The sequence below is a fragment of the Hirundo rustica genome, chromosome 4, assembly GCF_015227805.2.
Source record: "Hirundo rustica isolate bHirRus1 chromosome 4, bHirRus1.pri.v3, whole genome shotgun sequence".
In the NCBI taxonomy this organism is placed as follows: domain Eukaryota; kingdom Metazoa; phylum Chordata; class Aves; order Passeriformes; family Hirundinidae; genus Hirundo; species Hirundo rustica.
The window spans coordinates 46,755,995-47,026,639 of record NC_053453.1 but is presented as its reverse complement, the minus strand read 5'-3'; the positions used below and the strand labels follow the sequence as shown (position 1 = coordinate 47,026,639).

Here is a 270,645-nt window from a genome sequence, read left to right as displayed (position 1 = left end):
TCTCTCAGAAGGAGCAGTTCCTGCGTTCCCCTACGGCATGTAAGATTGTTGAAGTTTTACCATTTGAGGGCACTGAGGAAATATGACTTACATGAGAGATAGCTGGTGTACAGAAGGAAAATAATCACTTGTTCCGAGTCAGAGCAAAAAAAGGCAAGAATCTAATACATGATGAAGGACACTGCCTTATCCCATTTCTACTACTACGTAGAAAACCCGGGCAAAATGCCAGTGTTACCAGCATCCACTAATGAAGTATTAGATCGGACCAATCCTTTAAAATTCATTTCCTGAGTTTATACTTTTCACAGGTTTTCTACTAGTATAACGATGCTGGCTGAAAAATACTTTTAACTCCTTGGTGTACTTGAACATAACACAGCAAAATATAGAGCCATTGTAATTTACAACATATAAAGGTTCAAAATGGGCCTTGTGTGGCATAGGTATGTTTTAAAATGCTTCTGCAGGCAGGTCTTTGCTTGGGAAAATTGGTAATGCCTTGTTCCTCACTGGGGTACAAATTCTGCCCCCTTGGTCCCAGCCAGGCCCTCTGGTTCCATCTGCCCCTTCCCTGGCTCACACCCATGGGCATCTCCTCACTCCTGACCTGATACAATTCCCAGCAGGAACAGAACTCAAAAAGACTAAGCTAATGCTCTAGTACTGATGTAAGTCCATCCTGCTCCAGGCAAGTGTCACAGTATCATGATATCCGCTGCTCTCACACTGAGAATGGCTGACAGAAAGCATTTGTACTAATGCTGCCTAGAACACTCAGGATTTATTGCTTTCTGTTCCAGTTTTCTAATTAGGTAGAAGCAGAATCTACAGAGCTGATTTGGCTTTGGGTTTTATTGTGGATGGTGGCTGGAGAAAGGGGGAGCATCAATGGCCAAATCCCCAAATTCTCCGTTTTGAGTCATCTTACATCTTCCTATTGTTGGTTGCAGTTTATTTCAGTTTATTGCAGTTGGGCACTATAATGGTCCCAGGATATCTGACAGCAGTGATTTTGTGGTTTGCTTTAATCCATTAGCCTCTCATACATCAGACTGCTTTACCCCTCACTCTAACCCCCCTAGTGCCTTTGACAACTTGAAAAAGAGTGCTTATGCTCCTGTTCCATTCGATCTGGTGTGTGCCGAAGCAGACAGGTTGCCAGACCATGCATTTTGTTGACTCTAGAAGTGAAGTTACAGATAAGGGAGTCCATAAAGTCTACAGAAGCCCAGGGATGACAGGAGAGGTATTGGCCAGAAATCGATAAAATAATACATCTCATGCAGAAGCTGCAAACATGAGATCTGGAAATGCATCAGAGGAAAAAAATCACAACCAGAATAAATGTTTCTGTGATCAGCTGAACTAATAAAGGCAGTTTTCTGAGCATTGTTTCTTTCCTCCCCAGAATGACTCTGGCACCGCTCATAGTCACTGTGATATTCCAACAGAGAGGGAGAGATGGCTTGTGCCACGTGGCAGTTTGGCCTGTCTCTGTTTAGGTGGGGACATTTCTTTGAGCTATCTACACAGCTGATGATTTTTAGAAAGTGTGTCCAAGTGTCATTGTGTTTGGGTATGTTATTCCACCAAATAAGTCTGAAAATGAACCTTCACATAAACCTCCTTTCTTGAAAAAATAGGCTGAAAATAAATTGTAGTGTTGCGTCACACTTAACTCTACACAGAATATAATGAAACCCAACAGAGTGAAAGCAAACAGTGAGTGAGATAGAAGGAGCAGGATTAACCGAGTGTCTCTGCAGTTTGATGGTGTTATTGGACCCAGGCTGTGTTCATCAGGCTCTCAGGGAAGAGGGCACATTAGACAAAGCAAAGTTAAGCAGTTTCCAGGTTATGCTACTTCCAGACCCAGAGTTAGTGCTATATAGAAGAGAATATGGATTACTAAGAGGGGAATAGCATGATAACCAATGTGCAAACATAGGAATGTTCTATTAAAAAAAAAATTGCAAAGTGGGAGTAAGAATCTGGCCTGACCGCACTGACAAAGCAAACATTAACATGAAGGGGCCAACAACTGGTTGCACATTCCCCATCTGGCTGCTCTTGGGAGGATCCAAGCTCAGGGATGCAGAGAGAGTGAGACACATCTTGTAGAATGCTCTTACCAGCTCAGAGTTTTTTGTCCTTCTATTATTGCCAGTCAGCTGTTCCTAGCATTTAATGTTTAACACATTATATTAACGGATGCTATTTTTCCCAATTACATGCTATACTAGACAGCATGATAAGGTTAAAGTGTTGGCCAGGCCACAGGCCAGGAGAGACCTGTGAGTACCATTTTTAGCTGGACGTTTTTGTTTTCTCACTGTTCATTTTGCTTAACCAACCTCCCAGACAAAGGCAGGTGGTGGCTGGGGAATTAAGGGAAGGGCTGAATGCAGTCCAAAACATTCGGCAGGATTTGAAACACCTTCCTGAAAAACAGCACAGAGGGTCACCTCTTATTTTTCTTCTAAGGAGACTGCTCCAATTGCACTATTTTCCGAGCAAACTAAGTTATGGTCTTCAGAGAAAGACTTTTTTAGGGTATGTTATGTTTTCTTTGGTGTTTTGTTTTGAAATCGTACGTTAGTGTCAAGAAATGGCATGGAATGGAGTGGGGGAGCTGTCACTGACAGCTGTGGTTTAATCCTGGAAAGAGGGTGAGCAAGGACAACGAGGGCGTAGGTGGCCTATATCAGCCCCCGGAAGAGTTGAACAGCAGGATGTTATATTTGTTTCTGGGACTGATGCCATTATTTATGTGTTTGTGACACTTTAATACTCTTTTTCCTAGCTTAGGGCTAAAACTCGTAGTTCTTACTCAGCTGTAAAAATTCACCAAAGTCAATGGGAAAATTTTTATGACTAGAGGTTTAATATTAGGCCTAAATGCTGGAAGTAGACAAGGAAAATGTTTCCTGCATGAGAGCAAATATGTCTTATGGACTCTAGAAGGCAAGATATTCCTTGTCACCCATTGCTGAGGACAAAGGATTCTTGTACTTCCTCAGCCATCTCTAAAATTTTCTTATAGCCTAGATGAAGTAGCAAGATCAAAGAGGCAAAACCAGACAAAAAAAAAAAAAAATTACAATTAACTGTGTTCACTGTGGCCTTCTTTCCACATTCCTTAGTGATTGCTCTCTTTTTTTTTTTTTTTTTTTTTTTTGCCAAGCACAGTTAGATTATGGCCTGTCAGCCTTGATCCAAACATACTGCCTTGCCTCAGCTGGTGTCCCAACACCTGTGTCCCTTGGAGGACAGGTTTCAAGGGATGTATGAGTGCTTCTGAAAAGAAGCATCATCTCTCTAGGTGGTGAAAGTCACCGTGAGAAGCACAGACTGCTGTGTGTGTACTCAGACTGGGACAAAGCAAATGCTTTTCAGCTTGCATCAATAGATGCATGCTGTGAAATATAAAAGTAAGTCAGCTTATGGCCTTCTTTAGAGATTACTTTTCAAATTGCTTTTAAACTACAAGATTCACATGAACAAAACCAGTCAGTGCCTCAGGAAGGCTCCTTATATTTCTGTGACAGGGAGCTATTGCATTAGGCAGGTATGCAGAAACATAGGACATTAAGACATGCTGCAGTGAGCGTCTCCCTGACAGCATATCTCTGTGCCTGTGCCTAGTCTTGCTAAGGGATGAAAGGCTACAGAGAGTGAAGGGTCCCTAGACTGATGTTTTTAAATAATTTTTTGGGTATACATGATAGAGTCATTAAAATTATTTTTTATAATAAAAGCATCTTTCTTGATGTACTCACTGAGCCATAACTGCATATGGAAGCAGTCTTCTTTTTCAGGTAACAAATTGAGACATTGTTTATCCTCAGAAATATTTGTATGTAATATCTCCTGAAACCCCTAGTTTAGAGTGATATGAGCCTAAATTATCAAAAAGTTATATTTTGAACTTGAGATTTCTTATCAATTTTATATCATTTATTACACTGATGTATTAATGTATTCCCATTTACACAGAGAAGGTTCTTTTCTTATCTGTAGAAAGTTTTCAAGACCTCACACAGAAAGTAATTTCTCAGCTTCACTGTTAGCTTGAAAAGCACTAACAATTTTGAAAAGCACTAACAATTTCCTTTCCACAGCCTGCTGATATAGCAACTTTCCTTTGTGTTGCTCCTCCCCTTCTTCATTCTGGGGAGTAATGGAAGTAATGTTTACAGCTGCAGTGCTGAAGTACCTGTATATTTCTTTCAGCAGGTATTCTCTTTTATATCCAGGACAGTTTTCTATTTCACTTTCACACCTCCTCCAGTCTTAAACTGGAAACAGTCATTAATTTTGCTGTAGATGAAAACTAGAATGCAAGAGAAAGGCAGGAAACCAGAACTGTTCTTGTATTTCACTATAGATCTTCCCCCTGGCTTTACTGCCAGGTAATGGTGTGACACCATTAGTGGTGGGAGCAAAGAAGTTTCCGTCAACTACTTTTTTAAGGAAGGCACAGAAATTACCCCCAAGGTAGATGTGGCCAGGACAGAGCAGGAAAGACGGGGCCAGAACTGGCACTCTGCCACGCAGTGTGAGCAGAGAGAGAAGTGTGGGAAGGTGACAGTGTCCTATATCTAACCCTACCTCCTTGAGCTATGATACCTAATTCATTTCTGCTGTCAGCATTTCATGAGTTTAATATATTTAACTTAAAAACCTTTAACAATTAGTTATATAATGCCACATAATAGCTCTGTTCTACTGTTTTAGCTTGGACTGAACAATAGCACATTGCTGGGTGCAGAACTCTGTGGATTTCATGAAATTCATGTCTGCTGACTAATGTACTGGGAGCCAGTGTTCACAGCATTCCTCTGGGGTGTGACTCCACAGGATATGTGGGGTTTAAGTTCAGATCTCATCACATTTGCTTTAAACTGATATTTTTGTTCCAAGGACAAACCTTGTTTTGCTGAATTTGCTTTGGAATTACAGAAATTTACTCCAGATTGTTTCAGTTTATGAACTTATTTGTGTTCATTCAGAGAGCAAAACAACCTACCATTGAAACTGGAAAGGGTAACCATGTGGTTACAGGCTTGAAGACTAAGACTTTTCTTGGTAAACTTTCTTTGTATTTTAGATTTTAAAACTAAAAAAAAAAAATTGTTAAGAAATTTTCCATATTGGCAGGCATCTAATTATAATAAATATGGCCCTCTCAAAACCATGGAAAATCAGTTTCTGTACTGAGGAAAAAAACCCCCAAAACTGCCCAACAGACAATAGGATAGAATCAGTAGCTCCTGGAGAAGACTTTCTTTAGACACTCAAAGTTTTATTACATTGAGAAATTCTTTGCATGTGACATCTAAGAAAGGTTTTGGATTTATTTGATTACTATTCTTTGGGGCAAGAGAAAATAATTTTACATAGGAGAGGAGAAATCAATATCCATGTTAAGTTACGTTGTGTTGTACTTCAGCAGGTGTAGTCCAAAGCATATGCTGTCAGTGCAAAGATCCTGGTTTGGCACTGGCTGCACTAAATCTCCTTATGCTGCTCTGCAGAGGTGTTTCTAAGCTTGATCTAGGAGTGTTTTTCTTGGGGGGAAATGTGGCTCAGTCTCAACTATGTAAGGGCATGCTGCCAGCCTGTTCACATATGATTGTGGCAGTAAAGGTAACCGGTCTGTTTTCTGGAGTTTTTAACTGGTACTGGTTCCACTGAATAATACAGCTTTTTTTTCTCCTCACCCCAGTTCAAGGCAGGAGTGTCATCTGTACAGAAGAGCATACAGGAAACCGTGAAGATGCTTTCTTAAAGAGTGATAAAACAAGAAAAGAAAAATACCCAGTTTTATGATGTGTCCCTGTGTAAAACCACTATGCAGAGCTCAAACCCAAGGATCTGCCCAACGTCTTTGATCCTACAGGCAGGTTAGAGCTCACCACTGAACATATTGAATAAGTCTGTGGCTGCCAGCATGTTGCAGGAACTTGGAGAGAAGTTGTGGTTCCTTGCTGGGTATGAGACTGGTAACATGCTAACCTGTAGCTGGAGAGAACTCAGTGAGGGGATTGATTACCATATTTAGCCCCAGAAGTCACTAGTGTACAAAAGTGTGGGAACCGGGTGAAGCCAATTCTCAGAGGATGTTGAAAGTGGTGCTCTTGGATCCAAATGTACAGAGTGTGAAATCAATGCCATCGGAAGAGAACAATGCAAGGAAAGCTTTGTTTTACCAGTGTGCACTACAAAGGATAAAAGAAAACATGAGACAGCACCAAACATGTCTCTGGAAGTAAAGGTAAGGTCATGCTGTGTAAATGTGCTGTGTTGTAATGTTTGGGCTCCAAAGAGTAGAAAATACTTTATGTTAAGTCTACACTCTCAACTGGCTGATTAGGCCAACATGCTCCACTTTATAGCTTGTTATACTGCAGTTCTCTGCATAGCAGTGTTTTAGGACATGATGAAATAACTTTGCAGCTGAAGCAAGAGGTACAAACACTTAGAAGAACAAAGCCAGTGAAACTGGGCAATGTTTCAAACTGTTTATCAAAGCATTTTTAGCCTCCTCTTTTAAAGGTGAGTGATAGAGTCATAACATATTGCGCCAGCAAAAATATTTGCATCCAGAGCATTTCATTCAGCAAGTGTAAGTAATCCTCAGTGCAGAACCATAGGTTGGGGTCAAGCCCATTCTAGCTGTCTAGGTGCTACTGCAGTCTTCCTCTTCAAAACAAAACCCCAAATGAAAAAAACCCTTTGGGTTTATGTTTTTGAAAGCTGACTCACCCTTCAATGTATAATCCTAAGCACTGCAATCTGTTTTCTTCTCATCTAGCTCCTGCTGTGCAAATTGATGCCAGTCAGACATCCATCACAATCAACTTCTCACTCTCATCCAACATCTGTGAAGAAAGAGGTAAGAGTTATATGGCTCCTTAGCAGAGGTGGTTAGAGTTATGCAATACCTGAACAGCTATTCTGAATGTCTCAGTGTGTGGATTAGCATAAGGGAGCAATTGTCAAACAATAACTCTCCTTGATTTTTGGATATAATCTTTTTTAAAATAGCCAGTCTTTCTCTGATTATCTCTGTTCATCTGCCAACAAGGTTTTCTATAGATATGCAGATCGACTACTCTTTGCTAGTAGAATACAGGGTGACTAACTGCTTTCAGATATTATATTAAGCCTTTTCCTACTGGAAAGCATCTGATCACATGTATTTGACATAATTCCACATTCGCTCTGAATGGGAGAACTAATGGACTAACTGAAAAGTTCTTCACAAGGCATTATATCAGTTCTGCCTAAAACAGGGACAGATTTGATTATCTGAGGGGAAGAATTGCCTACTCTGCACTGATTTTTTGATTTAAGGACATTGCGATGTGAAAAAAAAACAAAAAAAACCCCAAACCAAACCAAAACACCTTTCATTTGTTCATTTTCTTCCTAATGCTGGCCATGAAGTTGGTCAGGTGCCACTGGGGCTGCAGAACAGAAATTCCTTGGCTGGTGAAGGTTAAAAGTGCTGCAGAGACATCCAGCATCCTAGCATGGAGGATCAGCTCCATAACCAAATAAATGGGCACAGAATGAATGATACTACCTCTTCTATTGTTTTCTGAAGATGCGGCATCCACTTCCTTCCGGCTGTAACAAATCATTTCTCAAATGCTGTGGTGTCGAGTTGCATGCTCTTGGTGTCTCTGAGCTATTAAGTTTGTATGAGTATTGATTCCACCCTTAGCTCTTGTGCTCACAGGCAGCTCAGCGATCTCAAGATGGTGCACACTTCCTTTCAGCCCTCTGCCAGTGCACTGTATAGTCTGGCAGCTGTTGGAGTTTTCTTAATCACAGATGAACACCTAAAGGTCGAGACAATCAGCTTCCACTCACCTGTCCATACCCTTCCCTGTCTCTTGGGAGCTCTCATTTGCTTGGTCTGTCATCACAGGTTTATTTTCTTAATTTGATAAAGGGAATGCCCAGAAGCAGGTCATGGATTTCTTGTGTCTATAAGTCTTGCTTGTGTCTTACAAGTCTAAGTTCTTGTTTCTGAATAATTTACTAAGGAAAATATGCCTGCTATAGTGTAGTTGCAACCACAGTTGTTTTACAGGACAAGCTCTAGCCTTCTTCATGCTGCTTATATTTAAGCCTTCTATCATAGTACGAGATAGCCTTAACGCCCTGGAGAATTCCCATAGAGAACTGGCCAAATGTTTAAAATGTATGGTAGCTTCCAAATACATCAGGCATTCTCTGATTACCAACTAGAATGCTTAAATACTATCAAGGAATGGAGGAGGTATCAGGATAGTTAAGGTTTACACCACCTGATCAATTCTCCAGGGAAGAAACACTGACATTTACAAAGCAGGCTAGGTTTAAATGAAAAAAAAAAAAATCTTTGCTGATAAGTAATTATAAGTATTAATTGCTTACAAGTTATTAAAGTTAACTTGTATAATTTTGTATCTGCAGCAGAGTTTCTGAATTTCTACTGTTATATCTTGCTATTTAACTGACAGTTCCTGCACACTGGCAAAATTATAAACATACTCAGATTTAATCTTACGTGGAAAATCATCATTTGTAGTAATAGGTTTAGTAGTAAGTGGCTGTATAAAATCAAGCAGTTTTCCATGTGTGAAGTGTATATGCTACAATGTGTTGTATAGTATAGTACACTGGCATACTATTCTTCATGGAATGGGTTATTATCACTGCTTGACTCCTTGGGGAACTGAGTAGCCCAAAGTCCAAAAGAATTGATGCTGGAGCAAAACATGGAGTTTTTTGGCTGGCCTCTGCACGTCACATTCCAATTGCTATGTAATGTGTTTGCAAAGCCAAGAAAAGAAGAGCAACAAAAAATCTTATTGTTTGGGGCTTACACAGAAAGCATCGTATTTTCTGATTATTTAAATGAGCACTGTTGTCTTCCCACCTGTGAGACATATCATGTCTTAGAATTACCTGTTTTGGAGAACTCTCTGAAATGCATCTGTCATTTACCCTCATGGATTCTAGATCCTGTCCTGCAATTGTTATAAGAAGAGCACAGACCTCATCCAAAAACTGAGAATACCTGAGACTTTCTGTGATGCAACTGCTCTGGGATCTTCCATATTACCACGTTCCCAAAAGCTCTGAAATCAGCTGATTTATTCATCTAGTTGAAAATAACTTTAATGGCACAAATAGATCATGAGAGATCTACAAACTGTTCTCTTTCATAGGATCTGAGCATGTTTGCAAGGATTTGCAGACCCTGTTGGCTCATCAGGTTGGAAGTAAAATGCTGCATCTGATACTGCTATATGCTAATGCTGTCACCAGATTCCTGTGTTAGTGCCATGAGAATTGGCTTAGTGGTCTTGAATATTTATGCTTAGCCTGGTCAGCAAAAAGTTTATACTGAGCATATATTTTATGGCAAAATTGGAACATCAAAAAAGATTGGCTTGAAGAAATAACATTACTTTGATTTTTATCAGCTGATGTTTTACCTAATTAGCTTACCTCAAAATTGACCAGCTTCTGTGCTCATTTTTCCTTTAATGGTTTTGTTTCCCTAATGCTACTGTGATAACCTGCACATTTTTATAACTGCTTCAGGACCTAACAGATAAAAGTACTGGAGGCATGTGCTCGTATATACATGTAGAAGAGTGCACAGAATGTCTGATTGAAAAGGATGTCAGCCAAAGGCAGGACTAAATAACTGCCTCCTAGGTTTGGGTTAGTTTAGCCAGCCTCAAACTCTCTCTGCTTCCTTCTCAAGATCAGTCATGGTACTGAAATAGATATAAATTTGGCTGTTAGATAAAGAAATCTAAAACTATTGAAATTACTGTTCTTTCTCAGAAGGATGAAGTAAGCAATAGCAATGAAGAGCTGCAAAACTGGTATATGGAATACAAGATGGTGAAGGTGAAGTAAAAAAATTAGACTTTCGAAGTTGACTGCTCCTTACAGTCAAAGGATCTCTGCTATGTATGTGTGTAAGTCAGTGTGGTCATTTCTGATGCCAGCTTAACCACAGGCAGCTTACATGATCTTGGACATCTTACTAGATCCCCTTCTATCTGAGACTAATGTACTTCATAAAATTTACCATCAATGTTTAAAAAGCTCATTAGGAGACTCATGTGAAACACAATTTAAAAGACTGCAAAATCATAATATTCCCTTTAGAGAGATCTTAAGGAAAGGTCACTGATGAAACAAAACAAAAGAAATTTGCCACTTAAGGCTGATACTGTTGGGAGGGCAGTTGGGAGATCAGCAGGTTGTGCTTAGTCAAGTGAGTGGATTTGGTATTGAGAGCTGTGCTCATCTTCCATTCCTCCCAACCTGCTTGTTCAAGGAAGGACATGACTGGCTTAGTGGCTTCACTTATCCATATGCACCTGGACCCAATACCCAGGATACAGAGCTGATAGAGACTTGGCCCCTGTGTTCTCTGCAGAGACATGTAATGGAAGCCATAACACTAGAGAATAATAACTCCTTGACTCATTTTAGCTGTCCTCTGAGCATCTTGCTGTTTTCCAAAGCTCTGCACACTTCCAAGGGCTGTTTCTATACCAGCATATTTTGCCCTTATCCAGGTCTGATTATAGTTGGAACTTGCACCCCTTGTGGACATTTGTCTTCCTAGCAGGCAAGGAGGTGCACTGTGAGCACTTCCTTGAAGCTGAGAATTACTGCAAGAGAGCATGAATCTATACAAGGCAATGAACGATGTGAACAATAATGGACATGAGAGAGGTGATATGTTGTGCAACATAACTTGTTTTCCTGCAGCCTAGAGGCATATCTTAGTTGGATGTCTAACAATGGGCTGGGTTTATTTTGGTTGATTGTTTTTCATCTACGCTCTTCACTCAAAAACATAAAATGGGGCACAGTCTTTGATGGCCAGAATTTTGCTCAGACAGATGAATATCCCGTGGAGAGTTTGGCATTGGAGGATATTGACTAGGGAAAAGGAAAAACACCACTTCTATCTTGTGTAAGTCAGGTGGAGGTGAAGGACCTTGGCTTTACAAATATACAAGGCAGACCAGCAGGCAATTGGGAGCTAGCCTTCTGGGTGCCTGGAATACATGACATGACCTGCAGATGGATATTTCATGGAGACAAATTAAAGGCACACTCTTGTCTCCTTCACCACTTCTTAGTGCCTCACAATGCAGTGAAGCAGAATGCATCCTACAGGTCATAGAAAGAGTTGATGAAATGCTATTTATTCTATGTATTGTTCAATCATAATTATGATTTTTAATATTAAAAATAATTGGCATAACTTTATGGAGAAAGTGGGGCTACTGACCTAACCCCCAAAAAATTACATACAACAAGGAACCTGAGATATTTGTGGGTCACCACCAGCAAATACTTGCAGTTGTTTGTCTCCTCTAATTCAATGCATCTGACTTCTGTAAGTCTCTTCCAGCTCATTTTTCTGGTCTGTTTTCATAGAAATTAAGATTTTGAGATCTTAGTAGATGCCTGTTTTAAGAAAGGTAATTTAAAAAGTGCTGCTCATGGTTTTATATTTTCATCTTGGTTCTGTTTCTTTCATTCTCCCAGGTTTGTGTTATGCCATCTTGTTAAAAGATTGCAAGGATTTGTTTGGATACTTCTTGTTCTATACAGCTTTCTTCATTTTGAAGGTGGGTCTTCTATCTAAAGAGATTTGTTGTTAAACTGCAGGATGAACACTGCATTTTCTATATTGTCTGTGTCAATTTCAAATGCAGCTGTAAAAACAGATCCCCTCTTGTGGGAAAGCAAGCACACAGGTGATTTCCTCTGAAGATTCAGGCCCACCAGACCTTGTAAATTGAACATCAGTGTTTTTCTTCTGGATAATGTTATCAGTATCCATGTTATTCTTAATAAATATTAAATATAGAGACATAAAAATGTTCCCAAAACAGCCAACTGAGAGCTCATATGTGCATCATCTGCATGCTATTTGACCTTATTTTTATTTCCTTTAAATTTTATAATAGTTTTTGAAGTGTTTTAGAACTCCTAGGAATTTACTAGTATTGAAGATGGCATTAATATCTGTCTTGGTTTTGAAAGACTGTTGTCTGCCAGGGAAAACTCAAGTCTCCCTTGGAATGGAAAATGTAAACCCCCTTCCCTCCAAATTATTATAATTTTGCAATTAGGGGCTCTCAGGCAAAGATATGGGAAATAGGAGTAACAGTTCTTTACTAGGAATATTAAAAGTAAAAAGGAAAATGCAAATGTTGTAGTACCAAAAAAAAAAAAAAGCAAGGAAGCAAACAAAGATCTTAGAAAAAGCCCTGAGAGAGTGAGGGGTACGACCTGGCACCCTGTTGGTCAAGGTGTTGGAAGCAGTACAAATTAGTCCTCCTGGAGTAACAGATGTGGTTCTGTGGAGTAGAGATGGTCCTGTAGAAAGTCCAGTGGTGGTGAGATGGATCCAGTCTTCCTCCAGGAATGCAGTGGAAAAACCACATACCTTGTGTCCTTCAGTCCCAGTTTTTATCTAGCTGGGAAGAGTTGGCTCCTCCCCCACTGTGTGGAGCATCTCACAATGGGATGATGGAATGTGTCATGTCATTGGTGGGCCCTAATGGCCCGTTATCAGAAGATGTCCCCCTGGAGGATGGAGGGGTGGTGACAGAGATAAGAAACACTGCCCCACCTGGTTTTAATGGCTGGGCCATTATCAGAAGGCATCTGCCCCCCTCCCCCCTGGAGGGGCAAGAGAAGGACAAAACATCTCCCAAAAAACCAGCCTTCAACAGATGAAATAGAATACACATTTCTAGGTTATGTAATCCAATACAATATCACAGCATTTAACACTAGTTTGTTTTTAATTTGAATTACTAAACCAAGAATTTAACCCAACTCTAGTCTGTATTACAGGGATGAAAATTTACACCTGCCTTACAAGCCTATGCCATGAGAAGAGTCAGATAAAGGAGCAGATATGTAAAGTGGCTCTTTTAATTAAGGACTCATAGATCAAAGAGAGCTTCTTGGATTGTGTTGGCTTCTCTGAAATACACCAGGAAAAACAGGTTTCGTATTTCTGCTTGTTTACAGCAATAGCATAACAGTGATGCTTAATCAGGAAGGAGGTCTGGTGACTAATAAAAATGAATTGTCAGAGAATGGAAATGGCCTTGGGATGGCAGATATGCCCAGACAAGTATAGCACAGGTAATATTTATTGCTTTACTTTTCTTGCCGTTGTTTTTAACTTACTTACTTACTTACTTACTTACTTACTTCATTTATTTATTTATTTATTTATTTATTTATTTATTTCTCCCCTTCAATTTCACATCTTGTGTTCTCTCTGAGGTGTTTTAATCTCAGGGAACATGATGCTTGTATTCCTTTAGCATATCATACAATCAGAGAATCAGAGAATTGTTTGGGTCAGAAGAAACCTTAAAAATCATTGAGTTCCAACCCTCCTGCCATGGTCAGGGACACCTTCCACTAGACCAGGTTACTCAGGGCCCCATCCAGCCCCGTCTTGGACGCTTCCAGTAACAGGACATCCACAACTTCTCTTGTCAATCTGTTCTTTACAAAGAGCATCTCTCTGAACAGCATCTACAAGAGTGGGTATCTTTATCTCTCTTTTACTCAAGTAGTGTCTTGGTGAGAAGAAGGTAAAGCAAATTGCCTGGAACTGTTCTAATTCAAGATTTCAGCAGAGGTTCATCCTCCCAGCTGAAGGTGTCTTGTAAATGCCTTTTCTGAGCTTGAGAAAATGAATGAGCTGTTCCCCATTTTGTTTTTGAGCATATTCACTTGCAGTCAGTTGTTTGCCTTACTTCAGGCCTCATCCATTTCCACTGGAGTCTGTGAAAAGGCTCTCACTGCTTTTTAGTTACCAAACCTGGACCTAACATGCTGCAAAAATTCCAGAATCAGAGGTAGAACATTTGTGACCCCGTCAGTAAGCGTGCTTCAGGCATGGAGTTTGTAAACAAACGTATTATTTATAGGGCTTGCATCAGTGAATTTTTAAAATTTCTGCTACCTACCACAGAGCTACCGGCACCATCCCTAGTATTTTATACCAGGCCTACATAAGGCCTTGACAGAATGACAAGTATACAAACCCAGTTCTTCACTTGGCTTATACTACCGGGCTGGCAGGTGATATAAAGGAATAACTTCAAACAAATGGTGATAAAATTCTGAACAGCTGCCATGACTGTATCATATAGGCAAATATTTTTACTTGGACTTCTTTTTTTTTTTTTTTCTGTAAAATTACTTTTATTTATTCTGTAAAATCTGCAGGCATATTCAAATATTCATGATATTCAAAAATATTATGCTTCACCTACAGTTTTGGTTTTTATTAAGTGCAAAATTGAAAGCATATAATTATTGAAAATTTTTGTGTTATCAAACACAGATTACAGAATGTTAGAGGTCATAGAATTTAACAAATATATAAAATGAATTTCATATTTTCAGGAGCCTTATGAAAATATTAATGAGTCTAGTAAAGCTGCTAGTTTTTGAACGTCATATTTGAAAGGGTAGGAGTGCCAGAAGCTGGAAAAGGCTGGTGCAAACTGACTTTTGGATTAAACAGCAACAGTTCCAAGACCCCTGCTAGGTGTCACCAGTGCGTTCTTCATGGTCCATATTCACAGACAATGCTAAAGGCTTTAGTGACCACAATGTCAAGAACTTTGTATGCACTAAAATATTACTTTTTTACTGGGGTCTAAACCCTGTCCAAATCCTGCCCTCTGTAGTTAAAGGGAAAGCAAAGACTAGAGCTTCCCAAGTCTGTCCATGTCTGACTCCACAGCCTCTGCCTAAGAAGTATACCTAGCTTGAGAGGTAGGAGAGGTCAGGTCTTCCTGCTATACAGCACCACCTTCCAAAACATGCACTGTCTCAGTACGCTGAAGTCATCAGACAAATGTCGTCTGTCTCTGTCCACAGTTCTTAAGCTACAAGCAAACTTTGCAGGATTTAAATGAGAATGATGGCACTAAAACTTGTTTGTAGACTCAAGCCTAGAGTAATTGATCCTTTCCTCACCTATGATCAACTGTCTTGGGTCACCCTTTGATATTTCAGTCTGTTTCTTCCATCCAAACATGAATATGAAAGTTTGTTGGAGTTAGTAAATCTTATTTTGCCCTTTAAAGTTAATGAATTCGTCACAGTGAGGATTGCAGGGTGCTTTGCAATTAACTTCTTCTACAAGTAGCAACATGAACGTGTGTGCTTGTCTTTGGCACCGCTGCAGGGTGCAGCTCTTCCACAGTTTGAAGGAATGGTGTGTTGTAACTGCTACAGGATTGCATTTTGTGAAGCCCATTTAAAAATATTATTTTCTCTGCAAACCCTGGAACTTATGAGCTTTCCCACAAAATACACCTCCCAGGTTTATTTCCTTTTAAATGTGCTAACTGTCTTGCCACTGACTAATGAAGTCAAGAGATAGAGATTAAATATAAACTCCTGTGGATTTATGCCAATGTCCAGCTACTATAGGTCTGGCCCAAAGGGACAGTTATTTCTATGTAGTTAGATTCCTATTCCTGACTTTTTTTTTTTTCTGTCTACCTTCCTTTATTTAAATATTCTCGCTTCACAATTTTTGATTAAATCTCTACCGTCCTACACCCAGTGTATTTAGGTGCTGCCAGAACACAACTGACTATTCTTTTTTCCTCTGAAAGTATGGTTAAACATTATACTGACGGCCCATTCAGAGGTAGCTATAATTTATTGTGCTGTAGGAGGTGGGTACTGAATGAAGCCCTGAGAAATCCTGATTGATATCTTTCTGGTCTTCACTTTCATGCAGTGGGCTGTCTATCCATTTAGGTTAACTATCAAGCCAAAACTCTGCATCTTTATGACAAAGGTTGTCTTATAGTTAGGTTAAAACATGCTGTGGTGAAATAGATTTTTTGAGTGATTTGCCAGTCAGGAAAAATATATTTATAAAACAATGGAAAAGCAGAAAAAATCTGTGAACCAAGTAAAACAAAACTAGAATTCTGTTTGTTTAAATTTTATTTCCATCTTCCTATTATGTATGAAACCATTTTGTCTAGAAAAGGTGAAAGTGTGCATTACATATAGGAACCATGTGTACAACTTGTTAATTTGAAGAGGAATTTTGATTTATTCCTGAACTTCTGGGAAATTCAATTTTTCAGTTATTAAATGACACCTTGTAAGATGTCCAAAATGTATAGCTCACAGGCTTGGAAATTAGAACACAATCTATGAAGCTACTACTACTAACACCACTATATTTAGCAAAAAACCTCACAACTTCTCATTTGCACAACTTTATGCTTACATGGGCAAGGAAAAAGTCAAAATGGGAGACGATAAACTAGTAAATGAACATATTCAAAATCTAACCTATCTTTTATTTGTTTGTAAACAAAAATTCATACTTTATTTCATAAGAATAACTTTATTTTTTTGAAAATGGATATGGAAGGTGGTGTTTACTTACATCATAATATCATCTGTAGTTAGTGGCATTTTAAGTACTTGTAACTGTTATTTCAATATAGATTACCTGGAAACACTAAAAATGGTCTAAACTTTGTGATAAATCAAAATTTGTCCTTGTTCTCTGCCGTTTGTTTCTTATTAATGACCTTTCCTCCGAATTTCAAACAGTGCTCCTTACTTATAGTCAGAAAGAATCTCTCAATTAATAGTCTTCTCTTCCAAAAATCAAATGATTTATTTTATAGCGATAAAATAGCTCTAGTTTTTTTCCAATTGTCAGCAATCCAAATAGTTAAAGATAGTACACAGCAGAACTTTATAAACCAGCAAATATTTAATTGCCTTACAATGAAATCAGTGAGTAATTGTAACATGAGTGATAAATACTCTTTAAATTTAAGCATAGCTGGTGATTGTCTTTCTTCAAGAAGTGGATTCTAAGATTAGTACCCTTGTTTTTGGAGTCCCACTAGTGTCTGCTTTCATATCTGTCTATGAAAGGTTCTGCACCACAAGAATTGGAGCTGGGCAGTAGGCAATATAATTCATATCCTGCTCTGGGCTACACCTTTAGATACCAGCTAATCCTTTCAATTCTCACTGCCCTAAGTAAACATAGCATAACCAGAGATCATTAAAACCAGATATACTGCCATTATCTGTAATTTAGTAGTTCTTTGCATCCATATTTTCTACTAGCATAAAATACTTTTCTTCAAAACTGCCATTATTTGGACAAACTATTGGAAAAAATTGAAATTTAGAGGAGATTAGAGTTCATAATGAGAAAATTATTCTGATTTTACTTATGTAGCCCTTAAGTATATTTAGCCACAGAATCTTTGTATTAATTTCTTCGGAAAGGACTTACATAAGATGTAATTCACAAACACAAAACTGAAAAATATTAGTATTTGCAGGATTTAAATTACTAGTCACATTGTCACATGGTAGAATCACTAAAATTTTTAGAGAATACAGAATGTTGGCATGCAAACCAAGATTTTGTTAAAAAGAAGTAAAAAAAGTTGTAATTTCTGTGATTCTGTAATTGTGTGATTAACTTTCACTATTAGCTCTCCATTTTGTATTATGGAGTAGATGAGTTACATTTTTAAGTGCAAAACCACTATCAGTTCCCAAATCAAGGCCTATTTTGTCACCGATTTCAGCAGTGACGGTGTATTTTGGGAATCGACTGCATACATCTTCCGAAAATGTCTGACCTTCCTCTGCAGCCCTTAAGGAAGGGCATAATTCAGACTGCAGATGCTCTTTCAATTACCTCAGGTATTCAGAGATCACAAGGGAAGAGGAAAGAGAACAGCCAAGCTCCCAAGTAAGAAACTCCTCTCTATAGATCAGATGCTCCTCCTTCACAGCATGTAGCAGGGAACCATACTCTTACCCTTTCAGGTGAATGAGAGGGACAAGGAGAAGAGCTAAAATAATTACTCTTCCCCCTGGTCACTAGCTGGTTCTTTTCTGACTGCTTACTTATGCCACACAGTAAGAATTTACACTCTTTTTTTCATGAGATGTTTTTATCGGTATCTCAGAGCCTTCATATGACATTCTAAAAGCAACAACAACAATGAAGCTGCAGTTGTGAAGATTGGGAAAAATGCCCATATTGGATCTTTAAATACTATTTTAGAAAATAAGATTTTTTTTTTTTTTTTGCATTATCAGCCACATTTGTGATAGTAGCCTCCAAAAAACTCTATTTGGGAGCAATGCTTCTCTAAACCAGCATTTATGAAGACACAAGCCCTATGTGTCCTGTGCTTGATCGTGCTCTGCCCTTAGCTTCAGACTTGCTTTCCCAGAGTTTGTTTAGGGTTAAACTACATTGTTTGCCTTCTTATAAATGTGTAAGGGCAGTCAGAAAAACAGGGGGAATATTGTTTACAGCATCTTTCCTGAGTCCTTTCCTTTTCAAGTACAAGATGGTCTATATTTGATTTTAAATAATCTGCTAGTCTCAGATGAATGTCTTTTCATTCAATCAATTAAAGCGAAGAGGTTTGCAATACCTCTTAACCTTGGCAATCCTCTGAATCCTGACTTTACCCAGACATGGCACATCTTGCTAATGCAAGTTGCTCATTTGTTTCATTTTGCCATTATGCCTTCCCTTATTTGCTGTTATTTTCTCATGCAGGGCTTCTGTTTTAGTGAATAGTAACATCAAATCAGAGAAGTTGCCTATGGCTGGGCTCTATGTAAATAAGAGAAAGAACGTAGTGCATGCTGTCAATTCACCTTAAGGAATCTGAACTAAGGTTGGACAATGATGGCTCCAAAGCAAATGCTGCTGGTAAGAGTTTACTAGCAGTTAATTTCTGCATATAATTAAGTAGTTCACCTGTTCCTCCAAGCCATTACATCATTGCATGAGATGAATTGTGTGTGGGTAAGAACAGTACTAGCTTTTCAAACTTAAATAGTCCTCAACTGCCCTTCATGTTGTGTCTGTAGTTTCTTATAACAGGACAAGGTGACGTTATTTCTCACTGCATCTTTGGTGGCTCAGAGTTCCGTCTTTGAGACAAATCTGCTTTTATTGATAACTTTCCTATAGGTGAATAGCAAAGTGGTTTTTTACAAACTCCACAATGCCTAAAAGTGAGCAAAATTAAAGGAACAAGAGAGGAGTGAACAAGAACAGAGCGGCAGGGATTTATTGATGATATGATGTCTTTATTAGAGGTGTAAAGATAAGGCTCTGGATCTTGGCATTCCTGCTGCCTGCTTTACAGGATCAGTCAATCTACAGAATCCCCCCAATTTACAAAAGACTTATTAAACAAATTATTCTTCACCACACTTGTAAAAGACAAATAATGCCAACACACATAGCACATTCACATGAATATAACAGTATACTACAATCAACTGCCGGAGACAAGAGGTTCCTATGAGACCTTCAAATAATTAGGGAGTAACCTTTGAAGTCTGCTCTTGGCTGCTACCAAAACCCGCCTGGTTAGCTCATATAGTTAAAGCACATCCTTCTTTCTCCTGTTGGCTGGATTTCAGAGCCTGTTTTGGCAGGAGATCTGCAGCATTCCTGGTTGCATCAGGTTTTAAGAAACACCTGAAATGCTGAGATGACTGCACACATTAGGTAACAGGGAATGACTGGGCCTAGGCCTCTCATTTATAGAGACAATTTTATGCTACTCTTCAATCTGTACTTGATTTATTTGTTAATCTAACTTGGTAACACTCTCCCTGATACTTAATCTTTTTCATGGCAGGGACAAGCTGTGGGTGACATCCCAGGCTGCTCAACCTACTGGGCTTTGCAAAATTGTGAGAGAGGAAGGCAAGATATGCAGCTGAAGTAATCAAGTAATCATCAGATTCCCTATCTGCCACACCTGGAGTTTGAGCACCTCACTGACAATCAAATGTCCATTAAGGAGCAGAACAAAATAGTCCCATCTTCAAAAGCAAACAAGAACACTTGTGAAGACAAAACGAAGCAGATGTATGAAGGAAGAACAAGAACAGAAGTATGCCATGTGCTCAGATGGGTTTTACCAGATGGTAGATAGTTTTCCAACACACATTTATAAACTTAAAAGAGGCTTTTTAAAAAAATAGTTTTATGTTTATCTGGTTGCTAAACTGTTGAAAAAGTTGTCTCACCAGAAATGTCTAATTGGCACCAATTCCAAATATGTGTTCTACAGGAAATTAGGAAATTCATGTTTTAAAAAAAAAAAAAAAATCCAGGGGAGAACAAATGTTTAGAAATATTAGAATGTCCTACAGAAAAAAAAAAAAAAAAGAAAAAAAAGGAAAAAAAATTCCTGTTTCTGAAAACTAAATATTACTTGAATCTGTATCTTTGAAGATGGAGTAAATTGCCATTCCTAGCTTAGATGAATCCTTCACATAATTCTTTTTTCTAAAACAGCTGAGGGAGTAACCCTGAACAATCCCTTAATGTAAATCAGGGCCCTAAAACCTGAGAGCTCTCTGGCAGAGTACCAGGAAACTCTGTGGTATGGATGTGACTTCTGTGGCATTTGAGACCCAAAGATTAGTAACCACAAGAAGCTTTGCTTTAGTTGCACAGAAATCTGTTATTTGGTAGCAGTGTCACAAAGTATCTTTTGTTGTTGTTTTGGTTTCCAGGAATCAGCACTTTCTAATAAAAATGAGTGAAAAAACATTCCATACACAAGCATACTGCTAGAAACTTTCAAACCAGATAATTTTCCTTAGAGTAAAAACTTAGTGAGTAATGATTTAATAAAAGACACTGTCTTCCCTTCACATGGCCAGGTACTAAGGAAATACACAGCACAAAGTATATTTGTGTAAGTCTGTATGTAGAAGGACTGGAAATAGGAATAAGTAAAAATTTGGAAAGACAAAAAAGCAAAAGATAAGTAAAATGATGAACACTTTAAAACAAGAAATTGGGGGGGGGGGGGTGTGTGTGGCAATGTTCCCTGAATTTTGTCTGTTACCTGAAAATTTCTCAATAGAGTTAAAATTGGAAGTGGTAGTAGAGACTGAACAGGCATTTTTATCAGCTTGGCATAGAGGGTACAACAGTAATCATCAGTGACTTCCGTATTCAAAATACTCCACCTGTCACTAGATATGAGTGGAGCTGCACTGAAATTTAAATGTTAAGAGGATTTGAGTCTGCATACATGCAGCTTCAGTACCAATTAAGGCATTCAAGTTACTTCATTCATTATGTCTTATTTTTCCAGTTCTTGAGAAACTGGTCACACAGAAACTATAATTTCTGATTTGCATTTTAAAAGTTAGTGTAGAAGAAGTGATGTTCTAGCCTTCATGAAGTCTTTGAGAGACTTCCCTTGCATTTCAACACTAACAGGATTTTTAGCCCTAGAATCAAGGCTAAATCTGAATTAAATATCTACCTTTAAGAGGAAAAAAGTAAGGATGATTTCAGACCTAAATGTTCATATTTTTCCTTTCTCCTGGAAGCATGACCCAAAAACCTATTTGGGGAATAAGTGGAAATAAAGGGTTTGTGTATTGCCTCCTCAACTCACAGTGCTGGTCTTGTTGGTCCAGTTGGCCCCTGTCCACTAATATTAGGAACATAAGATTTTGGAAGTCTAGATTCCAGAGGATTGTGACAAATCCATAAGAAAGTTGCACAGGGGTAGCTACCTCCCCTGTGCTCAAAACTATGAAGTCCAGTTTCATAAATCAGAGGAGCTGTTAATTCTAGGAAGAATTAAATAGATTTGCAAAGAGAAATTGAGACATTTAGAAGCCCTTGTCATCAAACTTACAGTGTAAATAACCATTGCTATCTGAAGAGAAATTTGAGTTCATAAGTGCTTATTTAGAAGGAATGTTACTAGCTTAATTGGTCAGGCAAAATTTACCACCTACTTAATTATATATTTATACTTCCCTTATTGCTTCTGGGTTGTCTGGATTCCCTTCGCCCCCTCACATATCAATTCTGATACCAATTCTGTAGACGCATTTTCAGATCACAAGGGTTCTTTATTAGAAAAGAGACCTAACATAGCTCCCCTGGCAAGTTTTTGGGATGTTAAAGCTATTACAGTCATTACTTGACTTTTCACTTCTGTGATCTAGTTACAAGTGAAGGACTGTGTTTTAAGAGCATTTGAGCCATTAGGAGAGCAGAAGGCTAATCTTTCCTCTTCAAGAGTACTGACTGTTGTCCCAGCAGCCCTGACTCTTCTTTATCTATTAGTAGTTCAAGAATTTCAGTGCATCAGGTCATTCTCATTCCACCGCCAAGGGGCAAGAAGTACATCCCAGTTGTCACAGCATTAGAAAAGGAATATGATTTATATGATCTAGCCATCTGTGTGCACTTAACCTCATTTCTGCTTCATCTGTGGCAAAAAGTCTTGATGTAGATCACTCAACAATGTTTTAGTCTTTTAAAAAATAAGAAACCTTCCATTTTCCAACATTGAGAAGTACTCTTTGCAAATCAGGAAAAAGTGTAAGATGGAGCATGCACTGATGGTAGTTTTAAGTACTTAAGTAGTTTTCATATGTGATCTGGAACACTAGAATTTTTCTTAAGAGATTAATTTATACGTGATTTATTCCATTGAAGTTTTGCATACAAGGAGTACATTGCATGTTTTGAAATACATTACTGTTGTAACACTGTGAAGGGAGGATTCTCCAGATCTTGTTCACCCTGTTGACAGGCTGTTTACCTCTATTGCAAGCTGTTATTAGGCTACAAAAATGCAATCATGTTTTGCATTGCACAGAATTGCTTTAAATTGGATTTTGATAATCCCCACACCTTTCTGTAAGCACCAGCACAAACACTGTTTTGCTCCGTTATTTTAGTTACTTTCTCCCAGTAGGAGAGAGCACCCTCTAATTGTTGTTTGGTTATTCTTTGCTTGATTCTTACTAACGGTGAGGAACTTCCTGTCTTTGCTCTGTACATTTTAGTACCAGCCATGGCAATAGAACAGAGGTACTTTTAAACATTCCATCATCTTCGTTACGGCAAAATGAAGGCTGTTTTTTGTCATTTTAAAACAAGCTATTCCTGCAGAAGGAAAGATTTCTCTACATGACACCTATATGTGATCAATCTCTCTGTCCACTGGGTGACACCAGCAGCCTGTCTGACATTGTTAGCTGTGCATAACACCACAGAACACATACTGAGAAGATTTAACCATAAAACTTCTTTTTCCCTGGTAACACTAGGAACATTGTCTTTCTTCTCTGGTGGAAAAGTGAGATAAATAAACAAGAAAACTGAAATGCAGGAAAAAAAACCTAAAACATGTTTCAAACTATGTGTAGTTTACAAGGCTGAAGGAGACAAAGTGAGAAAATACTTCATAAAATATACGATGAAATGAGGGGCTGTTGTACAAACTCATTAGGAGGACATGCTTTAATATGAATGACCCACAGCTGATGAAAATGATTGTGAACAGTTCTGAGTATCTCAGGTGACAAATTACTGAAATGCAGTTGATTCTGTCCCATGTTACCTTTTCTGCATTCCCATATGGAAATAATTTATCTGTTTTGAAAGAAAGATTGTGATAATATGCGATTTTTCTGGCTGATAAACTGGTTACTCCCTAGAACAGCTTACAGATTACTTTTTAAATTAATTTAAAGACATTCTCATATATGGACAACATTTCACTTTGTTTTTGCTGTTGATTTTGTAGATTTTACTTTTACTTTACCTGTAATTCACTGCTGCAAAGATTAGCCACCAATACATGCTCGATTTTAGTCCTCCTCTGATACAGATAAAAACAAAAGACGCATGAAGAGTAAAACCTAAAACCTAATAGCCTGTCAGCAAGGTCTTAATTACTTGTTTTAAAAGCTGAATGGTAAAGGCAAGGTGGCTGGTTCTTTTGCTTCAGCGAGAAGCTGGTGTTTAAGGCAGAACAGAATTTGTTTTTAGAAGGAATGTGTTAATAGTCCTTCCTATCAACACTCTCAATGTCTCTCAGATGGTAAATAATCAGCCCATGGGCCTATTTCACCTGGTTACAACTCCTATGGCCTTTCAGCTGATAGAGTGAACATCCCATACAAATGGAGGTCCCTTTGCTGTTTTCCATCTTCAAGCAATTCCAGACAAACTCACCCTGTCCTATGTTCAGCTGGAACAGCTTTAACCTACCAAGAGTGTTAGCAGTTCAGAATAGTTTGCCAGGACTGGTTTGTTACACCTGACCAAAGCCGTACTGCAGGATACTGACATTCTCTGAGGATAGGGGGGCACTGAGGAAACCTGCCTGAAGTAGCAGCTCCAGCTCTCCTTGTGTTATTATTGCATACAGCAGTGACTTGCAAATACCAGAAGAAAGATAAGCAGCTGTCAAATGCAACTCCGACAGAAGTCACAAATTAGAAAGGGTCACAGTCATTTCCAGAGCAGCTCAAAAGCAAAGTAATAAATAATATTCAGAAGTTCTGGATTCTAAAATAGGCTATGCTACTTTTCTGTTGGACAACAGCACAGCCTCTGCTGAAGATCTGGGACTGGTCTGATTGCATTTTAAAAGTAATATTCATAAAAAATGAAGTCACTACATTTAGGGTAGACTACTACTCCCCTTTTTTTTGTATTTCTGAAAAATTTGTCATGTGCCACAGATGACAAAATTTCAGGTTACGCTTGATTGTCTGGAATGTTCAAAGCTTGTTACAGATAACTCCAGAAGCATTGTGCAATACTCACTAATTGATAATCAGTTGGTGTATGAAATTAGTAGTCTGCTAGTTTCTCTGTGCAGAGTAATTTATATGGGGGAAAATAATCAGAATTATTCATAAAGATGCAAAATGGAAACGTTAGTTTTTAACACTGAAGTAAGAGATCTCAGACTCATTCATTGACAAATTCGTGAAAACTTTTGATCATTTTTTGTAGTGCAAGCACAATGTTAGTCAAAGGGTAAATAAAACATTCTTGAGATTCTGGTACACAGCATGTGACTGTCTTCACCACATCTCAATAAGGGATATAAATATAGAATGGCTGTTCATGTAACAAAGGACTAAATAAGCTTACAAAAGAGGCTAAGATGAGGTAAGAGAGAGCTTTATAAAGCAAAAATGGTGTGGCAAAGGAATAAGAAATAATTATTGATTGTTTCTGAACACACAGACTGATCAGACACATCAAGGAAGAGATAAGCAGTGAATTTCAAACAAAAGGATGTTATTTTTCTTACAGCACGTCATTAAATTGTGGAACTCTTTGTCACAAGATGTTGCCAGAAGGATAAGTGTGTTCACAATGGAATTAGATACATTCCTGAGGGCTAGATCTGTTGGCAACTGTGAAAAGTGATGGCCCAGACACAGCTTTTGGTTGAGGAAATCCCTCAGTTGTTAATCCCCTGGTAATTGAAGTCTTCTGAATTGTTAACTACTTATGGCTGATATGGATCACAAAAAGAAAGATTTTCTTTTAAATGTTGTTGCATTTCTCCTTCAGTTACCAGCCACTCACAGGGACAGGATGGTGAACAAGTTAAATGAGCCTTTAGTATAATCCTGCACATCTGTTTTTATACCAGTATGTGCAAGATTATTTCTTTAATTTGAGTAAGATTTTAGGATTAGGGAGGAGAATGCACAGAGTTCATGAGAAGAAGGTTCTTTACCTCTGAAGTCATCCTTGGCAACATATATCAAACAATTTTGTATATATTTTAATTTGTAAAGCCTCAGTGAAGCAAAACTAATGTTCCCAGGAGGGAGAGGTCTCTCTCAAACTGTGTAAAAGATTTAAAACCTACTTAATTTTACATACTTTCTTCTAGAGGCAGATAACTAATTTCCTCTGATCCTTGGAATTTCCTCAGATGAGCAGGAAAAAAAAAAACCCTTCAAAATTAAACACAATTGTCTCTGTGTAATAATTTAAAAGGTTAGCCTCAGTACACATAGGACAGAGTCCATCCTTAATTTCCTACTAAAATTATTGGTCAGCTAAATAAATACAGGTGAGTTTAAGAGAAGGAATTCATGGCCTCAAAAAAAAAAAAAATTAATTTCTAGTTTTAATGAACATGTTAAGCAAGAAAGAAATGCTGTATGATACTAAACATTTGCCTTTAGATAGCTTTCTATATCGTCTCTTAGATGCCTCAAAGAAATTGTTTTACAGAAGCATCACATTAACGTAGTTGCTCCCGGGGGCAGTTGTTTCTCGTGATTGTGGCATGTACTTCCTGCCATATGAACAATCCCACTCTCTCCCCCTGCCCCCCATCTAAAGATCTTCAGCCAGGACTTAACTCCCGTGCTTTCAAAATGTTAGGGAGCTGTGTGATTGAGGGGCAGGAGGCAGAAGAGAACCAACATTTTATTGTAAGAAGTGGCTTTTCAAAAAGCATTATTTGTGCTGCGTTAAAATAACCGAACACCAAACATTCCTTCACCTTTCTTTCCCATAGGATTTTCATTCCTATTTTTTCCAAAGTAAATGCCTTTTCTATGTAGTTTGCAATTTGCTAATCTATTTGTGAAGAAATTACGAGGATAACATATGAACCCAACAATAATAAAATGCAGTGTGCTTACATTCATACACATATGCAAAACACAGTGTTTTAGAAGTTTAAGAATGAACTAAAGCCAAGATACTTCTTTCCCCCATTGGTGCTGTACTGCATGGAACAATGGTTAAAATATCCTGAGAGCTGGCTGGGGGGCACTGGCATTAAATGGTTACATTTCTTACACCTCTGGATGTGACTGACTCACCTGTAGCAGCACAATTCTCAACAACTGCATTTTCCAGTTTCTGGAGCATGACAAACTGACACCAGGATGGGATGGAGAGGGGAAAGCAACTTGAAGTCTAATTCATATCCATGGGTCTGGACGTGTGTTCCTGTGCTTGAAGAAAGCAACAAGGGCTGTGAAACTTACTAAGACTTACTTAGTGTAAGCACAGATGGATTTGGTCCATTAGTCCAGATTCTCCATTTATCTCAAACAATGACAGAGGCCTCTCCAGCAAGCAGCAGAGTGCCTGGTTTGTGCCACTGGCAACCTGCCAAGTGTGAAAACGAGTCACAAGCTCACCAAAAGTGTGAGGAAGCTAGAAGAGGAAAAATGAAAAGGGAACAAAGCAGGAAGAGGAGAAAACTTGCCCTTGGCAATACCTGCTGCATTTGCCAGTAGTGGTGAAATCCATACATACCTGTAAGCAGACATCAGTGGGGAAATCAGCCGTCCAAGCATAGATGCAAAGCCTGGGAAGAGTAGGAGAATCCATGGCTGTTCTCCCACAAGATAGAAATATGTATAAGACTCTGATAAAAGGTTAGGTGAAACCAGTCAGACCTTAACCAATCCCAAACTTCTCCATCCCCAGACAGTGCTGTAGCATGCAGGTTTGATATGGGAAACATAACAAAGATTTCATTAAATCCACTGGTAACTTTTCATTGCTTTTACTACATGAGTCTAGGTTGAAACTATGGAGACAGCATAGTGATAAGGTGCAGTACACATTTATAACTGGTTGTACTAGCCAAGCTAATTTATCAACATGAGGAACTTTACGGTGAGGTTTTCATGATACTTTTAGTTTGAAAAATAGCACACTACCCTGAAAAAGGTGAGGAAAAATTACACCAATTCATTTCATTTCAGATGATTCTCAGGGTCCAAAACTCTTCAAAACAAAGCCTTCTGTAATTGCATTTGCCTTTCCGCCTTGCCAGCTTCTTAAGTGTACTCATTGTGAGACAGGCCGAATGTTTTGAGCTGATTCAGCAGCTTATCAACAGCATGGAAGGAATTTGTGCCAGTGAATTTGGACTTTTCTGGATTGAGGAGCTGGATGGGATTCTTCTGAGAATATAATAGTTTCTGCCATTTTTTGCTGCAGATAATCAATATGACAGTGTTTTTAGTAATTTTTCTCCAGTAAAATAATGCTTAAGAAATAAGCCCAGGATGTGGAATCCTCTATTTATACCGAGAACCTAACAGTACACGCATCAACTGTTTGTACAGTTTTATGGTTCATGAAAGGTATTTTGAAAAGGCCAGTCAGGAACTTAGAGGGAGATCTATGCTGCTTGTACTCTCGGTTTCTTTGATTAAGAATGGCATTCTGTTTATTTTGTGGTGATAGTATACTTGTTTGCTTATTAACCATTACGTTATTCACTATCTCATTCATAATTATTCAGCCAAGTAGCCATTAATCAATAATGAATTTTTGTTAGTGTCATCCTACTGAATAGGCAATTTGGTTTTCAGTTAGGCCGTTAGTTTAGACAAACCTTTAATGACAGTTTTTGTCTTTCTCCATAGTCTAGAAATAGCCTGAAGAGGTCATCAAGCCTTGCCATTTTTACCAGTACACAATCAACTAAGTCAGTGGCATTACAGAGACAAGAGATGGTACAGTCGGCAGAGCTGTAGACATCTACAAAACAGACCTTTACACTTGAATTGATTTTCTAGAGTCTTTCACAGCCCTTGGAGAAAAACAGGTGCTTCCACAGTGGAATTTATCTCCTTCCAATGTACAGTGGGAGTGGGTCAAATTAATCACATGCCGGAAATGCCTGTTTCTCTCCTGCGGGATTCAGCCTCAGGTGAGTTGAAGTCCACTCTTGCTGGTTAAGCTATTTGTAAAGCCTTAGCGATAGAGAAGCCACAATATCTTTACAAAAATACATCTCAATGCCTTATTCTCTTATTTCTTGGCAGTTTTTCCTATCTAGTTTTAGTTCCTATAGATAAAACCTGTTCTTTCTTGCTCTATTTACACAGACATGGAGAACAGACTGTTCTCTCTCTTTCTGTAGTAGGTCATATTTTTATGTCCTCTTCTGTCTCCCATAACTGTACTCCTGCACTCCATCTTCATGTATGTATGCTAAAGCCCAGGTTATGCCACCCTTCTTTATTGGTCATATCTTCTGGAGCTCTGGCCATTCCCCTTGCTTTCCTGCAGATTCATGCTGATTGATATGCATCTGGCCACTCCAGCATTGCTGAACTTACAAGTTATACTTTGTATTTCAGAGGCTGGATTGCTCTTTGCACACCTCACAATGATTAAAAGTTGTATGTCACCATCACCAGCACAGATAATCTATAATGTGAAAAAGACAGCTCAACTATCTTGTTTGTACATTACCAGCCCAGGAAGAGTGGTACCACAAAAGCCAAAGAGATAACAAAGCTTTCATTAAATGTATTTCAGCTACAGTGTTTACGTAAACTTCAGCCTGAGCAGATCTTAAAAAAAATTGAACATCTGAATGTGCACGCACATGCATTTGTCCAGTTGCCTCTCTAAGGGGCAGTTTGAATCAACAGAATTGTTTTTATGATAAGAGCACATGAAGTTTGGTAATCCACATGAAATATTCCTCGACAGAAGGAAGAAGGAAATTAACCTCAAGAATGTTGGTCTCGGTCAAAAAATGCTAGGGAAAGAGAACTTGTGATAACTTGAAGACAGCCCTAATTGACTTCTTTAGTCGGCTGGAATGATGCAGAAGGGCACATAAGAGGAAAAGTATGGGCTGGGCTGAACTCAGAAAATCCCTACTGTGCATTGCTTAACGTCTGCATTTAATATCTCAAAGTTCCCATTCTCCCGAAGGTGAAAAGAAATCAGGATGGAGATATATATGCTTATAAAACCAACCTACTGTTGCCAACAATAAAACACTTTTTTTTTTTTTCTTAATGTTCTGACATATTACTGCACAGAAGTTCAGAATTTCATCAGTATTAAAGTTCATCTTTGACCTTTCACCTTTTTATGTGGAAGAATTAGTCATAGAGAAAAAAAAAAAAACCCATTCCTCTTTGCCCTGGCTTAGTTATTGTGACTCTCTCAAGAATTTCAGTCTGGGGCTATTTGCCAGAACTATGTTTAGCTCTGAGAGGAGAAAAATCTCCTCCCCTCTCCAGAATGCCACCATCCAAATTTATCTCCCAGCTTTTACTTAAGATCTGGGGTTTAAAACACTCTGGATTAAATTTATCCCAGGAGGAGCAAAAGCTTTGCTATGCCAGTTTATACTTGCTGAGAAAAGTTGACCTTGAGAGCTGCTTGCTAATGAACCTTCTTATTTTATAAGTTCCTGGTGTTTCAGAGGTGAAGGAAGCCAGAAAGGTGTTCTGTAGAAGGTAAAATTATTACTTATGCCATAAAATGCCAGACTGTGATAGTCATGTGTTACAGAAGGCTGTAATAAGGGTGACAGAAACTGGAAAACTTTGGCTGGTAATGTTTATGTACCATGTGAGCAAAGCAAAGGTTCAAGCATACTTGAATTTTATGCCTGTGGTGGGAAGAATAATGAAATTCCTCCGTGTCATAACATCACAGAATTCACCAGGTGAATTGTAATGGAAAGGGTTACATTCCTCTGACAGTGATGGTAATTTCCAGAGGCAGTCTTCTCATTTATATCCACTTAGAAAAGTTTCAATGCAGTGTGCGTCCATGCATCAGATCATTTTTGGAACAGAGGTACCTACCCCTTCTATCAGCCTCTTCATTTTGTACGTTAATGGAACACAGGTATCAGAGAACAGCAGTGCTGTTTGCAAAGCACTCTGTAGGCAGTTCCCACAGTGGCAGAAGGTTCCTTCCCTATCTGCTTGTTATCATTTCCATCGTTAGCCACACTGCAACGCTGTCAGAGCTCCAAATGAAACAACACAACCAGTGTGCACCCCACCATGTTTTGGCAGTAGGATAATGCCCATGGTTACAAAGCCAACATGGGAGCAGTGTTAGGGCTTCCTCATCCGTGTGGCAGTGGAAGGCTCAGTTGGACAAACACTACATGTGAGGACAAAGCCAAAGTGCAAATCCCTGGTGTATGGAGCAGAGGCAGTAAGGATGGGCTGGAAGTGGCTGTGGGTTTCTTCTCATGTTCTCTGTGCTCCCACCATAAGCAAGGAAAGAAAATGCAGAACTGAGGGAGAATGATAAGAGAGACAGAGAACTTAGATACTGAATGACCTGTGTCATGAAAACCATGACAGGGAATGAGAGGGAAGGGGAAGTTATGGGAAGCAGGATGAAGCATTTTCAAAAAGAAAAAAAAAAAGCAGGGAGAGAAATATAGTACAAGATATAAGGAAGAGAATGAAATAAGAATAGGATAATTAAGAGAGAGTCGGGAAAGTTAGAATAAGTGAGTAAGAATTTGCCTCAAGGGTAAGAACACAGACATAAAAGGGTCTTTGTAGCCAGAGAATCAGTAGCTGAAGCCAAGTGCTAGTGTCATTTCCACTTGCTGATGTACACTCAGAACTGTAGTCCAAGGAGAGCTTATAGGATTCCCTTTTTATGATGCTGACACAGCTCCCAGCAGTGAATTTAAACAAAAGGACAGAGAAATGAGGATCTTTACCATAATGTGACATGTTGATGGAACTGTTCATCACTGCGCTGCTCTGAGTGCCCCTCTCGCACAGGTAAATAAAGCTCTTCATAGTAATGAGACTAATGCTACTCAACTGAAAGAAAAATGTTTCCAAGTAAAACAATGCTATAATAATTTTTGCCTATAAAACTGAAAAATGCATGGTATGTTTTTTTCCTCTCTCAGTTGCCCATAAGTAAAAGCAGTGTTCTATGTTACATTCATTACTGGTTATATGACAGATTTAACACATACTGGTAAGAAAGTAAGATGAAAGCAATTCAGTTGTCCTCTGGATTTCCTTCTAGTGAATAATACATCCATTGTTGCTTGAATATACATTACCCAGAAGTATTCATGGAGTCCTGCATGCTGAGAGCTTCCCTGAAGCAAGCCAGAGGTTTCCAATTGTTTAAAACCCACAGGAACATCCCACAACACAAGCAGCTTTGGATAGTACATCAGCTTCAATGATCCTTACCATTTCAAATCCAATTCGCCAGTTTTCTCTGAAACAAAGACTCCTTTACACTGCCAGAACAATGACATGTGCCTTCATGTCAGCATGAATCTGGCCCAACTATGTCACTGACTGAGAAAAGGCTATTGCTCTCTTCTTCCTTTTTGTATCTAATATTTCAGCAGGCTTTTCCTCAAGCCCTAAGTCTGACATCATCCATATGTTATATCTGTGTGGAACAGTCTTTGCAATATGTTGGGAAATTATTTCTCTTATTTGAACTTGCTCTGGTGATTTTGAATCTGGAGACATAGATTGGTGTCACACAATCACACAGATTGTGTGATACTGTGAATAAAACCCAAAGTGAATAGAAACACTCTGAAAATCCAGAAGGCTGCTTCCTTTCATTTGTTGACCTCTTACTACAAAATGCATCATTAACCCAATTTAATTAAGAATTCTAGCACAAAACAGAATTTGTCTTTTAACTCATCTGCTTTGTTGAGAATGTCATGATGTGATAGAAATCTATGAATGCCAGCTTCAGGAAACATTCAAATGGTTGAGACATCATGAAATTCACTTCAGAATCAAAATCAAGTTTAAAACCATGGAAATAAGAGTTGGAAAATGGATCTTTCTGAACAGCTCTGAATTAGCTTTAGTTTTGTGGTTCACTTCTCTAGGGAGAGAAAATTGCTAAAGTTTCAGATTTTGCCCACATTTTGAAAACTTTTGGCTTTGAATATCAAGCCTAGTTAATTCCTATAGGTTTATGATCACTTGCCAAAATAACCTTGGTCACCTTTCTTTAGAAAAGTTTCCTAAGAGATACAGTATTTAAACAAGAAAGTTCATTGCTACTTAAAAAAGTTCAGAAGTGGGATATCCTACTTTACTCTTTCATATTAAAAACACAAGACAACAACAACAACAACAAAGAAAAATGTTTCTTTAACATATTAAGAGAAAACCTAAATATAATAAATGATCAAGCCCAATTTCGTGAATCAAAATATAGAGTTTTATTTCGAGACTTAAACTCAGTCTCTAACAGCCACAATTAAAAAGGAACAGCGTTGAACCCCGGGTTTCGGCACTGGGTGAACACAGAAACGGACTCTGATCGCCCCGAATCTCCCCTGTTCACAAAGTGCGTCTCGAGCTTCTGGCTTTTATACAGTCTTTCGCTAAGGATGAAGAGCTACCTTGCTTCTCGTGTCCCTTTTTTGCTTCATCAGGTATTCATGTCCATGTCTCCGGTCAGCTGAATAGATTTCCTGGGGTGGAACAATATCTTGATTGCTTACTCTGGAGAGGTGTTTAGAGATGTAAAACCTGGCTGGAGCAGATAAGATACCTATCTGGTGTTGATCTCTGCATCTTTAGCAGGTTCATCTCCGGGGGGGGACACGTCTTATCTGGTCACTCCTTCCATTCACTGGGTAAATGAGTGTTCTGATGTTTTCCCGTCAGAAACGCCCCCCCCCTCCGCCTCATTTCTCAACCCTCCGTGTCCCCCTCACATTTCGCTTTTCAAATCCCAAGTACATTTTATATTTTACAAAGTTTAATTCAGACCGAACGCGAATTAACTTTATATTACATATCACACTAAAACCCCAAAAACAACCCAAAGTTGTTTTTCTCTATGTCTAAGGTACTTTCCTGTGTTCATCTTCAAATACCTCATATTATGACACGCCTAAACTGAAATGTTACCAGGAGGGATGGTGAGTTTTGAAAGTCCATGAAGCTTCATGCAAAATGTTGTTTTGTACACTCCCGTATGCTCTTTGGAAATCTTGGAAAGACTGGAAGGATCTGAGTTTTATTTTTTAATTCTTAAATAAAATAAAAATATACAAAAAACTCATGAAAGTTGAAAGTTGAAAGCCATAATAAAGTTGTAAGTCAGGCTACCTAATAACCCTCTTTGTTTTTCAATCTATCATCTTCATTTAGAATAAGAGGTTGCTCTGGCCAGTTCAGCATATTTTTTGGTTCTCCTCTTTGGTGGCAGATATACATCCAAGGAAAGCTGCTCTTTGTCAACTCTATTACCAATGGGTACAGCCGGCCTACTAAAGACCTTAAAAAATAGCTAAGACAAAGAGTGATTATCACGTGGGTTACTGCCAAGTGATTTCACATTCAGGTATTTTACTTTCCATCAGCATTGGTTTTAATCATTTCATTCCAAGACCTTTGGCTCCTTTGTTTAGTTTCTTAAATACAAAAAGCACTGTGACTCAGAGCAGCAGGTCCAGCAGTCTCAGTATCAAAGTACTCGAACATTTTTGGTGTGCTTACAAGTTCTCTATCTTGTATATTCCTTCCTGCCCCATTCAACAGTTCGGGCTGTCTAAACCCAGCTGCTGAGTCACAGAATCTTTACTGGTAGTTACTGTCACAGAGGAAACAAGAAAAAGAGAGGAACGTCCTGGACTCATCCCCTGTTTCTTTGTGCACGTCTGACCAAGACTTACTTGTTTTATGGGCTGCTATATTTCCATTTTGGCACTAGTCATAAAAATTTGATTTCAATTAAAGGAGCAATTACTTTAGCCAGCTGTCTTCTAGCAATTTGCTTCTTCATTTCATTAATAGTTGAGGGAAGCTTTAGAAACATAACCTAGAGAAATAGCAGGAGATGGTCAAATACCTCACATCCTCATACTGAGCATACAGCTCCTGGAGGAAGCTTTCCCAGAAAGCAAAGTGCTGTGTCTCTCTCTCTCTCGGAGCCCTGGCTCCATTTTTGCCTCGGCTAGCCTGAGACAAACCACAGTTGGAAGGATTTTTTCCTCATGGCCTTAAAGATCCCAGAGTGGCTGTGTACCTTTTCCTTTAAAGAGAACATGACCCCATCAATGGCAAAAGGAAAGAGTCTGCACTTGATTCAGGGGGAACTAGGGCTTTTTTCTTGGTCCTGCCCCGGCAGGGTCCGGAGCTCTGTCCCAGTCCCTGTCCCCCAAGCCAAGAGGATTTTTCCACATGGTTTCCTGGCTTTTATCCAGGGAGAAGGGACTAGAGGCAGGGCCAAGCCACTACCTAATCAGGGATAAGGTGGGAGTGGGACAGAGTTGGATTACATTCCAGTGTGGGAGAATGGGCAGGGAAAAGGAGCAGGGACAAACCTCATGATGATACATTTTCCAGGGGAACAGGGGATACAGAAGAAACCATTACAAAACCCAATATAAAAATGAAATACAATATAAACCCAAATAATGCACAACAACAGTAAAGCATCTGCTGCAACAGTTAGGTTTCTCATAGAAGTTTTCAAAGCAGAAATTAAGACAGGCAGGAAAAGGAAACAATTGCAACTTCTGCAATTTTTTTACTGCATGGCTATTGGGAACCATATAATTATTTTCAATTTAAAGCTGATGCAAGCCAGTAATCAAACTGAAACTTTAGAATGCCTGGAATGATTGCAAAGGCCACTGTTTTCCACTGTTGATTTAACCAATACATCATGCAGGTGATGATGATGATGATCTTTTAAGCTACTGTTAATAGCTAAGAAGCAGGTGATAACAGTGACAAGAAAGAAGAACACAATATAGGCCAAAATGAATTGTGCAGTCTTTTGCTGAGCTGCTCTCAGCTAGCTTAGACAGGTCATTTTACTTCTTTCTAACTTAACAAAAGAAAGTATTTCATTTATATCGAACAATGGCACATATTATAGTTGCAGTCCATACATCTCTGAAGGAGGTTTGTCACTTCATGTGCACACAAAACAAATACTGGAGCAGTACAGAAGTCAGGGATTAAATATAATAGATAACTAAAAGTAGCATTTTCAAACACATTAATTACTGGCCTACCATGCTTTCTCTCCAAGTCATGTCCTTCACTGAAGTCTGGACAGATCAGATTTAGGCTGAGTGGTTTTGCAAACACTTCTGCGAGTGATTGAAAAGGCTACACTGGCCTGTGGAATTCCCTGTGCTAGTTCTCACCTACACCAGAATTTTCCTTAATATTTTCCACTGCAGCATCATCCCTAAATGCAACTTCAGAAGCAAATAGCAAATGCATGCAGTTGCACAGACAGGTATTGGCCTAGTATAAACCTACATATAAGCCAAGATAAAATCTTGCACATGGCCAGAATGAAATAAGCTAAGTGATCTATCAAGTCCCTGAAGGTGTCCAGCACTTCTCAGAATGGCTTAATACTAGCGAGACAACTTCTCTGGACATGCTTTGTAAAATAAAAGGTTTTAATAATGACAAAAATAATAAACATCATCAAATCAAGAAATATAAGTCAAATGCTGTGGGAGCCCCAGAACACTGTTGTATTCTGTTGGAATGGTTTATTCTTGCTTCCCCTATATTTCATGTGTTAATGGTTTACCCCAGATTTTGTATACTCCCTTTTGTTCCCTGTATAATTATTCCACACCCTTTGTTCCAGCACCTTCCTTGTCCATCATCTAAACTCTGCCTAAACTCCCTGTCAAGTTACCGTAAAACCTATCCCTTTTATCCAGAAAGTTCTATGTCTGTTATGTATCCTTTGAAACCCGACTGGACTCTGTAACACAATCCCTCCCACAGAGTAACCCTATTGGTTTCCCCAGTTGTACTGTCCTCCCCTCTCCTTGTCCCCAGTTGTATCCCATTGGTTAATGGTTTTTATCTACCCCTGTTACACCCCCTGCATAAAACCCTGTGACATGAGTGCGCCTTGCCTTTTCTTCTCTTGTGGACCCATTCACAATAAACACATGGATTTATCCCAGAGAAGGTCTCCTTGAATCCTTTACCCAGGTCTTCATGGATGCCTGGCACTGAGCCAATTACAATAGGAAGACCATGGAAAGTTCTAGTTTAACTTCCTTACGTGTTTAGTGGTAAACGGAAACTTTTTTCCTTATATAGAAGCACCTGCTCGGGTGTTGGGGTGCATTCCTACAAACCCATGTCAGGTGTGTTCAGAATCAGCATGGTTATTCTACATTTGTGTTTCTGCTTCTTGCTACTACAACACCATGACAAGAAATCCTTAAATGGACTGGGATATTCCATGGGGTTCTTTCATGCACAGATGCAACTGTGGCACAGGAATAGTTTTAATGAAGGAGAGGGTGATGAAGTCTGTCTGAAAACCAAGGTTAGGTGACATAGCTATTTCCATATACTCTACCCTAATTATAAAGATGATGCTGAAGATGAGATTAACTTCATCCTTAAACTTCCAAGAGCAGAAGCTTCTGGTATTTTTTCCATCTTCCCAGCTGATCTCCTAGCCTCAGAAATTGCCAGATACTCAACACACAGATGCATGTACATGTTCTGTTCACTTCCTTTCTTTCAATAGTTTGGGCCCACTATACAGGATCTTTGAACTCTTTCTTCCTGCATATCATTTGGTGGGGAAGAGATCCTATTGAGAGCTCCAGGTTAGGGAAGATACCGCACAGCTAAAAAGGAATTGGTATCAGTGAAACACTGAAAATCTTGCTTTTCACTGGCAGGATAAAAAAAAGCACTATCATTTCTCTATCTGTTCATGGAGTGATTTCTTGTGAGACAGCATTTTCTTGTTTGTAAATCAGCTATTTCTTTAACTGAAGTAAGCAAACAGGTCCAAATCTGCATTCATTTTTTTCCTCTCTATTTACCTGTAAAATGGATTAAGCATGGAGATGGCACAGACTGACTTGACTTAAATTGATAGCCATAATACTAGGAAAAAATAACCCTTGGAATCCTCTTCCAAATCTCCAAAATTTGCTTCCCTCAGGAAGTCCTCTAATATCTTAGCAAACATAAGCAGAAACAACCATCCATAAGACTTCCGAGCTTTATCATTCAGTAATTTTTTTGTGTCTTGTCTATTTGTTTATACCTTGAGAGTCCCATTCCAGGTTTCTTCTTTAGTATATTATAAAAGTACAGACTATGCTGCAAAATTAAGCTTAATACAATAAAGGTGATTACATGTTGGGATCAGTGGAACAATATAATAGAAGTCTGAATGACTGACTGGCTTTTTAGGACTGGTCTGGATCCCCCTCAGGCTGACCCACTACACTAGATCAGGTTACTTGATACGGTGTGAGTACTTCCAATATGAAGCAGCACAGGAGAAGAATGAGAAGAACAGGTTTTAATGAAAGAAAGAAGAAACACAGCAATACAACTGATACAAAATGTACACAATATAACACAATAGTCTAATAAATTAGCAGAAAACTTGAGAAACAGGAAGAAAGTTTGGATGGTTGAAGAAAGAGGCTTGCTCAAAAAGATACAATCTGAAGTCTTCATAAGATATAGATACATTCTTGGCAGTATAGGAAACATACAATTCTAACATAGAAAATATTGACTGAAGTGGTAGTATCAATTCCTGAAGAATATTTGTATATAGTATATTATGAAGTATACACACAGGCTAGCATCCAATAAGTCTCCAAGTAAAGGAAAACATTATGGATTCCTTTTTGGTAGACAGACATCTCCTTCTAACAGCAACAACTGGATCTGTTCGGTATTCAATATTAAAACAAACACACAAACCTGAAAACAGCAAACAGTATACAAGACCTCTTGCACAATTAATTATGCACCAATTTGGCAGCAAGATTCAAAAGATAAGAAAAAAAATACTCTTCCCTCACCTCTTGCCTTTCATGATCAAATTATTTCCCTTCTTCCTAGTAACCTTTTGAGCCTGCCTTCCCGAGGATGTGAATTAGGCGAGAACGGATCATACCTAAGTGAGAAGACCGGTCAATAGCTGTTAACCCTAAAACCAGATCAGGGAATGTTTCCAGGAAGGTGGGTATCAGCCACAGCTCCTAACAGCAGAACACAGCCTTTGATACATTCTGATACAAAAGTCTAAGCATTACAAAAGAACCAAAAAGCTCCAGACAGAAGGAGCCACTCTGTCTTGTTGCCACTCTTTTGGCGCTTTCAAAGCCTACAAAAGAAGTCTGTCTCTTAGGAGTCACACACAAATAGAATACATCTCCTGCAGACCACCTTAGCCCCATTCCTGGATTAGAGATCTATCTGCTACCAGTGTCCTCAACTGACACATTATTTTCTTCTTAAAGCCCCATCTACACAGGCATTTAGGTGATGCTAAAAGGGTTTTACCAACAGCTGCCACAGCACAGAGGTCTCTGAAGGATAATGGGAAGGTACAACTGGAAGCATATGACACTCAGAAAAACATTCTTCAGTCATCACTTATTCAGAAAAGAGTAACCAGTGCTCATTACTAAAGTGCTTGTACCAAGGAGTCAGCAAAAAATACTGCAGAAACTATTGCCAGGACTGCTAAAAATTAATTTCATCTTCAGGATGAAAGTGGAATTATAAATAAAATTCTGTATTAAAAAATCAAGCAAAGTGCTCATACAGCATTTTTGCATCCCTACATAAGCATTCTCTATTCCATTCAATCACTATTAATTGGAGGATGGATAAGCCACTTCCTCTCCACCTAGGCAACTGTCAGGGACACAGGATAAAGAGAAAAAGTGATACAAGCATAGTGAGGCAGATTTTTTATTACAGATGCTGAAGAAATTATAGCAACAAAAAGGACTTCAAAAGTGGTTAGCATTACAGTTGAGATAACTACTTCTGAAACTGGGGAAACCCAGGCACAAATTTTAAAATGGCTTAAAAATAATCCTGGTGATGTACACAATTAAATATGTAAAAAAGACTTTAGGTCCTAATTCATATCCATGGGAAAGAGAATGGACATAAATGAAAAGTACAAAAAAGAGAAACAAAATAATTTGGGAAAATATCATAGGCAGGAAACCCTATCACAACAAAAGGTCAGCATCCAGGAATGTCTTCCTTCTACTGCCTACATCCAACCCAGAACCCGAGTTCTTGGAGCCCTAGCATAGCCAGCCCCCAGGCTTCATACCTGCTTTAAGGACCTGCTGATCTAAGCCTCCTTGAGGCCGATCACATGAACTGTGTTTAAAGCAGCATCAGCAACTGACAGGGCAGGTGCAGGGGAGACTCCACAGAGCTGAAGCACACGGGTTTTCAGTGCAGTCCAAGGAAGACTTCACACAGAACTTAGAGATGCCGAGATTGATTACAGCTTGAGAGAGCAGTACCAAGTCTTTCTGTGGAAATGAAATGTAGATAAAATGGAGGCTTTAAAAAAAAAGCTGCTGAAGACTACTAGTCTGGTGAGTGTTTCCTTGTCTCCACATTGACAAGAAATTGTGGATCCTTACCAGTGTCTGCAAACTTCAGAATGTAGCATGTGATTTCCCTCTGTAGCCCTGCCAGAAGTCTCTTGCTGCAGTTTGTTCTTTTGAATATTTCCTCTTACATTTTAGCTCTCATTTATTAGCCAATTAAGCAGCAGCTTATCAAGATCGTTGTCTTTCCCTTCCCTGTGGTTCCTTGGCAATCTATACTGCTTTTAGGCCCTGTTTTGGGAAATGCTAAGACTTAGCAGGTGAAAGATGTTAAGGAACATGTTGTTTGTTTACACATTCAAGACAGGGCAAATGGGCATACAGGCACTCAGGTGCATACAGCAGCTCAGGTGCCTAGCCTTGATAAGTGAAAAGAAAGTGAAGCAGCTCTTCTAATAAAAGATGTAAAATCAGGTTTAAAATACTTCCACACAGTCTTATTGGTAAAATGCAATTATTTTGCCTTTGGATAGCAAGAATCAAGTTACTGTTTACCTTTCAAGTAAGTAACTGAAGTTATATAACTGAAATTTTCTCATATGGTTTTATATGAGAAAAATACAACCTCTTTGCTAGACAAGCCTTGCAGTGGGATACCTGTCAATACACATTTACATCATAAAGGGGTGTGCATGTATATATATGTATGTATATAAACACATATATATATATATATTTGTAAAGCTTATTCAAACCCCTTAAATTAAGAAATAATTTGTTTATGCTCCTCAATAAAATTTCAAAATGGTTCAATTCAGGGAGATTTAGTAATACTTGTATTCTGAAAACACATGCTCTTCACCCATGGGAAAGGTTTAGGCACAACTGCTAGATCCCAGTGCTTCCTGAACTCAAGGTCAGGCAGCTGTGGAGCCAAAGCACATTGGCATAGCAGCTGGAGCGTACACGGTCAGCTCCTACTACTGAAAGCAAGCTTGTTTAGGGGAAGGCAGACTCAGCCCTGACTCTGCCACCCTCCTGTAGGAATGAGCAAGTAAGGCTCACGTAATGAGGAACATGTGTTCAAGGGTCAGTCTTGCTGAGGAGGCATTACCATCTTATAATCATTAAGGAGGGAAGGAAATTCCTGGGAGTGAATGTTCTGAAGTGCAGGAAGAAATAGGAGGCCAGGTTGAAATGTAGGTCAAAGCTTCCTGAAAGGAATGTCAGAACAGACATTGCACCAGCTCTAAGAACCCTTCTGTTTATAAGTTTATGACTGAGAATGTACAGCAGCACCTTGTTGTGGATTCCCTCTAGCCTATCATTTCATGAAGTTTAGACAAAGCCCTCAGAGCTGAAGGAAAAAGAGTGGCCAAATTCCTCAGCAATTGGCAGCAGAACACTGGAGAAGAGCTGAAGGCAGGTAAGAGGGAAAAGAGACAATCAGAGAAAAGGACAGACCTAGTAAAAACTGGAGCTTTGAAAGACACCTGCAGAGTCATTGCACCTAGCTCAGCACTCCTGTGGTCACCCCCCTTGGCAGAAGTGGTCACACCAGAAGAGCTTCTCCGGCCCAGGCCCCATCTTTTGCAGTTTGGCCACTAATGTTTGAGTTTCTGTTGAGGATAACTTACCTGGTGCGTTACAGATAGTCCCACAGGTGAGAAACTAACTATAAAACCTTCCCCAATTGGTTTGTGTGGCCTGTGGAAACGTGGGAAGGAAAAACTTCAAGAGTGTGATTGTGATGCTGCAATAGAGGAAGACAGAAAATAAACCCAAAATGCTTCTGAAGCATCCTGTTCCTATTTAGGTTTCCCTCAGCACTGTTCTGTGATCACTGCAAGCTTTGTGGACCTCAAGCACACAGGTGCCTGCAGACCACCCGTGAACACTCACACTGGGACATGAAAAACTTGGACTATGTCATACTGAGCAGTGCAGGAACAGCCAACATGAACTTGTTTAAATTTCACCAGCTGTGCCTTTGGATGAAAGATCTACGGGACAGTTTGTAGATTTCTGGCTTTTATCCCATAATACAGTTAAAGTCTATTATTATTATTGAAACACACGTATCAAACATTATAAATAGCCCACATTTATGGTGCTTCTATTGAGATCGACTACATGATTCTCTGTCAGTAATGGATACTGAAGATACACTGACATGTCTCTTTTTGTTTAGGAATTGACTTTTCTTTAATAGCACAAAGTAAGGGAAAGGACCGGTCACTCTCTCCTTTGGAAATCTGAGATTATTTTCAGTTCTCATCCATGCAGCTGCAGAAGGTCAGGAAGCAATCTTTAAATATTAAGATTTGAGCACAAATCAAGCCAACTAATGACACTTATTTTGGAACTTTGTACTAGAGTTGCAGTTATTTTTAAAGTGCAACTTTAAAATGTTTTTCAGTAAGCCACTATTACTTATAAGAGCCAATATACACCAAGAGTGTGGCAAAAATTTGAGCTGCTATACATTATTACCTCTGTTTTGACTGTATGCTCGCCATTATGATGCTCGCCTTCCGTTTCAGTTCTCAAGTGAGAAAGTCAGTACATAACTCTAGATCTACTTATTCCTGTTACAAATATATGTAAAAAGAATTTCTGTGTTATTTTAAAACACAAACCTCTTAAGAGTGGTGGTAAAGGGAGAGGACCATGAGTGCCAGAGGGTCCAGAAGGATGAAATGAGTAAATAGAAAGAAAATGCACAATAATTTCAGTTTTACTGGAAGTATCATAAACAGTTCCTAGAAACTTTGGAGAATAAGACACAAATGGTCTTGGTCAGCCTAGGCCTCAACAACAACAACAAAAGAAATCAAAATGAGTGAGGAAAATAATGAGTGGCATCAACCTCATTAAGATTGAGGAAGTCAGCTGCAAGTTAAAGCACTGATGCACTTCCAGTCCTATCCATATCCTAAATCACTGAGTGGTTACAAAAGCCAGCCTAGATGAGGGACTGGGATTTCATGGCCATGAAGTGATTTAAGTTGTCATAGAACTGCATCCCCGAAAGCAAACTGTCCATCAGGCCTTTAAAGATTTAAAGCCGAGAAGTTACAAGGGTCAAAATATGCTGATCACATGAAAGTACTCAAGTTTTGGTCCCATTCAACCCTTTTACAATAAGCCACTTTGTAACAGAGAAACTTTTTCCTTGTCTACTAAATTGCAGTCACTTTTTCAGAATCCTGTGTTTGATTCGGAAAGGGTAACATGGGCTGACAGTGCGCCCGCCCTGTTGAGTGAAGCTGTGTTCTGATAAGCTGCCAATAACCTGAACCATGGCAGTTATTGTGAAAGAGGAGGCAGCACATCAAGAATAGTTTCATATCCAGCTGTAGCTCAATAGAGATTGCTTTATCCATCTACAAAGCAAAGTTCATGGGAGGTAGATTTCACCCCTACACTACCATTACCTCTTATCTGATTTCTCCACAAATTTCCAAGTTGAATAAATCAAATGTGTATTTTAGCATTTAAAATCCAAGGTGGCAAAATAAACATATATAAAGGAGGGAATTAAATATTATGAGAAAATGAATAAAGCACATCACCAAGCATTTTAAAAATTAGCCACAGAGGCCTTTGGTTTGTTCTCTGATATCCCTATATGCGCTGCCATGTTTCTTGTGTGATAATGTGTTTTGCAATACATGCTTATTTATCAAAGACCAAAAAAGCTCTCAAAAGCCAAGCTGAAATTTAAACAAGTGTTGTTTGGCATCTTTAGTTTGTGTTAGACCAGGTGGCAGATGTTGGGAGATCATTTTGTTTTAACAACTTTTTGTTTTGTTAGCAAAGAAAAACATTGTCCAGCCAAATCCCGCTGACAGTGAATAAATATTTCTCCTCCATCAGGCCAAATATTTTCATTTGCCATCCTAACAGCTAGGGCTAAAAGATCTGAAATTATTTTTCTTTCTATATGGACTCAAATGATATTTGAATGGCTTGGTGTTTTATGGGAGGTAATTATTACGCTGTACTCTGCACTGCTGAGATGAGCCTGGAGTACTGCACCGTACTTTGGTCATTACACATCCAAAACTGGAGAGATTTCTAAGGAAAGCAAACAAAAGGCAGAAAACATGACCTCTGCAGGAGGACTGAGGAAAGTAGAAAATCAAAAAAGTTTATTGACAAATCTTTTTGTGTGTACAGGACAGTAACGATGATGTAAAGATGACCACATAGTGACACCAGGACTAGGAATAATTGCCCAAACATGAAGGTGAGCAAATCTACAGAGAAGGATTCCATCAGAACCTGTTAAGCTGACATCCACCACCACCGGGTCAAGAAGTCCCTGAGCCATAAATTGCTGAGGAATAGCCCATAGCAGTATCACTACACATAGTCTTCCCTCAGCATCTGCTTAGTCCCTATCACAGACAAGATCCCAGAGCAGCCTGGCCCTTTACACTGACCAAGTGCCATTCTCACACTCTGCTTGCTTTTTTAGATGAGATAGTATGAAACCTGTTAATTCTAAAAAGCAATTAGTACTGGGAACAAGCCACTTGCAGAACAACAGCCACCCTTCACAAAATAGTTTAAAGGACAAGGGCAGTTTAGTGTACTTGTCTTCTTGTTTGTTAAAAAAAAAAAAAAAGAAGAAGAAAGGGATAGCCTACAAGATTACAAAATTCATTGTGGGCAAATAACTCCACAACAGTCCACCATATAACTGGGGTTTTATTACCAAACAAATTAATGAAAAAGTTGCAAATTTTGCACTTCTGATAAATGTAAGATTTCCAATATTGTTTCCAATATTGTAACAAACAGAAACACGGAGACGAGTGCTCAGGACAAAGTCTGAAATCTCAGTAAAACTGGCTACTCTACCAGATTCCGTCTTGCATTTAGAAATCTAAGTGCAAGATTCAGTGATGTCCAGCAATCCTCTGCTGGAAGTAAAACTGTCTTATTTCTATGACTGATGGCAGAAGCCTTCACATTTGCAAATCATGCCTGTAGCTGACAGAGGCACATTTAATTGCATTTGAAAGATGCTCTATTATCTGTAACTCTCTACATTTGCTTCCACGACACAACCATTTAATTTCTGTCATGAATATATACACTTAACAAAAGGGACAAGTTACCTTCTTATCACAGATCTTGGCCTAGATTTAAGATTTTACCTAGATCTTTAGCTGTAAACTGAAGCAATATAAAAAGATGTAGTGTTAGACTGTAATCCAATCCAAGAAGCAAATATTGTCTTTGGAGTGCTTTCCAGGTAGGACAGAAGGAGAAGTAATTATTTAACCCTATTTAATTACTTGTTTCTTTACTTCACAGAACTACTAATTGGAAATGGGATAGGGAAAATGCATTTATTGTTAGCTCTGCTCTTTACAAAGGATTTTGGCTGCTGATATTGTTCGTCATAACCCATAATTTAGTATGGACTTCCTGCTAAATGTTTCAAAAAGTTACAAAGCTCTAAGAAGCAAATGTTCTGTTTTCACAAAAATCCCTACCTTGGGGAACGAGCCAAAGAACACAGAACAGCACTCAGACCTTAACATGCTCCCTATATTAAGACAACTTATTAGAGCTAATGCACACTTCGGTATGTTCATAAATATTTTTTAAAAGGCAGCAATAAATTATGCCAAGAAATCTGTCAGGTTCGTGAAGGAACCTACAGTGTGTATATACAGTCATTTCAAGTGACATAATTATGAGGAAATCTGGATCATAACAGAGAGTATGACATACACAGACGGAACCTGGTTATCAAATCAAGAGAAGTCAGGCTTTGTGCGCTGTACACTCTTAGCAATATTTTTCTTCAGGGGGAATATTAAATAGATCAAAATAAATGACCTGATGGCTGTTTTATACAGAGGTGACGAGAGGCAGAGAAAACAAGTGAGTCCAGGTGTTCATATGAGCAACTTCTAAGAATGCATTAAATAGGACCACGGAAATCAGTTAAATTGCTTGTAGAAAATCTATTGGATGACTTCCTCCAGAAAGTCACTGTTTGATCATAGCTGTGTCTAATGTAATTTCACACTACACCATCTTTGCCAATAGTGTAAATGTGGGCAATCCTGATTCTCAGGCCAGCAACACAGTACATGCTGATAACAGCTCTTTGGAGGTAACTGAGGTAACTGCTGTTACTGTGTTGCTGCAGTAAGAATGGTAAAAAGCAAAAAAGCCTAAAAAGGATGAATTTTTTACCCAGGTGGACTCACAAACTGCTTTATAACATGGGACAAAACCCCATGTAGACACATCCACTGGATGAAAATGAACAACTCACAATGGATGGGATTTTTAAGGCCAGTTTTATTACCATGACCAGCAGGTAATAAACTAGACCCAAAGTGAGCCACCAAGTACATTCTCCAGGATTTTTACTAAGGACTGCAGCAAAGAAATAAAGAGATAGCAGCTTTTATAAAGGTGAGATCTGTCACCAATTTCAGTACCAATGCAACTCAGGCTACTACTGACTTAATCTGAAACTGTAAGCACAGTGATAATTCATATCCTAATTCTGCTCATATTTCCAGGTTGGTATCATAGCCATACACACTGTAAACTATTATTTGGATCCCACAGAAAAAGGTCAGGAGTACCCTTTCTGGGATACACAACATCAGATTATGAGATGATGGTGGATGTGTTCATGGAAAAATATTAAAGGAATATACATTTAGGCTGTCAGAACAATTAGCTAGGAACAGAAAATATCTGGGCACTTTGTGAACTCGAGGATCTCAAGTCAAGAATCAGGAAGACTTCTTCAGAAGCACAGACAATGCTTCAAATGCAATCTATCCAAAGCAGCTGTTCTAGACTTGGTAAAAAAAAAAAAAAAAAAAAAAATTGCTTACTACAGAGAAAATAAAACTGATTCATCATCTTAGCCTAATCTTTAGTTACAGAAGAATATACTCTACCACTAAGAGGAGGCTTATCTTCTGAATACACTATGAAAAGCTCTGATTTTTTTTCTACAACCTCCTCAAGACATCAACCACTCAGGTTCCAGTCACTGACACAAAATAAAGGGCACAGAACACAGTGTTACTGGTCAATGAAAAATGGCAAATCTCTTCCCAAAACCTGTGTGTGAAGGAGAAGACAGGCATTATACAGTGAAAGAACACTGTAAGTAATACTCCCTTCTCTATCAGTTGGTAGTTCCCTCCTTACCATTTGTGAAAAGGTCCACATATTTCACAGTGTTCATGCAAAATCGCTAATACAGGCCAGGGAGTTGAAAGAAAACACTTTTCTGACATACCATCAGGAGTTCCACCCTAATCTGCTGACATGCATTACCTTCCCCACTTTCCATGACACCATCCTAGGAAAGATATTGCTCTGCATCACCAGCATCGAAAAAACCCTTTACTCTATAGAATCTGCAAAACCTAAAAAATACTCTAAGTAACTGATGCAGTGTTTTGTCCTGGAAGTGTATCCAGGTCCAAGTAGAGTATTCTACACAAAGAAGTGGTGCTCTCACCATTAGAGACACATGAACTTTGCTTCATTTTGTGTCAGAGAGCAAAAGGAAGAGAGGGCAATGAAACCCATTAACCAGTTCTTCTGTGAGGTGAGCATCAGTTTCCTGCTCCTTGTAACACCACCACAGAGAAAAAAGCAACTCACATAACCTCATACCAAACATCCAGACTTCATCATCAGTTAATTAAGTTACAAGAAACAAAATACACAACTGTAGTTCTCTCACAGATTCTTAATCCCACAAGTTAAAGTTGTGATCTAAGGAAAAGTGAAAGAACATTACTGAAAAGCAAGTATCGTGTTCAAACAAAATACTTCATGCTTTAAGCTCTTGGATAATTTCCTTTAAAAAATTACTTCAGGATGTAAGCAAAAATGTACAATTGATCATTATATCAAATCAATTACAATAAAGTTCAGTTTACAAAAGGTTAACAAACAATTAATAGCTGGCTTAATAAATAGGTGTTTTCTTCTCATCTCTGTCAATCCAACAGATAGCTTCTAGCTGTCTATAGTACTTTCTAGTGGTGTGCTTATAACCTTCCCTAAAATTTACTTACAACACATTTCTCTAACATGAATTACAACTTATAGAAATAATTTATTAACCCTTCATAAAATTCTAAATAAATCTTAATATGAAGCATGACTAACTTTATACTATTTCAGCCCCATACCTCAGGACACATCAAATACTAGGTCTTTCAAGTTTTTATTTAAAATTCTACATTTTAGGTGGGTGCCACATCACTAGTCACAGAATCACAAATGCCTATTGTGGCTTAGCCAACACACTGCAGATACAAGAAGTGAAACAAAAGTGGTGGGGGAAGATCACAGGGAACAGTTCAGGTTCTTCCAAAAGAAATGTCCTGGCTTTTTTTGTTGGAACCAACACTGATGCCATGACAAAAGAATCAGAGAGCAAGAAAAATGGAGTCAGTTGTAAATCAAAGCACTGTTTTCCCTTCTTTTTAGAAACAAAAAACTACAATATGTCATAATATAAATAAATTAAAAAAACCAGAAAACACAAAGGTAAATTCCAACCCCCATCACTAAGATCTTAAAAAGGGAACAGCCATCTATTTCTTGGATGCAGCCTAAACTTCTCTTACCTGCAAATTTTCAGTATACTTAGAAGTCCTATTTAGTGTGTCACTCTTAGGGAACATGATGTATTATATTTAGGTCTCCTTTTTTTTCCATCCAGTATTTTCAGCTTCAACCCCCCACCTTAGTTTTTTCCATCAAACTGCCTGCTGTTGGTTTAATAAAGTTCAGCTCAGACTTATACTTTTCCTTCACTTTCAGAGCCTCTCTTCATTTTCACAGTTCTCCACAAGGTCTTCATTCTCCCGTGTCTTTTCTTCTTCCTCCTCCTCCTCCTCCGCCTCATCATCATCTCCAAAAGTCTCTTCTTGCATTGTAGTAAAAGTGAAAGACCTGGCAGCAACTTGTGCAGCTAGACCAGATGTGAAGTTAAAATCTGTTGATATGTGGAGCTGGGCTAGCCTGTCCTTGATTTTTGAATGTAATGCATCCTTAGAGGGAGGCTGTGAAGCTTCTACTCCATCCACACTGCTTGGCTTGACTTCTTCAGCATCCCCTTCACAGTGATAATACATTCTTTCTTCAGCCCCTGTATCTGCAGTACTATCTTTGTTTTTCTCCATCTCAGGATCTTCATACAAATATTCTGTCCTGCTTTTATCAGCAGCATTCACTTCTGGATTAGAGTCTTTTTCTTCAGATTTATCACAACTTTGGCTGCAGTTCTGCTTTTCTGTATCTGAATTCATATGTGATTCCACATTATTTAGTAGCTTCAATGGTTCTACAGGAGACAAGGGTTTCACTGCAGCTTAAAAAGGGGGAAAAATCAAATGATAACTAAAAGCAAGCTGTTATATATAATTTATTTGCCTGAAAAGATGCAAGATTATAAGGATTAGAATTACTTAAAAAAATCCCAAAGCAACAGAAACACAACCCACACCAAAACTTAAAATAAAAGTGTTCTCTAATCACAAAGCTGAAGTGAAATGCGATGGCTACTTGTAACTACTCCTTAAAATCTGTGATGCGAAGAGACAGCGCAAAATTGATGGTGTTCAAAGCCAGAATTAAACACAGAGGATGTATTCAGTGTTAAAGCAAAACCCAAGTAAAATTACCTTACTGGATACAGATTTAACTGTCTTCTTGTGAACAACAGTTTACCTAATCCACTAAAGACAGCTGGTACGTGAAAAAGTCCTTATAAGCAGTATCTGAGCTCATACACCACAACATACAAATACAACACATATCCACACAGTCAGGTCAGGTGTCCTCACAAATAAAGTGTGGTTTAATTTAGCCTCTCTTGAAGTTAGTAGCAGCAGCGAGTCCCATTGCCTGCAACGGGATGCTTGCCAGAAGTCTCTCCTCCCAGTGTTAAGGGTTAGTGTAACTCGGTAAAATCATTCCTTGAAGAACAGACGTCTTTCATTTTAAGAAAACGATTTAATGTCCATTTCCAAGTAACAGATTCCCTAAACTGCAGCAGCTCCATTATAGTAGCAGCACGAATATAAATGAGAGTGGCAACAGCAGATTCCCAAGTTGCATTTCCCTTTCTAAATCCATTCTGACTTTACTCCTGTAAGCAGAGATGAAAATAACTCTGGGAAATACACAAACTTTTCATGGGAAACAAAATTTACAGTATTAGGATTTTTCAACTGCATCCTATTTCAGTAGTATTCACTTTAGCTAGCTGAAGGTAGGCACATCATTATGGTTGTCATATTGATAATTATTGTCATTAGCACACTGAAAGACTGTGGCATTGAATGCGCATTGTACTGTTTGCTTTAGAACTTTATATACCAAAGGAGCACTGCACCAGACTTGTCTCAGCTGTTTATGGAGTAGTTTATTCCCTGTCTCATAAAAAAATATGCTGCTACTTATTTCTGCCCATTTGCTTGAAGAGAGAGGAATATGCACAGTAATCTTATCATTTGGGAGCAAACTTCTTGCCTACTTCCTCCAAAGAATAGTTTGAAAGGCAAAATTTCTCAAAAAATAAACAGATACTTGAGATTGGTACCTGGCCAATTTGTGGAGTTGACAAATTAATAAACAGGGTGAAATTCATCAGTTTTGATAGCATGGCTTTCCAAATCTGATAAATAGCTATATAACAACTGTTGTATGGACAAGGTGGGAGAAGGGGAAACAGCTGGATACAACACAACCACTGACAGAATTAATTTTTTGCAGGGGAGAGGTTAGGGAAAGGCTGGAAGAGATTTTGCAGCAGAAGAGACTTAGTTTATAGTATTTGACAAATGAAGCTACTAAAAACTTCGTAGAACTTTTCAAAAGCACTTCCATGTAGTGGCTCCACAGGAGGCCAAAGGACCAGAAACATAAACTTACCTACACTCCCATAAACTACTTACTGCCCACACTGTAAGAAGTATTACCATGGTACTGGGATTTGGAAAACTTGCTTTAGTCTAGTGCTCTGCTAAGATGATATTTTTTTCCTGCTGGAATCCAACCTATCATCTCCTATTGACTTCATGTTGTGTTCTTAAGACATATCAACTTGTGTGGAGCTGACCTCTTATGTGGAAACCCTCCTCAGCCCCTCCTTAAACAAACCAAAACCCCTCATGCCCTCATTAGGACAAGTCAGAGTGGCTAGCTGGGTGCATTGCCTAACAGATTAGAGCTTTTGAATATTTCAGGATCTTTTTCCACAATAATCACAAGTTAGGAAAACACAGGATTTCTGGAATTTGATTGTCCTGTAAAAGCAAGATTCAAGAGGACTATGGAAAAGGTATCATGGCCATCCATTGGCTTGGGCCAATGGGACAAGAATATGAACTTTTCTGGGTTTCAGTCTTCAAGATAAGGCCAGTCAGAAATGTGAAAAGTGCAGAACACATAAAAGTCTTTAAGAACTGACTTGTGTATGGATAAACTAAACTGTGATATGCCAGGGTCCATGATATCATATTTACCGACTTGTGCTTCTTTTGAAGAAATATTGAAGGATTTTCTTAAAAATCTGGTATACGTATCAGTCTGTCAGATTAGACACGTAAAATCTGAGCCAAATGGAGACAATATAAATTACTTTCATAAACTGCCCTCATGTTTTCCAGGTTTGTACAGAATGGAAATAATCAATGATTAGTCCTATGCAGCTGGAGAAAATCATACCCTATTCTCTCCTCACCCTTTTATCTAAATCAATGTAATATCTATACATGGAAAGGAAAAGGAACCAACGTGAGCAACAAAGGCTTTCTGGTGAGCAGTTACTGCAAACTACAGGACTCAGCTGACTCTTGCCAGGTATGGCCACAGATGGCCTGAGGATATGCTGATATGGACAAGTATCAGCTGCTTAGGTAAGGAAATATCCTAGGCAAGTCCTCCTGACAAAAACTCTTTCTGCAAGAGTTTCACTAGGTCTGTCAAGACTTGAACTGGAAGCAGGATCTCTTCTTCCTCCAACAGTTGGGAAAGGGAGACTTGAATAAATTTATGTGAAGAGCTGTGTGGTGTCATATCTAACACAAGAGGGATAATACAGAAATCCTACTCCTGAGCAAACTCTGGTGCAATTTGATGTCTCAGGGGTTTTTAACACAACTAGAAGAGAAATCAGTACCAATGGTCAAGTGATTTCTTTTACCACAGTTGTACCTCAATGGATATAAAGAAGAAAATTATTAAGAACAGATAGTTTTGATGGTTTGATGTCAAAAGAGACAGTCTCATAAATTGGCATGGTCTGTTACTTTGTGTTCCTAGTAAATTACTGAAAAAATTGCTCTCCATGGTGATTTTTCTGGTAGACGCTGACAGAGGCAGAATCCTTGGATATGGTGCCAGCCTTGAGGGTTGTTTTTCATAACATAGAACATGAAACTTTTTAGAAAGCTTTTCCTAACCTTTAGGAGGAAGAAATGAAAATAAGGAAAAGACAAACTCCTGCCAGTTTTAAAGACGGCAAATCAAATAGCTCAGGCAGTGAGAGGAATCGAGCTGTAACAGACAAACTGTCTTGTTGAGGCAAGAGAATTTTCATACTCCTGCTTTGAAGTGCAAGTGGATGGAGCTACCCAACAGTTCTCAGAGTTCGTAAAGGCTATTTTGAAAGAACTCTTCTTAGATGGTTTGTGGCAGGAGGATTGTGAACAGATTCTGTATTCACTCTCTCATGGTTTTATTATTTTACTTCTCTAATATTTCAAAGTCTAGCTCTTCACTTTAACCTATATACTTTTGTATGTCCGGAATAATTTCTGCGTGTTTCTTTAAATTCTGAAAAGTAATTTATTTATGCACCCTGATTAAAAAATCATATTTACTGGAAAGCCATGAAAGAAAGTCAGTTCAATCTGCATGGTTTATATCCTGAAAGCTTTCTTTACGCTGTCTTAATATTTTTGTGTGTTTAGTATTTTAGCTCAGTGTTTTGTTCAAAGCCGAATTCCCACTTCTACGAGTATATTTCAACATACAGTAAAATGATTACTAAAATATAAAGAGATGGAATGGCAACTAAGACCACACAGCTCTATCAAAGACACTACTACAGCTAAGCACTGTCTGAATTCTAACATAGTCAAAAATTCATGGCAAACAGACACTTATGTTTTCTAAGGAAAGAATTAATTTTCAAAAGAAATGCTTACCATGTTCACTGAATAGTAGCTGTTTCCACTTCTGTCTTTCAATTTCTGAAGCTTTGAATCCTAGTACAGATTTCAATTCTTGTAATACCCTCTTAGATTCCTGTCTCTCTCGCTCTTGCCTCTCTCTTTCTTCTTGGGAGAAGCAGTAAAAATCTTCCCTTTTGTATTCATTATCTGTATCTGAATAATCAACATATGCTTCCAGTTCCTAAAGAAAGAAAGGAAGAAACTCTTGATCTTTACTGTCAGGGTGGACTCAATCCTACAATCTGATTCATGACCAAGTGATGCCAACAGAAGCCAACCACAGTAATAGGATGGAGCCCTATTTGAGCAGAGCCACTACTCTTGGTGATATCTGTATGATTCCAGAGAAAGGCCACTAATTAACAAGATTTACCTTCACACACAAATAGAATCAAGTGATATCCCTTGAAAATAGGAGACCATTTCTCCATAATTACAGGTGAAAATGTGCTGATGTGGGTTAATTATTTTTTAATTTACGCTGTAACCAATTCTTGGTAGTCAGGCATCTTGCTAATTTAACTTACATAAATCCTTATTAAGAGGATATAGAGAATAGCAAACTTCTCTTCCAATTTTAAATATATTGGATTAAAAGCAAAAAAAAAAAAAAAAACAGAACAGCATTTATAAGAATTTTTCAATAAAGTAATTAGTCCCAGCTTTTTGATATGGAAAAACATCTAGAGAGATTACATGTGGGGGAGAAGCAAGGGAGGGACAGAGCAGAGCATGGGTGTTCACTTGCTTTCAGAATGCATCTGCCACTCAGTTCTGGGATGGAGGAGGCCTACCTCTCTTCAAATAAGCCCAACCATCACCCAGGAGTTCCTCAAACAACACAAAATTGTTCAGATTGCAAAAATGCAGAGACTAAGCAAACTGAAGGCAGGATGGTTTGTGCTCAAGCTTGTCACTTTTGCAGCTGTGTCAGTTTATCCAGCAGAAGTAGGACTATTTAATATACTGCCTTTTAGCAATTCTCACTTTTTATTACTCTGACTTGTGTTGCTGCTCTCCTTTGGTCACACATTTCTAATGATATATATGAGAAGTGAATATTAGTGCTCTTTTTTCCAGGATGAGGAATACTTCCCCATGGAACAGCCAAAGGAATGTACACAATTTTTTTCTACAAGTCCAATTTTGAAGTGGCACTGGCCACTTACTTGTCTGTCTCAGCAAGACAACAAGGTCACTGCACAAGCAACTGAAAAAAAGAATGGATACAGAAAATAATCCCCAATTATTATTTTAAATGATCCTTTTTTTTTTTTTTTTTTACCTGCTCTTCAGGAATTGGATCTTTGTTTTCTATGTATATGGCAGGCTGTGTTAAAGGTATTGTAGTATGCTGTAGGCTGTCACAGGAAACTTCAATTTTGCCTTTAGGGGAAAGAAGAAAAGGGATTTTAAAAAATAAAATTGAGTATTGAATGATGTTTCTGACTCACTCAGGCAGGCTCCAGGTATTTTCATAAGCAGGATTTGCACACATGAAAAAAAACAGTGAGAAGGCTGGTCAGGTTACACGGAAACACTCTTAGAGAGCACTTAAGTAGCTTGGTTGTTTTGACAGAAGCTGGGTCCAATGGAACTTGTGCGGGAACACTTCAAATAACAAATCTCACAAATTTTACAGACTATGAAAACCTGTGGATGGTAAGGAAAATCAGTAAAACCAGAGAAGAGACTTCATTTGGAAGTTTAAAAAAAATGATAGGTAAAACAGCTTCAAATAACTGGAAAATACTGGAAGAAGTAATTAAGGAAAGTTTACAGGAAGATATTTCTGAGGTAGCAAGAAGACAAGTAACAGCCAGTGTGGATTTGTTGAAAATAGAAGATGTTAATTTTTCAATCCAGTAACAGGTTTTGCAGTACAGAAAGAACCAAAGACAGTCCTGCATTTTATTTTCAGTAGGACTTTTGACATGGTGTCATGACATCCTTATATGCAAAATGTAAAAGCCAGGAAAAGTTGCTGTTAGGTGCACAGTACAACCTCTTGGATCATCACAGCATGGTTACCATTTTCAGATTTGTCTCAAGTCCAGTACTCTCCAATACTTCCAATGAGTGAAAGAGAGGTGTTGTATCTCATTAGATCTGCTGATTTGGGGATAATCTGCAAGAACACTGAAGGGCACCACTAGAATAAAAAATAATATTGGAAAATCAGAGGCACAACCCAGGTAGAAATGGATTTCAGACCCAGCAGTTTGATGACAGTGGCTGCAAATTTTTGTGCTTTGGAATACCAAGTGCGCAAATACATCACAACTGACTGGAGAGGAGAGAAAGAGGTGAGGAGCCTCATGGTCGACTCTACCCCACTGCAAGCAAAGGGCCAAATTGCAAACTAGTACATACAAGCAACAGCACTGAGTGTTAGACACATGAAATAACATTTCTACTCTGGCACTGATCAGGCTGTGGAAGGAACATAGTGCCTAGTCTGGGGCCCCTTCAGCAACATAGTGGGCCAAATAGAGGGAATATAGAGGAAAACATTGGAAGTTATAAGAGGACTAAATAACGTTATCAGGGAAGAGCTGAAGCATAGGGAGTCATATAGAGAAGAGAGAAAGAAACATAATAATCATCTTTGAGAATGTAAGAGACATCAAGAGGAAATAATTCCCATTGTGGGTGGATCAAAAGTACCGCTTTTAAATTGCAGCAAGAGGTACTTCTATTCAGTAACGACATTCTACTAGTAATGGAATTAAGTGCTGGAATAGATGCCTGGAAATACAGTAAAATGTCTCTAAAGACAGTTTTTTAGGAACAGGTAAACATTTACTCACAAATACTAATTTACCCTTGAGAAAGGAAATGAGTTAAATGACCTTGCCAAGTCCCACCTAACCCTATTTTCCATTTCTAATCTGTACACTGAATGCTTAAGGGATGGTGAGACTGCAGCACAACCTTGCTCTTATAAATATCTAAAAAGGTTGTGTACATTTGCAAAGATAGACAGTGTTAAAGGAAAAAGGATGGAATTTAAACAGTTTGAAGGTCATTGTTTCAAAGATCATTAATACAATGCTGTAACTAGCCATAAAGACTACTCCATTTTGTAATATCAGCAGTAGATTACTACATACTTATATTGTTGAAGCTTTAAGTAGTAAATTTTATCAGTGAAGAAAAAATGTGGAAGAATAAAGAGAAGAGGCTGAAAGTTCTAGGAAATGAGCAGAGATGTACATGTAGATGAATGATAGATAGGTCTATCACTGCCCAAGGAATTTAAATAGAGGTGAATTCCCTTCAATGTGCTAAAGCCCCACTTGTTCTGAGGCTCTGCTCTGTACCTGACAGGATCAGTGAGTAAAGGCACTAATTCTAGAAATGCATCAAATCATGTAAAGGAAGAACCCAAACTGCATTTCCTAAAGGCACAATATGCTAAAATATAAGATACATGCTGGTGTCACCACCAATGACAGGCTGACAGGAGAGTGTGAGTGTTCAATCTATTACCTTGAAAGGCTTTGCTTTGGCTGTTTCATGCACCTGTAAGAAATCAGCTCTGACATAATGATTCAGGGCAAAAAGCATGTACTGCCTATTGAAGGGGACTCACCTCTTTAAACAGATGCCCTACTGGCTGAACTAGTTAGTTGAACTAAACATCTATTACCGCAAAAGTGCTCAGCATCCACTTAGACACAATACTCTAAGCCCATGGGGTTCTTGAAACAGCTCTCGTCAAAAGACTGATTTAGTTTGGATAACAATGCATAAACATAAAAGCTGAGCTGCTATATTAGTTCAACAGGAAAGTATCGTCTCCCAAAGAGTTTTCATAAAATATAAAAAAAAGGGACCATTTATTGAAGTAATTTACATAACACGACTGACAGACCAGCTGCTAAAATTTGTAGGAAGACAGCAAAATAATTGAACTTGATTTCATGTACTGCTTGACAAGTTCAACTCACAAAAGCTGGATGGCTTAGAAATATATCAAGAAAGTCAAATGTTATCAGATAAAATTGGTTTTCAATGTCCAAAATAATTTAAAGTAGCTCCAGTGGAATAGTTCAGTAAACTTGTTGCAAAATAGAGGTCCAATCCCAGCACATTTCCAGGAAAGCCAGTGGGCAAAAGTGAAGGATTATTTTATTTATTATTTCCCAGGCAATCCCTTCCTTCTAGATCACACACAAGGTTATTTTTGTACTGAACTTTAAAAGGAAGCAAGTTATAATAAAAAGACATGCTGTTAAATTTATACACGAAGTAAAAATAAAACAAAAACAACTAAAAATACTATGATGTGTAGTCTAGAAAGAACTTTTAAGGAAAGGGGAAAAAAGATCAGTGGAACTGCAGGTTAGGGAGGGCATCAACAAAACACAACAGGTCAGCACATGCAAATGTATCAGGCTACATAGAACATCCTCACAGGCTGTTTTATGCAGAACTGAGGGGGAAGCTGTAAGACTGCACTATCATGGGAAGTAAAGGAGTTTGTTTATACCAAGTCTGGACCTGCACAGAGCCTGCAAGAAGCCTCCTGGCACTCTCAGTTCTGATGTAAGCATGAACAAGGTTGGCCTGCCTGCTTCTAGGCACAGAGCAATATTTATCCATCTACTGGATATTCCACCCATACATCATAAAGAGCATGGTGCACTTCAGATTTGGATTTCTGTAGGTAATTTGCTGATACCCAAAGTTCCCCCTGCCAATTTTCCTAGTGCAGTCTCCATTACCAGCATTTTTCAGGACAGTAAAAATATTCCTGGAAAAAAGAAAGATCAGAAATTACAAGTTCAATTCCATGTCAGGAGAGCTTAAGTTCACTTCAGTTATCTAAGCTGATTATGCTTCACAAGAACAGCAAAGGCAGTACAGATCCCTAAGGAGAGGGATAACAAACAAAATGCTGGGATATGCTGCTCCCTAAGACTTTTAACAACACCAAAGATTAGCTCACTCTCTTTGAGAGAGGAGTGTATTGGATTATGCAACCTAAAAATGTGTATTCTATTTCATCTGTTGAAAGCTGGTTTTTGGGAGATGTGTTATCCTCCTTACTCCAGGGGGGAAGGAAGAGGATGCCTTCTGATGATGGCCCAGCCATTAAAACCAGGTGGGGCAGTGTTTCTTATCTCTGTCACCACCCCTCCATCCTCCAGGGGACATTTTCTGATAATGGGCCATTAGGGCCACCAATGACATGACACATTCCATCATCCCATTGTGAGATGCTCCACACAGTGGGGGAGGAGCCAACTGCTCCCAGCTAGATAAAAACTGGGACTGAAGGACACAAGGTATCCAGTTTTTCCACTGGATACTCAGAGGAAGACTGGACCCATCTCGCCACCACTGGACTTTCTACAGGACCATCTCTACTCCACAGAACCACATCTGTTACTCCAGGAGGACTTACTTGGACTGCTTCCAACACCCTGACCAACAGGGTGCCTGGTCGTATCCCTGACTCTCTCAGGGCTTTTTCCAGGATCTTTGTTTGCTTCCTTGCCTTTTTTTTTCATTTTTTTTTTAATACTACTACATTTGTATTTTCCTTTTTATTCTTAATATTCCTAGTAAAGAACTGTTACTCCTATTTCCCATATCTTTGCCTGAGAGCCCCTAATTGCAAAATTATTTTTAATATTTACATTTTCCATTCCAAGGGAGGCTCTAGCTTTCCCTGGCAGATAACTGTCTTTCAAAACCAAGACAGAGGAGGTAAATGGGTATTATATGCTCAAAATGTCCTCCATGATTTAAAATGTTCCAGGAAATGTGACTGTCAAAAAAGTTTCATGACAATGCTGTTATCATTTCAATTAATGGCATAATTTTAATGCAGTAAATGAATGAAGATCTTGAGGGTGATTCATTAAAATCCTACCCCTTTACAGGTGATTTACCAATCAAAGGCAAAAAGCCATGATCAGTTTACACCTGAAAATCTCACTATCAGAATCCACAAGTCTAACACACTAAGTTAAAATGTTTGCATTTTTTGTTGGAACAAAAGCTTCAAGGCCATCACAGTGAAAAAGTCTGATATAAGGACACAGTTTTACAAGGTTGTAAGACCTTCTTCAGCTAAAATTCTCATACACTGAACACTGTCACTGATCCATTTGACCTTTTTCATCTCTGAAGTATATCCCATTAGCTGCTCAATGTCTCATATTTACCTTTTTTATTTGGGTTTCTTCCACTCATTTTTTCCACCTGAGAAATGGCTTCTTCCCAGCAGCTGTTGCTTGCCTGGATATGAGGCTGAATAAACTTCAGTTTTTGTTCCAGAACCTGATGGGCTTCTGTTGTCAACTCAGGTGTCTCCTTGGTGCTAACAAGCTTTTCAAGTTCATCCTCAAGAATTATTACCCTACGTGATGAGGAGACAAACAGCAGTATGTAATAATAAATATTTGACTTCATCATTCTTTGAAGTCTTTACTGTAATATACTGTTATTTTCTTCAAGTTTTAAGAACCTCAGTCAATTCCTCAAAGATGCCACAAAATTTTAAAATATTTTTCTTTTTCTACATCAAGATACATTGCTTACCCACACTTGTTATAGTAATTCTTACATGTAAGATTAAAGGAGTAGGACAGTCTCAACTGTTTGACCAAGGCAGTGACAAACATTTAGGGATATTTACTAGGTAGTTACTACTAGCTGAATGTTCTCATAAAGCATTTGATATATTGAAAAATCAATGGAAGAAAATTATGTTATCTGATTTTTTACAAGGGAGTGACAAAAGCAAGGCAAAATCTTAGTGCACTGCTTATCTTCAAGTTTTCACCAGATACTCAAAGAATATCCAGGAAAAAGATCAGATTCCATAGTAAACCAAGGATCTTTGAGCCCATACTGTGTAAAGATACAGCTATGATTGCAGACTGTGTGTATCTGCCTTTTTTCCTTTTAGCTGGGGATACAAGCTGCCAACCCAAATAACTTCAAGTCCAAAGCCTTCTGCATACTCTGTTAATTCATGTGTACACTTACTCATTGAGCAGTGCCTTGAGATGAAGCTGCAAGCTGTGTACTGCCGTCTGGAGACTGTTCAGCTCCCTGGACTCCTGTTTGGCCCTGGCTGGCCATTCCAGGCCCGACTGATGCTGAGTTTCGAAGTAGCGATAGAACTCGTAGCTCCTCTTGAGCTCCTCCAAGCAGGCGGCGAGGGCGTGAGGCAGGCCCTGGCTCGCATCGCACAGGACGTGGTGAGGCAGCCGCTCCGGGGACACCGAGGCCTCGGGGGATGCGTTGGCTGGGGAGAGCAGCAGCGCCAGCCTCCTGAAAAATTCTGAACTCTGCCCTACCCAGAGCTGAAAGAGGACCTGCAAAACAGGGTAGGGTTAGCTCTGTGCACCTGGGAAGGCAGACAGCTTCCAAAGTAAATGTACAGATACACCATGGGAAAACATTCCTTGGCCAGCAACAGGAACTTTGAAAAACTGCAAAAATCCGCTGTTTTTGAAGGGTATTCCGGAGCACGTGAGGTTCAGATCTTGTGAAGCTTAAGTGGCTGTTAATTCCTTGATGAAAGATATTAAATGCAATTATGCTCAGAAAGTTATTGGAGTCCAAAACCTCATATTCCTGTCGGCCAGTTTCATTATTTGCTGTAATCTCCACATATCCTACAGCTCATAAAGGGCTGCCAAAATTCTGGTGGCAGCGAAGACATTTTTCCCTTTATAAGGCCAAGCTGTCATTTCTATAATCTAGTAACTACTGCACTGCCCTTCACCCAACCTTGAAACATGAGCCTAATTGCACTGTACTTCATCAAAAAAATATTGTACATCTGAAGAAAGTTGAGCTGCTAACTTATTTCTTTTTTCAGCCAAAGTAAGAAAATCCACCAATACCACTAAGGAAGGAAAGGCTTTTAAGAAATGGATTGATTCACAAAGCTACTAAATGGTATTAAAGAGGCCAGTGCATCTGGGAGCAAGGCAGCCCGAAATTTCAATTTCTTGAGAACTTCCACTTCCAATGAAATGAACTGTTTTCTTAGTTTAGAGAACAGTAGACCATGACAGTACAGCAGCACCTTTTATGTCTAAAATGAAAAGGAAAGGTTCTGATACTTTCCTCTGCAATAATGGCCCTTATTAAAAGGGATCAGCTGTAGGATGATTATGAGGTGCAGACTGAAACTTGCTTGCAAGCATTCCAGACCAAGGAAGACAAAACATTTACTCATCATGTCAAAAATTCTTGGATGCAAACTGATAAAGTATTCCAAAAGAAAAAAGAAATCTCAATTTACAAAAGATGCTCATGAGAAAAAAGAATACATGAACGACATGAAATTAATTTGGGACACACATGCAAGACTGATTTGGCTAGGTGCAAAAATACAAAGCAAACAAATGGACAGCTATCACTCAAGTGTCCCTGAACATGTGGTACCCTAGATAAAAAATCAAAAGCTCATGCTGTAATAAGCACAAAAAAAGACCAATCCCTTCCACCAGACATAAATCACAGTCAGTAAAAAAGTAGCACACAGAAACAGTGGACTTAGGGAACTGATAATAATAATCAAAAACCTACCTGTAAAAAGGCACAATGACAAGAGAAAAGGAAATTTCAGATGTATTTATGGTTGCAAGCAGCTTGCTCTGCCAGTAACTACTCATGATCTTTGCTGACACATAAAATACTCAACCGATCTCCTCAGCTTAAACTGGTATCTTTTTCTTAAGTGAAAAATTTTCACTCTTTAAATTGCTTTACTTCAAGGACAAGGTAACCAAAAGACACATGCTACATTTGTCATATGGCTTAGCATGACCTGCATTTTAATATAAAGACAAATCCTCTCAAAGTGAAAAAAAAACTGAAGAGGACTGCACATACATCCAAGGCTCACCAGACAAATATGTCCCAAGGTTATCAAAGTATGTTATACCCACACAGGAACCTGCTTAGGACTGATGTATGTTAATTTAGCTTCGTTCAGCTATACCACACCCAGCTTGCATTGCTGGCTGTTATGAATTATCAAAAATTGAGATTTACTAGTTGTTGTGAGCTTAACTGTACCCAGAAAGCATCCTAACCAGTTTAACTAACACAAAGATCAGTTAAATTACTGCAAATTGCAGGTAAACAAAGGGTTATCTTACAAGATCAGGCTCCTTTGACTGTCTTCTCATGCTTAAAAAGAAATGGGTAAATTAGCAGACTTATATGGTTGCAATTAGAACTTCAGCTAATGAAATGCAAGGAAAAAAATCCCAAAAGCTTCTATTTATTGTAGCTCTTAGCTTACAACTAATTAGGCAGAGCGTCAAAGCTTAGTAATCACTATTACTGGTAGCATTTACTGTCAGAACAAAAGAAGTCAATTTCTATAAATTAAGAGAAAAAATGCAACAAAAGCCAACCCCATAGAAACACAGAAATCATACAATAATGGAATTTTCCATTAAAAAGACAATGCTAAAGGGGAACTGCCCTGGCAGAGGACCATTAGAGTATGGAAAGCTTGCATTCAAATTATATCTTCCTTCCAACTGACTCACACAAATAAAAAATACCTAACATCTCAAAACAAAACAGACAAAAAGACCTTTATATGGTTGTCTCTGTGTTCAACTAAAAGTTTTCCAAAGATCAAAGAAACATACTGGCCCACAGCAGCAGGGGTCCAAGCTTTTAACTTCTGCCCCTCAGTGTGACTAAATGCAGCTACTCCCTTTGGCATTTACAATTTGTGATTTTCGATGTTTCTCTTTTTATTCACGTCAAGAGATTAGATAAAAAAAGAATTACGTATAAATCTGGAAATTATTTTATTCAGCTGGGATCAGAGAGCAAAAAATCATGTTTAAGGGGATTGATCAAGCTGATTATAGAACACTGACTCGAACTTCCCTGATTTGCAGAAAAAAACCCCTAATGTTGTATTGAGTAACTTCTCTTTCTCTACATGCCCAAAGAAATGTGAATGCTGATAAATGTAGAAACCCATGATAAGAGCCTGACTGGTTACACCTTACCCTCAATTCAGTGTCCTGCTACAGGCTAGGACGTACAAGCCACAACAACAGAATGATTTTCACCAGGAGCCTGCATGGATGCATTAAGCCCTTCTGGGAGAGCTTACCTTGAGTGCAGGCAAGCTGAAGCCATCAGTCAGATTGTGTGCCTCCTCTTCAGAGACCTGCTCTTCACTCAATCCCAGACCCAGCTCCTTAAAGGGCACCACACAGATGTAGCTGGTCACGTTGTCACTCTCTGAGTTCAGAGGGTAAGTTTAGCTGGAGTTAAGGTGGTAAACAAAGCCACTTTTGCATTAAACACATAGAAAAGGAAAAAAATACTTATTAAGGTTTCTTATTCCAGGCAATTTTTATGAATGCACACAGTTTCATCCCAAATCCACCTGAATCCTTTTTAATTGAAAGTTTTGCAATCCTTATTTGAAGCACAAGTTTTAAAGGCTCTTAGAAGGATGAGAGATAAAGACACTGACAAAACACCTGTGTCAAAATACAAACACATAAAAAGAAACAAAGGAGATTGATGAAAAATCCCTGCATCCCTTTTGAATGAGTGAAACAACTTACTTCTATATGTTGAGTTTCCAAGAGATAGTTCATGTCTATCTTAAACCAGAAATTAACAGAGGAAAGAGAACACCTGTGCAAATTTTAAGTTTTAAATTTAAAGTTTATGTTATAGACTAAATTCAGAATGTGAATTCGCTGAGAGGTCTGTCTGTGGATGGACTGCTCAGAGGTCTTTACAGTAAAAGCTCTTTGACATTACAGAGAGCTCTGTGAAGAACAGGAACTCCCTGACTGTCATACCATTAACTTTATTGATTACATCACAGTAAAGACATTATGATCTTGGCAGGATGAGTGGCAAACTGATATCTATCAACACCATTCAGCACATTTAAAATCTCAGTAGAAAATGTACATTTCTAGTCCTCAAAAATGATTAAAAAGTAGGAAGCAAGTCAAATATAACTGATACCAGAAGGCAGATAATTCATAGACTAGGCAGCATTTATTTTAAAATAGCACTAATTTTAGGCTAATCTCAGGCTGGGGAGGAACAGTTCAAGATTTTTGGCTGTTTTCTAATAGTTACCCAGTCACAAAATAGTAAAATTCGTTTTAGAACAGGTATATAAGCTTATGGCCATAAGTACAAAATCACATTTGTTTCACAGAAATATATATATGTATATGTTATTATCTTCATTTAAAATACGTTATTTTCATTTATAGTTTGAGCTAGAAACATCTAGAATGCTCTCATCTCTTGCACATAAAGCCAAATAGAAGCACTTGTCTCCGGTCCAACTAATGTGTTTTCTGGGGAAACTACAAGTTCCATCCGTTTTCACATTTAATTTTCCACATGCTAAATTCTCAAAGGATTGAACTTGCAAAAGTGATTCGCTCAAGAGATGTTTTCCAGTAAAGCAGCAGAACATTGCATGAAAAAGTAATATTCTGTCCCAGGAAGCAGTAAAGCAAAGTGTCCAGGATCTAAAAAACCACATTTCTCCCTCCTTTATCCCTAATGTCCGGAAAGGAAGAAACCTATTAAGCGTTCAGACAAAACCTTGCAATGTAAATTAATTAGGATCAGAATACGACTGTTGTCACCAGCAGCTGCCTCACATAAATGGTGTCTACTCTAGATTAACCTGACAGCATGCCCAGCAGAGGGAGCACATAGGATGAGGATGGTAACTCCATCAGAAATTGAAGAGTCAGGTCAAAACCCTTCAGGACCACTCATAGAGACTACTTGTTCTCCTTGTTAGCCTTTTCCTGCAACATGGCATTTCCAACAGTATGAATGCCACAAAAAGTAGTTTGGACACACGTGGATTCTTAAGTCATGCTAAAAATAAATTCCAGGCAACATCTCAAACGCAAGGTTTGACCAAGGAGCCACTTACTCATACAGTGTCTCAGCCAGGGATTCCTAGTGGCCTTCTGCACCTCCTGCCTTGCCCTCCTTTATTGCAGTCCTTCCACTCCCATTTCTATATGACAGATGAAAGCAGAGAACTGATCCCATGCCTCCATTAGTTTCCTAAGGATTAAACATTTAGAAAGTTTAAACATATACACACCATTATATACAGGAACACACTTCCTTAGTGCACTTTGATCTACGAGTATTTTTAGCCCTAATGCCTTCTGTTTAAAGCCTAACTATCTTAGATTAGTTAAATTTTCCTATGTTCCTATGAATATATTTCATTCATCTTTTTAATTTACAGACCTTATTACCTTGAAAGAAGAGAAGGCAATGCTACTTAATAATGAACTGTCAAATCCAGAACAAAATATCAGTACTGTGAAAGTCTAGCCTCTACCTGGCTAGACACTCTTATTTTCCTACAGAAAAACAAGAATGCTAATGTATCCCTGTATGTAACAATTTAACATTCATAATTTAGTCTTCAAAAGCACATTCTCATCTAAAGACCTAACAGGAGGGCCTCAGGATCCTTGGGAAATCCAAGCTGTTCTACAAAATTCTCACCTGCTCACCAGGGGTGAGCTTAACATGTGATGAACTGGCTGGTCAAGGAAGAAACATTGCACTAAAAAATGCCCAAGTGTCTCTACTCAGACCTTTCAGCATGGCAATTTAGGCTTTTATAATCTCAAGAGGGTACTACTTTTAGTTTAGCTTACTTGTTTTCTTGTATGAACTTTCCCTCTCCCTCGTTAAAGGTATGTGTTATTCTAACAGTTCATGATGCAGTAATTAAACCTTTACAGAGAAGGAACAAGTTTTTACTAAATTTACTACAGGAAATTTGCGAATTTCCCTGTGCTCAGTGTATCTCAAAGACATGGAATGCATTTTATATGCATTCTATTCTAATGGCGTAAGATACCACTCCATTTAAAATATTACTATCCAATGTCTGGTTTTATCACTAATAAAAAACCCCAAACCACTACTGATGCCTTGACAGCAAAGAACATCACCTCACATCAAAATTCAAGCTTTTTAAGTTTATGCGGTCCAATGCCCAGGTCCTACCTATCAAAATAGTTCAAGGGAGATTCTGCATCAGCTGAGGATGAGATTATTAACACCAGCCAGTAACATAAGCTACAAGATTTCCTCCATCCAGCTTGTACAGAATTACATCAGATTCCCATGATGCAGAACCCACAAAGCTCTTAAGAATAAAAGTATTAAGCAGCTAGCACGGTGAAGGAAGCACTGCCTGAGTTACCACACAATTCAATGGAGGACAGTGCAGATAGCTTTTGAACTGGTGTGCATGACATCCTGTAAATACTTAACCCAAAGTGCCTAATTTCTAGTTCAGGCTTTCAGCCATTGCACCCTGCTATAACCTTGGATTCTGAATTAAAAGAGAAATACTCTTTTCTATGGCATTTTTTCCCATGATTTTTAGCAATACACTCTTGCTGACATGAACAAATCAGAGCAAGAATGATGTAAGAACATGCTAAGTTGTTTCGCTAGTACCCAACTGTCCCTCCACACCAAATGTAAGTAATATGATTTTTTTACCAAGTTTGACACAACTGCCTGGTATAAGGCTAAAATATGACTGCATATTTTCTCTTTTACATGGGAATAAATTTTAATTAGGGCAAAATTATTTAACTGTATTCACTGAAGGCAGCTATCTAACTAAAAGAGGGTACACTAGCCACAAGCAAATATTGCTGAACTTCTAGTTCTACTGAATAGAAGTGAGAATGATAACATATCAAGTTTGTGCAATTTGATTCACCATGAATAAAGCTGTGACCTAAAATTTTTAATTTTCTGTCACAGGTTTATCAGACTGATCTCCTTCTAACATATTTGAGATACACATTACCACAAAAGCTTAATTTGCTGCCGTTAATTTTGGTAGGAGAAAACCAACTTACCTCTGAATGCAGGGATGTTGAACGAAAGGCCATAATGATCAGAGAAGAGGATATTTGGGTGCAAGGGATATTTTGGGCTAAGCGGAATTACAAAACAAAATCTTGAAGGGCTCTGAAACACATCATCAGCACACCCAAAGCATGGGTGTTAATAATGATACAATGTTTTGTATTGAATCTTATCTCACACTGCACAGTACACAAAAAGGGAAATTTTAAGCAGGTTCCAAACCAAACACTAGCCCCAATTTACTATGCTACCTCTTCTTTCCTTTGTTTAGATATGTAACTAGATACTGTATGTTTGTAGACGTCCTGACATTGTCTCAACTGCAGGTAGGCAACATGGACTACCTGAGCTGGTGGGTTTTTACAGAAAGGATATTTTTTCAGCATGTATAGAGTAGCCAGTCTTGCAGCTCGGAAGTTGGCTCTGACGGATCGATACACAGCTTTCCGGAGGCCAATCAGGTGCTGAATAGGATGCTGTCCAGCTTTATTAAATGGGCAAGCGGCACTGACCCTGTCAAGCAAACTTGAAAAGTAAAATGTGATACAACTGTACAGATGTCCTAAAGTATTTTTAAAGAACAGTACATCAGTTTTCCTATTTCATTATTTAGACAGCTTTTTCAAACACTCAGTAACTATGAGACTAAAAAACCCCATATCATACCAATGATATATTTAATCAAAATTTCAGACAGCAGCCAGGATTCCTCAGTAAAGAGCCTTGATCTATTCTCATCTGAGTCATGGTAAAACTCCTGAGCACATTTATTTTCTCTAAAATTTTCCAAAACTGTACATTAATGGTAGACATACCATAACATTATCTCAATCAGGATACAAAACTATTACAAGCCCGCTGTCAGCTTTGGAAGCTTTAATAAACATTAATTAACATATACCTCTTTATATCCAAATCTATTCTTTCAATAACTTTTGCAGAAAAAGGTGCCTATACATAGCTTTTAATACAAAACACTATATTCTTTTAACCTTCCTGATGCAGGAAGTCTTCTAGGTGAAGAGAAATATTATTTGAGAGAGACATAGATTTTATCATCATGCAATGAATGGCAGCTGTATTTGTGAGAGCCTTGACAGGTAAACACATGAAATGTATATGCCACACAAGCATACTGGAAAATACATTTTGTTTCTGGCTATTTAGGTGAATATACCATTTAAAAGAAACTATGCCATTTGCTTATTAGAATAAAACTCGGATTGGATTTAGCACTGTAAGAAATCGCCTAATCTGGACATAGAATGAACTGTTAACTGGATGAACACTGAACAGGTCTGTGGAACTTAAAGCTCCAGCTGTATCTCTTCATATACAATCTCATGTCAAACCTGTGGCTGAGACTTTGGAAATAGCCTAGGTACACTCTACTTGCTGGGATTGCTTTTACTAGAATCAACTCAGGAATGAACATACTCTGGACAACAGGACAATCGGTTGTGATTAATTGTTTGGGGACTGGAAGCCTGCTTTTGCTCGCACCTTTCCCAGGTCACAGTGCAGTGACTTAAAAGGGAAAAGCATACAGGGTATCTGGTAAGCCTGAGGTGGGTTGCTGCATTGGTAACTATTTCTGTAGTCCATCTGACTAAAAAGCTGACCAAGTCAGCAGACTGACGCTGCTGGGAAAATGTCAGCCCTACTCCAGGTGCTTAGCTGGACTGTGGTGCACATTGACTGGAAGGAGAAATAGCTTGTGGCCTCCAGTATCAAATATGAAAACCAGAGCAGTCCACCCAGTGAGCAAGGCTGGAACCATACATCAGTATGTTTAACACCATTAACACAAGCAGATTCATGCCAAATATTGCCATATATTGAATATGCTAGCTGAAATAAAATATAAAATATCTGCATACCATTCTAAATTATGTGTTATTAAAATGGTTTATAAAACATCTCATAAACTACATTAAAATCTGAAAAAAATAAAAACAAACTGTTCATTTCCATTTCTAAATGTAAATTTAAAATGCTAGCTTTGCTGTATCTCTCACTAGGGTACACAGCCTGTAATGCAGTACATGCCAATCTCTAACCTTTCCCTAGCTTTTGAAAGTAACAACTGGAAGTGTTTATGTATAAACTCTAACATCAGTTTGTAGACCCAAGCCCATGTGAATTGTCAGAAGCAAGCTCAAAGAAAAGGAGCAGAATTCTTCTACCATAAAAAAGAGACAGAGATCTATGTTCTAATACAGCAATGGAGACTTTTCCAACTCCTATAGAGAACAAATATAGCATAACTCATGTACAGCATGTACTGCCAGTATTCAGCAAAACAATTTGCTTTCCTTCTGGAAAGGATTGTTTCAGTGCTTTTTATAAAAAAATTCTTCCTTGTTCTACTAATTAAGATTAGTAGAATCTATTATGCCTTTCTGTCAGACATGACATATCCCTAAATTTCTAGTGTTTCATTTATCTTCACAGAATCACAGAATGGTTGGGGTTGGAAGGGAACATGAAGATGCTCTAATTCCAAACCCCCTGCTATGGGCAAGGACATCTTCCACCAGGCTCCTCAAAGCCCCACCCAGCCTGATCCTGAACACTTCCAGGGATGGGTAAGTCACCACTTCTCTGAACAATCTGTTCCTGTGTCCCACCACGCTCAGAGTCAAGAATTTTTGTCCTAACATCTAATCTAAACCTGCCCTATTTCAGTTTAAAGCCATTCCCCCTTGCCCTATCACCACACATCCTTGTAAAAAGTCTCTCTCTTATCCTCTATGTATTTTAATTGGACTTACATGTTATCAAAATGTTATCAGCTCTGCATATCAGGCAGAAGAAGCAAGAAGCAAAGAAAGTCTAAGGGTAAATTTCCCCTTTTCTACAGCTCCAAACCCATTTTACTGTATAGAACAAAATATTTCTTCATTAATTTTACAAGCCAAATTTTTAATTGGCTTTCAACTTTTAACAAGATTATATAAACACATTAATAAAAATCTATTACTGCAGTCCTCTAAAGATGCTAATATAGATCCATAGATGTATTAAGCTCACACAATTAATTCTAGTTTAAAATACAGTAAAAAGAAATTAATTATTTTGGTGACAAGCAAGGGAATAAACACTTGCTTCTTACTGCTGCATCCTTTCATTATGTATTCCCTCAGTTCTTGCTTTATGACGTGCAAGACAATGGGCACACTTCATTACCCTCAGAAATTCCAGGCTGCAACCTGTGACCAGGCTTCATTTGGCTAATTGCAAATGAAGCAATTAGACAGAAATACTGCCCTTCTGCCTGAGTAGAGTACTGCCCTACCTTTGCTCCACAATTTCTGTAATTCAGGCTACCCGGGTAAGGTCTTGGCCATCTCTGCATCACAGAGCTGGTACCACGCAGACACACCTGAAATTCCACCAGAGAGTTAAACCCTTCCAAAGGCCATGATGGAATCAGAATATCAAGTTGTCTTTGAGAGCAGCTAATGTAAGAGAAGCCAGACAGGATGACAGAATCACAGAATAGTTAAGACTGAAAGGGACCACTGGAGGCCATCTAATCCAAGCTCCCTGTTCAAGTTCTTAGTTCCTGATCTATTTGGCTGCAGTCAATTTTACTGGGTGGGAGGGGAATGAAGGCAAAAGGATGTTTGACTATCTATTTGAGTATAGCACTCACTATCACAGAGTAGTAAACCACTTAACCTATAGAGAACTGACCAAAACCTCATCAGTAATAATCTACCACTTACAGACACAGTCCAGTATCAATTAGTAAGGGGAAGATAGGGTAGAAGAAAGCAAAGCCATAGATATTTCAATGGATGTGTAAATTAGCCTATGAGAACAGCAATGGATGGTGTCATGGGGAGGAAAACCAACAGTGGAGCACAAGGAACTCCAGGCCAAAGCTTGCAGACCTGGACTTGTCCTGTCAGAGTTCAGCTAAGTACAACCAGTCAAAGTCTGAACTTGGTGCTATTTAAATGACAGCCTCAGTACCTTTCTACTCATGACATGGTCAATGCACAGGCCAAACTATGCTGAGGTCGCAGTACCTTAAAACAGCTGCATATGTATCACTGACCAGGATGTTGTACCTGATTGAAGTCTCATTCCTTCAAAGATGTAAAATAACACACAAGGATACTCAGTAACTTTTCAAATGCAACCATTTCAATTGCCATGAGGCTTTCTCTGAAAAAGCACTAAGATTCTGATAACCTTTACTACAGGAGAACATACTAAACTTTGTTCTGCTGAGGTTTACTGTAGAAAATTCTAGGAAAAAAAAAAAAAAAAGGGAAAACTAGCATTTTGGATCGTACTCAAAGAGGTACCCAAAGCAAAGAATTTCACACTGCCCTGTGCAGCAACACCTCCTGCACATGTGGATGCAGCAAAGGACACTCGAGTTAGAACTTCCCCTAGGCTAAACCAACCCAAAACGTGTACAGCAATGACTTCTTTATACTGTACAGTTATTCCAGTGAGGATGCTGGCACGGTCAGACTTCTCCCACTCCATCCATATACCAAAGTCTTTTGAAAATCTTGCCAAAGTTTCAAGTAAAGAAGCTATTAGATCAAACATCAGCTTAAAGACCAGTCTGTTTTTTGTTAATGTTATCTAAGATATGTAGTAAAAGAACAAGGCAGCAGCAATTTAGACATTGACCACAAGTTCATTTGCTTAAACTTAGGCAAAAATCCAAATGTTTTTCTAATCTGTAATTTGGACAAGCCTGAACAATAATTTCTTTTAAGAACCCTTTTGCAAAGATAAGACTGCTTGTTGCTCAAATATATGCTTCTTCAGCAAAAATACAGACCAAAACAAAAACCACATAGTTAGGCAGACTGAAGATATGCTTATGCATTCTAAAGGGAGAATGCAACATTTCTTCAGTGAAATACACTGAAGGTATCTCTAGCTAAAAAAAAAAAAAAAAAATCCAGAATTTTAACTCTAAAGTTGCACACCTGCACGTAAGAACATGTGTCTGAATGTAGAATAGTTGGTCTGGCACAGATAAACGTCTTGTTCTTGTTGCCCACAAGGGAACTTTTGGTGGGTTTTGTTTGTTTGTTTTGTTGTTGTTGTGTGGGGTTTTTGTTTTGTTTTTGGTTTTGCTTTGTTTTGGTTTGTTTTGTTTTTTCAGAAAGAAGTTGACTGTATTTTAGGTGTTGGTGTTTCCCACCTCCTTTAGCCTTAAGCGGAATTGGCACACATATGGGTTCATCATAGGTGGCTACAATGCAAAAGCATTCATGGCAATGAGAGTACACAGAAACAGGCCTGTTGGCTTTGGAATCACTGCATACACTGAACACTTTTTGATGTCCTTTAAGAGCAAATCAGCAGAACTTATCAAATAACTACAAGAGCTAAATAATCAGAAACACTTTTGCATCCCTTAAGTGGAAGAGAGGCAAATTCAACAGTAAATAATTTAAGAATCTACATATTTCAACAATTTTATGCAAGAAAAAAGACTAATGTTAACTTTACTTCAGGTGGGAAATAATGTTTGATGGTTTTTGCCGATTACTGAGTTCTCACTACTTCAGACATATTTGTTATATAAAAATACAATGCTTTTCATGTAATCCTGTTTTCTAAAATATAAGCGACTACTTGCAGATTGTTTTATTTACATCAATTTGGTAATGTAAGATTAAAAAAACACTCTAAATGACTCTACAAAATAGTTAACTTAGTTCAAAGTCCATTTGTTCATATATTTCATTGCTAGCAACACAGGATATTCAAAGGCATATGAGTTTTGTGAGACTTAATTCCCCTTCAGGATGCAGGGATGTTAGAATTGCTGGAATACATACTTTTAGTATGAATAGTAATTATACTATTTCATGTAAATTAAAACCTTGAAGCATTATGTTTTTCAGTAATTCCACTTGTTATGGGAGACATTGTAACAAGACAATTTTAGACGACAGCTGGTTTGAATGGATCTGTGTATTAAATAAAGTGAAATACAGACTCACAGGGTAAATCCTCTGGAAATCACTTCAGTCTCTTGAATCAGTCGCAGAGCTTTTCTGACGAGGTTAGTAAAGGCTCGGCTATTTGCCACTGTTTCTTCCAGCTGGATACAGTACTTTCGCAGGGACATTTGCAGCTGGGCCGTCCTCCAGGTGCCCCACACTCTAAAGGCTGCATAGAGCAGCAGCGCCGGTCCGCACAGCAGCCATGATGCTTCCGTCCACCGCGAAGGAAACATAAGCAGTGCACTTACAAAGGCAAGGAACAGCGAGACATCCCTGCAAGCACACACAGTACCACCAGCCACACGTTACTGAGGGCAAACAAGCGGGAAAATTACCAATTACAATTGAGATTATAACATCTATTGTGGGGCTTTTATGTAGTACCTGAAGGGAGCTCTAAACACTGAAAACTCCTTGAGACAGGTTTAGATGAAAATGTACATGATATTACTTGGCTGGTACACTCTAAGGAAACCTTTCTTCGGCTTTTTTACAGCACGAATAGGAGAGTAATGTACCACTTTGAAACGTCAGTTTCTCTTATACATATGACTTAAAAAAACATAGAAAAGAAGATTTAAAAAAAAAAAAAAAAACAAAACTGACAACTCAGCATTTTAAGCCAGGGCGTTTAGGTAGTGTAGTATCTGTACTTCCAAGTTCAAGAGTGCAGTACGGAAGGGCATGTTTCTTTTGGTAGCAAATCCTTCAGTTACTGCCAGCTGTGTTTTTTTCTAGAGTCTGACTCATTTAATTTGGACACCAATGCACCACTAGTTTCTAACACAATTTTATAAAGATGGCTTGCATATTCACTTAAAATAATTTGGCACCTTTTGGAAATCCTTAAAGAACAGAGTTCCTAGTATCTCGGTTATTTCTCAAAGACATCTAAAAGCTTCTAAAGTTGTTAGTTTCATCTATAAAAATACAACATAAATAAGTAACTACTAGAAAATACACTGCATTTCATACACATTATTACATGGTTTTGTAAAATAATCACAATCTTCAGAGAGATGGATGGGATACCAGCTTCAAGGTGCATTACAACTATACTTTTCCAGAATGTTTTCAATGAAAAACATTTTTTTCCTTCATCCCTTAAAGCTGTGTAGGTTTGGAAGTATTCACATAAAGTATTTTTTCATTTCTAAAATAAGGCACAAACTCTGGGTTTCTATTTCCTGGCTGGTTTTGTAGTCAAATTTCAACCATCTTTACAAGTGTTAACTCTTTAGGGCTACTGGCTACTGAGAGGTTTCAGTAAGGTCCATTAAAATACTGCAAGTATGTAACTACCTCTAAAAGAGACAGACACACAGTCTTTAACTTCCTTGGTACATTAAAAAATAAAGTCCCACAAATAAAATAAATCAAATCACAACAATGAAAGACTAGAAGGGATTTAACAGCTCACTTTGTTCATTTTAAGCTCCTGGTTGGTTAACCCAGATCATCATGAACAGACCAAAGATGAAAATGGAAACTCCACAACCCATTCTATGGCTATTCCAACCCCTAAGTATCCTTAGAGTTCAAAAGATTTCCTCCAAGTCCCAATTTGAATCACTGGCATATTAATTGCACTGTTCTTCCTCATATCCTTCCCTTTTCTGAACTGAACAAATGATGACTGATCACCACCTTTTAGATATCATAACACTATTCCATCCCAGAGATATGTAGATCCTTTCCTGGAGCAGTACTGCATACCCAATTATTCACCACTTGATGTTTATTAACTCAACTTTTCCTTCCCAAGTGTAGCATTCAACTTTTGTCTTTAATGGATTTTCTATCGTTTTCAAGGCATTTCACCAAGCTACTGTTGAACCCCGGTCTACGAAAACACAAACTTAGCGTCATCTGGAAGGTGAACAACATTCACAAATTTTCTAAGTGTACTTTATCAGATAAAAGTAAAAGAAACTGAATAATGCTAGGACTAGAAAAATCTGGTTCAAAAGTTCTCTTGTTTGACAGAGAGCATCAATAATGACATAACTTAAACAGCTGAGGTATGAATCTATAATAATTTTAGTGTATATATGAGAAAATAGCACTGGCCCATATTATGTGATTTTTTTTTCTACTGATTACCACATTTCAAGCAAGACACTGTCAGAACAACCACTGCTACTGTTATTATTTAAATACAGGTGGTAGTTGTTCAGATACTGCTGCAATCAGCTCCTTCAGTATTCTTGAGTAAATTCCACAAGACTCTTCTGACTTCAATGTATCTTAATGAAATATTCTGTAGTTTATTCTTCTGACAGTCTATGTTTGAAAATTAATTGCACATCCCACCTCACCTCCCCCCACCCATAATATATTTTATAAAGACCACACCAAAATAAACCCTCTTCAATTCAGTCTTCACATCATGTCTCATTATCAAAATCACCTCTATACATTTTCAGAAATTAATGAATTAATCAACTATTAGCTCTTCCTTATAGAATATATTAGTTAGGGAGTATTCATTCATGTTCATGTAGTTACCTCAGATGAAAATTCATTCTTTCAATAAAAAGCCTTATGAAAAAAACCATGCTTATACAAAAATCTGAGGATTAGTAGAATAAAGACCCAAGGACATGAGAAAAAAATATAGTTACTTTAATGTTGCATTTTATATCAAGAATGCACAATATATTTTTTGCTTGTTTTTCAGTGACTATAATGGTAAATATCCTCAATACAATACCAAATATTAGGAGTTGCTAGGGAGCGTAGTGTTGGAAGCTGTCTGTTTTCCTGTTGCTTACACTGCCCTGCAGACAGGATACTGGGGTCAAGGAATTCAATCAGTTCCACATCCTCCTGCAGCAGAACTTCCTGTTGCAGGATGGCACGGAGAGTGTCAAATCGAAATCCAACATCCTTACCACATACAAATGGGCAGGAGAAAAAACAGGCATTAGTAAAGAATATGCAAATTCTTAAAATTAAGTTGGCAGAACAAAGAGAACACCCACACACTCTACACTTTACTGACAACAATCTGTTTCCAGAGCACAGGAATGTTTCAGATATATCACAAGTAGCTACTTTTGTAATTAAAATGGTTTAACTTTAAAAGCCCTCACACTACCTAACAGTTCAGGCTTGCAGGATGTATCACACTGACTTCGTGACCTGACCTAGATAATAACAATAACTGGAAACAGGCCACAGAGTATGCCAATATATTTGCATAAGAATAAGAGAGGTACTGAATTTGTTAGAAGATCATTAAAAAAAAACAAACAGAAAATACTTTTTAAAAAAATGTCATGACATCATTTATATCATTAACAAACAAAAAAAGACTTTGAGAGAGGAAGAGAGACATTCTAATTAGTCAACAAAAAGTCACTTGTGGACACTTAATACCAGTAGGGTCAGTGTACTGGATCGAAGCCCCAAGCCAAGGCAGTGGAGTACCCTCCTGCAGGATTCTGTATCTTTCCCCCGGGAACTCCATTCAAACATGAAACAGCATAGGGCTCCGAAGGACCTCACACCTGCTAGACCTCAGGCAAACTTTAGGGAGTTACTTTATTGAGAATTTGATGCCTAAGCATTTGCTACTTTTTCCCCAACTAGAGCTCTTCAAGACAAATACGTAGCTCATGAAGACCAATACAGCCATCAGAGAAGCCCCCTGCAATTTTCATTTGCATACTGCACCAAACCATAATCACTTCAAGTTAAGAATGTCATAACAAAACCCAACAAACACTGAACATGTGCATCCCTGCATCTAGCTAATTACAGGAGAGAAAAGAGACTATTTCTGAAGTCTCTAATAGAAGCTTTTAACACCAGCGTGACATTTCACAGTACAAGATCTGTTTCATTCTGTCACTGACAGAATGAGATGCTTTATGAAACCATAAGATAGATAGTTTAGAAATTTAATTCCATGCACAGATGTCACCTTAGATAACTTTCATTCTACTTTTAATGGAAAACATTTGTTTGAGGACTGTGTGCAAGAGGAAACTCTGCCCTCCTCCGATGCATCCTGTGTCACTTCAGTACTGTACTGCAGTATGCAGCAGGACAAACATGTTTTCCATGTTCTTTGGTTGTGCCTTCATCTCAAGAAAGTAGGGCTAAAAATTGCTGTTAAGATAATACCCTCAATAGGGGAAGAGAGAGGAAGAAAAAAAAATCAATCAAAAATCAAAAAACACTAATGAGAGATTTTCAGAGGAAATTTTGTCCCCCTGAGATAAAGGAGAACTGAGATACAGCAGAACTCTGTGAGAAATGGAAAATTCTAACTTCTCATGTTGCTCAACATTTTCCTTTGAAGCTCCATTTGAAGACATCATCCCTACATCATAGCAGAGAAAATAAATCAAAATTCTAGATTCTGGAACAGCCTGACTAAAGTGACATTTGCAAGCCATACTAGGAGTGTGAAGAGTACAAGTTAAAGCAGATCTGAGACAAGCCCAGACTGGAAAGCAGTGCTGCAGAGAAAGAGCGAAGTTTGCTTTGCCTTTCACAATAGCAGAAGCCCTGTCGAGAGCAGTGTCGAAACACAGAGGCGAGGACGGGTCCAGGGCCAGTACAGCTGCACTGTGGTGGTGTTGTGCCTGAGCTAACAAGCTGAAACAGAAGGTGAAGCAATACACAGCCGAAGCTCTAGAACCTTCTGTCTTAGGTAGTCTCTACAAGACACGTGGAATTTCTCAGTCAGCATCTCCCCACTGCCTCCCACCAAAGGGGTACATACACTGCAATTAAACACATTTCAGCTTTCAAGAATTTCTTTAATTTCTGACATATTTTATTATCTTCCACATTTTGAACATCTTCAAATGTTCTGGCTACTGATACTGCTCCTGTCCTTTTGTGACCACTTTGGCACAGTAACTGAAAGCCAGAATTAGTATTATCTAAAGAATAAGTAATACTCTTAGAGCCAAAACCAACAATACAGACAAAAGATGTTGTTCAGAGGATGAGATATAGAGGAGAGGAAGACCTGTGGATTAGGAAAGGAAATGGAAAAATAAAAAAAGTGATCACTTACCAGTCGGTGAAGTATGTCATTGTTTTTCTTATATTGTGGAAAAGGAAACCAGCTTCTAAAAAATTCAACTGGTTTTGACAGGATGCCTTGCTGAAAGGAACAGAAATTACTCCAATTAAAAAACAAAAACAAAACTCAAAGCCAAAATTAAATAAATAACATCAGACAAAGCCTGTCTGCATTTGATTTTCTTGTTAACTCAGCCTCAAGTACCTGTAAGGAAGTTTCACTTACTGTGTCTGGCCTAACTTCAGAGTACACTAAGAGAACATCTGCTTCCCGTCAGTTTGCTTATGAACAAGAGAATAAAGCCTTCAGTAACCCCACCTATTTGAAGCATAATAGATTATGTTGTTCTCTTAAAAATAACTCCAGCTAAGATTAGATTGATCTCAAGCTGGCAGCTACTACATTGGTATGAAAGATTTTCTCTCTCCTGGGGGATAAAAACCCAGAGGTTCAATGATTGACAGGCTTTAGTAAAGTGAAAGACCAGAATAGGGACAAACTCTCCTCAGCAGGCCACTGCAGCTTGAGCACAAGGCTCCAGAAGAGTTGTAAGCAGAGCCAGGGAGAGTGATAGTAAGAAGAAGAAATGCCCCAGAAACTCCCTGTCCACACCACCGTGTGTGCCACCAGGTACTTTGCCTCTGTGCTGCTTCCCACGCAGCCCAAATCCACACTTTTGTCTGAGCTGTAAACATAACTTCAGATGCCACTAACAGAGGGACTCCCTCTCAGTCATCCCACATTGTACTCAAGTGTCTTCCTAAAACAAGATGCATGACAGACTTTAACCGAATAGATGCATGGTTTTGCTTCGGTCTGCAGCCATTCAATGAACAAAAAAATAGCAGCTTTTGACACACCATTCTATCTACTTTCCTCTGACTGAACTGACAGGAAATATTTTTCAAAATATTTACTTATATATATTTCATGAATTCTGAGGCCCTAGCTTAATCTTCAGACTGGTGACAGGTAACACAACCAAATAAAATGTATGCCAAAAAAGGAATTAATTGTAAAGTGCTTACATTTTGTGGCATACTATTTCAAAATAATAAAACAAAACCCCATACAGATTGTAACAGCTCAATGTATAAAAGGTGACAGCTTCTGTTTCTCCCTCTTCTTTGGGTTGTTTTTTGTTTTTTATTCCCCTCTTGTTTGTTTTTCTCTTGGTTTTCCCCCAGCTACAAGGTGGGAGATAGAAGAACGAACCCAAACAACAGGAGCTCAGAGTTTTGTAGTTAACCTGTGACCTGCCTGACAGCCTTCTGAAAGGCAGTGTAACCAGTCTGGTGCAGCAAGCCAGGGCAGAACAGCCTTAATGTAAGGAACTGTCACCCCAAAGCCCTCGTGCTTCCACAGTTTTTGAAATAACTTATTTTGGCGCCCATTTAAGTAATCTATCTCAAGCTTTCCTTTGCAAATGTCTCATCTTTCTGTGTACGGTTAGATTTTGAGATCCCTGCCACAAGGGAGTGTTTTCAGGTCAGCGAAGAGGTAAACCAGTAACAGGGATCTCATAATGATAGCTCTTCCCGAAACACTGACATCATTGTGGCCTGTTAGGAGGAGCTACCCCAGCAATTCACACTTAAGACTATGGAATAAATCCAAGGGATTGTATGTTGATGTTGCTCAAGGGCAATGACATCAATCAGAATGTCACTAACTGCAGCACTAGATTATCCTTCAAGTTTCTTGCGGAGCGGTGCAAAAGGAAATAAAATTTTCTAATTACAATTTGTAGAAAATTGAAATTAAATTAACAAAGGTCGTGCTCTGCATTTGAATTTCAGACAGGTATTTCACTGAAAAGTATTTTTCCCTGTACATTGAAAACAGGATACAGAAAGAGTCATCCATTTAATTTAAGAATATGAATCCTATCATTTTCAACTGCTTAGCTTTTGTAAGTATTTGGATTTTTATAATGAATGTTTAAAGCTACACCAAAAATAGTTTTAAACTGCTACCAGCTTACTAAACTAGACTGGAGTTACTGAAAAAAAACCAAAACCCTAGTGTGCTACATAAGCTGTCTTTTAGTTTATTCTCCATGGTTTAGTTTAAAAATAAAGATCTGAGCTTGCATAAACACTCAACAGGCAAGTCAGTGCTTGAAAATACAAACCAAGACAACCCACTGTCTCGGGCTGTGACCCAACAGAGTACAGCAGCACACTGAATTATTCACATCCTTGGAATAGTGTCTCACAGTTTGCATTCCCATTGGGAGTGTTACTGACAAGTAAAACTACTTTCACCAACACACAAGTCAGGTCATGGTGCCAATGCTTCTGGAATATTCTTACAGCTTTAGAACAACACTCAGTCAAACTCTCTGTAAACTAAATAACAAAGATGCATAACTCCTAAAATTGCATACATTAAAAATTAGCATAATATATGTACATTTTAGGTAAATTAATTTGAATCTAAAAAAGAATTCTAAGGGCAATTTCTCTTTTGTAGAGAAATTCTTCAGAAGAAGACAATGGTAATTCAATGCAATTGAATACCTTACATTAATAAGGCAGGAGCCCTAGACAAAGGCTGGTCCCTCTGCCATCCCACATCAGGGCACCTGCACAGCTACTGAGGGCTAGCCCCAACACAATCCTCAGAAGCTGCCTCCAGCACCAGCTCTGTTCCAATGACAAAACAGCATCATATCTAAGGTGGGACAAGGTGTGAGAGTATAATCAATTTAAACATTCAGATATGCACAGCAGTCTAGGAAAATGGCTGAGAAAGAAAAGATGTAAATGGGAAGTGAAAATTCTGCACAGATCAAGCAGAATCACCCAAAAAGGATTTAACTCCAGAAAACAAGTCTAGGAGCTCTAACTAGCAGTGCTTTTGAGTATCAAGTGATCATGAGACCAGGACTTTAGCTGTAAATTTCTCCACAGACTGGCACAGCCAGGAACACAGCATCTACAATTACTATGCTAAATCACTTCACCCGAATACCTCAGATGGGAGCTTAGCATTTCATCATCCCCCAGAACAGAACCTTGGAACACCTCTACAGCTTTTTAATTCAATGTTCATTAAGACCATATTCCAATCAAAAAAACTGCCAAAAAACCACCACCAAAACCACACAACCTGAGAAGTATTGTGCCTCTGCCTTTCCTTATGCCTGAACCACATGCTCTGCTTGCCAGGACAGCTAGACACAACAGAAATATTTGTATCAGTCACTAGGAACCTCTTTTTCTTCCCAGATTTTTTTTTTCAGTCCATGAAGATCCCAAAGTAGACCGCTGCCATGTCAAATTCCTGCTGTATGTCACCTGCTTTCAGATGCACAGGGTTCCAGCTTGACTGAACGTAAAAGGAGGAAACAACTCAAAGAGAACGCAATACTCCAGCTTTAACATTTTTATTTCAATAAAGTGTTTAAGGCATTTGGAAACTTGACTTTCAGAACAGAAGGAAAGTGATATACACATACTGGGAATCACTCAGTGTGGAACAGCATCTGCTCCCTGTAATCATGGTTACATCAAGCCTCAAGGAAGATCATTGTGTGTTAGAACTGTGGGTAGGTACATACTTAGAAGTCAGAAACCATTTATTTTCCAGACATTTTATCATTTCAGTAGACTAGGCCAGTGAAGGCCAAGAGAAGGGAAATGGTAACAGTCTCATGTAAAACTGAGGAAATTACTGGATAGGAATGCAAATTATTTGTCTGTATGTCACAAAAAAGTTGCAACAAAGCCTCAGATCCTCCTAGATTCAGTCTATTTTTCTAAATCTGTGGCCAGCTGCCTCTCCCTCATTTTCTTTCCTATTGAGACACCCTAACAAAATGGGATGCAGAAATCAAATGACAAAAACAGACTTTCTGACATCAAATTACAAAAGGAAAGTGTTAACTCTTCCAGCTGGTACTGGAACTACAGCAGGAAGAACCTATGACAATTTATCACTAAGAATTACACACAGGTTTCTTCCTCATTTCCACTATGTATCCTTGTCTAGACAGAGATGAGACAATGTGAACAACACCTAGTGTTTGTAAGGAATGGACAGCCCGATTTCACACACCCACTCCCTTCAAGTTGCAAGGCAAACCATGAAGAATTACTTCTACATCTGACACCATACTGAAGGAATTGCTGGCAACACAATAAAATGAAGTGTAAAGGGCTTGAGGGGAAGGGAGGGGAAAAAACCAGAATACCTGAGGTTTTTAAAAGCGGTGCATCTTAATACGTTTGAGATTCTTAACCCCCCAGCACTTTTGTATAAAATTCAGTGGAAATTACATACACAAACACAGTATCATACTGATTTTCTGACTGCCACAAAAGTAACTATGCAAAATAATGTAGTGACAATCCATGCATTACTTCATAGTAATCAACAGAGTATCAACCAATGAAATGCCATCCTATTTTTAAATTAACAGTGAACAAATGTTAACATTTAATAAATACTTAATCAAAGTCTTCCTAGCCTAAGTCAGAATAGGTATCTTCAGTGTAACCATACCACAAGACAGCCATTAGCTTTAAAGAGAAAACTTATTTTCAGCTGGTTTCTTGAGGGTTATGATGAGTGCCAGTTGACAATTCCGAAAAGCAAAAGTGGTAGACCTAATATCTCCATGAATACTTTTAAAGGGAGCTCAAAATAAAGAAAATTGTGAACTGAATCCTGATTTAAATTCTGCTTTGCTTTGTGAGCAGCGATAGAAGCAATCATTATTAGAAATGCAATAGCTATCCACATCAACTATCTCATTCAGATTAGTTATTGCATTTCTACTTCCCAGAAATCCTCTTTCTTAATATGTTTTGTCACAGACAAAGCTATACTTAGCAACTGATTGCCTGGAAAGGTCTGGAAACTATAAATATTCTCTTCTAGAAAATTACAGGTTCTATTCCCAGAATGTCATGCTAAGCTAAAATAATAAGATCCACTATATAAGATAATTTTCAACACTCTAAAAATTATTTATCAAAACTTCTTGCTTCCCTAGCTTGCATAAGTGCAAAGAAACACTCCAAACTATACTGATTAACCACGAGTTCAAGATATGATAATGGGTTGTTGTCTGGGGGGTTTTGTCTTTGTTTTTTTTTTAAATACAGGAAGCGATTTCTCTCTGTTCTGATTTCTCCTACTTGTGAAGCAATGCAGTTCTCTTGTGAGAAGATAAATACTCAGCAACAGGAGAGTGCTCACCTTCTGGGCAGCACGCACAGTCTGCTCCCTTTGGCTTTCTGCTGCTGCACATTGCTCGGCCTTCTGTGACACCGAGGAACATACTTCAAAATCTGTGTGTCCCAAATCCTGCAGATATTGGTACAGTGGGGAATTCTGAAAAGGGAGTTATAAAAAGAAAAAGGAGGAAAAAAAAAGTTAAAAATCATTCCGTGTTTTCCACAAAACATCACTGTGAATTCAGCAACCAGACAACCAGCAATGAATGGATTGAGAAATGGGAAAAAAAAAAAAAAATTAGAAAAAGACTTCCACTCTCTCCAAGGATGGTACCTTTTTTAAAAAAATCCCACAGTACACAAACAAAAAAACCCAAACAACTCAACTTTTTAAAATTGCTGGCAAAACAAATGATTTACAAACAGTCCTTAATAAAACAGAAAAAGTATGGAATCTGATCACCAGAGTATAGTGATATTTAGACTGATTAAATATTTATCTATATAGATCTGCAAAATTTCTTCTTGCCATCAACACCAGGTATCTAGATTTACTTAACTCTTATTTTTCAGTTTAGAACTATATATATGCCACAGTCTAGGACACATTTGAAGAAAACAATACCTAGAATAACTCCAGTTCTACTCAGGATACGTAGAGAGACTTCATTTTTAAGAGAAACTCTCAGCAATTTGTGTGACATAGCCTAGTTAGACAGGGATTAATTTTGACTCCTGAAAAAATTTATTAATGAATGTATGCAAACTCTAGCCAACTGCATAGAAAAAACACCAACATCTTAATTTCATACACTAACAACCAAAATGCTGTATAAAAAAAATAAAAACTTCACAGTAAATGATGCACAGTTGTGGAAGTCTGCAGAAATGACCAACAGAACACCTACCACTAACTGTTACAACAACTATCATTAACTTGCTGGTGCAAGTTGTGAAGGGGCCCACCTAACTCTGACTATGTACCAACACAGTCGAATCTCAAATGACTGCCTGCCATGAAATAAAACCTGGAAGCCATCATTCATACCAGCAGAACAAATTAATTTGTTACCTTTAGGAATTTTGTTAACCCTATCATAAAGTGCTATTTTAATCCCTCTTATCTATTTAAAGCATGCAAAATCATATTTGTGTTTACTCTGTTTCAGTTACTCACAACAGATTCCGCATCCAGTCACCCACCTGAAACTTAAATATTCCTACCAACTCACAGGTACAGACAATCACCCCTCACCCACAATGACAATGATTGTGCAAAACACTAGGATACGTTAATGACTCATTTCCTTGTGAGAATATTTCCAGTGTGACGACACAATCTTGTGTTTTTTCCAAGTACCCTTCTTCCATGGTTGAGGACTTTTTCAAAATGCATCCAACTCTAATTAAACTGTGCTGTTCTGGACCGGCTGTTTCTCTCTCAGTAGAACATGCTATTTTACTGGAATTCCTTCATTAAAATTGAAGAGAAAATGTAGTAACCTAGAATACTTGTTCTATTTAAGACATTGTTGAATTCACCTAATAACTTCAGGACAAAACTGAGAATATGCATGGAGATACATAACCTTGTCCTCTTAAAATGGCTTTCATAAAGAGCCAGGCTGTTCACTGCCTACACACCTGGAACAACCAGAACATCCCCACACCAGAACTTTTACGGTAGCATGGAATTTCCCCCATGTAGATGAAGACACAGACAAAGCAGTGGGTGAACAGAGAATGTTTTCTTCAAAAATCATAGTTATAAGGCTAACTCCAGGAAGAACTTCCAGGAAATCATATCTAAGCTCTTGGCAAACCCGACCATCATCTTGACCATACTTGCCACGAGCAAGGGCACCCATCATAAGACACATGACTATTCTTGTACTTTATTGGCACTCATCAACATACATACAGCTGGCAAAATAATCCAAAAATACTAAGGAGTATTTTTCTACTATTATCTCCGGGTGCACCTTTCTTTGGGGTCCATGATGAGGTAATTTTTTTAAAGTTGATCAAGAAAACTTGTCTATTCCTGTTTAGTTGAGTTCCATTTCCTCACAAATATGGGTGAAGAAAGGCAGAATGAGAGGTAGAGAGACAGACACTATCCACTGAAAATTGAATTATCTAAAATCCTGAAAGGTATCATTAGTAAGTGAAATATGGCATAGATGTAAGAATGCCCAATTCTTCCCTTTTACTGGTTACCTAGTTACATCACAGCCTTCCATCTAACTGTAATTAGCAGGTTTTCTACTCTACAGAAACAGTAAAAAATACACCATCTCTCCAAATGTTCATGAAATTTCAGCCCCTAACTAAGAAGAATAATTTTATTTGTTCTTGTAACTGTGGTAGAATATGGGTACCTTACTATCACACTTCCGACTAACTCTTAGAAGGCTTTTACATGGTCTCATAATGGGTAAACTTACACTTTTTTATCCCTGTTCAGAACTGGAAATCAGTTTTCTGACTATTAGCTTAGGAGATGAAAATTAATTAAAATTTCATGTGAATGTTATTCCTTTAAGCAGATAATGGGTTTTCTCTTTCAGTTTCTCAGAAAGTATTCAGGCTACAAAATCTTCCTCTAACAGATTTCTTTGGCTCCCCATGCTTTGACTATCCCATTCTTTCTAAAATATTATTAGCAGAACTTACTTGAATGTTGGGAAAATCCTGTATTTTTATAAACTTCAATGACCAAGAACTATGCTGTGACTAAAATTCCTTATGTAAGTAAAACCACCATTGTTCCCCTTTCTGAATCAATTAGCAGCATGCAAGATATGGGTAAAGAAAGCAATAATGAGAATTGGGTTGAGGTCCTTCTGAAATTCAATTATTAGGAATCTTAACAAACTAATCACAAAAATCTTCCATTAAGAGTGAGGTCTCTTGTGTAGCACAGGCAGCTTCACATTTTGCTTAGAAAAACCTGAAGAATACACTCCTATTAGAAATACCACAGATGGCATACATACATTAGTCTATGCTAACATAAACCCACACTATTTGTTTATTTATTTTATTTAATTTCATTTCCTACTGCCTAAAAAGCCTGTCACTTGCAAAGCTGTGTGGTCTGTATAACACACGGTTGCCTGTAATCAAAAGGGGAAAAAATGGAGGATGTTTCCACCAATCTATAGATAATATGTCCCATGAGTTGTAAGTAATGTTGAGAAAATCCATTAAAGCAAATTTTAAAAGTTGAAGTGTACATTTTATTTGTGAACATTCATACAGAATTTCCAATATTATCAAGGAATCAGAAAATTAATAATTATGTAACTACACAATTGCTATGTGATACCATTAAAATATCCTATTTTGTATACTGTGTTTCAGTACAAGAGACAGAAGTACTACACTTAATGTTTACAAAGTATGTTTCATCGTCATAAAGTTCTAAAAGCAACAATTAAATCTCATAAGATATCTTATGTATCATGAATAATAGCTTCGAGTTTTTAGCTTAGTTCCTTACCCAAACCTCTCACTCCCCAAAGCCTTCTTTCCCATAAAAAAGATCGCAGACATGCACATACTCTTGAACATGCATTTCTAACTGTGAGAAAAGTTCCTTGATTTCAACTCATGCTGTTGTTCATCAGCACTGCTAGGCTCAGCTGCTTTCACCTGCAAATATCATGATAATATAAAAAAATTTACTTGGGGAAAACAGGACGCTTCTGTCTTGTTTCCTCCCAATTTTTTTTTCCCCAGAATTCATACATCCATTTTTACAACAGTCCAACATTAAAAAGGAAAAAAAAAAAGCACAACAGCTTTTACATTTCTGCATGTGATATAAAGCTACACTTTATTCAGGATACACCAGAAAGGTTATCCTTGCAAGCAGTAATGGGTGGTAATTAAAAAAAAAATTAGACTTGTGAAAATGCTTTTATATTAATGTGAGATGAAGGGACAGTAAATTTGTTTCAGTGGATGGGACGAAAAGGGAATTTTAAACACAAAATCTCATCTTCCTATTAATACACCATATTAATCTAGAGGAATCTATTTCAAGTACTTTTGAATTTTTACTCTCAACCCCTCTCAACTTAGATAATAGCTAGAAGCATTAGTATTAGTCCTGTTTGACAGTCAGGTTTGTTTGTTTATTTCTAGTTGTCTCTGGCAGAATGACATGGTAATGAATAATCCACAAAGTAGACAAGAAATTAAAAAAATACGTAAGCTTATTATTATGTTACCATCAAGCTATTAGTTACTGATAGGAAATAATACCTAAAGTAAGTGATACTAAAACAAGGTTTTTCAGCAATATTCTGTATTTATTTCTGAAGTTTCCTCCAAGTTGCTGCTGCTTCTTATAAGTCACTTTCTGAGACATAGGAGACAGGGATTACATTTATGGGCAAGGCATTTTTAAAAATTATATCAATTGTCCAAAATTAGTGCTGAAAATTAAGCAGTTCCAGAACAGACAGAAGACTAAAAGCCATTCTTCTTCCATGTATCTTTTTACAGATTATATATAAAAAAACTTGTTAACAAGTGAAGTGAGATAGTCAGAAACAGCTGATGTACGGAGTAGGAACATGGTTTTTGGAAGTTTGAAGAATCAGAGTTTTCTAGGGACTCAGTAGAGACCAACAAGAAAAAACCCCTTATCTTTTTATGACTTTTCTAATTCGCTACAGTAATACTGCAAAGTCATTCAATTGCAACCATTTACAGTACAGTATAAGTTTATCTAAGGTCCTGTTAAGAGAATCAAGAAAGAAAATCCTTTCCTCCTCATTCACAATTTGATGAGCATATTTATTTTAGATCCATACTGCTAAAAATTATTTCACTCACATACATATGTTTAATTACATTTCTCCCTTTTTTCATTGCTGAAAGTGGTTGAAACTCATTCTAAACCCAAGATTTTTTTTGCAGGGTTAAAAAACAGTCCACCAAATTACTGTGGGTCCTTAACACTTCCCCACTACTTATTTTAATAGAGCACTGACTTGGGTTAGGAAAAATCATAATCTAAACTGAAGACTAAGCATTGTGTTTGCAATTATAAGACAGAAAAATTAAAAATAAAATTAAAAAATCAAGGCAAACACTAAAAGATAATCAAACATAATATTGCCTACTACTATGATGGATGGAAAGGCTGTATTAGTAGATAATTCCCCTGCCTCAGAAAAGTTTGCTTTTGATACATGAATACTTAAATCTATTACAGCCCTCCAAGCACACATATAGCACTTTAATATTTGAGGCATTTTGTACGTATTCTGAGAAAAACCTCTGCAAGCACATATCAGACAAAGACACTGTTAGCTTCTGAAGCCTTGTTACAATAGCAGCTGAAAATCAAAACCACACCCAATTATCTTTGCTGATGCATCATGAAGTAAATGACTCACCATCGCTCCAACAAAGAACAGGGGCTTCCCTCACCCATGTTCTTTACAATTTGCCACTTAGTAGCTAGTGAAAAGTATTAACCTTGGAAGTAGTATTAATGACATAGGACAAAGTAAGAGGCTTAAAGATCTCCTCTTAAAATATGGATGTTGTTCAAAGCTGAGGTTTCCAATATCAAAAACACTGTGGGAGCTTAAGCCACCTCCAAAATAACTACAAATTAGAAATTATCAGTTTAAAATTCCAAAAGATTAAACATTTCTACCAGAATGACAGCAAAGGCTAAGGTATGCCGAACACGTGGCCAAACTCAGAACAAATTACCAGTATTGAAATCATCCCCTCTCTCAAAACAGATCTGGAAAAGTTGAGCTAACACTCACAGACAGTGCGATCTTTGTCTCCTGGAAGAGTGTATTCCATTTTTTTCCTCTTTGGTACTGCTCCCATGCACCTGACAGAATCTCGCCCACCTCCCCGTTTCTTTCTGCTTGTCCCTCCAGGATGATCCAAGATGAGGATGAGAAGAAGCCGTCAGTGTATCTGCACCTGTGCCCCTGCACAGTGGCATTTTCTTCACAGCATCAGCAGATGTAGTCTGAAACTTCCCAGGATGATACGATTTCTCCTGACTAATGTGGCTTTCTACAGGGAGGAGGGAGATGAGGATGACAGATTGCTAAAGGCTTTTAAAAAGATGCTGCTTGAAAGAATTATTGCACATTGATTTCATATTCAGCCATTAATAAGACTTTACAAGCAAAAGTATTTAAAAGCCTTGGTCATATTCTCCTGGCTGATAACCACCTCCTCTTGAGCGCCGACTGACAAGGAGCCAGGCGCTGCTGACAGGGCTAATATCAGACAATGACTTCCAGGCAGCCAAAGAGTCATTTAGATCTCCTATTCTGCTTTCACTGCTACAGCAGCACAGACTTTGGTTTCTCCAGCACTACCGTATCATCTGATTTACAAGAAGGCTCTGGGAACTACTTTAAAGCCATTAATCTATTACTATTCCCAGATATTTTTTGATGCACAGTATCTTGGCCAGTGGCAGGACTCGGCATGGGGTGGGGGGGTGGCATGGGGCTGGGTCGGGGGACGTTTGGATTGGATATCAGGACAGAATTTTTCACCTTGGGGGTGGCTGAGTACTGTAGGAGGCTCCTCAGGAAGGCGGCCGCGGCATCAGGCCTGTCTGAGTTTAGGAAGGATTTGGAAAATGCTCTCAGGACCATGATGTGATTATTGGGGTATCCTGCACGGGGCCTGGAGTTGGGCTCGATGACCCAGTTGGGTCTTTTCCGACTTAGTATATTCTGTGATTTTATATGTACCTTTTTTGCATGGACTCACGTGTACTCAAGAGTTTGGGAAGTTTTACAGCCTGTGTATATTTCCCCATCACTGTATCTCTGACACAGGAATGCTCTTTCCTTTGCATTGTACAGCAGGTGGTTGCACATTACTGCCATCATGGAAAAGCATTAGAAAAAGATATTGCATACTAGACAAAGCACTGAAAGTCACTGAGAGCTCTGTTTACCCATTCAAAAGCAAACCTGCAACTGCAGGTGAAAAACTAATCAGTTCCTTTCTGACAGAGATGAAAAATACTTGAAAAACTGCAGGAAAAAGCAGTAAATGTTACTTTCCCTGAAGGACAAGGTAACAAGCCGGCCGACTCTGTACCTGGAGTTTTGGGTAGGAAGTCACTCGTCACGCCGGCCACCAGACTGGACTGATACTACAGCAAGGCCGGTTTGCTTTATACCAGTCACTAACGCACAGATTTACTCCTTCATTTACATTCAAAACTCAGTTAATTAAATTAATGCATATGACTGGTAAACTAGTGAAATATTTCTGAGACATTTTTGATATTTGCCATAATTAAACTTACATCAAAAACCTTGCTAATGACATTTTCTGATAACACTAAGAAGCATCACATATGCAGACAAGTATTGAAACATATTAGAAAAAGAACTGGAAGACCTTAAGGGGGTATTGATAATGGTGTGCAAATTAACAGAGAACAGCAAGACTTTACACAGAGGGACTAATAAAAGCAAACTTTCCAATAATGTGGAAGCTGTTAATAAAATCAAGGACACATACAAGCAGTTACCTTACAATATTATATCTGAGTCAAAGAGTATGATGACTTAAAAACACTTGCATGTTTCTAGCATGCAAGAAACAAAGTATTCCCAGAAGAAAAAAGTGAAAATAGTTGTGTAAGACCCTAGCAAGAATGCTGAGTAGCATTCAACAAGATGAACTGAAAAGATGTGAAAACCCCAACAAACCAAACTTAAAATCACAAACAGAAAAATCTGTTTCATAAAAGGAAGCTAAGATACAATGGTTTATCCAGCCTAACATAATGCTTAGGGCAGAACAAGTTTGCTTCCTATGAACACATTAGAAGAGGTAAATTCTTCCCCTGTACTTGGCACTGGTGAGGCCACCCCTTGAGTACTGTGTCCAGTTCTGAGCCCCTCACGATAAGAAAGACTTTCAGGGGCTGGAGCACATCCAGAGAAGGGCAGAGAAGCTGGGGATGTTTAGCCTGCAGAAAAGGAGGCTCAGAGGTGACCTCACCACTCTCTACAATGACCCAAAAGGAGGCTGTAGCCAGGTGGGGGTCAGCCTCTCCTCCAAGGAAATCAGCAACAGGACAAGAGGGCATACCCTCAAGCTGCATGAGGAGAGGTTCAGGTTGGACATCAGGAGAAATTTCTTAAGAGTCCATAAACACTACTGCCTGTGTAGGTGGTGGAGTCACGATCCCTGGATGTTGCTGTGTATTATTTGGTTTCATATCGCCTTTCTGGGTACTGGGTTTTGTAATGGTTTCTTCCACACCCTCCTGTCCCCTGGAAAATGTACTATCCCAAAATTTGTCCCTGCCCATCTCCCACACTGTTCCCTTCCTGGAATGTAATCCAACCCTATTCCACTCCCACCTTATCCCTGATTGGGTGGTGGCTTGTCCCTGCCTTTAGTCTCTTCCCTGGATATAAGCCAAGGCAACATGTGGCAAACTCTCTTGGCTCGGGGGACTGGGAAGGGGCTCCTGACCCAGGCTGGGGCAGGCCCACAGAAGAAAGTCTGAATAAAGCCCTGGTTTCACCCTCGGATCAAGTGCAGACCTTCCTTTGCCATCAACGAGGTCTTGCTCTCTCTCTCCTAAGGGAAAGGTTCCTGGCCACTCCTCGGTTTTGGGACCCTGAGGAAAAATCCTTCTAGCTGTGGTTTGTCTCTTGAGCTAGCCAGAGCAAAAACAGAGCTGAGGCTCCAAGAGAGAGACAAGCCACACCTGGAGGTGTTCGAGAAACAACTGGACCATGGTCCTAGTTGATAAGGTGGTGATCAAAGGCTGGACTTGATCTCAGAGGACTTTTCCAACCTAAATGTTCCTGTGATTCTGTAAATTCAAGAGACAGATAAGAACTATAGAAGATAACAGAAAATATTAGATGATGTGCAAATCAGTATGAAGTGGCCATAAATAAATTTCCAGTCAGAAATTAGATGGCAGTTATAAATCATCAAAATTCTGACACAGTCCCTCCACTGGTATAATGATGCAGAAATTTATCTAGTTTGAACGAGAAGCTTCTTTAATTTATACATTTAAAAAATAAAAATAAAACAAGAGGGAGATCACACTGTCCACACAACAATTAAAAAAACTAACACAATTCCAGTCTCATACAAATACACAAAATGTCAAAAAAATCCAAAGGATTCCTAGGTACACTGTAACTGCAGCATGATGGTCTTCCAGGTTTTGTATAAAAACACATCTTATGCAATTTAACATCAGTTTGTTACCTCATGATCTCCCCTACTAAATTCAGACAGACACTAATAAAGAACACTATCTACTGTTCCTCCATTGTTTAGTACAATCTGCTCTACACTGCCACAATTTTTAATTTGTCACATTGCTGAGTAGACAAGCCCAGGCCCAACATATCAGAGGCACCTCTGTGTTTCTTGAGTTCTATTCCTCCCCACTGTGTTTGTAGTATTTTAATTAGAAGAGCAACTGCTTGTAAGAAATGCAAGAACTGAAGTGCTGGGACTATTCAGTCAGTGAATAAATATTGCTGGCTGCTGCAGGAATTAATTTATAAAATGGATAGAATATGGCAGCATTTAGTGGACAGAGTAACGGCCCATCATTCACTATTGTTCAATCATGATGATCTTCATTTATTTTTTGATGGAAAACACTGCTTTCCCAGAGCAGAAATGCAGTGTTTGTGCTTCCTTGCTTTCAAAGATAAATTAATGTAAAAGATACTCGGATAGTGAGAAAAATGATTGGTCCTTGGAAGCTCAGGAATATTTATCAGCAGGCCATCATCTGTTCGATGCTGCAAAATTATGAATGTGGACACCTGTTATTGATGTCTTCAGGGCCACCTGGACAGATCTATGACCCAACGAGACATGCAAAAATAACCCGGGCATAACCATCATATGGAACACATGAAGCATATCTCATTTGCTTCTCTCTCCTACCCATCCTTTTGGGTATGAGACACATGAAAGACCACTTCTTTCCTGATTACGCATTTGTTAGCACACCACGACTCTCTGTAACATCGACTGATATCTTGCTGAAGGGAGCTCCAAACGCACAGAGAAAACAGCTGTTCACAGCAACTCAGGGCTAAATGCTAAAGGCCTTCTTGCAACAGTGATCGCTGAAGAACATGGAAAGTGATCTACTGAGGTACATAAAAAATGTAGTTGCTTACCAAAAACAAGAAATAATTAACGGGCAAAGTTTGGGGCCCAAGAAAACAAAAATTAAAAATACCAATATGTTGTAGCATTAGCTACGCCAATACTTTTTGGCTCCTTGACAAATGTCATCTCTGGCTCATGTGTGTGAAGTATACTCATAATTCCTTGTGGAGCCTTCATTTTAGAATAGCATGAATCCTGCTGAGTACTCCTGAAGATAATTTTGGTGTGTATGTCAGAGTACCAATTTTTATGAGTCGGCAGCCCACCCAATTTTGTAGTCCAACCAATCAGCCAACCTGTCTTGGGTTGCAATGCAGGATGCAACCAAAAATATGAATTCTATTATCATCTGTTAAAACCAGTTGAAGAAGTGTTCTTTACCTCTTCCATGACCCATCGTCCCTCCAGGGGGATATATTCTGTTAATGGCCCATTAAGGCTCACTACATGACTTGTAAAATTACATAATCGCATTGTGAGATGCTCCACCCAAGGGGAGGAGCCAAGCATTCCTACCTGGATAAAAGTCTGAGGGTCAGAACACCAGGACAGGCGGTTTCCCACTGCATTTCCAGAGGAAGACTGGACCCATCTGTACCACCACACCTTTCTACATGATCATTACTTCAACAAAACAAATCTGTCGCTCCAGGAAGACTGCAGCCACAATTCTAATTAGACTGCTACCAAACACTCTGACCAACAGGGTGTCAGGTCATATTCTGACTCTGTCAGTGGGTTTTTTTGATTCTACTGCATTTTTATTCTAATTTTTCTATTGTTGTGGAGTTGTAGAGCCCCCAAAGCCAATTGAAATAACCCCCAGGTTTTGGCCTTGGAAGGATTACATTACATTCTACACCTGCCTCTTCTCCCTCTTCTACCCAAATTCTCCTGGTTTCTTCTTTCCTTGTTAATCCATTGGTTGTGGGACCCCGGTGACCAGACCTGTCTTCCCTATAGGACACTGACCTCACCTGCCCTCAGTTCTGCCCCTGTGCCACAAGGTCATTGGATGCTGTAAATCATACTTAAGCCTGAGCAAGACACGATTGCCCTCTTTTGCACTGGATTTCCTTCGGCACCTGGAATAAACCTTGCTCGAACTTGATCTTATGCAAAGGGCCTTCTTGCCCCTCTTTTGCTGAGCTAGCCTCGTTGCGTATGTGGATGTGAGAGCTCGACTGCCTGCCTGAGTTGTTCTAAGCAGCTTCTCCACTGAGAGGCTGGCTGGGGCCTAGGAAGAGGCTTCACTCCTAAAAGTCACACTGTTACACCTAGTAAAGAATTGTTATTCCTATTCCCATATCTTTGCCTGAGAGCCTTCTAATTTCAAAATTGTAAGAATTTGGCAGGAGGGAGTTTACATCTTCAAGGGAGGCTCCTGCCTTCCTTAGCAGACACCTGTCTTTCCAAAGCAAGGCAACCCAAACAGCCTGTATTTGTCCCATTGTTGTTTTTTTGATTTTACTATGATGTACCGTAATATATGACAGATGTGTTAGTGTCACTCAGTATACCAGTATATATATAAGTGTGTACGGATATACACACACACCCTTGGTACAGTAAATGTATCCAAGAGCCTTTATTAGTGATGGAAGTCTGTTCCCAAAACAAAAAGATAATAGTGAAGAGCATATGCAAGGAGATCTTTTACTCTCTACACAGCAGAACTTTTTCAGTCAAAATGGTAGTTGCTGCAAGAACTGAAGAAATATGAAACTGTAAAACAAGTATCACTTTTATTGAAGACAGAAATGCAGAGAGCAGGCATTATACCTGTGAAATAAATTCTCACCACAGATTTATTGTACGAAAGGAAGCAATTTAACATAGCAGCAACATAAACAACAAATCTTACTGTTAGGATCCAAGGTTGGTTGTGCATGAACACAAAACTTTGTGGTACGGACCAAACACTAAAGCCCTACTACTTACACAGCTGAGAAAAAAATAATTGCTTATGTAAGGAGTGTTTTGCATCCTGGTTGGAGGACTAAATAGCCTTATTGCTATTATAACAATTATTCCTTTTAAAGACAGCATTTCTCTATAACCACTTTTGTACACCTGCAAAACTAGGTGTGCCCTCCATTACAATACAACTACACTTAACCTGCTGCAAACAGACTCGATTTTGTTACCGAACCGCAACAGCTGATATATTTAGCCACAGTTATTTAAATGAGGCCAAGATGATATTGTAGCTCTAGCAAGACGTGATATAATCAGACACGTTTTATGTTAATCCAATAATGACACGAATACTACGGAGATAAAGCAGTTTCAGTGCTCGCTGCACAGTTGTGTGCGTGCTGAAAGACACCTTTTACGTGAGTGACACCGATTCAGAAGCAAAATTTTTTAGCTATTTACTCCCCCGCCCTGACCCCGCAGTTCAGCCTGGCTGACCGGGCGCCGCTCCGCAGCCCGAGCGGTGCCCACGGGCGGCTCTCAGGGAACCCCCGCCGCCACGGGCCTGGCGACATCTCCCACCGCGGCCGCCCGACAGCGGGGCCGGGCGGCGCGGCACCGCCGCACAAAGGATCGCCCGGCCCCGCTGAGCCGTCCCGCCCGCGGCCTGCGCGGAGGTCGCGCCGCTGGCCCCGGGCTGCTCCGGGGCGCGGGACACGCCGAGCACCGCCCCGACCCGCCGCTCTCGCCGGTCCCGCCCGACGCCGCCCGCCCGCGGCAGGCGCTGCCCCGGGCCGGCCACCGCGCCCGCCCCGCGTCCACCCGGACCCGCCGGTGCACGCCGCCGCCGGGGTCCGCGGCGCAACGAGGGGCGAAGATACCCGGGCCCAGCCCGCGCCGAGCCGCCCCGCGCCCACCTCAAATACCACTTCTTCGTCGAACTCCGGTGTCATCCTTGCCCGCCATGCCACCCCCTTCCCGCGGGCACGCTGGGAAACCGAGTCCGCTGTGCCGCCGACCGCCCGGCCCCGCCCCCCCCCCCGCCCCGCTGGGCTCTGCATGGCGCAGGGGAGAACTACAGCTCCCAGAAAGCATAGCGAACACCCGCTTTCGGGCGCCCTATGGGCGGTGCTGATGGGGCGGGGGCGGGGCGGGGCGGGGAGGCAGCGGGGGCAGGGCGAGGCGAGGGCCCGGCAGGGGGGGCCAGTAGGGGGCGCCGGCCGGCGGCGTCTGAGGGCGCTCCGGCTCTGCCGCGGGGTGGGATGCGGCGGTGGCGAGCGGGGGGAGCTGCTCCTGCTCCGGCTGCTCCTCCGGCTGGGTGGCGGCGCGGGGGAACAATGGGCTCCTTCTCCGCGGCCCTCAGGGGGGCCGTGGCGTAAGGGACGAGGGGAACCGCGGCTCCGCGCCTGAGGAGCACCATGAGCTCCGCCGGTGAGTGAGTGCCCGGGGAAACTTTGGGGAGCGGCGGTTTCCGCCCAGCCGGTGGCGGGCGGGCAGTCCTCGTGCCCCCGCGGCCGGACAGCCTCGCCTCACTCGCCCCGCGGCGGTGGGGACGTGGGGATGCGGAGCACTTGCGGCCGGACGGGAGCCGGAGCCGCCAGAGCGCTCCCTGTCCCGGCAGCGCCGTGCGCTGCGTCTTCGGCTTGCTCCGGGGGCGGCGAGGCGAGGCGGCGGGGTGCGGTCGGAGCGGTGAGGGGCGCACCCGGCTCGGGGAACAGCCCTCTCCGGGGCGCAGCCCTTCCCGGGGTCCGCTACGGGCTCCCCGCATCCCTCGGTACGTTTGGCCGCGGGGCCGTGCGGGCACGTCCCGCCCGGAGCTGGGGCTCGGCGGGCTGAGCCGGGCTCTCCGCTCACCGCCCCGCGTGTTCCGAGCGGGTCCCTGCGCCTGGGCTGAACTCACGGCGGGGGAAACTTGCTGGGGGCCGGGTTCTGTCAGGAGAGCCAGCACCGGAGCTGCGGGGGCTGTCGCTCCGTCTGACTCCGCGGAGCTGCGAGTTTGTCAGCTGCGGATTTGCGTCGGGGATGTACCTGCCTTGGCCGGGATCTTGCAAGCAGGAGCCCCACGGGGGTGTTGGAAAGCGTTCGCTTCTGGCCATTCCAGCTGCGGGTTGGAACTGACCTACTTCCGCGCTTTCTTTACCTTTCTTCCCCCGTTTCTTGACCGCTGCCAATTTAATGACTAAAAGAGCTCCAAGGCAAATTCTTGATTCAGAACAAGAGCACCTCGTGTTTAAGGGAATTGCTCGTATTTATATTTGCCTGCACGGTGGTGTGCTAACTTAGCACTTTTGTATAGACGTCTGTTAGATTAGTAGATTCCTTTCTTATCTGCCTAAAGACGAGAACAGGAGTAGTTTCTCCATTGAGAGCGTGTCGTTTGAGAGCCTGTCGTGTAAATTATGGTGTATTTGATGGAAACATAGCTAATTGTAGGGTTAAACGGGAAGCAGCAAAGTACTTCCTGTAAGGATTGGGGTGGTGGGTTTTCTAAAGAAAAAGCAATACACAGTCATCAAGCAGAAATATCAACCCAGTTCTCAATGTTTGCCTCTCAAGTATGTCGACTTGTTATTGACTCCAGCGTTAATTAAGTTATGCGAACTCTCATAGCTCCTCAGAATTTACTGAAAAATGAAAGGTGATTTAATGCATCATTCTGCTTCATTTAAAACATTCCCATTTTTAATGTTTGACAGAACTGATTTGTTGAGATTTTGAAAAGCATGTAATAAAACAGGTTATCTCTGCTTAATCAGCTGCATTGTATGTTCCTGTTTTTAGTAGTTCTGCTGAATGTGCAGCTCACCCCATATCTTTTAAGAGTTAAACAGCTGTGCAAATAAGTGTTAGGGGGTGCTCAAGAGCTAGGCTGTTAAAATTTGATATGCTACTAAGTTTTAGAAAGTTGGGTAGAGTTCCAGTACTAAACTGTGATTTCAGGACTTTTCAGTCTTAGCTGGTGTGACAAAATCAGTTTTAAGTGTACGTTGTGGTGGTGCTTATGGGGAAGGTAAGGACAAAGGAGTTCTGGTGAACAAAGTAAGCAGAAGCGAAAAAGGGATGCTGAGGAATATCAGAACAGAAAGTGGGACCGTTTCATGGCAAATCTAATTTTTAGCAAGTCTTTTCAAGAGGGAGGCATAAAGAGTACTGAGGCAGAAGGAGGGAAGATGGGGTATTTAAGAGGGAATTAAGAGTATTTTGTGTGTGATGTATTATGTGAAGATAGAAAAATAAGTGGGGAATGGGTGAAACAAGATTAGAGGTTCATGATCTTGCTGACAGCGTCATGACAGCTTTTGACATTTCGGTTAAGGAGATTCTAGGCAGAGTATGAAAAGGCTGAAGACTGCCAGAAGACAGTTCTGAAGGTTTAATATCCCTCTATTGTTAGTGCTGCAGAACTTAGTGCCTGTAATATATAAGGATTCTTTATAAAGCTATTGTTCACATAAAAACTTAACCAACTCCTGTATTTGAATTTCAGTCCTGTGATCTATAGAATATGTTTTCTACATTGAAATTATTCAATTGTGAATTCAATTCTGTCCTAGGTTACAATGTAAGATGTGCCCAAAGTATGTATTCTATCACCATCTACATGAGCTGTTGAAACTAGGCTGGGCAGTGTTTCCCTTGCCCCTTCCCTCCGGACTACCTTCTGTTAATGGCCCATCAATGCCCTGCTGCATGACTCATAGGTAACTCCCTCCAGGAGCTATCTCTGTTTAATGGGCATTCAAGGACCCATTGCAAAGCTCATAGAATGATATCAGCCCATTGTGAGATGCTCTGCTCAGGGGGAGGAGCCAAGCATTCCCACCTGGATATAATCTGGGATTTGGGACAGCACAGGCAGCCTTACCCACTGGATTCCCAGAGGACAAGACCTACCAGACCTTTCTGTGGAATCACTGCTTCAACATGACCACTTCATCTGGACTGCTACCACCATGGTGTCAGGTTGTATTCTGACTCTGTCAGTGATCTTTTGTACTATTGCATTTGTTTTATTTTATTTTATTTTACCTTTTTTTTCCTCTCCTATTAAATTGTTTTTTCTGACTTGGAGTCTCTTGCAGGTTTTGCTTTCAAGCCAGCACATATTTTTGGCTCCCAATGTGGGGCACAAGGTACTGAGAAAACTCAGAATTACAATTTTGTAGTGAGGAAAAAAAACAAACCAGCTGTTTGGTATGATTCTCAACATGCTTTCATATGTCTTATACCTAGCTCTCTACGTTTTTCAGCACATGGGGCAGTATTTACTGGTCTTAATGCTCATGTGTAGACCAGGATATGGTACCAAAATTGCTTTATTGGTCTATTATATTTATTATATGATAACCTCTGAGGCAGTGAGCATCATTCAGAATATATACTCTATTTTGTTTGCTTGTCCTGGTCCAGGTTGCTGTGTCTGGGGTCTCAACAATTGCACCCAGCCCCTGTGGGGGGAGGGGTAAAGAATGATTTTTTCCAGTCTTTCAGGCCTGGCACAGCAGTTTTCGAGAATATTGAGTTCTCTCTGGGTGCCAAGGACAGCATAATATTGTTGTTAGTTCTGCTTTGCCTTCTCTGCACGGCCTGCACCATGCTTAGAAATCAAACACTACATGGGGCGGTGCAGCATCTTCTTGAGGAAGAGGGAAAAAAAACCAAATGCAAAACAACAGCATCCGTGTCTACACAAACTCACGGAGAAAACAGGAACTGCATCTACACAGACTGTCAGAGAGGAGAAAGAACCTGAAGGTGCCATCAGCATCTCCACACAAACCGTCACTGAAGCAGAACAGCCTAAACCAGTAGCCGTTGCCCCTGTCCAGAAGAAATCAAAGAGCCATTCAGTCCGCATAGTGACTGATGAGGATGTGGCAGGACTTTTGCACACATCAGAAGAGACAGAGCCAGAGATCATCATCCGCTCTCTGTCCCTGGGTGAACTGCATGACCTGTGGAGGGAATTCACCCGCCAGACAAACGAGTCCATCCTGACCCGGCTGCTCCACATCTGGGACGCTGCAGCCAATGACACCATTCTGGATGGAAGTGAGGTCAGGCAACTGGGATTGCTGTCCCGGGATGTGGTCATTGACCAGGGGATCGGGGGAACCCAACAAACTCTCAGCCTCTGGCGGCGACTGCTAACAAGTGTGAGGGACAGATACCTTTGTAAAGAAGACCTCCAGGTGCACCAAGGAAAATGGAGCACAATGGAACAAGGTACCCGATGCCTGAGGGAATTGGCTGTGCTGGAGATCATTTTCTCGGAAGACGAGAGATTTCCTAAAAGCCCAGATGATGTCCAGTGCACATCGCAGATGTGGTTGAGATTTGCACGGCTTGGACCAGAGTTGTACTCCCATTACCTGGCAACGCTGCAATGGAGGGAAGGCGAGGACAAGGTGGGCATCTTGGTCAATAAACTAAGAATTTACGAGGACACTGTCACTGCCCCATTTTGTACCCATGTCTCGTCTGTGGAAACAAGGCTGGCTGAGCAAGTCTGGAGTTTGATTGAAGAGGGCCATCAGAAACTGGAAAAGGAACTTAAGGAAGAAATTTGCCACATCTAGCCGGAATGAACAAGAGTCTCTGCCATTAGGAGCAGGCATCCGCCAGCCAGGGAGAGAGGATACACTCCACAAGGTAACCTCTAGTCTTTTCTTCGGGAGCATGGAGAAGACATGAGGAAGTGGGACAGAAAACCCACCTCCTCCTTAGCAGCCCGGGTACATGAACTGAAAAGAGAGACACCCACCACAAGGAGCTCACCTAGAGTCAACGCTGCTCCAGTCTCTTAGGCACAGAACTCCAGACAGTATAGGAATGATGATATGACTGATCCTCTTGAAGAGATCTCAGGAACATATTTACAGGAAGAGAGCAACATGTATCATGACCAGGAATAGGGGGGCCCTGCCTCTAGCCAGGTAGAGGAAAGGGACAATCGGATCTATTGGACTGTGTGGATCCGATGGCCTGGCACATCTGACCCACAAAAATATATGGCTTTGGTTGACACTGGCGCACAATGTACCCTGATGCCATCAAGGTATGTAGGAACAGAATCCATTTCTATTTCTGGGGTGACAGGAGGGTCCCAGCAGCTGACTGTATTGGAGGCCAAAGTGAGTTTAACTGGGAATGGGTGGCAAAAACATCCCATCATGACTGGCCCAGAGGCCCCATGCATCCTTGGCATAGATTGTCTCAGAAATTGATATTTCAAAGACCCAAAAGGATATCGTTGGGCTTTTGGGATAGCTGCTGTAGAGACAGAAGACATCAGACAACTGGATACCTTGCCTGGTCTCTCAGATGACTCCTCTGCTGTGGGACTGCTGAGAGCTGAAGAACAACAGGTACCAATAGCCATAGCAACAGTACACCGTCAGCAATACCGCACCGACAGAGACTCTGTGACTCCTATCCATGAGATGATTCGGAAACTGGAGAGCCAAGGGGTGGTCAGCAAGGCTCGTTCACCTTTCAACAGCCCTATATGGTCAGTGTGTAAGTCCAGTGGAGAATGGAGACTGACTGTGGATTACCGTGCTCTGAATGAAGTCACCCCGCCACTAACCGCTGCTGTGCCAGACATGTTGGAGCTTCAGTACAAGCTGGAGTCCAAGGCAACAAAGTGGTATGCGACCATTAATATTACCAATGCCTTCTTCTCCATTCCTTTGGCAGCAGAGTGCAGGGCCCAGTTTACCTTCACCTGGAAGGGCGTACAGTACACCTGGAACCGACTGCCCCAGGGGTGGAAACACAGCCCCACCATCTGCCATGGACTGATTCAGACTGCACTGGAAAAGGGTGAGGCTCCTGAACATCTACAGTATATTGATGATCATCGTATGGGGGAACACAGCAGGGGAAGTCTTCAAGAAAGGAGAGAAGATTATCCAGATTCTGCTGAAAGCTGGTTTCGCCATTAAGTGAAGTAAGGTTAAGGGACCGGCTCAAGAAATCCAGTTCCTGGGAGTCAAGTGGCAAGATGGACATCGCCAGATGCCCACAGAGGTAATCGACAAGATCACTGCCATGTCTCCACCTACTAACAAGAAGGAAACACAAGCTTTCCTAGGTGCCATAGGCTTTTGAAGAATGCACATTCCTGAGTACAGCCAGATTGTGAGCTCTCTCTACCTGGTCACCCGCAAGAAGAATGATTTCCACTGGGGCCCTGAACAGCAACAAGACTTTGCCCAGATCAAGCAGGAGATTGCTCATGCAGTAGCCCTTGGTGCAGTTAGGACAGGACCAGATGTGAAGAACGTGCTCTACTCAGCAGCCGGGAATAATGGCCTGTCCTGGAGCCTTCTACCTTTGGTAGAAGGTGCCTGGGGAGACTCAGGGCCGACCACTGGGATTCTGGAGCCGAAGCTACAGAGGATCTGAAGCCAACTACACTCCCACAGAGAAGAAAATCTTAGCTGCCTATGAAGGACTTCAAGCTGCCTCTTTTGGCACCCCGACTACCACTGCTGGGGTGGATATTTAAAGGAAAGGTTTCTTCCACACATCACGCCACTGACACCACATGGAGCAAATGGATTGACCTCATCACACAGTGCACCTGTATTGGAAAACCGAATTGCCCTGGGATTCTGGAAATTATAACAAACTGGCCTGAAGGTGAGACTTTTGGATTATCTTCTGAAGAAGAGGGGGAACAAGTGACACATGCCGAGGAAGCCCCACTGTATAACGAGCTACCAGAGACTGAAAGACAATATGCCCTCTTCACTGATGGTTCCCGTGGAATTGTAGATGCTAACCAGAAATGGAAAGCTGCAATATGGAGCCCCACACGACAAGTTGCGCAAACTACAGAGGGACAAGGTGGATTGAGTCAGGTTGCAGAGCTTAAAGCCATCCATCTGGCTTTGGATATTGCCGAACGAGAGAAGTGGCCAAGACTCTACCTCTACACTGACTCGTGGATGGTAGGTAATGGTCTGTGGGGATGGCTGAATCACTGGAAAAAGGCCAAGTGGCAGTGCAGAGGGAAACCCATCTGGGCTGCTGAGATTTGGCAGGACATCGCTGCCCGAGTAGAGAAGCTGACCATGGAGGTTCGACACGTGGATGCACACGTGTTGTGTTACCCTATGAGACTAGATGGCCGCCGATGGCAAAAGTAAGAGTCTGCTCTCTCTCACCGGGTGGGATATTACAGCTTTTTTTCTCGAGTCCTGCCATGCTTGGTTGGAGCCCATCCTGATGGCTCGCAGATGCCAGAGAGCTCGCCACTCCCCTGTCGGGGCCTTTTTCCCCAGGGGGCAGGGCCCAGAGGCAGGGACAAGACACCACCCAATCAGGGAGAAGTGGGAGGGGAACAAGGTTGGGTTACATTTCAGTGTGGGGCATGGGCACTGCTGGGCAAGGACAGATCATAGGACAGATATGTAGAAAAGGCATTACAAATCCGATGAAATATAAACCAAATTAATGCACTACAACACACGTATCCAAGAGTCGGGCTAATGAGCATCGCAACAACGAGCAGGTGGACAAAGCCACCAAAGTGAAAGTATCACAAGTGGATCTAGACTGACAGCACAAGGGAGAAGTATTCCTAGCCCATTGGGCCCATGATGCATCTGGTCATCAGGGGACAGATGCAACATACTGATGGACCTGTGACCGAGGGGTGGACCTTACTGTGGACAACATCTCACAGGTCATCCACAACTGTGAGACCTGTGCTGCAATCAAACAGGCCAAGCGGGTAAAGCCTCTGTAGTGCGATGGACGATGGTTGAAGTACAGGTATGGGGAAGCCTGGCAGATTGACTACATCACCCTTCCCCAAACCCGCCAAGGCAAGCACTATGTGCTGACCATGGTGGAAGCCACCACTGGATGGTTGGAGACCTACCCTGTGCCTCGTGCTACTGCTTGGAATACCATCTTGGGCCTAGAAAAGCAGGTCCTGTGGAGACATGGCACCCCTGAGAGAATCGAGTCAGACAATGGGACCCATTTCAAGAATGGCCTTGTAAACACCTGGGCTAGAGAACATGGCATTGAATGGATATATCACAACCCTTATCATGCACCAGCTGCTGGGAAAGTTGAACGGTGCAATGGGTTACTTAAGACTACCCTGAAGGCACTTGGTGGGGGGGACGTTCAAAACTTGGGAACTGAACTTAGCAAAGGCCACCTGGATGGTCAACACTCGAGGGTCAATCAATCGAGCTGGTCCTGCCCAGTCTGAACCCTTGCACACAGTGGATGGAGATAAAGTTCCTGTGGTACACATGAAAGGTATTTTAGGAAAGACTGTTTGGATTAATCCCACCTCAGGCAAAGGCAGACCCATCCATGGGTTTGTTTTTGCCCAAGGACCTGGTTCCACTTGGTGGGTAATGCAGAAAGATGGGGAAACCCGTTGTGTACCACAGGGAGACCTAATTTTAAGTAAGAACTGGGTGTAAGTTTTCATTTTGTATGTGTGTATGTATAAGCATGTGTAAAACTATCTAGCTGTAAGAATGTATTAATTTGGGTATGATGTAGATGGTGATAGAATAAGGGGTGGATTATTTCCTAGGTTACAATGTAAAATGTGTATTCTGACTCTGTCAGTCATCTTTTGTACTATTGCACGTGTTTTATTTTATTTTATCTTTTTTTCTTCTCCTATTAAATTGTTTTTTCTGACTTGGAGTCTCTCACTGGTTTTGTCTTCAAGCCAGCACAAATTCATACTCTGGTTTGTGCTATGTAAGCCAGTTTTCTGACAACTGGTTGGTAATATAGTGTTTCAGTTAAAATGTTACTGTCTGTGAAGGCTTTAGGTGGAACTTGAAATGCTAGAAATATTTCCTTCAGTTTGGCTTGAAGTGCCTAAGTGCATCTCTTGTGTCTTCTTTTAATGTACATTTGGGACAAAGCAACATGGTACACCATCATCTGTATTGCTTTAATATTTTTAAAGTAGAATTTGCAGGTATATGCTTGATGTGCAGGGCTTTCTCTAAGAGATACTGCGCTGTTTGAGGGGACTGTGGTATAGGGAGAAATGCCAAACATGGCTTCTCCCCAAGGACAGAAGTTTGCAAAAGGTCTGAGGTTGATAACCCAGCCTGAACCTTGCTCTAGCTTACCTTCTGCCTTTCTAAATAATGCAGTGCCTATTCAGTGTCTTGCTATGTATTTTTTTCTATTTCTTCCACAAAATTGTTTCAGTTACATCTCAGTCCAGAGCTGAACATAATTCCATGATGGAGTTCTGCCACAGCTGTTGCTTACATGTTTTAAAATGTATACGTAAGCCTGGAATAGTTGGAACTAAGAAACGATAGCAATTTTTAAAAATACTTTGATATAATTTGAAAATTATCTAATTGTAGTGATCAACCCATTGTTGGTTTCAATTTTCACTTACAGCTATACTTCTGCCATTGCTTTTTCATGAACTGCACAAGATTTATATATACACACTATATGATGCCAATGAATGTCCATTTACTCATTTTCTGCCTGAAAGTACTATGCTGGCTTCAAGTATGTGTTTTGCCTGTAAAAGGAAAAAACAAAAGCTCAGTTATGAGTTTGACATTTATTATTTCTTGCTGAAGAAACAGTCCTTATATGTGAATCTATAGACCTTATTTAATATGGGTAGAATGTATATCTTAGGCTTGAAATTGGATTTGATGACAACAATGAGAAAAAATTATTTTAATGTCAGAAATGTAGTTCTAATGGAAAAAACAGTGGGAACACAATAAACAAGATCAACATGAGTTTTCCAATCAAACTTCATTGCTTTCAAGGATTGAAAAAAAAAAAAAAAAAAGAGGCCTGCAGGGTTTAATGTCACTTTTAACCCTCAAATGTGTCAAGTCTCATTAGAGTTAGTCAGCTCTGTCTCTGCATGTGATCTTAAAAACTTGCTTATTCATCTCTTGTCCTTACTCTGAAGTTACCCCTAACTTTCCTGTTTTATTTCAATAAGTCAGAGAACAACCTAAGATTTTGAAATGGATGTTTTTCTTTTACAGTTTAATTAAGATGTTTTCTAAAAGTAGTGGCTTGGAAACCACAGTTTTCCCTTTTACTTTAAAAAATTTGTGTGTTATCTTCTGGGATGTTATGACTCATTCCTTTTTTTGTTTCTTTTGAGCATTATGGCACCTGAGAAAAGCAGAGCCTCTCCATAATGAGAAAATAGATAAACATTTGCAGGAAATAAATTAATGATCTCACAATACTTTTTCGAGGTATTTACCTCATGAAATGTTCTTTTTGTAGCTGAAAGCAAAGTAATTGACCTGGAAAGCCTTGTAATGAGTCTTGAAAATTTAGGCTGCTGGAGAACAGGAGTTTTAAAATGCTTTATTTGTTTCTCTCTGCAATGTATTGAGTGCCAGTCTAATAATCTCAGTGTATCCCAAACATAGCAGTAATTATCTTTCTCCCTACGTGTTCTTTAAAAGTCAGATTGGCTTTCTTGTTTCGAGACTGTGAGTTGTAGTGTCTTGTGTTAGAAATAGTGTCAAGAACAGCAAATTGGCTGTTGGAGCAAGCTCTTCCTTCATGTAAGAAAAACCAGCTCATTGATCTCTTGGTAAGATACCCTCCAAGCATCGCATTATTTTCATATATAGCCTACAGATGTGATTTGCTATATGTGAGATTAGTGTGCATAGGTAAACAAGGTGCCACAAGAAAGCCAATGCATATGTTTGCTCTAGGCCAGCTGCTGCGTGGTAATTGTTTGAAGCCCTTTTCTCTTCCTACTGTGTGTGAAACAGATTTGTGAAGTAATATGTGAAATATATGTAACCTTATAGGTGAAAAGGAATAAACTGCCATATATATTGTGTAGTAAGATATGAGTATTCATATGACCAGCTTCTATAAAGTAGCTGATTTGTTAAATTCACACCTTTGCTTACCCCATAGTAATTTGATCACATGCCCTTATCTTAAACTTAGGCTGAGCTGCTGTCAAAATCTAATGCCACACTGATTCATTGTTTTACTTTCTTCCTACTGTTTTGTGGTTCGGAAGGGTCATTGCTTTAGGGTAGGTTGCAGTATCCTGCCCAGGGTACCTCTTGGGTGATTTGAGATAGTCCCACAGGGCATCCTGAATACCAGGAGGAGTGCCTCTGTTCATGTGAAGCATTGTAAGGAAAGGAATATCAAGTTATGTCAGCTTGACTGGGTCTAGAACCATTTGTCCCCTTTTCATGGACAGATGCATGTCAACATGACTTGTTCCTGTTCTTTTGTTGTTCCTAAATATGGAAGTTGTAATCATGATCTCAAAGGTATTAGTATAAAAATTACCTGGGAAAAACATTCCTTTAGCAACAGTAGGGTTTATTGCAGAAGGGGTAGTGCTATTTGATTTTTTGCCTCCATTCACCTTCTTATATCATTGTTTCTCCTTGTTCCTATGTAGGTCAGGGAAGAGAACAAGAGGTAAAAAAAAAGAGAAGTATTTAAAGCTGTGTAATAATAATGCTTGAGACTGCACTATATTACTAGCTTTTCTGTCCATTCTCATGATAGTGCATAGGAGAAGACACACAAGTGTTTTTAAGTGAGGTCCTCAGTTGTCAAATTCTATCATCTGAAGAACAGAAATGGGCAGCACTTTAGGGTCAAAGGATTGAGAGTAGAAGTTGCTTCAGGATGTTCTCATCCTCCTCTGAAACAAATGGAAGGAAGAACAGGAACACTTTATCAGGCAAGCAATAACAGGTGTTGTTCACAGAGGAGATCAACAGGATGAGAACAGGTGTTGCTTTTTCCTCAGCATGCTGAAGGACATAATTCACCAGAGAGATGTCTGTTTTCTTTTCTGTGACCTGAAGCCGAAGAGCTCATGCATTGATCTGCATAGGTGGTGCTAATGACAATTTGTTGTTAGAAAAATAATGCCCCCTAAATAATGCACTTTTTCTAAGGGGGCCAGGTGTTGGGTTTTTTTAAGCACCTTTTTTTTCCTTCAGCACTGGGCATGATATTCGCTGTTCCTATGTGAGCAGCAGATTTCCTGTTGGTCATGGCAGCATTGCTAGTCACTTTATTTATGGATTTCTTCCTTTGCATGGTCAAACAGGTTGGAGGATATCTCTTTGACAGTTTCTCTGGCTTCTAAACATTTAATCTGTTTATGCAAATAAAATTTTATATTTCTACTCTTAGATTTGCATTTATTATTGGAATCCCTGGATGCAGAGATTGTCTTTGAGAAATGGGTTAATGTTGGAGGTGGGAGTGGGGAAAATCATAGTGATTCTCTAATTTCCTGAGTAAGACAGGCCAGAGAATCCAATGTCCAGTCCAAAGTTTCCTCTGAAAATTCAACACATGTCAAAAGTGTAGTTTAAGTTGCCTGTAAGTGCTTTTGGCTTCCGCACAACACTAGACGAGATGTTTCTGTAGTTAATGATCCTTTAGGATTCATAAGAATTTTAGAGTTTTGTTTCTAGTTTGAACTTGTCAAACCTCAGTGGTCATCTAAGGAATCTCATCAGGGGTTGGGTGGTTTGTTTTGGTTTTGGGGTATTTTTTGTGAGTCAAGAGCCACCTGTTATCAAAAACCTTTCACATGTGCTTAAGTTTATATTCTATTAACATCTTAGTTTTTAAATTCTTGGTTAAATTAACCAGGATGAGCTTCCTTGGGATTTGAAGCATAATTTTTAGACCTTGGATGATTCTGTAGTTATTTCTGAGATTGCCGGAAGGTGATATTGCATTTCACTAACAGTCATGGCACAGCAGGTGCTATGTACAGAAATATTTTCAACTCCCTTCACCTTTTATACTTCTCAGATTATTTTCTGCTTAGCTTCAGACCTGCATGAAGCTCTCATAAAGTAACTATGTGCAATGATTTCCAAATGCTCTTCAATTTTTATGCTCCTAAGCATAACCAGCCATCTCTGTCCTTAGTTGAATAGTTAGTTCCATATGGCACCAGGAAAAAGCCCACTGTCTAAACTAACTACCCCATGCATTTGCTTTATAACATTTCCTTGATTATATTTATTGTTTTTCACCTTGCTTGTGCTTGTCATTTAACAAAAAGTCATTCTCATATGACTTCCAGTCATTCCTTACACCTTTATATATAACCATTGCCTCCTACTTAGTTTTCTTTCTATTCTGGATGGGAAATTGTCCTTTTTAGAGCACTGTTAAGTAGAACTGTGTTTTTCTCCAACAGTGAATTGAATTAGTTTATAAGCAACTGAATTTTAATTCTTGATTTCTAATGTAAATCTACCATGTTTATCAGCTGCTGTAATTTTTTTTCTAAGTAGTTCATTGCTTGTATTCTTCAGAAACTTAAAGATATTTTGTTGAGGAAAACTACTGGTATGCATTCCCCTCTTGGAGTCTTTCCTCTCACGTCACATTTATGTTTGAAAGGGCTCTTCATCACATTCCTTTCTGATGGAGCGGTTGACTGCAAATCTGTATTGATACCGAGACAATAATGTGCCCGTTAATACTTTGACCCATATCTACTCTAGATGTAATGTGCAATCAGTTTAAAGCAGACAGTGGTGTCTTTATTATCCCATACAGTTTGCTGGTCTCTTCTGTCTGTCTCAATGCTTTTTAACATTGAAGTGATTTGAAAAATTCTAGTAGGCTTCAGAAATCACATTGAATTGCACTTACTATCAGAAGTGAATTTTTCTGCTCTGTTCATTATCCAGGTTTCCGCCACTAGCTTACAAACAACTTATCTGTTTGCTTTTCTTTTCTTTACATTTTAATGGTTTAGTTTTAATAAAACCATGGGATTTTTTGATCGTTTAATGCAGGTAATGGTGTCATGTCATAAATTCTGAGTGTGCTCCCTAATAAATCCTAGTTAAAAGCCTTGCAGAGTAATCTAGTTTGGCGGTATCCAAAATGTTAGGCACTCCCACTATAATGAGAGAAACTTCCAAGGTTTATGGACTTCAGTTTGTGTGTGGGAAAAATAATCCACAGGATGTTGCTTACCTAGCCAGTGTTTAATCTCCTGTGTCTTTTTCAATCTGTTTCTCTCACTTGGGCATCAGGAAGGGTTCCAAAGCAGCCTGTCTCTTTCCTGTTTCCAGGGAACTTTAATAACGTAGTAAATATTACTGAATATGGCCCAGGTCTACTACTGTGTTGCGTTCTGTGACAAATTTGGCATCCCTTCTTCATTTTTTTACTGTGTAACACAGGCTCCTTTATTGCCATCACTTCATAGTCCAATTCAATAAACAGTTGACTTGTCTGAAAGTGAGTGAACAGCTCTCTTCTGTTGTTCAGGATCAGTAGTTACTCACCTAAAGAGTTAATTTTATTTTTTCCAAGCCAATTGTTGATTTATCTTTGTGTGTGAAAGCTGCCTTTAGATGGGATGCAGAAGATGGGATATCCTTGGCAGTAAGTGGTAGTTGGGTCACTGTTGTCAGTGGCCATAGGGAGCTATATCCGTGGAAAGAAATTCTGGATTCCCCCTTGGAAAATTTCTTAAAAATGGTCTCTGCCATCAGAGACTGCCATCAGAGGTTTATCTCTTCACTAATATAATGGCAGCAAGGGCAGCCATTCTGAGTGTAGGTAGAGACAGTCTGGGTACCATTTAGTGATTTATGTCCTAGAAAAACATGGTTTTACTGTTTCTGTCTCTCTGCTTAGAGCAGTGGCTTGCTGTTTAGGAAATAGTTGCAACTGAGGGTATGTGCATTTTTTTTTTAACCCATCTAGATTTCCTTCAAACAAACAAATCCCCACAAAACAAACCTAAACTTTGAAACCTCATTCTTGCATTTCTAGGCTAGAGATTAAGATAGAGTGCATATCTGTAGTAATAATGGTAGTAAAACACAACCAAACACCAAACCCACATTTCAAAGGGAATAATAAATCAATAGCCTACCCTATCTATTTGCATGTGAAACACTAACTAATATGATTTCTTGAGAGTGTTATTTAACATGCATACGATTTACTGAAAGTATACCAAAATATTGATCAAAAGAAAGGTGGTAAATACAGAGGTAAGACATTAACAGCGAGAAACTTGTTGACTTTATAAATTTGCACATATCAAAAAACACTCAGAGCACTTAGAAATCTGAAAATATTCCAGCATATGGAAAAGAATTGGTCATAAATAATCTCCTGAAATATTCAAATGTTTCAGACATACTATAAAAAAAAATCTACAAAACAAGCAAACAAAAAACCCCCAAACCACTCAAACAACAGGATCAAAACTCCAGACCTCATGAGCTCATTTTCCTGAGTGCTGTACGCTCTCCCTGGGGTTTGTCATCTTATTGTGCCAAGTGGGTCCTAACTCATAATAGTGGTGACTGTTACTAGGTCAGACAGGTTGGAAGAGTAATTTTGTATGAGGCACAGAAATAGTGTTTTACTTTAGAAATTGCTACGAATTCCTGCATTAACTTCATACCACAGACTAACTGAACTGTTGGTAGTGATGTGCCAGTTTTGCAACTGGCACAGTAATTCATCTCAGCATTTTTTGAAGAGGAGAGGAAGGGAACAAGTATTTTAGGTTACACATTTCTCAAGATGGTGGAGGAAGGGACTGAACTACCCTGGCCACTATTCTGGCTGTCCCATTGTCTTCATGGCTCATACTTGTGGCACTTAACATACTTGCAACATTTTAAAATGGTTTTACAGTTAAAACTGCAAAACCAGGCCAATCTGCTCTGCTTTTCTTGGCATCAGACTTTAGCATCTGAGGGAGTACTAATATTATGTTAAACTGTTTGTTTATGAAAAGACTTTGAAAACTTCCCTGTCACTCCTTGATGTGCCTATTAAAACAAAGAAAGGCGACTCATGAAGAAGTGGTGTTAGTGAAGGAAGGCATGTTTTTAAGAGAAAAATGTATCCATGCACAAAATTGTATGTAAATCTCATATTGTAAATCACAAGTTAAATGTTACAAAACTTTTAATATACTTCATTGCAGGTGAAGTTGTTCTGTGGGCAATAGTGACTAAAGTCTTTGTTTTCTATCCTTCCTAGAAATTAAGAAGCCACCAGTGGCCCCCAAACCAAAATTTGTCCTAGGACACAAGGCAGCGCCTCCACCTGTTGCACCGAAGCCTGATCTTGTACTTCCTGGTGGGATACAAGCAGCAAGGAAAACCAAGCCAGCAATTGCACCGAAACCAAAGGTTCTCAAGAGCTCCTCCATCCCGGAAGTTAAACCGCCATCGTCTACACGGAAAAGCACAAAAAGCTTTGAGGAGCACAGGGAAGATTCTTCTCAAACTCTAGACCATTTGAACTATAAAAATGAAACCTCAGAAGGGAGTACTGGAAACACAGCATATATTCTACCTGTGTCACCTTGCAAATTTGAATGCCTTCATAAACTTGGAAATGCAGAGAACACTTGTAAAACTCAGATAATTCTTGAGCACTTCGACACCTTAGAGAACATCAAGCTTGGTGAAAGAAATGCACTACCTCTGGGGGATAGTCACAATGAAAAATTGGCAAGTAGAAGTCAAGTGGTTTTGAAAGCCAGCATTTTGGAAGAGAAACTTAAGGATGTCCTAACTCATGGTGTATTTCCTAGCAGCAGTCCTGTGAGGCATAGGTATGCAGACAAATTTGACAAAGGGGATGACAGCAGCTCTAAGAATGATGTTAAAATAGAGTTTATGGAACTTGTACAATCTTCATCATCTTCTGAGGTAGCTAAAGGGAAGCAACAAAATGCTGATGGTAAGATTAGTGCTGATGGGTTTCAGATGTCTGAAACTTGTCCTGGTTTGACTGAAAATAATCACAGTTGTTATTCCCCATTGGACAAGGAAACTCTAGAGAATGAAAATTTAAGTAGCAATAGGATATTTTCAGGTGAAGTAGGGATGAAAGCAGATGCTGATAAAACCTCCCCTGAAATATCTTCAGTCCTGAGCTCCAAAGTGCTTCCTATCCCTAAGCCAAGAAAGCCACGTGCTGCATGTCTAGTCCGTCAGGATGGCATAGACAGCACAGGAGAAGGAACAAAGGAACCATCTGTTTCAGAGAAAGATTCTTATGGTGTTGTGGACCAAAGCTTAAAAAAGCCAACAAGAATTTATGTCCTTGGTCAAAGTGTTTGTTATAACAATAATGCAGAAGTGTTTCATCCTGAAAAATGTGAGGTAACTCAAAGCAATGCAGAAAAAATACCTCAGGAAAAGGAGACTGCTGTGAAAGAGCCTTCACACAACCTTTTGCCTCAGTTTTCACACAGAAGTCCTGATTTGGTGAGACATGTTGAGGCTTCTTTAAATGCAGACCATAACTCCATGGATGAGATAAAAGATGACACCAGTATGCCAGATGCTATGGACAAAAGGACTGACTTTGTCAGGTGTGATATCCTGTCCATGAGTTTGCCAAAGCAGCTCAAATTGGCAAGCAATCAGCAGTCATCTGCTTCCTACAGCCTCCATGTTTCCCCACAATACTTGGAAAATAAAGAAGTTAAAATAAAGGATGAGAGTTCCCCAAAAGTTATTCCTAAGAAACCACAGAGGCATGGCCTTCCAGCTGCTGGCTTGCTGAAAAAAGCTGCATCAGCAGAGCTTGTGGACAAAAGTTCTTACACCTCCAGTGAGGACAAATCAAACAGCCTTCTAGAAGGATCTCACTTCGCACATCCACGAGCTAAGGAGCAGGATGCGCTTTCATCCTGTGACATACCCAAACTTTCTTCTGAAAAACCCGTCTGGAAGTTACCTCATCCTATTCTTCCGTTTTCAGGAAATTCTGAATCATTAAAAACTGCTACCAGCTTCAGCCACTTGACTGTTGTGACAAAGCCTAGGGCCAAGTCTTTGTCTGCTGTGGACATAGACAGGACAGACAAGTCCTGCAAAGACCATCACAAGAAAAATAGCTTGAAAAAGCTTCTGAACATGAAACTGTCGGTTTGCTTAAAGAAAAGTGACTTCCAAAAATTTCTGTCTAAAGGCGGCCAGTCAGTTGAGAGTGCTGTTGCCAGCCTTTCTAATGGGGATGGGTGTGGAAATAACAGCAGGAATATAGGGTTTCTAGGCAGTGAAAGGAAAGCTAAATCTGCCAAGGTGCATTCCTTAGAAATAAATAGTCTGGCATTACAGAAGAAGAGGCAGAGAAACAGAAGTCAGCCTGAGATGCGAAATAACCAAAGGCTGGAGTCTTTAGAAAGGCATGGACTTTTGGGTGAGGATTTGTCCCAAATGCCTTTGAATTCTGTAACCAGCATTTGTGATCCAGAATATGAGAATGTGCGTCACTATGAGGAAATACCTGAGTATGAGAACTTACCTTTTGCTATGGGTGCTAGGAGAAATCTCTGCTCTGAATGGCAGAACTCTAGCAGCATGGAAGACCAGAACACTGACTTCTATGAAGTTGAGGAGCCTTGTGAAGCTACAAGAAGGCACTGGAGACTTGACAGGTAAAATAAAGAGAAAAGGAAATTAGAAAGCTGAATTGTAACTCTGTTGGTTGTAAATATGTTTAAATTATAACTTGAGAGGTTGTACCTCTTTCATTAAATGTCAGCAGTACAGTTGTTCCTGTATATCTTTCTGTAGGCTTTTGTTGTTTTGAAAACTGCTTGCACTTGGCAGTGAGTCAAGAGGAAAAGTAAACCTGTTATTCCTCATATATTCCTCAAAATTAGGGAAACTTTTCCAGGATTAATTAAAGCAAATCAGATACAGTCATGTATTTGTATCCAGGAATACTTCAATGGGGCAGAATGAACCTTACCAGTCTCACGATGAACTGGAATAACTATCCAAAGCGTGCATAGCTGCTGCGTTTATAGGGGGAATGAATCTATTTTTAGATCAGTTGATAGAGCTGGGAAAAGCAGACAAGCTTTTGGTTATGCAAATTCTTCATCAGGTCTGGAAAGCTTTTTCAGGCATAACAGAAGCTACTGCCTCTCTCTAAATACAGTGAGTCTTCTGTATCTGCCTGTGCTCCCAGCAAAGGTGGTAGTGGTGCACAAGATCTGTGTGACTCATAGAATATTAGTGTGATGGGGTTTGGTAACTCTACAGGTTGCTGCTGTGTTTTTTTAGCTCAGGAGGTGGTGGAAATAGATAATACCAGCAGATTCAAGAAGGGATTGGACAGCTTCATAGATATGTGGAAACAGCCTTCATTTGCCCCAGGGAGGTTTAGATTTGATAGTAGGAAAAATTAATTCACTGGAGGGGTGGGCGGTCAGGCATTGGAATAAGCTACTGAGGGAAGTAGTGAAATCACTGTCTCTGGAAGTGTTCAAGAAATATCTGCCTGTGGCACTTGGGGACATGGTTTAGTGATGAACATGGCAGTGCTGCTTTAACAGTTGGATTGAATCATCTTTGAGGTATTTTCCAGCCTTAATGATTCTGTGATTCTATGTCCAAAATGGTTGCTAAATGGAATAGGCAGGAACAGATCTTTTAATATTTGTACTGCTGTGATGGATGCTGAGAAGAGAAATGGGCCACAGAGAGTGGCCAAACTCGTGTGCTCTCCCTAAACAGCATCACTTAGTGTATCTGTCAGTGTGGTAACAGGTAAAGCTTTGTCCCAATATGGTATCATGCAATTTCTTAACTTCAGCTGATCAGTTTGCCTTACAGATAGATCCTAAAGATTTATCTCAAAGCAGCAATAAAGATTTGAATGAAATATGGAGCCTGTATATTTCAAAGTCTCCAGCAGACTTCTTCACACTATTGAGAACATTTGCATAACGACAAGAATAAATGAATTAGCTCCTAGATAGTCACATTTAACTTCATTTTTCAGTGAGAGGTACTAAGCTTTGTTTCATTTTGGATGTATGTATAGCAAACACATGCTCCAAAGAATCTGTGTTGTCTTATATAGGAAGAGAAATATTTTAAGAGGGATCCTGTGTTAATTATTTTATAGCTAATATTATCAATATGGGTCTGTTCGTTGGAAAGCATGAAACCTTATCATGGAAGGTAGGATTTCTAGTTATGGGTACCAGTACATTTATTCAAGTGGTTGTTGAATATATTTATAGTTTACAGCAGAGTGTTTCTTAGTTTTGTCTTTGGTATATTTTAAGTTCCTGACAGAGTGTATGTTTTTTGCTTAAGTCTAATCTTGAGAATCTTTCAAGGATTTTGGCCACATTCTCTCAGTATTCCCTCAATTTGGTGTACTTGAGAAGGGTGAGAGCAAACTTGAATAAGGATGCATTTCACGTGTTTATGTGACTCATTTTGGTTTGTGTTGCTTTGTTCTGAATACAGGTGAATATCTGTCTGCTTTAGGAAGAGGATAGTTTTGTTGTATTAAGCATGGTAGATGTGAGATTGCAGTTGCCCCTGAAGTGAAATTCTCTAGTTTTATTATCTGGGCTAAATGTGTGCGATTTATTGTTATTCCCTCCCCACACAAACCTTCCCCAGTACTGATGGTGATATAAGGGTTTTTAAGTGGTCTCTCTGGCCCATCTACACCTCAAGCTGCTCCCTAAGTTGGATGTCCTTAGCACAGCTGAGTTTGTGTTGTTTTTCTTTCAAAAGCACATGTAGAAAACCAGAACTAGAGCCATTTATGTGTTTATTTTAAATTGAATGAAATAGTCAGAAACTACCTTATGAAACAAGTAATGCATGCAGTTACTTCAATAGATTTCAGAGAATAAAGAAATCACTAGGAAAAAAAAAAGGGAGACACAGCAGTACAGCAGTCTCTTGACCTGGCTCAGTGCTGCTGGGAGAGCAGGGATGAATATTCATTTTGGCTCTGCCTTGGGAGGTGTAACGGTCCTCGCCCAGACAGGCCAGGCAGGCAGCTTCTCCAGTTTTCCCATCCAGTATTATCTGAAATCTTTTGAAGCTTTCTTATCAATGTTGTCTTACCCTTTCTGCATAGTTCTGTAAGAGCTTTTTATCATTTCCTGGGCCAGGCTGTATTATAAAACCAGTTAGAGAAACAGTGCTGCTGTTGTTATTGAAATAATTGCCTCTCGTGTTTTCCCCAGCCTGTCAGAACATGCACTCAGCTCTTTTTCACAGATCGCAGCACACAAATTCCTGTAATGCACTGCTAAGGGAGATCTCAAAGCAAACTGTTATGATTAAAGTCAATGTACAAATGAGATAGTTCTGAGAAATTCAGACCCACTGCCGACACATCTAGTCATAATAGCACGTTCAATATATTAAGTCTGAATTACCAGAAGAGTTCAATGGTGTCTTTAGCTCATGCTATATTTCTTTCTGGAGGAAGAAATAAAATTTTGATAATGTTTTGCTCAATGCTTTGATGGTTACAGAGGAATTTCCTCACAATCCCATCTGGTGGAACGAGTGTGCTTTAATGGAGGATGGTAATAGCTTTTGACACTTTTATCTGAATTTCACATGTCATATTTAATTCAGCTATGTTTTGTTTGCTTGAGCCTTTCCACAGGGAATTAAATACAAATGGCAGGCCTGGGTAATTATTGGTAGGTATCAGTTGTCAGGACTTCATTTCTGAGATATTTGATGTCAGCCTCCTTTCTACCAAAAAGAGAAGGCCTAGTTTTGAAAGGAAGAGAGTCAGGGTCCTGATCTGGAGAATGAACCACTGAGGTGGAACAGGTGCTGCTGATGGGAGTCAGAATGGATTTGGGTTTTGTTAAGTAGTTCAGGGGAATATTCTCAATAAAATAAGTAATGTCAGTAGCTTGGGAGCAGATAGATAGTCTATGTTTTGTTTCCACTGTATAAAAAGAAGTCTTTTGAAATTATGTTTAAGGATTGCTTATTTTGGTCTAGCCTACCTGTTTGACTGCCAATTTAAAATGGTTAATTTGGATTAATGTGTTTTTATGAGGACTGTATAAAGAAAGTGAGTGAAGACTAGATGCTGTGAGATAGAAAATATTCTGTTAAGTGTAAAAGAAGTTTAAAATATCATTAACCAGTCAGATAACAACAGGAAATGCAGCTCTCTGTGTTTGCTGGGATTTGTGGGGGGTTTTTTTGTATGTTTGGGGTATTGGGTTGTTTGTTTGTTTTGAGTTTTGTTGGTTTTGTTTGGTTTTTTTGGGTTTGGGGCTTTTTTTTGAGAAAACAATGGTTCAGGCCTGAAAGGTGAGATGAAAAGTCAGTTGTTCTGGTACCACAATTGATTTAGTGTTGTCGGAAACCAATAGTTGTAATGGTTGCTTCAAAGTAATACTATTATTTTGAAAAGTCCAAATAAAAGAGAAGTGTTTATGCATTAGTTATCATATTTTTAGTGTCAAACCTTTATTCTGAGGAGGGGACAGCAAAATCTTCCTTAGATCTAAAAGTAACATTGAGTGTACTTAATTTATCCAGTGAAGTAAAGATGCAAAGGAACAATGAATGTGCCTTGGTACATCTGTCATGCTGCAGAAAATAGAAAATTTTTTGGATCTTTTGGCCTTCCTTTTAGTACTACATTTTTCTAGGCAAGACAGTTGTATTTTAGGTTGAGTGAGTCTACTCCTTCAGCCTTCTGGGAATAGCATACCTTATGTACTGGCTACTTTTGACAGTGTTCCTTGAAGATATTGCAGAAGTACATGACTGCTAATTTATTTATGACTGTGTCATTGTGTTTCCAGCTAGGATTTTTGTTTGGAAAGGCCTGGGGAGCGGGGAGTACCATGTGACAACAATCTTTTATGATTTCAATGTTGGTTTAATCAAATATTACTTCGTATTTTACCCACAGCTGCTGATTTGGAATAATCCATTGGTTTTCCAGAAATGAGCATGTCAATGCAACATATAAGTTTAGTTTTCTGTACTAAATTCTGCTCTGGGGACTGAGTCCCCAGAAGTCAATTAAGTGTCTGTGAAAACCTCTGTGGAATATTGAATTTCATATTCAAATCTGTGTGGTTAAGCACTTTGCTTTGATACATATTCCTCTTTGATGTTGGGGGGGGGGGGTTGTTTTGTGGGGTTTTTTGTGTGTTTTTTGGTCTCTTATTTTTTTGCAATTGCGAAATTCCCATTCTGGAACACTAAATTAATAGAACACTGTAAGATCTAAATAGCATTTAGAATACTGCAAGTTCAAACCCTTATGCTGAGATTTGGATGCACAAAATACACTTTAGGTATTGGATGTGTTATATCCATGTCTTCTTTTTTTAAAATCTTTTTGGAAGGCTATAACTTCCTGATAAGTAGAGGCCAAGTATGTAGGTTTGCTTTTTTTTTTTTTTAATTTCATCTGTTTCTCAAAGATTATTTTCTGATCTGAAGAAGGTCAGTTCCTCCTTCTGCATCAGCTCTTTAGTTTTGCCTCATCTTTCGGTCTCCCCTCTGTATCTAGAAGGGCTTCTGCCGCCCTTCGTTGTACATAAAATTCTTTCTCTGCAATTGTCCACCAGGTTTTAATGAAATAGCTTTTTGATAATAGGCTGTTTAGGTTTCCTGTCAGGCTTCTTATCCTTGGTCATGTGTTATCACTGGCTTTCTTTTTGTGTTGTGCTTCCTTGAGCCTGCCTTTCTTTTCCCCTCCCTCCTTTTCTCAGTCCTGGTGCGGCAGGGAGGCCTCTGCCAGCTCTGAGGGCTTGTCAGTAGGGAGCGAGTCGGAGGGCTCAGGTCTGCGCTCCCAGCCCCCCAAAAGGCTGACTGCAGAGCCTCTCTGGCAGTCCCAGTCCCAGAGCTGGGAATGGACAAAGCATTTCTTGCCTATTGCATGTAAGAAATAAGCCATTGTGCTGACTTGTCACTTTTTGCTCTTGCAGACCATGAAGAAACAAATTCTGCAATTGTTAGGCATGTCTAATCAGAGTTCAAATCAGAGGGGCATGGAAATGTTGGTGAGAAATCGTAGTAGTACAGTTGCTTGGGAGTATTGATGTTTAACATAAGGACTTTGGGGAGGATGCAGGCGCTGGGAACCTGGGGTCTGGAATTCTTCTCTTTTGTAATGTTGAATTAATTATTTTCTACCACTAGGTTACAAACTACATGGAAGACTTGCAGTTGTTTTTTTACTCAGGAGAGCATATGGACTGTTTTGGGTTTTGTTTTCTTTTCTTTCTTTCTAAGAAACTTTATGTGAGGCAATGTCTCCATGGTCTGCTCTTCCAGTGAGAGAAGTTTTCCTTAGCATTGGAGTGTCTTTCAGCTTTACCGTTTAGTCTGCTATAGAACCTAAAATAAAATGGATATACTCTAGGAAGAAAATAGGCACTCTGGAAAAATACTCAATTCTTCTAAAGCAAACTGGTAGAAGAACTATGCTGATAATCTCCCCCGATGCCTCTCCCTCTTTTTAAGATTTTTTTAAAATCAGAAAAAATAGGAACTTTTTTAGAATCCTGACACATTCTCATGCAAATATGTTTTTGAGCTATGGTGATTAGATCTGTTTTGACAGTGGGAGAGATTCTGAGGTCTGATTTGTCTCCATCTTCAGTGAGGGAGAGAAAGAAGTTGGAGAACTACATTTTTCCAATGCTGTTTTTCTGATGTACAATCCAGTCATGAAAAGATTTAAAATGTCTTATGACATGCAAATAATTGTGGAGATCCCCATATTGGTAATGAAAAAGATTTTTTTTTCTTTGATATTGGTTAATCGCTCTTTTCAAGGGCTCCCTCTTGATTTTAGTAAAAGAAAGAGAGGTGGGTGAAGAAGACTGGCATGGCCAGGGAAACGTCTGACAGATTTGGAGTGCAATAATGGAAGTCTTGTAAGCTATCAGGTGGTATTAAAAGGGCTACATAAAAACAGATGTGATTTCAATTCTCAATGTTATCTTTTTATTTTATGTCGTTAGGGCTGCGTGTGCTTGTGAGTACAAGTAAGATGGGGGCAGTGGTGATGAGGCAAGCGCTGCTGTGAGCATTGTCCAGCTGCTGGGTGAATCCTCATCTGTTCTTCAAAAGATTTGGTGGCTACTTTGGTTACAGTCTTGTGCAGTCTAGAAAATTACATCATATTAACCTTGATGCACATGCAATCCATATGCATTAAAAGAGCCATTTTGAGGGTAAACTGTGCTGTTCTTTGTTTGCAATTGAAGAAATGCTCACCACAAATAGCAAAAATGTCCAAACTTCTGTGGCCATTGCTCCCCTGGTACAATACAAGGATGTCCTTGTCCTTCCGGTGACGTTGCCCTCAGCTCAGTGTGCTGGCTCTTGGCTTCAGCTAAAGGGTGGTTCAGTGTGCCGTGGGGGAACCCGAAGGAAGCAAAGCCATGCATAAAGCAGCATGCTGCATCCCTTAGGCTGCTTCCTAACCCCCTGGTTGGGGGTAACAGGAACTCGAGTGTCACACACTTTTGTAAATTAATCTGCAGTGTTTTATCTTTTTCTTTCCTCTTTTATTCCATGTTTGTGTTTTTCCTAATTTTGGCATTCTTCATATGTATTTCCTTTTCTTAAAGGCGGAGGAAGCTAAGTTAATACTGCATATTTGTCTCCGATGTTGGCCTTTCCCCCCCCCTCCCCCCGCCTCCGTGTGCGCTCTGTCTTCTTCTGCCAACTGTGATATAAATTAGCAAGATGTAGCTCTAGAGAATACATCAGTTGCAGAGTGGAGAGTCAAATGTGATATGAGAATTGATGAAAGAACCATTTATATACTCAACAGCAGCTTTTTCCTGTGGCTTATTTTCAGCATCAGCTCAGGAAATGTGCTTGTGGAGCTCTGTGACACAGTGATACTCTAACTGCATTCTAATGTAATAGTATGTGTAAAACAGTAAGATTTTTGGGTTGCACAAAATGAATGTGTAAAGAAAGTAATCAAAATATTAACTTGGTTTTTTATTTAAATGCCAACAGTAATATTAATATGCCACATTTACCCAACATTTCTGCTTGACCTATTTAAAGACTTTTTAATGGCTAGATTTATAAAAGTGTGCAGCTATGTTGTTTCAATGCACTAGACAAAATTTAGGTATAAGACATGCTGTTTTTATTTTAGATGCTAGAATCCAATGAGTTTCATTTAGAAACATAAGGTTTATACAATTTTTTTTTTTCTTTAAAATATCTTTCTGCTTGTGAAAAACTGTTCTATTCAAGCAGAAGACTAAAGAAATCTTTAAGGAGCATTTAAATAAATAAAGGTAGTTTTTACCAAACCCACCATTTTGAAAGCTACAACCTGAGCCTTTATGGCTCAGTGATTTTGACTGTTCAGAATTCACTTGGGTTATTTGTTGCTTTTTTCCCAATGTTTGTCGGAGTGGGCTGTTCTGTACAGATTTTTAGATGAGCTGAAAAGTTTATAAAGAGTGTCTAAATCCCATTCTTCTTCTAATTTGTGCAAAAGATTAGAGGAAGAGATAGCACAAGTCTTTTCTTGCAAGCAGCTCAGGTATTCATTACTCTTAGTCTGTGTTGCTCTTGACTAAACTATTTCATCCTCTCTTTTCTGACATACTGTCCAGGAAGCTGCATCAGCTCCCATGCATGAAGAGTGTTGTGTGTTTAGGAACTAAGCCACTCCATTTTTATTTGAGATCTAGGTCACTACCTTTTGAGTAATCTGTTACTCATCTTTTGTCATCTTCTCGATATCTGGTATGTAAAAAAACCTGAGTGCAATAGGATGTGCGTTATTTTTAAAGTGAGTGAGCAACTGTTTAAAGAGAGATATTGGAGCCCTGATTCAGGAATAGTCATGCAAAAATCATAAAACTAATGCTGAGTCAATACAGAAGACACTGGGTAGGGCCCACTCTGATTATGTGAGCAGTAGCTACACCTTGAAATGTCATGGTAGATCTGGCAGGTTAAGGTCAATTTTATTTGAAATTGATATTAATAGGAAGTTTTGTTCTCTGAGTTTTCACTTCCCTATTTGATAAATTTGTTTTGACATTTTTTGTCATAATTATATTATAGTTTTCCAGAAGTCTATTTAGTGTGTGCTAGAGTTCTGGTGTGGTTTTTCACTTTTTTATGTGACTGGAAAATGAAGTGTTGTTTTTCTTCTGATCCTGCTGTCCTTTCCCAATCTACTTCATCCCACTAGGGTCTACTTCATCCCGCTAGGGTCACTGTTTTGTGAATTGAGAGAAGTTAGAATAAGAGGTCCTGATTGTGAATGGGTGCCATATTTTTCTGGTCCTTTTTTCTATTGTTTGGGGAGGGAAAAAGCTCTAAATTCTGCTGTAAATCTCTGTAAGGAGATAATTTGAGAGTTGTTCACCCCTTTTTTAAACTGTGCTTTCTAAGTCATGCTGCAAAGTATGCTCATGACTGTAAATTCTCTTTACCTACCCTGGGAGACAGGTAATCCCTCACGGCTTTTGTTGGTGACAGCACCAATGCAGGGACCCCTTTCCCTTTACATGCTTCCAGCCAAGGGTTTAAATCCCTAGGTTTTGCCACAGTATTTCACTTTCCAGTACCAGCGCTCGAGACTGCCCCACTGTATCCTCCTGGATCATATTCTGCAATGTTGGCATCATCGCCTTTTGGCACCTTTGCCTTTTGGCACCTGTGCTGGGATGGGTAAGATAAGTAAGACTCCTGGCCTAGGCTGCATTTCACTCTCATTTTTTGCTTCATGGTCCAATATGCCCAAAGGAGAATGGAAAAGCAAGGTGACATGAAGACAACAATGAGGGAGAGGATTTTTTAGCTCTGATGGTAGATAGTCACTGTTCAGAAGATCGGAAGTTCAGGTGACAGTTCTGAATTACGATGGGTTAGGCTCCAGGTGCATCTGGAGTCATATGGAATTCATCTTTATGCTTTCTAGACTGCCTTGTGAACGGGCTGTGCTGGTATTGACTTCATCAGGCTGGTTGTGGAGGGAAGGTATTTCAGCAAAATGTAACTCATCCAAAAAGTGCAGTAATTGATGCCTTTACTAATCTTGCTGATCACTAATCTCTATGTATTTCCTTAAACATTCCATAGAAACCCACTTGTGATCTTGGTTAGTATTCATGATTATTTGTCAGTCTGAGTGTCTGTCTTGCTTGTCACGATGTCAGCTGTGCCACACTGTTCAGGAGCTGAGCTGTCCCACTGTGGGCACCACTTTTCTTGCAGAACTCTTAAACTGAGACCTCTCTCTTTCTTATCCGTGGATTTTTTTTTTTTTTTTTTTTAATGTGGCTTTGCTGTGGTGAGTGTAGAAACATCTGAAGCATGCATGTGTGTTTATGCTGAACTTTCCAAGGAACTGAGGAATTGTCAACAAACGGTCTCACTGAAGATGACTTAGGTGAGCATGGGAGGCTGCCCGTGGTGAGCCATCCTTGGTGCCTCTGGCCTCAGGAGCTCATGTTTGCAAATCACAGCTAAATAAGGAGATAATTTGAGATCTGTTTGCACCTTTTTTTAAACTGCGCTTTTTAAGGTTGTGCCATGGAAGTATGGGCATGACTGTATTGATCTTAGTGTGCCTGGAGTAGGGTGCCTGACAGAATGGATTACTTAATAAATTTTGTACCTTTTTTTTAATGTAAGCACATATGACAAATGAGCTGCTTTTTTTTTTTTTTTTTTCCCTTTTATTTAATTTTATTTTCTCTTTTTTGTTGTTGTTTTCCTGTCTTAGAATGTGAGTCAGCTGTATTTTTCTTTCATCTCCTTGAGGAAAGTAGTATGTGTTGTCTTCACCTGAGGGTGACAAATGCTAAACGGAATGCTGCTGGCTGCAAACACTGGGATAACTTGGTTCAAGCAAGTCAGGTGCAGAAGTTTGCAACATGTTCAGCCAGGTATAGAAAGAGCTGCCGGTGGCTTGATCTAACAGGCTAAAGGTGGTGGCAGCTCTCACAGTGTTTGTGATATCCTTGCCCAGAAGTGCCAGGTGCAACCAGTGAATGCCAGAGGTAAGGACTGGGACAAAGAGATGTTTTCTTTCTTATGTTTCTCCTGGCAAGAGCAATCTCCTGGCACTCCCACATGGCCTCTCTCAGCAGCCAGCCCATTGTCCAGGAGGTAGCTGACAGCTTTCAAAGTGCAAGCAGCTCTGAGTAAAAATCCATTACAAATAGATTGTATTGAGCTTTTATTTTGATCGTGTATTTCTGTCATCAAGGATCCTAGCCTTCTGTGGAAAAAGTAGACACTAATGAGTGCATACTGTACATACAATATTGTTTAAAATAATTCTGTTTCAATTCTTGAAGCCTTTAAATTGAAATTTGAAAAAAGGAACCTGGAGTGTACAAAGTATTTTCAATTGTAGTTGTTCAGCTGGATGCTAGTAGTTTCTGTTTTCTAGCTGTGATTATTGAGGAGTGTTTATATTGTAATTGAATCCTTAAAATTCCCTAACCAGCCTGTAGAGAATATAGCGCAACAGTCCTAAGCGATGCAAATAGTCATGGATTCATTGGTTTACTTTGTTTGCCCTTTTTTTGTGGTGCTTTTTATTTTAAAGACCATGGTAGACGTCTGTTTGATTCCTCGCCATGCCACCTGTGGAAGGATTGCTTGCAGAAGGAACTAATGAATCTCATAGGCATGATCTATTTTAGGTAAAAGTTATAAAGAAAAAGAAGAGCAAAATCAATTGTCATGTTCCTTGGGATCACACCAGTAAAAATTCACATCTGGTTGCCTTTTTTCTTGTTATTAGTCAGAATAATAAGAACTTATTAATATCATTGGCTTCTTACTGCAGAAGAACAAATGGTATAACGTGAGTGCTATTGTGTAAAATCATATTTGAGAGGGCACCTTGCTATCTCGCTCTCTTGCTGTGAAAAGGCACCATTTTTGGCAGAGAAGTTGAAGCCCAAGCAGCTTGGCTGCAATAAGGCAACAAGTCTCTAGTGCTGGCAGCCACATCATCACTGCGAGAGACGCAGCAGCATCCGCCAGCCTTTCTCACACTGTCCACTACACCTAGAGAAGAGAGATGTGATCTCAGCTTCAGCTTTTCCCATCTGTGAGTGTCATTAAACCAGAGGGGTGACTGATGCTGTAGAAATGATTCAGAGAAGTAATCCCCCTGGCCTGGTTTGCATTTTGTCTTCATTTGCTGCTTCATGGTCCAGTGTGCCTGAAGAAATGAAAGCAAAGGGACATGAAGACAACAAGGGATGGGATATTTTTAGCTCTAATGGTAGACACCACTGGTTGTTCAGAGAATCTGAAGCTCAAATGAGAGGTGAATATTAAGCTCCAGTTAAGCTCCAGGTACATCTAGAGTGATATGAAATTCATCTTTATGCTCTCTAGACTCATTTGCAAAAGGAAATTTGCTGGTCTTGACTTCTTCAGGCTGCTTGTGGAGGGAAGGTATTGCAGCAAAATGTAACTCATCCAAAAAGTGCAGCAATTGATGCCTTTACTAATCTTGCTGATCATTGATCTCTATATATTTCCTTAAACCTTCCATAGGAGCTCACTCGTGATCTTGGTTAGCATCCTTTATTATCTTAGTGCTTTGCCAAGTATGCTTGCTTTCTAGAACTGATTTTCTTTTTCCAAAAACCTGCAGTAATCAAATAATAAAGACACTGAGCTGTCTTTAAAAAGAATTATTAAATAAAAGCAGAAGAAGTTCACTAAATGAAACAAAAGGTTATTAACCAAGCACTAATTTCACTTTTGCTTTGACTTCCCAGGAACATCTTCTGTTGTTTGAGCACCCAAATCAGGGTATTACTTCCTAAATTGTTTTGGGATATTAATTCAAGTTCTATATTTATAGTCCTTCCTTGAAAGAGATTCTGAATTTAGGACCAAACAGAAAAGATTCCGTAGAACATTTTGTTTCTTTATGTCTTTTACCATTGCATTTTCCTGGAAGTGTACAACTAGGGTTCATGGAGGGAATCAGTTAGTGAGGTATGCTTACAGCTATTGGGAGTATGAGGGGCTATGAAAAAAATAATGATGTTACCACCTACTGCCTTCACAGAGAACCAGTGTGCTTTTAGGTCTTAAAAAACCAGCAGCTGAATATCCCTTAATTACTAAAATTGATTGCAGGGAATGATGATGTTAAAAACTGAAAATGGATAAGTACTAATAATAGTTGCTTGCTCTCTGGGGAAAAATGGGGTTCAAGCAGCTGTGAAAAGATTGTGAAATGCTGTAATGATACAGAAGGATTTGAGATGAAATATTATAATAGGGCATGCTCAGTTGCTCTCTAAAGTTCTGGTGTGTGTTTTTTCAGTCGGGTAGGGACTTCAGTTTGTGTAATTTTGCCTGCATGTTGAAAGCTTGCTTTAAAAATAAACAAACATAAACACCCACAAAACCCACGCAATAAAATACTGGAAGAAGAAACGGAAGGATAAAGCAGAGTGTACTGGAGACTCCTTTTAAAATAACAAAAGGATGAGAAATGAAGAGTTTAGCAGCATTCACAGCAGCTGAATAAACAGAGCCTTGCACCTTGTTGTGTGCAAGGCTCTGTTCCTTCAGCATTCCTACGTATTTTTATGACTTGCTGAAAGTAGGAAAAAGATCTAAAAAAGATGAAGATCACAAGGAAATGTGTGTAAAGGAGTAGCATGGATGGATCTATTTTAGCAAATACTTTGGAGCTGTGGAAACTTCCTTTTTAGTAATTATGGTGATGCTAACACTTGAAGTCATTCCAATGTACTATAAAATGCTTAATATCGGAGCATTCCATGGCAGAGAATCTCTCTGAATGATTTCAGTCAACCTTAAAATACTATTTGTCTTCTAAAGGGGTTGGAAACTGAGGCTGAAACGTAAATTGTGACTTCAGGCCACAGTGCCCTATGCAGGGTCCAAATCAAAAGTGTCTGAAAGTGAAGCCACAGGTGTATTTGAAGCTTCTGTAAGACAAACTAGTCTGAACTAGTCTTGGTCACCTCATGAAGATATAAGTGGATCTTATGCTGATCCCCAGTGGTAATTGTCTGATGGAAATTTTTAAGTTTTGACAGTTTATCTTGCTGTATGTCTTGCTTGGACTAGCATGTTTTATTTCATTAGCATTTTACTGTTGCAATAGGAAAATACAGCACAACATATATGCATCATCCCATAAGCTGTTCATTCCAAGGCAAACTAATGATTCCTTCATTTTATGTGTCAAATAAAAAAGCCCCACGTCTATATTTAGATAACTTGCTCATGAGATATGGCAAGATGTTCTTACTCAGTGCACAGCACAGTGAGTTGGCAGGGCTGGTGTTTCACATGACTGATAATGCAGAAGTTTCTATTGCTATTGCTGTGGATAGGACAAAGAATTGTGACGAAGAGGGAACAAGATAGAGACAGTCCACAGTATCCCCAAAATACCTATCAGAAGAGCCACTCAAAATAAGCCTTACTGCATGCTTGTGGTATTTTGGAAAAGGGGGATTAATAAGTGTTACAAAAGACCCTGTTTATTTAAAGATTTACTGTTATTTCCAAAGACAGTTAAAGTGCAAGGAATTTCACTTTATCCAGAGATAACTTTAAGAGAACCATACATACACTTTACATTATAGATTACTTCAGAGGTAAAAGTACAGAAAAGAGTAATCAGTAAATCCAAATCTGCTTTCTGTTTCACCAAAAAAGGCGTAGCATTTACCTTGCAAGGTTAAGGTGTAATGTGTAAGGGGAATTTCATGTTCTTCAGCAAGTGGCTGATGAACACAAATGAACAGGGTAACTCTGTCCCCATTTTCTATGAAGAAAAGGACACAAGTGCAGATACCACCAGGAAGGTATCTACCCATGGCTCCAATATTGCATCCTATCCCTGGACTGAAGGCTTGTTTGATTCTGGAAAATGGCTGTGTGAAATGACTCTTGATCGTTAATCATCTAATCATCCGATTTGTTTTTCCTTTAAAAAGCAAAGCAAAGATGGGGGAAAGTATTAAAAATTCCACTAAAAAAACCCACAACAAGGTGTATCATGTGGAAGAACCAGAGGGCTGTGAAGTGAGCAAATACAGGATAAAAATGGAGTAGATACTGTATATAGGATTTTATACACGGTTCTCTCAGCTGTCATAGCTTCCTTTACGTTAATAGTAGGTGCACAAGCACCACAAAGGCCAGAAAAGGAGCTTACTGCTTAAACATTGTGATTTATAGGAAGAAAAAAAACTTAAACAGTGAGTGGCTGTCATTTGTGGACACTTAACTACACATCCTAAATTATCATTAGTTAATTATTAATATTTTTAAGTATTTGGGGGCTTTGTTTGTTTGTTTGGGTTTTTTTTTTACAGAAACTTTCTGTTAGATAACCTGATTAATCTTACATTTAGAAAAATGCTTCACACAACATAAGCCAGCTAGTTTGTTCTTCATCCTTCAGTGGTGAGGGGATTGTGTTTGTGCAAGTAAAATACAGCTTCAGTTGGAAGTATTCTTGTTTCTGACTTCCAAAAGGGTTCCTAAACCTTCTAAGTTTTGGCACAGCTGCCCTGAAAAGTTTAAATGGAAAACAGCAACAAAGTCTGTGAGTGGGCATCCAGTAGAATATGCTGAGGCAAAAGAAGAGTGATGTTGCAGGTGTGAAAACAATATTTTCTTGATGAGAAGGAATCTCAGTTAAAGAAAATTAAAACAGCAACTAAAACAAATATTAAGGCTAGGAAAAAGTGCAATAAAATGTCTAGTAACAAAAATAGACATTAATGAATACTGGACTAAAAAGTATATTCCAGTGCGGTCAGAGATAAAGCACTTAATATATTTTGCACTGGGGGAAAAAATACCCTTGATCAGAGATAGATTCAGTGACAGATATGGATGGTAAAGCTGAGTAATTTAGTAAAGGAAGGAACAGCAGTAATTTCTGTTGCAGGTTTTGACTAAAGCTGGGGCATATATCTACCTCATGTCATGCTACTGATGTAATAAAGATGTTTGTCACAATAAAAGAATATGAGGCGGTAGCTGCTAAAATAAATATTCTCAGCTGACTGTGACATATAAATTAGATAAGGAGTTTTCTGAATTGCTGAAGTTAATGGATAAATACAGAAATCTTAGTTTCCTACTAGCATGATTCCTGGGAAAGCTCCAGTAAATAGCTGCTTTTTTGCCTTCCTGAAACTCCTGGAGACTCTACGGGAACTGTCCCTGGCATACACGATATGCTGTCGTCATCAGCACTCATCTCTCTGGTGGCTGTTGTCTTCCTGCATGAAGCTGATAATTTCCAAACCCAAATAAAGGGGTGTTTTTCTGCATCCAGGGTGTTGCAGGACCTTGTTGAACTCAGTGATGACCTTACAGTCGCCTTCTTTCCCCTCCCCCCACCCCCCAGTTCAGTTCTGGGAGACAGAAACTGCTTGGGAGTTTCCCGAGTCCTTCCTGTGTTGCTGTAATAGAACCAAATTATTTTAATCTTCTCTGTGTCTTCATGGCTGACCAAGGTCTGTCCTCAGGCCAGCTAATCATTATCTCCAAATATATTTCTATTTGTGATCAGCATTTTTGTATTGGTTTGTTTGTTTTTAACTCTATCTTGAGCATTGAGTAATAAACACTTTGCTGTAGCAGAATCCCCTTCCTTGACCTGCTGAGCGCTCTTGCTGAGGGTGCCCTCGGTCCCACTGTCCATGTCACTGACAAACCTGATTAACAGCGGCACTCCCAATACTGAACCTGAGCCCTGAGGAGTAGTTCTGCTTTTCAGATTGCTGGCAGACACTTTCCGCGGGATCCATGGTGACAGGTTTTCTTTCTGGTAGCTATCACAGATGGAGGTGGCAAGTCTGAATAGTTACTCTCCATCCCCGCTTTCCTCTGATTCAAAGCAAGGAAAAAACCAGTCGTAACTATTCCTTGCCTTGGGTGGCAGAGAGCCAGGTATATGGAGAAATGTGTAGCCCTGGCAGCTGGTGCAAAATTAGGCGTTGGTCAGCCCAGTGAGATTTCTGCTGGCTGCAGCAGCTCGTGGACGAGGGTTCTTGGATTTGCTTTTTGTTTTGCAGGATAGGTAATCAGTTTTGGCTCATGTCAAAATAAATCTGTGGCATCCCAGCATCTTTTTGCAGATCTTGAATACAGATTATGTGATTTTTAGATAGCTTACTGTATTTGGAAATTATTTGATATTTTTAAGGATTAAAAGTAGGAGACCAGGAATTTGCTGTGTTTCCATGTAACCTTTCAAATACTTAACACTGTTTCCTCTAGTCTGTTTTCTTATCTATCTTTCCCTACCACCTTTCTTCTAGAATTGCATTTCTTAAATCTCTTCTGAAGTTGTCAAGGCTAGTTAGAGGAAGGAGATTGTGTGCCTGTCTCATGCAATTCCTGTATTGCAAATACAGCTGAAGCTAATAAAAAGAGACCTCTATAATGATTGTCTAGCAGCAGAACAAGGTTATGTTTTATAGCTTTGACAGCTATCCGAAAGGTGTCTGTTTCTGGGGGATGGGTGTTCTTAATCGCAAAAGATTCTGCTTTCCTGCTTTTAAGAATTATTTTTGGACAGAATGGTTATGATGTTGCCATCACTGATGCACTTGTTTAGCATATGCGTTGAGAAACAGGCCTTTATGTATACATGCATCTAGAGTTTCACACAGAAAGCTCCAGTGTGAGTACCATATCTGGAACAAGACCTGCTGCTGTGAGATAGAGGATAGCAAAATGGATATGATCTTTTTTTATCCTGGCACACAGTGAATAGCAATAAGGGAATAGGTTTATCAGACTTTGTTGTTAGGCAAACTCTGGTGGACATGAATAATATAAATACTCCAAAGGTACTGTGGCTTTTGCTTGCTGACAGTGAGTATTGTATCATTACTAGCACAAATAAAATGTTGCAGAGTTATGAGTCCACTGTGGAAAAACCTCCAACTGTTGTAATCTTCAGACTACCCAGTACTGTTTTCAGGGTCTCTGATACCAAGTAGATAATTTATTGTGGGGTGAAACAGAAAGCTCTTTACATAAACGAAGTATGATGTATATATTCTAATATTAGGTCCTTAGAAGAACACCATGATCATCCCAACGTGGTAATGGGAGTTCTTCAGTCAGATGAAGAAGATATCATGAACAGTTCTGATGAAGATGATGACACAAATTCTGATTCCAGCAAAGGGGAGATTGATCCTCAAGAAGATAAACAGGTATCTTTTTATCTTTATCTTCTGAAACTATTCCTCACTCTCACAGTATTTCATAAGCTGTAATCTGTTGGGATATTTTCAAATGTAAACCAATGTCACCTGTTGAGGTTGAGGTCTGACCTGCTGTTATCTTTTGTAAGTGCCAGCTTGGAGTGATTTTCCTTATTTTAATATTATTTCTTCTTCAAATGCGGAGCAGGAAGACAGTGTTAACTACTCTGAAAGAAATGAAGTTATGAGGGTCCGGTCCCTCCCTTTGGGAGTACCCGTGCTCTTACTTCTCAGTCCTGGACACCCCAAAAACAGCCTGCCCATAGACCAGTGCCTCTCCTCAGCAGCAGTCCCAGCAGCTGTTTCCTTTGATAGTAGTTATATCTGCTTCCTTTCTTTAAAAATAATTAAAAACCAAAACAAAAACAAAGCTCCAACGAGATAAGCAGAAAAACCCAATGGAACATTTTAGTGCTGGAAGAGAAGACTTGGCATGTCGGGCCTGAATGTTGTTAAACCAAATGAGAGGACTAAATTGGGAAAGGGAAAGAGTCAAGGGAAAAGCTTGTTCCTGTGAAACCAAACAAGACTACCTATATATGCTAACTTACCTTGCATGCCTCTAGGAATTCCCTCAGCCTTTCACAACAGTTTTACAGGAAAGCGTCCCCATTAGGAGGGTTTTCAGGCAGGTTTTATGGAATAATTCAGTGCTTGCTGTGAGGCATCTGCTGTCGCTGGCTTCAGCTGCCCTGTGGCACGTGCAGCCGGCAGCTGGGAATTAACAACCAACTTCCTCACAGCGAGAGCAGCTGCAAAGGAGAATGAAGCAGTCTCTGCATCTGTCATCAGCTGGCTTGTCTTATTTTTCCTTACCGTAAGCATCTGGCTTTTTTGATGCTTTATATCCGTTAGGGGACTTACGGGGCTTCTTTCCAGTGTTGTGCTGGAGAGCCTTATTTGTATCCCTTCGGTTCTCCCACTAGAGACTCTCAGAGCCAGGGTATCATTTGTCTGAGCAAATGCAAAGTGGCCCTTTCAGTGCCAGCTGGTATGTGAAAAGTCTTTCAAATGGGGTTGAAAACAGGCCGTGATATTTCATTTCGTAATTGTTTAGCGGTAGCATCTTGTTCTCAAAATACTAATTTTCATCTCATTTGCAACTGACACATCTACAGTGATGACAGATACCTTGCTTTGCATAATTGACTTACTTGTGAATTCAGTCTTGAAGGGAGCGTGTCAGCTGTGCTTTCTAAATAGCCACAGAGGCCTGAGAATTGGTGTTAGAATCTCGCCTTAATGCAAAATGACCCACACTGGATAGATTTCAGTGTTCTTTGGAAATAAGTTTACTTTCATAAGCAAAATCCCAGATTTGTGTGCAGATGTCTATCTATATAGTATATAAAAGAAATAATGTATTTTGCACATATGGGATGTTATACAAATTTTTTTAATTTAGAAATTAATTTTAATTCAGTAATTAGGTGTGGTGTCATTCAAATGCCAATGAAAAAAATTAATTTAGATTTCTTTTTTGTTTTGAATACAACAATAGTGTTAAAACCAGCCTATGAGTACTATCTGTTCCATGGCTTATTTTCCAGCACTTGGAATTCCAACCTAATTTATAGGCTTTGAGAAGAACTAAATCTTCAGAGAAATCTTGCAACTTTAGTACTTATGAACCAAAGTTTTGTGGATAAAATGCCACTGATACCTGATTTTCTAGATAAAATGTTCAGTGCCCATATTATACTGCCATACACAATACAGCCTTCACAGGACTTCCATCTCACTTGAGTTGCATATCCTGTGATGTTTTAGGGCTCTTCATCCTCTCTTTCTTGGCAGCCCATTAAAATGACAGCCTGAATGTGCAATAGATGTGGTGACAGCTGGCAGCGGAGAAGCATATGGCAAACCATGAGAGCTGTTTTTGAGGAAGGTGTTTCATCTGAGGGAAATCGTGCATGGAAGTTACACCGTATAGCATACACTTTTGCATCCTGACACCTACCCCGTTTGCTTTGTTATACCTATTCTCTCTATCTGATGTTGAACAGTGCCATTGGTTTTTCGGAAGCCAAATGTGCATGTGAAACCCAAAATCATCTCCACAGTGTTTCAGGCAGATGACAAGGCACACGTATCTGCATCTTTGGAGCACTGTTGCTCTGTATTCTGGCAGCTTCATTAGACCATCAGAAACTGGCTTTTCTCTTCAGTGTGATTTTTCTCTCTTTTTTTTTTTTTTTCTCCTGTTGTCTTATTTTTCAGAAAAGAAAATGTATATGTCTTTTAAGATGTTCCTGAAACACATTTGAGTTCACTGCAAATATTACTGTTGCTGTACTAATCAGAAAAAAAGAACTAACTAAGATAGAAATACTACCTGTACTTTAGTACTTTAACTAGGACTTCATTCATTATGGGCTTGAGTGCTTCCTGTAAAAATTAAAAGAAAAGGCGAACAATGTTGTAAAAACTACTCCTAGCCAATATTGTTTCCAGATACAAGCTAAATTTGTTTTCTCACAGAAGAACCAGAAGGTGTCAAAGCTAAGAAATTTCAAAGCAGTATGAAGTGTTTTTCTTAGAAGTAACTATCAAATAATTACATTGAATTTAAGGAACTAATAGCTGGAAATTATGACAGTTTAAGTAGATGTGTAGTGTAACATGTAATTTTATTTGCAGGGCAAGGCAGCTGGGAAAAAAACAAAGGTATACCATATTGCCAAGGAGATCATGAGCTCAGAGAAAGTGTAAGTGTCAATGCTACACTTAATAACTACTCCATTTATTTTAATTGGCAATTAATATGTAACTGCTTTTTCTTGCTTTTCTGACAGGTTTGTGGATGTGCTAAAGCTCTTACACATTGTAAGTACTCAAAAAAAAAAAAAAAAGCCATTTCATCTTCTATTTGTTTAATCTATTAACGTTTTATGTTTAGGCTTTATGATAGTGACTGTGCCCTTTTTCTTCTGCATCTACATATTCAAAATATAAAAATTAATCTAATTTAGCTGAACTTTAAAGTTTTACATTTTACATAATGAATGAATATTTTGGTGGTTCCTTCTGGATCTCCTTAATAATTTATGCACTTTCCAGTTCTGTGTGCGTATTGAATACTGAAAATTGAATATATATCAATTTATGTTAATCAGAATCATATTTATAAGCCAGCTTGTGCTGGTTTATAAATATGTACATAGCAACAGAAAGGTTTTGGTTAGAATAACTCCTTAAATATTGGGGGGAGGCAGGAACAATTTATTTTAGAAAAGGTACATTAAAATGCACATTCTTGAAGTAATCAAATTAATAGCTAATAGCTCGAATGGTGCATCCATCACCATGGCAGTGTATTTTATTGAGGCTGCAGTTCCTCGACAGATGTTTGCTTTCTGTTAATACCTGTGATTGTAGTACCTTTAATGCGTTGTACACAGCAAGGGTTAAGTATTTCATCCATGTTTGTGCAGATCAGTCATCTGAAAAACATGCCCTGTTGAAGGTGATAATAGGAAATTAATGAAGTATTTTTCTTTCTCTAGCTCTATTTTGTGCGTTTTCTGTCAGGTTTGAAATGATATGTGTTTGTACCATTTTGTCACTGCATTAAGTGCAAACATAGTGGGGGTTTTTTTTCCCTTGGGCAATAGAAGTGGTTATATTGCAAATAAATGCACTGGTCTGTCTCAGTCTCTTGAGACGTGTGTTCTGTGAAACTGGGAACAAAGGCTCTTATAGATGGTTGTATACAGTCCTGTAATACAGAGATTTTTTTTCAGGGAACAAAAAGCTCACCACATCTTTTGCTGATTCCTCTTTCGCTTTCCTCCTAGTAGCTGATTTTCTGATTCTCTTCAAGCTTGGTTTTTAAGAGCTGGCTCAGTCAATATATAACTTATATTCAACATGGTTTCTAATACAGAACTCAATCTTAAATACTTGTAAAAGAAAGAAAGTTGTCCTAGGCAAGTTTTAAGCTACGTAATTTAAAATTATCATATTTTTCAGACATATTTTTTAAAGATATCTTTACTTTTCCGCTTACCATTTCTTTAGGTAATATGTGCAGCACTGGAAGAAAGGCTATTGGTAAGGAGGATGCAGGCAAGAAGAAAGTGAAAAGGGGAGAGTAGAGAGCTTAGGAAGTTTCTAGGATAAACTTAAAGCTGTCCCCACAGTGTCGATGTGCAGATTTGTAGGATGTGTTTTGCTTTTCCTTTAATGGATAACTTGCAGCCCTATTCATGGCAGTCTGCTATTTTCTAGCTGCCAAATAAAAACTATTAGAAATGCTTTTGTTGGCTAGCAGTAACAATCAACATGTATTCAGCCTGGTCTAACAGGGAGGATGCTGGGCTAGGAGTTTAGGAAATATTTTGTCCTTAACTTGTCAGTTGGTCTACAGCAGGAACGTTGGTGAGCATCCTCGTCAGAGAGGGCACTGGTTTTGAGGCGCTGTGTGTGTGTGCATTCTTCATTAAACAAAAACTGCCATAACTGAGAAAGGTTGCAGACACCCAGATTTTTATTTCCACAGAGTGGTATGCCTGAGGATTTGTGTGTTTTCCACACACATTATTAAATCAGTTGATTTAATAATATATTTCTTATGGATAATATTTTAATGTTGATAAAACTATCCTTTTGATTTCATATGCACTGACCACTTTGGCTTACTAACTACCATCAAGCAACCTCTGACAAATTCCTGCATTAGAACTTAGATTCTCCCCAGACTGGGCTCTTGTACACATAGTGAAGATTTGGCTTATTGGAGGATGCTCCATTGCACCTTCTGAGCCATCTATTAGCGGTTTTCCACTTGAAATTTAGTGACTAATTCCATTAGCAATGTTCTGAAATGAATAATACTTTCCTCAGCATGTTTTACCCATGTCAGCTAAATGCATCACATGGCGCCAAGGAAGAGGACTGTTGATGTAAGAAAAAGCTTCTAATTTGCTTCATCTTGGAGCTTTGGAAGTGGAATCTAAAGCAGTTGAGGAGGTAGGAATGTGACTGCAAACTGGTTCTAAGTACCACTGAAATTTTTTAGCACTTTTTTCTTTTATGTTGACAAAGTCAAGTTAGGTGGAACAACTCTTCCAAGGTATCAGAGTGCCAGCCTATGTGGACCTGTCGAACACTATAGGTACATCTGACTGCTTCTGTTGAAGACACACTTCAAAATTATAAACACTTGGTGATACTTCTATAAATACTAAACAAGCTGGTCATAACAGAGATAAGGGACTCACCTGGCTTTGCACACAGAGTCTCAAACAGACTCAGCAAATGGGATCGCTTGAGCAGGTAATCAAACATTAGATGTAACCTTGAATTCTCTTTATTTCTGTTATTGTGTTAGTGCTCTTTCAGGGTGAGATTCCAGCAAAATGCTTTTAGAAACTCCTGGAAACAAAGGAGCTTAAATCAAACTAGCTCTTCTGTTTGCATGTATGTGAGATGGTTCATGCATTGCCTCCTGAGAGTGAACAAGGGTTGAGAATATGGGAGAAGTACTGTTTTTTCCTAAGGACACTTGCAGAAAAAACAGTGAACTGGGTGTAAAACACAAGTGACATAAGAGAAACAAGCTTATCACTTCTCTCTGAGTTGCCCTGTGCTTAAAAATCACCCAGTCTTCCTGGAAAAAGGAGCAAGGCAGGATTGGTGTCCTTTGTACTTTTGCTGTGGGACTCTTTGGAGATGGTTTGCTTTGTATGAGTGAGAAGACCTCCTAAGCAGCACTCTGGCACTGTGAGGGTAAGCTTTATTTGTTGTCTTCTTCGTCTTCTTCTTTTTATTTTTCTTTTTTCTTTTTTTTTTTTTTTTTTTTTGTATATTTTTGTTCTGATTTTTTTTCTCTTGCCAAAACCCTCTGCTCTTTTTACTTTTCCACTCTTTGATTCTATTTCCTCCCTACTGCTGTGGTATAAGCAGCAAGGCTTCTGGTCCAGCAGAGAAATTAGAAATTTGGTTTTTTGAGATTACTCCTTCCACTGCAAGGCTTAGTGTGTAACTTTTAGCTGTGTGAAAAGAAAAGCTTAGGCCCTTGGGCTTTTGCCTGAGCCTTTAAATCTCTGTTTCTGACTTAGACTCCTGTTCTGTCCATATTTGGACTCTGAGAGCAAGTAAGTAAGAGCTTGTCAACAGGCACTTCTTAGAATTTCTGCAGCCACAAGATCAAGCCCTTATTGCAGAAGGCAGGTAAGAGGTCAAATACCATTTTCTATTGTGTGTCCTTCCAGAGACACAAGAGCAAAAAATTCTGGTTTAATATTTCCATTTTTCAGAATAAAATGGTAAAATTATGTATATAAAAACTATATAAAGTTTTATATATTTATAAACCGATGTCTATTGTAGCCAAGTATTATGAAAAATAATTCATAGTAGATTTGAAAAAATATTGTAATGAAAAAAATATAGCTATGGCCTTTGGAGCAAAGTTCTGACCTCTTATCCTGGCTTACAACTGACTTATTGTTTGACTGAAAAATTCTCTCAACATGTAATCCCTTTTTTTCCATATGCAAAATTTCAATATTTGACCAGTTTGAGGTGAATATGTTGATAAATTTTTGGTCTCTGAAATACTTTAGAATTGCTGAGACATTTGGCAATGAGTTGCAACTGTAGTCCTCTTACTAAGAAGACTAATAAAATAGTTTTAGTTTAGAAGGAAGTATTGTTCTACTACCCAGACTATTGCCTGAAATAACATTCTGAGAATATGCCACAGTCAAATAATTGATTATTGTAAAAAAATCAACTAAATTATTTCATTAAAGACTTATATATTATTTATTACCCAAGAAAAAAGGCGTGAAACCTCTTGGCAGCTTTCCAAAAGTAATGGCATATATTTGAAAAATGTCATGATCCACACTTAGTCATAGTCTTGATTAACTATAGGTGCTGTAGTTTAACGTAACAGTTTATGGCTAACAGTCTGACTCTAGCACGGAGTGCCTATTTATATTTTAATTAATCTCTTTGTGAAATCTTCTGTAGCTGTATTGCTAAGCGGTCATGTTTACAGTTTGTCACATCTAGCAGCCTGGCTGTTGTGAAACTTCCTCCTCTTCCCTCCTCCTTCCCCATAGGATGTCTGTGTATGAGTGCATTCCTTGAAAAGCATCCAAGTGCCAACATACTTTTTTTCCTTAAACTGATACTTGAGCTATCTCAGGTATATTTAGCTGGGAGAGTTGTTTCTCAGTGGAAGGGATTATTGCTTTTTTTTTTTGCTGATGGTATGTTCTGGGAGAACAGATCCAGGATGATACTGGTTGATGCTTTAGGAATAGAATATGTGACTATGTTTAGATTATGTAGTACTTTCTCTTCCTGTTAAATCAACAGTAAGTTTTAATTTCACCCATTTGAAATGATCTTCATTCAACTATTAGGTATCTGAAGGTGCACTTGACCCAGTCAGCAGCTGAGCGAGGTGTTAGTCTGCTCAGTACGTCTTCTGTTTTACAATTAAAATTGTCCTTTGCTCCTTAGACTGACATGGCCAGATCACTGCGGGCTGGGAACCCTCTGGTGGGAAGAACTGAGGGATGGTGAACCAGGGCATTTGCAGAGGGGAACTGCATGGGCTGATTGCAGATGATTCAGAACAGGGTCAGAATTATTTCAGATATCACAGCCTTTTTGCTTATTTAAGGAAGTTGCATTGAAGGAGTGGTGTGAGGAAACAAAAGCAGTGATGATTGTAACCTCTTCAAATATTGTATAAAAACTCCACAGCTATAAGGGGAGCATTTACCAACAGAATAAATAGAATTTCCTACACATTTTCAAATTGGAAGTGTTTTATCAGGCAGTAACTCAGCAACAGTATGTACTCAGAAGCCTTTAATATGCGTAGACTAGATTTTCATGTGGACCAGAACCCAGTGGGAGGCTGTCTCAGCCTAGCATAAACTAAAGCTGTTTCTGGTTTGGAAAGAATATTCTTTCTAGGGATGGCAATGTGTGCTGGCCTCTTGAAGTAGCTATGTGAAAACAATTACCTTTACCTGATTAATAAAAAGTGATATCAGGAGATTGTTATTGCAACAAAATATAATGTAAAACTAGAAACTGTAAACAAGCACTTCAAAAAAATGTACAATAGCCTCCCCACTTCTGAAAGGAAAAAAAAAATCCTGGTAAGAAGCTGGGATGATTCAGTATAACTGGCATAATATTTTGGTTTTTGTCATGTGACATATGAAACATGTCTAGAATTGCAAATGTTTTTCAGTGAAATAAGCACATTAATTCCAAAGTGTGGCAAGTTGATTTTTTAGTTTTTTGGATGGTTTGGTTTGGGGTTTTTTGGGTTTTTTTAGAGTTTTTTTGGTTTGGTTTGGGTGTTGGTTTTTTTTTTTTTTTTTTTTTTTTTAATTATTAAGATTTCAGTATTTGAAAGACCCATTTTTAATTAGAAAATCTGTCATTAAAATTCACTTGTAATGGATTGCTGCATTGCTTCAAACAGAATACTTTCTAGGACAACCTAGGTGATTGTCTTTGAACAGGCTGATGAAAGCAATGCTCTTCCGCAGTTTTATATAGGACAGTGTGCTAAATATGTTTGTAATATAAATCACATCATGCAGGCATGTATAGATATCAGAGCAATGTATATATTATTTGCAAGAGCAGTTCTGCTTTTTAGCAGTGAACTGATTTAGGTTTAGAAGGAGCTAGGTCCTGGTACTTTATTTTTACTGCAATTTCTAATTTCTAAGTCATTCACCTACTTGCATTAAAAGTTGTCATCTGAATACTTTCCACCCCTTGGTGTGAAATTTCAAGTTTTAGTTTGTAAATCAGCATATTTTATATCTGGTAATCAAAACAGACCTGATCTATGTTTTGACCCTTTCGATATGAAATTGCTTTCTCAGAAGGCCAGTACCTTCAAGAGTAAACACTGTTAATTCCAACCTTGTTACATTTGTTTTTCTTTTCCCACCCTCAGTCCCCAGGCATGTGCTCTCTGCATTCAGCTCTTGAGTTTATCTCAAGATGAACTTGGCATGACAGTTACTTCACACCCACTGCCAGGTTAAAAATAAATCTTAATATGATTACAGTGACAAATGCATAGTCAGTAGTGAAGATAATTTAAAAAAAAAAAAAAAAAAGAAAAAAAAAGAGCATTGAAATTTCGCTCTTGTTGTTTTGCAGACTTTCAGAATTTGAAAGGTTCACATTATCTTTCTTCCCTGTGTTTCCTCTCTGCAGCACTTCCTCGGTTTACTTGTGGAAGGGGGTATAGGGGGTGATGAAGTAAAGTTTTGGTTGGCTGTTTTAATCGTAGAGTCTTTCATAGCATAATCTATAAATCATGATGAAGCTGATGGACTTTGGGTCAAGCTAGCTGAAAAACCAAATCTGTATTTGGAAAATGCCCTGCAGACTCTTTGAATGCTGTATCTAGGAGTTAAAAAAATGCTCTTAACTACAGCTGACGTTCCTGTGTTATCTGGTGGTGCTTAAACCTGGCTCCCTGCTCTCCTTTAGTTATTTGATCAGGGGAGAGCCTGGGTTGTTGATTATGGTACAGAAAAAACTGCTTTGCTTTTCATCATTGCAAGTCACCTTACGACATTCAAACAAAATTCTTGTCTCACCCTATGGCAAAATACATCCAGTATATTGTGTGTGCATATAATTGGGGATGGGGAAAGAATATTGTCATAATATGATGATCCATTGTGCATGAAGCTCTCCAGAATGCCTCATTTGAGTTTTGCTATTGTAATTCCATGTATCATTTCAGTGTTAAGCAATGCCCCAGGGTCAGAAAAACCCATAAGATGCAGCTGGTAGTTAACCTATGTGTCACTAGTCTGCACAGAGGATGTAAACCAGAACATTTCCATATGAATAATGCCATCTGTCTTTTAACTCCCTTGCATTTAGCTTTCAGTCTTTCCCCATAACAGCCAGTGCCCTGTATCTCCTTTCAGTTTCTTGTCAGAACTGCCCAGTCACAGCCTTTGTGACCCATAGGGTCACAAAGCAAGAAAGCATGTCTGGAGCTCACGTTGCCCTGAGCTGATGTAATGAGGAAGGAGAACAGGGGAAAGTTGTGGCTTCAGTTTGAGAGACCCTAAATAGTGCCAGATGCTGGACTGATGGGATAGCTAGTAAGGGCTGTTGTAGTAGACCTGGGGAGGGGGGAAAAGGGGGGATTAATTTTTTTGTTTTGGTTTGGTTTTTTTGTCTTCAACCTGAGGGCCCTACAGGTTTCCAAAGACAGGCATGGACCCCATGCACACTTAAAATATAACTTATTAATGTACTCAGAACATTTTGTTGGTCACCTTTTTCAGGATACTTACATATTTTTCATGTGATATTAGGTTTCATTAACCACAAACTCCAAAAGAGCTTTGGATTTATTCTCTCTTTCCCCAAATTAAAGTGAAATGCGGTAATACATAACACTATATAATTTATATTTTCTTTTTTGTCAGTTAAGACAGTGTTGCTTTTCAAATGAAATGCTAGATTGCTAAACTTTTTGAAAGACTTGTTTGCTTGTGAATAGAGAAAATACCCTGTATAATGGATACTGAGTTTCAATCTTGGCCATGCTGATTTGTGTGGGATCAAGATTTTAATTTTGAACAGTTTAATGAGGACCAATGAGCTTCAGCTCTGTCCTGTTGGGAGCTGGTTAGGTTATAGCATAAAAGTGGTATAAGATCCTTCAAGAGTAAGTAAGGTGCTCCTCCTCCCTTGTAAATGTTTCAAAGGTACCAGTCAGAATTGGCTTTGATCATTTCTAACATTTGAAATCTTGTCATTCCCATGTTGTTATGGTATAGTTTGTTAAATGTTACTTTTCCTGTAAATAGAAGCGCTGCTACATATAGTAATTTTTTACCCTACTTTTTGCCCTCCAAAATGGCATTTGTAGATGAGTTATGAACACTAGGATGATTTTTAAATAAGATACTATGACGGTGTTAGCTGATTTAAAAGTTTTGTTTTTTGACTTATACGTTTGCAAGAAGACACTCAAGGCTGCCAATAACCTTGCAGATACAAGCCTTGTTTAGCCCACCTTACTTTCTTTGTAAGTAATACTAAAACATTTCTTAAGGGCATGTTGTAAAAATAATGAACAATTTCTATATTATGCATACAGGACCAAGAAAGTAAAACCCCAGTGTCAAACCAAAAGGATTAAGGCAGTCCCAAGGGAGTAAATTGAAGCTGCAGAAAAACATAACCCAGATGGTACCTGCCTTGCCTTTGGTAATAGGGAGCAGCACCTGGAATGTCTGTGATGAGAACCCCTACGCTCTGTGTTGGTGCTTTGAAGGCTGTTCACTCATGGCAAGGGGGGTTTCTGTCCTCTTTGTACTCTGGTAGGATTTCCGGGATGCTGTGGCACATGCCTCTAGGCAACTTGGAAAGCCAGTGATTGAGGACAGAATCCTGAATCAGATCCTCTACTACCTACCTCAGCTCTACGAACTCAATCGGGACCTCCTGAGGGAACTGGAAGAGCGATTATCTCACTGGTGACTATCAATAAAGGGATTCCACTCCTCTGATGTTGAAATTTATCTGGGGGGCTTATGTGACTTCAAGTGATCATGGTTTGACTCTTGTTTGTGTTTCATGTACCTTCCTAAATGTCAGAATTTACTTTGAAAGTACAGGAGATTATTTTTCATTTAGATGTGATTTTGTGCCATTTAGATGCAATCCCAAAAGGTCCAGAAGGCATGCCAATGCGTTTTTGCAGCAATCAGAGTTCTTATTTGAAATTTCATTTTAAATTGAAAGTTCTGGTCCCCGCATGAGCATGATAAGTGCACTGATTTCACTGGGGGAAAAGGAAGCTGTTCTGAAGACTGGTTTGCATTTTAGAGGTAGTTTTGATCTACTGATCAGGCACAGCGCAGATTGACAGCCACAATCTACTTGAAGACCATTTTCAGTTACCACTGCTGGGTGAAGCTATACAAAACCTACTGACAAAGGCACAGCAATGGGTAAAGACTTTTCTCACCTTAAACTAAAGTGTTCAAACATTTCAAGACCATTTTTTAAAAGACTGTATATTAAGTGGTTGTCATCTAAAACTAGTGTTGATGTGTGCCTAATGAGGTTTTTCAGAATAGCAACTGAGATGGGTGCCTATCTGCTGTAAGCTTTTTGTTCAGAACATAAACTAGCACATCTTACTTTAAAAAAGAGAGATGTTTTGCTATGGGGTTAAGATGTATGCTATTTTTAGCTCTAATTGCATCGTTTTTGTTGTTTCTAGGCTTGAGCATCAAAGAATTGCTGATATATTTGTTAAAAAGGGTCCCTACCTAAAGATGTATTCAACTTACATCAAAGAATTTGATAAAAATGTTGCATTATTAGATGAACAGTGTAAGAAGAATGCAGGATTTGCATCAGTAGTCAAAGACTTCGAGGTATTGTATTCTTTTTAAAGACATATCCTGTTTTGTGACTTCTTAGCAGTTGTGATCCTCCACTGGGCTTTAGAAACTGTTCTTAATTTGTTTGTATTTTGATCGTGGGGTTTTTTTCCGCAATCTTGGCTTAAGACAAGAAGAAGATGAGGCCTTTTGAAGGACTCAGTGTTTCAGATGCAGATTATTTTGAGTGCAAACTCAAGATAATTAGCATTTTTGAAGCATGGAACTTTTAATTCCATGTTGTCTTTAGATGTGTGGATATATTAAAACTTCTGCAGTGAGCACTCCTGTCTTCTCTGCCTTTTTGCCTAATGGACACTGACAACAGTCACAAAGAAGCATGTTGCACTTGCTATCCCTGTTTCCTTTATTTCTGGGAAGCTTCACCTCTGTTCCTCCTAGGTCAAAGGACCTGTTTTAAATCTACAGGATATGGATGCTTACTTGTGTCTTTCATGCATGGGTAATTTTGCATGTAGTCTTCCACATGGAAATGTTTGCTCTGTGGTGTGGTGCTCAACACTGTGGCAGTAGCCCTTTACAAAGATAAAAAGCTTATCCAGTATAATCAGTAGTTGTTTGTAGGCATGTGCTCTTTTTCTGGAACTTTTGACTGCTGTGGAATTGTTATTTACTTTGGGTGTTTCTTTCAGATGAGCCCCCGCTGTGCTAGTCTGGCCCTCAAGCACTATCTGCTTAAGCCAGTTCAGAGGATTCCCCAATACAGGCTCCTGTTGACAGGTACAGTCATGCTTTCTGCAGGCTTAAGAAGCCAGTTTTCACATGCCCCAGGACACCTGTCTTCAGACAGCTGTATCCATCTGTAAAGAGTGTTAATCTGACTTCAGATATGTGAGGCTTTTTTAACATGTCACAATATGTGAAGGTCTTTTTAAAACATGGCATTGGTTTAGAGGCTTTTCTTGATAATATTGATTGTGGTAAGATACACAAGCAAGGTCCTAATTTTTCCAGCACCGTGGTGTGTTCTGATGGTAGATTCAACAGTACATAGAAAACATTAAACTTGTGATGGTTTTTACTTGAATCTGTGGTAAGAGAAGTCTGTTATTTCCTCAAAGGGTTGGAATGCTCCTGTTCTGCTTTGAGTTTTGCTTTTTTGGTTTTTTTTTTGGGGGGGGGCGGATAGGGGTTTAACAAATAAAAAAAGGCAGTATGGAAAACTGGAGGAAGGAGAAGAAAGATATCTATGCAACTGTTAACTTCTGTAAGTAGCTTCTCCATTTCTCCCCCACCCAGGTGTTTTGTTTGTAAAATTCATTCTCTTTTAAAGGCAAAACACATGTTTTTAGTGCACACCAGTAAGTGCTTAAGACTCACTGCCAGAGCCAGCTGAGGAGCCGATTTGGAGCTAGGAAATCTGGCTCTGTACCCTGCTCTGGCACTGGTGTGTTTGGGTGGCCTTGAGCAAGTCATCTCCATGATGCAGTGGGGTTTTTTGTCTGTAAAGGGAGGGCAGTGACAGAGGCCTCCTTTATGAAGTATTTTGAGATGTGTTTGTTGTAAGAAGGGGATGGCTCCTGTAAGGATTTGGAAATACTTAAGGCATTGTTTTTGAGAGTCATTTCTTCTTGATGAGCAATATAAAAATAGCCTCTGTTTATGTAGTAACTGCAAAATAAAATGCTCTGTGACCTTTTTTTTTGGCTCTGTAGCAGCTCATTGGCATTTCCCCAGCATGTACTTAGACTAGGGATTGTGAGAAATGATGGTCACTTTAAAAAATTTCAAAGGTTTATTAAACCTTAAGGAAATACAACAAAGAACTGAATAAGGAAAAAATACAGTATAAAAAGCACATAAACTGCCACGTGCTCACCCGCTAAATGGCTGCTCCACCTTTGATACCTTTGGTGTTGCATCAGGTAACCCTGGCCCCTCACAAAGTCTGCCAATCAACTCTTCTTCGCTGTCCATGGGCGGAGATCGCTTTCTTGCAACTTGATTGGAGGTCAGTTGTTGCCATGCTGCACCCCCTAGTAACAAGCCTGCCCTCCCCAAAATGCCCCATGCAAGGGGCACAGGTACACGCCCTCCCTCCACATGTCCCAACTACCAAGGCCAACCCCTGGCCATCATACAGGGGGAAAGGGGACTGTGGAGAGAACAGAGGACGTCCAAACAACAAATCACAATAACATAACTATACATCAATAAAACTTCTCGTAATGTACACACAATATTCATCCCTTAATTGCGAGAGCAAACCGTTGCATTACCCATCTATAACATGATGCTGTGGCAGATTCAGACTTAAGTGTTATAGAGCAGTTTACTGAGTTATTAACATTGACTTTTTCATTTTAATCATCCCATTAAACTCAAGGTGTTGAAAAAAGGGGGATAACTCTTATTAAATGGAATTCTCTGTAGGAGAGAATCTTAATGACACTTAACTGATGAAATCAACCATGAAAAAGCATTTTTGGACTTGCTTTATTTTAAAAGGATACTCACTTAGGGCATGGTATACTTTGTTATACACTTCAAAATTAGTGGAGCCTTGGGTAAGTTCAAAGGTTTAATTTAAACAGAGTTTAATTGAATGGAGGATCAGGATGAAGCAAATGCTATTGTCAATATACACAGCAGAGCAAGAGGCATCAGGGATGGATGACACTGAAACAAAACTCAGATGTTGAAAGGGAATTCCTCATTATGATTATCTGTCACTGTGGCTGAGACAGACTGTTTTAGACCTGAAAAAAGCCTCATCCTGTGCTGATGTGGGTTATTGTGGGTGTCCCCAGTCTGCAGACCTTACTGTGACTGCCCGGCTTCAAATACTCCTGCAAATGCTGCTGAAAGGAATGGGATTGCCACGGTGGTGGCAAATCTAGAAACAGTTTTCTCTTGTTCTATGTGAATAATAAAAGAGATCAGGCCAATAACTTAATTATGCTGGAGCTGGAGAGTGATGTTTTGGATTGGTTTCATTTTCAGCCTGTTCAGTCTTTCATGCATATATGTTGCCCTTGATTTCTGACTCTTCCATGTCTCTGGATGACCCACCTGCTTAGTTACCTTCCAACAGCTCTGTGTAATACTGAGCAATGCCTCTTATAAACTTGTGCTATATGAACATCTTGTGCTATATGAATATGCAAAACATTTGTATCTTGTGTTGGGGGGGGTGGGGGGGAGGATCTGTGGGAGGAGGGTGAGAGCAGCAGAATGAAAATAATCCAGGAAACTAAGCTGTCAGGCCTCAGTCAAAAGGGATTTCTTCCTATTTAGACGTTCTGTGCCAGTGGGACAGCTTTGTACTGGTAACCTGCTGCCACTCCGTCACATCACAAGATTGTTGCGGTGCTTTGAAGTGGAATTACTTTTGTGCTAACAAAAGCAGGAGCAGGTGGATTCCTAAATCAGCCAAGGAGACACACAGCTCAGCACTGTTTCTGTTTAATTGTATAGCTTCTCCAGTCCAGTAGGCAGACTTCCACTTCTTCACATACTGGCCCTGAGCACTGTGCAGTAAATATTAGATAGCTTATGGGGGAGGTTGATCAGAGGCCTCTGATTTCTGAGAGGAATGAAGGAGAGGTTATCCTCTTCCCCCAAAAACCTCTCATTTGAGTAGATGACTTGAGACTGTGCAATAGGAACAGGCTCTTAACTGTCATAGGATAAGCCTCTCTCCTCTTTTTCACAGCATAAGGTTGGCAGAGAGTGTCTTTTATTATCCTTGACTGGCTTATAGTGAGGGGAGGCTGAGTGGGATGAAAAATAAGCCTTTTTGCACTCTGCAGCTTTGCAGGTTGGAAATAGAGTTGTCAGACTCAAGGCCAATTATGTGTTGTGGAACAATTGCTGTGAGTTTAAATTAATTACATTAGACAAATTAAGACAAAAAGTAGTTAATGATGTGGAAAATAATTTTAAGCAGAAATGATAGCCACTGCCCCCAGCAAGTGGGAAGAAAGAATTGGGGGCAACTGTCAGGTAGAAGTTAGCATACAGAAATTTTCATCAGAAAAACAGTACTACTGTGCTTTTATGTTTATTTTTGTTGTGCTTTGGGGTATCCAGCAGGATTAAGAATTTCTGGAGGTGTGATTAAGGTCTTTCTAGTATGAACAATGAAAGCTCATTTCAGAGGGGATTTTTTTTTTTTTTTTGCAAGGACATTAGATGCCATTTCACTTTAATATCTGACCTCTGTATTTATTTCACCTAGCAATACTTTTGCAAAAATTTTACTGCAACATTTTTCAGGTCTGTGAAATCAGCTTGTTTGTATAGTTTATGCCAGTACCTCCAGAAAGCTGTTGTAAGCACAGAATTTCCAATGTGCATTCACAGGAGAGACTAAAAATATCTGTTCTGATCCTTCTCTGAAGCTGAGTTTTAGCTGTGAACTGAGGTCCACTTACCAGATGAAGAGAGTACTAAGATGAAAATAACCTATTTATCACTTCCAGGATTTTACAGTTGTTTTATTGGCTGCTGCAGTTTTGTAAGACAAAGGCTGCCTTCTGTTTTAAATACATAATTTTAAATGAATAAAGTTATGTTAAAATCTTGATTTTTCCCTCTTCTATTCACTGATTATATAATTTCAAATGCTAGAAAATACCCATCCAAAAATGGGTTTGAGTGGTTCTGTTTTGGGAAACATGTTATAAAGCATGAATATGCCAAGAAATAATTAGTTCCCATCTTAGGTCTCTGGTTTTTTGTTTCCACTGCAATTACTTTGGATGTTAAATTGGATGATTTCATGTACCAGGGGCAGTGTCTTAGAGTGCCAGCTGTACATTTGCAGATGAGGAAATTATACCTACCTTACCTCTTGTTCCCCGCCTGTAGAGGTGAGTGTGTGGTTTGGGAGCTGTATTTCTTTATGAGCCACATGTACTCATTTTTTATACTGGAAGATTCCCACTGGAGTCTTTTGTGCTGGCTCCAATGAAGAGCAAGTTGCAATTGTAAAGCTTTAATTTGTAGGCTTAATGGTGGAGTCCAAAGAGTGCTCTGCCTCAGCGATATGCCACAGCTCCAGTGTGAGAGACCATCTATGCACAGGCAGGGCACGAGAGGGCAACTGGTGTTGTATCTGTGATAGGTTCCTCCAGCTTAAACCAAGTTAAACCCAGCATGAACTCTTCTCAGTTGCTTTCAAAATACCTCCTGTTAATTTTGTTTTCCCCCTCATACAAGCATCTTACCAGAATAACCCAAGGTGAAGCAAGATTATCTTTTTTTAAATGGAATATATGGCTACCTAAATATTGCATTGGAATGGCGGGTAGATACTACAGCACGAGATTTTGAGGGATGTGAAGGATACAATATTGATGTAGTACAGCAGGAGAAGTTTTGGTGCCAGGTCAGACTTGTCTTAAAAAAATCACGTGTTAACCAAAGCCTGCTAATGATCAGAACTCTGAGGAGAGCAGAAAGCTGTGAGTGTTCCGATGGCCCAGCCAATCATGCTTCCCAGAGCTCCCTCCCTGCCTCCCAGCCAGTTCCTCTTCCTGCACCCCAACCTGCTCTTCATGCTTCTCCCTTGGATCCTCCCTTAGGTCTCTGCCAAACAATAAAATGTCGGTGCCAAATGTTTCTCTTCCTGTAGTTCTGTTTTTCTCAAAGCTTTAATTAATTGTGACAAGTTCTTTCACTCTTCGTAGCAGTTCTACTGCAGAAACATGTTTCATAATTCCCTTTTAATTTTGTGCATAAGGAAAAGATTACCATGCACTGAATGGTCTCTGAGGGGCATGCATGAAGCAAGACATCTTATGAAGGCAGGAACAATTGGCTCCTGATCCTTTTTGAATGAAAGAATGAATTTGGGTAGGGCAAGCATATGGGAGTTGAATTATTTCTCTCCTACATGAAGCTTGTACAACTGAGAAGCTAAAATTGAATGCTTGCTACATTACATGTAATTAGTTTTCATTAGATCTGCCAGAATATTAATACTTCATTTAAAAGGTAATTATAAATCAGTATTTGCTGCTTTTATCAATCTAATGTATATCTCTTGGAATATCTTTCTGTTCTGGTTTATTTTCATTTTAAGGAGGTCAAAGCTTATAGAGAGTAGATGGTTGAGGTTTTACTGAGGATATATATTAATCTTTCACAGGGTATTGCACTTTTTGATGAACTAGACACTCAACCAGGGAATGGAAACTCGAGGGGGATGTTTTCTTGTATAGTCATACATTTGGAGTTAATTTTATCGAAGTAAAATAGATTTTAAAGCTACCAAAACTTTAATGGATCGAGGGTGCCATCTCTTGGTTAAATTACGTGTCATTGAAACCAGAAAATGCCTATTTGAACATTGAAGGAAGTCTATTGTTTTTATTACTGAAAAATTTAATCATTATCAGATCTTCCATAATGGACTACTATTTTTATTAGCTTCTATAGACTAGTTTAGGTGTTCAGACAAATATCTGTAATCTTCAAAAGTTTTTGTGTCAGCTTAAATGTAAATGATTGCAAGTAATTACTAATTTTTCACTTGCTTGTTTTTTTCTGGAATAATGTATACAATATATCCCATTTCACTGGAGAAGACCACTGTTTCAGTAATCTATCTCTTTGCTGATATACTTTCATTATGGAAAGGCTAGTTTTCACTTTGTTATTACCTTGACAGATTTAAAAGACAAAATAGTACATCTTTGTTGATTAAGTAGTAGATCTGAACAGCTGATTTCCAGTAAAAAGATGGGGTTTACTACTTTCTGGTGTTCTTTATTTATTTAACAAAACTATCTCTATATTATTTTTTTCTTTATACAGATTATTTAAAGAATCTTTTAGAAGAATCTGCAGACTATAGGGATACTCAAGGTAAATGTCTCTTTAAAGAAATAACACCTTATATACCAATGTTTCCAGATTTTAAATGCAAAATGCTAAGTCAGTAATAGAAGTGTTTTCTATTTACTTTTAAGTTTCTCAGGAGAAATACTAAAAGATTGCAAGCTTATGTTACAAAAAAGTTTGGAGCTGGCAGTCATATCAGCTCACACTTGAGTTGAAACCACGAGATGAGTGAAGCTCCACAGGCAGTTTAAACAGATATTTTAGGCACTGCCATTGAAAGAGACAGTCCCTTGCATCTGTAGACCTTTAATAGGCAGCCTGCTTTCTCCAGCTATGAGCTTTCTGGCCTCCTCCTCTCTCTTTGTGCCAGGAGAAGCATCCATGTGGCGGAAGTGAGCAAGATCAAGGAGCTGCCATGGGTAATATTTAACCTGAGTAGTTCTCCAGTTTGACTTGTCAGAAGCTGCACAAACACAAGTTACTTAAACAGGTTTGCCTGCATGTGGGGATAAAGGAGATCAGAGGAAATGAGAAGTAGTTTGTGATAGAGAGGACAAGACCACGCATTTCATAGTAGTGCAGGATTAAGGTGGTTTTACTTGAGCATATCAATGCAATGCATATTCAGGCTGTTTCCTTCTTACGAGTGTGCCTCAGCAGTGCAAAAAAATGCAAAAAACCCAGACGATGTTTCCATTTCATTTGCATGAGATCCTGTCACATTTGTGCAAGTCCCTTACCTTTAGAAGGCTTGTGCATATATAGTTGATTGAACTTCAATAAATTAATACCTTCAATGTACTGAGCCAAGTTTGCTTTGTCTGCTGGTACAATACCGTGAAATATATAAGTAAATATATTTCTTAGGACATTTAGACATATTTGAGTATGTTGAAGATACAAGCCAAAAATATTTTAACTGGTGCCTTTTCAAGAGACAGAAAAGTTCATCTTGCACTCCTTATGGCTGTGAACAAAATGATACTTGCACCGCATATTAAATAGTTGACCACTTGAAAAGAGAGCAACCTAAATATATAATTCACATTTTTATGGTTTCTCCAGCTTCTCTGTTTTTCGTAGTTATATTTTTCACAGTGTTTTTCTCTCCCTTATTATATCAAAGATAGAAGCTGAAGATAAGTTATATCAACAATTAAGTGTCAATTTGCCATTTGACATATTTGGTAGTCCATCTTAGAACTTGGGTAAGAAAAGAAAATCTAATCTTTAGTCACCAAGATCTTTCTTGTAGTAATTAAGTTTGACTTACTTCTGACTTTGCTTAGTTGTTTAATTCCACTGCAGGGCCTGGGAGTGAAGGGGAGGAGTGGAGAGGGAGACTAAGTTTGGTTGTGATTAGTACTCTTGGAAAAAAACCCAAATAGCACAATTCTTGTTGCTGACCTTCATTTGAATACATTACTTCAACTAAGTGGTATAAGTGGAATGCTCTTCCCTGCCAAAAAGCGCTTTGTTTATGGACTTTGACCCTATAGATTATTTTATGTTGTTTAGATTCTTTTAGTCTTGGCTGTATAGTCCTGAGATCCTGGAACTTTCCCTTCAATAGCTAGCAAATTTTATAATTTTCTCTAAAATTCTTCAATCTTTCTTGAAGTCAATGAATATAGTTTTAAGGTTTTAATATATATAGTAACTGAGAGATGAAGGAAAGTAAAACAGAGAGAATCAGGTACTCATTCTTGTCTTCCCACGTTTCCCTTCATCTTTTTTCTCGTGGATGGGAGCTGAGGAGGGTTTTGCCTGAAGCAGCTCCAACGTTTTCTAGAAAGAGACCACCACTATATTTCAGCAGGCTTGCTTGATACCATGACATCTATAGCCAAACTTAAATTTTGATCAAATGCATGATATGTGCTATGTATTTTACCTGTTTGACTCTGTGCTTGCATCGCCTTGGTTCATGACATTCTTCTACAAAAATTCTCTTTGAATTGGCTTAGGAGGAGCTTTTTGTTCATGACTGTTTAGTTTCTTATATGGCTTCATGTTCTTCTGAACCTTTCAGTTCAGAAAGCTCTGTCTTTTAACATACTTCCTTTCTGAATATGAGTCAACAATAAGGGAAATATATGCACTCTACAGTACTAATACTCTAATGATTATCTAGGAAAAAAACCCCAAGGCCTTGGTTTTACCTGGTTTGGTAGGCTTCTCTGTGGACTTTTAACCAAATTTATTCCTTTCTTTGAAATGCTTGACTGTAATTCATGTACTCAGAAGGTACTAAATGCTTTCAAGATTACACTTTGTCAGAGCAGTTCTAGCTTTTTGTTAAGTGTCTTTTTTCTACCTAAGTAAATTGCAGGTTTTTGGATAAGATCCTTGTATGGGATGGATCCTTGGACTGAACACTCACTGTGTTCACATAATCATTTTATGCAACTGCTTTTTGAACCTACACCTTAGGATATTTTACAGTTGAATTGCTGGTTATTAAATATCAGTACTTAATAAAATTGCTCATATTTGGTAACTTTTTTTCCCAGAGATATATTTTTCTTTTGGTATTACAAGTTTGAAATTTAGAAATTTGAACTTTACTGTTATTTTGAGGGGCAGCAAAACTAAAGGCAGAAGACAGAAATGGCAAAGAAATGGGGGGAAAAAAAAAAAATCTAGGTAGTCTTCCATGAATGGCAGTGATGACATTTAGGTAACATGGCCAAAACTTGGTCCCTACAGAGTCTCTGTTAAAATGTTGTTAACTTTTCCAATATAAGTATAGTAAGTAATTTGTTGTGCGAGAAACTGGAATTTAACTTGGCCTATAGACGGTTTTGAGTAGCTGTAAGAAATAATTAACACTGTGGGTTGAAGCAATGACTTGCTATGGCATACTTACTAAACCATGATCCAAAGACTGGGATTTTTGGGAAGTGCTCCTGAATGCAGTGACTGTACAATAAGATCCTTCAAACTTGGAATGATGTGGAAATGCAATATGGTATCTGTGCTTTACATTATACCTGTGCTAACTGGTCTGTATAACCAAAATAACATTCCTTCATCTTTCAGATGCTTTAGCTGTTGTCATAGAAGTTGCAAACCATGCCAATGACATCATGAAGCAGGGAGTAAGTATTTTTGCCTTATGAAACTGATTGATTAAAGCTTTCTGTCTTTCTCTCTCTCACTTTCTCCCTTTTTTTTTCTTTTGTTCCTTAAAATAAATCATGAATGCAAAGGCAAGTACTTACCTTCTGCTTTTTTCCCTCATAGGATAACTTTCAGAAACTCATGCAGATCCAATACAGTTTAAATGGACACCATGAGATTGTACAGCCAGGAAGAGTAAGTGCCCCACATGGCATTCAGCAGATTGCAGTGAAAGTGCAGTGAAAGTGAAGATGGTATGCAAGCATAGACTGACTGGAAGAAGAAAATTGGTCCATTGCTTCATTATTGGGTTCTAACAGTCAAATGAATACTGCCACTCCATATGTATGGGGTTTTTTTAGATGTTTATCTGACAGAAACTTAGAATTTTTAGAATATGATTCCTTGCCAGATCTTGTAGGCAGGTTTTTGTCCTCACACTTAACCCTGTATTTTTCATGGTTTCACATGCAGCATGGAAAACTAATGCAGTCATCCACACTCACTTCTAGAGAAACCTAAGGATAAACAGCTTTTCTCAGAAGGGGAACTCTGAATACCAAAACTTGTGCAGCACTTCTAGTGTAATAGGAATAATAATAGTAATAATAACAACAACAACAACAACAATAATAATAATAATAATAATAATTATTAAAAAATCAGCTCATTTGTATGGCTTGTACCCTAAGAACCTAAGTTTTGCATTTCTTGTCTTAATTTACTAGGTTTTTTTGAAAGAGGGAACACTGATGAAGTTATCACGGAAGGTCATGCAGCCAAGAATGTTTTTTCTGGTAAGATGTTATGTATGTTGCTATGTGCCTTATCCTAGTGTAGCTTTTAGTGGTTAAAATATTGCACTGCAAATATAACTAGTAACTACAGGTAGCAGGAAAAAATTACTAATTGTTGCTGTTCTATTGAGTCAGTTCTAATGCAGAGATATTATCTGTGCATATGCATTAATTTTAACTGAAAACCGCTTCTCACTAAAATGTACTAGTTTGAACAATGCTCACTTAAAATCTGTAAGCTTTTATGAGGAGACATTATCTGTGGTACTGTGGAAGCCAGCACAGTTACTCCATCCCTCTTGGCAGTACTGGATCTTAAAACTTAGAACTGTTGTCACTGCTACTGCAGCACTTCCTCACTCCTTTCCTTCCTCCCGTCTCCCTCCTCCCCTCTCCTTCTCCCCCACTCGCCGTCCTCTCTCCTTCCCCTTGCAGGAGCCCACGTGCATCCTGAGCAAAGCACTGGGTGGAAGTTAAGTACTGGGTTCTCTTCCTGTCTCTCCTACTGCTTTGTTTTGAAACTTCTGTGTATCTCTGAATTTTCTGTTTCCACTTGAACCCTTTGTTTATCTCTTCTATTCAGACAGTAAAGCAGCTGTTATCCTGTAATTTATGGCATTATTGGTCCACAGTCCTGTCTGAATTCTGTCTTGCAGTTACCCTAATATGAAGAAATAGTTCCCTAGGCAGTCCTGGATTGTGTATTATACCAGTTATGGAAGTACTCTCAAAAATGTAGTGCTATCTCAAGCTTCACAAATGAGATATTGCTAATTTCAGTGTCTCTATCTTGGATTTTCTCCGTTTTGTTTTATCAGACAAGGTTTGATTATTTGGTTTGGGGTTTTTCTTATATAGAAATGGTACAGGGTAGCATTCATATCATTAGACACAGGTATTTTTCCATTTATCTGTTGTGAAAATTTAGTAATAATTTGAACCATTTGGTTATTTTCCAAAGAATCACATAGCAAAAACTTATGAGACACATCAGGTTTTGGTATTTGTGTATGAAGTTGTAAATGAAGTTTATGAAGTTGTAAATTAAGTTTGGATCCATGAGTTGAAGAGCACAGAAAATAAAAAAGTCTTAGTTATTGTTCAGTAAGTGCACTGAACGAATACAAGTCTGGTAGAACAGGAAAAAAAACAGTAGATGCACTATAAACTGGTAAAATTCACAAGTTATGGTTAAGTTTGTCTTTATAAATTGATAATCCATTCTGCCATCTCCTGGTTGCTGGATTGCTTTGATTTGTTTGAATGGTTAATTCTAATATCTTGTTAAAGTTGTTTGCTATATTATATACCTGTGTATAATAATAATAATAATAATAAAGAGAAACATGTTTGTCCCTTTGACAGCCTGTTCTTTGACATCTATGCACTGTTTACTCATGTGCCAAATGTATATTTACACAAGAAGGGTATAAATAGATACACACAAGAAGGGTATAAATAGATACCTATTGTTATCTAAATTCATACATGAAAATGTTTCTTGGATTCTAAGTGGAATAATAGGAAGTAGAGGATACCCTTCTGGACAGTTATCTCAGTGCTGTAGGAGTTCTGAGCTTCCAGTAAAATGTATCTGAAATTATCTGAAATTAAGTCTTTTAACAAACTTTAGTCAGTAAAAAGCATTCTGTATTACAGTTTAATGATGCCCTGTTGTATACTACTCCAGTTCAGTCAGGGATGTATAAACTCAACAACATGCTGTCATTGGCGGGAATGAAGGTGAGTCTGTTGTTAAAGTGAGCCTTTCTCCAAATTTACCTAAACTCAGGCCTTGAAATTTTAAGAACACAACTGTGTTTACTGTTGGCAAGAGATATTAAATATGCTTATGTTCCAGAGCAATCCTACAGGCTTAACTTGTGTAATGTGGCCTATGGGATTGCTATCTAGGTTTTCCTAAATATTCTGTTGCCACAGGTTCAGCTTGGCTGCATTTCACCCAGTATTGTTGTACTCTGGAACAGTCTGCCAACTTATTTTTGTATTGTATTTTGTTTAAACTTCCTCACTTTTGCCTTTTAACTGCTTTTTATTGCTGACACTCAGAGATGAGGCATCTTTGCCTGATAAGAACCTGGTGGATCAGTTCTCTGTGGTTTATAGAGATTTGCTAACTGTGAAGGAAGATACAGCTTTTCTCCCTGAGCCCTTGTGAAAAGCATCAAAGTTAAGCCTTGAGCTCCACTGGGTAATGATAAGGGACATGCATGCCATATAATGATTCAGTCACTGACTTGACAGTTAATGGGAACAACAAATCATTGCCTTGGGAATCATTGTCTCCAGTGCTGTCAGAAAAAATCACCAAGTCCAGTTGCAGTGCAGATTTGGCACTCAGGTCCAAAGTTTTGCAAGCAGAGCTACAAAATCTCTTTCGCCAGCAGATGTCTTGTGGTGGCTCAGACCCACTCTTGACTTTTAAGCCCCCTTATGTTTGAAATTTGGTAGCTCAGAAGAATCAGCAGAATTGTGTAGCTCTTGCCCATTCTGGGGTACACCAGTGGGCTGCATCTCATCCTGCAGCAGCAGCAATGCCTTTTATTTTTTTTTTTTTTTGGTCCAGTTGCAGGAGATGCTGAGGGGGCAACATGACTGGACCTGTATGAAAGGTGTCTGACAGCTCTTGAGCTTCAATCCCCTGTATATCTCCAATGTTTGATGAGGGCCAGTGAAATAAAAGGATGGGCTGCATGTAATCTTAGTGTAGCTGGGCCCTTTAGACTGGTATATGATTTCCTGTTTCTGAGTAGGTTCTCTGCAGTGTTCCCCTTCTGCAATAAAAATGTAAGAGATTTTACAGGAATTAAAATTAAAGCAATGACAAAAGTACCATTTCAGTCTGAATGTGAAGTTTTCTCTCTCGGCTGAAGGTTAAGAAGCCAACCCAGGAAGCATATCAGAATGAACTGAACATTGAAAGCGTAGAGAGATCCTTCATTCTTTCAGCGAGGTAAGCCTTTCAAATTAACAGTGATTGTAAAACTATATGTTTTCAAACAAGCCACACAAGCTTTTTAGAGCTTGTTTTGAGCTTAATGTAATGAAAAGTTACTCTTGGCTAGAGTGATTACAGAATAGGGGGATTCAGTAAATCAGAGTGAATAAAACCATTGTTTGGTTCTTCTTTTTCACCTTAATTGCACCTTCAAGTAAATTGAAATACTACCCTTGCAATGCCTTTCCTTGAGAGGGTTTCAATTTAATTAATTTTAGCCTTTTTCAGTATTTTTTTATTCTTCTAAAGTTACTGATATGCTCTATATTACCAAATTCTCTAAGTAACAGCAAAAGGATATATGGTTACTAAGCCCAGGCAGCTATGGTCACCTTCCCTGAGATGCCTTTAGCAAAGGTCTGTTTTTGTGGATTGTTGTTTTTACAGTGCTCGAGTTGAAGTTTTATGTGTTCTGACATCTGTGGCAGTGCTGATACCAATGAAGAAAGACATGTTTTCTCTTTTATTTAGCAAAGCTGAGCAAGAGCAGACTGCTGTTCTTTGTGTGACCTTGTAAATACTGACATGAGAATGCACAAACATAGCAGTATCTGTAGCTGAGGGGTAGACCAAGATTAACGTTGTCAAAGAAGCCGAAGGAAGTAGCTCAATTGTCAGAGCAGTAGTTATTTATAACAACACCCTTGAAATGGGTAATTCTGTATTTCTTTAACAAATTTAAACGTGTCCTATAGGTCATCTGCACACTGGGGAAAAAAAAAATGCATTTCACAGTTTAGGGTATGGTTCTGCTCCAGTGTAATATGAACAGCTCTGTGCTGCTTAGGTGCACAGAGGGATGACTGCATGTCACACAGACTCATGAAGGCATTCAGGGGATGGCAGCAGGCAATGAGGATTTATCTCTACTTGACTTGAAACAGTGTTTCACTTTGAATTCAGTTGTTTTAAAAAAATGTAAAAGAAGAATTGGAACTTCTGAAAATGTTATCATCTTAACATACAAGCTACCTATTTTCCACAGAACAGAATAGACTAGTCTTTTTGATGAACTGATTAAGTGGTAGATGAAGATTAACTCCTGGGAAAGATGTGCTGGTCCATAGGGGAAAACTCCTATATATAACATGCTCATCAAATTTGGCATAGTTTGTGATATGCTTTTGTCTTAACCTTGAAATTGCTGGAATTAACCTCATATTACCAACTGAGGCTGCTACAATTTGCTTTTTTTTTGTTTTTGTGTTGTTGATGTTGCATCTTTGGGGAGCATTCAGCTCTGTTACTTTTATACTTGCTGGAAGCCATGCATGTGCAGGAGCCCTACAGAGCAGGGACAGACAGAGGTTGCATTTGCATGGCATGAAGGAGGTGCTGGAGGCTCCAGATGTAAATGGCAGTTTTCAGATTGTTTTCTGTCTGTCACCAGAACTGGGCCTGTTGTGGTGTAGGAGGGAAGCAACTGAAAAACACTACCAGCAACAGGTGCTTGTGTATAATTTTCCCAATCAACTATGTTGTTCCTATTGATAAATATTCTAAATGTGAAGATAATTCATATCTTTTCAACCCAGGCTGTATCTTCCTTTGAATGATGCCTCATTCTTACACCCTTTCATATAAGTAATATATGGTAAAAAAACCCCACCTTAATTTCAAAACTGTTCAAATTAGTCTTAAAGACACTGGAGACAAATTTCACTTCCATGGGTTTTTTCAAATAATAAGCATTATTATTTGAAATCTCTGGAGTGTACACTAGAGATTCTGAAATGATCCTGGGAGCAGAGACAGGGAAGTGAAAAATTAAGCTGGTGAAAAATTGCTAGTAATAAAAAGCAGGCCAGTTAATAACAAATATAGATTAATTCCTAGATAAGAGTCTTTGTCACTTCAGGTTTAGTTTCACTGACTGCTTTAGTATTCTGCTTTATCTAGTCTGGGTTGAGGTTTCAGTTTTCCTGGGATGTCTGTAGGAATGTGAACTGTTTTTCATAGTGCAATGCAGTATTGTACTAGAAATCTCTTCATCAGAAAAACAAGTTAGTGCATCTGCATAATACAGCACTGTACAGAAGTAAAGCTTTGGTCCTGGCAGCAGCAGTCATGCCAGCCTGACACAGTGTGGCCCTTCAATAAAGTTGATGAAGAGCTATTCCAGGCAGATGGAGCTGCATCTCTTCCTATCCTACCTAAGGATGGTCAGGCAAGACTGGTTCAGCTCGGAGAGATACCCTACAGCTCTGATCCTGGAAACAAGAGGGACATGCTTCCCCAGTGCCCTCCTGGGGCCACTGAGCTGTTTAGCTCCACTGAGCAGCTGGATGTGTGCCCCCAGGACATGCATTTTTCAGTAGCAGCCATTACTGGGGTTCTCTGTAATCCATTTGAGGTTTTCTACTGTGATGTTAAATTTTAAATAAATAAATAAAAATAATAATGTTTAAAAAACCCAAGAAACTCCTGCAATTTTAGTAAACAAAATCACTTTTGGAAGGATGCAACAAATACTGGACCTGCAGCAGGAGAAGCCATAGGGCTGGGCAGCTGTGGGGGAGGACTGGAGTGACAGCGGAAGAAACTGCCAATTTTGCTGCAGCAAACCATTACATCAATTCCATTGCCAGTGGCACCACCTTTGCTCTTTCGTTCTGAAGGATTCCAAACAATCCTAAAGGCTACCACTAGCAAACCTACCAAGCACGAGGTTCCTGGTGAAATATTAGGGTGTAAACCTGTAACTCATTGTGCAAGCCGCTGCAATGGAGCAGTCCCCTCATGATGAGGGTGTGGTGGTGCATGATCTCCAAAACCTGTGCCAACTTTCAATTTAATTAACTAATACAGTTACAGGAATCTAATTAAATGTAACCAGATTTTGAAAGAGCCAAAGTTGATTACAGTTATGAATATTACATAGTTAATGCAGACCAGTTGTTTACAGATGAGGAAGCAAAGGTAAATAGACTGAGCAAAATGTTACACTCAGAATGTGAGATGTTGGGACAGACACTAATGCATTGCTTTGCCCTTGCACGTATCTTATTTCCTCTCCTTTTGTTCTGATTTTTTTGCTGTGTGTGCTAGATTTTTTTTTGTTGTTGTTGTTAGCTTGTGCCTCACAGGCTTCCTGTGTGTTTATTTTGTCAGATTTGTCCTCTCTGATTCTGTATAGCACTCAGTTTCATCCCATTCAAACCCCCCATTCAAAATATTTTCCTTAAAGGTCAAAAGATGATAAAATCTTCCAAATTCACTTATAAAACTATCAAATAATGATTGGCATTAGACATCTCATTCGTGTAAGTCATTGCTCACCTCTTCCCTAACTTTCCTTTCTATATATTTGTGCTCAATTCCTTGGTTTAAACAAGTTAATTTATTTGATATCGATTAAAAAGTGAGGTATGGAAAAAAATGTTGGGAGTGGATTCTTGTTTAAATTTTAGAAGCCTTTTTTAAGCTGGCATGGCATCTTAAACAGTCTAGCTGTTCCTCTGCTGCAAAGCTGCTTCATCCTTCCTCAGACTCTTCTCTGTGTTGCTGGCACAAGTAGTTGTTCAGTTGTGTGATGAACCTAGTCTGTAAATTGATCCAGAGGAAGGGCAGGTTGATGGCTTGCTTTAATATGGATTTGTTTCCCAATCCAGCCCGTTGCATAACTGTGTGTGTTCTGGCACAAGAGTGAAAATAAGATCTAGTGGCTGAAAGAAAGGACAGTAGGCTGCCCTTTGCAGAAGGAACAGCATAGATTTATGAAGATGGTGTTGTGCCCATGGACAGAGGAGGTGTTTTAGTGCTGCACATAACACAGTATAGCTGCAGGGTCCTGCTGTGCCAGGTACTCCTTGTGCTGTGCCACTTCAGCCTAATGCTTTCCTTGCACTTGATTAGTGATCCACCAGCTGTGGGATAAAGAGATGGACTAAGCTTACCTGTCTCTTTGAGTTAGCTCATCCAATGAAAATGTTTTGGGAAAAAAAATATTATTTGAAAGTAGCATGACCTAGTAGGAGCAAATAGGAGCACAAGGCAGGAGAAGAGTCACTGTGTTTTTATCTGACAGAAGCTTGGAGTTTCACAGGCCTGGCTATAACAAACTGCACTCTGAGACAGAAGGAAGTGGGGAGAAAAAAAGCTTGTTGAAATTTCAGGTTGCCTTCAAGATGGAAGGCCCATGTCTTTACATGCCCATGTCTTTGTTCTGGGAGCATCATTTAAACAAGTAGTATTCAGGCTATTCAAAGGTCTGGGGGGGAGGGGGAAGTGATGACAGACAAGCCTTGAAAGAATCACAGGAATTTTGGAAGGAGGGAAGGGAAGAAAGAAATCCACATGACAACAACAGACAAAGAAGTCTTTTTAGTATTAGTCAACATAAATAACACCATGCCAAAAGTTAAAAAATAATGCCAGTTGCAGTAGGAGTTGTAGACATTTTATAAACTGAAATTGCAGGAGAGTTACTCCAATGTGTAATAATGCTAGTGGAATTCTAATCAACATTTCCTTCTTAGAATGTAAATAATAATAAATTGCTTTTGTGGGTTTTTACTCCAACAGTTCTGCTACAGAAAGAGATGAGTGGTTAGAAGCTATCTCCAAGTCGATTGAAGAATATACAAAAAAGAGAATCACATTTAATCCGAGCAAAAGTCTTGAAGAGGTATATCCCACCATTGTTATTGGTTTGTTCCCTTTTTAATACAAAGTTTCTTCAAAAGTTCTTAGCAAAACAAGAGGTATTCCATGACAAATAATAAAGCATGATGGTAAATAATTGAACAGATGGTAGAACAGAATATTTCATAGTTATCTGCTTCATAAATTTAAAATTATTTTCTTCAAAAAAAGCCAAATCAGCTTTCACAGTTCTCTCTGTAGCCTTGTGCACAGAAAGATGAAATCAAAAAGTATTAAAATAAGCAGCTATTGATCCAAGTGGGCTGGTAAAACTTGAAAAATCATTAAATGCATCTCTTTTGTCAGGCTTGCATTATAATGGTCACTGATGGAAGAGTAGATAACATTTAAGACCATGACAATTTATCAGAGAAGGCTTTCCAACACCATTAGCATTATCCTATAATCACTGATGAATATTAGTGTTACTTCTCACTGAATGTAACGATATTGTGCCTATGTTCTCTCAGGCAGATCCAGAGAAACAGGAAGAAGATAGTCCTCTGGGATCAAAGGCTCCCATCTGGATCCCTGACACGAGAGCCACGATGTGCATGATCTGTACGAGTGAATTCACACTGACATGGAGAAGGCACCACTGCAGGGCATGCGGGAAGGTTGGGTGATTTTGTGGTTACATTTTCAGTTGGTCATTCAAGTTCCTTCTGTGACATTCAGGTGGAGCCTTACCACCCCAGCTACTCTTCTAAGCAATACTGTACTATGATACAATAATGTGGGTTAGAACCAAGATGTTTGGGTTGGTGGTTTGGGGGCTGGGGTCTGGTTTTTTTGGAGAAGTGTTATGACAGACCAGTATTCAAACTTCAACATGCTACATGTTGGTTATTTTGCAATTACATAATACCCACAAATGTTAGCTGAAATGAAGAAGTATCTTCCTCACTAATTTTCATAAGAAAAATAAGGATTTTTGATTTTAAGTTAGTACCAACCTTCTTTTATATTTTACACTTATGAAAGCTATATCTAAAAAACTTTTTCTTTCTTGTTTTAATCCAGTAGGAATACAAAATTAGAATGTAATGCAGTTGAGCCATCTGTGTTGTAAAAAACTCATCAAGAGAGCAATAGCTTTTTAGCTATTTCAAAAAATTTATGATTGAAACAGTTCAGTAACGCAGTAGGCTTGTTCTGATTTTGATAGATTATTAATGTTAGTTTACTGACTCCTAATTCACTGGGGTTTTTTAAAATATTCAAATTTTTATCATTTAGAGGAGGAAAGGACAGCATATTGAGCATAAAGATATGGGAATTAGCCAAGATCTTAAAACATTTGCAGTGTAAAATAGTACCTATTTCAGGTTTTTATGGGCTTAAAAGTTCTGAAATTAATGTCTTTGGGTATTGGGTGATTTACTGGTGCACATCATGTACAGTAATGCTTTTACCTTGTTTCTATCTGTTTCCAGATTGTCTGTCAAGCTTGTTCATCAAACAAACATGGCTTAGACTACATGAAAAACCAGCCAGCCAGAGTATGTGATCATTGCTTTAGGGAGCTACAAAAGCAAGGTAAATAAAACCTTCACAAACTGTCTTACTTTTGTGGCCTTTATAACATGGTATGTGCGGGCCTTATCTTTACTGCTGGGTTCAAACACTTAATTCTGCTTGTGCCTGAAAAATGATAGACAACTGAGATTCTAAACCACACAATCTCCTGTGGAGCAAGCCAGGAAATGAATTTGCAATACATTGGCTCTTCCTTCCAGAAATGTGTGTCTTTACCCTACAGTAATGACAAGTAGCTTAGGCTACTTTCCTTCTGAGATAACAAGTGTTACATTGTTTTTCATTAATCACAGGGTACAAGTGTACATTAGAGTCCTTGCAGTTTATCCTGACCTCCCAGGGGTTCATGTGTATGGTTACACTCTGTTACTTGTATGTCTGTAAACTTAATTTTTACCAGCGAAGCTGCTGAGATGGCTGAAGTTCTGGGACTCTGTAGAGACATAGGCTTTAATCTTTCTGAAGCTGAGTCTCTTAAGGTCTATAAACTGGTCTCAAGCCTCAGCTCAGATGGAATTCATGGATTTTGCATATCTGTACCTCAGTTCTGAAAGAAAACTCCTAACCATTGCCTACTGAACACTAGCAATACGGAATTCAACACAAAACACCACAGCTAGAGCAGTTTTCATTGAAATGCTTTCAGAGAATGTGGTTCCTAGAGGAAAGCAATGGCTGGATAGCCTAATGGTAATAACATTTGGAGGACCAGGGTTATTATCCTCATCCTAAGAAAACTCTAGTACATCTTTTTGAAGAAGCTTCCTGTCATTCTGCAGAAACAATTATAAAATCAATGGAAGAACCTCCCAGTGAGGTGGGAATCCAGTCTCATCTCACAAGACTTGCTGTGAATTAAGCTGAAATACTCGAGTATAAAGTACACGATTGAGCTGTAAACAGACTGAAAGAGCTTTCTGCCCTTCCCATGGCAGAGGCTCCAGTGCGACATGAGTTCTCTAGGGTATCAGGAAATCTGTGGTGCTCGGTGAAATAATAAAGCTATGGATCCCAGTGACATTTCTCACAGGAAGGCAGCATGGATAGATAACCCTGGAAAGGACAGTGGGAGGCTGCGATGATGGGAGGTCCAGTCTGAACCACCTGCAGGTGTCTGCACTGGGCACTAGAGGCTGCTGTGCTGCAGGCAATTGCAACTGCCTGAAGATGGGAAAAGTGCTGGGGAGCAGGTGCAGTACAGCTGGCAATCACATTGCTCTCCTGCTCTTCTCATTATTTCAGAGCCTCACCAAGTTCAGGGCCAACTCTAGAAGCAGACTTCATGACACCACTCATTCCAAGTGCAGCTGTAAAAAAAAGTGGTGGGTGTTGCTAGAAAAAGGGGTTTTGAAGAGGTGAAGTGTTGCAGAAGTCTTGCAAGAGAGATGAAGTAACTGCCTGTGGCAGTGGAAAAAGCACATGCTGGGAGATGGGAACGTCCAGAAGTGTGCAGGAAGAGGAGCATCCCTGTTGAACAAGGCTGACAAATTAACAGATGTAGAGAAATGAAAGATAAAGTACAGTCAACATAGAGGACAGCCGTAAAAAACTGCTGTGATTTTTAAGACTTAATTATCACCCTCTTTATGAGAAAAGGCAGTTCAACACCCAGAAAGCAGACTTTGAAAACAAACAAGACCAATTTGTTTAGTTTTAAACTTCTTGAGTTTTTTTTAGTAAGACTGTGATTTGGGGGAATTCTAAGTCATGGTGTTGATGATAACACCAAGAAGTTAATTCAGTGCTGAATTTAACATGATTAGGTGTTACTATTGTAACCTTGTAATCTGAATAAAAATGACAGCTGTTTTTAATAAGAAAAGTCCAAGAATGAATTGCCTGTGTTTAGTCATCTGTGACATGAAATCAATATATTCATCCTGTGCATTTTAGATAACCAGTGCACACCTAAGAGCGGATCCCCAGTCAACCATAAATCTCCATCAAGTGCCTTGTCTACAGTATTACAAAGTATTCCCTCTGGAAGAAAGCCAAAAAAAATTCCAGCAGCCCTCAAAGAAGTAAGTGTTCTATTGGTCAAAAGTGGTGTTTTGTTGCTATTATATCATCAATATTAAGAGTAGGAAAAAAAATCCTTATTTTAACCATCTTATCTAGAATCAAAAATCAAAATGTGTCTCTGAAGTTTGGGCCTTAGTTTTAAATAGGCAGGGACACTAACATGAAGCATTGTGTAATCTGCATAAACACCTGTGAGACTGTGATTCAGAACTATAGTTAAAATTGTAATTTCTTTCTTGCTTCCCTGTGTTTCCCTGAATTGTGATTCATCACTGTACCAACAGTCAATGACAAGACTCCTACACCAAATCAGCTCTTGGCTTATGATTAGGAAAATTAGAGTGAAACCCTACTGTAGTGGTTTGAATGTTTACTCTCTTTCCCCTCTGTGAGATAGGATCAGGAGGAAAGCAAAGCAGGCCCAAACTTAAAGGTATAAAGATAGATTTAGTAACACACACTAAAAGAAAGGAATGAGAATCAAAATGAAACTTTCAAAAACACTTCTCCTCCACCCACAAGCTGTTCACTTTCCCATTGACAACATAGAGACAAAGCCTGTGATTTTCAGTCAGTTTCACCATTTAAAGATAATCTTTTATCAGTTCTTAGGGAGAGGAGTCTGTCTTAGAACTTCCATGGAGACATCGCTACAAGAAACAGTCCCCTTAGTAGATCCCATGTCACGAATCTGCAGCCGCCTGGAAAAAAACTCTGCAAACTGTGAATTCCCCTCCCCTTAGTAGCTTTCCCACAACTGCATATGGGTCACGGACGCTTTGGGGTGTCATTTTAAAGATAAGCAATTCCAAAGGCAAAGGATTTTCTTTGTCTCATGAAACAGAGATCTCTTTACACTTCTTCACTGGCACAGAGTGATCTCATCTCTCTCTGTTCAAACATCTAATGGGATCACAGGATCATCGCTACTAATTCAATATTCACTCCATCAATTACAGATACCTTTGCTCAAATCCACAAATTTGAATAAACATCTCCCCAAAATGCATTATTTTCCCATGGTTTAAAGGGATATTCTAATATATTACAGTTCATTAATATGGCTCATAAGAGAAGTCCAGCCTAAACGAGGCAACTCCTCAATCCTTTCTCCCACTTAGGACTTAACACTCTCCCTTCACTGACTTCCATCTCATGCAGTGTCTCTCCATGGTTCACTCTGTCCCTTTCCTCTCACTCAGAGAAGGAGCAGTGTTCCGCAAGTTTATCTGTGTAAGGAAAGAGTTAATATCTTGCCCAGGGCCTGCGGTGGTCATGTAATCTCTGCCAGGCGGCAGCCTCTAGGATTTTCAAAGCCGCTGGGATGGGGGAAGAGAACTCTTGCCGAGGGATCTCAGAACGGCCTGGCTGGTGGATGCATCCTGCCCACCCCTCGGTGACAATCGGGGCGGGCCTGACCCATCCCGGCCTCGAAGCTGCTCCCTGGGGCCCAGAGGGACATCGCTCTCGGCCCAGGCTGGTGGCGTGGGCAGCTGCTGGGGCCCAGGCAGGTCTAGCCGTGCCTCCCGGGCCGCGGCTTTAGCGCAGGGTATTTAACAGCTGTGGCTTCCCCTTCCCCGCAGCCGCAGCTGCAGGGCACAGCCAGGCCGGGGCCAGCTCCCCGCAAACAGGGAGGAGCGGTGGGCCTGGCCAGCCCGGGCCCCTCCATGGAGTGGCTTCTGGGGGCCAACTGTTACCTGCTCCTCTGCTCGGACACAGTCATAGCTTTGTATGTGTATTCCCAAAGTCGCACCCAGCTTCCTCAGTGGCTAAACAATATGTCAGTATCTAAAAATTGGCCTCTGATAGGTCCCTGTCCTTTCCACAGCAAATTAACAGGTCCTTACAGGGTTACAGGGAGCTGTTTCTCCTTTAACTAAAAACCAAGCTGTGTTAACCCGTGACACCTACTTACTGTAGGTCTTGGGAATGGGAGGAAGTGATTTTTCAGCAGGTTTGCTGATGACACCAAGCTGTGTGTTGCAGTCGACACATCATTGGGAAGGGATGCCATCCAGAGGGACCTGGATAGGCATGACAGATTGGTCTATGTGAACCTCACAAAATTCAACAAGGCCAAGTACCAAGTACTGTGTGTTTGTCAGGGAAATCCCAAGCATAAGTACAGACTGAGTGGAGAATGGAATGATGCCAGCCCTGGGGAGAAAGAGCTGGGGCTGTTTGTGGGTGAAAAGATCAACGTAAATCGGCAATGTGCACTTGCAGCCCAAAAAACCACCTGTGTCCTGAGCTGCATGCAAAGCAGCATGGCCAGCAGGGTGAGGGAGGGAATTCTGTGCCTCTGCTCTAGTGTGACCCCACCTGCAGTACAACTCTGGGGTCCCCAACATAATAAGGACATGGACCTGCTGGAATGAGTCTAGAGGAGGGCTACTAAGTTGAGGGAAGGCTGGAGAACCTCTCCTGATAGAACAGGCCAAGAGACTTGGGCTTGTTCAGTCTGGAGAAGAGAAGGCTTCAGGGAGATTTTGGAGCAGCCTTCCAGTAGCAGAAGAGGGGCCTACAGGAAAGCTGAAGAAGGACTTTTTACAAGGATATGTAGTGATAGGACAAGGGGGACCCTTCATAAATTGAAGGGGGATAGGTTTAGGTTAGATACAGGAAGAAATTCTTCACTATAAGGGTGGTAAGGAACTGGAACGGGTTACCCAAAGAAGTTGTGGACTCTCCACCCCTGGAAGTGTTCAAGACTGGACTAGATGTGGCTTTGAGCCATCCAGGCTCACAGGGAAGGTGTCCCTGCCCATGACAGGGGAGTTGGAATGAGATGATCTTTAAGGTCCCTTCCAAGCCAAACCACTCTGTGATTCTATGGTTCTTCTTGTATAGAAATGTGTGTTCTCCAGCTGTATGTCTTCCTCAGTGTTTCAGCTCTCTCTTGTCCTGTTGTATCCAGCTGGAAGCCTCTCTTCCAGACTAGATAGATGGTAGCAGGTAAAATAATTTTTCTTTCATCCACCTGAGTTAGTTAGCAATATTAACCTGAGATCAGGTAAGAATTTCAGTCTCTGACAGGCAGAATTCTGAAAATCTGTTTTTTTTATTAAAAAAAGAAAAGAAAAGAGAAAAAAGCCGTACTATGGTTTGTTGATTAATTTTGTTTTTCCTTTTCAGGTTTCAGCAAATACAGAAGACTCTACAATGAGTGGCTACCTACACAGATCTAAAGGCAGTAAGAAACCATGGAAACACCTGTGGTTTGTTATAAAAAATAAGGTGCTATACACATATGCTGCTAGTGAGGTAAGAGGCCACATATTAGAAATTAAATATCCAATGATAATGCTGCCTTTGTAACAAAGTTGTTTATTCTTATGATCTAGGAAAAAAAGTATAAAATTAAATCACCTTGTAGTATTTGATCTGATTGTGAGTCAGTATTTTGAAAAGGCCCAGTGAGCTTGATGCCATAGTACATTGATATAGCTACGCTGTTTCTGATTCCAGATCTAGCTTTGAGTACCTCTGCACTGCACACCATTGCTTAGTTGTAGGTATGTTCTGAGTCAGTTGAATACATGGGGGATCTGTGTGCATGCATCACAGTGTACTAGTGCCAAAGGCAACCGTTATAAATGCATCTTGAACTATCTTGTTCTGCAGATCTCTTTACTTCTAAAACTGTTGTCTTCAGCCCGGAGTTGTTATTTGATATAAAAGAAATGCATCTTATGGCATTTGCTTTTTTTATTTAGAATGTGTAGTCCTATCGCAGTGTGGAATAATCTCTAACATATACATACATACATACATATATATATATATATGGTGTGTATATATGATATCCCAATATATGCTGAGGATGTAGGTTTTTTGCATCTTAGAATGTTTTGTAACATATATGGATGTATTGATCTTGGGCTTCAGGGTTTTGTATTGTGTGCTTTAGTTTACTACTAGCTTTCAAGAGCAAAATATCCAAAGCCTCTGTTTTAAGGTATTGCAATCCCTCACTTTCTTTCAAAAGGTAAGGCCCAACCTGTCCTGGCCATGTAAAAAAATTACCCTTCTTCACTCCACACCACCCCCACTCTAGTTATTTCCTGGTTTGTGTTTAGATTTGTTCCTGGGTTGTTCCTGCCAACCTTTATTTTAGAACTCCTGAATTATGTCCAAAACCTGTGATGTTATTTCCACTACAGCACTGGCAATACTAAAACAACAACAAAACAACAAAACCAAAAAACAAAACAAAAACAAAACAAAACAAAAACCAAACACAAAAAACAACAACAGAAAACCACCACCAAAAAAAAAAGCCACCAAAAAACCAAGTAGTTCTAAATATAGCTTAAACGTTTATGTAGAAAACAATTACTTTTGCATCAATTAGAAAATCATTTCAGAGCATCGTGTCTCTCCTGGCCTTTGCAAAAGAAACTTCGGCAGAGGTAAAAAAAGAGCAAAGTCTGTGACAGTCACCTTAAATTTTCTTTTGTTTTCTCTAAGGTATCAGCCTTACAGAGTAGCTTCAGTTTGCAGTTCACAGTCACAAAATTAATTTTTTCTTATTTTCTTATACTAAGGAATGTCTGTCCTTAGTTTTCATCTTGGTGAGCCATTCCAGGGGTCATTATTTAAAGAGTCTAAAGGGAAGGTGCAATGTTGCCTTGGCCACATAAGCTACTTATATTTGTTCCAAGTGATGGAAAGATCAATGGTAAAGAAATCACCTGTTAGTGGTATGAAGATCTGAGACAGTAAAACAGATTGCTCAGCCTTACATGGGTCTCTTCCAATATCAAATGCTGCTGTCACAGGACACTTTTGTTTCACTATAGAGGCAATTACCAAAGTCTTCACCTGATATGTCAGTGTTTATATAAATTTGGGGGAGGGGTTGGCTATTTCTTTTTTTTCTTTTATTCATAAGCATTGCAGGAGCTTGCCTAGTTACAAAACACTAGGAATTTGCACAGGATAAAAATACTTCCCCCCCCCCCCCCCCCCCCAATAATGCTGTGTACTGTATTCATCAATAAAAAAGACGAGTATTTAAAAATTTTAAAAAAAAAAAAAAGTAACGAGCTAAATGAGGAAGGGTATTTTCTAGTCAACTATTTGTGAACACTCAACAACCTTGTTTTCCTCTATCCTGTTAATTTCCAGCAAAAGAAAGTGAGACAAGTTTAGCCATTTAAAGATTTGGAAATTACTTTAGTGCTTGAGAACACAAGTTGCCTCTGTAGCTCCTCCTTTTAGCATACTCAGTGCAGTTAATAGCATTCCACTTCACTTCTGAGTTTGCTGGAGAGAGCACTGGGCTTGAAGGGCCTCTGGGCTGCTGCCAGGTGGTGGCTGATCTGCTGATACGAGAAGTCCTCGCCCAGCCATGAATGGACCATGCAGTGAAAGCCAAGGTAGATGCTATCAGGGAAACGAAAAGAGGATCAGCAATGTTGAAGTCTGCGAGGTTTTATTTCCTGCCCCCTGTCTCATGCATGGAGGATATGAAAAGTGGTATTCTGTGTGTGTCTATTTATAACAATTTGTTGTATTGCCTGCTGCAGTGGTATGGTGTATGAAGTCTAAATGCATGCCTTAGAATATCTTACAAGCTCTAATTTTGTATTTTTTTTCCTTTTTTTCCCTGTTACATAGGATGTGGCAGCATTAGAGAGCCAGCCTTTACTTGGATTCACAGTCAGTGAAGTAAAAGGTGAAAACTCAGAGTCTAGAGTGTTCCATTTACTGCACAAAAACACTTTATTTTACATATTCAAGGCAGATGATCCCCATTCAGCTCAAAAGTAAGAAAATATTTGAATTCATTTCTGTTACGTATTTCTAGAAAATTTGGAAGTGGTGAATGTTAATAGTCATACATTAAGCATATGCATAAAAGATCCATATTATATCATAAGACAATGAAAGATTTAAATTATTTAAACACAACGTTCTGGCTTCATTAGGGCTTCTGAAATGGAGGAAGCTGACCCACCTCTGCAAAGGACTGAATGTAGAATGAGAAAGTCAAACATAAAATAAGAAATCTTTCTTTTTCCTTGCCTATTCCTCTCACCCTGGTCTATGCAAGTGAAAATTGAATGTTACCTTTGGAGAAATCCAGAAAACGTTTTTAAGAATTAACTGATACGCTCCTTTTTTAATTTCACCTGTTCATATTGAAGAACTACTGAGGGAACTGGGGTTGTTTAGCCTGGAGAAAAGGAGACTCAGAGGTGACCTTATCACTCTCTACAACTTCCTGAAGGGTGGCTGTGGTCAGCGGGGGGGTTGGTCTCTTTCTTCAGGTAACAATGGACAGAACAAGAGGACACAGTCTCAAGCTGCGACAAGGGAGATATAGGCTGGATATTAGGAAAAAGTTTTTCACTAAAAGAGTGATAAAGTACTGGAATGGCTTGCCTGGGGAGGTGGTAGAGTCACCATCCCTAGAAGTGTTTAAAAAAAGACTGGATGTGGCACTTGGTGTCATGGTCTAGTTGAGGTATTAGAGATGGGTTGGACTCGATGATCTTGAAGGTCTCTTCCAACCTAAAAATTCTGTGATTCTGTGATATTATTTATTTTTAATCAATATATGGCAGTGAAATATAAAGCAAACACTAAAACTTGAGGGCCAAGGTTTGAAGTGTGTGAGCTGATGTCCATGAGCACCTAGGCATGCACTCAGACCAAAAGGTTGCATTCAAAGAACATTCACACAAGCTGTTTTGCTTCAAGTCCTGTCTGAATTTGGAGTCATATTTATCAAGCTATGTTTTGTGTCGGTTTCATATAAAATAATTTGGAAGCTTGGTCATTAATCAGGAGAAAACATTCATTACATGATTCATAAAGTAAACTAGAAATGAGCATAGAAGGAATATATGTAAGCTATCTTATACACCTATCTTATCTGACTGGTTTCACTGCAGTTTCCCCAAATGACTTTTACATTATTAAATAAATTTGATGCATTTACAAATCCATTATTACTACTTAAACATTCAAATGGATGCAGGTTTAGTTTTCTGCAAATAGGAAGATTCTAAAAACAAAGTATCCAGTACAACAGGAAATTTTGAACAGTTAAGAGCCTGCTTAATGACACTTCTCAATAGAAAAAAAATCTGGAAGTCTTTATTTGATTTTTGAGAGTATTTTGTGCAGATGTGCATAAATGTTTCTTTGTTAATTAAGATCCTATCCTGTTGTTTCCCCTGTGTCCTCATTTGTTCTATATAAAACAACCTAAAAAAACCCCCCAGGCTTTCAATAGCTTTATTTTTCTATCAGACAATGGCTCTTCTTATCAGAAGAAAACTTGAAATTGGATGTAGTGTATTTATTGGAAGTTAGGAATAACATTAAATACTTTGAATTTCAAGCTTTCTCCAATTATTTAATATCCTTAGGAGATGTATGCAGAACCTTCAGAATAAATACTGGTTTTACAACATTAAAAGGAAAAAAAAACACATGCTGTTGGCTTATTTGCATCAGTGGACATTATATTTTCCTGACAGGACCAAAGAAATATCTGAATATCTGATGTTTTTGTCTAAGTGTAGTAATAAATTTTAACAGATGATTTTTATATATATATATATATTTTTTTTTTTTTTCAGATGCATGCCACTTTATTTGTTTTTAATGTATACACAGCAGTGGAAAATACTAAAAATATTACAGTTTGAATTTCCATGATAAAGATAATTACAGTCTTTGTCTCATTCAGTTCTTCCAAGATTTCCACTCAGGAAAAAAAAAAATCTTATTTTGTGAGCCTCTTACCTTTATATACAAACAGTTCAGCCCTCACTCAGGAAATGGAATTATTTGTTCTGTAGCATTGGAGTGCTTCAGGAACATTAATTTTTGCGTCCTTGAGAAGCTGAGGATGTTTATTACCCTCCTAACCAAGTAGGAAAAGAAACCACAGCTACAGGGAATAAAAGTGTCTGAATATTAACTTTGAATTTCCAGTCTGAGAAAACTGGGATCAGCTGTTTGGGACTTCCCCCTGTGGCCTCTTTGCCCTTCCCTGCCTTTCCATGTGCCATGTGACCTCCTCCCTCAGCCCCACCAGTCCTGGCTTTTACCTGCTGCAGAAGCAGTGAGCGTGGGTTGTGCAGATGGCTGCCTCAGCTCCAGCAGTGTCCTGATTCCTCCCAGGTCATGTTTGCAGTGAAAAAGAGAAGGGAGTATTGAGGGGTTTTAAAGATATGCAGAATCTTGGCATAGTCTATTTTTTGAGCATTTGATTTCCCAGCTTCACCAGTTCTTCATGCATGTAACTTCAGTATGGGAGAGGTACAGAAAAAGGCTTCTATTGCATAGCCTTGTACCAGACAGCTTTGTATGTTTGGACTCATTGGATAGCTTTTGGTACTTGCACTCACATAGCAACTGGTAGTGGAAGTATGATGTTACTTCTTGTGTGACTCTGTAGCTAGTGACAGCAATGAGATTTATTCTTTTATCAGCTACTTCCTAACAGTGTTTAATTTTCTAACAGGTGGATAGAAGCTTTTCAAGAAGGCACTGTATTATAGCAGTGTCAGCATCGTGTCTGCAAGTTTAAAGGAAAATATCCAAGGATGGTCATTAAAAAGACTACAGCAACTGTTCAAAGAGAAAGAATCCTGCTGTCGCAACCTACACAAAATTGTATATTTGTCAGGATTAGGAGTTGTTGCATTTTTAGTGTAAAGTAATATTTTTCTAAAGAATTGTATGTATTTCTGTGTTGATACAAAATGTGTTATTTATTAAATTCCAATGTTTACTTAAATGGGCAGAATTATTTGTGCATTGAAGTCCAAAGTGTCCCCAGAATGGCAGATTGTTGGTCAACAAATTCATAAACTTTATGCTTTATTAAAAAAAAAAAAACAAACCGCAAAACAGATTTGTTGCAGTTGTACATTTCCTCGTGGTTTGTGTATAGGTTCTTGAGTTGCTGATGTTCACTTTGCAATTTAGCAAGAACAGATTGGTATAGAAATTTCACGGATTTGGGCTCTTTTTTGACTATGTAAGCTCCTTTATGAGAAATTGTATGATATTGATGCTCCTTTCCTTGAATGGCAGTTGAAATCTTGCCTACAAGTACATTAAAACTACAACAAATTCTGTATCACAAAAACAAAATACAGTTCAATTATTAACAGACAGAAAAGGGAAAAATATTTAAAAAAAACAGTTTGCAATTACAGGGATAAGGCACTAGAGCTGTTAAAGTGCTACAGATGCCAAAGAGACTAAATGAGTTATCTTCTAGCAATTGCTTGATATAGTATCTTTTTATGTTTCCAGTAATAATTCAAAGCAGAGTAAAAATACATTTTTGATAATTCAAGACAAAATATCTTATTTGTTTCAAAACTTCATGTCAAATGAGTTCTGTATACAATATTAGACACTGTATAAACTATTGTTCAAAGAACAGTAAACAAATATGTGTACCCTCCTCTCTGAAAATTTTAAAACTGTTGTATATTTAAATATTATGTTTAAACTGGAATTGCCACACCACGACAAGGGAGCTTTTTTAGTGCAGAAGGCAGTGAAAATGCATACCATTTTTTGAAATACCTTTTGTTTGCAATATTATTTGTTCTGTTTGACACTTTAAAACAGAATTCAGCTTTAGGTGTTTGGGTTTTGGTTTTTTTTTCTTCCTAAAGAAAATCATCGGTATACCTCATTAGGAAATACTTATTGATGATTCTGGTGCATTTATTCTATTTAACTTTTAAAAAATTTTAACACTGTAATAGCATATATGGAACTAGAACTATGAAACCCACATGAAAGGAAGTCATTTTTATGTCAAATGTAATGGATATGTAGTTGGCTAATTTTACTGTGTGAAACACTTGGCATAGTCCCCTGAATCAAGCTAGTTGTGGTAACAAAATTAAGAGCAATTCACTTTTAATTAATAGTTTGACTTCTACTTTAACAGCTATTCTGTGGCCTTACAGCAGAAAGAGATGATAGAACATAGTTAATAGTCATCACAAAAAGGCCAAGAATGAAAATGCAAACCAAAATTCTTTTATTCCCTCGATATACCTCAAGGTCAGATCCAAGATACTAACAGAGTTCTGAAGAAGCTTAATTTCCAAGAGCTTCTCTTAGCTCTTAGTGGGCTTGGAAGTCGAATTCTTAATATTAACTATCCAAGAAATTTCATTGACTTCCAGCATTTCAGTAGAGTACCTTATGAATCAGGGACTTAGGGCTGTAGATCTGACTTCCCTCAGGAATGCTAGAGGTTTGACCAGATAGTGTTGGAAATGCTCAGTAGGAGTCTGATCAAAGCCTTTATTCTCTTTTATTGTAATACAGATGTGCTAAATGTGTACTTTCCTCTTGTTATATACAAAGGGCTTTTGCTTAATTTTCAAAAACAACTGCTGACTGAAGCTAAGTAATTACCATGTCTCTTCAGGGTGATTTCTGACATGATTTTTAATGTATCCAAAACAAAACTGGTATCAATATAACATAGATGTGGTGTGTCTCTTTCAGTTTGTAGTATCAAAGGGAAGAGCTGCTTCGTATTTTCATTGGGACTGCAGACCAACAAAGGTGGCAAGTCCTGAAGCAGCAAATGAATCAGAAATTTGGCTAGGAGCAAGCTAATTTAATTTCAGTTTATGCTTTGATATTTTCCCTGATGCAAAACAGAGCAATAGAAGTCAAAACACACACTGAATAAAGTGCCCAAGTTCTGCTTCATCTGGTGTCAAACTACCTCTAGAGGATTTGGTGCAGTGGGAGAAAAGAGCTTAAAGTGTTCTGTGGAAATCAGAGGACTTCTTCCAGAAGTGGTTGATCAGTCAAAAAATTTGTGATAGAAACAGATTGGAACAGAGCCTTATAAACAGTAGTATACATATTACAGTCTCATTCTGTGTGGAATAAATTGTCTTTGTAAATGTGTTTGAATATTTCTTTTCCTCTCTCCTGCATTAGTGCTTTGTGTCATATGAAGAACCCACAACACAAGCATTTTTGTAACATTTGCAGATGGTTGCTTTTCAAACTTGTCCTGTTTCTCCAGTTCACCTCCCAATTTGAGACATTACCATCAAAAGTAAAATATTCACATCTTGATTTGGCTAAACACTAAAACAAGACCAGAAGTTTTTAGACACCTGGCTACCTCTTCTTCTAAGAATCTATAGTTTGTAATCAATTTAAGATCGGTTAGTAGAGTATGAGACAAACATTAGCATTGAATATTAGTTCTAACATTTTTATTCATAGATAAATTAAAGCTTCTAGGATCTTGAATTCTCTTTAACTTAAAACTGTGTGCCCAAAGGACTTAAAGTGAGCAGCTGTGGAACACATTTTACTAAATATTTTGTGCATGGAAACTCAATTACTCAACCATGTTTATTACATCATAATGTAAAGAGATGTCTGGAAAGATACATTCAGTGCATTTGTTTGCTGTAACTGCTGTCCCCTATTTACCATCCAAATAGGCTTTTATTTGGAGCAGTCCTAAATCATACTGTCTAAATGGAAGAATAGAATTTTTATTTTGTAACTGAAATCCGTTTAAAGTTGTAAATATTCCTGTGGATGTTTGTTTTTGTATAAATAAATTCACATTATTTGAGTCTGCATCTTTTAATATTTTCAGTTTTTATGTATTATGTAATTTGTGTATTCAGTGATTTTCAAACAACAGAATTTGTTGCCATTACCTGCATATCAGTCTTACTTTAAAAATTATTCAAAAGAATTAAGGGGGCTAATGTCTGTGTGAAGGTCAAATGAAGGGTTTTACATTAATAAATCCTTTTGCAAAATTTAGTTATGCTGTATCAGTCAAAGTATGCCTGAATCACAGCTTGTGTTGGTGTTGGGTCCTGCACATGACCCAGCAGGCTTGGGGCAGGCAGAGTGTCTGGAAAAGGACCAGGGGGGCCTGGTCAACAACAGCTGAAATTGAGCCAGCTGGGCCCAGGTGGCCAGGAAGGCCAGTGGCATCCTGGCCTGGATCAGCAACAGCGTGGCCAGCAGGACCAGGACAGTGATTGTCCCCATGTACTTGATACTGGTGAGGCCACGCCTCAAATACCACGGCCAGTCCTGGGTTCCTCACTGTAAGAAAGATACTGAAGTGCTGGAGGCAGTTCAGAGAAGGGCAACGGAGCTGGGGAAGGGCCTGGAGCACAACTGTGATGAGGGAGCTGGGGTTACTCAGTTTGGAGACAAGGAGGCTCGGGGGAGACCTCACTGGTCTCTTCAAGCACCTGAATGGAGGTTGTAGCCACATGTTCAGCTTCTCTCAAATAACAAGGAAGAGGACAAGAGGAAATGGCTTCAAGTTGCAAAAGGGGAGGTTTAGATTAGATGTTAGGAAAAACTCTTCATCTGAAGGGTTGCCAAGCACTGGCACAGACTGCCCTGATCCCTGGAGGTATTTAAAAGATGTGCAGATGTGGCAATTTGAGACGTGGTTTAAGCGGTAGACTTAGCAGTTGCTGGGCTAAAAATTGGACTTGATGATCTCAGGATTTAATGGATACATTAAAAATCTTTTCCAACCTGCATGATTCTAATTCTAGAAGTATTTTTGCAGAACATATAAGGGAGAGATTTTTCTGTCAGGTTAGTTATGCTGCCTCCTTATATATGTTTGAAAGTAATTTTTTGAAAACTGGCAGTAATAGCAGAAAAGGTTTTGCTTCTCTGTGTGTTTTTGATAGGGATGTGTCTCTTGTAATCCTGGCTGACACAGCTACAGAGGCATGTCTTCATATACAGATCAAGTATGAATTGGGTCACTTGCCAAGAAAAAAAACAAAGTATGTTTTACTGGTTACAGTGACATTTCTGCTGTACTGAGGATATCAGAATACTTGGCTTAAATAAGCCTTGGCGCAATTTACTTGACATTTGTTACATTAAACTGTTCTAAGCTCCATCATTTAGAAAGTGGATGTGCAGCTCAAGCTAGTTTGCGAAGTGACAAGTACTATAAATTTGGATTGCTGGAACATTTGACACTTAAAGGAATTGCTTAGAGAGTTAATTTTTTCTGACTTAAAAATTCTTCACTGAGTTCATTTGCATTTGGTGTTTGAGAATGTCTTTGATCAAAAAGCAAAATACGATGCTTCCAAGTACTGACTGAGTGATCTTGAGCTAGAGTTGATAGATACAAGTGCAGCTGTGGGACTGGGAAGTGGGAAGAAAAAAGAATTGACAAGAACATGCATAATTTTACTGATGTTAACACATAAATTTACTTGTATTCTCTGGGGTTTTTTTGTTTTGTTTTTTTTTCCTATCACTGCTGCTCAGATGTTGATGTTTATGTCATCTGATTCAGTAGAAATTGCATTAAATGGTCTAAATGATTTTCAGACCATGAAATTGCACATACAGCCCCCATGACCTAAATGATCTTGAAGTCACTGCTGATCTCTGACCACAGCTAGACCATCTTCATTGAACAGATGAAAGAGGAGGAAGGAAAAGGCTGTATTTAAAATATAAAATTCTTACTTACAATCAAGGTAATTTAAAATAATTAGCATAAACTGAGTAAGTAGCTAACACAACTTTGGTTCAAACAGATGTTGAGACTGAGCCAGAACAGCAGCAAATTGTTCCTGTGGCACTACCCCAGCAGGAACAGGCACTCATTGGCCGCCAGGCCACTGCCTTCCCAAGAGCTGTTCAGGCACTGTTGACATTTAAGGATGGAACTTACTTCTGCCATGCAGGCGAAGCACAGCCCTTTCAGACTCAGCTGGTTGGACTGCTATAGGGATTGTGCAAGGCACTGGGTGTGCCTCCATCACATTGCACGTTTCAAACCCAATCTGCCAGGTTTGTCTGTGGATCTGCCTCAGCTGGGAGAGCCCACCAAAGCCCAAATACTGTGCACCTGCAATGTTCAATGCCGCTTGGTCCCATTTCTCTGCAGGGAGCTGCACTGGGGGTTGGGAGAGTTGTGCTCTCCACTCGACTCAAGAACTGTGTTCTGCTTTGGACCCCTCACTCTAAAAAGGAGCATCCAGATAAAGTCAACGAGGCTCATGAAGGGTCTTGAAAGCATGCTCGACGAGGAAGGCCTGAGGGAGCTGGGTTTGTTTAGTCTCAAGAAGAGGAGGCTTAAGGGGGGCCCTCATGGCTCTCTCACAGCTACCTGTAAGAAGGGCGTAGTGAGGTGAGGGACTGGCCTTTTCTACCGTGCCTGCAATGAGAGAACTAAAGAAGTGGCTTTAAGCGGTACCAGGAGAGATTTCCAGATCAGAAAAAAATCTTTTTTCCGTTAGGATGCTCGGGCTCTGGAATAAGCTGCCGTCAGGAACGTCGGAGTCACCACGCCCGGAGATATTTTAAGAGGCGTCCGGTTCTGGCGGTGGGTGGGGGGGTTTAGGTGGTACAGTGGCAGCAGTGCTGGCTGGACGGTTGGACCGAGCCATCTTAAAGGTCCGTTCCAACCGCGACGAGCCCGTGGTCCCCCGGCCGTGCCCGCCGCGCTACGGGGGCTGGCGGGGCGCAGCGCTCACGCGCGGCCCCGTCCCGTTAGCGGCCGCTGCCCAAGGCCCCGCCCTCACCGCCGCGCGCCCGGCCGCGAGTCTCGAGCGCAGGCGCAGAGCTCGCGGCGGGGCGGGGCCGAGCGGCGGCGGAGGCGGGGTCGCGAACTCTGACCCCCGGGAACCGGAGCCGCGCGTCGCCGCTAAGGCCGCTAAGGAAACCCGCTGGACCGGCCACCGGGCCCGCCAGGTGAGAGAGGGACCCACGGAAGCCGAGAGACGCCGCCCGCAGAGGGCGGGGCCCGGGAGCACGGGGAGCGGGGGCGGCCGCGCTGTAACGGTGTGGGCCCGCGCGGCTCCCGGCCGCCACCGCTGCGGAACGTGGAGCGGAGCGCGCCCGCCCCGCCCCGGGGCCCAACCCGGTCCCAGGCGGCCCTGCGCCCTCCGACCTTTCACCTACAGGAACCGCTTGCGTCTCCCTCCGCCCCGCATCCGGGCGGCGCCGGCCGCCGCTTCTCGCGGGGGCCGGGCAGAGGAGCCGCGGGGGGAGGCGGCGGCGGGCGATGCTCGATGCTCGAATCCCCCTCGTGCTGGGCCCTGGCCCTGCGCAGCCATTTTGTGCGGAGCGCCGCGGCGGGGGCGGGCACGGCGCTGGCTCCGCGCCCCCGCCCCGTGAAGCCCCGGGCAGGGGAGATGGGAGGGCTGGGGGCGGAGGGGCCCCGGCGTTGCGCGATAACTTGGCCTCGGCGCATCTCCCTTTCCTCCTCCCGAGCCCTGCGCCTCAGCATTCCCGGGGGATGACCGTGTGGTTCCCTGAACCCCCCAGCCGCTCTGCCTGCCGACGGCATCCCCCCGCCGGTTTGTTCCTTTTGTATATCCCTGGCTGCTGTCAGGGTTTATTTGGGTCAGATGTCCCTGTCGTTATTCCTTATGCTCGTTGGATGGGGTGTTTCTTCTAAGCTGCGGAGTTTGTGGAATTTTTATTTTTTATTTGTTACCGTGTATTGCTTTAAGTGTAAAAAGCACGGCCTCATGCCCCAGGATCCGCTTACATTTGCAGGTTGTGAAGGGAGTAGAGGAGATGCCTTGTGTTGTGCAAGTCAACTTAGGCAACAGGAGGGGGGGTGGGGAAAGCCTTGATACTGGTTTTACTAAGAGACGAGTGTGTGGACATGATTCTTGAAAAACCAAGTTAGGCATTCATTCTTATGTGAGATCTCTGATTTGAAGCTAGTAATGTCATCAGACTGGACTTGGAAAAGTGGTGTAGCTGGAAGAGCTGTATTTTTCCACTTTTCATTAAAAAATAAGGTGAGAAAAAATTCAAATAGTTTTCTGTCGGACAGCTTCCTGGTTTTGGAATCAGCATTATATAAGTAGAAATGGAAGTATCTGATCGGTGGGAAAACATCGCAATTTTTGTGCCAGTTCAGACAGTGTTCATCTGGTGATTCTTTGTAATTTTGTATGGCTTTTTCTGTAAGGTTGTTTTCTGAAAATAATTCTGTGACTTTTTTCCCCACTCCCTTTAGTGGTTGGCAGTTGTGACATGGGATGTCCAACAGAGCATTTAGCCCACGGCTTGCTCCTTGCTGTACAGTTTTACTCAGGGGCACTTGCGTGAGTGAAATCTTCAGGTCTGTGAAATGTTTGCCTGCTCTTCTCTGTAGCTCTTTCTCCAAAGATGTTGCTGAACCTCTCTTATCACAGGACTGAGTATTTTTATGTGATGGTGGTCAGCTGTATGTGTGCACATGTGTGGTAGCACAAGGAGGGTAACTGAGGTCATCCGGGCCTCCGCTGCTTCTGCGCTTCCTGTGCACTGCTCTGAATGGGTGGACACCACTTGCTAAGTCTGCTGCATTCTGCAACAACAAATCAAGACGCTTATTACAGAAAGAAGCTCACAGTAGATAAATTAACTAGCTTTAACTTTTCTCCTCAATTTTTACTAATATTTCTGGGTTTCTTACTGGTTGTATTTTCTTGTGAAAGGTACTCTTGAAGGGAACAAGTTTCATGGGAGTTCTGATATCTTTAAGAATAGTCATATTCCAGGCTAGATTGCGGGATAGGAAGGTTTTTTTTTGTTTGGGGTTTTCATGGTTTTGGTGCTTTTTAAAAGTCTGCCCTAATTTTTCCATTTAAGGTTCTTAGCCTGTGAAGAGAAAGCCCTAAGCAACTTGTGTAACTCTGAAGCTGACATTTTTGGGAGGGGAAAGGGGTTGAACCAGATGACCTGCAGAAGTACCTTTTAATGTGAATTATTTCATGATTGTATTTTTATTAAAGGTCAGGGGGAGCAGAGAGGTACGCAGGGAATCAAAACCAAACAAAACCGCGCTCATACTGTAGCGTACAGTTAAATAGCTCACCTGTGAAATGCAGCTACAGAATGCTTATAGCTAATGTGGTAGTCCAGTGAAAACTGATTTTGATCCTTGATGTGAAATCTCATATTTACAATAGTAAGATTAGTTTGTTCCCTGTGCTTATACTCATTTTTTTGCTGTAATTTATCGTGCACTTATTGTATTGTGTAATTAAAGTTTGTGCAGCCAGCGACTTTGCTGGAATTTCCCTGCAGTTTGTGAAGGAAAGCACACCTCCCTAAAGAAAGTAATTTGTGTCTCATGTTTGGGTCAAAAAACCCTGAAAAAAAGCAGTACCTCTTGCTTAAATAAGGAGTTTAACTGTATGTAAGAACTAGAGCAGTGTCACATCTTAACTTCTCCATGTTTGTTCTGCTGGTGGACGAAGTGTGGCTCTCAGCGCGCAAGTGCTGCAGCTGGTACAGGGTGTGCGTGTCTGTCCTGCTTCAGCAGCCGTCCTGGCTTAAGCACTTCCAGTGGTAACCTTTGCTAACCTGGGTTACTTTGGCTGATGAAGATCAGGGAGCCCTCAGGCCTGTGTGAGTTTAGCATCCCCTGTGAAGGAGCAGTAAACTGCTTGGGAGGGTTACCCACGTGCTCTGGCTTTCACAGCTCTCTGCTTTTTGACACATACAGGCTGCAGTGTGCAATCAACAGTGACCATCAGGGGAAATGAAACTGTACCTGGGTTACTTTCTGACAAAGTTTTTACTTTTTTTTTTTTCCCACTTCTCAGTGGTAGTTCAAGCTGCTTTTAGCGTTTAAACTTGTGCCTGTACATTACTAGGATAAAGTAACCTGCTGCAAAACAGAATTGTGTCAGGAGAATGTTATGGATCAAACTGTGAAGGTACAGTTAATTAAATTCTTACTCTTGTGTATGCAGACCTGTCCATATTTTTACCCTTTAGTCATCAGCTTTTAATTCCAGAGATTACTGCATTGCTTGCCAAAATCTTAAATCAACAAAGGATTTATTTTTTTGTAAAACCAAACTCTTTAAAATTCCAGTTCTCTGAGACTGGATGATAGCTTGTGCTGTCTGAGTCCTGTGTATCTGATTATGCAGTGCTGCAGATTTTATAAGGAAATACATTCCTTCCTGAAAACCACGGTCTAAGAACTGCCTTTCTGTATCAAACTGCCTTTCTTTTCTTTTCTTTTCTTTTTTTCTTTTTTTTTTCTTTTTTTTTTCTTTTTTCCCACTTTGCCAGACCTTCTCTAAAAGGCTGTTGACATTTGTTTAACTGAAATTACTTTTGTTCAATTGGGTACTAAGTACTAAGCCAGGCTGGACTAAGCTCAGTGTTTGAATGCCTTTGTCAGAAGTTAAAGTGGAAACTTGAAAAATATAAACCACCAAAAAACTAAAGCCAAACCCTCTGCTGTTATCATATTAGCTCTCATAAATGGTTATTTCCTTCCAAACAAGTTGAGATTGCTGTTTGTAATTTAGCAGTAACTTTGTGGTGTGAGAACTACCCCATTTAGTGTGGTAATGTGTTTCCTTGGAATTATTAGCTGGACAGTGTGTCAGCATGACTCTTAATGAGACTTAATATGAAGATTTTTTTTTCAGAATGCTTTTCACTTTTTTCATGTTTATAGGAATTTTAAAAATCCCAAACCCAACCAAAAAAAATTACAAATACACCCCTACACCCTCTTAACAAAATCTAATCCTGTGTAGTTGATAACAAAGGAAAAAGGGGCATCACAAAATTACTTGGGTTGGAAGGGAGCATAAAGATTATCTAGTTCCAACCACCCTGCTATGGGCAGGACTACCATGCTCTACAGTAGTTTGCTCAGAGCACCATCAAACCTGGCCTTGAATGTTTCCAGGGATGGGGCATCCATAGATTCTCTGGTCAACCTGTTCTAGGGCCTCACCACCCTCACAGTAAAGATTTTCTTAATATCCAATCTAAACCTGCTCTCTTTCAGTTTGAAGCCATTCTCCCTTGTCCTGTCACTACACTCCCTTGTAAAAAGTCCCTCTCCATCTTTCTTGTAGGCTCCCTTCACGTACTGGAAGGCTGCAATTAGGTCACTCTAAGCCTTCTCTTTTCCAAGCTGAACAACCCCAGTTTTCTCAGCCTTTCCTCATAGGAGAGGTGCTCCATCCCTCTGATCACCTTGGCCTCCTCTGGACTCCCTCCAGCAGGTCCATATCCTTCCTGTGCTGGGACCCCAGAGCTGGTTGCAGCCCTGCAGGTGGGATCTCACAGGAGCAGAGCAAATGGGCAGAATCTCTTCCCTCCTCTACTGCCCATGCTGCTTTGGATGCAGCCCAGGACATGTTTGGCTTTCTGTGCTGCTGGTCTGTGTTGCTGTGTCCCACCTTTCATCCAGAAGAACCCTCAAGTCTCAGCAGGGCTGCTCTTGATCAGTTCATCCCCTAGAATATTTTACATGGGACAGTGCCAACAGTGATTTACTGGAAGGATGTGTGAGAAACTCAGTTTTGTTGTGTGGGGGTTTTGCTTCTTTGTTTGAGTTGTTTTGTTTTTCCTTTTTATCTGAAGGAAGCCTCCATGTATATGCAGATGTGCAAGTTTGTAAGGGTTGTCTTATTCTTAGTACTGTTAAAGAGGTGTGCTGATTTCTGTAGAATACCTTCATGTATTAACTACCTCATCCGTGGCTGCAGTTCAGTGATACTCATCTTGCATAACACCTGAGGGGGTAATTTGTCATTATAGATAAGCTGGTGTTACACTGCAGGCTGTTTTCCAAAAAGAAGTGGTCTTGATTCTGCTTCTACTTGCTTTTCCTGTATTGTGTGTAACAATTTTTAGGTTCAGGGTGAATAAAGTCAGAAGATGAGTTTACAGCTATACAACCATGAAGGCAAATGCGGAGTGGAACAAAGCCAGCAGTGAGGGTACCTCTCATGAAATACTGTAGCTGAACCATAGAGGATCTACTGCCTCCAAGTGTTCAGAAAGAAGTGATTGCCCTTGCTGTGCTGTATTAGGGTGATCTTTCTGTGCCAGCTGGAATGGACCTGCCTGAACCTAATCCAGTGACTGGGGAAGTCTTCAATAAGATGAGCTTCCTGGTCCTGGTTCATGGTGTAGCTTCAGCTCTGGTGCAGGGAATCTGGGGGTTTTTTTCTCATTTTTTTTTCCTTTTGCAGGCTTCAGGTGGAGAGGCGGCTATGGCTGACAGTAGACATTGACCTGGTTTAAGTGGTCTCCTTACCAGGATCTGGCATGTAGCCAGCGCTCCTGTGAGTAGACTCCACTTGCAGACAGCCCCCTTGCCTTTCCTCTTCCTTCTTTTCCCAGTTGGTTGTGGAGCTAGTGAACTAAGTCAGCTCACCTGTAGCTGATGGATCAGGTTCTAGAGATACCATGATAGAAGAAGCAGAAGCCACAGCCTAAAAGTGAGACTATCTCTTTGGTGGCCCAAACTGTAAAAATGATTTGTCAGTCACCTGAAAATTTATCCTAGTGGTTATGTTTTCTAATGTTTCCTCCCACTGTGGAACTTGCTTACAAGAAAAGGTACTGAGAGCAGTGATTTTAAATTAATTGCACAGGCATGCCTACAAATGCATCCCTTTCTGTATTCTTCTCTGCCTTTTAATCACTCCCTTATGCTTTTGCAATCATCTTTTTCCCTTGTTTGCCTGCAGGTCCAGGTGTTTCAGCTTTGTGTTGTTACTTGTCCCTTATATATGCACTGTCTAAATCTTGGTCTCACACAAATTTAAAAAACAATATCTAACTGGGTGTGAAGTGTCACATAAATACTCCTCAGTTCATTGATAGAGACAATCTTACTCCTTTAAGTATGCCAACTGTTCTACCCTCTTGAACAGTGTGGTTTATAGAACAATAATCCAAGAATAGCTCACTTAGCTTGCTATGTTCATTCAGCTTTTCCTGTATGAAGCACTGAGCACAGTATCATCATTTGTTTCACAAATGTGTTTGAATTCCTTTGCTTAATTTATTATCTATAAAGCATCTCAGAAAACTGCTCTAAGGTATAAAGAAATCTTAACTTACTTAAGCACTAACTCAGGTACATTTAATCATAGAGGGATTGTTAAGTGCATTCTATTTTATGTGTAGGAGTTTATTAAACTTTGGTACAGGCTATGCTGAATTCTTAATTAGTACATGATTAGTTTGATGATGAAAGTGAGGACTAGTTTCCATTTTAAGGTACACAGTACATGTAAGCCCTATGTGATTACCTGAGCTGAGATCCTTAGTTGACTTCGAGGTGACCTGAGCTGAGATCCTTAGTTGACTTTTGAAATCATTAAGTACTAAAGTAGTATGACTACAGAGAGAGATTGTTTCCTCTTCTTTTGCAGTTAGCTTTCTGTTACATTAACTTTCTGAGCTTACCTGAAAAGTCATGTTACCTACCTGCATTTGTCCTTACTATGTGTCAGGGTTTAACCCCCCTCAGGCAGCCACTCACCAGCGGGACTGGGGGTGGAATTGGAAGGGTAACACCTGGAAAACTCATGGGTTGAGATAAAGGCAGTTCAGTAGGGAAAGCAAAAGCCACACAGACAAGCAAAGTGAAACAAGGAATAATTCACTGTATCCAGTTGACACGGAGGTGTTCAGCCATCTCCAGGACAGGTTGCTGGCTGAGTATCTGATGGGATGGCAGGGCCCTATCATGTGTAATGGTTACTTGGGAAGACAAATCCCATTGCTCTGTCTCCTTCTTCCTCTTTTCCATTTTTATATACTGAGCATGATGTCATATGGTATGTATCTGCTAGCCACCTCCCATGTACCTCCAACTTCCTCACCAGTGTGGCAGCACAAAAAGAAGAAGAGGTCTTGGCTGTGTGTGAAGACTGCTCAGAAATAACAAAAACATCTCTGTATTGTCAGCCCTGTGTTCATGACAAATTCAAAACACAGCCCCATACCAGCTACTGCGAAGAAAATTAACTTTCCCCCAGCACAAACCAGCGCACTGATAAAAGAACAAAAAGTAAAGTTCACAGTAACTTTTGCAGTCATAACTAGTTAATGTGCCTGTACTGCTAAAGTATCTAGAATATACTTGTGTAACTTCATTAGTTTACCCGGTTAATTTTATCTAGGAAAGCCCCCTGTATTAAGTCACATTCCATACATAGTAATTAGAAGAATCATTATTCATTCCATACATACGGAGTCAAACTGATTTAGCAGTGCCAGCAGGGTAAGTTAAACTACTAAAATTTTGCAGACATTGTTTTTGTACCAGTAAAACGGGTCAGGGGTGTGACAGTTTATTTACTTTTTTTACTTTTTTCCAAAGTAAACTGAAGATCTTTGGAACGGACAACATTTTCTCATGTTGTGTCTTCATGCTGATGTAATTTGTTCTTACCCATTTAAAGCATATTACATCAGAATCAAGGCACTTGATAGTGGGGCAGTTATACCAACAGTGTAATAAATTGAGAGATGTTGTTATATCAAATTGAGCATCAAAATATAAAGAAATATCCTTCCTGCTACTACTTTTAAACTCCTTAGTCTACACTGGTATAATATTTAAAAATACTATTAATAGGAACCTCTTACTAGGACAATTAAAATTATATAACTTTCTCCCTGGAGAAGGGTAGGTTAAACAGTGATGTCGGCTGGGTATAACTTAACTGTGCTAGTGGAGAGGTTAGCGCTTCTGAGTACCAACCTTCAAAATTGCAGTCTGCTCTCATGGGAATGTTTCCTGACCCATTTCAGTTGAAGTAGGCTTGAAATACTTTAAAAAACTAAGTATTTCATAAGTTATTTTGACTAAAACATTGAGAAAACTCTGGCACGTAGAAGCTGAGGAAGAAGTAGAGAGGATTTTAATTGGTGCAAGCCAATGAAAGTTTTCCACGGCTATGGTGGCCTACAGAGTGCTTATCTACAGTAGCAGTGGAACACCATTGGACTTGATGCCAGATTCATCAGCACCCAGTTTATACTAACTGATGATAGTGATGCATTTAAAAATAATTCTGAGTCTTGCCAAGGAGGCTAACTAACTCATTTACTAGGGACATAAACTAACAATATGTAACTTACAGACAAAAAGATTTTGGTAGCATTTTGAGTCTGAAGATTGAAAAACAGAAAAGCAATAAATGTGTTTTAATGCATTTAAGAGGAAGTCTAATGCCTGCTTTCTGTCAAAATGCCTGCTGCTTCTAGTGGATGGAGGAATTGAGCTTTTGTAGGGAAAAGAGATGGCTATATAATTCTGTTTATTATTTTTTCAAATATTTTTGAAATAGCTTCCTTTTTTTTTAATTACATAGCAAGTAATGCTGTCAAACACTCAAGGAATAAATTTGAGAACAAGTACAGTGATTATCCTTGTAAAGCAGGTCTAACCAATGTAAGTACAGATGCTGATATTTGTGTTACTCTGTACCTGGAGCAACAGAAGCAAAACGTTTCTGTGCTGTGTATCTTCAGAGAAGGGGATTTTTCCCTGTTCCCAGAAATAAGAAAATACGCAAAGGGATCATCACAGACTAAGTGAATACTAGGCTGCCAAACTAGAATATATTGTACATTTGCAGAGGTCTAATCATACTGGCAGTCTTAATGTTGTTAATTCGACATAGTTGTCAGCAACACATCTTTTTAAAGGAAAATTTTAGAAAGGTTATGTTTGTTCTGTAGTTTTACAGTGTGTCAGATCTTAATGGTATATCTGCAGAAGATTGTAGAAGGAGGTAAGAGCTTAAGCTGTGGCAGTGTCATTGGCTAAATGGCCATGGCACAAAGCACTTCTGACCACTTAATTTTTCAGAAATTTTCTTGTAAAAGAAAAGGCAAGGATCTTAGTCTGATGTGAAAATAGGAAACCAGTAGAGCAATTGAGCAATACTTTTTATAAGCAACTATAGGCTTGCTGGTTGAAACAGCAGCAGTTGAAAATAATTTTTGCAGGAGTATTCAAAGTGAGATGCAAATGAAGTTAAATTTATTTGGGCAGTATTTGTAAACAGCATAATTGTTGTTATAATTACCCTGCTGGTGTGTTGACAGGAGCCTTGGCTCTCCTTTCTCCCTTGTAGTCATAATATAACTAATATTATTACAGTTCTTTTAACTGTTGGACCTTAAAAAGCAGATCCTAAAAGTATGTGCAGCTTTTTTATGTTGTGGTCCCTGGTCTTGCAGAATTCCAGGTTTCTTCCTTTTAATATTTTAGAGAACTTAGTAAGGAAATAACAATGTGATTAGCAGTCTTAAGTATCTGAATAAAGTTTGGTTTATCATGATTTGCCTTTTTCGTTTTGAAAGCAGAAGAGAGTATTCTAAGGAAAAAACCTGTCAATTAATTGACTCAATCTACTGATTTCCTATACTAGCAATAATCATTTCTCATGTATGGACTTGCAGGTCCTTTGAATGGGTATGGCATGGTTTTGACAAGCATGGAAAAGACCATTTCTGAAATGAAGAAGATTCACTTTAGATGAGAATACCTTGAAGATCACTTCTGGTTATTGAAGATCAAAACTCAGACTGATGGTACTTAGAATCATTAGGGTTGAAAAAAGATAAGTCCAGCTGTTAGCCCAGAACCCCTGTGGTTGCCACTAAGCCTGATGCTACACACACGTGCATTTTGAACACTTCCTGGGATGGCAATTCCACCACTTCCCTGGGCAGTCTGTACCAATGCCTGACTACCCTTTCAGTGAAGATATTTTTCCTAGTATCTAATCTAAACCTCCCCTGGTACAGCTCCTTTCAGGTGCTTGTAGAAAGTAGTAGATTTCTGCTTTGCCTCCTTTTCTCCAGGCTGAACACCCCCACCTCCCTCAGCTGCTCCAGCCTTGCACCAGCTCCGTTGCCCTCCTCTGGACTGCCTCTAGCGCCTCAGTTTCTTCCTTGCAGTGAGGGGCCCAGAACTGGACATGGTGTTTGAGGCATGGCCTTAATAGTGCTGAGTGCAAGGGGATGGTCACTGCCCTGGTCCTGGTGGCTGCACTGTTGCTGATCCAGGCCAGGATGCCATTGGCCTTCTTGGCCATGTGGGCATACACTGGCTTGTGTTCAGCCACTGTTGACCAGCACCCCCAGGCCTCAGCCTGTCCAGATCCCTCTGCAGCGCTGTCCTACCTTCCATCAGGTCAGCACTCCTACCCACCTTAGCGTCCTCTGCAAACTTACTAAGGAACGAGCAATCCAGGTCATTGATGAAGATATTAGACAGGTCTGATCCCACACTGAGCCCTAGGGAGCACCACTGGTGATTGACCACCAGCTGCATGTAGCTCCATTTACCACCACTCTGAGCCCAGCCAGGAAGCCAGTTTTCTACCCAGGGAGCCGCCCTGTTCAAGCCATGAGCTGCTGGTTTGTCCAGGAGAATGCTGGGGGAGATGGTGTCAGAGGCTTTGCAAAACTCTGGGTAGACAACTCCATGGCCTTTCCTTCATCCTTCATGTAATCTTTGCTGGGAAATTAAGGTTATAGGGTGTTAAAGAAACATTTCTCAATTTCAGGTAGCTTTGAATTTAGAATATATTTATAATTTCTTGAGAAACATTTCAGCCACTGAGAATGTTGGCTGGAGTAACTTGGGAAAAGAAGGTTTTAAAAAAGTGAAAAATTTGCTAAATATTAAAATTTACAGAATAGAGGAAAAACAGCTGAAGTGTTTTCTTCCTCCTTAATTCTTTGCAGGGATGCTTAGAGTGATAAAGCATACCTGATGTGAAATCTAACACAGATACCCTAGGTAAGCAAAATATGAACTACAAGACCTTTTACAGCTGTCCCAAAGTTAGCTGAGAATTTGTAGGTAGTTCTCCTTGACCTGTCCTGCTCTCCTGTTCCTAGAGCAAGGAGCACAGCTTAACACATAGCTGCTCCTCAGAGAGGTGACCTTGCTTCTTCGCTGGAGTGGCTGTGGGCCTGTCTGACTCCAGAGTGAGCTGTATCAGGCAGCTGGCTGGGCCAAAAGCAATGGGTACAGTTTCATGGTGCAGTTCAACTGAATTATCAGCTTCCCACCATAACAATGGAATGGAGGTTTGCCTCCTCCTTAAATCTTCCTTCTTTTCCTCCCTCTCTTGACTTAAAACAACATCTTCTCCCTTTTGTCTGCAATAGAATAAATCGGACTGCAAAAGAAATCAGTTCAGCATGCTTACTTAGGTGATGTTTGCTGCATTTCTGCCAGCTGAGTTTTTTCTCCTTTTACTGAGCTGAATTTTCCTACTATGTGGTCAAGACCACTGCAGCTTGTTCAGAGCGAGCAGGACCTCCTTCCTGTGTGTGAGCTGTAAATTCCATTCAGACTCTCTTTGAAATTTCCCTGTCTCTGCAAATAAGAAAGAAGTTTCTACCAGTTCAGTTGCTTGAACTGACTCTCAAGCATTATGTGTATGGCAGTGCATGAAGAGATGAAATAATAAACCAGAAATGGAAAATGGGATAGGAACACCTATTTCACCTCCCCATATCTGTAGTTGATCTGCAACATGAAATGCTATCTAAAAGTTTATACTTGAAATATTGAAGGTGGTTTTTTTTTTTCACTTTTATACATGCTCTTCAAAGCAAAGTTGCATGATTTATTGGGGGTGATTTCAATTAAGATATTTTAGTACAGAGTACTGGTGCTACAAATACTGTTTTGTCAGTAGCCTTCGTTTTAGGGATCACTGAGTTAAATAAAGCAACAACACACAAAAGGACCTACTATTGAATGTTTATGCAAATAGAAAGTGTGTCAAAATATAAAGTACCGTGCGATTAATACATGAATCATTGTCAATAATAGTGAGTACATTCCTTTTCCATTGTGTGCATGTCTCACATGCTCAAACTCAGATGATTTGTGTAGCTTTGACAGCTGGTTCTGCATCCATAAGTTGAATCTCCTTATGCTTGTTCCAGACAGCATGAAGAGGTAGGACAGGTTCAACCTTTTCTCCAAGTTCCTCTTCATTATAGGGGTTCAGTCTTGTTTGTGTATTTGATGTCCTATGTTCATGCAAGTGTTGTTCAAATGAGTCTCTTTTAGATAAGTTTCAGAAATTCACTGCTAATGGTTTATGCCTCTCTGAGAGCCAGTTTCCCTACGACTGGTGCATCAGAGTTAAGTACATATGTATTCCTTCACAGCTTTACTCCAAGGCGAAACACGTGAGTTTAAATCCCTTTCGCTTTTCAAGCTGTTTTCCTAATACATCTTGACTGTGAGAGTAGTCACATCTGATTTAGGAGAACTAACAAACTGGTGCAAATTAATACCTCAAAGTGATTTTTTTGTTATCTTGAAATGAAGTAGCACTCATTTCTGGCACTCTATGTGTAAACAGTACAATATTTTGTTGCTAGTATTTTATTGAAAAGAAGAAAACATTGATAAGACACATTGCCTGCCTTGAAAATTCCAGGTGCTCTTTGAATAGTGATTGTGCTGCAGCTCACTGAATGCAGAAGTGGACTGATAGAGTGCTCCTGGAAGGATGCTGACACCTAGATCTTCCTAGCAGATAATGCCTTTCAGCATAAGCTTCAGTCATATCTCTATATACATGCCTGTTATCTTTTGACCTAATTTAACTAACAATGCAGCATGTTTAAGAATGGTCTACAGTGCCCAAATATTTCTGTATTTGCCCTTTCACATTAATTCATTAATTAGGCTTTAGTATACCATTTGGCATACCTCCAAGGCCTGCAGTTCTTGCTCTAGTTGAAAAAGATTTCTCTTTCCAGTTCTAAGAGCATAATAAGCTTGAGTTAAATTTGAGTGAAAAGGGAGTTAAATTTTTTATTTGCATGGTTCATTGGGGAGGTTTTGAGATTCACTGAGGAGGAGGTAATTCCTCGGAACTCCAGAAAGGTTAATGAAAACCAGCATTAGTGTGAGAGTACTGCCTTTGTTCATACAAGAAGTAGGTATTACAGTGTTTTTAGGGTTTTTTTGTCAGTAAAATTGTTTATATGGTGCTTTATATTTTGTGAATGTTCTTTTAAATACTGCTTAGTGAGTATCGTTGCAGCAGTCCTCTTGTTGGAGGGCAGAAATGAGCCGAGACACAGACTTCTTGTTTATCACAGCATGAAAAGGGCTCTGGTTTATTCTTCTTTACAGCTCAGCCGTCTTGACTCCAACTGTTCACTGACTCTGGCTGCAGCAAGCTCTGTCTGTAGATTTCCCTGACTGCTGGTCATTGCCTACTAAACTCTGACTGCAGGCTGTTACCTAGCTAGACTATGTCTGCAGGTTCCAACAACAGGCTCTAACTGCAGACCCTGATTGACCTCGCAGCAGTAATTCTCTCTCCCCAGGATCCTTCTTCATGACTTTCCTTCACCAGCTAACCCACCCCCTTGTATCTCACTTACCTTTACTGAGCATAGCTGTGACACATCAGGGCTGAGGCTGTATTGGGTAATTAACACGGCTGTTACTTACCAGGGGCAAGGTCACCTGTATTCCCTTCTACACATATTTGTATGTCAATAATATATGCCTTGCCAAATAAACAAGGCAAGCATCTGAATCCTTTGTACTGCATTGATGTAGCAGTGTCTGTTAAACCCCACAGAATTATTCTTATGAAGATTTGGGCTCATGCTGTAGCAGCAGTATTGATAACAAAACAGCATCTTTTTTTTTTTAACACTTACCTTCTGTGTCCCAAGTACTGTCTCCTGTTAGTTGCAAAATTGACCTTCAAGCACTCTTGTTAATACTAAAAAATCTGTATTAGTTCAGAAGAGGTTAGATTTGCCCCTCTTGATTTGCATTAACAAAACTGTTCCAGTTTTTTAAGATGTTAAATATGTACCTGCTGATGTCATGGTCAGCTAAAGACTTCTGTTTTCAATGTGATTTTACTATATTGTTTCTTGTTGAAAAAGCAGAAGAGGAAAAATAGAAAGTCTCTGTGTGAGTTATTTGAATAAAACAATTCAAAATTTTCAAATAGCAATTTATTTATTTTTACAGTATAATCCAACTTTAAATTCTGCAGGGTTGTCATCTTCGTAAAACTGTCAGCGCACTTATGTGAACTATATTTTCCCCAGGATATTTTTACTTTTGAAACTACAGATGTTAAGCATCTTCTTTCCTTTCTTTGACAGGAAATTCTGGTGATTAAAGATCATGGCAACCATAGAGGAACTGGCCCATCAAATTTTTGAACAGCAAATGGGAGAGGTACATAAATTTTGAGTCCTGTTTAAGAGAAATTGAATAATAAAATGCACAGACTGATACGTAAAAACCAAAATCACAAGAGAAAATTTTTGGTACAGACAAGCCTCCTGGACACTTTCCTCAGAAGGCAGAAGAACCTTCTACGTCCATTTTAAAGTTACGCTGCAAAGCCTTTTTTGCCAAAGCTCACCCCACAGAAATTAGGAACAATCTAGCAGTGTTTCCAGTAGGTCACTAGCTTTTCAGCTTGCTGTCTGAGCCTCTGGTGGTTTACAGAGAGCCATCTGGTTGTGTAATTGCTTTACTGACTTTTTAGTTAAAAAAGTCAGGACACTGCTTTTACTTTACAACTATGCAGTTACTTCATTTGTCATTTTTCTTTTCACTAGTAAAGTTTTGCCATGTTCTTCACTTTCAGATATATGTGCTTGGTATGTGTCAAAAGAAAGAGCTCCTGTTTCTGCAGATTTCTAGTTTTGGTTCTCTGTGACCTGTGTGCAGAATCTGTGTACTGCAGCCAGAGAACTGCCAGTGATGTACACATAGTTTGAGAGTGTGGATATGAGTATATATAATTATTGAGAAAGTTGCAGCATAGCATCGACTATTTAAAATTAGCACCACTTTAAATAAGATAGAGGCAGTAATTTATTTATCTTAAGTAAATATTATTTTTTATTGAAATACCCACTTGTGGATTTTTGTTTAGACATAGACTTCTCAAGTAATTTTATTTCCTCTCAACCTTGATTTCAGATGGAAAGGTTGGAGTGGGGCATGGGATGGTTAATTCTGCTCTGAACAAATTCTCACAGCTTTTATTTTTGTAATATCTGAGTTTGCTAAGGCTATTTCAAAAGGACATAAGTGGTTTACAGGATGTACGATGTTTTCTTTTTATTACTTGTCCTCTTCATTAGGCGAGAACACATGTTTAATGCAGTTTTGTTTTGGGACTATAATTCTTTGTTGAGGTCTAAATAGGGCAGTATTTCCTGTTTATATTTGTTTATTTTTGACCGTACAAGGCTAGTCAAAGCTAGCTGTAGTGTACATTCCACTCAGAGAATGGTGTGATGATGGTGTTTAGCCTCTGTAGAGGTTGTTTCTTAATTTTGTAATGTGATTCCAGGAGACACTGAGCTGACTTAGTATCTCAGTATTGTAAGAGAGAGAGGAGACTTTTTCTGTTTCTTTCCTTATTAATTTCCTCACCAACAGCAAGCCAATAACCCAGTCAAAATAAGTGGAAGGTTTTCTGCTGGGTTAGCATTGAGTAGGGTCTGAGAAACCTCCAATGACTACCAGAGCCAGCACAAAGAGGATGGCTGGTAGCCAAAGAAAGGGGAGAAAACAGACACAGAGTGAAGGTGCAGTACTGCAGCGAGCTGTAGCTGTTCCTGTTCATGGTGAAATCACAGCTCTACAGTTTTCATGGCTGTTGTTTTGTCAGCAGTGTAGCTCAGGATTTGTCCTTTAGCAAGGTTTTACTGTGTCTGAGACTGTCACACTGTATTTAGCAGCAGCGCAGCTTAACCATTCCCCAGTCCTCACTCAGCCACTTACTGTCACGCTATACTAGTAAGCTCTGTGTGTCATCGTCCAGTGGACAAAACTAGGAAAAAGAATTAATTACAGCATAGTGGATCAAGGTCACCTCCCTGCTGGTTGTGATCTGTGTCCTTACTTCGTACAAGGTGCGGCCCAGCCAGGCACATGGTTGGAAGGACTGAAAAGCATCCCTGAGGGCAGTGCAAGATGGGACTCCTTAAGCTAAAATTATTGTCAAAGGTGCATGCCATGCATGAATGTGCTATCTGAAAGGTGGAATCAGCAAGGAAGGCAGTCTCACCGGGGCCTCCATGCAATAAGTTACATTCGTGCCTACCTACAAGCTGTAATTGCTTGGTGGCATTCCTAATCACTGTAAGCACTGAAAAATCATAGTTTAAGATCTAGAGTACTTCAGCAGTATTTTTTCTAGCATTTATAATTCTCTTGAATTGAATGTAGAAGTAGTTTTAATTGAATTTACAAGAAAAATGTCCATGAGTAGAACCCGAAAGGAAAAAGACCTGGAAAGAAAAGGTGTTCCAATATTAAGGAGGATGGAAATGCTTCTGTGTCTCATTGAAATAACGGTCAGAAGTGTTTCGTACATCGATTTTGATTTTTATAATATTTTTTGTTTTTCATGAAGCATTTTAAATCACAAAATTGCCAAAACAATTTTACAGTGGTGTTCACAAACATGCTTTTGTTAATTTAGGGCTTTTTGCACAAAAGCAAAACATTGAAGCAAAATGTAACCCTGTCTGTATGGGTCATTGTGCAATGATTGTCGTTGCTCAGATTCTGCCATCTGCTAGTCATCTTTTGCTCAGTGCAAGATAATTCCTGCAAGATAATTTCTGCATCAAGACCACATTTCTTGATTCATGTAGGGAAGCTACCTGCCAAGAGCCTGCAGCTTTCTTTCTTTAATCTGTGGCTGGATACACTAAGATATGGTAGTTCATTTCCACAGTCTTGCTAGTTTACTGTAACAGAGGAAAGCTATGTAGTTGTTGAGACTGTCTGTCACACACATAAAAAGTACAATTCAGAATCTCTCTTGAACTGAAAATGCTGCTGGGTAATGAGCAGGTTTTTGTCCTTTACTTAAGCAAAGAAGTGGATGAATTGTTTAAAAGTACTTGTACTCAGAAGAATCGGGTTTTTTAGAAAGCAGTGTCCAGAAATGGCTTGGGCAGTAGTTTGACAAGCATTTCTTTTGGTGGTGCTGGCAGCTTAAGCAATCTCCCCAGCAGCTTAGACTCACTCATTTGCTCAGATGCATCTGCTTCTGAGCATTGTGGAGACTGGATTGAAGGTTTGATCTGTGCTAAGAATAGGCTTTGTTTGCTGGACTGCTTTTCAGCCTGTATCGGTGTCCTGTTTCAGATCACAGAATGACTAACCAGCCAGTTTTACCTGCCAGACTGAGGGGAGAGGAGCAAGTAGATTACGAGATTGCTACCAAAAGTAACAACTTTTTGGGCAAAATTTCAAACTCAACATAGGCTGATGGAGCTTGTATTTCTGCTATAAGGGGAAGTCTTACCCTCTACCCTGTCCCCCTCTCATACTGACCTCCAGGTGCATGTTCTGGCCTGCTTCTGGCTGCTGGTACTACCATGCAAAATCAGGAAGCTGATCCAGGAGGAACCAAAACACCCTCACAAACGGTTATGAAACAGTACCTTTACTGCAATATGCATATATATTCTCTGTATTAATTGGGAGGGACAGAGGGGCAGTCAGATGCAGAGGAGTGCTTGTATAATGGTGTAAATAGTTGGGATTATTGGTAATACAGATTTGCAGGATGTTGCAGGCAGTTTTGTGAATAGCAAAAAGGTTTTGGAGTTATCCGGGAATTTAAGACAAAAATGTCAGTTTGAAGGTGTCTGTAAACTCTGTGAAGACAAATTCTCTTCCTACTGGCCTTTCTGATCAAGCCTCTACAAATAGCAGCTGTCCTTAATTTTTATTGACAGGTAATATAATGACTAATACCTTCCTGCATATGTCGGTAGCTATAGGAAGTGAAGAATTTTTAAAATATTGAGAATTGTTAAAACACTTCCGTGAATTTTGTCTGAGAGCATTCACGCAGAGATTTTAATTCAAGATACACTGTTTGCAAAATTCACGCAATTTATTAGTTTTCCCTACCTTTGTTAATAGTTCCCCAGTATAGAATTCTTTAACAGAAAAACAGAATTGAAACCGACAATTGCTGTGTTTCCATACAAAAAACTGTTCTGTCACTTCAGGTGAGCCATTGGAGTACATTTATTGCAAACATAGCACAGCTGTGATGGTAGGTGTTGTGTCTCCTGAGCATCAACAGTAGGAAATATTCAGTTTGGTTAACATACATGGACTTGTCAATAATTAATCGCTTTACTTAAAGTGTTTGTAAATTTCACATTGGAAGGTATTTCAAAATGGGTTTAAATCAGAATTTACTAATTAGAAAAATCAAGGTGTTGAATTAGATTGCAAGCATTCACATTTTTTGTAGAATAAGAGTGTCAGACTTTTCATAGCCTGAAGTGGCTCTCTTTCTCCTGGAGCCCCGGCTCCGTTTTTGCCTCGGCTAGCTTGAGAGAGAAACCATGCCAGAAGGAATTTTGCCTTCAGGGCCTTAAAGATCCCAGAGGCTGCTGGAACCTTTTCCTTTAGAGAGAGCAGGCAAAAGGAAAGAGTCTGCCCTTGGTTACAGCTTTATTCTGGGTTCCTGCCCCCGAAGGGTCCGGAGCTCAGTCCAGTCCCCATCCCTGTCCCAAGAGGGAGAGAGATTTTCCCACGTGGTCTCCTTGTTTTACCCAGGGGGAAGGGGCTAGAGGCACGGAGGAGCCACTACCTAGTCAGGGATAAGGTGGGAGTGGAACAGAGTTGGGTTACATTCCAGTGTGGGAGGATGGGCAGGGAGAAGGAGCAGGGACAAACCTTGTGATACATTTTCCAAGGGAATAGGGTGGTGCAGCAGAAGCCATTACAAAACTCAGTATAAAAATGAAATACAATATAAACTCAGTTAATGCACTACAACAGTGGCTTTGTTCACCAGAAATTAGAAGTTGGTGAAACCTTAAGGTTTAATCCATTAAGATAGTGGATCCAGTAAAATAGTACATCCTTTGTCAGTCCATGACTTTTGTTTCTTCTTTCTAGGTTGCACATTCCCAGGAAGGTGGTGCACAAACACTAATGGATGGGACATCACAACGAATACAGATTGTCCCTGCAGATTCAGGCCTCTCTGTATCACAGCGTATACAGGTATGCTTCATCTGGTGCATTTTAAAAGCAGAGGTGTCCTATTTGCTTCTGCCAGTTTTCACATGCAGTTCTTTTTTGTTTTCATCATGTTACTTGCCTTAATGTAAATATTCAGCCCCTGATGGCAGAGACCCTTTCTGTATAAACAGGAATAAAGCATCATTCCAGTCTTTCCTCTCTTTTTTTCCTTTTTTTTCCCCTTGTATAAATTTTAACATTACAAAAATCCTAAATCACTGAACAGAAAAATACTTCTTGCAAGTGAAGCTGTTCCTTGAAAGTTGAATATTTTGTCCATTTGGTAGTTCAACTAAGATGGAGGATTTCTACATTTTGGAGGAGAAGCGGGGGATGAAACACTGCATTTTATCTTTGAAGTCATGCAAAAGTGCAGGGAAACTTAGTGTCTGAGAAGAACACTGGGTTTTGGTTGTCCCAACCCATGTTGTATGTCTTAGTATTATAATTCACGACCTGGCCAAGTAATAGTCCCCAGCTGAAGTGGGGGTGGTGAAGTTTTTGGCGATGTAGATACTTAAATCAACATAGAAATGTGTATATGGAGACGAGAAAGATTTGAGGAATTAAATTTTATATTTTATGCCTTAGAAGTCAGTGCAAATCAGTTTCATTTTTAATTTTCATTATAGAGAAAAATATCAACTGCAGAATAAATGTAGAAATATTCTGAGATATATGTTTTTCATACAAAAGCACACATTTAAGTGAGCCAGCTGCTAATCTTGGCTGCTCTTTCTTTCACCAGCTTCACTCTAAAACATTGTCTTCTGTTTTTTTCCTGTTCTGCTGCATTATGTTCAAGCTGTCGACCTTCCAAGGCTCTTCACAACCATCCCATCATATATGATGGGGTTTTTTTAGATTTATTCCCCCACACCTGTGCTGTAGTCGTGGTATCTGTCTTACCAATCTAGTAGGTCTTCATTCTTTCAGCTACCTCCACTGCATTTCTATACTTCGTGTACAGCTGTACTTTTTATTAATTAATTTGTGCTCATCAATTAACCACCATTCTGTCTTCAAAAAGGGTGATGAGCGATTTGGTTGTTGTCTCTTGATATGTGTGGAACAACACTCAGTCAAAACACTCATCCTGCAAGACACATCTAGAAACATATCACCAGTATCAACCTTAGTAATAAAAACTTTGCTCGGAGAAGAATTCATATGAAGAGAAAAGTAGTTTGTAGGAATAAATGTATCTCAGTGAAATGTCTGCCATAAATATTACACTGAATAATTTTGAGTATATCTTTTCAATCAATAGTTTTCCCTTTGTTATTATTAAATGCATCTAGCTATCTGAAATATTGTAATAGAAAATCCTCAGTAAAAGGTTAAAACATGTTTCATTAGATACTCTCCTTAGGGAATGCTAGCATTTCTTCTGGGAGAAAAGTTGAATGTTACATTTGTTCAACAGGCATTTCTGCACAAAATTGGCTGTTATAAACAGGTGTATTAATAGTTTGTGTTTGGACATTTTCTTTTTTGTAAAATAGGAACACAGTTACTGAGGTGTTTAATATACTGAAATGATGTTCAAATGGAAATCAAAACTTGTTAACAGATAAGCCTTAAATTAATAAAGGAAAATAATATCTTCCATTATCATCAGGGTGCTTAAATGAAACACATAAGGGTAGTGTATTTTTTATGCTGTCAATCCTGAATTTATATATTCCTGTTTTATAGTATTATTGTTTTAGCAATATTGAGTTTCAGATTATTAAGAAAGATAAGGTGTTGTCACTGATTTGTGGTGGATTTGTGGTCAGAAGATAAGTGGTTTTCCTCTTCCCTCTGATTATTTTTTTCTCTTGCCTTGACGTTTAGGTATTGCAAATTGTTGTACTGTGGTGAACTGCTCCACTTTTCAGTGTCCCTATTGCAATGTAAGTGGAGGTTTTGCAGGTGTATGGCCATAAGAGGTCAGCTGCAGACAGAACGTGCTTAATTGTTTAAACTGCTTTCTCTTACGCCTCTGTCAGTTGTCAAATGCTTGTCAGCCGCAGAAGTCACTTGTGGAGGTTGAATAGGTTTGTAAGGATATTAATGTAACACTATACCTTACTATATCATACAGTAAAAACTACCTGGGCATCCTCCTAGAATTGCAGGAACCGATTTGAAGACTGCAACTCTATTTGTTAAATAGAAGGTGAAGTGAATTGGATGAAGTAGCAGTGGTTCTTCTGCCTACTGTTCTGCCATGTTTATCTACAAGTAGATATATATTTTTTAATTACACAGCTGGGCTATGATAGGAAAAAAGATAACTTAGTATATATGTCCCAAAAATAATTTCAGCTGTAGTTCAAGCTCGTGTCTTTACTTCTTGGGACCTGCTGGGTTTTGAGTATACTTTGTATAAACCTAACTAGATGGAGTATATTCCTTTTTTGGGGTACACACAGTTGTGCTTTTAAGATTTGATAGGGAGACAGATTGTAGCTAAGAGTGTCTTTCAAAGAGCAGGTGTGGAAATTCAAAAAATAACACAGTGTTCTGTTTGGCTTTTGTATGAGCATAACATACATTGTATTTCTCCTAATCCCAATACAATAGATGTTTGGAAAGAAGGGGAATGGAATATCAGCTACTTTGAAAATAGTCAAAAATTACACAGGAGAAATAAAGACTGTAGATGAAGGAAAACGGAACAAGGAAAAGGAAATTAAGGGATGAAGGAAATGAAAAGGACAAGGAAGTTTGCCTTCTAAAAACTATAAAACCAGCATAAAGAAATTCAAAGAAGATAAGGTCTGCCATCACCATTTGTGATCTCAGACGTGGATATATGAAAAAGCTGAACAGAAAATTCATCATGGTGATAATTATTGTCATGCTTTAGCATTGTCTTCTCACTCTACACCCCAAATCCCTTGATAATTTTTGTTCTTTAGCGTTTAGAATTTTATCATTTTACCTGCACTTTTCTTGTAGATGTTCTTTTAATCATATTTTGCAGAGAAAAAGATTGAAATATGGTCCATTAAAATGTTAAGAGCACAAGGCCACCTGAAGGAAACACATTCATTTTCTGAATTGAAACTCACAATTTCTGAATATTTGAAAGTGTCAATATTGCGTTATAGCTGCTGAAATTGGATACTCATCACTGCTTATCTCTTTAAACTGTAAAATATACACAGGTATTGAGCATTTAGAGAAAGTAATAAGCCTGTTATGAAGGTGCAGTAGCAAAGGTGATAAAAAACTCATGTGGAACTATGCCTCATTCAGTTTCTTTGTGCCATGATTCTCCACCTTGGAAATATAATTAATATTGGCACCCAATTACTATGGAACTAGTTATGGTAAGTATTAGACAATGAAATAAATGTCATCTATAATAAAAATAAAATTAATATCTTTAATATGAATGTTGGGAATATGTAAATAAACATAAATGTTTGGATATAGATTAAAAAAAATCAATAGGAGCTATTTTATTGATCTCTAAGTCAAAATAGTTTGCAGGAAACACTCTTTGTGGGATAATTCTCCTTAGTCTCCAGAATAAACCAGGAAGTTTCCCATATAGGCATTTTGATTGAGAAATGAAGTGAATAAAAGTGAGATTTATAGTGGAATATATATATAATCTTGATTATTTTCTCTGAGGATTATAATCTTTTGACAAAGTTGGCAGAAAGTGGAATATTATTTAATAAATTCTACTCAATTTGTGTTTTAAAATAGGGATAAGATGTAGAAAAAACCACCCTGTAGATCAGTTCTTGATTATAAAACAAAAATCAGTTTTTCCTTAAAAAAAGAAAAGAAAAAAAGGCAGGGAAAGAGATTCTGTTTCACTTATTTTATTGAGAGATGTATAGAAATTTATTTAGATAAAGGTCCCCACAAAATGAAGTCTAAAATGTATATACAGGTGCAACAATATAATTGCTTTTCCTGCTGTTTGCTGCTTACTTTTTTCACTTGGACATCTATGTGTGTGATTTTAGGGATTTTTTTGTTAGGTAACTACACCTTGGAGGTGCTGCAAATACTTCATGTAGAATGCAGTGAATTCAAGATTTAAGATTTCTTATAACCTGGTGGGTCTTAGGGCTCAGCTACAGACATGCCTTGAGTTCTGGATGTGAGAATTGTGAAGAGTTTCAGTAGTGTTGTAAAAGCATGCACCGGTTGTAAAAATTGAGTATGAGCTCAGAGTTTGACTTCAAACACCCTTGGTTGAAATGTGTTTCAAATACAGTGAAAATCCAAGTTTTCACTTGAGTTTAATTCACTCATGTGTGATAGAGGGGAAGATGATGCTGCTTCTCAAATGTGAAAGGCAAAATTCCCATTTTCTTCAAGTGCCCGGATTGGGTCCAGAAAGTTACCTTAAATCACCATAACAATTTGAGATAAATGTATTATTAGATTGTCACAGATCAGCAGACGGGCCAGAAGATTCAGATTGTTACAGCACTTGATCAGAGCTCAGCAGGCAAGCAGTTCATCTTAACAAATCATGATGGCTCTACCCCAAGCAAGGTGATCCTTGCCAGACAAGATTCCACTCCAGGAAAAGTTATCCTAGCAACTCCAGATGCTGCAGGTGTCAACCAACTGTTTTTTGCATCCCCTGACATATCTGCACAACACATCCAGGTAGATAATCCACTTTATTTCATATTTTTCATTCAAATGGGATAAGAAAAGATGTTTTATTTCCAGATAAAACTGTCTGGGTTCTCCTTTTTGATTTTTTTTAAAGTTTAGTTTTCTTTGCACTACGACTCATTGTGGATACTTAAAAATTATGAAAAATCTTTTTTTAGTAAATTTCTTGCCTTTAAGATTTATATGTTGGCTCATGACATTAGGAAGAATACAGTTACTTTTATTGTCGTTTCCAGATTCTACCATGCCAACAGTCTTTTATTTCTGCTCATTAACTCCCCTTCTGTTTTCATGTATTGCTGAAAAACATTCACTTTTCTCCATTGCCCTTCTCGTTTAACATTTCCTTTGCTCGTTTTCCTTTTTGTACACTGTTGCAACTGTCATTCAGCTGTGTGAATTGTAGTCCACAGCAGTGCTCAGACTATTTATTTGGGAAATACATTGCTCCATGGGGGTGAGAAATTAACACTAAGGATTTTGGGTTTACTAATGTGATACTGTGACTAGCCAAAGTTGTAACCCCCTAAACTGGTCCCCAGTGCAGCTTACTCCCATGCACATCATATGTGCCACTTCCTTAGTTGCCACCCCCCAACTTCCAAGCTTTCTGTCCCACATCCTCAGCCTGGCAGGGATGGGATGGCAGTGATGTGAAGAATGTCAAAAACATGCAAGAAGAGTTGGGAGATGTGACCTCCTTCAGCATGAAGTAGGAGGTTACTGCACTCCAGCTCAAGTACAGTTACAGCATATAATTCACCCACACACATTTATGCTGCTGTTACAATGCATCGCTGGTAGGCCAGGCAACATTCAGATTGCTGCAGTCCATGTAGTCCCGTATCAAACACAAACATCATGCATAAACAGCTGCTTAAGGAAAAATATTAAAAGCTGGCCAGGTAAATAATGATTTTTCTGAGCATATCTTTTTACTTCCATTAGCTGATGATATAGAGCAACCTGCTGATTTGGAGACTGCAGTAAGACCATCATATTAGATAACTGCTATTAAAGTTAGACAACCTTTTTTGTTATTTATATAAACCACGTAATTAGTCTTTAGTCTATATAATATCCTGTAGTATTGTATGGTGTGCAAAGAATACATCAGATGATTTGACCATCTGAGAGAAGTGTTTAATTAGGTGTCTCTTGCATTATAAAATACTATTAAGGATTTGTGTGGGGGTTTATAAATCACTACAAAATCCTCTTTCAAGCAAGCTCTTTTCAGCTGCAGACCCTTAAACTGTTTAGTTTGTGCTCCTCTATGAACCAGAACACTGATTGATTATCCACACGTTGTGTAAGCTTGAAAGAATCTCTATATTATATAATGCTTCTGTTTTTTTGAAACTCAACAGTTCTTTGCAAAATGGACATCCTAGGTCCTTGCTCCAAAGAATTTGATTACTGTGAATAGGGGACCAGTAGCAAAAGCCAATCCTATTGAGAGGCATTGAAGCATGCTAAGTGTTATCATACACATTGTATTTTAGGAAAGCCTGAACAAAAATCTAAACCAGTGGGATGTGAGTAGTCCCCATAAAAATTATTTTCAAAGACAGCTTAAGAGATGAGAAGTGTGTCACACTGGTTTAAAAGGCAAAATTCAGGAAAAGAGGAAATCTGTACAAAAAAATTGAAAGCTGTAGTTCTGATTGTATCATTTGGGCAAAATAGTTCAGTTTGACAGGCAGCAGAGTATTCTGTCACTCCGGTTTAATTGTTCTGTCAACTGCTGATATGTATGGGTAGCGATTTCCTTTGTCCATTTAAAAGTTCATGAAATACAGAGTACCATTCATTTGTTGTTCACCTGCATTCCTTTGGGATCTTTTGTATTTTCTCCCTCAAATGATCTTTCCACCTGCAATTTCACCTGTTTTCTTCTTCTTCTGTAGCCTTCACTTGAAATGCCCATTTGTTTGTTCTGCCAAAATCCTCTGTTATTGCATCTTATCTTTACATTGACTCATTTGGCAAGATCCTTTCTCCCATCATCTATTTTAACTTCAGTGGCTCTTCTTCATATTAATAATTAATTTTTATTCTTCATGTTCTTCAGTTAATAAGTTATCTGAGTCTGGGTTTTTATCTCCTCATGGGCTGATTCTGTAGTTCTTCCTTATGAGGAACTTCCCATTTCAGTGCAACTTTAATTTATGGAAGGACTTAGAATTTATTTTTATATACTTTATATAATATCATGAAAATACATAATGTTAATGTAAATTTGGAAGGATCAAAAGGTTAATATTCTCTTAACTCATCATCTTATTTTTCTTAAAAAGTTGGTGTTTTTTTAAAGAAAACTTAAGAGATTAATCTAAGAGACAGTATGGTTAACAAGGCTAACTAGAAAAGTATGCTTGTTAAACTTTCCTACATATATCATCTATACTATGTTCCAAACTCTGAAAAGCAAATTTCTAAATTTTCTCTGTGGAGGAGAGAGTACTTTCTGTTTTGGTTACTTCCTTTTTATCAGAGATCCTGTTCTGAATATGCAAAGCAAGAATGAAGAGTCTGGCTTCCCTAATTTAAGGCACAGTAGAAGTTAAAAGCTCTTCAAGCTTCTAAACTATATTCTCTTCTTAATAAGAAGAATCTTTTTTTCCTTTTCTGTGTCAAGATGGTGTTTGGTTGTTACTTGAGATTTGTGTATTCCTTTTTAAATGGAGTTTTGCTGTGCTTTATTTATGTTGTGGTGGGATAGTTTTCAAAGATTAGGTGAAATGTTCTGGTACTTGCCTTGTAGTACTGGAATTCTAAAATTATGTGTTTAACAAAGCTTTACAGGTACCAGAGATAGTTGAATGAGACAAGACAAGAATACTTTAATAATGTCAAACTGTTACTGAAAGCCAAGCTATATACCGGTTGGAAGTTAATGGCAACGTCCAGAGTACATTTTCTTTTGGTCCATATTTATGTGTATTATAAAAAAACGAAGTTAATAAACCTCTGTGTAGATCTAGTAGCCTTTACAAGGGATTTGTTTTGTTCCATCTGTTTAGTGCTTCCATCTCTTTTGTACTATGGATGAACCATTAGTATATAAATACAAAATTGAACTAAAGGTAAGAGTCTGCAGATGCTAAATGTTTTTCAAAATGTCACTCCATTTTGCGGAAGTAGTATTTAGAGAAATGAAATCTTGAATTCTTCTCAAAAGCATTACAGGTAAAACTCTTGTTCCCTCCTGAAAGGGAGCTCAGTGGCATGGCAGGTAATGACTTTGTGTCTCTGAAGACTATTAGATGTAATCAAGAAAACATGATACCTTGTAGATTTAATACCTTATCTTAGACAAAAACACACAAGCATAATGTATATTTTACTATTTCTAGATGGTGAGAAGAAGAAAAATTCAATTCTTTCACACTTTTTTTTCAGATTTTAACAGACAACTCTCCCAATGAACAGGGCCTAAATAAAGTGTTTGATCTATGTGTTGTATGTGGAGACAAAGCATCAGGTATTTATTTTTTTCTTTCTTTTTTTTTAAGGTGGTGCAGTTTTATAAAAGCAGTTCTGAAGCTGTGTAACAGTTCGCATGCATATACACGTGTACATTTCTATACATGCAGTGCAAAACTTCACTAAATGGTACTCTAGTATCCATGGATAGGATTTATGGTTGTTTTACATAGAATCATGGAATATCCTGAGTTGGAAGGGGCCCACTAGGATCAGTGAAGTCCAACTCTTGGCCCTGCACAGGACACCCCGAGTGTCACACCATGTGCCTGAGAGCATTGTCCAAATGCTTTTTGAGCTCTCTCAGGCTGGTGCTGTGCTGGGGAGCCTGTGCCAGTGCCTAACCACCCTCTGTGTAAAGAACCTTTTTCCTAATATCCTACCTAAAATCTCCGTGACCAGCTTCATGCCATTCCCTTTGGTCCTGGCACCAGAGGGAGCAGGTCAGTGCCTGCTCATCCATTTCCCCTTTTGAGGAACCTGCTGACCACTATGAGGTCTCCATTCAGCAAGAATCAAACTTGCTAGGAAGTAAAATGTAAAAAAAAAAAAAAAAAAAAAAAAAAAAGGCAAAGTTTAATGTAAAAGATACGTTGCTAGAGCTCTAAATACTTGTCAGACCTCACCCATCTCAAGGAAATTGCTGCCAAACCTAAGGCAAAGATCTGATTGGTGTGTTCTAATTGTTAAAACTTCTCTGCCTCCCTGGAGGAGGGTTGGAGTCTCCCTTGAGGAGCTGGAGTTCCAAGGAGGTTTTCCTCCTGTGCTGGCCTTGGAGTATTGTGCAGTGGTAATGACTGTGGGGAGAGTGCCATGTTCCTCTGAGCAGCTGTAGCTTTTGGGGAGCCTCCCATGTGACAAGCACTGTCGTGAAAACTGATTTGGAGACACTTCCAAACTGGAATCCAAGAAGCTACATCAAAAGAGTAGGTGAAGAAGCAGCAATATTCATTTATAGAATGAATATTCCAAATCCAGCTGCCACTAAAATTTTTCAGACATTATTCTTTTAATATATATATATGATGCTTTTGAAATTTCACATTTTAGTAGTGATAAAAAGGTTGGGATAAAGGAATCTAGAAAACCTGTCAGAATTTCAGGAAACTTCAGGAAAGAATCTAAAAGTGTATTCTCCTAAATTAGGTCATATTTGTGATTTATTTTGTAATGTGCCATAGGTATTTCAAGGATTCATAAATTAAAATTGTTGTAACTGCCAAGCATGCCTTCAACAATCCTCTTTAGTAATGTTTATATTTTATGCAGAATCAAAGGAATTTACTTCTAAAAATAATTTTAAAACTTACTTTTTGTAGTATATCTTAGAAATCTTTATATTATACAGAAAACTTGAAGAACTGGTCTTCAAAAAAATATAAGTTGTAGCTATTCTAGAGTGTTCTTTAACTGATGTTTTACTGCAAGAACTATGGACATACCATTACCCTGTTAGGAAAATGAAATCTGAAAGTAGAGCTTTGATGTGATTGCCTCATGCTGTCAAATGCTGTGTGTGCACTTTGCATGGTTCCATTAGATTTATTGCATACAATTTCAACAGCTGAATTTGTAATGAGCAATCACAGGGCTTGTCTGTAGGGAAAATGACTAGAGAAATCTATAAATTAAAATATTTTTTGCTGTGTTCTTACTAACCTGTTTTCTTAGCCTTTTTTAACACTACTGTCAACAGATAAGAAAATAATTTAATAATCAACTGTCCCGTTTGTAAAATCCTGTTTAAGCGCTTTGAACTAGAAAAATGGTTCACTTGCTTTTTTATGTTGTTTTATAGCCCCAATACATTTTAAGATCTGCAACCGATGGGGAAAAACAAGTCGTCCTTTTCTGAGTAAAACAGCTAATACTTTGTTTTTAATTTTTGTCAAGTCTAAAAGAACGATATTATACTGTAAAATTAATGTCACATTTTCTGTCATTTTGTGACTAGGGCGTCATTATGGAGCAGTAACCTGTGAGGGATGCAAAGGATTCTTTAAAAGGAGTATACGGAAGAATTTAGTTTATTCCTGCCGAGGAACAAAAGACTGTGTCATTAACAAACACCACCGGAATCGCTGTCAGTATTGCAGGCTGCAGAGATGCATCGCCTTTGGGATGAAACAAGATTGTAAGTCTGAATAAGAGCAAACTGCTTCACCTGGCAGCTACTTCGTGCTGCAAAAGATATGTGTTGTATAGATACAAGTTGTCATCTTAGTTACGTATTTTTAAATCATTGCATCTTTTTCCTTTAAAGAATTGTACCTGTTTCGTGTGTCAGAAATAATAAATGCTTTCAGGTGTTTGCTTTAAAAGCTTAATAAGCTCCATCCCATGCGATGAAAGTGAATGAACTGTTATTCCTACATGGCAAATATTGAACATGTCTGCAGGTTTGGGGGGTTTTTTTGTGCAGTTCAACTTTTTTATGTGTAAATTAAGCTACTGAACTTTTTGAGCTCTACCTTCCTTTCAGTTTTTCCACAGCTGAGATTACTGGCAATTGCTGTTCACTTTTGGCAAAGCTCTGCAGAGACAGTTATTCATAGGGCAGGGATCCCTAGTGATCTAAAGTTCAATTCTTACCAATTCCTGCAGATTCCAAATTCCTTTTTAGCTTTCCATACATTAGATGTAGTGGTACTGCAATATCACAGCAGTATCAGCATACTGAATACACAGAAAATCACACAAAACACAAATTCTTCAGACCTAATACTGTGACGCTGTTGTAGTACATACAGTATCGGTCTTGTTCTCTGCTCTCCATCATCCTGCACTTGATTTACTGACCCTCTTGAACCTCTGTGGACATTTTCCTCCTTACAGCCCTGCTTCTGTCAGCAGAAATCACTAACACAGAGGAAATAAATTCAGAAAGGGAGGAAAAACTGAGGCAGTGAAAGTGGATCTTTACTTTCTAGTTCAGCTGGCAGGGAGTAAGTAAGAAAAGGCCCCTCCACAGAAGAGTTTTTAAGCAGGACAGAATCACTGGGCTTAGGGATCAGAAAGCAGGAAAATAATCTCAGGGTCATGAGGGAATACTGAGTGAGGGAGAGAATTATTTGGTGATAAAAAGTCTCATTCCTCAGTGAGGTGAAGAAAGGAAAGAGAATTCAGCATGGTCTTGGACTGTAGCTCCCTGAATGAGGGTTATTTGTCCCTTGAAGAAGCCTTTTCTCAGCAAAGTGAGATCCTGTTATTGAGCACAGCATTTGCAAAGGAAGATTAAATACTTGCTTCCATCTCCTACCCTTCAAAGCACTATTTGTGGATTGCAGGCCGACTTCAGCAGCATTGCCGATACTTAATATTTCAACATTTGAGGTGTAATATTAAGTGTAAAAATTGGGATAGTGTCACAGTCTACTGCTATCTTGAAAAGTTTTTAATTTTTATATCTGAATTTACACATTTTTCATATTTCCACATTTTCCCCTTAGGGGATAATACTGTAAGTTTCATTTTAATGTTCAAAGCAAGGTGATATATCTGTAGGCTAAAGCCTGGATTCATTCCACTTTGTTTCACTGAGTCATTCAAATTAAAAATCCACTTACTCTGAAGTCAGTGATTCTGGGCCAGGGTGCTGCCCTGAACTGAACTTTGTGAATGTACCTCTCCCTCTGTATTGTCTGAGGTCCGAACTTGAGGACCTAACTTGGGGTCCTTCTTTAAGTGAATGAAGTTACGTGGGTTCAACACAGACCTGCAATCCATAGAAAAACGTACCACAAGTCCTTTATAAAGGAAGTGAGAGTGTGAGATAGTGAAACTGAGAGAATGAGAAGCTTTAAGCTTCCACTTTGATTCAAATTAAACATGAGGGGATGTCTCTTCCTTGTAATTTAAAAATGTTATATATGATTGATCTCAGATTTTGGCTACTACATCATTTCAGTTAGAACTCATCAAATCGGTGTGCTGGTTTTTATCCAACTTGTTAGCTTGTTGGTTATGGGATATGTTTTATATATATTTTAGTTATTTTCAGAATTATAATTAAAATCAAGAAGAGAAAAAAAAGTATTTCTTATTCTGTAATTCATGGTGTGATTTAATGGTTGGGTATTATTTCTGTAGCTGTACAGTGTGAGAGGAAACCTATTGAAGTGTCAAGAGAAAAATCTTCAAACTGTGCAGCTTCTACAGAAAAGATCTACATTCGGAAAGATCTTCGTAGTCCATTAGCTGCAACCCCAACTTTTGTAACAGACAATGAAACAGCAAGGTATGTAAATTGTATTCAGAAGTGACTATCTCTGTCTTCTGAGAAAGGAAAATTCAATTTTAAAATTAATCAGAATTAAAACTTGTGCTGTTTTCTGTCAGATCAACAGGTTTGCTGGAATCAGGAATGTTTGTTAACATTCATCCATCTGCAATAAAAAGTGAGCCTACTGTGCTGATGACTCCAGATAAGGTATGTGATGATATTACTGATATATTAAGTAGAGGTAATTGCTGTAATTGCATATGTAAGAAGAGAAGGGTGTTCTATTTGGTTAAATTAATTTTTAAAACACTCCTTTAGAACATTAACCAGTGTTAGAAATGCTTTCTCTTTACAAGAATCCTCTTAGTCTCACACGGTAAAAATACTGAAAACATGAGGAAGTATATGCCCTTCCTTCACATTTATAGAGAGCCTTAAGGGCTGTATTATGTTAATTTTTGTGTTGGGGTAATTGCTAAAAGTAAAGTAAGATGTTCACAGAACTTATCATGGCACTATCACAGTGCCATGTGTAAATATGGTTGGATTTTTTTTTCTCCTGAATCACTATTTTTTTGGCAAAGCTGATAAGACCTATGTCATGAACAATTTTATTTCTGAGCTGGTTTTCTTTTGTTTTCATTCTGTTGCACTTACTGATCCACTAAAGCCAGGTGGTAGCTTCCTCACATATGCACAGTAGGAAGCATTTGTGTTTTTCTAGCTGATATCCAATTACCTCATACTGTTCTCATGCATTTACTTTGCTTGCTTTGTCTGGTGTTAGCAGCAGCATACTTGTTTGTAATAATGTACTTCTTTTTTTTTTGTTTCTTTTTTTTTTTTTCCTTTTCTTTGCTGGGACAGAGTGGGACACGTCTTACTGCTTCTCATAGTTTCTAGCCAGTACAGAATCACTTTTTTCCTTTGCAGTTAAACAAGGACATAGACACCATAAAGGCTACAGCAGAATTCTTTTTCTGCTTTGTTTATAAAGGTGACTTTTCACGCATTCATTCTTCTCAGACATTCTCCTACCCTACTACTACTGACTCACTTACATGGGGAAGGGAGACGCTAACAATACAATCTAGAGCAGTCTTATATCCTGGTGACAGATCAGTGTGTAGAGATGTGAAATCTTCCTGCACTTGCTTACCATCAGCAGTATTCTTCCTGAAAGAAATAGATAGCTATTTTACAAGTAAATATCAAAATACTCCTTATTTTAGATGCAGTGCCGTGTCTAATTTCTGTATTGTGGTTACCCATATACTGAAAACAGTTTTCTTACAGGTATATCTTTGCATATGTTCCGTTCTTCATTTATGTGAGAGTCTGGCTCTTCTCTTGCAGGTTAACAGCTGCCAGTTAACCGAGAATTAAAAGCTGTTCTTTTCCCTTAGGTAGAAGCATGTCAAGGAGATTTAAGTACACTGGCAAACGTGGTGACTTCATTAGCAAATCTCAGTAAATGCAAAGACATTTCACAAAGCAATACGGAGCTATCCGTGATTGAGAGTTTGAGTAATGGAGATTCATCATTATCTGAACTCAAGCAAGAAGAACAAGCTAGTAATGACGTTACAAGGTAAAGCATATTACACTTAAAAATACTGTCCTTTCCAGGAGAAGGTCTCTCAATTCAGACCAGACAATTAGTTAAATCATCACAATGTAGGAAATTTATCTGCTTTAAAAGTAATAGTAATATCAGTGCAAACTCATGTAGAAGATAAATATTGCAAGATTCTTCCAAGTGACATCAAAAGAAACTCCCATTAGAGAAATAAATCCTTTTAGTTGTTTGTACTTGGAACTAATTTCAGTATAAATGTTACAGCTGATTTACTTACCTTTTGGTTGGCTATACTAAGGAATGTTAGATCTTGTACTATAGTCTTAGTACTTTGCATCATCCGGGAAAACTTATTCTTTAGAGATCTCATCGGTATGGTAGTTAAGTGCCTGTAACTATTAATCACCTTGAAAGCTTGAAAAGTATTTTCCTTCTGCACAGGAGAAGTAGCAGAATTCTCACTATCAATATTAATACATTCACTGAGAGTCTTACAAACTTGTGTCTTGCACTGATTTTAACTGAGCCATTGCAGTGAGCCTATATGTAAGATGTACGTACAGAACTATACAGAACATCCATAGTTATTCCATCAATCACAATCATGTTCTTCCTTGCTTGTCATCTCATGCAAGCTTCTGACTTCTGTCCCAGCAGTATTTTTTTACATACCACCTACGTTTTACATGCTGTTCTGAAAGTGTGTTGAGTAAATCCATTAAGGGGAAAAAGGTGGGCATGTAGTGGCTGAAATAGCTGGTTTCCTCTGTAGTCTCTACCTCTTTGTTTAACTCCAAGCAGATTGCATTTTTTCTGCTCCTTTCTTTATATACTGCTTAGAAAGTCAGTCTGATTTTTTATAGATGCTGATTTGGGCCTTTGCTGTGACCTCCTAGGTAAAGAATGTTAGAAAATGCCATGTTAGTATTGTTACATGTGCTGATAGACATCATTCAATACTATGGCTGTTCAAAGAGATGTAGTAATCTTTCATTTGCTGGCACTTTCAGATGCTTATTTTTACCAACTTCAGGGTTTCTGTTCAGTTTTAAAAGTCTGTCTATGAAAAGGCATCAGGTATTCTCAGCCAGAGAGCTTGAAAGAGCTCTGACTTGACATACTCCTGTCAAGTAAGTTACCTAATTAAGTAAATTACAGTGGGGAGGTTCAAGTTAAACACTGCTGTGAAAGAGAAGTTGTTAATCCAACAGAAACTAAAATTTTTCTCTAAATTATTGATTTCCCTATCCGACCCTGTGCCAGCATGATCTAACAGATGCAGAGGTTTATTGAGGAAGTAGAGTTTAAGGGACTTCAGAGACCACATTTCATCCATCCATGCTTTTCATGTAATTTATTATATTCATTGCTTGCAGTAGTTGCGGTTTCACTTTTGCTGACATAAAGTACAACTTTTGCTGCAAGCACCTACTGCTTTTATATTGTAGTTTTACATGCCTTGTACTCTAATGCTTCATGATCTTCTTTCTTTATCTGTGGTCCTATATGTCTGTTGACGAGTGAGCCTGACAAAAAGAGAACCAAAATTGTTTGTAGCAAAGGATGTCAATGCCATGTATTTTAATGTTGATCATGCCTTGTTTTCTCACTTTGTGGGCTAGATTTTCATAGCTCCCAGCCAGGCTTTTTTCTAGATTGTCTTTTCTGTGGTGTTTTACCTTACAGACATTACTCACGTTGGGGCTTGGTGTAGGAAAGGACTCATTACTGAGCCATGGAGAAGCAAAGCTGCTACTGACTTCTGCTGGCTTACTACTGGCAGTTTATGAGATAGGAGAGAGAATTTTTTGAAAGCAATATTGAAGAATGAGTTAGGAAGTGTCATGGACAGACATGGTTAACAACTGTACGTGCCCACACTATTTAAGAAGGACTCCTCAGCCTGTGCTAGAATAAATATAGGATAGTGACAGATGCATATGATGTTTACCTTCTGGGGAAGTCTTGTTCCTCTCTTAAATTTCTGTCCCTACCACATGAAGAGCCCTGCAGAGATCCTGTTGTTTCTTAAAAAGCAGCTGTCACTGAGCTGCTGTGTTTGCCTGTTCTACCTTAGACTACAAAGAGTGAATTGTGGAAGACCTGAAACTCAGATCTTCCAGTAGGATTCCATAGTATGGTTTCTAGAGATGAGCCATGATTGCCTTCCCTTTGTGCCAGCTTTGCACATACCAGAGACAGAAGATGGTCCAGGTATGTCTGTATAGTCCACTTGTGTATGCCCCAATTACCCTCGTGTACACATCAATGTACACAGGCTAGTGAGGACCAAAAAGTGGTTCATTTACTATCCCGAGCCTTGAGGCAGTGTCAGCAGCTCTTTCACTGTGATATTTCATTTGGTTGTGCATAGTTGTGTCAAACAGCTCAAGTTTTTTAGTGTGTTAGTGAATTCACATAGCTAGAGAGTTTGGGGGTAGAGAAGGTGGCCGAGTTCTACCCCAGATTTTGGCATTAAATCAGTGATTTTAGACTCTGTGGTAATAAACATGTCTGTAGAGAATGAGCTCTACATACAAGCTGATAATTGGCTGTTGTAAGGTTTTCTGGCCTCAGTGCCTAGGTTTTTCATGCAACACTGCATATGTTGCTGTTCCCAGGATATATCTGTCATCTGTCTGTAGGCAGTGATCAAGTCTGTGTATTTTTGATTGAAGGGGTGTCAGTTGTGGTTCTCAGATGTATTTATGAACAGAAAAACGACACGTATTATCAAGCAGCAAAATATTGAGTAATATAACTATGCTTGTCCTGACACCTGCCCTCTTGCATTTGTGCTTGTGAAAGCCAAGTCCCTGCCACACAGCAGAGGGTAATAAGGATTGTATTGAAAGCATGGGGGTGCTTTCTCTTACATATTTTGAAGCAGTCTTTTCAAATTAAGTTGAAAAATCTAACAACAACTCATTACTTAACCAAAAAAAAAAAAAAAAAAAAACCACAAACCACCAAACACCAAAAAACAAAAACCACAACTTACTCTGTGCTTCATACCAGTAAAAGCCTGTAAAATTTATACATCACTAAGTGACTGTAACCGCAGTCTGGTGATCATGTCCTCAAAATGCTCATGCCAGCACTCTCAGTGAACATCACGAAAGAGATCTTGAAAAGCAAACTGTGATTCAGCAGCACAACCAATGTGTCAAAACTGTGAATTTGTTGGAAACCAGTGTGAACAGGATCTGCTGCTAATTTTCAGAGTTTCAGAGTTCGGTGGAATGTCAAGAAAAGCATGCTACTGATTTTTATTTTCCAAATCTCACTCTTTGAAACAGATTTCTGCAAACAGGTTTCAAACTTGTGCAGGTTCCTCTTAAATTGAAACGGTTTCCAAAACAAAATTTTCTTTTTGTTTGTTTGTGATCTTACAGGGCATTTGATACTCTTGCAAAAGCATTAAATCCAGGAGAGAGTGCAGCATGCCAGAACTCTGAAAGTATTGATGCCAATGCACAGCTGCTTGGTGGAGAAACAAGCATGAACATCGTTGAAATAGAGGGGCCACTACTCAGTGATGCTCATGTAGCATTCAGGGTACTGAATACTTTCTTGCTGTTGACTGTTTATAACTATTTTGACATAGCGATGTACAATAATGATCTAAGTTTTATTTTTAATTTCTTAAAGTTGTATTTCTTTAGGTATTGGCATTAATTTACAATTGATGAACTGCTTTTGTTCGCTGGTTAATGCTTTGTTTGGCAGAAAGTACTGCACTCTGAAGTGGTTTAGCTGCACTGCTTATTTTATAGTTTCTTACCTTAAAAGTACTGGGTAATCTATACAAAAAGATTTATATAGACAGAGTATTTGCATGAAGCCGAGTCAGCATCCACATTCTCACTTGTTAACTGGTGGATCTTGATGGAATTTGCAACTGGATTTTGAAACTTTAAAGTGTATTTGTCAGTTTCTTGTTTGTGTAGATACCCTGTTTTAGCATGGTAGTAATTGATTTACATACAGTTTCTGTGTTAGATAGCCATATATTTTCTGGATTTATTTCTCATTTTACAAGATTGCAGAAATTCCTTCTATCTATTTTTTTCATTATCTTATTTTTCATGGACAAATCAAAAAGCTTGGTCATCTGAAAACTTAGTAACAGGCATTTGGTTAAACTTTACCCCTGTTATCAGCATCTGTTTTGATAATTCAAATGAACACCTCTAATGCAGATGTCAGGTGGTTTGTTTTGTTTTGTTTTGTTTTTTTAATTGCATTAGCCAAAATAGTATGTTAAAAAGTATTAATTTCTGAAGACAGAATTACGAGTTCTAAGCTATTTTGGGTCAAATTTCTTTTCTTCACATATGCAGGTAACATCACTAATTTTACTTACTAACATTGCGAAGGGTCCTTCCTGATGTATGTTGGTTATATTTTTTGAACTTGGGAGCAGCTGTATATTAGGTATTTTACACAAATACTGAAAGATTTCTCATTTATTTATTTTAAAACATTAAGTAAAAAAATATGTTTTGTGAAATGGAATTCATGCACAGACACACTCTCTCTCTCTCTCTCTCTCTTTCTCTCTTTCTCTCTTTCTCTCTGTCTTTCTCTCTTTCTCTCTTTCTTTCTCTTTCTCTCTATTTCTGTCTTTCTGTCTTTCTCTTTCTCTTTCTCTCTCTCTCTTTCTCTCTCTCTTTCTTTCTCTTTCTCTTTCTCTTTCTCTTTCTCTTTCTCTTTCTCTTTCTCTCTCTCTTTCTCTTTCTCTTTCTCTTTCTCTTTCTCTTTCTCTTTCTCTTTCTCTTTCTCTTTCTCTTTCTCTTTCTCTTTCTCTTTTTCTTTCTCTCTCTCTCTTTCTTTCTCTTTCTCTTTCTCCTTCTCTTGCTCTTTCTCTCTCTCTCCAGGAGTTGTAACTCCTCTAATGTAAGCAACTCATTCCAGTTACAATGATTCTTCTCTCTTATTCTTTGAGAGTGTCTCAGAATTTGAGTTTTGAGATTTTCCATCTCCAGTTGTCCCAGACATCTACAAATCTACATCTTTATCTACAAATCAAACTTTTTGTCTTTTTTGTTGCTTTGTAGTTACATAACATTCAGCGTGTAATGGTGTGGCTAATAATGCAAAAGGCAGTCATTCAGTTTTGTGTTAGGCTTATATCTTTCTTATTTAAAGGACAGTTTTATTTTTTCACTTAAAAGGAACTCAAAAGACTGATTTCTTCCTAAACATATCATGAAGAAAGTAAAATAACTGCCTTACACTTTCTTCTTTTTTTCTTTTTCATTTCTACTTTTTTTTTTTTTTGCAGCTAACCATGCCTTCTCCTATGCCTGATTATCTTAATGTTCACTATATCTGCGAGTCTGCCTCCAGGTTGCTTTTCTTGTCCATGCACTGGGCACGTTCCATTCCATCTTTCCAAGTTTTGGGGTAAGTGTTCAGTTACTCTTATTTGCTTATATTGTAGATATGTGCTTTTGAATTTTGGGGTTTTGCTGTCTTCTTCAGGTACTTCTAAAAATAAAAACCTACTAATTAAAACTGTTATAAATCTTAATTGTAAGGTAAATTTTCTGAATCAAAACAACTCCCAATTTAAGACCAAATTCAGGACTTTGGTTGGGTTTTGTAAGAAAAAGGAGTAGACAAATGCCCACACACTGCTACTTCTTAAATATATTTTAAGAAAACAGGAATTTCTATCAGCTTTCTAATAGCTACATCTCTGTGCTACATCCTGATGCTTATCAGGCAATCACCAAAAAGAAGCTCTTGCCTGAATCCCCCAGATTTTTATCTTTACAAGGTGAATTACTAGTAATAATTTTGCCTTTAATAACCTATTTGAAGAAAATTATTAGCTAGATTCAGCAAACACTCAGAATGAAGTTGTCTAATTTCAGAAGATTTGCCAAAAATAAATGGCTCCTGTAACCAAAAGGTATTTCTAATTGTTCTTTTTACATTTTGTATAACATCCTGACTTCTCCATCAGAATTCAGTATATCACTTAAAATTCTTAAGTTCAGTTTTGTAGTCCATTGCTGATCATCATGAAAAACATGTCCAAACTGCATGGGAAAAACTGATTTATGTTATATTCAAAAGCAATTTTATGAAGATACATCAACAAAGATACTGTATCAGCTCTGACACAAATTGTGAATAAATCATGTTAGTTTGTTCTCATCTGCAGTGTTACTGTTTAATTCAATACCAAAATAGCCTGTGACTGTGCAGCAAAGAGAATTCCCTTTTAAAATGAGGGATTGTTCTCTTTTCCAGGAATGCTGTCAAAAGCAGGATGATCTGTGATTACCATTTGTGTTTACTCAGGTGCTTCAGCCAAATGATTCTACAGTTTTTAAGGAAAGATCCTGTATTGTGTGTAATTAAGTCTATGTTTTGGGGAAGAACAAAGGAATATTGTATAAAGTTAAATAATAGTAAGGGTAAAAAAAAAATAGGTAAATATGATGTTGTATTTGGATAGAAATAGTTGACCTGCAGAATTACAAAATGCATAGCAAATAAACATAGTACATGATGTCATACAAAGTTTTAAAAAGTTTTTTGTTACAGAGAGACACTCCAAATTAGTACAAATTGGTAATCTAACAACAAACGGGAATTGCTTATTAAAAATAAAATGTAGTACAGAAGACCTCTCTCTCCAAAAAGATTTAACAAGAAAAATCTGCACATGCTCTTTTTATCTGTTATTTCACAATATATTTTTCTGCTTAAAAATTATGGAGGAGTAAGCTGCCATAATAGTGTTAATATTCATGTGTAATAGCATTTATAGACACAGTCAAGATCTCGGGCAACAGTATATAAATAATACAAATTTGCAGTTTTCCTTTGAAGCACTTAAGATGCAAATTATTTTCAAGTGGACATTTATTTGAAATTAATGCAGCCCTTATAGTTGGAACACATTACATTCTATAATTTTGACTTTCAGAAGGGTGACTCATTTCACTTTTAAACTGAAGAGAAATTCATGGAGCATGATGAGTAATAGTTTTGTAAGGAAGGGGGATAATTGTACCTAGGTTGTTTCCTCCACAGGAAACATTCTGCTTTAGTCACAGCAGGATAGTTGCTTTGACCTAATGATGTAGTTAATGTTGCCAGATACTGATTAGTTCATATTCCTGCATGGGCATCTTCATTTTCAAGAGAGTCCTACTGAAACCTTCATCAAGCTCTCAAGTTACAGCCTCTTAGTTTTGTGAGGATGCTTAAGCAAACTTAGGAACTGGTTCTACTGTAACTTTGACTAGCCATAAAGATGCTGTAGATGTTATGTTCATCTACAGACATGTGTCAGAGGAGTAGCCAGTATACCCTATGTGCTCAGCAAATAATCCCTTTGATTATGTTAAAGGAGATGAACAAAGATGTGACAAATACATGCAGAAGCTGCATGTAGAGTATCATGTCTACCATACCAAGAACTTGATCATAATGAAAAGTATTGCTCTCAGTAAGCTCCCTGTAATCCAGTTAAAGACACGTCTGTGTTCACCTGTCATTTGGCATCTTAGTATTGCACTAAATCATCAGAACTGTTCTTGAAGATTACATCAACATTCTTGCAAAAATCCATTCCAGTGTATTTTTCTAGTTGAAATCCTAGCTTTAATATGCTTTTCTTCTTTGATAGCTGTTATACTTCTTTTAAATTTCCATTATTTATATTCACTGGTTAAAACTAAAACATGGTACGTGAATTTGACTCCTCTCTGTTGGGATTTGCTTTCTAAGGTACTTAGCTCTTGTTACACTCGGTGAGTTAGAGATGCTTGGCATTACTGAAAGTTAGGTTACCGATACAGAAGTGGCTGAATATGAATTGATATGTTTAATTTTAAGCTACAGCAAGGAAATCCTCATGACTGGTATTTATACTTTGAAGTCTGATTTCAAACCTTATTCCAAACTTGAAAGGGATGCAGAAAGTAGCAGTCAGGAAGCTCAGAAGCTTGATCACACATGTTCCATTTGACCTGTATCTTTAATTAAAAAGTTATACCAACCTGTCAGTTTTCAAGTAAAAAAAAAAAAAAAAAGACCCCGAGTCTGTTCTATGTCCATAATACAGGAACAGTGCAACTTTTTTGTCTATGCATATAAATGTCCCAAATCTTAAGAAAACTAGCATTATGGAGTACACTGTGACAGTTGTAATTTACTGTAACTTCCGCTTGCTTTTGTAATAGAAATCTATCTGCTTTTAGGTCATTTAAATAAAAAATTATTGCTTTACAAAAGTCACTTTAAACCAGGTACTTTAATTCTAGCATGCAAAGAAAAATGATGCAAAACTTCACTGTGGTGTTGGTTGTAATGATTGAATTGGATTAATGTTTTATGAAGTGTTCTTCAAATTAAAAAAAAAAAAAGTGAATGCAAATAGCTGGTTTTATTAAATTATTGTGCTTTTTAATAGACAGGATAACAGCATATCATTAGTAAAAGCCTGCTGGAATGAACTTTTTACGCTTGGTCTAGCACAATGCTCACAAGTTATGAATGTGGCAACGATCTTAGCTGCTTTTGTTAATCACCTTCAAGGCAGTTTACAACAAGGTAAGATGTATACTGTGCACATGCCAGACTTGGGGAATTACTTGATGTTTTTTAAGTTTTGCAGTGCACAGAAGCTATTTATCTTTAAGTAATTATTGTAAATTTTCTGTTTAAAGAATTTCCTGTTAGTATTGAAACAAAATGATACTAGCAATTACAGTCCACAAAATAGAATTTTTTAGCAATTTTTCAAAAGTCAGCTGTGCTAATATTTAACTCCAAATGAAAACAAAATATTATTTTTATTTTTGTGTGTTGTAATGTCTAATAGCGTTCTGCTATCTGTTAATATCATCAGCCCAAATTAGGAATATTTTGGGCAATGTTCAACGTTAAAACACAAGAGTATTGTGAATGTGATTACTCTGTATGAAGGATACAGAGTAAAGAATGACCCACCTGTCCTTGCTCTTCCTAGCTGTGACATGAACCAGCTGAATGCCAACTTGGTGATACAGTTCCTTTACATAACTTGTCTTGTTGACTTCCGTGTATTAGTTTTAGTCTACGTGGAAGTCTTCAACAGATCTTCACTAAGTACGCTTTGCTCCTTGTTAATCCTATGTCCTGCATCTTTGCCATATTTTTCATTCAAGTGAAAGCCATGTCAGTTGGCCTCTTTAATTATGTTGTTCTGACAGGAGGGGAGTCTTTTAGCTAAGCTTTGGGTGCTTGTGGATATTCACAAGGTTGTCAGCACTAAAAGTTAACCAGTCAATAATAGTATAGTCTTCATCTGTTCATAGTCATAACACATTATTCATAAGGTGGATGCACATTCAAAAATCTAAGCATTTTCAGATTTAACTATATTTTTGAGTTGTTTGCTGTCAGAGATATAAAAATTCACTGTTGCTGATGTTATGCAAATGCAGATTGGTAAACTGGAAAAAACCAACCTACCAGATTATAGATTTTTCATGTTCTTTTATGATAAGGTAATTTAAGAATTATTTCCAAGGGGTTTTTGTGATTTAAAAACATCCGCAAGATCCTCCTATAAATAACGATAGCTTAAAACAAACTGATCAAATCATGAGATGTACTGGATCAGCTAAAGATACTAACAAATCTGTGGTTGTCTCTAGGACCAGATACAAATGGAATCTGGAAATTTTGGTCTCTGTAATATTTAAAGTATGTTTACCAGAAAAGGTATTGTAGTAATTGGTCATGTTTTTATCATTATTACAAATACATATTTCTACCATTCACATTGGGAATTCAGGTTGACTGCATGAACCAGTTGTGCAGTATGCCAGCTGCAGTATCTCCCAAGAGATACCAAGTTTGTGGAGTCTAGAGACTTCTTTGATGTGTTATGGAGGGAATGGGGTTTTCAAGCTGCTTTGCTATTGCTGACTCAAGGGGAACAGCTCTGCATCAACCACATTCCCTTCAGTGCAAATCAGGGGAGGTGTGTAGTACACCTTTCCCAGCAGTGGCATGGTCTCTGACTAAAATAGCCCATGAAGCTGTACACTACTTTACCATGTGGAACCTGATCCTTAGATACAGAGCACAGGTCAGCAGTAGCAGTGTATGCTTTACTTATAAGTAGTCTCTTACTTCCTTGATCATTTCAAGCTCTAATCTATGCCTGATTGCTGGAAGCATTAGTGGCAGGAAGAGCCCTAATTGGAAGAGGTGGAAAAAAGTGTTAATACTCCATAATTGTTGGTGTCAAGATTATTCAGACCTAATAGGAATTTATAGATGGCATAGATTTCTCGTTGTTTGAATCTAATAAAATAATGACTTTTAAAAGTCCAGTGTGACCACGTTTTTTGCACATGTGTTAACTTGGGATTTTTCTTCTTTTAATGTATGTCTTGATTTAGATAAGCTGCCAACAGACAGAGGAAGATTAGTAATGGAGCATGTCTTCAAATTGCAAGAGTTTTGTAATAGCATGGTTAAACTCTGTCTAGATGGATATGAATATGCATATTTGAAAGCAATTGTCCTCTTCAGTCCTGGTATGTAATTATTCCAAATGTAAAATTTTAATTTGTGCTATTTGTTGCCATATAGCTTCCATTATATGCAGTTACTGCCTCATTTGTTGAGGAATCTTGGAAGGTGTGTAAGGACTGTACGAAGAGAAGGGTTAATCTTCTAATGTTAACAGCTGAGTGTTGCTTTGGGGACTTTTTTTGCCTGGGAAGACTTTGATTATTTTTATTTGTAGATTTTTATTCTTGGCTGTGCCACTCATGCTTTTTTGTTGATTTGGGTTTTTGGTTGTTTTGATTTTTTTTTTCTTTTCATTTATTTATTTATTGCTTTTAATTGTGTGCCTCCTTTCTGAGGTACATTTTCTGAAGACCTGCATTTTCATTTTCTGAAGTGTTGCTCTTGCACATCCAATGAGATGGATTGAAATTGGGATTTTAATATAGGTAAGACTATCTGGGCATCAGTTCTCACATTCAGAGTTACAGAAGTATCATCTCCCTCCACACAGACAATGCATATAGCATTTCTGGTGAATGAACACCACAAACATTCACTTATGTTATTATTTCTGTCTTCTAAACAGTATTTGCTTAATGTACTCTCAGTAGCATTACTAGACATACATTAGACAGTGATGGTAATAAAACTTTATTTCCCTTCTGGGTGATTAGTTTACAGTAGGGAGGAAAGAGTCCGCTGGTTATGGTAGATATTTACTGGGTAACTACATTGTAACCCATATGCCTGGACTGCAGAAAGTTTCAAATTTAGTTTTCCTTATTGTTGTAGAATTAACTTTTCACAAAAGGCTTTCAGGTATTGTATCAGTATCCTGCAGGCCTTAGATTAATCATTCAGAATTGGGATTTAATACAAAGTCAAAACCAAGTCTTCTGATTAAAGAAAAATGTGCAAATCTCAAGTACTTTGTCTATCTCCAAGAATTTTTCATTCTCACATTTAGAAAGTAAGTCTTCAGTTACTCCATTTTTCATTAGAAGGTTTTAAAAGCACCAGCAGTTTCCTTAATCCTTGGAGCAGATGTTAAAATGCTCACAGAATCTTAGTGACCCCTGTCAGTAGTGTAGGACTTGGAGGAGATCTTGGTATTTGGTTCTTGTCACTTCTGTAGACTTATTAGATCCAAGAAGAACTTTGTTTTTGCATTCAGTTGCAATTCACCCTTATACAGAAAAATTAGTTGAGGTGAGAAAATCTTTTAGAACTTGGACATTTCCAAAATGTAAGTTTTAAACAGGTTTCCTAATATATAGAATTTGTATATTGTGAGGTTCTTGCTTTGCAGTTTCCTTCAGATTTGCATGATCATTTCTATGTGTAATATCTACCAGTAAAAGGGCAGCATGAGCAGGAATTCATGTTATTCATCTAAGTGCACAAACAAAACCCTGCCTATCTTCCATTGTTACCTATTTAGATAGATAGATAGATAGATAAGATAGATAGATAGATAGATAGATAGATAGATAGATAGATAGATAGATAGATAGATATTTTTATATATATATATATATAGCAGTAATGGAAGACTTCTGAGATGGAAGACATTCATGCAAATAAAAGGTGGTATAAGTAGAGTCAGAACCCTTCAGGGAAGATGATACATAAATTTCCAGAGGATACTCCTATTGTGATATTTTCCTATTGTGGATCACTAAGCAAAATCAGATCCTGGGTGTTTTACTATAAAACATAATCCTGCTGTCAGTCCTTATGACTAGGAGAGTCTTGCATGGTTTTGCTTGTACAGTTCACTGTGTCACTGAAACAGTTTCAGTTTCCTGACAAGCAGGACTCGCCATTAAACCACTTAGTTTAAACACAATATTAAGTATGCTTGAAAATCTTTGCAGTTTTCCTTTTCTGCTGAGTACTGAAGAGTTGCAAATACACCATTATTACAGAAGAGACTTTATTTAAGTGGATGGTCAGAGGGTGTTTGTTGGCTTTATTTAATAAATAATACTTGCAGGAGATGTAATTCTCCTGCAAGTGTTCCTTCCCCCAAAAGAGTCCTTTTCATGGCATTCTTATACTAACAACTGGTACAGGTTGCTCTAGGAAGAAATAAAAATTATGGGCGAATACCTCAAATCCATTTTTTAGAATTATATCCACTAGGATTTATGATAGAATCCTCTGGCCTGTGTGGAAAAATCAGTCCTGTTAGACACCAAAAAATACTTCTTGAGGAACCTTGTACTTGCAAAGTAGCATTTACCTATTTGTTTAGTCTGAAGTTTATTTGTCTCCTTCCAATTATATTTGGCAACACAAAAGGTAGAAGGAAAAACCTTAGGAAAAGACTTCTTGTCCAGTTACATGATTGAGAGAAATTTTCTTTAACTGATGTTTTCAAATTCACATTACTAATGAGTAGTTGCTTTAATGGTAATGTGTTGTCAGGACTCTTGATCCTTGAGCCATGGAACAAAATCTTCATACACATGAAAGTCATGTTGGGTACCTTGAACAGAAAGGATGTCCTGGCAGTGACTCACAGGCCAGAAATTAAAATTTGCAGGGATTTTACTGCTCTGCTCCAGGATGGGGCTGGGCTGTGCATGCAGCAGAGCCTTAACGTAAGAACCTCTGCTTTAGTAGGCCCTGGTGATTCAGCTGTGCCAAGCCAGCTATTTGATTGCAGCAAGACAGCCTTGGGCAAAGAGATTAGTGTAAAGGGTGTGCCAAGAAGACTTGAGATCTTTGTAAATGGCTGCCAGCGTACAAGCAGTGGTCTTCAAACTACTGTTTCCAGAAGCTGACTTCTCGCTGTGTTCCTGACATGGCTCTAAAAGCAGCAGCATGAAATGATGCATTTTGCACATCAGTTCTAACTCTTCACCTACATAATTTGTCATGCTAGTATGACAGTAAAATTTTTACATTAAGATAGATGGATAATGGAATTACAGACCACGTAGAGAGTTCAGAATTACTGGACAATAACTTCCAAGAGTGGCTTGGCAGTTAGGTTGATGTCCTTTCATTTTAGCAACACTTATATTTCAAGTGAGTTCAAATCACTGCTAAAAATTATGATGAGCACATTTGAAATTTTTGCACCAAATAGTTGACAAAGAACAACTTGTTACATACAAGCCTGTCTGAATTCAAAAAGCATTTAAACAATGCTCTCAGGCACATGGTGTGATTCTTGGGGTGTCCTGTGCAGGCCCGGGAGTTGGACTCAATGATATTGCTGGGTCCCTTCTGACTCAGCATATTCTAAGATTCAATGCTTAGGAAACAGACAGTTCACAGCTTCTTATTCTGCTTTTTCCACTGATCCTAATTTTATCCTTCACTTTTCACCTAAATACTATTTGTGCATCCAGTGTTCCAGAAAACGTCAGTGTGTTGAAACAATCCCATTTTACTGCTACGGAGAACAGAGTTGTATCATTAAGATTAACATTAACCTTGCAAGCACTGAATTTATTTCAATCCTTTAAAACGTCTGATTTTATTTATGGCAAGTTAAATAAAATATATATGTAATGAAAGAGAAATACAAGGAAGTAAAGTAGTGTCTACCACTGAAGTTGCTGCAGCTACCACCTAATCATTTCATTATGTTGGCAACTGAATAGTCTGTATGGATTTTAGTTAATTTTCTGTAGAATGAATATAACAGAGGTCTTTTTTTCAGATCACCCAGGTCTAGAAAATGTAGTACAGATTGAGAAATTTCAAGAAAAAGCTTACATGGAGTTCCAAGACTATGTAACAAAGGCGTATCCGGACGATACTTACAGGTCTGTAAACTCAGATGCTTACTTGATTGATTCTCTTTTCAGAGTCATTAATTTGTACAGTTTTTGATGCAATAGATATATAAATTTTCTTCTTACCTCCTTAAAGTTAAGAAATTACCTTTAGAACACTTCAAATATTATGCCTGTGGTCATACATATTATGCGTGCTATTTTTCATCTCATTATTAATTTCTAAAATTAAATAGCAGAAATAAATATTTGTAACATTCATTCTGAATTGCATCTATTTGGAATATTTCCTCATTTAGTCTTAAATCCAAACATACATAGTATGTGTAGTTGACAGGCATTCACACTTTTTCTGTACTGTTCAAGACATGACTAAACATAAATTTAATGCTGTACTGATTTATATATTTAAGCCTTTCATGAACTAAATGTAGCAAACTTTGACCAGTAGTGTCCCTTGTCTGTTTTTTCTCTTTACTAATAATATCATGGAGAACAACACCAAAATCTGTTATCTGCTAAGTAACACTTTTCACCAAACTTATTTTCCAGACTATCCAGACTTCTTCTCCGATTGCCTGCTCTTAGGCTGATGAGTGCTGCCATCACTGAAGAGCTGTTCTTCGCAGGACTAATTGGAAATGTTCAGATTGACAGCATCATCCCATACATACTGCGAATGGAGACAGCAGACTACAACTCTCAGATCATAGGTCATGGTGTGTAAAAGTAGCAGTCCAGATTCTGTACCATGGCAATCATGGTGATGTAAATGCATACCCTGTCTCCAAGAGATGGTCATAAACCTTCCAATGCACCTTTCCAAAGAAGCCTCATATTCCTCCTTTCCAGTACACTTGGGAAACATAGTGGAGTGTATTAGGATATAGGATCACTTCTGTTCTTCATCTGTCTTCAAGGACTTGTAAATTAACTTGATATCTGAAGAAAGTCAAGTATTTGATCTACCTGTTTTTGTAGGTAGATGGACTTGGAATATTTATGAAGTTCCGATTCATGAGGAAACTGAAGAAGCTTTGACTGAACTAAGGTATCTCAACTTAGTTTGATGTTTTAGACAAATAAATTAACTTTTCCTCTCTGGGTTTCGTTTTCAGTGTTTTGCTACTAGTTCTTTTTCACGTATCAAATTGAAAATACATAATCAAACATCCTGAAAAGGCCAGTTTCCATGCAGACAAGACCCAACTTAGTTTTGGCTATTGTTTTGAAGAGAAGTTAGTTTCTTGCTGAATTAAACCCTGGATACCATTACAAGTGCAGGGAAGGTAGAGGACATTCACATTTTAAAATATTCTGATGTTAACATTGATGCAGTTGATCAAGAGAAGTAGCAAAGAGTCAGTAGTGACTGTTTTGCATATGCAACAGAATACTGTATTGTAGCAATAATGTGGTAGACACCAGCTGTTTCATACTACAAAGAACTAACAGAGAAGTGTATACTGCAGGCATTCAAAGACAGCATACTCCTGCTTTTTCTGGTCTCAGAGCTTTTTCACCCTACCCCTTCCTCTTTCATACTCAGTGTCCAGTGATGGAGGCATTCTGGGTACCTCTTAACTTTTGTCCATGTCTTTTTTTTTTGTTACGGCTAGCCCTTGAGTATGTCATTCTCTTTTCCAACCAGTCCTGTATGATTACTTTTCAAATTTGAGTTTGTCAAATCCAGTGTCTTTCCATATGGGAGCACAGCCTCTGCTGCTTTTCCTTTCCTCATTAGAAATGCATCTGGATACTCCATGCGTGTTGCCTGAATCATACTCCTTAGCTCCATCTAAGGATGAGTTTAAATGTTCTTCTGTCTTGAGGATGTGACTCACTTGACAAGTAACACTGACATGCAATTGCTTCTTGCTTCCTTTTGCAACAGGAAGTTACACACCCCTGGCATGTTTATTTCCTGTTGGTTAAAATGAGAGAAGTATCCTAGTGAAAGTGATGGTCTTCAGACATCTAGGATTTTCTGAATCTTGGGTCAAGGCTGCGTTCTATTTAGCATGAACCCTTTCTTTCTCTGGCAAAACCAAGAGAGGAAGAGCCTCACCCTATCAAGAAACACATGGTTGCACCAGAAATTGCTTAGCCAGAAGATCAGATTAAATGGAGGCCTTTGCTGACCGTGCAGGGGCAGTTCCAAGGCCACCCTAGCACCAAGAGACTGCTAAATGAGGCTTGGGTTCTAAAGTTTTTGAGTTCTGTAGTTTTTCTCAGCACCTGAGAATCATTACCAGACAAAAAACCTGAGAACTGCTTCTGACACCAAATTTCTGTGTTCTTCTTAATTCTACTAACTGAGCTGCTTGGATCTTGCTCTACCAAAGCTCTGTAGACTGTATCACAGAATCAGATGATGGTTGGGGTTGAAAGAGGCCTTAAAGATCATTTAGTTCCAGCCACCTGTATGGACAGGGACATCTTCCACTAGACCAGGTTGCTCAGAGCCCCATCAAACCTGGCCTTAAATGTTTCCAGGGATGGGGTATCCATAGATTCTCTGGTCAACCTGTTCTAGGGCCTCACCACCCTCACAGTAAAGAATTTTTTAATATCCAATCTAAACCTGCTCTCTTTCAGTTTGAAGCCATTCTCCCTTGTCCTGTCACTACACTCCCTTGTAAAAAGTCCCTCTCCATCTTTTTGTGGGCTCCCTTCACATACTGGAAGGCTGCAATTAGGTCACCCTAAGCCTTCTCTTTTCCAAGCTGAACAATCCCAGTTTTCTCAGCCTTTCCTTGTAGGAGAGGTGCTCCATCCCTCTGATCACCTTGGCCTCCTCTGGACTCCCTCCAGCAGGTCCATATCTTTCCTGTGCTGGGACCCCAGAGCTGGATGAAGCCCTGCAGGTGGGATCTCACAGGAGCAGAGCAAATGGGCAGAATCTCTTCCCTCCTCTACTGCCCATGCTGCTTTGGATGCAGCCCAGGACGTGTTTGGCTTTCTGGGCTGAGAGTGCACACTGCTGGTTCATGTCCAGCCTCTCATCTGCCTGCACCCCCAAGTCCTCAGCAGGGCTGCTCTCCATCTGTTCATCCCCCAGCCTGGACTGATAGCGGGGGTTGCCCTGACCCAGGTGCAGAATCTTGCACTCAGTCTTGTTAGACCTCATGAGATTCCCATGGACCCATTTCATGAGCTTGTCCAGGTCCCTTTGGATGGCATCCAATCCTTCAAGTGTGTCAACCACACCACTCAGCTTGGTGTCACCAGCAAAACATATCTGCTGAGGGTGTACTTGATCTCTTCATCTATGTCATAAATGAAGATAATAAATAACACTGGCCTTGATATGGACACCAAATATCAGAGGTCCCCCAGGATTTGAGCCATTGAACACTACCCTCTGGTTGAAACTATCCATCTACTTTCTTATTCATCTAATAGTCGACCCATCAAATCCATCTCTCCAGTTCAGAAAGAACTATGTTGTGGAGGACTATACTACACAACTGGTCATATCCAGTCCCACAGATCAAAGCACTTAGTGCTGAGGACCCATGATGGCATGAAACAATGTGTGTGGGTCTTTGCTGTACCTTGGCACTTACTGACTTGCTGAAAGACAGCTTTCAGTGTTAGAATTGGCCATGGCAGCTGAGCTCTTCTCATGTTACACCTTTTGAAAGTTGTAGGGTTCAAGTTCTTTATCTGTGTTTCCTGGAGAGCTGTATGAAGATGACTGTCCTGTGCCTCAGGAGGTGTTCATCTCATCAGCAGAGTTTATGGAAGTATCAAGGATTGTTGCTGCCAACCTGATGTGCTTGTTCTCTGAATGGGTTAGAGGCCCACTTCTGATCTGTAGGACCAAGTTGCAGATGGGAGGTTCTCCATTCTCCATTCCTCCATTCTCCTAACCTACTTCTGGCCCTAGCAGGCACAGGAGATTTACAGTCTTCTACATTAAAAGTTTAAAGGAAACTGACAACATATTACTCCTGAATATATTGGAGGTAGTTTTCCAGGCATTCCTCTACTCTTGGGAAGAGTTTTACTCTAATAATCTCCAGGTTTATGAAACCCAGGTAATAATAAGATGGAAGTAAAAATCCATTTCCTTTGTAATGCACTACACTGTGCAAATCTGTGTCACATCCTTGAAGAAATTTTTCACTCTATAGCTTGAGCCTCAGGTGTGATATGTAGTTCTTTGTTTACAGCTGACCAAAAGATTCAGCTGATGTAGCCTCTCATGTGGTACTGTCCAGCTTTAAAACAGCGTATCTACAGATGAAAACTTTTAGCAATTGAATCCCTCAGTTCAGCCATCTTTATTGCTTGAAGGGACCTTGCAAGATCTTTCATTCCCACCTTTCATGGGAACAGGACCCCAGAAAAGACTATCTAGTACCCTGTCCAGTCCCATCCTGTGATTGCTCTCAGCATGAGATACATCTGTTATATGAATACCATCAAGACTTCTTAAAGAAGTCTTGATGGCCTTGCACCAATACCAGCCACTTCCCTTAATATTCTAGGGTGGATTTCTTAGCCCATGGATTTCTGTGGGTTGAGCCCTTGCAAAAGGCTGCAGACCAGCTGTTCACCTACTGGTGAGTTGACACATGCATTCTTGTAGATACTTGATCCAGTGCTCTGTGGTCCAGCTATGCTAGTAAAGATGGAAATAAAGAAGGTACTGAAAACCTCTCCCTTACCAGCCAAACTCGTTTCTCTGCCTAGTAAGGCAATGGCTCTGTATCTTCCCTGTGCTTATGCTAACTACTCACATACCTGTAGAAACTTTGTTATTCTTGACATCTTTGACCAATTTTAGTTCTGTCTGATCCTTAGCATTCCTGACTGCACCTCTGTGTGCCCTAACAAGGTTTTTGCAGTCTTTTATGGGTATTTAGCTGCCTTTCCATAGCTAGAATATGTTTTTGGTTTTTGGGGTGGTGTTTTTTTTTTTTTTTTTTTTTTTTGTTTTTGTTTTTTTTTATTTTTTTTTTTTTTTTTTTTGTTTTTGTTTTGTTTTTTTTTTTTTTTAATTGGAGTACTGTTTTGGAGGGGATGCCCTGAGAACCTGATTTTCTCTGGATTCCTGTCCTTGTTTCCTCTTTGTGCCCTAGTTCTGTTTAAATGCAAGTTAACTTCAGTTACACATGGACTGCACCTACCACAGACTGCTGGGTCAAGACTACGTGCTTAGGATGTGTTAACTCATAAGCACAGTACTCTTGGTCATGTTTCGCATCCGGTTATTTAAATTCAGATTCAGGTGTTTGTATATTGTGAGGGCCAAAAAAACCCCCTGGATTTTATGATCTTGGATACCTCTGACATTTGGACCTCTAAAAGAGCCAAAGTGCATACATACCACACATAGCAAACAGCTCTGGCTCCTGGTAAGTGACCTTTTACCTCCAAAGTTTTACATTTCTGTGATAATAAATTTTCAAGATTGATTTAAAAGTGGAGTGCAGCTGATCTATGCTGCCTGCCAAGTAATCTGTTTTGTCTTTATGATGATCTAAGGGATGCATCCCACACAGGAGGTTGTTGTTTCAGTGTTACTCACTTTGCTCAGCAAGATCTTCATTAATTATTTCAAATTATTTCATTAATCATTCTTAAATTATAAATTCGTCCTTTTGATAAGGAATGTGGTATAATGGAATTTTCTCGGGAATGGGAGCTTTAAAATAGGTAAACACAGGACTCAGCACGGTTTTTCCTTATTCATCCATGTTAACCATTACAGTCATCTAAGAACAATGCAACAGGTAATGGAAAAACCAAATCATGAAGTTCTGGTTTTGTTGTTTTGTTGTTACTTGAAGACAACTGCTTCTAAGTTAAATTGAATATATCAAGTTGACTTCATCTGAGACCTTTAGTATTTCTAACCGTTATTTATGATTACATGATCTTGCATTACCACCTGTGTGATTTATTGTCACTTATAGTCTTGTGAATGAACATTCCTTGGTAATATTCCTTGGCTAATATTACTGGATTCTGTCAGTACCACTGTCAATACAATAACAAAAATGTTGAGTACTGAATTACTCCACCATGGATGTTAAAATATTTCATTATTTTTGTGATTTCTTTTCAACTTTAAATTATTTGTCAACTTGTCAACTTTTTGATCTTTACAAGCCTTGACAGTTTTCAGAGCCAATCAGGATTTAACCAAATGGTGGCATTTACCAACCAAAAACTCTTTGCCAATGAAAAGAAAAGTGTAGTTTCAACAGCTTTAAAATTTTCAATGTTGAAAGCAAGAAAAATCATTTTAATATAAATCACGTGAAAGGAAAAAAACAATTTTATACATTTTAGAGTCCTATAATTTAAAGTTGATAGTAGTGTTACATAACAAGTTTCCTGGTTCAAATATTTTTCATGAAACTATGTTGCACATGTGTATATGGGTTTAGGTTGCTTATTTCATACTGCTAAAGTTCCTAGTCTAAGTAATTGTTACATTTAAAACTTTTTTCAAGAGTACCTTCATTGCAATACCTTCCATAGTTACAAACCTATCTGTCCAGACATTTATTCTTGTTGTGTGATCTTCAGGGTCAGTGAAAAGTCAGCCTGATGTTTTTAAAACTGGTCCTATTCATTTTGTTCAGCCTTTGTGGTTTGCTAGTACATCAGTTTCAGTGTAAGCAATAGTGTCACTGTATTTGTCTTGCTGTTGTATTAAAAAAACCTCACTTTAAATGTCTTGAAACCTGGCTAAATTGGAAAACTCTATTTTGGATGTATTTTTAAAAATAAATTGTGACTTTCTATTATAGAAAACAATTGCAATATCCTATTACTTCATTAATGTTTTATACGGCTTGTCGTATGGACCTAGAACACTGTATATGATTACAAATAGTTTGTGGATCTTTCACATTTTTATTACACAGTGTAGTATTCTCAGTTATATTCTGTCTCGGATTTGTGGTAGCTGCAATAGTTTACTGTTTGCTAATCTTTGTTGCAATTAACCTTTTGTTTCCATGCTTACTACTTTCTGGCCTATGTATTTGACAATTAATAATTTATTGTAAAATTTAATTTACCAGTGTTTTGGTTTTTAAAATTGCTGTATGAAAATATGTATTGTAATGAACCTCGGTCATGGATCTTCATGTCATATAATGCAATAATGGATATTTGGAAATTAGTATTTGATTCATTACAGATCAGTTTTAGGTTGAAAGTTACAGTATGGTTGAACAAACCATTTTTCCTTAGAAAGAAAACAGACTTCAAATGTTCAGGTAAACTTATCTCAGTTTTAAATACTACTGGATAAATAATGAATTTATTAATGTTTAAAATTGTGAAATCGGCACAAGTTTTGGTCTGATTTCTCAGTGATAATTTAAAAAGTGTAAGGTTTTTAGTTGTCATCTTCTATTATAAATGAATGTGGCATTTGGATCGATGTACAGATAACCCAGAACGTTACCCCAATAAGAAACTAATTGCATTTTTCCCATGTTTGAATTTTGAAATGCTTTTATCATGAAGTAAATTAACTGACACACTGCCAAGAAAATATAAGGCACACTGGTAAAAGAGAAAGTTAGGATAATGCAATGAGTTTACTACTTATCAGAGCTGAAAATAAGCATTTAGAGTATTTTTCCCAAGAAATTTTACTCCAGGCTCTATCTTGCCTCTTTTTTGAAGATTTAACCTTTCTTGGTACTTAGAATCATGGAATGGTTCAGGTTGAAAGGAATCTTAAATGTCATGTAGATCCAACCCCTGCCATGGAGAGGGACACCTTCTACTAGAACAGATTGCTCAAAGCCCCATCCAACCTGGCCTTGAACACTTCCAGGGATGGGGGGTCCACAACTTCTCTGGACAACCTGTTCTGCCCACTACCCTTATCTTATACAGAATTTCACAGAATCATAGTTATTAAGGTTGGAAAAGACCTCTAGGATCATTGAATCCAGCTGTTTCATCCTTGTGTCCAATCTAAACCTGCCCTCTTGCAGTTTCAAACCATTGCCCCTTGTCCTGTCACTACAGGCCCTAATGTCTTTCTCCATCTTTCTTGTAGGTCTCCTTTAATTATTAAAAGGCCATTAGAAACTCTCCTCAGAGCCTTCTCTAGGCTGAACAACCCCAATTCTCTGTCTGCATAGGAGAGGGGCTTTAGCCTTCTGACCCCTTTTTTTGGTCCTCCTCTGGATCCACTAACTTCTACAGGGCCCTATTCCCCAGTCAGTCTGTTACTGAACTATTCTTTCTTCTGCTAGTAACTTTCCACAGCCTTTTGGCCTCCTCTGCGGCATTTGTCTTTTTCTGTCAACAAACATCCCCAGCACTCAGTCTTGCCTTACCTAATACCTCTGTCAAATAACTCCAAAGAACATTTCTATTTTATCATAGGAATCCATCCACGATGAGCTGCTTTCTTTTTCTTCCCATGTGTGTGCCGAATCTTGCGTTAATACATGCTGTGGATAGCCCTGCTCTCACTCTGATATACAATGGCTAATACAGAATACAATTTTCTCTTAGGTGAATCTTTATGAGAAGAAGTCAGGGTTGTGGTTTTGGCTTGAATGTAAAAATCAATTGTGCCCTCAGAGGCACTGTGTTGCAGGTGAAAGCAAGTAATTTTGGATTGCTAGAGCATCACCATCTTCAAGTATCAACATCTGGATGCTTAAAGTTTTTTGGTCGCTGTTGATACTGATTGAACAAATGCATTTCCTGAATTTATTTTTTTTTTTTTTTTTTTTTTGGATCTTGTAGTAATGCTTGCCCAAATATATTTTCGAGTTAACTCTGCTTGGATTAAGGGGAGGTGGATTAAGGGCTGCTGATAAGGAGACAGGAATATTTGAGTTCTGTATGAAATGGTGGGGAAAAGGGATACCACAGAAGTGATGTGATAGGAATGCTTTTAACTAAAGTTCTGTGGTGGATTTACCTGTGACAACAGAGAAATCAGATGGAACTCCTCAACCATGGCTTCTTCTGAATTAATAAAGTGTATTTCACTAAGCAGAACTGTCTGCTGGACATCCAGAGAACAAATTGCCATGCTCTGAACCTCCTGGCAATACCAGCTCCCCAGACAAGAAAGATGGTTGGCAAGAGACGTGAGCAACCAACCCTGTGGCTTTGGTCCTTTGCAGACCTGCAGTCTAATCCCTTCTAACAAGCTGTTCATGAGGTGTTTGAGCTCCTTTATGAAGACTTCAGTTCTCCGTCATCCTAGGGAGCAAACTGAACAGCCACACAGTTTGGCTAATAAAGGCTACCTGAAGAACAGCTCCAAAAGGAATTTTCCTTTCACTCTGTAACCAGGAGAATTTTGCTACTGGAAAATCAAAGATGAAGGTAAAGTTACTGCTGGAGAAATAACACAGACACTTCCCACAAAGCGGCAGGCGTTTTCTGAAGGTGCCAGTAAATTTATTATTCTAGAGTTTTTGAGACCTAAACTGTTCTCACAGTTTATATACTCGAATGTTTTTGAAAATGGTGAAGTGTGTACTTTTTTGTTAACATTTCATTTCGTTCCAGGAGATGAAGTTATCTTCTAAATTTTTCAATCAATAGAACCCAAGTGACAAAAACTTCTTCCACTGTGTTTTTGGGAAATATATATGGATGATAGGACTAAAAAATATTTTAGTGAAAGCATTAGAGATTTCACTGTATAGACTAAAGTGAGAGACACTATGATTAGAGACTGGATTAGATTATTATTGGACACTGAATTGTGGAGATTTGTGTTGTGGATTGGACTTTGCTTCTGAAATTTTGCAGTTTTAGAAGGATGGGGCAGGAATAAGAGCTCTTTATTTGTTAATCTTTCTTCTGTTGGATTTTTTCCTTAGTTTAATTAAGAAAAGGATTTCCATTTAATGTTGCAAATGTATGTTCCCCAGTTGGGAACCACTGCAGAGTACATTTGCAAGACTTTCCATACTAAGAACAGAGGAAATGGCAATGGAATAGGCAAATGTAATAAAAACAGTTCTTCTAACGTAAAATGTAAACAGTAAGTTATTCTGTAGATCAGCTGACTTCTGCACTTTCTGAGAATATATGAACTTCAGTTTTTCAAGATCAATTGTACCATTGAATAAAGCTCTTTAAAGGAAAAACTAAACTATAGGATTCAGTGAGATGGTTGTGTGCTAACAAAATGAAGGGAAGTTCTGGCACTAATTTTGTGACATGTATTTGAACTAGAGGAGAAAAACAAGACAGCATTAAATATATTTAGCAAGAGTTTTTGAGGCAGTGAGGTTAAGTGTGCTAATTTGGGGGTAAAAAAACCCCAACATCTAACAAGAATCTTAAGTTTTAAAATCCTGGGAATTAATTATTTTGTATTGGTGCATGAGTTTGACAAGCACCTGGAGTGACATTTAAATGCTGTCTCCCAAAGATGTCCCAGTAAATCCTTAGGGAGACATACTTGCCTTTACATTCCACTGTTCAACTGTGACATTTGCACTGAGTTCAGGGAGAATTTTTGAACACAGTAGTCAGATTCTCTTTTTCATGTGCAGTGGCACATTATCAGAAGCAATTTAAGTAGATGTGATGGGACTTCAGCAGTTAGGAGGTAATGAAATTCTTAGTGGAGATCTCACTTGACTAAAATAATGGAGAAAATAGTACAAAAATATTTAAAATGTAATTTGAAGAAGATGCCGTAAAATGTTCCTGCTACTACAAGAGTATTCCCCACAAAATCTTCTGTAGCATCAAAGTCACATTAAGAAGTTGATCCATTCTTCCAGCTTTGTGTCACAATGGCTTGTCCTCCACAGTGCTCTAAGACAACCGTGGTGCACATGGATTGTGAAGTCATCCAGATAATTTTAACTCTTGGCGGGGAAAACCGACAACAAACAACTATATTATTTCACTGCCAGCAGAGAAAATGCTCATGGAATTATACTTTCAGTCAGTGAAAATTATCCCAGTTACATTAATCAGGAATAGGCTTAGCAACTGGCATAAGCATTGAACCTATACAATGTTTCCAAAGTTGGCTTCATAATTTAAACTACACTTCTTTCATATTTTACACTCCATCATCAGTACTTTATATCAAAATAATGGTTTATGTGGATTAAGTTAAAGACAATGAGTGAATTCTGACTGTAAATGTTTCTCCCTGTTTTTATGCCTGCTAATGTGCACTTATCTGACCCAATTTTAATATACTTAATAAATTTTCTAAGACAATGGGCCATGAAAATGCAAATAACTTGCCACGAGTATATGTAAGCCTAAGACTTGTTGCAAAAGAGATGCTGTCGTTCAAGTACAGAACACAGATTCAGCAGGGCCTGTGTTTTGTGTTTAAAAACAAAACCACTTGTGTTAAAACTAAAAAATTTTGAGCAGAAATTCAGACCACTAGACTTCGCATAGAAATCATATATTTCCACACTATGAACTTGACTGACACAGGTTTCTTCCCAGTCTCATTTTCCTTTCAATTTTAGCACTACCTACTTAATTTTTCACTCCAACTCCTGTTTTGTCCCTTCCCAAAACTCCAGTTCCAATAGTGACAGTGTCCAGTAGCTTGGCCTTATGTTTTACAGCTGATCTCTGCTCTTCAGCTAGCAGTAGTTACAGCACTGATAATGTGTTTACCAGGTGCTTTTCCAAGACCTACCTGCTCTGACAAAGTACAATGGATCTATTTTTGCCTGGTCTGTTAGCGGTAGTCTTGTGAAGGTCATAGAAATACTTTCTGTACCTTGCCTGCTCAGCCTTGTAGCAGCTGTAGTAAAACCCTGCCAACATCCACAGCAGGGCAGTCAGAAGCCTTTCCTGCGGGTGCAGAACCAGGTGAAGGCACTGGGACACGATGGAGAGGTGGGTGAGACAACAGATAGACAATTCCCTGGCCTGCCAGGGTTGGGAAAAAGCCAGGAGAGACAGGACTGTTAAGCTCAAACTCTCTGACCATCACCGGCAGTTACCTGCACTGCCCCCGGATTCTTGATCCGGGCAGTCCTGGACTCCTTCCTGCCAAGACTTGGTAACTTTCTCACAACAGATCTTGTGACCCGTGTGACATAAAGGAATTGTCAGTAGACGCTTCTATTATAAAGAGGCTTTTCTCCCTATCCCGCAGTTCTTTGTGTCGTGCTGACCTTTACGTGTAAGCAGTAGGCAACTGTTCTACGAATCTAGGCTGTGCAGACCGGGAGCCAAAGGGCAGCGCCGCCACCAGAAGACACCCTTCAGCGGCCGCAAGCAAGGCCCGAAGGAGGATCGCGCCGCTGCTTCCGCTTCCGGGCGCTCGCTGTCACCAAGGGCGGCGGGCGGGAAGCGGCGGCCCGCCCCAGGATGGCGGAGTACGTGCAGGTGCTGAAGCGGGCGCTGAAGCACATCGGCAGCCACGGCGGCGCCCGCGGCGCCATCCTGCAGCTGCTCAGGTAACGCGGCCCCGGCGCGGGCGGCGGGGCCTCCCCGCTCCGCCACCGCCGCCGCGCGGGGTCACCTTGAGGGGCCGGGCGGGGCCGGACGCGCTGCCCCGCGCGAAGCGGCGCCGGCGGGGCCGGGGCGGGGGCGAGGGGGCGCCGCGGGGCGGGCGGTGCGCGGCGCCGGGCGGACCTCGGGAGGAGCCCGCCCTGAGGGCAGGAGCCTCTGCCGGTGGGCGGGGGGTGCCGTGCTCAGAGCGGTCCCCCGGCAGGGCCCGCGGCTGTTTCCTCCTCTCGAGGCACCTGGGAGCGTTTCTGGATGCTGAGCTGTCGGTGTTGCCCGGGCCGGTTGTTCTGGTGTCCAGCTCCAGTCCGTAGTCCTGTTGCCACAGCTGGTTTCTGCTGTAGCTACGCTCAGTGCTTCTGTGTACACCGTCGTGCTCTTTGCTCTGGGTCACCTCAGTTTGGCGGTGGCTTTCTTGAACTGTACAAATCTGAGAGCCGTGCATCTGCTGAAAGCCCGTGGTGTAAAGCAAGAGGATTATTTCATCTGCATTACTGGCTCTGTTTCTTCTAGTTCTCTTCAAACTGCAGATCACAACTGCTCTTTGGCAATGGACTGTCACCGCTGACCTATGCTCAGCTTTGGACGCCCTCCAGCCCCAGTGGCATTAAGTGCAGAATAAGACTTTGTTTCCGTTCATGTCTGAGTACTTTCTTCCCCAGCTACAGAATGTTGCACTTGTCCACATTAAACTTTCTCCCGTTTTTTTCCCTCGCTCATATGTCATCTCTTTCTCGTGACAAGTATTTTGAATTGTCCTACAGCATGCTTGAAGTTGCTCCCAAATAGGAGCTGCAGGTTTACGAAGGTACTCTTTTTTCATTCAGATCCTGGATGAAATGTAGGGTGGAAGTCTAAATAGTATGTGATCCAAATACAGCAGTGTCAGTAACCTGTGTTATCTTTATAGTTAGTACTGGAAAAATATTAGGATGCATCCAGTAAATGTTTTAGGCCTGACCACATACTAAAAAGCCTTTTTTTAATCAATATTGGAAAGTCAGGAATATGGGATAGGAGTGATCTGCAAATGTAAAATTCCCCGCTATATATTAAGGGCTTTCTTATCTTGGAACAAACAAGCCAAGCTTTCTGAGCCATCTTGAAGGCTTTCTCCCCATGCATGCAGATCATAATGGCCCTTTTCCTGTTAATTCTTGTGGCTTAAATTGATCTGTTTTGCAGAGTTAAACATGACATTTACACAGTTGCTGATCAGGCCTCATCAGTATTTTCATATAGTGGCTTTAGTCCCTGTTGAGCAGTAAGACAATACATGGTTTCCCTGGCTAGTGCTTTACTGCAATTATAATTATTATTTTCTGTCACACACCTATGCCCCCTCCCTCCCTCCCCCAGGTTGTTTCCTCCACTTTGTTTTCCTTCTCAAGCTGTAGCTATTGCTCAAGAAGAAATAGAGCTGGGGAAATGAAAGTGTGGAAGAGTTTGAGTACTAGGTGTCATCGGAGTGCCTCGTCCTAAGCTCAGCTCAATGATTGTCTCCTCAGAGATCTTCTGTGAGTCTAAGACCGCAGGCTGTGTTGCCACCTTTCTACCACACAGAAAAAGAGGGCAGGCAAGACTGGAGGCAGTGCTGTCCTTTTTTTCCTTCAGAAGACTGAAGCTGGGTGTACTGGATGGGGAATCACACCTGATGGTCATAACCACACCAACCACAAACAGCTGCTGCTTCCTGCTCACCTTTCAAGCCATTCAATCGTCTGTCCCAGCTCAGGGAATAGGCTTGGTGTTTAAAGGAAGAGTTATCAGGGTGTTCTTTCTTGCAACAGTTGATTTTAAGAAGTAATCACTGGTAACTGGAAAAAAATTATTTACCCAAGGCAGGAGACTCTTTCTCTGAATTTCCTTGCTTTTCTCTATATGTTTTCCATTGAGGCAGCTGCAGAAGATTTATATGCTATAAAGTCAAATTATTAAGAGCCTTTGTGGCTGGAAACATTCTCCTTACTTAAAAATTCAGTGAAATTGGTTGGAAAATATTCTTGAGAAGCCAAAAATAACTCTTAGTGTCTAATATTGGTATTCAGGGCATGAAGTCATGACAAGGGCATAAGAACACTTACAAGAAAGGGAGCGGAAAAAGGAAGGGAGAGCAGCAGTGGAATTGTTCTTCTTTTTCTGAAGCTGGGAACTCAGGCTTGAGCCAGAGGTCTTTGAATGTTGCTTTGACAGAGATGTGTCAGAGAGTCTCTCTGCCTGCCCCCACAGAGGTTTAAAATGAGTACTTGCTGGAATGATTGTCACTTTCACGCACCCTGGGAGAAAAGACAACAAAAAAACTATCTGTGCACATTCCTCGTCTCACTTGGGATTGAGTTGAGAGTGTGCATAATACTACAAACAACTAAAATCTTTGAGAAGAAACTTTTCCCTGTCTAATTCTGTGTGGGATGAATGTCAGTAAAAAGAAAATCAAAATTGCAGATATAGAGGGAGAAAAACACTTTGGTTCATTTTAAGATTTTATCATTAGAATGTAAATCATAGACTCAGTTTAATTATGGATTCTACAATAACCTTAAAATATGTTCTTTATAAAGAGTTGAAACTTGTATATACCTTATCTGGGTCAGTGTAAGTCTCACAGAGTTGCAGGGGGAATGCTTGGATCTTTCACGATTATACAAAAGCAAGAAAGTAATGATTATGCTCAGTTTAGGGTTTAACATGTATTTCCTTGGCAAGCAGCTGCAGTGGCCTAAAATATTACTATTCCTTTCTTGGTGGTTACTGCCCACGCAGATATGTGAGGTCTCTTGTGCTGCTTCCAATGGCAATTCAGGCTGAAATAGTAGCTACTAATAGTTGAGAAGGATGATAACATTAACTTCTAAGTGTATTAACTTGTGCCTCTGGGACTCCCACAGTATTTTAGGTTTTGTGGGTGTTAAATTGTTTCATTTTAGAGTTGCTTTATCTTCTACTACAATGAGCTTTTAAATAAGTAAGCCCCTGAAAGCCTTCTTGTATGGCTTTTATCATCCTGTCCGTGGGGTGCACATTAGTTGCAGGAATTGGTGATTGTTTTGCAATCCATAAGCTAGTATAGTTTTTTTAAAAAAAATATTTGCATACATGTATACAGATTTTTACTAACCCTTAAGAAACCTCTGTCCCAATTTCATCCTGAGGGGACACCAGCTGAAACTGTTGTTTTTATAATTCACAGGGTCAATGATTTGAAGACTGGTAATCTGATAGGAATTGACAAATATGGAAACAAATACTATGAAGACAAAAGAAACTTCTTTGGTAAGTGTGCTGATGTGAACACCTCCCAACCAACAGTTCCCACATAACTTGTGTGCTTTCTGCTAGTGAAATACAACTTGTTGCCTGCCTGACTTCCCTGCACTTGTCTTGTGTGAATCTTAGACTTACAGAAATGCTTTGACAGCTTCTGTTTCTCTGTTGCGTCTCTCAATTCATTTGCAAACACAGTCAATCTGAAACAATGAATATGGGATAAATGTAAGGCAGTCAATATGGTCTCTGTGTAGGTAAAGCTATATGATAATGTGATTGAGAATTTGGTCCTTGACCTAAAGGCTGGTAGTTTAACAGGTGGGGAAAGATGGAGAACTACATTTAAAACTGCCTCACAGCTTTACTCACTTACATGATCACTTCAGGGCAAAGAGCACACGTTGGCTTAAACTTACTATTACATTAAGTAGTGGGATTTTAAATCAAGCTTCTAGAGTACTGGAAAAGGCAGCACCTAGAGCAACACAGAGACACATAAACAATTGACTCACTGGTCAGGCCAAGCTAACTGCTGACTGTAGGTTAACGTGGAGTGTAATCAGGAAAAGCGCTTGCTGGGTAACATCGGTAGTTTTGTGTAGCTGAAATTTAGTTTAGTCTTAGGTTGTAAGTGGCAATGTCCTTTTGGAAAAGACTCCTCATGATGGAGAGAAAAAACCCCTAAACCTGTTTCTCGGCCTGAAAATATTATAAGTTCCTATTTCTCATTATTTATACAATAGCCAATATCTACCTTGTGAGAGTGTTAGATTCAGTCATCTAAAACTACAGTAAATACAGAAGACTTGGAAAAATAAAAGCTGTGCTGGCTTAAAAATAAGTGCCCATTATGGTAGATACTCAAAATGTTTTTCCCTGGTTTTCCTGAACTCTCTCCTTTATAAGATTTTTTTTTTTTTTTGAGCTAATATGATATTTTTGTTTCCTTACTTAAGGTCGGCACAGATGGGTTGTATATACTGATGAAATGAATGGCAAAAATACCTTTTGGGAAGTTGATGGAAGCATGGTGCCCCCTGAATGGTAAACTATTTAGCTTAATGCTGTGGACTGATACCAATTCTGTAATTGCTTTATATTTTCTTATATTATGAAGCAGAATATTAAAAAAAAAAAAAAAAGAAAAAAGAAAAAGGTTTTGTGGTTGTAGCTGTCTTGTCTATGACCAGAAGATTTCAGTCTCATCGCTTCTAATGTTGAACTGCATTCATGTTTATTGCTTGCTGTCCTGGCAGAGGCACTCATTGCTTTTTGGACTGAGAAAAGCATTTTGCCAGCCAGATGGAGCAGGTCAAGACAGTCTTTTAATTTTCCTTATTACTTGCGATTCCCTGTTAATGGTTTAGCAAAGCCTTGGGCCACCAGAAGCAAAATATTTGTTACTGACGTCGTAAGCAAGAACCTAAGGAACATATGGCAGTGGTGGAACAACATTCCTTTACCCACAGCATAATTGTTTCAATTTATATACACTGATATGGTGGTAAACATTGATGTGCCAGGATGCTCCATATGTTGACTGCTACTTGACTATAATTTTTATTGAGGCTTTATTTTCTGTTCATGCATTTCAGTAATAATCCTGTACAGCCTTGAGTTCCAGAAGGTCTCTGGCCACTGCTGTTGATCCCTTTTTTTGTTATCCCAGAAAACTCATGTAAAGTAACAGTGTATACTAGTAAAAACAATCTCTATGCAATTCTTAAGGAACAGGAATAGCACTTCAGCCACAAAGCAGCAAAAGGTGACATCAAGAAAGAAGTGTTTGGGTAGGCTGAGCAAACACTGTCTTTTATTACTCCTGTGACAAATGTTCTGTGCCAATGCTGGGATTGATTATAAAATCTCATAAATTGTGGCTCTCACTGGAACATTTGAGGAATGTGTGGGTAGACTCTCTAGGTGTTGAATTTTGTTTCAAGCTCTCCCAGCCTTACGTTATGTTTAATGTGGTTAATGCTTTTTTCTGTCTTATTTGGTAAGAACTCAGTGACATTGTTTTTGGAAGTGACATTAGCATCTCCAACACTAGGATGTTCATGCCCTGCTCTCTGCATAACTGTTGTTTGGTTTTGGTTGTTATCCACTATTAGGCTGTGCTGGTTGTAGAGATTTTCTTTATTTTGAAGCACAGGTTTTGTTTGACACAGGTTATAGTTTTTATTTTGTTTTTTTCCCTTGCTTGTGTTTGTGTGATATTTGTTGGCTCTTTACAAACCTCAGTGTAGAGTTTCTTCCTGAGAATCAAAGTGATGTTTCAAGGGTTAAGTAGCTTGTTTACTTCACAGAAACGAATGATGTAGAAAAACTTGTTTTCCTATCAATGTGGAAAAAAATTCCTTTGAAAGAAGCAGTAAAGATTTCCTTATTTTCAAGACTGGTGAGTGTAATTAGGCACAAAAGGGTAAACAGTCTTGTGTTCTAAAGTATTTTTGTCAGGAAACATAGTTGTGTAGTACCAGTCACGTTTGTGGATTTGGGGTTTTTTTGGGGAGGGGGGCGGATAAAGTGGGGGATGGTATTTCTTGCTGATAAATTTGTATGTCCCATGATAAAATATGTGTATTCTTATATAGAAATCCTAGTCTTGTGACACATCTAAATCATTGATGTGTATTTCCATACAGCTTGGAGATGTCTTTAAAAATAGAAATATTTTGACTGGGAATAAATGCTGTCTTTTAAGGCTCTTTAAAATTCTTAATCTGATGCTATACTGCCTTAAATTTTTAACATGGCATAGACTTCTAAATTGAGACTGACAATATTTTGTACAAGCTGCTGTCGGTGTAACACTGGAATTGTGCAACAGGTAATGAGTGGTTATTTTGCACCCAGAAATTTGTTGGAAATAAATTGTGTGACATTACTTATATTAACAAAGAGAGTAATTAATCCATAATATAATAGCATGATACAAGTTTGTCATGCTTGGGTCAACAGGGAAGTATAAAGTACCACTGTTAGAGGTGGGTGTGGTCTGAATGCTTCTTCTGAACACTGATTTTTTTCCTCTGGAATTCAGTTAATTTAGCTCAGCTCAGTGAAATGTTGTGGGTATGTTTTTGTATCCTCTTCTTGCAGTAAGTTGTGTGCCTTCAGGATTGTAGAATGTGAATGATTGTTCAAATACAATCAAGTGAAGTTCATATATGATGAACTGGAAAAAAGCATTTTGGTATGTTGGAAAGTTCTGCGAACAACTAAAAAAAATGCTACTTTTTACCTTCTCTCAGATACTAGAGGAAAAGAAAAAGCAGCAAGAAAAAATACCTTATATGTAATAACATATTGTAGTACCAGTTTAGGAGCTACTGAATATTTTCAGTATTCTGGAATAATTGATGTAATGTCTTTTGACAACGGATGTACTGAAATTGTACAGTCTGAAGGAAACCAGAATGTTGTTTTGACATATGTCTACTCTCCAGGGAATCGAGACTGCTGCTTTTTAAAAATGCTTCCACACTAGAATATGTAGGCTTGTGGTTTATTCTGATTTAGGTGTTGTTTGACTTCTTTTTTACACTGGATTTTCTTTTTTTTTTTTTTGTCTCCAAGATCCAAATGTTGGTATCTACTTTGTTGGAGACAAGTTAATTAGATTTTTTTTAAGAGTTGTTTAATACTTGTCTTGGGAATGATAAATATTAATCTTCTTGTAATGCTTTACAAGATATTTGGCACAGTTTCTTTCCCTACACAGATCCATCTTTTTCACTTTTAGACAGTGAGAGAAGCCAAATACTTGGTTTGTTTCTTCCTAGTCAGTGTTGGTTGCAGGAACTCTGTGCTTCCATTTTTGAACATGCTGATGGGGTGTGCTCTGTGAACATACAGACAATAGGAGTTAAATCCATTTATAGCAATGCCTGTGGGGACTCTGTTTAGTGCTTTCATGGATGTTTCCATTGCAGCATCACTAATCCTTGGCCTGTGTGTTTAACCTATTTGGTTAGTGTATTTCTGGTGTAATGTACTTTGGTTTGCATCTTGGCCAAATCCTTTGAACAAGCAAATTCACAACTGTGTAAGTGTACAGACTAGTAAAAAATAAATTGCTCTTTCAGTGTCATCCTGTGGGGAAAGTAGAGCTGTAATTTGAGGATAGTTTTTCCTTTTGTAGGGACACTTTTTTTTGCCAGCACTGTCCTGTGTATTTGTGGTGTCTGTCCTGTATTTTGAGGTTTATTTCCTTATGGTGCAAATCTGACATCTTTGGAAGGAGCTCCAAGAGTGTTTACTTCTTAGAGTGAAGTATTGCAAATTTACCTTCATTTTAATAGTCTGCATCCTCTTTAGTTGATCTGACAGGGAGCCAACACACTAGAAAATGTAAGGAAATGTGCAATTCTCCTTTAAAAATGCTGCTTTTCAAGTTTGTGTTCAAGAAAAATAAAACAGAAAGATTGAACAGAAAAAGAAGGGGATTGGGAAAATTTCCATCCTTCTAGTAGCTTCACAAGAAATTTGTGGGGTTTTATAACTCGATTAAATGCTAATTTGGTGTTTTCCATCTCATTGCTATGGTGTAGTAGATTGCATGAGAAATTAGAGTTATCTCCCATGTGTAAACAAATAAACACATTTTGTTGTCCTTTTTTCCTTCTCTGCCCTATGACCTGAACCCACATCTTCATTTCTCATCTCACTGCAGCATGCTTAACTTGTGGCAAAAAGTGGATGTTGACAAGTTGGCAAACATGGTGAGCTGACGCAGGCTGTGCCTGAACCTTGCAGATGCACATATGGTAGAGACTGCTGAGTTTGTGTAGCATCAGCTCTTGTTTGACAGCTTGTGCATCATATAATTGGCTCCAGTCCCTTGTAGCTTCTGTTTATAATCTACTTGCTTTTAAATATTTGTTAAAACTTTGGAAAAAGTTCTACATATTCTTGAGAGCTTTTGAAGGTACTTTGAGGTGTCTTTTATCCATCTACTCAAGAAAAAGGCTTTACTGGCCTCAGTCTGCTTCCTAGTGACTACTCACTGATTCAGGAAGCTGCTTCAGCCTCTTCAGAGCTGCTTGCACCCACCTGATTTTTCTGTGCTCTGTGCAAGTTGACTGCTTCTTTGTAGGTTTTCAATCATTAATTGCTTTTGAATCCTTTTTTTTCCCACCATGGATTTATAGGCAGAGTTTGTATAGAAATCTGGCCATCTGCAGGATGTCATATCTCTTTATTCATGCTGTTCAATCTAGTGCATGAAAAGCTTTTCTTGAGCATCTGGTGGTAGAGTCTGAGATAATCAGAGCTTCAAACAATTCTTTGAGGCAGGCGTCGAGGGGAAAGTCTTCCCAAAATAAAGTTTTCAAGATTTTAAGTGGAAAGTTGGAGCTTTTGTTTGAGAGAACAGACGCTGCAAGCCAAAATGCTTTTGCAAGTCATGTGTTGTGCGTCTAAGGGGAATCTCTTGTGACCAGGTTATGCCCTGAAACTCCTAAGTATAATTCATAATGGCATGATTGTCTGAACAAACCTTTGAAATCTCTTCATGTTTTTCAATACCTGTGACTGTGCTGGCATGTCTTGTCAGTGAGCAATTTTATTTTTACTTTCCAGTGAGAAAATGTGATTCAAGAACTGATTTTGCTAATCTTTTTCAATTTGAGCCTGAATTCATGTTGGTGTTATAGAAATCCAGAAAATCTTAAACCCAAAGGTATTAATTACTCAAAAATGCTCTATTTTAGAAGACTTCATGGATTTAGTCTTAAAAAGCTGCAAAGCAATGTGACAAGTGAAGCTGCTCTGTTAAATGATATTGAGAAACTTTTCTGATGTTTCAAGGAATGAATGTGTGACAAGTACCCTTGTAATGAGAGAAGCGCCAGACATCACGCAAGCTTGGAATATAGTTGATTTTAGCTGAGCATTAATACAGTTCTAGTGCTGTGCTTGCTCCAGCCTGTCTTTCAGGGCCTTTGTAACGATTTCTGTCGGACAGGGTTTTGTCTGTCCCGGTGGTGCGCGTGGCTCTTGGGGAGCATGAGGATGGTGAGGCGGGATGAGAGGTGCCTAAAGAGCGATTTTTGTGAAGGGTCCTTATCCACTGTAACCAGAAGCATCACTAGATGAACGTGTGTGCGTTCTGAGTTGCCCGCGTCCTGGTTAAACCCCAGGCAGCCACTTGGTCACTCCCCCTTCAGTGGGACTGGGGAGAGAACAGGAAGGGAAAAGGCTGGAAAACTCGCAGGTTGAGATAAGCACAGTTCAATAGGGAAAGCAAAAGCTGCACACAGGCAAAGCAAAACAAGAATTCATTCACTGCTTCCCATGGGCAGGTGGGAATTCAGCCATCTCCAGGAGAGCAGGGCTCCATCAGGCATAACGGTGACTTGGGAAGTTAAATATCATCAGTCCAAACATTGCCTTCTACCTCCTTCCCCCCACTTTATATACTGAACATGATGCCATGTGTTACTGAGTATCCCTTTGGCCAGTTGGGGTCCCTTGTCCTGGCTGTCTCCTCCCAATGTCCCATGCACCGCTGCTCTCCCTGATAGCGTGGCAGTACAAAAAGCAGAAAAGGCCTTGGCTCTGTGTAAGCCCTGCTCAGCAATAACAAAAACATCTCTGTATTATCAACCCTGTGTTCAGCATAAATCTAAAAACCAGCCCCATACCAGCCAACTCTGAGGAAAATTACCCCAGTCCAAAGCAGCAGTCACGTAAGAGTTTAATTCACTTTATTAACATCACTTGCACATTGCAATAAGAGCCTTAATTTTTATTTTTAAAATGCAAATTAACTCCGCCCTGGTCAAAGTCAGCATAAAATGTTACAGTAAGCAGATTTGAAAAGCTGGGGCTCCTCTGGAGTGATACGGCACGGCATTTTGAAATGCAGTCCTTGAGTCAGTATTAGCAGAATGGACTGTTCTTTTGCCCTCTCATGCCACAAATTCTGTGTTTCTATGTCAGCAGTGGAGAGCTGCTTGGGTGTGAGCACAGGATCCCTCCTCTGTCAAGTTAGCTTTTTTGCCGTGTTTCTGCCAACCTTGATGCAGGCTGTCATAGGACACCTGAGGTGATGTAAAGCACTGTAGTACACAGAATTCTTCTGACGGGTGTGAATCGGGCAAGAGAGTTCTTCCAAGGTGTGAGCTTTCTGTGGTGTGGCCAGGGCATTTCAGAGACTGGTTTAAAACACCAGGGTAAAATTGAGCAAGACTTGACCCTGTATCATCAGACCACATTGTAATTAGTAGTGCTATGGGGCCACCTTTTTCCAGACAGAAATTGTTAGCCATTTATCTTTTTTTTTTTTTTTTTTTTTTTTTTTTTTTTTTTTTTTTAAAAGTAAAAGCGGTGCAAAGTGTACACTTTGAATGAGACCAGATTTGCGAAGGGGAGTGGAGACCGGAAGAGCATTATACAGGTGTATAACTTTGAAACTCCAAAGTGGATCATTTTTCCCACAGGAAGCTGTTCTTTGCCTCTAAATACAGATTTTTCTTCTTAGTTTTAAAAGATCTTATGGTTCTGTCTGATTTTATATTCAAGCTGGTTTCCTGGCAGCCCTTAGTCCTACAATGTGTGGCTTTAGTTTGGGGGTTTTGTTTGTTTTTTACTTCTAGAAAAAGAACTTTAGGCTGACACTTTTTTTAAAGTGACATTTTTGTACTGAAGTTATAGCCAAAGTTGTGATTTTTTTTTTTCTTTTTTCTTTTTTTTTCTTTTTTTTCTAATGTACATCAAGAAGCAATTTTAAAAGATTACCAACCTTCTGTAGAGCTCTTTGGATTTAGAATATGCCTGTCAGTCTATTTCTCACCACTTATATCATGGTTTTGTTTTGCTGTATAAATGAAGTGTACTGGATTTGTTGCTAAGGGCTGAAGATGCAATTTTTAGGTTTTCTAATAGAACTAGAAAAGAGGACTTCATATTTTTAGGTCAGATTTTTGCAAAAGCTGATTAACAGAAGTCTCCTTAATTCTACCTCAGTAAAAAAATACATAAGCTTGCAAAAAATACCATAACCTCACTTGTCGTAACTACATACAGTATGAAGTACATGTAAACTGACAGATAATCAAAATGTAATTCATATTTGAAAGTTGTTTCAGGCACTGAAATAGGAAAGGGATGAAATTCATTTCAGTTGGTCCCTGCTGCAGTGTTTCAGTAAATTGTTAGGGAGAATGCTTTGCTTGATCATTAATGTTGCTTGCACAGAGTAAAATTAACGTTTAGTTCGTAGGTAAAGGCTAATCACTGGATTCACTTGGTAATTACCCTGTTTACTGATTGATATTAATCAGTGTGTTCTGCAGTCAGTAAATATTTATGTGCTTGTTTTAGGTGTACTTGCATCATTAATCTGTATCCCAAGTGGCAGCCTCATGTATGCTTTGAAAATGGCATTGAAATTGTTGTGCAGTGTAGTCCTCTGGTAATTAAAAACAAAACAAATCTCTATAACATAGCAAAGAAAAAGGCCAGGCAACAAAACCAAACCTCCTGGTTTTGTCATTTGTAGTGCCTGCCTTAACCTGGCTGCCTGGTGAAGGCTGTACAAACAAGTGACAACACACTCTCCCTCAAATACTGAGGAACAGGAAATTTGACCTTAAGTGGGCTTTCAATTGCTTGGAGGCAGAACTGTTACTTAGCAGTTATGCTTGTGAAACTAATTAAAATCAATATCCTGTAGTCTAAAAGTCATAGTGGATTAAAACTATTTTTTTCCCTTCTCAGAAGGAATACTTAGTGTCTCTTCAGAGGAGGACCCTTGGGAGTCAGGAAGTAGGCTTGGTAGACATCATGTGATGTTCCTTAATAACAATATGTCTTTTTCCTCTTAAGGCATCGCTGGCTGCACTCAATGACGGATGACCCTCCAACTACTCATCCACCAGTTGCTCGTAAATTTATCTGGGAGACCCATAAATTCAATGTGAGTGGCACTCCTGAGCAGTATGTGCCTTACTCTACTACTCGCAAGAAGATACATGAGTGGATCCCACCTAAAACAGCCAGCAATTAAAAACAGCAACAACATGACTTGTCTCAGCTTGGGCTTTCAGTGTTAATTGTATTTTCACTGGTTTTGTTCAGAATAAAAGCCTCCTATAGCAATTGTAGTTTAGTTTATTGAATTGGGGACAGGAAAACAAGTGAGAAAATTTTGGGAATAGGACAGAATACATGACAAGTCTTAATCTCATCAAGATGTTGTGCTTTTTCTCATATTATCGGTGTCCTATCTTCACATAAACGACTCTCAAACTGTTTTTAGCATGATAACCATTCCCGTGATAGTTACTCCCTGTATTTGTGCCATTCAGCAGAATACAAATATGCTTTTGAAATACAGATTTCTCATCTTTAACATTATCCTTTTACTGTCTCTGCATGACAGATAATGCACCCTTCACGTACTATTTTGGGAAGCTATCTCTTTAGATTTTTGTAAGACAAGTTAGTATAGTTCGACCAGTTAGGATTATAGTTTTCATTCATAAAGGGTTCATAAGTATATGTGTGAGTGTGCAAAAAGCATTGCTGTGTTCCAGAATGGGAAGAAGCATAACATAAAACTTGAAAGGCTATATTAATCAAATGACATCTCATCCATAAGGGAACTCAGCCATAAGAAGAGGGCCCTCTGTCACAAAAATCTCTTTTGCTGTGCAGGTTCATTACAAGATATTCTCACAAGGGTTTGAGATGGACTGTTTGCTCTCTTGTGGCAAGATTTTTAAAGGTCTTTGGAAGTTTGATATTGCACATCTTCTTAGGAAGTAGAGAATTAAAATGTGTCAGGATCCAGTTTTAAAAACCTGAAGCTGACAAGTTCTCGTTTGAGAGAGAGTTGGTTGGGGCTGTGGCTTTTTTCTGTATCTTGTTAATGGTTGACTTTTATTCCAGTCTGCTTATGTGTTTTAGCAAAGCTTGCCCTCTCCACAAGGCTCACTGTACCTGATGCCCTACTCTACGGAAAGCTGATGGGGGATGTGCCCACCCACCCTCTCATTCACCTCAGCATCTCAGCTGGTTGGGAAAGAGAAACTTCATGGGTTGAGAAAGATGGGAAGAGTGCTTGCCATCAAGAGCAAAAGAGACTTTAATTTATTGCCAATTAAAATTGCATAGTGAGAAACAAAGTCAAAAACTGTAAAACACCAGCCTCCCTTCCCACTACTTCACACCTTGACTCCTGAGTCCTCCACCTCCTCCTCAGGGAATGGTAGTCAGTCCATAACAGCTGTTGTGGGTTCTGCTGCTCCTGCTCCCTGCTTCAGCCTGGGTCCCCTCCATGAGCTGCAGTCCTGGATAAACCCAGTATGGGTCTTCCACAGGCTCAGGTTCCTGTTGGGAAATACCTGCTTGCTGGTATGGATTCCTCCTGGGGCTGTTAAGAATCTCAGCTCTGGCACCTGCAGCACCTCCTCCCCCTCCTCCCCCTCCTCCTGCTTTCAACTTGGTGTTCAGGTGGCTGCTGCCCACTTCCCCTTCTTCCTATGCAACATTTTTTGCCTCACCTCAAATCCTCTTTCCCAGAGGTGTCCCCGTTTGGCAGCCGGACTGTGCTGTGCCCTGTGGTGTGTTGGCTGCATCCAGCACAGGGCAGCCATGGCCTCTCCCAAACGAGGCTCCTGCAGACCCCACTGCCAGCACCTTGACAATTACACTCAATGTGATGACTAACAGAAATGGTTGTTAAAGATGACTGAGAAGGGGGTTGGATGTATTTCATGCTTGCAATTTCCTGTCAAGAAGAAAAAACCTTTGCTCCCCAATAACCCCCAGGGTGGTTGCACCACTGATTACGCTGGCTGATTTTCCTTTGCATGCCCACCTGACTGAGTTACTGAACCCTCAATTGCTTCCTTTCTTATTAAATCGAATTCTGGATTAATTAATTGTTTAAGGGGTTTTTAGCTTTAATTTCTTAAAATTAGTTCTAGTCTTTAAATTAGTAGGAAATAGCACCAACATCTCCTAACCTATCTAATTAAAAAAGGATAATTTAATTTAAGTCAGAAAAGCACTGGGCACAGGTGAAAAGCAATTTGAGCCATACTGAGCAGCATAAGTGAAAAGGACTTGTTTAGCATTTTTATCTTGATAGATTATTTCACCTTAAGAACAAAGTTTGCTATGGCTCCGATGGAGAACTTCATCACTAACACTCATCTATACAAGCTCTGTGGGCTCAAACACAGGTAGAACAATTAACTCTATTTTTTTTTTTTTTGCCTCTATTTCTCTTTAATGCGTTTTCTACCAATTTCATTCCTCTTCTTTCTTTATCCTGTGGATTTTTGGACTGCATCCTAAACACACATCAGGAGGAATGAGATTCTGTACTTAGGGGATAGGAAGTAACTCTTCCTACATGTTCCATGCTGAAAGAAGAGATCTCAGCTTGTTTATCGTTTTGCTGTCATCTGGAACAGAAACGTTGAGGTAGCAAACAGTTTTGAACAATTTTGTGTGCAGTAATGCTACACAGAAAGAGAGAAAAATAGGCATGTCCTCCTGGCCTGGTGGGCTGAATCAAGTCTAGGACTTGGTAGCTTGGTTTAGAAAACATCATCAGTCCTATTTCTAGAGAGGACAGAAACCTGCTCATCCTGCTTTAACCAGCAGGGACGACAAATCCTGGATTTTAAATGCAAAATTTCAGTTATATTTCTTATAGCATTGCTTCTCCAAGGTAGATTGCACAAGGCACATACACGAAATAAAGCATATGCAGAAGCATCAGTGGTTTTCTGTGGAGGTAGATGAGCTCTATGGCTGTTCACAGTCTTCCACTGGGCTTTCTGCAAGCGCTTCTGCAATTCAGTGTTCTTATCAGCAACCTCATTCAGTTACGGAAGTTCACCTTTGCTCATGACCTCTGCTTCAGTATTCTGTTTCAGTTGCTTTCTGGTCTAAGTGACATTTTAAATGCCAAGCTGGCCAAGTGTTGCAGCAGTGTCTTCAATCAAGTGCAACCGAAGCACTGACAGAAAGATTCCCCTTGCACTAAATGTGAGCTTTAAAAGAAAGACGTTTCTGATATGGGAACAGGCTCATTAAGAGGACAGGTACCTCTTCCAGGAGCAGTAGAGTGCTGAAACCCACTTTTATTTTGAAATTGTCTTTACCAGTAGCTTTCCACATCCCCTGGGTCCTGGGCAGCCCTTTGCTGTAGCTGCCTGCAGGCTTTTGCTGTGCTCCCAGCACGCTCAGCTCATGCCCTCAGCATTGGCACGGCGCCCTTCCCTCCATGGGGCACTGCATCCTGCCTCGCTGCTGCCCATGGTGGCACCTCTCTGCCCTCTCAGCTGAAAACTGCCCAGGACACGTTGGAGCAGAGAACAGTGGTGAGCTTCAGGAGACCATCTCATAACCATTCCAGCTACAGCAAGAGGAGAAATTTTTGACAGGCAAGGACATCCTGGAACATTGAAGGATGCTGAAAGAAGAGGGCAGGAGGCCTTGTCACTTCCTGCCCAGCTTGTGCTGTACTACTGACTTCTGCACACTGTGCCCACCTGGCTCTTTGAGGGCACACCGAGAATATTCAGATATACACCAACTCATATTTCTATGTCATCTAACCTCAGGCTTCAGTTTTGAGAATGTTTCCTGCTCAAGTTGGTGTTGGGAAGCAGTCTTGATTGAGAATTACAGGGGCAGTTATTTTGGATAGAGCTGTGTCATGGTTTGAAAGACAGGTATCTGCTAGGGAGGGCTGGGGCCTCTCCAGGAATAGGGACTTCCAATCCCTTCCCTCCAAGTTATTATAATTTAGGAGATTAAAGAGCTATGGGGAAAGGAATAACAGTTCTTTACTAGTAAGTATAACAAGGCAAACAGTATTACAGTATTAATAATAAACAGAACCAGGAACCTTGAGGGGCTTTGTTTCACAAAACCCGGGGCAGTCTGATCTCTTGGGATCCCGAGAGCACCAAGCTGGAACAGTGGAAAACTCCCAGGCTGGTGAATGGAACGGCGAGGGTCCCCAGCAGGCAGGGGGGTGTCCTGGCAGGCAGGGGGGTGTCCTGGCAAAGTGAGCAGTGCTGAAGAAGCCATGACGGCTGGGCAGGGCTGGCCCAGCTCCAGCAGGGCAGGCGAAGGAGCTCCGAGTTCCCAGGCACACAAGAGGATGATGGATGGTGGTAGAATTCCCAGGACCGAACCCTCCGTTAACAGTGGACCCTTCAGGCGGCAAGCAGCAGCCCAACCGTTCCTCTCCGATGCCGAGAGCAGGAAGCAAACCTAATGGCCAACAAGCTGGAAGTCATCAGCCCTGAAAAATGGAAGTATGTGTTTTCCACAGCTGTAATGCATTCGGAGTGAAACCTTTGATTTACTAATTCTGTGGGGCCTATTATTCAGATGGCAGCTGTGAGGGAGAGAGGGAACAGATCCTTGCTTTACTTAGAGGTTAAAGAACCTGCAAATCTAAAGGCTTTGCTTTCACGTGGTGCTTACAAGGAGTGTACAAAAGTGGCACTTCAAGGTGTGGGCGAAAGTGGCAGCCTTTAAATGGCACTCCAGGTTCCTCATGCAAATCCCACGGTAAGTGCTGGATCGCACCAAGGGGAAGCCTATCTCAGCTGAAGATGTCAGAGCAGCCCGTGGCAGCGGGGAAGGGCCCAGCGGGTATTCTGTCCTGGAGACCTGCTGGGCTTTGAAATCCACCCTCTGGTTGCCAAGCAGAGCAAGGCTCTCATGCCAGAGCTGATGGTGACTTAGCTCCAGCGTGGAGCAGGGAAGGGGAGTGCTTTGCTGTGTGCATCATACCCAGCTGCCAGCAGGACTGTGCTCAATCTGCAGAAGAAATCAGAGCTGCCAGAGACCTCCCCAAAACAAAGGTTTGGTTTTTCTGACTATTTCTTATGTTTTTGAATCATGAATCTTGAACCCATGCGATATCACTTCACATGTTGATGAATTTTGCAGGTGGTCTTAGCTTTGTTCACAGGCAACAAACATAAAGGGCAGAATTGAACCAGGATCTTGAGAAAAAAGCACATTGTTTTCATAATAGATGTATGTGATAATCAACTATGAGAGGGTTTGGTTTTTTGAAAAAGCACTTTAAGGCTTAGATTTATAAATCTCCTCTCTGCATTTTACTTAGAGGTTCTGATTAATTATTTCTTTGGTTTAAATATTATCAAAATAAAAAAAGAAAAAATAGACCACAAAGACGTGTACTCCAAGTAAGATCTGTATACATAAGTGTTCATGGGTACATAGGTAGAAAAAAAATACCACATTTAGCATCAAGATTATATTTAGGTGGAAATTTGCATTACACAGTTTCTAACATACAATGCTAAATTTTCTTCAAATCAGATTACAAAGATGTGTAATGCAAGTTAAAGGCTCATATTCAAATCAAAATTTCTTGCTTCATTAATATCTTAATTTAAACTGGTTTATCCTGCACTATAAACCAAAAAAAGGCAGAAGAGATTAAGCAAGAATTTTTGTTTGTGTGCATGAGTGAAAATAAAAGTTACTGGCTAATTTCTGCCTGGGAATTTAGAGCAGGAGCAGTGATCAGCTTCACAAATTGCTTCGAAAATCAAAGTTGTTTTGGAATTTGTTCCCATTAAGAAGGATATGCAGAGAACTGAAATTTTAGGAGCCTTGCTCTTTATGTAAATCACCCCAAAACTACATTGTTATCTTAGTGTAATTTAATCTCTGTAATAACAACAGAGTTACAAAATCTATTTAAATGATCTGTAGTATTGTTAACATCACTTAAACAAATCACAGCTCAAAAGACTTTTTATATTGGTTTATACTACTAGAATTCATACCTATTTCATTCTCTTTGTCTGTGATGTAATTCCTTTCCCATTCCTCTAAGGGACTACTCAATTTTTCCCTGTGATATTTGAATATTAGTTTTAGGGCAAGTGGTTGTAGAACTATTTTATATCCTTCATAGCCCAAAGGATTTTTAGTTAATGGAATAGCAATCTATCAAAACACAGCCTGAATGTAACAGATGAAGTCTCATGTGGTTGAGCATTCAGACACAGGCCTATTAATAGTTTGTTTTTTGAGGGTAACCATCCATAAAAATCCAGTGAGGCAAAACCAAATTCAGCAATATGTGTGGGGCACTTTCCTTGTGTCTAGCAGTGGTCAAAGAAATCAAGAAAACCGTAACGCGTTTTCATTTGAGGTAGCTGTGTTTAAAAAAAAAAAAAAAAAATTACCTTGGATGTTGGGGAATTCATGGATCTGCTTTACTTTCCAGAGGAGAAAGATAAATGCATGAGCCTCAGATACAGCTCAGTAGCCTCCAACACAGCAGCAAGATACCTGTTGGCACAAGAAAGACATTTTTGTTATTTGACATATCTCCACTTGACCTTAACCATCTTCAGTCTGACCTTCACATCCCTCTGGGACCCAGCCTAGAAGTGGCTTGGTCCATGCTGAGAAAGAAATGTCTCTGCCTCTGACAGGGGACATCACCTCTGAATCTCAAACTGAGCCTCATCACCACGGGTCTAAATCAGATGCCAACTCTTGGCAGTGCTCTTGGCCTTCTGGGTATAGCAAAGCTTAATTTCTGGATGTCTGTGCCCCAGAAAGTCCTTTAATAATGTGAATCTAAAGCAGAAGAGCTAGTCTGGAAATAGAAACAGAGGCCAACAAGGGATTTGCACTACCTTTCTTCTGTTTTGTGGCAAGATGGCAGTGGTACCAAGTGCTCTGCCCAGCACCTGGAAGTCATAGTAGCTGTCTACCACCAAAATCTACCTGGCTTTCCTTTGACTCCTGCTACTTAGTTTGCATTCCTCTCCAGTGGAATCTGATTTCATTTTTATAAATAAGATTTTTCAGTTTGGGTCTCTCTGTCCTGAAGTGTTGTTGCTGTAAATACTGACAGCAAAAGTTAATTTGTGTTTTCTCAACTTGAAATTCTTCCCCATAGACTTCAAATGATAGACTTCAAATGATAGACTTCAAATAATTTCTGATTGAATTTTTCTTAAAAATATTCCTTACACATCTGTTAGTTTGAGTTTTTAAAGCTTGAATTAGCCATTGAAGTTTAGGATTTGAAAAGCAGCAGCAGGAGCTGATATTTCCAGGATCACTTCAAACTGCAGCAAATAGCAACATGTCTTTTGACACATTTTAAAGTATAGAACTTGAGAGGGCAAAAACTAATTCAGCACCCGACTATCACTTGCTGTAACCAGTTATCAGAGCTGAATGAAGAATTAAACTGATCGTGGATATTTTAGTTTGCACTCATCAGGGCGGGTTGCAGAACTCGCAGTCAGTCGTAGGCAGGTGCATGCAGGTGCTCAGGGCTGGGGGCCAGCGCTGGCTGCAGGCAGTGGTGCGCCTGCCCCGGGAGGGGGCTGCTCAGGAGACAGCGGCACTGGCCCCTGCTCACCGCCGAGGCTGTCTGCTCTGCTCTCATGCTCTGCTCTCTCTGTGGTTGTTTACATCTGTAGCAACAAAACAGGCACAGGGATTAATCCCAAATCTAATGTCCGGCTTTGCCCAGTGATTGGGGAATTGTATTACCCATTGGAGCTGGATCTGCATGCGCTGCTGTCCCTGCTGTGGCTCACACAAATCCACAGCAACCGCTCTCCCACAAAGCACAGAGAAAGTGGATACCTGGCTCTGTTTACCCTTCATCCTCAATGAATCTGTCCTCCTGGCAAGGTGCCAGCTACTCACTTGGATCCAAACAATTGTTAAAACATCTATCAACTCTGTGGTGATAACAGCCTTTCTCCCCAGAGCTGGAAAGCTTCTCCAAAGCACAGTCCTCTCTGCTGCTTGCCACTCACCGCTGCAGCTTACAAAAAAAAGGACAGCAGGTAACTGCTGTGTAACTCCCTAACAGCCACCTGAGAGCTACAAGGGGGCTGGCAGTAACCCTGCCACCTACTCACCCGTGCTATGGCTGCAGGCTTGCTTCTGGCAGCGGAAGAAAAGCACAAACTGTTTTTCAAAAAGCAACCATCAAAAACAGTGGATGTGTCCATCATGGCAAAGCACTGACTGAGTGCTCCAAACCCAGCCTGTGAGGGCAGAGATGTACCTGCAAAAGAAAAGCAGTGCGCACTGATTAATCTGTGTTGTAGGACTTGTCTAACTACATTTAGTAAATTTTGGTTTTTTTAAAGGCCAAGTGGGTTCTTATCTGTACTTGTGGCTCCTATTAATCAGGACTGTAATTGTTGGTACTCAGCAACAGGGAAATGCAAGCCATGATTGACCATCCATTTGTCCAATTCCTCTCTGGGCAAAATGAACACCCACATGTCACAACCCGTGATTCTACAGTATAATTACCTTCATGCTCTGCAATTAACAAAACAGCATCTTACTACAGATAGATATTAAGGAAACAAACCACTTCTATCACCCACGGTAAGCTGCCTAAAATCAAGTGTTCAAAAACTGCTGTAGACTATCACTTGTGTGTTATAATTCATACAAAGCTTTCCGAGAAGAAGACGTCAGCAGGCAAGTAGGTAATTTCAGCGTTAACAAGGAGCCGTGAGTGAATTTGTAGGACTGTCTTGTCCTCCTTTCTGTCCTCCCCTTTCTGTGCATCCCCTCTGCCTCGGTTATAATAACATTTAAATAAGAATTATCAATTAATATAAACTCTTCTAAGAAAGAGAGTAATCTCCTAAATAGGGTTAATAAACACAGGTTCATTTATATAGGCACATTATACAGGAATACTTGTGCTTATCACATAGTTTGCTTAAGCCTGTAATCATCTTTTCGTAGTTATTTAGCTTTTATATATCTTAAGTCTACAGGGGACCCATTCTCACCTCCAAGATGGCCTGAAATTCCCTTCTCTTATTTTAATCCCCAAAAGCCATGTCACAGTAAGTCAAGAAAGCCCAAATCCATGGGTTGCATAAATGTTTTGTCTCTGCATTTTAGTGAAGCTTCTAAGTGCACTGAAAAGCTTTTCCCCCGGTGTGCTGGATTGTTCAATTTTCACTGGGAAGCCCCATGGTGTTGAGAGCACTGTAGCAATAACTGGTGAGATCCAGGAGCAAACTTTTCCATGCAGCTTGGTTTCTTCACGGCAGGACATATTGCTTTTACAGCGATGACTGTAGCAGGCAGTGGGAGGCCAGTAGTGTAAACAGGTTTTGTAGCTGAGAGCAAAGCACGGGGAAGCTCTCTGCAGGTAGTCGTTTTGCTTCTCTTGAACCGTCAATGAGCTTGTGTTATTACTCAGAGGTGCATCTGCACATCTTTCCTGCTTCCCTTCAATTTCCTGCATGCTATCGGCCTCCTTCCACCTGGTGTTGCCTTATTCCAGGGGCTGCCACTGCAGCTCTGCATGCTGCCTCCTGTCCACCTCCCCTCAGCCACAGCCAAGTGGTTTTGTGCCACCTCTGACTTCCTGCATCAGGATCTGCTGTCCCTTCTCACACCAGTAGCATTCTGCCTCTCCCCTTCCGTCTAATCCTGCAAGGCTGCCCCTTCTGGGTGTCAATGGTGCTATGCTCATCACCAATGGAGCTGAGTGCTTAATGCAAATGCATCAATACAGTGGCCAATATAATTATGGATGGTCTTTCATTTTCTTCCCCCAGACATCCTAACAGGAAGGTTCCATGATTACTTACCAGTGTGAAGGAGCAAGAGATGTAAGACTTCCATTTTGTCGCCCTAGCACATCATTCTTGGCCATTTCCTTCTCAGCTGTCTGTGACTCTTTTGTTAGGAAAGAAGACTGGAAATGTCTTCCCTTTTTCTTCTAGTCTGACAGATGTCCATGAATTGAGCAAAGTAGACCTAAGAGCTTGATTTGGGGTTTTAAAAGTTTTTGTTTGACAATTTAAACTGTCCTCTTAGAAATCATTAACTTGCATTTATTTTATTTAAAGCTGAGTGAAATGTCTCATTTGGCTCAAGCCTATCTCTCACAAAGCACCCTGTCTTGCTCTGTGGAACAGTTTCTCCTTCTTCATGTGTTTACTAAGCATCTTTACAAAGCTGGGCCGAATTTCTAATTGAATTTGGCTGGCTCCAGCTTTCAGCCACTGGATCCTGCTGTTGTCTTTCTCTGCAAGCTGTGAGAAGTGATGACTGCCCAGTATTTCTGCCTAGGAAAGCACTCATACACTGTAAACAAGTCACTTCTCACTTTTCTTGTTGACGAGCTAAACAGATGGAACCCTCCATCTCTCCATGAAAAGCGCTTTGCCCTTGGTTTTTTTTTTTTTTTTGTGGTTCTCTACCCTCTGTATTTTTTCGTCAGTCTTTTCAGAATGAGGACTACCTATCATAACAATCCTGTATAAAAAGTGTAAAATTTTTCCTTTTCCTCATGCTTGCTTTATTCCCCTCAAGCCTCCAGCAAGTAGTCAAGGACATATTAGACCTTTTTGTTTGTTTGCTGCAGGACTGCGCAGGGAACTCAGATTGCTCTGAAGGCAAGTGGGTGAACAGGTCCATCCAAGAAGCTTGGCTGTGGTCTGGCACCTGGCAGCAGCCCTGGGCTCCTTTAGCTCCAGAGCTGAGGAGCTCACCTTCTGTTCCAGACCTGCCTTGTACCTGACATTCCCATCGCACCCATATCCTGCTGGTTGCAGCACCAGCTCCACTCTCAGGCACCTCCCTCCTGCTAAGAGCTCCTGAATTATATGTTAGCAAATGCTGAGAGGGAGGAGAAAATGGAGAATATACTTGAAATATAGAGGAAAGAGCTAAATAAAACTATACTCATGGGAACTGCTGTTTCTCAGCCACTTAGCAAGGGCTTTTCTGACAGGATATATTGCTAACTTTTCATTAGGTTTTACACAGTACAAAATGAACCCCCTTGCAATCACCAAGGAGTGTTACATCTCCACAGCTACCTATACAAACCTGTCATCTGAAATGATGAAATAAGATTTCTTTGGCAAGTCTTGGAAAAATCACTACAATTGACATTCTGTGCCTATTGTTCATTCTTGGAGTATTGTCACTCTTTTTTGTCTCTACCAGCATGTTTTTTCTACACTCCCTGTCACTGCTAGGGGATATTTATCTTAGTCAAGTCACTTCAACACTTTATATACTAGCACAGCATAAGTATTCTTTCAGTGTCCTGGAATTCCCCCAGTGCCTTCAAAATCAAGGTCAATGAAAAAGAATCCTCAGCCAACTATTCTATTACTCCTGAGGTTCATGGGCATCTGAACATGCCAGGTTATCCTACATGGTTATCCTACACATTTCCTTAGTTCCAGATGATCAAAGAACAAATTCTCTCTAATTTATATGAATTATAGGAATCCTATTTTTTGTTTCCAATTTAAAAATAATAAACTGTTCTGTATTATTAGCACTTTTACCACTCCGTTCTGAAACAGCCACTCTCCCAAGATGTTTGGCTCTATGTGTATTTCTGTACTGACAGCTGGCATGCAAACCTCCTGAGTAGGAGCTGCCTGACCTTTAGAGGCAATGGTGAGAAGGATAAGTGCTTGCACACCTCATTTTTCCACTCAGGGGAACCTGTGACTTAGGGAATCTATTCTCTTCGAGTTGCAATAAGGCTGGTGACTTCTATGGGGAAGAATAGGCCATGGAGCAGCAATTGTTCCCCAGCCCTCTCTGACAGCTTAATCATTTCAGCTCATAACCTGCTCACAAGCTAATACAGGCTTTAAAATGATTGATGACTCATATGCAAGTGCTTTTTATTTGGGTAGGTATAGTCAGGGGACTGTTAAGGAAAGATGGAAGCTCCTACTGTGCTCTTAGTCTCTTGCTGTTCTCAGTTTTCTCCATTTCTACAAACTCAAGAGCAAAGCTGGGACTGCATTCCCTGATCACCAGTGATACTGCATGTCACACTGATTGCCATCAGTTTAAAATCATACAGAAAAATGGGAAATCAGAATTAAAATAAAATCAAAACCAGGTATCTCATTAGATTCTGCTTTCTGTGAGTTTCCTGGGATGTTAAGTGTCCCAGCTGGTCAGTTGGGGTCATGGGGTATGAGCCAGCAGGGCAGCAGGCAGCGAGCACTGGGAGCAGGGGGGGAATTCAGAGTGTGCAGAGGAAACTGGGCATGTGAGCAGTTCATGGGAGAAAAAAGCCAGAGCTATTTTGGTGGGTGCATACAGCCATGTGGGTTTCCCTAGTTCCAGTTATGTGCAAGAGTGTTTGTATTTACCTAGATTTAACAGCTAACTTTTTGATAATAATAAGCCAAACCATGAGGCAAAAGGTTGTCTCATCATTATGAGTCCTTCATGCTGGCCAAGATCCCACCTACTTTTTCTAAACAGAAAGTAATGTCCTTCTAGGGCTTGACTGAATGCCACTGCAATAGGCACATGGCCGTTCTCTGCCCTTCTCCTGCCAGACTACAAGAGCTGAATCAGTTTAATACATGCTGCCATAGACTATTTATATTTGGCATTTGTTCAAAGCAAGAAGTCATAGGTGTGTAGAATAACTGCTAAAAACAAAAATAAAAAATTCCTGTATTAAGACACATTATATATAGAACTTAAGCTTCCACCATTCAATTTACAATTCAACAGCCAAAACACAACAACATATATATAACAACAACCTCTGTGATGGGAATTGATTTCCATATGATGGGTTCTATGGCGCAGTAAACATTATACTACTTAACTACTCAACACAGCCATCCATGGTGTTCCCTTTTGCTCTGCACAGCCCATATACTGCTCACAGCATACCATGTTAATAGATAAGAAAATACCAGCTAAATAAAAGTCATCTTTTCAGTGTCTCACTTTTGTGTGTTCAAGTGTTTGCAGTCTTTAGTCTAGTCACATTTTACATTGTTGAGCTTTAAATGGAGATTATTTTGACAAAAGTGTTTTTAAGTCTGAGAATTTCCGCTTTTGTGTTGAAATACCAGGTGTCACCCTCAGAGTTCATATATTCTTTCATTCTAATCGACGGCAGAAAAACTTTGACCAAACACTGGGCATTGAAGTTACATTTTCTCTGTTCTGTGTGCTAAAGATCATTTTGAAAAACTGTGAGTAAATGCCTGACAGCTTTATTTCTACTTGGTAGTTAAGGGCCTGTCTTGTTTTCCAAATGGCTCTAGAAAAAGTTACACCTTTTTTGCCAAATTTATGCCTTATTACTCCTGATGTTTAAAGTAGTCTTTGCTCTGTAAGAAGGGAACCAGCTCCAATTATTGGGTAGGGGAGGAGTATTGAGTGGAGCAGATATTCCTCTACTTATTTTAAGTAAATTTACTTCATTTCTTGTAATAGACTATGAACACAAAGAAAAGTTCCAATAGGAATTTATTACATTACAGCAGGCAAAGCAAAGGCAAATACAGCGCTGGACGGCAGGGGAGTCTCGCTCCACCAACTGCCGTGAATTGGCAGGTTTTTCAGTCTTGCTTTTATCTTGCTTCTTTCCTCCGATGATGTATGTGTGACGTGTTGCTGGGAGGGTCTCTTTCTGTCCCTCGGTGGTCGCAGAGATGAAGGCTGTAGTTGTAAGCTGGAATTCCTGAAACTTAAAGCTGATTAAGCAAGTAGAGAGAGAAAGAAGGAATGGGCAAGGGTCTGTTTGCCTATAAGCTTAGATAGTAACATAGTAACTTCCTGTTATCTTGAGTTATTTGATCTCCAGTGAACAAAAATAGTTAATGTTTATCACATTTCTCGTAAAAGGAGCCTGCCTATAGGCAAGATAGAGGTAAACAACTTTACCACAGTTGAGCCAGGCAATAAGCATCTCATGTGGGAATACCCACCAGAAGGTACCAAATGGGAAAGGCAGAGCAATATTTCTCCGAATTGCAATATTTGTTCTGAATTGCCATGTTCTTAAATCCTTGCTGCTATAAAAAGTAGGTCTTTATTACAATTTTGAAGTGAACCGTGGTGCTTTCAATGCCCCGTGTTACGTCCTATTTGCAGTCTGGTGTGGATTTATGGTGCGGCTGTTGAGAGCTGTGCCCTATATGGTAAGTTGTAACAACAGAGGATCTGCTCCTCAAAATACCCTTCACATGGAGAACTTACTGCTAGTACATTGGGAAGGAATACAGTGAATAACGCTTCCAAATTGCATTTCTTTTACAGAGACAGTCGAAAGCAATGCTAGGAAAGACCAAGAGTTGTTTCAGAACAGTCTCACTCTGTATGGAGTCAGTGCAAGAAAGCATTTCAACACACAGGAAATTTTAAGCACCTTAAGAAAGTGATAAAGGATATATTTTTAATGCTGTCCTGAGTCAGGAACAATATGTGTTCACTTAAATAAAATCCAAAATTCTGTAAGCTCAGAGACAATGCAAAAGTGAAAGCAAACTACAGTTTGACAAAAGATCTACATCCCAGGCAGCCTTACGGAGGGCAGGCATTCTTAAATGTCCCTGCAGTAAAGAGATGGAAAATATTTCCTGGATGCACCAGCTCTGTGTTTGAGTTAGTCAAAAAACCTGGGAAAAGCTGGGCTCATTTTTCCAGCAGCTGAGGGGAGAATAACTATGTCTACAGAGCAGGTAAACTCAAATGCAAACAAATTTCTTTTTCTTTTAGAAAATTTACAGACTTGAACCAGAATAACAGTTACTGAAATTGCTACAAATGCAGCTCAGTGTGCTGAGTTCAGTGAAGCTACATACAGCTAATCTTGCAAGTAGCAGGGTAGCTACCTACCATCATTCCATGAAAATGTTGGAAGGGAGCATAAGGTCTGGCTTAGCTTTTTTTTTTAGCCACAGGTTAATGTATTTCCATTAACTCTGCTGTGCTCTACCTGTTTGTGATATTCTATTCCTTTCGATAAGGTTTTGCTCCTTAAGCTTACTCACGTGCTTCAAAATATATGCTTATCTGGTTCTCTTGGACTGTATTTGCTTTACTAATAAGTGCTGGATACTGGTACTAATGCCATCACTGAAAAAAGTTTGATCTCATGAATACTGGACAATGTTGAAATAGTGATACTGAATGAATACATGTTTGCTACGATTGTCTTTTCTGGGAAAAAATATCTTTCTAATATCAACTTTCATATGTCCCTGTTCAGTTCTTTTACTAAAGTCTCTCTATCTGTTGTTTAAAATATATCAAAATAACAACACCATAGCCAATTAATAAGCTACAATCTTTTAATATTTGTTTTTTCCTACTAACAGTCTTGAAGTACAGGTTTTATTTGCAATGTGCAGCTTGTTTAACAAAGCCAAACTCTGTTCAGATAAAAATACCCCCAGCTAAAATTTTCAGCTTCTCTGCAACAGCCTATGGAGGCAGAAAAGGCAGTTTCATAACCTTTGCTGGCCTGAAGCACTTGATTCCTGACTACTAGGAAATTTGTTCACTCTTCTACTTCAAATACGCAAAAGGATGAGTAAGCAATAAATCATTTCAAATCAATCCATCTGGCAGGAGGTAAAATAGCTATAATGAACAGCATGTTTACAGAGCACATTTCCTACTCAGTCTAGTCATTTGCAGGATTCAGACCACAGATGTCACAGGTTGTCTAAGAAGCATTAGATATGAGGAGATGACTGGATGTGAAAGGGGACTTTGGGGATAATTTATGATGATGAATATTTGCTGTTTACACACACTTCATTAGCTAAGTCAGTCCAGCTGGCGCTACTGGGACTCCTCTGCTTTCCCTGCTGCTGCTGCTGGCCTTTTGCTCTCAGTTCACAGGTGAGTGGACACAAACATATGCTTCCGAATGTATGATTTGTTTAATGATGATGTTGTGGTTTAACCCCAGCCAGCAACTGAGCCCTGCTCAGCCACTCGCTCGCTCACCTCGGGTGAGATCAGAGGGAGAATCAGAAGGTAACAGCTTGAAAGACAGTTTAATAGGGAAACCAAAAACCACACACAAGCAAAGCAAAAAAAGGAATTAATTCACTGCTTCCCGTGGGCTGGCAGGTGTCCAGCCTTACAGGAGAGCAGCGCTCCAACACACATAATGGCGACTTGGAGGATGAATGCCATTGCTCTGAATGTCCCCTGCGTCCTCCTTCTTTCCACAGGTAGATATAATGAGCATGATGCCATATGATGTGGAAAATCCCTGTGTTCAGCTGAGGTCAGCTGCCCCAGCTGTGTTCCCTCCCAACTCCTTGTGCACCCCTAGCCCTCTCTGGTAGGGTGGGGTGAGAAGCAGAAAAGCCCTTGATGCTGTGTGATCATTGATCAACAATAGCTACAACATCCCTGTGTTATCAGCGCTGAGAAAATTAACTCTATTACAGCCAAAAGCCGCAGAGATGAGTGAAGAAAGCGTGAGGCATCTCGAATGGAGCTCTTAGTATTTCCCATTCTCTACAGAGGCTGAAAGGAATATACTGTAGTATTTCCCTCCTCTGCAGGCACAGCAAACACACAATCTATGAAGTTTCTGTTTTAAATATGGCAATTTTATTTTGACATGAGATACTCTGGGATCTAACAAGATCCTGAATTCAACCCCAAAATGAGAAGCTTTGAATTTGTCTCAGCCAATGCTGTCAGCATAATGTCTTGGTATTATGAATCTGCATTCCCTGCAATGGGAACACAACTCCTACTAAATAACAGGAGAATTTGGCTTTGTGTATGAAAAATGATTAGGTGAATCAGTAGTAGCAGCAAAAGCAACCGAATAGCTGTCTGAAAAGCGAAAACATGAAGTGCTTTTCAATTATCCTGAATACAACAGCTAAAAATCACACCAAGCTAACAGTTATACTACAATTGTGGTAGCACACTGCTTAGCAAGGATGAGCCAATTCTTTTGCTTTGTGAACAATGAATAACACCAAATTTTTACAGTTACTGTAAAATT

The 270,645-nt window shown here is 39.3% G+C and overlaps 4 protein-coding genes across 15 annotated transcripts; 3 read left to right on the top strand and 1 right to left on the bottom strand.

The window, feature by feature from the left end:
• Positions 1 to 44,180: 44,180 nt before the first annotated feature.
• On the bottom strand, positions 44,181 to 96,527 carry VEZT (vezatin, adherens junctions transmembrane protein). 4 transcript variants are annotated; one of them, XM_040061162.1, is made up of 12 exons: positions 96,468 to 96,527; positions 83,468 to 83,602; positions 78,251 to 78,340; positions 75,929 to 76,104; positions 73,213 to 73,488; positions 67,601 to 67,738; positions 63,423 to 63,570; positions 60,308 to 60,639; positions 59,482 to 59,675; positions 54,588 to 54,688; positions 53,276 to 53,483; positions 44,181 to 49,431 (listed from the first exon to the last, which is right to left on the bottom strand). In XM_040061162.1, exons 1-12 carry the CDS (start codon positions 96,501 to 96,503, stop codon positions 48,878 to 48,880), a joined length of 2,388 nt encoding a protein of 795 aa, XP_039917096.1. In that variant the 5' UTR covers positions 96,504 to 96,527; the 3' UTR covers positions 44,181 to 48,877. The 4 variants fall into 4 exon arrangements, with proteins under 4 accessions (XP_039917096.1, XP_039917097.1, XP_039917099.1 ...); XM_040061165.1 differs by having other exon boundaries at positions 47,727 to 50,211; positions 67,601 to 67,750; XM_040061166.1 differs by having other exon boundaries at positions 47,727 to 50,211.
• Positions 96,528 to 96,782: 255 nt separating this feature from the next.
• FGD6 (FYVE, RhoGEF and PH domain containing 6) lies at positions 96,783 to 178,624 on the top strand. Its single transcript, XM_040061531.2, has 21 exons — positions 96,783 to 96,981; positions 112,591 to 115,006; positions 132,439 to 132,586; positions 135,281 to 135,348; positions 135,436 to 135,466; positions 143,996 to 144,147; positions 144,900 to 145,056; positions 145,716 to 145,803; positions 151,846 to 151,896; positions 154,915 to 154,973; positions 155,119 to 155,190; positions 155,724 to 155,792; positions 157,452 to 157,535; positions 158,687 to 158,766; positions 163,336 to 163,438; positions 163,926 to 164,072; positions 164,892 to 164,994; positions 166,888 to 167,015; positions 170,152 to 170,280; positions 172,639 to 172,787; positions 175,502 to 178,624. The coding sequence occupies exons 1-21, from the start codon at positions 96,969 to 96,971 to the stop codon at positions 175,536 to 175,538; spliced, it is 4,284 nt and encodes a 1,427-aa protein (XP_039917465.1). The 5' UTR covers positions 96,783 to 96,968; the 3' UTR covers positions 175,539 to 178,624.
• Positions 178,625 to 181,634: 3,010 nt separating this feature from the next.
• On the top strand, positions 181,635 to 238,717 carry NR2C1 (nuclear receptor subfamily 2 group C member 1). 9 transcript variants are annotated; one of them, XM_040063056.2, is made up of 17 exons: positions 183,014 to 183,139; positions 184,611 to 184,724; positions 187,017 to 187,109; positions 195,970 to 196,045; positions 200,768 to 200,875; positions 205,292 to 205,522; positions 208,940 to 209,021; positions 210,978 to 211,157; positions 213,113 to 213,260; positions 213,362 to 213,452; positions 214,652 to 214,836; positions 218,220 to 218,382; positions 220,112 to 220,233; positions 223,262 to 223,401; positions 225,243 to 225,380; positions 229,034 to 229,139; positions 229,662 to 230,214. In XM_040063056.2, exons 4-17 carry the CDS (start codon positions 195,992 to 195,994, stop codon positions 229,834 to 229,836), a joined length of 1,923 nt encoding a protein of 640 aa, XP_039918990.1. In that variant the 5' UTR covers positions 183,014 to 183,139; positions 184,611 to 184,724; positions 187,017 to 187,109; positions 195,970 to 195,991; the 3' UTR covers positions 229,837 to 230,214. The 9 variants fall into 9 exon arrangements, 8 of the variants coding, with proteins under 8 accessions (XP_039918988.1, XP_039918994.1, XP_039918993.1 ...); XR_005700646.2 differs by lacking the exon at positions 183,014 to 183,139 and adding an exon at positions 238,108 to 238,717 and having other exon boundaries at positions 183,412 to 184,724; positions 229,662 to 230,160; XM_040063054.2 differs by lacking the exons at positions 183,014 to 183,139; positions 184,611 to 184,724; positions 187,017 to 187,109 and adding an exon at positions 181,635 to 181,752.
• Positions 238,718 to 241,359: 2,642 nt separating this feature from the next.
• Positions 241,360 to 253,943, top strand: NDUFA12 (NADH:ubiquinone oxidoreductase subunit A12). The gene is made up of 4 exons (XM_040063052.2): positions 241,360 to 241,519; positions 244,759 to 244,841; positions 245,792 to 245,879; positions 253,671 to 253,943. The coding sequence occupies exons 1-4, from the start codon at positions 241,431 to 241,433 to the stop codon at positions 253,849 to 253,851; spliced, it is 441 nt and encodes a 146-aa protein (XP_039918986.1). The 5' UTR covers positions 241,360 to 241,430; the 3' UTR covers positions 253,852 to 253,943.
• The last annotated feature ends 16,702 nt before the right edge of the window (positions 253,944 to 270,645 follow it).

Excerpts from the sequence above, each read along its gene's own strand:
- VEZT (XM_040061162.1), bottom strand. The coding sequence starts at position 96,503 with ATGACACCGGAGTTCGACGAAGAAGTGGTATTTGAG. Across the intron at positions 83,603-96,467 it reads ACGAAGAAGTGGTATTTGAG|AATTCCCCACTGTACCAATA; the intron begins GTGGGCGCGGGG and ends CTCCCTTTTCAG. Across the intron at positions 73,489-75,928 it reads CTAGCAACTCCTAATATTTG|GGATGTCTCGCTGTTCCTTG; the intron begins GTATTGTATTGA and ends GTGTGCTTGCAG.
- FGD6 (XM_040061531.2), top strand. Across the intron at positions 145,057-145,715 it reads CAGTAGTCAAAGACTTCGAG|ATGAGCCCCCGCTGTGCTAG; the intron begins GTATTGTATTCT and ends TGTTTCTTTCAG. Across the intron at positions 157,536-158,686 it reads TGTCATTGGCGGGAATGAAG|GTTAAGAAGCCAACCCAGGA; the intron begins GTGAGTCTGTTG and ends TCTCGGCTGAAG.
- NR2C1 (XM_040063054.2), top strand. The coding sequence starts at position 195,992 with ATGGCAACCATAGAGGAACTGGCCCATCAAATTTTTGAACAGCAAATG. Across the intron at positions 218,383-220,111 it reads ATGCTCATGTAGCATTCAGG|CTAACCATGCCTTCTCCTAT; the intron begins GTACTGAATACT and ends TTTTTTTTGCAG. Across the intron at positions 220,234-223,261 it reads CCATCTTTCCAAGTTTTGGG|ACAGGATAACAGCATATCAT; the intron begins GTAAGTGTTCAG and ends GCTTTTTAATAG.
- NDUFA12 (XM_040063052.2), top strand. The coding sequence starts at position 241,431 with ATGGCGGAGTACGTGCAGGTGCTGAAGCGGGCGCTGAAGCACATCGGC. Across the intron at positions 241,520-244,758 it reads GCCATCCTGCAGCTGCTCAG|GGTCAATGATTTGAAGACTG; the intron begins GTAACGCGGCCC and ends TATAATTCACAG. Across the intron at positions 244,842-245,791 it reads AGACAAAAGAAACTTCTTTG|GTCGGCACAGATGGGTTGTA; the intron begins GTAAGTGTGCTG and ends TCCTTACTTAAG.